At 44.3% G+C, this 288,358-nt stretch overlaps 1 protein-coding gene across 1 annotated transcript; it reads left to right on the top strand.

Moving 5' to 3' along the window:
- The first annotated feature begins 74,654 nt into the window (after positions 1-74,654).
- SLC29A3 (solute carrier family 29 member 3) lies at positions 74,655-224,976 on the top strand. The gene is made up of 6 exons (XM_077454578.1): positions 74,655-74,868; positions 86,917-87,200; positions 141,432-141,514; positions 157,804-158,030; positions 179,123-179,285; positions 223,966-224,976. Exons 1-6 carry the CDS (start codon positions 74,847-74,849, stop codon positions 224,597-224,599), a joined length of 1,413 nt encoding a protein of 470 aa, XP_077310704.1. The 5' UTR covers positions 74,655-74,846; the 3' UTR covers positions 224,600-224,976.
- Positions 224,977-288,358: the final 63,382 nt, after the last annotated feature.

The raw sequence follows: 288,358 nt of genomic DNA, 5'->3' as shown, positions 1-288,358 counted from the left end.
ATAAATTCCATCAAGCAATGGTTATTCAGAAGAGCAATTAGCTCTGAGCTAGAAGGGGGGTTTTCCAATTTTTGGCAATAGCTAGTCAAATAGCAATAAATACATGGGAGATGACTGTGTGGGAAGGTAGGGTTGGGTATCCATTTCCAGACCCAATAGCACCATTTGAGGTGTGAGGGATACAGGGGTTGGTAGAATGGAGAGGAGGAATCTAGAAAGCATAGTCCAAAACGACATGAGGGTTGGGCAGTTCCGCCAAATGTGTAGTGGGGTAATACAAATTCTGGTCGATGGGAAAATACCAATGTTCCAGGATTTTGGAGAAGAATGTAAAAACAAATGGCTACAATATCTCCAGTTAAGAACATTTATCGATCCAATGGAGACGGCAATTAATAGACAAATAACAAAATTTGAATAAATAGCAATAAATAAAGATAAATCAAGTAAAACATTATCCAAGATATATAACCTATTACTCCCTTGTGGAGATATTAAGAAAATAACATGAGTGAAGAAATGGGAGGAAGAAACAGGGAAAATATTGCTGGAAAAAGAATCGGAAGAAATATTTGGGAGAATACATAAATTATCGATAGCAGCTAAATATCAGGAAAAGAATTATAAGATTGTAATAAGATGGTATAGGAGTTCAGTGGTAATGAACATAATAAATAAAGGGAATTCTGAAAAATGTTGGAGATGTAAGGTAGAAAGGGGGACTCTAGAACATATATGGTATAGCTGTTGTAAGATAAGAGCATTCTGGAATAAGATAATGGAAATATACCAGAAGGTGACAAGAATAGAGTTAAAACTAGAAATAAATATTGTGTTATTCTCCCTTACACCAAAAATATGAAAACAAAGAGAGATAGAGCTACTGCATTATATGACTACAGCAGCAAAGGTAGTAATAGCACGTAAATGGAAAAAAACAAATGGTCCAACAGTAATGGATTGGGTGTGTGAGATGAGCGAAATATATTACTCTGAAAAACAAATAAGAGAAGAAGGATATATAAAAAATCAGATATCAAAGTTATGGAAAAAATGGGAGGAGTTCTGTACCTCACGGGAACTGAAGGAATATATGTAAGAGAAGGGGAGGTGAAGGGGGAGGGAGGGGTCTGTTTAATTCTTTTTTTTTTTTTTTATGGGGATTGAATGAGGAATGTTAATATGATGTAAGACTTATGAATGAATAAATGTTAATGTAATGTATGTTTTAAAACATAAATAAAAAGAAATTTGAGACAAATGTGTAGTGGGGTTCCTGGGATTTCACAGTTTATACCTAGCATGCTCGTTTTGGAGAAGTTAATTTTATATAAAGTTTGCATTTGTGAATGGATCCATATTGTCTGCAAGACCCAACACAAGACAAACCCTCAAATACTAATAATGCAATTAAAATCCCTCCTAATCTTGTCCCAACATCGGCCTAGATAGAAGCAGTCTAGTCTAGTGAAGCACCAAATTAAAAATGTTACCTTCGTTTCCACGTTCGACACGTCCGTGCCTCACACTCTCCTCCCAGATCGTACAGACAATACACGCATGTTGCGTTTTATATACAGTGCGCATGCGTGAAACTCCGCCCGCCCCTGACGTTCTTTCCAGACTATTCCCAGACCCTTCGCTTCCCACGCAGTGGGGAGAGCACATGGCGAAGAGAACGCAGGTGTGCACTAATAGTTCCACTAACGAGGAGGAGGGTGAGGAAAGCCCGGAGCCTGAAATGTCCCGATCCAGGAAGACAAGATTTAAGGCCTCAAATATGTCTTTTGGAGAGATGTTGGAGATGGTTGACATATTGAACAGGACCGACTATGATGGGAAGCATGGACCTTACCCAAACCCAAATATCAGAAAGGCCAAGATCATGAATAAAGTTGTAAAGAGTCTTCTGAAGGATTTTGGGGTACACCGATCCAAGGATCAACTGAGAAAATGCTGGTCAGACCTGAAACTGAGGGAGCATGAGCAGTACCTAAGGATCAAGCGTGTTCTTAAAAAAAGTAAGTAGTTGTCGTGTGTTCATATGATTATTCTTGCTTGCATACATGCTCCATGTGCTTTGATTTCATGTTGTGCATTTTAAAATGGCCACTTTCAAGGTCATGGTTTTGTTCGTTCTGCAGGGAAGTATTCTAGCTTAACAAAGTGTCCCCAATAATGTTCTCACCTTGTAACTCTGCCCAAAAACACAATTGTACAACACTTACAAGCAATGTTTCATATTCCTATTTCTGCCCTCTGTGTGCTAATTAATCTTTGTTTACATTCTCATAGGGGAGAGAAGACTCGGCAAGTATGAGGACACCAGGGACCACACCCCTCCCAAAGAAGGGCAACTTCCAAAAGCAGAAACAGAGGAGCAGGAGCAGGAGGAGGAAGGAGAGATTGTTGGACAAATTGTCAGCACAACAGGTGAGTGTCGGAGAATACAGCTTCCGGTAAGCTCATCAATGTATATCACCATATTTGGATTACATGGTGTGTTTGTTTGCTTTGTTTTCTAGGTGATGTGGAAGAAGATTCCCGTTTTACCAGTGAAAGTGCCCAGATCTTGATCGGGGAGATAATGGGGTGCAATCGGGATTTGGAAATTGTACAACAAAACATCAATGATGTTAAAAATAAAATGAAGAACATCATTGATGTTTTGGGGAGAGTATGAAAACAAAAAAACTAGATAGGGTTTTATTTTTGCTTTTTAACAAAAAAATGTTGTATTTTGCAAAATTAAAAATTTGGAAGATGCACAGAGTGTGTAAACATGCGCTATCTCCCATCATGGGGGATCAATGTACATGTTTTGTGGAAAGTGTCTGAGATGAAGGGGTTGCAGCCCCAAAGCATGTACATTGATCCCCCATGATGGGAGATAGCACATGTTGACACACTGTGTGCATCTTCCAAATGTGTTTTTTTCAGGGGTCACACCCCATGTGATGAAGGCAATATCAGCCCAGTTTGTACATACTCATGTCTGATATTGTCTTCACTTTTCAAAGTTGAACTTTGTAAGTTCCTGTGTTCTGTATTTTACAGTTTGATACATGCCTGTTTACACAAAAACAACAAGGAAAAAAAATCTGATTAAACTCTGTTTTGGATACACAAAATCTCTTGGTTTGTTGTAAAAACCTTTAATAAAAGCACATGTGAATGTGCTTGTATTAAAAAGTTGAATTCTCAACAATGTGTAGCTTCCTTTTTCATTGCGCATAAAATGTATTTGTAGTCAAATTTGAGTTTGTGCTGAGAAGGAGTGCGATTTACTAAAGGCAACTCCACTTTCACTCCAAGTGCAGTTTCAGGTGTACTTTTGCAGTGCACTTGTAGTGCATAGTGGATGTGCCTTTAGTAAAAAAACACCCAGAGTGAGGTGTAAATTTGGACAATCATGCCATTTTCCTGCCATGGTGCTGAAAATGAGCATGATTTTGGTCAGTAATGCACTACATACATTCGTTAACAAAAAGAAGGTGTGTGTGTAGCAGACCCATAACATAATAAGATTATCTGAAGAAGAGACTGTCCCCTCATCTCGCTCTGAACTTGGGTTTGCACTGTTGATGAAAAAGGCACAACTTTAATAAAACTGGCAAAGTGGGAGGCCACAGTCTGCCATTCCTGTGGCGTTGAAGGACACTGTGTAGTGAACCAAGAACAAAAACTAGTAATTTGACAAATCAACATTGCATGCAGATTAGACACCCACATTTTTTGACAAAATTAGTATAACATTTTTTTAACTGAGTAGTTAAAGCCTAAAGTATAAGGTCCCCTTATGAGAGTCATCGCACCCGCCGCAAACTCGCACGGGACCCTTTTTTTGGTCCGCAGCATCCGATTCCTGTCCAAGTTTGCAGATCGCACTGCGATATGCGATCTGATCTGGGGGTGTCATTAACATTTCACTGACACTCCCAGCAGTCCGCATAGGGCAGTGTGAACTGCCGGCGGGGGGCATGCGATGCGGGAAAACACAGCGGATTTGCGGCGTTCCCGTATCGCTCCGGTGTGAACCCAGCCTTAAGGATAAAACTTAGCATAATATAGTCCTTCTGCAGGAGCTGAATGATGGCAGAACAGGTCTCTGGAATAATGATCCCCAGAGCCTGGGGGGAGATGCCTGTAGAGAACTTGAGGTCCTGAAGACTTCTCCCTGTCGCCAAGTAGCGCAACGTGGCAATGAGCCTCTGCTCCGGAGTGATGGCTTGCCACATGCAGGTATCCTGCCTGGTGATATAAGGGGTCAGCAAAGCCAGCAGACGGTGAAAAACGGGTTCTGTCATCCTGAGAAGAATCCAGAAATGATCAGGATTATTCTCGCGGATCTCACGGAGAAAAGGCATGTGGGAGAACTGGTGACGCTGGCGCAACCAATTCTTGGTCCACAAGCGCCTCCCCTCCCTGTTCATGGACCGGGCTTGTGTCAAAGTCAAAGTAAGAACCCCAACATGAAGCCCCTGCACAGCACAAACTGTACGATGAGTACGTAGACTAAACATGTTTTGAAAACGGTCGGCTGGTCAGAACAGACACCAGAAAGCACCGATAAACAGCAAGGTCTGAAAGGACGACCTGAATAGCAGAAGCAAGCAGACAATAAAAAATGCCTTTCAAAGCGTACTATACCAAGATATAGTCCACAATGAGAAGCAAATACTTAATGACTGCACGCACTGATTATCAGATACGCAAAGACAAGCACAAACTGAAGAGCGGTAGCGATCTGAATCACTAATATGAAAACCGCGAATCGTCTCTCACCAAACTTCTACTAAAACACGCGATAGACACAACATCAACAGAAGGAGCCCAAAGGGTGCCGGACGTGGTGCTGAACTTCCTTTTTCTAGTCCCGCCGTACACGGCTTACGTCACCGTGTTCTTGGCAACCACTAAATCAGACAACTTGGTCCGACCGTGTGTATGCAACAGTTTCGGACACAATCCGTCAGACTAAATCCGACGGACAAAATCCGACGGATTTGGTTGGCAGAATCTCCGACCGTGTGTACAGGGGCTTAGAAAGCCTGAAGAAAGTAATTGGTTTTCAGGGTCTCATATGCGGCTAGACTGCCAAAAAGTCTCAAACATGTGGTATCCCCGAACTCAGGAGAAGCAGCAGAATGTATTTTGGGGTGTAATTTCACATATGCCCATGGCATGTTTGAGCAATATATGGTATCATTTAGTGACAACTTTGCGTAAATTTATTTTTCTTGTAATTTTTTCGATTGACTTGTGACAAAAAAATGAAATATCCAATGTGCTCAACATGCGTCTCAGCAAATTCCTTGGGGTGTCTCCTTTCCAAAATGGGGTAATTTGGGGGAGTTTTGTACTGCCCTGCCATTATAGCATCTCAAGAAATAAGATAGGCAGGCATAAACGAAAAGCTGCATAAATTCCAGAAAATGTACGCTAGTTTGTAGACGTTATAACTTTTGCGTAAACCAATAAATATACGCTTATTGATTTTTTTAATTTATTTTTTACCCGAGACATGTGGCAAAATGCATTTTGGCCTAAATGTATGACTAAGATTGAGTTTATTGTATTTTTTGTATAACAAAAAGTAGAAAATATCATTTATATCGCCAAAAATAAAAACCGCACAGGTGATCAAATACCACCAAAAGAAAGCTCTATTTGTGGGGAAAAAAGGACACAAATTTAATTTGGATATGACTGTGCAATTACCAGTTAAAGCGACACAGTTCCAAATTGTAAAAAGAGCTCTGGTCAGGAAGGGGGTAAAATCTTCCAAAGTGGTTAAAGTTAAAAAAAAAATGAAAAAAAAATTGAATTATTTATTTTCTAGTTTATTTGATCAGGTGATACTTGTTATTTTGTTGAAATTCCAAGTTCACATTGCCATGCTTTGGGTGGTAAAGAATTATGATGGGAAACCAAATATCAATTGTGTGTACATTTTATTTAAGGATGAATAAATAGCTTCCCAGATCAGAGATATTGACAATTTTGATTAGTATCACCTGCAGACTTTTAAAATTTCAAGAGTATGTCAAATATTGTGTTCCCTGCTGGGCCCTGTGGTTGTTCCCAGCAGCTATTAGATTTATACAACACACAAGAGCTGAAGCAGCCACGGTGGCTAGTAAGATGAGAAGGGGAATTTGCACAATATTGACCCACTTGAAAGTGGTAGATAGTAATAGTGCCCAGAGCATTGCAAGGGAGTGAAGAATGGACTCCCCATCCGTTGGAAGGTACTGTAAGTATTCAATATGTTGTAATTCTTGAATTCCATTTTTTGTAAGCGTTCATTTGTGGACCTTAGGTTTTATTTCTTGGAAAGAAGCAGACTGCATATCCCAGATTGGTTCTAAGTTTTAGTGGTTAATTGCTAGAGGTTGGCACCTACATGTCTTTTGAATTCTTTAGGCTTCTTATTCATCATGTGAGTAGAGGAAGTCTAAGCCCCTGTACACACTGCCGGAGATTTCCACAACCAAATCTGTCGGATCTTGTCCGAAACTGTTGCATACACACGGTCGGAACAAAGTTGGCAAAAAATCCGATCTTTAAGAACGTGATGACGTAATTTCGTTACGATGGGACTACATTCAGGCTAGTAGCCAATAGCTTTGATGTAGGAATTTGATCTGAGCATGCGTGGCACTTGGTCCAATCAAAATTCTCTACACATGATCGGAGTATGTCCGATCGGCCCAGTTGGTCGGGAAATATTTCCAACATGTTGGAAAATTGGGTCTGACGGATATTCCGACGGAATCAGTCCGATGCATACCACACACAGTTGGATTATCCGATGACACGGTCCAATAGGACACATTCCGACGGATTCTCCGACCGTGTGTACAAGGGCTTAGAGGATCTGGGAAGGTAATTATAAATGGATACCATGTGTGTTCCCATGATTATTCTACATACTTTTGAACTTTAGAGTTCTGACTCTCCCTCCACTATAAATAGTGCCTGTAAAGTGCCTGAAAACTGCCTCTCATGCCTCCCCAGTGTGAAAGCCAGTGCTTTCACACTGGGGCAGTGCGCTTGCGGGACAGGAAAAAAAGCCCTGCAGGCAGCATCTTTGGGGATTTTCAAGAACTTCAGAAGCACTGCAACATGGATGCTTTTAACCCCTTGTTAACCCCTTCTTGGGGGTTAAAAGCACCCACTAGCATTCAAAAATCACAGATTAAACAGCGTTAAAGTGCCTCCCCAATATGAAAGGGGTCTTAGAAGAGATGTCTCCTCCAGTTGGCACTTCCAGGACAGGAAGTGAAGGGAAATCTCCCAAAGAAGCAGAGTGTTGAATTTTGGACTTGCAAGATTGTTCTTTAGCTAAATATGTTATATATTTACCATTCTTTTCTCATTGCTCAAGCATTATTGAGATTGGAACAACCAAAATTTTCTTGTCATGGAGATGCGTTAAGGGTCAGATATGTTAAGATAGTCTGAAAGACCTCATAAACTGTTTCCCTTAAAAAAAGGTTTTAGCAGCATCCCACACTATTGACAGGTCAGTAGATCAATCATTGGTGTTTTATTATTGAACCATGTATTTTTAACTCAATCAAAAGATCATTGACCGCCAAAACCTATATAATTGCCAGCTGTTGTCTGCTGGTCTAATGTCAGATAAAGTTATTTTGAAGTATGATCTGATATGCCTTCCGACAAGTCTCTACTGACTGGTTCAAATTACGTATATCAGAGGATCTTTATTACAGCAAATGTCTATTTGTGAGATAGATTTATAAGTAGTGGAGAGGCTGCTGTAAGCTGCATTCATCGGATGTGCCCATATGTAGAGTTCTACCAGCATATATGTCATTGACTAATCTGCCAGATCTGATCCATCTCTGAAAGAGGGCAGCAGTCTATTATTCTCAGAATGTGGTACCATATAAAAATCTTCCATAAAGAACTGTTTACTAGGTGCATACTGTGCTGCTGTTGAAGCAACAGATTATAATACTTGCATACCTGTCAGGGCTGGCTTAGCCCTTCCTTCTCTGGGCTGGCTGCTCAGCTGTCGGCTAATTGCCAGCTCTCTTCTCTCTCCACAGTTACCAGCTGTTCCTGATGATGCTCTTCTGACCTGCCTACTGTCCAGCTCACTTCACCCCTGCCTTCGCCTTGGTCACATAACTAGAAACCATCTCCTGCTGTTTGTTTAACCACTTGCTTACTGGGCACTTAAACACCCTTCCTGCCCAGATCAATTTTCAGCTTTCGGTGCTCTCACACTTTGAATGACAATTACTCAGTCATGCAACACTGCACCCAAATTAATTTTTTGTCCTTTTTTTCCACAAATAGAGCTTTCTTTTGGTGGTATTTGATCACCTCTGGGGTTTTTATTTTTTGCGCTATAAATGAAAAAAGACCGAAAATTTTGAAAAAAAAATGCATATTTCTTTGTTTCTGTGACACAATTATGCAAATTGTTAATTTTTTCATCATACATTTTGGCCACTATTTATACTGCTACATGTCTTTGGTAAAAATAACCCAAATTAGTGGATATTATTTGGTCTTTGAGAAAGTTAGAGAGTCTACAAGCTGTGGTGCGAATCGCACAAAATTGATCACATCTCATGTACTGGTGGACTATCTCACTTCTTGCGACCCGAACAAGCCAGGAAAGTACAAATACCCCTCAAATGACCCCTTTTTGGAAAGTAGACATTCCAAGGTATTTAGTAAGAGGCATGGTGAGCTTTTTGATGTTGTAATTTTTTTAATTTTAATTTTTTTAATTTTGTAATCTTTGCATAATTAAGATTTTTCATTTTTTTTATTTCTTTCCACAAAATTGTCATTGTAATAGGTTATTTCTCTCACATGGCATGTGTATACCACAAATGACACCCCCAAAAAAATTCTGCTACTCCTCCTGAGTATTACGATACCACATGTGTGGGACTTTTTCACAGCCTGGCCACATTGAGAGGCCCAACATGCAGGGAGCACGTCACATGTTCTAGGAGCATAAATTACACATCTAACTTGTTGACTACCTATTAGACTTTTGAAGGCCCTGGAGCACCAGGACAATGACACGTGGCACTGATGACAGATGGCACTGATACGTGGCACTGATGACACGTGGCACTGATGACAGATGGCACTAATATGTGGCACTGATGACAGATGCACTTATACGTGACACTGATGACACGTGGCACTAATACGTGGCACTAATACGTGGCACTGATGACAGATGGCACTGATACGTGGCACTGATGACACGTGGCACTAATGACAGATGGCACTAATATGTGGCACTGATGACAGATGCACTAATACGTGGCACTGATGACAGATGGCACTAATACGTGGCACTAATACGTGGCACTGATGACAGATGGCACTAATACATGGCACCGATGATGCGTGACACTGATGACAGATGGCACGTGACACTGACAGGTGGCACTGATGACAAATGGCACTGATAAGTGGCACTGATGACAGATGGCACTAATATGTGGCACTGATGACAGATGGCACTATGTGGCACTGATGACATGTGGCACTGATGACAGATGGCACTTATACGTGGCACTGATGACAGATGGCTCTGGGGACAAATGGCACTGACAACAGGTGGCACTGGGGACAGATAGCACTAACAGGTGGCACTGGGAACAGATAGCACTAACAGGTGGCACTGGGAACAGATAGCACTAACAGGTGGCACTGGGGACAGGTGGCTCTGGGGAGGATGGCACTGGGCAGGATGTCACTGGGGAGGATGGCACTGGGGCGGATGGCACTGGGGCGGATGGCACTGGGGGAGGATGGCACTGGGGCTGATGGCACTTTTTTCCTTTTTTTTTTTTTTTTACTTACGGCTGCTGCAGCCGTTGATCTCTCCCTTCTCACACGCTGTCTGTGTGAGGAGGGAGAGCGGCGCTGAGAGATGATCTCATATGTTTACATATGAGATCATCTCACATTGGACACGCCGATCGCGCTGTAAACGGCCGCTGTGAATGGCTGTTTACAGCGATCTGTGACTGGCTGTGTCCGAGGGACACGGCCAGCACAGAACTTCCCCGATGCACGCTCGCGGGAGCACACATTGTGGAAGTAAACAGGAGGCCATTCAGGAACGGCCTCCCGGCAGTTAGCGTCCGCTCTGCAGCCGTACTTCGGCTATAGGGCTATAGGGCGGGCGCGAAGCGGTTAAGGACTGGCTTGCTGACATCCCTTCTGGCTCCTTATCCTGCTTGCGGTTGCTCTACTTGGATAAGTGTGATTTATTGTACTTCTGTCTCAGTCTGATTCATGGTTTCTGACAGTAGGTGAAGGCCATGAATTCAGAAGATACAGTCAATCCACTTGTTGGTAATATTTTTAGTTGATGAACTAGGGAAGTATCAAATCTTGCCTGTTGATCTTAAATACCTACTTTGCACTTTTATTAAGAAGAGCATTTGAAACATTGTCCATGCCTGGTTTGAAGTTACTAGAAAGGTGTAATGTAAGTAATCAGCACACACACAGTTAACCAGTGAGTGTTAACACATTGGAGTATGAAGATGTCAGCATGGAGCAGAGTAATGTGAAGACATAAGTAGTTGCCAACAGTAACGGAAGTGTAACAAGCAGCCTGTCAGTAACTTGAACCTGTTTTAGGTGGCACAGCTTCTAGTAGCGATTGAGATGTTGTCGGTACTCCCTTCACCTGTGGTCTGTCTCCCATAGAAACAGGGGTTGATTGCACTGCATAGGTTTCCCATCCTGCATGGAAGTTAAAAAATCAAGTCAAGTGCATGCGTGGAACTCAAGCAGAGTGCATGGCGGGGCATACTCCAATATTGGAGTTGTAGTGGAAAACACTGGACAGGTGGTTATGGACATTGGCTCAGCATGTTCCTCCAAAATGCAAGTTACTGTACATTGTACAGAAAGTATACATTGTCACAGGGAACCAAGAGTAACTGGAGAACAGTTACAGTGCACTGTAAGTGGTGTACATTCATCTCTAAGAGTGGAGGCCCTCCTTAAGGTTGAAAATTCCCCCACATATAGGGAGAGAGATGTAAGCTCATCCTTATGGATACTTACAAGCCTGTAGAGTCTGAGTCTGTGCATTCAGACAGGGAGGGCTGCCAAAGGTATTATTACCAGTAGTTGAGGTCAGAACCGGGCATTGAAAAGACTAGGCACATACCATGATCCCAACAAACATGAGAAACACATAACCAATTTGTGGTAGGTGTGGGTTCAAATTCTAGGAATTAATTACAATAAGTGCATTGTAAATACGTATTATAGTGTACCACTAATAAATTTGTACTATAGCCTGAGTAAAGATGTGGGTTAAAAAACCATCATGAAAGGAAATGGGGAAAAAAGAAAAAAGTGTTTTCAGGGATCATCTAAATGCTAATAGAGTAGGAGATAAGCGGACAGATTGGGGTAAGGCGTTCCATAGGCTTGGAGAGGCTCTGGAAAAGTCCTGGAGGTGAGCGTGGGAGGAGATGATGAGAGAGTGAGAGAGCAAGAGGTCTTGTGAAGAAAGAAGAGAACGATTAGGTTGATATTTTGAGACTAGGTCAGTGATGTAGCTGGGGTCAGAGTTGTGGATGGCTTTGTAGGTAGTCGTTAATATTTTGAATTTAATTTGTTGGGTGAGTGAAAGCCAATGGAGGGGTTGACAGAGAGCAGTAGCAGACACAGAGCGATTAGTAAGGTGGATGAGTCTGGCAGCAGCATTCATGATGGATTGAAGGGGGGATAGAGTGTGTAAGGGTAAGTCAATGAAGAGGGAGTTGCAGTAATCAAGGCGAGAGTGAATTAAGAGCTTTGTGGTGTCATTGGTTAGAAAGGGGCATATTTTGGAGATGTTACAGAGGTTGAGGTGGCAAGATTTGGACAGTGATTGGATGTGGGGCTTAAAGGAGAGTTCAGAGTCCAGGACTACACATAGAACCTTGGCATGCAGGGATGGGCTGATAGTTGTGCCATCGATTTTGACAGAGAGATCGGGGAGGGGCATGTGGTGGAGGAAAAATTATAAGTTTTTGGATTAATTATGTTTGAGGAAGTGGTGTGACATCCAGACTGATATATCTGATAGTTAATTAGTGATACGTGAGGAGAATCATGGAGTTAGTGAGGGTCCCCCCAAAATCCATACCAGACCCTTATCCCAGCACGCAGCCCGGCCGGTCAGGAAAGGGGGTGTGGACGAGCGAGCGCCCCCCTCCTGAACTGTAACAGGCCGCATGCCCTCAACATGGGGGGTGGGTGCTTTGGGGAAGGGGGGCACCCTGCGCCCCCCCACCCCAAAGCACCTTGTCCCCATGTAGATGAGGACAAGGGCCTCTTCCCGACAACTGTGGCTGTTGGTTGTCAGGGTCTGTGGGCCTGCGGCTTATCAGAATCCGGGAGCCCCCTTTAATAAGGGCCCCCCAGATAAAGGTATTCTTTTTAAAATCAACTTATCATTTAGCCACTCTCACCCACTTCATTCAATGTCCCAAAATCCCCCTCTTTGCAACAATATAGGGATGGGGACATGTGTTCCCACATATTTCACTCAAAGTCCCAAATTTTTCATTTTATATAAACCATTCTTATGGGCAGGTCTATACATTCCATAATCTGTCATTTCAAAGAACTAGCATTTTTTCCATGCATATCAGCAAAACATATCAGCAATGCTTTGTCAGATTTGTCATTTTATCCACTCTGATATCCCATAAATAATCACGTAGCCCATCACTAAGGGGTTGATGTACTAAAGGCAAATAGATTGTGCACTTTGCAAGTGCAGTTGCATTCAGCAAGTTCAGTTACTCCAGAGCTTAGTAAATTAGGGGAGCTCTACTGACTTCCATCATCCAATCATGTTCAAACAAAAATGCTTTTTTTTTCTTGCATGTAATTGCCTATTCTTTGCAAAGTGAAGCTTGTTTACTGAGCTCTGCAGCAACTGTACTTGCAGAGTGCAACTGCCTATTTGACTTTCTTCCACTCGACATGTCATGGTGGACCACTTTGTATACAGCACACCCCTGAACTCTGCACTCTGTGTGTAACCCCTTCCCTAGACTCTGCACTGTGTACATAATGCACTCCTGGTATTTAATTACCCTGTTAAGACCCTCCCACTGTTAGTGAAATTTGACCACACCCACTATTTGATGTGGTTTGGAGGGTGTGTAAGGGACAGGGGGTTGTGATTGAGTTCCTGTACCTATTTTCCAAGAAAAAAAAACCCTGCCTTAGCTGTTGATAATCTAAAAAAATGGACCCATTACTTAGGGAGTAATGGACCCTTCCCTAAATGGTGTCAAAAGTTTCCAATTTGTCCGCCGCAATGTCACAGTCATGATAAAAATCGTAGATCGCCGCCATTACTAGTAAAAAAAATAATAATAATAAAAATGCCACAAAACTATCCCTTATTTTGTAGACGCTCTTCTTTTGTTTATAGTGCAAAAAATAAAAACCGCAGTGATGATCAAATAACACCAAAAGAAAACTCCATTTGTGGTAAAAAAAAAGATAAAAATTTAATTTGGTTACAGTGTAGCACGACCGTGCAATTATCATTCAAATTGTGACAGCGCTGAAAACTGAAAATTGGCTTGAACGGGAAGGGGGTGAAAATGCCCGGTATTGAAATGGTTAAGTTAAAAAAAAAAACTTCTGCCTTTAGAACCACCTTAACCAGTTAGTGGTCACAAAGTTATGGCTGAACGGTGTTTATTGATGTAAAAAAAAAAGAAAAGGTATGTGCTTACAAATAATAAGAAGCGTCAAGCATTTCATTGGGGACAAGTATATATTTTAAAGTTGAAATGACCATGCACTGTACAATCTCAGTGTACAATCTTCTTTGACTATATAATAAGGGCCTTTAAGATTAAATACAAATCCTAAAAAAGGTTCTAACAAAGAAAAGCTCTGACTTTACATGGCTTGAGACTGTTCTTGGAATGAATCTGGATTAGGGTGGGAGAACAGAACATTCATCCTCTTCTCTCAGGATGTTGTTCTCTTTTTAGTCCACAATGTGGCAGTATTGATCTGCTATTACACCGTCAGATAATAGTTCCGCTCTTGTATATTGTCTATGTCGTTTATGTTGTAACAAAGAGGTTGCATCTGAAGCCTAGTTCATGGCTACTAACCAATATTAAATTATAAAATGGTTCGTTTGTTGTGGCATCATTTGGCCAGTATGTGCTGGAAAGGAACAGAAGTATTATCCTAAAATATATTCAGTTTAAGAGAGTAGCATATAAAGTGTGGCTTGCTGCTGAAATCTAAATGTCACTGTACTGTATAATAACATTTCCCTTCCTTTACGCCATTCATGCTATAGACATTTACATTAAAGCAGTTGTATAGGCTTACGTTTAAAAAAAAAAAAAACTTCTGTATGCAGCGGATCCCCCCAAACTCCCCAATCCTTACCTGAGCCCCATCCAATCTAGCAATGTTCATGATAGCCTCGGCTATATGGGGACTCTTCCTCCTCATTGGCTAAGACAGCAGTGGGAGCCCATTGGCTGTCATTCACAGCCAGTAAACCAATGAGAAAAGAGCGGGGACGGGCCCGTGCAACTGGTCTATGTTTCTTATGGACTCGGGAGCGAGCATGCAGCGGGACCGCCAGGGGAGGACCCAAAAATAAGAGGATCAGTGCTACTCTGTCCAAAACCACTGCACAGAGCAGGTAAGTATACCAAAGCTTGTTATAAAAAAAAAAAAAAGCTTTAATATCACTGTAAACAGTTACTAATATGAACGAGCATTGAATGTAATCAGAAACAGTAAAGTAATATTAAACCCTTGGAGTTTTTAAAGTAGGCAAAACTTATAGGCAACTTTTATTGGCAAAACTTTCTTTTTTTATTTTTGGATAGAGTAGGGGAGGGATATAACCTCTGTTGGTTCATGTGTCCATCTGTGTCCCATTGTGGAGTTTTATCTTCACTTCCTGTCCCATAGCTAAAACAGAAAGTGGGCAAAAAGGAAATCCCTGCAAATTAAAGGAATCCCTTGGGGACCCCCAGGTCATCAGGATTGGTGTCCCCATTGAAAGATTTCTCCTTTATTACTTTTCTGGGAACAGACAAAAATTTGGGATTAATAAACTTTCAATGTTAGTGGTAAACAGGACAAACCGCAGTGGCCATTAGGGGCATGTGGGTGCCACTCCCCCCCCAATCCATGTGTCCAGCCCCTAATCTACATGCAGGGTGCCGGATGCGTGGATTTCAATGAATTTAAAAAATGGCTTTAAAAAAGGCTTTAAAAAAGGATGGACTCGGACCACAGAGCACTGTGCCCTGAGCCCACCCTGTTGTATGACATTAGCGAATTAATATTCAGTAATGTCTTCCTGTTTCTCCTCTAGGCCAATCAGGAAGTGGATCCTGAGACCCGATGGCTGGGAGTCAGAAGACCTGATTGGCCGGGAGGAGAAGCGACGACTGGGACACAGAGGAGATGGAGTAGGGAAGCTGTCACTGCAGCTGTGACCTGCATGGGTAAGTGCACGGCTGACGGGGGGCCTAGCAGGCCGGAGGACGAGCCGGCGATCAGTGATGGGTGGATTATGGTGGATGGATGGTGTGGGTATTGTGTGCATTGGTGGGTTTAAGCAACGGGGGGGGGGGGGGGGAGTGTGAGGTGGCAGGTTGGAGAGTGATGGGGGGATATCTGTGGTCAGGTCTGTTTGCCGCTTGTCCCCACCAGCCACCACTGACAAATAGAGAGGGAGAATCTCCCTAACAAGAACACAGATGACAGTAAAAGCTGACAGGTGTTCTAATCCTTCTGCATGCTATGCAAAACTAAAGAAAATGTTTTGCCTTTAATTACACTTTAAGCTTAACACATTGAGCACAAAAAATAAACATTCCAAAGTAAATTATTTTCAAAAATTCTTATCCACAACTTTCAATTATGCTGCCTCCTGCTTTGTTGGTGCTGCTTCCCTGAACTTCCAGTCATCACAGAAAAGAGTTAATAGTCGACAGTACAGTCTCCAGTCAGTCTGTAAGCTTGGAGAAGAGGAGGGGCACACAGGAGGAGCAGAGGAGTGTCTTGTCTAGGCCTTGCCATCCTAGGCTATGAGGCTGTGTGTATCTAATGATTCTCAGAGGGGGGACACAACTCTAATCCTTGCATGCAAGTGGCTTCATAGGATGCTTCAAGGGAAAAGAGCGACCCTAAAAAACAGGAAACCTGGGGCAGCGGTCATAGCACCAGCTTAAACTTGAACATAGGCAAGATTTAAAAGATGAGGAAGCTGATAAAATCTCAGTAAGTGATTGGCTGCTAAAAGTGCTTAGATATTAAGGGTTTAAAGCGGGACTTCACACTTCCTGATGAGTTTTGTCCTCTCCAATCCGTCCCCCTGCATTGCACAGCTCTAGTTTTTTTGTTGTTTTGTTTTTCTTCTTCCTTTTGTTTGTTTACCTTTTTATCAAAAGATACTTTTTCCTGACCCCCTCTTCTGTCATTCGCCCAGGCAAATGACATCACCGCCCCATGGCGCCTTTTGGGATATGTGATATGGATATCCCAAGAGGCACCAGGAGCATCCATTAACTAAAGCAGGAGGGGGCAGGCCTAGCAGTGCGTCATCAGGAGGAGCCGCTGTGTATCCTGATGACATCCCTGAGGAAGATGGTGGTGCAGGATGCAAGTGCCGGCTACAGAGAAGGGGATCTCAGCAGCTTTGTTTTCACTAAAAAATACAATAGTCCTTTGGGTGTATATGGATAGGAAATACTAACAAAAATAGGAAATAGGAGCAATTGAGTTGTCAGTCTGCCAAACTCACACTAAGTGTGCAGTTTCCAGTGTAGCACCCTCTAGTGTGTGCTACTAGTGTGAGAATAGAACAAAAAACATATTTCTGGCCAGGGTTACTATAGGCCAGGTCTGGGTGACTCATCGTGGTGTCTGGAAGGTTGGACAACCTTCTAGAACTAGAGTGTGGTAGGGGAGGTTAGGAGCTGCCATTAATATTTATGGGGCCTCAGCCAATCCCCAGAAGTGGGCTGGCAGGGTATTGGGACAACACTATGAATAGACATGGGCCATTCCAGCAAGGGATTTGAGTTGAAGATGGAAATGGAGTGCTGAGGAGAGGCTGTCGGTGGCCCTTGAGGAAACCATCTACCGGGGAGGGATGATACCTCAGTCTGGAGGCTCGGGATAGCTGGCCTAGAAGGATCCCACCACAGAAGGCAGTTGGAAGAGAACCTTCAGCGCGACAGAGCAAAGAGACAGTGAGAAGAGATGAGCACTGAGCAGGGACAACACAAGGGGAGAAACTGCCAGCGGTTACAGTGCTCTCTGAAGACTGCGGTGGCTTTTGTCTTCATTCTTGCCCTGGGTAATCTCTTCATGGAAATTTGCCAGACAGACAGGCATGGGGCAGAAAGTCAGTCAGGAGGACTGGGAGAAAGATCAGCCAGGTGTGGCTGGTGATAGCCAGGTGGGATAGCATTTTCTGTAAGCAAGTGGAGCTGGGATCGGTGACCACAGGGAAGCAGAAGAAGGAATGTCATGCACTACTTTGTCAGGGAACTGAGAGTTCCTGCCTGTAATGGGCCTTTTCTGAGCTAGCAAGATCCTGTTAGATTTCACAGGAGTGAGCAGCAGTTGCGGTGCCATAAAACAACGAGTTTGTGCAGGAGGAAGGAAGAAGAGGTGTTTTGTAAATAGGGAGGAAGTGTCCCTTTGTTCATAGTTCTGGACATTTTTCATATTGGACATCCCATTCCATCCAAGTTATCAACCCTTAATAAAACATCAAAAACAAGCCCATGACTGTTTTCAGTGTTGGCGTAAATAAAGGAAATGCTCTGTGACTGGCTGTGAAGCAGTGGGAACCCAGGACACTAGCGACTCCTACGGGGGGAAGTGCTACACTTGTAACTAACACAACTCAAAATATAAATGGGTGAATGCAATATACAGTAGGACTGAGTTCAAAAGATAGTGGTTACTTGGATCAGACTGAGTGGCATTTATGCAGACAGATTTAAAGCATCATGTATATGTTTTCTGGCAGAGCGTTGCGCTGCCAGGGTCTAGAAGGAGGTTGTGACCCAGAATTCTCAACCGGGCGAGTTGAGGGGTTCCAGGGAGCTTGTAACATGAAGAGGAAACTGGCCTTTCAGTTTCCTCAGTGTTTTGCAAAGTCCACTTTGGGACCTGGAGCACAGGTATTTTTGAGAGATCCGGGTGGGATGAATTCCCTAGTCCTGGGTCCTGATTTTGAGAACAGCCAGCATACTGATTGGTCAGGTGTGTGCTGGGCTTTTAGTAGTAGCCTGACCATGGTTCTGGGCTTTTAGTAGTAGCCTGACCATGGTTCTGGGCTTCACCCCGGCAGATAGTCAAGTCTTAGTATCAGGAGCGCTCAGGTGGGAGCCAGTGCAGCAAGAGGCTGCTAGCTATATGCACCAGGGTGGTTGGTGAAACACTCTGTACGAGACAGACAAGGGCCTGGAGTGTAAGGCCAGAGCAGCAGTGCTACAACTGAGAGCCAACTACGCTGAATGTAATTTTGTTGATGGAAAAAGGAATGTTGAAACCCCCTGCGAGGGAAACCTATGTTTACTGAACTTTCTTTTAATAAAAATGGGTAAACAAAGCCCTCAAAAAGAAGAACCAGCGAGTGGCGGTGTCCTTAAAGCTCTACATTTGTCACTAGTCCTCTACAGTTTATTCAGTATGTTTAAAAAGTATCAAAAATTACACTTCTTTTTTTTTCCAAAAAACTTCTTTTTATTGAATAAAAGGGAGAAGTACGGTTACAATATCAACAGGTAGGTGTGTTACATTTATAGAGACATGACCAGATCACATTAGAAAAACATAAACCAAAGAAGAATGTAGTTGACAAGTATGGCGTTAATAGCACTATTATGTTGCATCTAAAACAATTACAATGGTTATCAATGCAGAGGTTCCATAGGGAAGGGGGGAGTAGTTCTATCTGTAGGACGTATGATGATCAGAATATGTATAATGTTACCATTACTCCCTACCTTTCCTAATTTATGATCATTGTGTGTCTAAGTTAGTGTATGACGATTTGGAGTCTAGAGTATGTACTGCAGTTATAATTTTTGTGTCTGCGTAATTATTTATATTGGTATGCGATCGGTTAGGAGGAGTTGAGTGGGTTTATCTTATTGAGGTGCTGATATGTCGTCTGTATGACCGCTTTCTTGTACTAGTAAGGTGTTTACCGAAGTGAAACTATGCATGCAGCCTAGGATCATTTGTGTGTAAAGGGTAAGATGTAGGGAGGCTCGTCGTTTGAAGGTATTCTTTTGATGAATTAAAGTGGATCCAGCAGGCCCAAAGATTAGTACATTTATGTGGGGAGTTTCGGGAAATTGAGATGAGTTTCTCCATTTCTGCAATTCTATTTATTCTTTTGTACCAGTCAGAGATGGAGGGTACTCTGGGTGTGCCCCACAGTGTGGATATGCACATTTTAGCTGCGTTAATTAATAACATAGCTAGTGATTTAAAGTAGGGTGCATCATTTGGTTTGTGGTGATGGAGTAAGAACTGTGCAGGTGTGTAATCCAGAGAGTATGTGGTAATTTTTCCGATTAGTTTGAGTACTCATTTCCAGTAGGTACACGTCTATCAAATGATACATACCCTTCACTACACCACCATGTTAAAAGAATGTTGTCTCAATATACCCAAGCAAAGTTACCTATATCAAAGTAGCACACTTAGTGAATGGTGACTGGAAAATTGACTTGTGATATTGGACATAAATATAATCCCTTACACCGGGCCCAGTCTCACTAAGGTGCGCCTTACCTTTACATATACCAAAATAACTTCTGGCTTAGATGCAGCATATACTGTATAAAATTACAATTGTTATGGTTGCCTAGTGAGCAAATGGTAGAAGCTGTATACTAGTGGATCTGGACTTAATTAGAAGATAATTACCGTGGCATGTATAATATCAAATCTCCTCTATAAGCCCCTAAAAACAGATTATAGTCCATCCATAACTTGCTCAACAGATGGATAAAGCAAAAGATGTATAAAGTGCTTGTAGTTGAACTCTATTGTTGTATACATGTCTGTGGATCATGTTCAGATATGGCTTCTTCTTTGCACGATAGATGGATAGATGGATCTTTTGGATGGAAAACTGTTTACAGACAGTGATTCCTGAGCCCATGCAGTGATGTCCATCACAGAATCATGCCTGTGTTTAATGAAGTGCTGTGTGAGGGTCAGAAGATCAAAAGCATCCAATATTGAAATTTCTCCTTATTCTCTAACTCTTTTGATGATACTGTGTACTGTACATGGTGATATATTTAAAGTCTTTGCATTTTCTCAGTTTAACCACTTCAATACTGTGTGTTCATGCTACACTGTACCCAAATGAAATTTTTATAATTTTTTTTTTTTTAACCACCTTCAGACCGGACCATTTTGCTGGTAAATGACCAGAGGTCTTTTTACAATTTGGCACTGCGCTGCTTTAACTGGTAATTGCGCGGTCATGCAATGTTGTACCCAAACAAAATTTGCGTCCTTTTCTTCCCACAAATAGAGCTTTCTTTTGATGGTATTTGATTGCCTCTGCGATTTTTATTTTTTGCGATATAAACGTAAAAAGACCGCAAATTTTGAAAAAAAATGATATTTTCTACTTTTTGTTATTAGAAAAATCCAATAAACTCAATTTTAGTCATACATTTAGGCCAAAATGTATTCAGCCACATGTCTTTGGTAAAAAAAAAGTCAATAATTGTATATTTATTGGTTTGCGCAAAAGTTGTCACATCTACAAACTAAGGTACGTTTTCTGGAATTTACGCAGCTTTTAGTTTACGACTGCCTATCTCATTTCTTGAGGTGCTAAAATGGCAGGGCAGTACAAAACCCCCCCAAATGACCCCATTTTGGAAAGTAAACACCCTAAGGAAATTGATAAGTGGCATGTTGAGCCCATTGAATATTTTATTTTTTTGCCTCAAGCGATTGAATAATGACAAAAAATATATATATTTTTTTTTTACACAAAGTTGTCATTAAATGATATATTGCTCACACATGCTATGGGCATATGTGAAATGACACCCCAAAATAAATTCTGCTGCTTCTCCTGAGTTCGGGGATACCACATATGTGGGACTTTTGGGAGCCTAGCCGCGTACGGGGCCCCGAAAACCAAGCACCGCCTTCAGGCTTTCTAAGGGCGTAAATTTTTGATTTCACTTCTCACTACCTATTACAGTTTTGAAGGCCATAAAATGCCAAGATGGCACAAAACCCCCACAAATGACCCCATTTTAGAAAGTAGACACCCCAAGCTATTTGCTGAGAGGCATTTTGAGTCCATGGAATATTTTATATTTTGCCACAAGTTGCGGGAAAATTAGAAACTTTAATTTTTTTTTATTTTTTTTCCACAAAGTTGTCACTAAATGATATATTGCTCACACATGCTATGGGCATATGTGAAATGACACCCCAAAATAAATTCTGCTGCTTCTCCTGAGTACGGGGATACCACATATGTGGGACTTTTTGGGAGCCTAGCCACGTACGGGCCCCGAAAACCAAGAACCGCCTTCAGGTTTTCTAAGGGCGTAAATATTTGACTTCACTCCTCACTACCTATTACAGTTTTGAAGGCCATAAAATGCCAAGATGGCACAAAACCCCCACAAATGACCCCATTTTAGAAAGTAGACACCCCAAGCTATTTGCTGAGAGGCATGTTAAGTCCATGGAATATTTTATATTTTGCCACAAGTTGCGGGAAAATTACAAACTTTTTTTTTTTTTCACAAAGTTGTCACTAAATGATATATTGCTCACGCATGCCATGGGCATATGTGAAATGACACCCCAAAATAAATTCTGCTGCTTCTCCTGAGTACGGGGATACCACATATGTGGGACTTTTTGGGAGCCTAGCCGCGTACGGGGCCCCGAAAACCAAGCACCGCCTTCAGGCTTTCTAAGGGCGTTACAGTTTTGAAGGCCATAAAATGCCAAGATGGCACAAACCCCCCCCAAATGACCCTATTTTGGAAAGTAGACACCCCTAAATTTAGGGGTACACTAGTGAGACTAGGTAATAAATGGCGGGTGCCCTGAAACTATAAAAAAAATAACTAACCAACCAGCGTCACCTGTAACAGTTATATGGTGATCACTGGTGAAAGGGTTAACTAGGGGGCAATCAGGGGGCTTTATGCGGTAGTATATGGGGGTCCCTGGCGCTATAAAAAGCTGCGGCGAACCTAAATACCTACCTGCCTAACTAGCGTCACCTGTGACACTAATACAGTGATCAGAAAAACGATCGCTTATTAGGCTGGGTTCACACTGGAGCAATGTGGGAACGCCACGAATGCGCGGCGGGTTCCCGCATCACATGCCTCCCGGCGGCAGTTCACACTGCCCTATGCGAACTGCTGGGAGTGTCAGTGAAATGTTAATGACACCCCCAGATCAGTTCGCATATCGCAGTGCGATCTGCAAACTCGGATCGCATTGGTGTGAACACCCATGCGATCCGATTCTGCTGCGGACCAAAAAAAGGGTCCCGTGCGAGTTTGCGGCGGGTGCGGCGGGTGCGACACGAATTCAGCCATACTATCTGTATGGCTGAACTCGAATCGCACAGAGATCGGATGTGATTTGCACTGCAGTGCGGTGCGAATCACATCCGTTCTCCTAAACCGTTGCAATGTGAACCCAGCCTTAGTGACACTGGCGATGGGGGGTGATCACGGGGTTAAACCTTTATTGGGGGGGTTAGGGGGGTACCTTAGAACTAAAGGGGGCTAACCCTAACTGCCCTAACAGTTATTACAGTCACAAATGACACCCGCCGGGTGATCAGGGGGTTAAACCTTTATTAGGTAATAAATGGCGGGTGCCCTGAAACTATAAAAAAATAACTAACCAACCAGCGTCACCTGTAACAGTTATATGGTGATCACTGGTGAAAGGGTTAACTAGGGGGCAATCAGGGGGCTTTATGCGGTAGTATATGGGGGTCCCTGGCGCTATAAAAAGCTGCGGCGAACCTAAATACCTACCTGCCTAACTAGCGTCACCTGTGACACTAATACAGCGATCAGAAAAATTATCGCTTATTAGGCTGGGTTCACACTGGAGCGATGCGGGAACGCCATGAATCCACGGCGGGTTCCCGCATCGCATGCCTCCCGGCGGCAGTTCACACTGCCCTATGCGAACTGCTGGGAGTGTCAGTGAAATGTTAATGACACCCCCAGATCAGTTCGCATATCGCAGTGCGATCTGCAAACTCGGATCGCATGGTGTGAACACCCATGCGATCCGATTCTGCTGCGGGCCAAAAAAAGGGTCCCATGCGAATTTGCGGCGGGTGCGACACGAATTCAGCCATACTATCTGTATGGCTGAACTCGAATCGCACAGAGATCGGATGTGATTTGCACTGCAGTGCGGTGCGAATCACATTCGTTCTCATAAACCGCTGCAATGTGAACCCAGCCTTAGTGACACTGGCGAGGGGGGGGTGATCACGGGGTTAAACCTTTATTGGGGGGGTTAGGGGGGCACATTAGAACTAAAGGGGGCTAACCCTAACTGCCCTAACAGTTATTACAGTCACAAATGACACCAATGCAAAAAAAAAAAAAAAAAGCAATTGGTGTCACTGTGACTGGGGGGGCAGGGGTAATTGGGGGGTGATCGGGGGGTAAAGGAGGGTGTGAGTGTGCCTGGCATGTTCTACTGTGTAGTGTAGTGCTTGTGCAACTCACCGATGCTCTCTCCTCGGTGCCGGAACGAAAAATACCGACACGGAGGAGAGAATACATCACTTCCTCTCCTGTGTTTACATTACAGGAGAGGAAGTGATGTCACGGGACATTTTCATTCGTCGGGAGCGATCGCGAGGGGGTGGCCATGAATGAATGGCCGTCCCCTCGTCCGGGATCGCTCCCGAACGAATACCGACCGCCGCAGGCACCAGGCGGGGGCCCGATCGGGCCCCCGACCCGTGGGCAGGCAAGGACGTACATGTAAGCCCTTATGCCTGCCCGTGCCATTCTGTCGACGTACATCGTCGTGCGGCGGTCGGCAAGTGGTTAAACAGCGCTTTCTTTTGTTGGTATTTAACCGCTACAGTCCTGGAAGATTTTACCCCCTTCTTGACCAGAGCACTTTTTACAATTCGGCACTGCGTCACTTTAACTGCAATGCTGTACTCTACTCTACTTTTATTTGGTGGTATTTGAGCACCTCTGCAGTTTTTATTTTTTGCAGTATAAACAAAAAAAGAGTGACAATTTTGAAAAAAAAAAAAAACAATATTTTTTACATTTTGCTATAATAAATATCCCCAAAAATGTTTTTAAAAAACAAAATTTCTTCATCAGTTTAGGCCAATATATATTCTTCTACATATTTTTGGTAAAAAATAAAAAAAATTGCAATAAGCGTATATTGATTGGTTTGTGCAAAAGTTATAGTGTCTACAAACTATGGGAAAGATTTCTGGCATTTTTATGGCATTTTTATTTATTTATTTACTAGTAATGGTGGTGATCTGCGATTTTTAGCAGTACTGCGACATTGCGACGGAAAGATTGGACACTTTTGACAGATTTTTGGGACCACTGACATCTATACAGCGATCAGTGTTACAAAAATGCACTGATTACTGTGTATGTCACTGGCAGGAAGGGGTTAACACTAGGGGGCGATCAAGGGGTTAACTGTGTGTCCCTAGTTAGTGTTTCTAACTGTATTGGAATAGGACTGACTGGGAGAGGAGACCTACTTAGTAGGAACAAACAATATATTTCCTCTCCACTGACAGAACAGAGATTTGTGTGTTTACACACACAAATCCCCATGCTGGCACTTGTGCCTGCGATCGCATCCACCGGCCATGTGCATCGGGTCCCCTGCTGTGCAGTGTGCGCCCCCTGGTGGCTCTTAAAAGGTACAACATACCCATGAGGGGTTTTGCCCAGCAGTGGTGTTCTGGTGACGTAAATTGGCGTGAGATGGTCGGCAAGTGGTTAATCACAACTGGCTTTTATAAGTTTCTATTATAAAAATTTAGCAAATAAGTAATTTTACGTCTTCGTTGATGTGCGCTCATAGGCAGCACTGATACTGATAGACACTAATAGGCAGCAATGATAATCTTCACTTATGGGCACCGATAACCTGTACTGATTTGCACTGATATGACTGAACTGATAATCAGGACACTGATGAGCATTGTGCCCTGCCCAGAGACAACGTGTGAGGAAAGGACTGCCAATAACCAGCAAGTCTGTTAACATGTGACAAGCTGTGATTAGCAGGGCCGGAGCTACCCATAATCGAGGTAGGCGTCGACCTAGAGCGCAATTTAGTCTGGGCTGCACTGCATGTATTTGTAGGGCTCGCCATCCAAGGCAGCTGGGATGTCACTCACCCGGCCCCTCCGTGCTGTACCGAGTGTGCTGTGCTGTGGCCAATTGCCTCCCCCTCCAATGAGGTGCGTTCCTCCCCAGCAGCCTATTGCCCCTCCCCACACCTTGGGAATCCTCTTGCCTTTTGTGAGAACGACAGACGGGGTGTGCAGAGCATGGTGCAGATGATGGAGAGCAGAGGTACACCAGCTGTTGGTGGACCAGTGGAGGATACAGAGAAGTGGCTGGGTGGTGGGACCCCAAGGAAGTACTCTGTGTGTCCGGTGCTGGGGAGAGCCTGGTGATGGAGCCTGGAGGCCATGGAGAGGTGAGGAGGATTCACCGATGTACATTGTACTGGAGAATGGGGTGGGGTGTTCTGTGAGCAGTGCAGGGCTGTACTTAGGGCTGGAGATGTACAGGACTTTCCACTCAGAGTTAGTAGGAATCAGGTGGGTGAGTGTAGTGGTCAGATGGGTGAGTGTAGTGGTTAGGTGGGTCTGTGTAGTGGTCAGGTAGGTCAGTGTAGGAATCAGGTAGGTCAGTGTAGTGGTTAGGTGGGTCTGTGTTGGGTCAGGTGGGTCTGTGTAGTGGTGTCAAGTTTCAGGTGTGACCAGAGCTGTGTGAACAGCAACAGAGGAACAAACACAGGTAAGGTGAAAATATATGATTTATTAAAGATAAGTGAACAAATATAAATACAACCACCTCCAATATCACTCAGTGCACAACAACCAATACCAAACAGAAACCCACAAATAATAATAGTAACAGACAAATATATACAAGTAAAGTGGAATATCGAGATCATAAACAGAGCCAGGCCAGAGTCATCAATGAGAGTAGGGATGAGCTTCGTGTTCGACTCGAACATCGGCTGTTCGCCCGTTCTGCGAATTCCGAACGTTATGGGCCGTTCGCGCCAAATTCGTGTGGCGCTCACGGCCCACAATGCACTGCGCCATAGCAGTGCATTGCTGGCTCATGATTGGCCAAGCATGCACTGTGACCCCGCATGCTTGGCCAATCACAGCGCCGGCAGCGAGGAGAGCCATGATTGTCATCCTGTGGTCAATCATAGCTCAGGCTGTGTAGTACACGCCCCACACTATATAAGGCCACCAGCGCGGCGGCCTTGTGTAGTGTGTTGGCGTCTGTAGGAGTTAGTGGGTGTTCTGTGTACCTTCAACACAGTATACACCGATCGTTATAGGCCGATTTTGCGCTCTTGCTCTTCTGTAGTGGTTGTTGTCTGCGTGCCCTGACCGCAGTATCCACTGCTATATCCACCTATATAGCTAGCTATATTTCTCTTTTTTAATAGAGCTTGCAGTCAGTTGTAGGAGATTGTGCGTGCTGTCTGCGTGCTCTGAACCCAGTATACACCGCTATATCCACCTATATAGCTAGCTATCTTGCACGTTTTAAATAGAGCTTGCAGTCAGTTGTAGGAGATTGTGTGTGCTGTCTGCGTGCCCTGAACCCAGTATACACCGCTATATCCACCTATATAGCTAACTATCTTGCTCTTTTTAAATAGAGCTTGCAGTCAGTTGTAGGAGATTGTGCATGCTGTCTGCGTGCTCTGAACCCAGTATACACCACTATATCCACCTATATAGCTAACTATCTTGCTCTTTTTAAATAGAGCTTTCAGTCAGCTGTAGGAGCTTGTGTGTGCTAGCTGCGTGCTCTGACCTGTAAGAGCTTCCAGAGTGGTGGAGGAGGAGAGGGAGCTGATGGCTTCAGTCAGCCCAGGCCAGGTGCCTGTTTCTCAGCCTGAGGAAAGGCGTGGTGCCCTAAAACTCCAGGAGTTCGTTAAGGAGGAGAAGCTGTACTTAGAAAACCAGCTTGACTTGGTTGACTGGTCTCTGAGACAGCCAGGTGAAGACATGGAGAAATCTGCGGAGAGGAAAAGGAAAGCCAAGAGCTTAATAGTAAAGGCTTCTCGCTGTTACTGCGAAAAAATGAAAGTTTTGGCCGAGCTGAGGAATAGATGTGACAGATCAGGTATCAGAGAATTTAAACCTGCCATAGATGGACTGAAAAAGCAGTGTAATATGCTTGGTGAGCTTTTATCAAATCTAATTGAAAGTGCCTCAAGCGAAAAGGACTTTCTGTTGAGTATAGAAAAAGTTATGAAAGTGGCGTGCGATGAGGGCTCTCAAGCAGTAAGACGCCGCAAGCAGCGTTTAACCCCAACTACAGCGCCAGAAGGAGAGATGGAGGGTCCCTCTATGGAGGACACCCATGGAGAAGCAGAAGTGGAGGAAAAGAGGCTGGTAACCCCAATATTTGTGGAGGCTCCAGCTGTAGCTGCAACCCCGGCCAGGAAAGAGACATCCCCGGTAAATGGGAGTGTGGAGGAGAGCGGTGATGGGAGAAGAAACCCCAAGGCAAAGAATGCTGTTCCCGATGGTACTGCGGAGGGGCCAGGTAAGCCTAAGGGGAGCCAGCCTGTGTGTGTGGCTGTGACCCCAGGTGGCGGTTTGGGTCCCAGTGATGCAGGAGGGAGACAATATCAGAAGGATAGCAAGGAGAAGAAAGACTTTAAGGAAAAATGTGAGAAGATTCCTGTGGTACAGCTAGCAAGACTGGTAGAAGATAAAGAAAAACCAGACTTACCAAAACAGTCCCCAATGATCCCGGCCGGTGATTGCAAGCAAGGCACGCCGTCAGCTGAGTTGTCGGCTGCCGCTGCTGCAAGCCGGACCCAGGGTAAGGGGAAGGGGGTTAAAACGTGTGGAGGAAGTGAGAAGAGCAAAGACAGCTTGGCCGGCACTGTGGTTGTTGGTGCAGTGAAGGCTAGCAGCAAAGCTCCGGATGACTTGGTAATGGTGGCCACGGACAATAGAACACCATCTTCCCGCGGGAGGGATGGCGGTACTGTTGGGCGGGGAGCCAATAGGAGTGCAATGAGAGCGGGTGACGCACTTCTGGTAGGCGGATATGTTCCTGGCGGGGATGGTTCGAGGCCGGGAGTGAAGATCGCGGAAGCGGAGGTTGACCGCGGGAGGCCCCTTTGGTCAGTGACACCTGGGACTTCCGGTACTCCATCTTGTCAGGAGAATGCCGGCGGGACTGATATGGAAATATCTAATGGTCTGGAACCAGGTCAGGTTTCTGCTTGGGGAGATTGTCCCATGGGGGAGCTAGGAGATGACACCCCTGCTATGGATTATATTCGAGGTTTAGAAGGGTCCCAACGGGAGCAGGGACAGGTGCCAGTGGATTCCTGTGGGGCCTATACAGAGGTGGCCTGGCAGGAGAATTGGAACGCCCTCTTCTATAGTTCAGAGGAGGAGGCCCCTCCAATGGAACAGTCTAGTAGGGGGGGGGGGAGGAGAGTAGGTGTCCCCAAGCTGAGAGGGTTGCTGTGTTGCCCCTGGTTGCTCCACCTGTCCCAGCAATAGAGGCTCCTTTTCCTGAACCTGTTTTGAGGGGTACACCAGAAGTGAGGCTGCTAACAGCCTTAGGGGAAAGACCTTCCTACGCAAATGTGGCAGGGTCAAATGTTGCACTGGACCACCTGTACCATCAGTTCGGGGCTGGTAATTTTCGGGTGCCCCAGGCTGATCAGTCCTCCGGGGTAAATTCATTGTCTAGGGGGACGGGTGGTCCTGAGCACAAACGTTGGAGCGTTGTACAGTTAAGGTGGGAGGGGAGTGGCCAATGCCCTACAAGGGGTCAGGTTGTGGACATGATCCTATCATTGGGGATCAAGGTTGGGGAAATTTTTGCAGTAATCCACCCATTGCGTTCCCCTGATTTTGACATAAGCTTCATGAATGTGGTAATCATGGAGCTTTTTATTACTTCATTTGGTCTAATCAGGGGGAGGGATCCGTGGAAAGGGTTCCGTATAATTCCTTTGAGTAGACAAGAGGACATCAAGAACATAACAATCTTAGTTAGAAATGAGAGTCTGCCCCCAGAGGACATTGCAACTTGGTTAGGAAGACATGGCCAATTGCAGTGTCCTCTAAATAAATGCCTGGATGAACGAGGGGTGTGGACTGGGGCATGGAACACTAGGATTAAGTTAAAAAGGGCCAGGCAACACGGTTGCACATATCCCGGATAGTGCTTTCCTGGGAAGGGATAGGATCCTGGTGTTCTATCAGGCCAACCCCGTCGTTGTTTTAGATGTGGGTGCCCAACCCACTTGAGTGCAGACTGCACGGTGGTGCGGTCCATCGAATGCTACAAATTTGGGCACTCAGGGGAGTCTTGTGGCCTGATCTGCTGCAACCTCTGTGGTCAAATGGGGCATCCATTTAGTAGATACCCCAGGGCGTACAGGGGAGAAGCAGCAGCGGGCAGTAGATCGGGTTGTAATGCTGCTCCACCTCCAGCTGGACGGAGATCTGGAGGGGAGGGGCAGAGTAACGTGTCTGGGCAGGGGGGTCAGGAGGAACCCCGGACTTAGAAGGAACCTAAGGTGCCCCAGAAAGAGAAGGGGGTTCGGTCTACGAATGTAGCCCGGGCTCCTGATAGTATAGTTCAAGCTTCTATAAGTAAGGTTGGGTCCGTGATGCCTTCTGAGTCTCTCCCTTCCGGGGGAGTGGTGCAGGGATCTTGTCCCCCAGTTCCTGGTCCCTCTCCCCTTCCTCGGAGGCAGCGATCTGGTGGTCGCTTAGCTGCCACCTCCTCGTCTGATTCCTCAGCGGGTGAGAGCCAGACCGGGGAGGAGGAGATGGAGGTGTCAGTAAAGGGCGCTCAGAAGCGTCCTAAAGAGTTATCAGATGAGGAAGGTGAGGCAACCTGGGTAACGGTCAAGAAGAAGCATAGTAAAAAGACGAAGAAAGGGGTCCCACTACCTGAGGTGGAGTCTAGGTCCTCACCAGGGCCTAGCAACAGGGGTGAAGCTCATCTTCTAGATTTTTCCTCAGGGGATGAGTGTGTTGAAGATATGTAAATATAATTGTACAGTTCCACGGATGTTGTGATTCCAAGTGATATGATTATGTTATGAGTGGAATGTAACTGATGTTGTTTTTGTAAAGTTTTGATTTCTTGTATGTTTTGGTAGCAGAAAATCATTAAAAAAATATCCACCTATATAGCTAACTATCTTGCTCTTTTTAAATAGAGCTTGCAGTCAGTTGTAGGAGATTGTGCGTGCTGTCTGCGTGCCCTGAACCCAGTATACACCGTTATATCCACCTATATAGCTCTTCTCTAATTGAGCCATCTGCCACCTGCAGGAGTCAGTGGATGTTGTGTGTGCCTCCGGCACAATATACACTACCCAATTGCTGGTTTTCCCATCTCCTTTCAGGCCATTACCATGTCTGGAAGGCCAGCAAGGAGAGGCAGACAGGCACGAGCCGATAAAAGAGGGCAAGCAGGCTCTGTGTCTAGAGACAACAGTGCTGGTAGTGGACGCGGTGCATCGTCATCATCAGCCCGTGGCGATGGGACACGCTTTGTCCTTCTTTTCGGCAGCTGGACATGTTGAGCAGCAACATGCCAACGACTTGGTAGAGCGGATGACCAAGCCCTCTTCATCCTCCTCATCCTCTCTCACCCAGGCTCAGGGTACTAGCAAAGCAGCTGCCAACGCATCGTCTTCCCTCCTCTCAATGTCATCATCAGTAACTCCTTCCCTAGACCCACCACGTCCTCCTGAGGAGTCTCCTGAACTCTTTGAGCACAGTGTTGGGTACATGCTCCAGGAGGATGCCCAGTGTTTTGTAGGCTCTGATGATGATACTCAGCTAGAGGAAGGCAGTAGCATGAATGCAGAGAGAGGGGATGCTCAATCTGGCAGTCATGTTCCACAAGCTGCAGCATACTGCCAGGTTTGCTCCAGCGATGAAGAGGGAGGGGATGATGAGGGCACTGACTCCACGTGGGTGCCTGGTAGGAGAGAGGAGGAGGAGGAGGAGGCACATGTCCAACGAGGCAGGATGCCCTCCGGGGGCCAGCTTAGGGGCAGCACACTGACTGAATCACACCGCAGAGCTACGCCTGTGCAGGGCGCTGCCTCTGCGCGTTATTCTAAAAATTCTTTGGTGTGCGCCTTTTTTGAGACGAGTGCATCAGATCGCACCACTGCTATTTGCAACATATGTCTCAAGCGTATCTCACGTGGCCAAAACATCAGCCGCTTGGGCACCACATGCTTGACCAGACATATGTTGACCTGCCATGCAGCTAGTTGGCAAGCGTACCTCAAAGACCCACACCAAAGAACAAAGCGGACCTCTCCTTGCTCCTCATCAGCTGGGATCTCCAACCTCACTAGACCTTCAGTCCTCTCTGAAACCTGCTCTGAGAGGAATGAAGGTGTAGAATTAGGTGTGTCACAGCCAAGTGCTTCCGGGCACTCTTCTAGCAGTACACCCACGTCCGATTATAGCAGGCAAATGTCCCTGCCCCAGCTGCTGGACCGGCGAAAGAAGTTCACTCCCAGCCATCCACATGCCCAGCGGTTGAATGCTAGCTTGGCTAAATTGCTAGCACTTCAACTGCTGCCTTTTCAGTTGGTAGACTCAGCCCCCTTCCGTGAGTTTGTACAATGTGCAGTTCCTCAGTGGCAGGCCGCCAAACGCCACTTTTTCTCACGGAAGGCAATTCCGGCTCTCTACCGGCATGTGGAAGGCAATGTCCTTGCCTCGCTGGACAGGGCAGTCAGCGGTAAGGTGCATATTACCGCTGACTCATGGTCCAGCAGGCATGGACAGGGATGTTACCTGTCTTTCACAGCCTATTGGGTCACTCTTCTGGCAGCTGGGAAGGATGCAGGACAAGGTGCAGTAGTGTTGGAGGTTGTTACGCCACCACGCCTCCAAAATGCTACTATTGGTTGTGACACACCTCTCTCCTCTACCCCCTCCTCTTCTTCTTCCTCCATGGCCTCTTCCAGTGCTCTGTCCTCAGAATCAGCGGTGCTCCGTAGGCGTTCCAGGGGCTACGCAAGTACGCAGGCAAAACGATGCCATGCCGTGCTTGCGCTGGTTTGTTTGGGGGGACAGGAGCCACACTGGGGCGGATGTTTTGTCAGCTCTGCAGGGGCAGGCCGAGAGGTGGTTGACGCCACGCCAGCTTAAGCCAGGAATGGTGGTTTGCGACAATGGCACCAACCTCCTCTCCGCCCTCCGACAGGGACAACTGACCCATGTGCCCTGTGTGGCTCACGTCCTTAACCTGGTGGTGCAGCGGTTCTTGGGCAGGTACCCGGGCTTACAGGATGTCCTGAAGCAGGCCAGGAAAGTCTGTGTGCATCTCCTCCGATCATTTAACGCCTGTGCTCGGTTGGCTGAGCTCCAAAAGGAGTTGAACCTGCCCAAGAACCGCCTTATATGTGACATGCTCACCAGGTGGAACTCAACATTGGCCATGCTGCAGCGGCTACACATGCAGCAGAGGGCCATCAATGAGTACCTGTGTGACTACGGCACCAGGACAGGGTCAGGGGAGCTCGGTTTTTTCTCACCACGCCAGTGGGGCATGATCAGGGATGCATGCACTGTCCTATCACCGTTTGAGGAGGCCACAAGGATGGTGAGCAGTGACAGTGCATGCATCAGTGACACTGTACCTCTTGTTCACCTCTTGGAGCATACACTGCGTGGAATAATGGACAGGGCACTTGAGGCAGAACAGAGGCAGGAAGAGGAGGACTTTCTTGCCTCTCAAGGCCCCCTTTATCCAGACAGTGTTCCTGCTGTGCCACCCAGCACACAGGAAGAGGATGAGGAGGAGGAGGAGGAGGAGGAGGAGGATTGTGTCAACATGGAGGTGGAGGCTGGCACTCAACATCAGCAGCAGTCTTGTATGAATGATTTACAGTCCCAAGAAACCCGTGGACTTGTACGTGGCTGGGAGGAGGTAGCTGCGGATCATGTTGTCCTTAGTGACCCAGAGGACTCCGGACCGAATGCCTCAGCTAACCTACGCTGCATGGCCTCCCTGATCCTGCAAAGCCTGCGGAAGGATCCTCGTCGTATTCTTCGGATCAAGGAGAGGGACCATTACTGGCTGGCCACTCTCCTTGATCAACGGGTAAAACGGTAAGGTTGCCGACCTTATCTTGCCGTCGCAGAGGGAGCAGAGGATGAGACATCTCCGGGAGGCCTTGCAGAAAGGTCTGTGCAACGCGTTCCCAGAGACTGGGAGGTTACAAACTCCTGGTCCTGGACAAGGTGTTGCTGAGGCATCGGTCAGAAGGAGCGGTGGAGAAGGTGGCCGTCTGACCGATGCTTTCAGACAATTTTTTAGTCCGCAGCCCCAAGGTATGATCGGTTCCAGCAACCATCGCCAGCGTCTGATTTACATGGTGCAGGAATACCTAGGGGCAAGGTCAGACTTGGACACCTTTCCCACCGAAAATCCTCTGGCTTACTGGGTCTTGAGGATGGATCACTGGCCAGAGCTTGCACAGTATGCAATTGAGCTACTGGCCTGTCCTGCATCCAGCATTCTTTCAGAACGCACCTTCAGTGCTGCTGGTGGCTTTGTTACCGATCACAGGGTGCGCCTGTCCACCGACTCAGTTGATCGACTGACCTTCATCAAGATGAATCAGTCTTGGATCACCCACAGCTACCAAGCACCTGAAGCTGATGTAACCGAATAATTTTTTTAGAAATATCACATCCCTTCAAGACTGCCTATGCTGAGTGACTGTCCTGTTATGTTGATTGTCTATCCTCTTCCTCCTCCGCTGATATGTTGGAAGAACATTTTTGTTTCTGGGTGATGCCACCAGCCCAATTTTTCTGCCTCTGTTTAACAGGGGCGTTTAATTACAATTTTTGATGCAATGCTTTGCAGCAGGGCTCATTACTGCACTACAACTAGAGTATATGGGAGAGGTTGCAGTGTCGTGGCACCAGCACCAGTGCCTAAGGCCCAATTTTTCTGCCCCTGTTTAACAGGGGCGTTTAATTACAATTTTTGATGAAATGCTTTTCAGCAGGGTTCATTCCTGCACTACAACTAGAGTATATGGGAGAGGTTGCAGTGTCGTGACACTAGTGCCTAAGGCCCAATTTTTCTGCCCCTGTTTAACAGGGGCGTTTAATTACAATTCTTGATGCAATGCTTTGCAGCAGGGCTCATTCCTGCACTACAACTAGAGTATATGGGAGAGGTTGCAGTGTCGTGGCACCAGCACCAGTGCCTAAGGCCCAATTTTTCAGCCCCTGTTTAACAGAGGCATGTAATTACAATTCTTGATATAATATTTCACAGGAGGGCCCGTTCCTGTGCCCACCCAGAGTAACTGTGAGGACTTATAGTGTTGTGGCACCAGCACCACAACCACCAAAGGTCAATTTTTCTACCACTGTTCAACAATGGCATGTAATTACAATTCTGATATAATCGTTCACAGCAGGGCGCTCCAGCGCCCACCAAGAGTCACTTTGAGGGCTTACAATGTTGTGGCAAAACCAACACCTTGTTCCGCCATTTCTGCAGAGCATATAGGGCAGGCCCCTTCTTTCAAACATCCAACTTACAAACATCTCCTACTTGCAAACGGAAGGAGACAACAGCAAATGAGATGAAAAAAGACGGACGGCAAAACAAATTATACAGAGGTGATAACCCTTCCCTATGTTTTCCAAAAAGATTAAAAATTGATTTTTTGACTGGAGCTACACTTTAAAAATGTACCAGTTGAAAATTACAAACAGATTCTACTTAACACAACAAAGCTACACAGTCCCTGTCTTGTTTGCACCGCCTGTATACTGCTGTTCTGAGTATATAGGGCCCGGGGGCCACACGTATTTCCTTTTTTTAATATGGGTACGGGGTTCCCCTTAATATCCGTACAAGACCCAAAGGGGCTGGTAATGGTCAGGGAGGGCTACCGATGCACCAGGCCTGGTGATTAAACACAGCTGATCACATGATATAGGGCTGCTGTGGTTGGCCCTTTACCACAATCTGTGATCATCTGTGTCCAAAGGAAAGAGCGGTCACAGAGTGCACCTGATGCACAGTTATGGGAGGATGTCCATGGACAACCTTCTCGAACTGGAGAGCCATGCTGTAGCCGTCTTTTGGCTATAGCTTGGGCAGGAAGGAATTAAACATTTGATATGTTTTCTATTGTAAATAAAATATGGGTTTATGAGATTTGCAGATTATTGCATTCTGTTTTTATGTAGATTTTACGCAAATTTACACAGCATTCCAACTTTTTTGGAATTGGTGTTGTAGATAAAAATTTGTTATAATGCACTCAGGTGTCTGATGTAATTAGTCTTTTCAAATATTTTATTGAATATAATGCAATAAAAAGAGTCATACAATAGATTTATAGTTAAGTAGAATGTATAAAAGTGTGAAATGAGGCTTCTCAGTATATTAACAAGAGGTGAATACTATAATAACAGTCATGTAATTTGGGATATATTAGTTTAACACATTTTAGCTAAAGATAAACATGTATAACGTTTAATAACTGGATTAGATGCATAGTAAAAATTGTAGTTTCAAAGTTTAGGGTTGGAGGAGATTTGGTATAATATAGGGTAAAAGAAAGGTTGTTACCAGAAAGGTATAGAGAGGTAAGTAGATAATTCAGGGCCAAGATCCAACCATGTGGCTTGGTTATTCCCTGAATAAAAGATACTTAATTAAACCATCCCTAAAATCTCCTCTATAGTAATAACATTAGGAAATATATAACTGATTAATTTAGCTTGTACATCTATATATAGTAAAAGGAGAGGGTGTGGGGAAAGCAAGGGTGGGGGAAGCATATATTGTGGAGGGAGGAGACCACTCCAAAAGAAAATGGTATGTTAATAAATTCTACATGTAACATAGGGGGTAAGATATATGTTTGATTAGTTGTTTCATGAGAATATAAGAGATGCTCCACTACAGTGCAGAGTGCCAGAGCATCATGGGAAATGTAGTTCCAAAACATCTGGGGTGCCAAGGTTCGCCATCACTGGTCTAGACCATGTGGTAAGTAGTGTTCAATCCAAGGAAGCCATAATGATTCGAACATGGGAACTTTAGTACGGTTGCCTCTATTTTAGCATGAATCATGGCTTGCGTTACTCTATGTTTGAATGTTACCATGCATAAAGTGGGTGTTTTTCAGGCTTTTGCAATATTTTTTTTGGCAGCCGTGGTTATTGATAATAGAAGCTGATGTAATTAGTCAAGTTTCCATGCTGTCAGACTGGCTCCTGAACTGATGCACACCTCCCAACATTTTGAGATGGGAATAAGGGACACCTACTAACAAACAAACCACCCCCTTAAAGGAGAATTAACCCACAAAAAAGGTTAATTAATTATTATTATTAATTAATCCACAAGAGCTTTTATATTGGCTTTTAAAATGTACAAATGCAACAATTTAGAAATCAGATGAAAGGTTTAGCATTGGGAAAGGCTTTTTGAAAGATAAAAAGTGCATTTTATATACAGCTATATAGATCAGATCAAAATGAGGAACAAATGAGGAGGAAAGAGGGACAGAGGGACAAATCAGGGACAGTCCCTCCAAATCAGGAACAGTTGGGAGCTATGCTGATGTATCCTCTGGTATTGAGCGCATGCATCTTCTAACACTGACAGTGTTGCTTCCATCTGTTTCAGAAGGCCCAGGTCCTCGTGGATACCAGTATTTAAAGCGGAAGTAAACCCATCCATAAAACAATTTCATTTCCAGCATGTAACACTCCAATTGGTTGTGCTCTCAACCAAACTGTCAAGCCATCCAATGGCTGGTGTCATAACTGATCACATGTGTAGCATCATGGCAGTTGTAGATTCAACAGAGGCAAAGATGGTAGCTTCCTTGGCAAAAAGATGGGGGGGTTACTTACACTTTAAGCTTGATATGAGCTTTTATTCCTGCTTCATGTGTGCGTTTTTTACTAATTATTCAATCTGCTGCACTTAGAAGGACCTTCCTGTGACTTTTAAGCCACAAATACATTTTGTTCAGATCTCTGAGATATGAGACTTTCACTTGGGTCTACATTTATAGTGATTCATGTTGTCTAAGCTCTTTGTAATGTGATCTGTGTTTATAAATATGTCGGTCGGTGTAACATCGTTTTGTAGCACCCCCTAGGTAAGTAGGTCTTTTTTGTAGGCTAGGTAAATTTAGGCAGGTCTAGCCAGGCCTGTTTTGATCTGGTGTGGGCTGGGAGTGGCTCAGGTTAGCAGCTGATGACTCACAGGCAGCATCACTGAGACCTCCCTCTTCTTTCTAGAGATTTCTGGAAAGTACTGGAAAGTGAGGAGAGAAGAGGTGGAGCTGCCTGGGGTAATCTGGGAAACCCTGACCAATCCCCAACTTGAATTGGCAGGGGGCAAGCCTCCTTATATACCCAGGGCCAGACCAGCTGGGGAGGAGTTGGAGTTGTTCAGAACTTGGAGGTGGAATGCTATTCTGTCTGGGTCTTTGAGGGAGCTCTCCAGTCTGGGGGAAGGGGTGACCTTGGGTTTGGGTGCGGACAGAGCCCCCTTCAAGAAATCATGAAAGTGTTCTGGACAGGGTGCACAGGAGGAGCAAAGAGAAGACAGAAGAAGAGAGCATTGCTGGGCAAATGTCCAAGGAGAGGAACAACTTGTCACAGCCAGGAGAGGATTGGTGAGTGACATGCACAGTCAGGACTGGGGCGGCATGCCTGAGAGGACTTGGGACATGCAATCTGGGATGGGTGCAGAGTCAGTGGTGTGGACTGTGTTGTCATGGGCCGTGGAGAAAGGCAGATGCAGCCAGGAGAGCTGGCAGGGCCTGAAGATGGGTTACTGGACTTAGTAACCGAAGTTAGAGCAGCTAGCACCAAGACCTTTCTATTGCCACACAAATGGGAGCCGCGTTCCCTGCCTGCAAAAGGCAGTTGCTAAGGCCTGACAGAGCCAGTTTCAGGCCTAACCATGTCGTGCTAGCTGTGCCTGGAAGTTCAAGCAAATAGAGGGCTGGAGATGCTGATGGAGTATTAGTCTGCAGTAAGAGTTGTTCTGGAGGAAGAGAGGCCTGTTTATACCCGAGTGTATATAGGCTGTCCTAATTATTTGTTCCAAATCCACTGGGCATCCCATACTTTCTATACCCCATCCAAGTTTAATCCCCTCAATAAAATAAAAAAAACAAAGCTAATGGACTTACAAAATAGCCCAAAAATTGGGCAGAACTTCTAGCAATGGCAACTGCTAGAGCTGAGATAAAACCGTCTCATCCGGGGTTGAGGCAGGGTTCAGACCATCCCCCAACAATGTCAGGGGGCAGGCCAGGGGGAACCGAAACAGACATCCTCAACACAGGTCCACTAGGTGCTAAATGTATATGTGTGTTACCCAAATCTGCGAAAGAGAAAAAAAGGAAAAGTGTAATGGGTCAGAAAAATAAATAAATAAATAAAAAAAAAAAAAAAAAAAGCAGGACACTGAGTGTGGATTGAACGTGTTGAATGAATATAACTAATTACTGAAAAGTGTATGTGAATGAAATATACATAAATGATTGGGAAATAGGAGAAGGCTAAATGTGTGTTAAATAAGTGGGAATGGATGATGGGGAAATACAAAATCATCCAATTCAAATGTGTAAAAAAGTATGTGCATGGGGGGGGGGGGTTTGAAACAAGATGGACTTGCATTTTTTTTGGCCAAGCAGGACTATGTACCGTATATACTCGAGTATAAGCCGAGATTTTCAGCCTCTTTTTTGAGGCTGAAAGTGCCCCCCTCGGCTTATACTCGAGTCATCGCTGTCTGCCCGCTCGATCAGCGTGTCGAGCAGACAGACAGCGGCCATTCTATTCAAAAGCCGCGCCTCCGGCTCCGCCTTCGCCTGTGATAGGCGGAACACTGAATTTCCCAGCAGCCTGTGTTCCGCCTATCACGGACGTCGTATCATCCTCGTACTACGGACGAGGATGATACGACGTCTGTGATAGGCGGAACACAGGCTGCTGGGAAATTCAGTGTTCCGCCTATCACAGGCGAAGGCGGCGGCGCAGCTTTTGAACTTTACAATGGCCGCCGACGAAGAGGGCACGGGACGGCACGGCACGGGACGGGACGGGACGGGGGCAAGGCAAGGCACGACACGGGACGGATGCAAGGAGGCAAGGCACGGCACGGGACGGAGGCAAGGAGGCAAGGCACGGGACGGAGGCTCGGGACAAAGGTAGGCTGGACACACACACACACACACACACACACACACACACACACACACACACACACACACACACACACACGGATGGAGACACACACAGGGATGGATGGATGGATGGATGGAGACACACACACACAGGGATGGATGGATGGATGGATGGATGGAGACACACACACACAGGGATGGATGGATGGATGGATGGAGACACACACACACAGGGATGGATGGATGGATGGACACACACACACACAGGGATGGATGGACGGACACACAGGGATGGACGGACACACAGGGATGGACGGACACACAGGGATGGACGGACACACAGGGATGGACGGACACACACACAGGGATGGACAGGCATGTCTCACCCTCGGCTTATACACGAGTCAATAAGTTTGCCAGTTTTTTTGGGGGTAAATTGGGGGCCTCGGCTTATATTCGGGTCGGCCTATACTCGAGTATATACGGTAAGTAGAGATAGATAGATAGATAGATAGATAGATAGATAGATAGATAGATAGATAGATAGATAGATAGATAGATACCCAAACCAGCATTTTAGCTTACACATGATTGCATGTTCAAAATCATCAGAGCTTCCCCTCATTTCAAATGTTAAGCCTCAAATTTACAGCGACTGCACTTCCAAGTGCACTTGCAGTGCTTTAAAAATTGCACTTGAAGTTAGCATATTTATATTAACATGAACGTGTGTTTTGTAAATAACCCCCAGAGTCTTTTGACATGTACCTGCCTACTCACAAATAAACTCTGTTTTTTAAGCCAAAATAACAAAAAAAAACATACAATATTTTTGGAAATAATAAATATTTATTTTTCGTCAGAACAAAACTAAATCAAGAGGGAGGCAACACTGGAGACAATTTTGACGTTTGTGAAGCCTTTTGTCCCCCAGGCAAACATCAAGTGAGTGGCCACCAAAATTCAGAACCTGTGTAACATGTAAATAGGGAGCACAACATGGTCCTAGAATCCCAAAGACCAGGAACAGCAGCAGATGAGATCTATGTCCCCAGACTGTGGTACTACAACAGCCTGCGTCTTCTTTCAGAGCTGACTGAAGCCAGGCAGTCACTTCCGACTCTTCCGTCTAGCCTTCCCTCCACGCTTCGCTGGAGGCTGTGCCTCTGGTGGTGGACTTGTGGTAGGAGGAGGAGGAGGAGGAGGAGGAGGAGGAGCAGTAGGGTCTGTGTTATACAGTTTGGTGGTCGGTGTTAGCTCACCCTTCAGACCCCGTTGAATGGCATCAAAAAAAATGGCTTCGCACAAGTTGCGCTGTGCCTTCTCCATTTCTAGCAACTTGCTTGCCAAGCATGTACCGTAGGCCTCCTCAGGATTGGGGGGTTTGCTCAGCACTTGGGTGACTTGGCGTATAAGTGCCAAGGACTCCTCCTCTGTCCGTGTCATCCTCCTGGGCCTTTTGCTGGCTAGGCGGAGGGGAGGGACCTGGCTTTCGGTCCGAATCCTGCTGGGCCCAGCTAGCTCCTGCGTGTGGCTGGTCTCCTCCTCCATACCACTGGTCCCGGCCTCCTCCTGGGTGAGCTCATCCTGTGTAAAAAACAAAGAAATCAATAAATAAAATATGTCTATATTTTAAAATCATCAATCACTAACAATTTTACAGTTCTCACTTGCAAATACATTTGTCTTGAAATACAAAAGGCTATCATTTTGACACCATCATTTTTCCATCATTTCACCAAGATTTTAGCCACATTTGTGGAAACTACTGTATCCTTATATCTAATTTAATTTGTGATGAAATCCTAGATTTGGAAGCAATTCAAACATTGAACTTTACATCATTAATATTTGAGCAATCCTAACTTTAGAAACTAAAATATACCTGGCTCCAGCTGGGCGCATCAACTTCGTCCAGCAAGGAAGGGTCTGGATCTTCCTGGGGCGGCTCACCTGAGGTGGAGGGAAGGGTGGAGGGAAGGGTAGACAGAAGAGTGGAAAGTGACTGCCTGGCTTCTGACGTGTCATCCAGAAATGCAGCCTGTCATAATACCACAGCCTAGGTAAATAGACCTGACCTGCTGCTGATCCTGATGTTTGGGAGTCTAGGATCTTTTTGCGCTCCCGCCTATACACGCTACGCAGGTTCTGAATTTTGGAGTTCACAAAGTCAATGTCTGCCTGGGGGAGTCGGGTTTTCACAAATGTCAAAACTGTCTCCAGTGTCTTCCTCCGGCCAGGACGGCTGGAATATTGTGGGTGTTTTGAAACCCCAAAGGCTCCTGTGTGACTCTATTAGATCAATAAATGTGGAGAGGAAGGCCTCCTCCTTAAAGGGGTCTGGGTTATACTTTTGCATTTTGATTTCTGAAAAAAAAAAAAAAAAAAAAAAAAAAATAATGTCAGACCAAATGCACACTATTTATATTGTGACAATGTAGGCGAGACACACACTACACCCACACATACACACTACCACACACGCTACCCCCCCACACACACACTACCCCCCCACACACCCACACTACCACACATGCTACCCCACACACACACACACTACCCCCACACACTACCCCCCCACACACACACACTACCCCCCCATACACCCACCTCCCCCCCGCCACACACACACACACACTACCCCCCACACACCCACACTACCCCACACACACCCACACTACCCCCCCATACACACACACACACACTACGCCCACACACTACCCCCCCACACTCACACTACCCCCCCATACACCCACCCCCCCCCCCCCACACACACACACACACACACACACACACTACCCCCCCCATACACCCACCCCCACCCCCACACTACCACACAAAACACCAACCCCACTCAACCACCAACCCACATAAAAATCAATTAACCATCAATAAGGTGAAATTTCACTATATACATCCCTAACGCAGGCTTAAAATTAAAATAAAAAGATAACTATCTTACCGTCGCGTGTAGCACTCGCTGCTTCCGTTCGGACAAGCGTACGGCCTCGCGGTAACGCTTTATATACAGCGCATGCGTTCAAGCTCTGCCTGCGTCGCCCCCCCCCCCCCGACGTTCCGTGTGACCGTATTTCCCCGCCCCTTTTACCCTCGTTCCGCTGTGGGAGATTGATAGGTGAAAATGGCGGACGGAAATTCAGTGAGCAGCGCGGAGGAAAGCCCTGAACCCCATGCTTCCGGAGCAAGGAAGAGATATAAGGCCACAAACATGACCTTTGAAGAGATGGTGGAGATGGTGGATATATTGAGAAGGGAGGATTATGATGGGGAAAATGGCCCGTACCCCAAACCCAATATCCGCAAAAGCGGCATCATGGATATGGTCGTCACAACTTTGCAGAGCAAATTTGGGGTATGAAGAGGCAAGGACCAGCTCCGGAAACGATGGTCCGACATCAAGTCCAGGGAGCCGGACCAATATCATCGCATCAAAAAGGCCCTGAAAAAAAGTGAGTAAACTCCGCGTTTATCGTGACTGTCGGACATAATCGTTCGTATAGGTATTATATGTAAATCTGGCGAATTTGATCGTGTCTGTCGGACATAATCGTTCGTATAGGTATTATATGTAAATCTGGCGAATTTGATCGTTCGTGTAGTTAATAGTTCATGTAATGAGCGAATATGCTTGTTCGTATATGTGGACGTAAATAGCATGAATTTGTATATGGTGTAAATTTATCTGGTGTTGGATTAGATTTTAATTAGTTATTAATTTTTTTGTATTGTTCATGATAAACTGAATTGTCACACTCAGTTTAGGATATAAATTTTTAATAAAGTTTCATAAATTTATTCAGTGCAATGTAGTCTCAATAAAAGAATGAGATAGATAGATAGGTAGATAGATAGATAGATAGATAGATAGATAGATAGATAGATAGATAGATAGATAGATAGATAGATAGATAGATAGATAGATAGATAGATAGATAGATAGATAGATAGATAGATAGATAGATAGATAGATAGATAGATAGATAGATAAAATGCTGGTTCAACATCTGGACTGGGAATCATTTAGTGTAGTTTGGGACATCATAGAACATTTTTTGACATAATCACACACAGGTACTCCAGGGGATGATTCGAGTGTGTCCGTCTGTGAAACTTGGACAAAAGATATAAAGTATCACAGTTTGGTTAAAGGCTAGGTTCACATTGCTGCAATGTACGAGATCAAATGTGATTTGCACCGCACTGCAGTGCAAATCACATGTGATCTCTGTGTGATGCGATTTCAGCCATACATATAGTATGGCTGAATTCGCATCGCATCCGGCCCAAACTTGTACATGGCCCTTTTTTTAGTCCACAGCCGAATCGGATCACATGGGTGTTCACACCATGTGGTCCGATTCCTGTCCGAGTTTAAAGATTTCACTGTGATATGAGAACTAATTTGGAGGTGTCAATAAAACTTTACACTGATACTCCCAGCAGGTCACATAGGGCAGTGCGAACTGCCTCCGGGAGGCATGCGATGTGTGAAACCACAGTAGATTTGCAGCGTTCGCACATCGCAGCAGTCTGAACACAGCTAAAAAAATGTCATTTTAATGATGAATTAAACTAGGAGCTTGTAATAACCAGCTAATAATTGTACACCACTTCAAACCAATGTTTCATATTCCAATTTCTGAACTCAAATATCACTATGCTTAAAAGTATACCTTTTTTTGTTTGTTTTTTCATTCTCATAGGGGAACAAAGACTCAGACAAGAGGCGGAGCAGCCCAGGACCCCCCGACCTCACCAGCCTGATTGGGCAGTTAGCCCCAGCCCCGTGTCCGTGATGGAGCTGCCCAGCCCCGTGTCCGTGAGGGAGCAGCCAAGCCCAGTGTCCGAGCTGGATCAGCCCAGCCCAGGGCTAGATGTGGAGGAGGAAGAGGTGGTGGAGATACACACCCCACAAAGTGAGTGTCTGACAACCCAGCTTAAGGTAAACAATTAATGGCTGTATATTTTAACCAATTTTTTATCTACACATGTTTTTAGGTGATGATCTGGTTGTGGAAGGACAAGCCGCGGAGCCATTTTCCACAGACAGTGCCCAGAGGCTGATTGGGCAGATCATGGCCTGGAATGGCAAGATTGATGAAATGCAGAGACAACTGGACACTATGAGGCAGGAAATGAAGAACATGATCGATGTTTTAGGGAGAATCTAAGCCCCTTTTCCCTAAAACGGAAGATCATGTTCTTCATTTCCTTGCCAAAAAGTTTTTAATGTTTTTAGAACATTGTTTTTAGAGGCCAAATTTTGAAGATGCACACGGTGTGTCAACATGTGCTATGTGCCATCAGAGGATCGCAATGGACGCATTTGGTGTTTGCAAACCCTTCCTCATTCTAGTATGTGAGAGGAAGGGATTGCACCCACCAAACACGTCCATTGATCACTCATGATGGTACATAGCACATGTTGACATTACCAATTTTTGGTGTGCATCTTCAAAATTTGGCTTTACCCCTTGTTTTCTGTAAATAGTTAAAAATTATATTTTATGTATTTTTTTTATAATTTTATTTTATATATATATATATAGATATATCTATATATTTATATGTTTCCAAAAAAAAAAATTACCAAAAAACAAAAAAAACAAAAAGACAAATATCTAAAAAAGAGGCACTGGTTGGAATGTGCACTATTAAAAATTCCAAAAAAAAAGATGTGTGTGTGTCTTCTTCTTTCAATACTCAATACCAGTTTGGGAAGTCATTTTGTGTTTTCTGTCACAAAGGGCCTTATTTACTATTGGCAAAAAACACTTTGCAATACAAATGCACTAGGACAGGGATATGCAATTAGTGGAAATCCAGCTGTTGCAGAACTACAAATCCCATGAAGACAGCCACAAGCATGAGACCCAGAGGCATGATTGACTTGTAGTTTTGCACCAGCTGGAGGTTGGCCAATTGCATATCCCTGAATTAGGAGAATGTAGGAGACAAGCACCGTGAAAAGCAAACAAGAACCAAACTTAAAAATTTGAACAGACAATACATATTTCAAGAAAAATAAATTTTTATTGGTCAGCTGGCATTGGAATAGCCCCCCTACCATTAAAATAGCTGACATAGCGGTCACGCACCTCACGTGCTGTTTGGGGGGCTAAGCCAGGAAGGGCATGATCCAGCCCTGTGAGTTCTGGTAATATTAGTCCGGCCTCAGGCCCAATAGGTTGCAGGTACTGGTTCCCTGAAAGTTTGCGGAGAAAATTGTGCAAAATGCAGCAGCAAAGTATTACATAGTTCAGTTTATACTCTGCTAGGTTGATAGCTGTCAGTAACAGACGGAACCGGCTGGCCATAATGCCAAAGGCACTCTCCACAACCCTTCTTGCTCTGGCCAGCCGGTAATTAAAAACCCTCCTCTCTGGGGTGAGGGTCCTTTGGGGGAAGGGTTTCATCAGATGGTCACTCAGACCGAACGCTTCATCAGCTAGAAACACAAACGGTAGACCCTCCACATTCTCGGCATCTGGTGGCAAGTCCAGGCCACCAGTGATGAGACGGTGGCAGAACTCGGTCTGCCTAAAGACTCCTCCGTCAGACATCCGGCCGTTCTTCCCCACATCCACATAAAGAAAGTCACATTGTGCTGACACCACCACCATTAGCACCACACTATGGAACCCCTTATAATTCCAATAGTAGGACCCCGAATGGGGTGGGGGCACAATCCTCACATGTTTCCCGTCGATCGCCCCTCCGCAGTTGGGAAAGTCCCAACGGGCAGCAAATTGGGAAGCCACAGTCTGCCATTCCTGTGGCGTGGAAGGAAACTGGGGAGTCAAACACAGGAAAAAAATAATAATTAGTCATTAAATCAAAACAATTCCTAACAAATAAAACTCAAAAATATTTTGGAACAACAGTTAAACAGAAATATTAAAAAAAAATTTCTGCCAAAAAAAAAAATAGACGGCCCAATTCACAGATTACTCAGCCCTCTGATGGACCAGGGGACATAAGTTAGGTGGGTGAGTGGGGTGGGGGGACTAATTAATGAGTAGACAATACCTGCAACCAATTTGAGTGGGGTGGGGGGACTAATTAATGAGTAGACAATACCTGCAACCAATTTGAGTGGGGTGGGGGGACTAATTAATGAGTAGACAATACCTGCAACCAATTTGAGTGGGGTGGGGGGACTAATTAATGAGTAGACAATACCTGCAACCAATTTGAGTGGGGTGGGGGGACTAATTAATGAGTAGACAATCCATATATATATTATATCTATCTATATCTATATCTATATCTATCTATCTATCTATCTATCTATCTATCTATCTATCTATCTATCTATCTATCTATCTATCTATCTATCTATCTATCTCTATCTCTATCTATATCTATCTATCTATCTATATCTATATCTATCTATATCTATCTATATCTATCTATCTATCTATCTATCTATATCTATATCTATCTATCTATCTATCTATCTATCTATCTATCTATCTATCTATACACACACACATACACACAAAGGGTGTATACAAAGAGTATACAAAGGGTGGGGGGGCAGTAAAATAGTACAATGGAGCTGACAATATGAATTATAGAGAAAAACAGTCTCGGCTGTGGGTGTATAGGGGCCCAGGATTGAATGCTGAGGACGTTAGTGAAAGCAAATATGCACGTGGGACACAAAAAGGTAAAAAGCTAAAAAAAAAATTACACAAAAAACAAAAACAAAAAAAAACATCAAAAAAAATAAAATAAAATAAAATAAAAATGCATGCATTCATATAAAGGGGACATTCACATCATATTCCTGTCATGGATATTAAAAGTCATGATGAAATGAATACAAACATACAATGCATATAATGCAATATTAAAAGAACAAACTTACCTTCATATATTCCTTCTGCAGGACCCGAATAATGGCAGAACAGGTCTCTGGAATAATGATCCCCAGAGCCTGGGGGGAGATGCCTGTCGAGAACTTGAGGTCCTGAAGGCTTCTCCCTGTCGCCAAGTAGCGCAACGTGGCGACGAGCCTCTGCTCCGGAGTGATGGCTTGCGGCATGCAGGTATCCTGCCTGCTGATATAAGGGGTCAGCAAAGCCAGCAGACGGTGAAAAACGGGGTCCGTCATCCTGAGATAATTCCTGAAATCATCAGGATTATTCTCACGGATCTCACGGAGTAAAGGCATATGCGAGAATTGGTCACGCTGGCACAACCAATTCTTTGTCCATGAACTCCTCCTCACCCTGTTCACAGACTAGGCTCGGGTCAAAGTATTAACCCCAACACCAAGCCCCAATATAGCACGAACTCGTTCCCGAGTACGTCCACTCTCCATGGCTTTGAAACGGTCGGCTGGACAAACAAGCTCAACTGAACGCACTGAAGAACAGCCAGACCTATGAAGAACGACCTGAAACCCAGAAACGAGCGGACCAGAAGCGCCTAACAACAGGTACAACTGATCCACGCGTACCGAAAGACAGATACAAACCTCACAGGCAGACTGCGCCGCAGTAAACGGACAAATTAAGCTGAAGTCTGAAAAGCGCGAATCGTCTCTAACCAAACTTCTACTAACGCAAAGTCAGCAGAAGGAGCCCAAAGGGTGCTTTGCTGTGTCTTGGACTTCCTATTTCTAGTCCCGTCGTACGTGCCGTACGTCATCGCGAAAGCTTTCAGCGGACTGTCTGTTCATCGTGTGTGGTCAAGTCCGTTCATTCAAAAGTAGGACGGATTGTCTGTCGGATTGTCTGACGAACTTAGTTGGGCAGACAATCCGCCCGTGTGTACGCGGCCTAAGTGTTGTCCCCTGCTAAGCAGAGCAGAGTGGGCAGATGACAGGTCCATGTCAGGTTCTGCAAATCGTGCACAGACCGAGTCCGCTCTGCTGTATGGGCAGCCGGGGTGTACACAGATCGGCGGTCCATTTACACCTGACTGCCCTGCGATCCAATGTGCATAGATGGAGGGGGATGGATCCACTTCTATTTTTCTTTTTCTTTTTTTTAAGTGGACCAGATCAGATCAGAGGTGGGCAGGTATAAACAGACACATGTCTGTTTACACCTGCCGGTCCATAGGGATACATAAACCATCTGATCAGGTCTGCCTGAAAACCTGACAGGTGGACCTGGTCAAATCGGCCGTGTGAAAGAGGCATTATGGGCAAATCAGACCACATCTAATTGTTTAGTGAAGCCTATTAAACATTTTGTAATTGTGATCTCTATGGCTAAAATCCTGTGAAACAAACTGAGACAGATTTACAGATATCCGAGTTTCCTGGTGGGCCGATGGCTCAGTGGGCCAGTTTTAGTGACAGCCTGTCAAAGTAATGGCTGCACGGCTCACACAGCCATTAATTTGTACTGCCCAGTGGTGTCGCTAGGAGGTGGCTTTTGGGGGCTATAGCCCTGGATCTGGGGCCCATAGCCCTGAGTCTCTCAGAGATGGACATGGCATCTCTGTAGCAAGAGAGTGTACAGGCAGCATGGGAGAGCCGGGTGGGTGAGAGAGCAGATAGATGACATAATCTCTCACCACCCACCTGCACCACTGCTATTCCTCTCTCACTGTGCAACCGTGGGCAACAGGGAGATGACATCATCTCTCACTGCCCGCCCTCTCTCTGGTGACCCTGATGTAAGAAGTGGCTCTCTGGGGACCCTGAGGTAAGGAGGGGCTCTCTGGGGACCCTGATATAAGTGGGAGGCTCTCTGGAAACCCTGATGTAAATGGAGGGGGGCCTCTTGGGGACCCTTATGCAAAGGGGGCTCTCTGGGGACTCTGATGTAAGGGGGAGGCTCTCTGAGGACCCTGATTCAAGGGGAGGCTCTTTGGGGACTCTGATGCAAGGAGGGGCTCTCTGGGGACCCTGATGCAAGGGGGGCTCTCTGGGGAATCTGATGTAAGGAAGGGGCTCTCTGTGAACTCAGATGTAAGTGGGGGCTCTCTGGGGACCCTGATGTAAGAAAGGGGCTCTCTGGGGACCCTGATGTAAGGGGGGCTCTCTGGGGAATCTGATGTAAGGGAGGGGCTCTCTGGGAACTCAGATGTAAGTTGGGGCTCTCTGGGGACCCTGATGTAAGAAAGGGGCACTCTGGGGATCCTGATGTAAAGGGGCACTCTCTGGGGACTCTGATGTAAATAGGGGGCTCTCTGGGGACACTGATGCAAGGCAGAGGCTCTCTGGGGACCCTGACATAAGGGGGAGGCTCTCTGAGGACCCTAATGTAAGTGAAGGGGGGCTTCCTAGGGACCCTGATGCAAAGGAGGCTTTCTGGGGACTCATGTAAGGGGGAGGCTCTCTGAGGACCCTGATTCAAGGGGAGACTCTTTGGGGACTCTGATGTAAGGAGGGGCTCTCTGGGGAAAAAAAAAAAAAATATATATATATATATATATATATATACACACACATATACAGTGGTGTGAAAAAGTGTTTGCCCCCTTCCTCATTTCCTGTTCCTTTGCATGTTTGTCACACTTAAGTGTTTCGGAACATCAAACCAATTTAAACAATAGTCAAGGACAACACAAGTAAACACAAAATGCAATTTGTAAATGAAGGTGTTTATTATTAAAGGTGAAAAAAAATCCAAACCATCATGGCCCTGTGTGAAAAAGTGATTGCCCCCTTGTTAAAACATACTATAACTGTGGTTGTCCATACCTGAGTTCAATTTCTCTAGCCACACCCAGGCCTGATTATTGCCACACCTGTTCACAATCAAGGCATCACTTAAATAGGAGCTGCTTGACACAGTAAGGTCCACCAGAAGATCCTTAAAAGCTACACATCATGCCGAGACCCAAAGAAATTCAGGAACAATTGAGAAAGAAAGTAATTGAGATCTATAAGTCTGGAAAGGGTTATAAAGCCATTACCAAAGCTTTGGGAATCCAGCGAACCACAGTGAGAGCCATTATCCACAAATGGCGAAGACATGGAACAGTGGTGAACCTTCCCAGGAGTGGCCGGCCGCCCAAAATTACCCCAAGAGCGCAGCGACGACTCATCCAAGAGGTCACAAAAGACCCCACAACAACATCCAAGGAACTGCAGGCCTCACTTGCCTCAGTTAAGGTCAGCGTTCATGCCTCCACCATCAGCAAAAGACTGGGCAAAAATAGCCTGCATGGCAGAGTTCCAAGGAGAAAACCACTGCTGAGCAAAAAGAACATCAAAGCTCGTCTCAATTTCTCCACAACACATCTTGATGATCCCCAAGACTTTTGGGACAACATTCTGTGGACCGATGAGACAAAAGTGGAACTCTTTGGAAGGTGTGTGTCCAAGTATATCTGGCGTAGAAGGAACACTGCATTTCATAAAAAGAACATTATACCAACAGTAAAATATGGTGGTGGTAGTGTGATGGTCTGGGGCTGTTTTGCTGCTTCAGGACCTGGAAGACTTGCCGTGATAAAAGGAACTATGAATTCTGCTGTCTACCAAGAGATCCTGAAGGAGAATGTCCGACCATCTGTTCGTGTACTCAAGCTGAAACGAACTTGGGTTCTGCAGCAGGACAATGATCCTAAACACACCAGCAAGTCCACCACCGAATGGCTGAAGAAAAACAAAATGAAGACTTTGGAGTGGCCTAGCCAAAGTCCTGACCTGAATCCTATTGAGATGTTGTGGTATGACCTTAAAAAGGCCGTTCATGCTCAAAAATCCTCTAATGTAACTGAATTAGGACCATTCTGCAAAGATGAGAGGGCCAAAATTCCTCCAGGACGCTGTAAAAGCCTCATTGCACGTTATCGCAAACGCTTGGTTGCAGTTGTTGCTGCTAAGGGTGGCCCAACCAGTTATTAGGTTTAGGGGGCAATCACTTTTTCACACAGGGCCATGATGGTTTGGATTTTTTTTCACCTTTAACCACTTGCCGCCCGCCCTATTACAAATTGACGGCGGCAAAGTGGTTTCATAATCCTAACCGGGCGTCATATGACGTGATTAGGATTATGAGCCGCTGCGCGCCCCCGGGGGCGCGCATCGCGGCGATCGTTGTTGCGGGGTGTCAGTCTGACACCCGGCAACTACGATCTCGGTAAAGAGTCTCCGACGGAAACTCTTTACCATGTGATCAGCCGTGTCCAATCACGGCTGATCACAGTGTAAATGGGAAGAGCCGGTGATCGGCTTTCCCTCACTCGCGTCTGTCAGACGCGAGTAGAGGAGAGCCGATCGGCTGCTCCTCTGACGGGGGGTCTGTGCTGATCGATTATCAGCACAGCCCCCCCGAGGATGCCCACACTGGACCACCAGGGACACCACTAGACCACCAGGGAAAAGGTAATAAAAACCCATAATCCTCCCTAGACCACCAGGGTGCCAGTCAGCACAATGGGTGCCAATCAGTGCCCATAATGGATGCCAATCAGTGGCCACAATGGGCATCACTGATTGGCATGCATTATTGTTTGGCACTGATTGGCATCCATTACTATAACACCGATGCCGCCTATGAGTGCCCACCTGTGCCGCCTATGAGTGCCCACCTGTGCCGCCTGAGTGCCCACCTGTGCCGCCTATGAGTGCCCACCTGTGCCGCCTATCCATGCCCACCTGTGCCGCCTATCTATACCCACCTGTGCCGCCTATCCATGCCCACCTGTGCCGCCTATCCATGCCCACATGTGCCGCCTATCCATGCCTATCCGTGCCGCCCATCTGTGCCAGCTATCAGTGCCAATTTGTGCCACCTATCAGTGTCCGTCCGTGTCGCCCATCCGTGTCGCCCATCAGTGCCGCCTATCAGTGCCACTTCATTGGTGCCACATTGGTGCCCATCAGTGCCACCTTATTAGTGCCCATCAGTGTAGCCCCATCAGTGCCCATCAGTGAAGGAGAAAACGTACTTATTTACAAAGTTTTGAAACTGAAACAAAAAAAAACATTTTTTTTTTCAAAATTTTTGGTATTTTTTTATTTGTAGCGCAAAAAATAAAAACCGTAGAGGTGATCAAATACCACCAAAAGAAAGCTCTATTTGTGGGAAAAAAATGATAAAAATGTCATTTGGGTACAGTGTTGCATGACCGCGCAATTGTCATTCAAAGTGCGACAGCGCTGAAAGCTCAAAATTGGTCTGGGCAGGAAGGTGTTTAAGTGCCCTGTATTGAAGTGGTTAATAATAAACACCTTCATTTACAAATTGCATTTTGTGTTTACTTGTGTTGTCCTTGACTATTGTTTAAATTGGTTTGATGTTCCGAAACACTTAAGTGTGACAAACATGCAAAGGAACAGGAAATGAGGAAGGGGGCAAACACTTTTTCACACCACTGTATAATATGTGTGTGTGTGTATATATATATATATATATATATATATATATATATATATATATATATATATATATATATATATATACACACACATATATTATAAACATGTGTATGCTAAGTGTGTATGACTTTCTTTGTTTCGCTGCTATGAGCTCTAGCCCCAGATCTTTTGTAGACGTAGCAACACCCCTGGTACTGCCTATATGAGATATAAAGTAGAATGTCTAACAGCCGGGGGGGGGTAGGTTTATCTTGCTGGCCGGCCGGCCGGTATAGGAGAGACCTGTCATCCGCACTGCCCATCACCTCACTTCATAGTGCGCAACCCAGCTCAGCCTCAGCGCTGCTGCATTGCTGAAAGGCAGCCAATGGCTGTGCAGCAAAGCCGGTTACTGAAATTCCAGCCAATGACACTGTAGCAATGTTCATGCATGACGTTAACCCTCCACTTCAGGTAATGATGTGAAAAGGAGGAGAATAAGTGAAATAATAAAAGAGGTGAGTGAGGACTCCTTATGTTGTGCTACTGTTTTTGTGCACACCCTCCTTTCCTGACCTGCATGCTTGGATAAGGAACTGGATATGAATTGGGGAGGACCCCCATTACTATTTTTTCTTTAGAAATGTCAGTTTTGCTGCAGCAGGTTCTATCCACAGTACAGATGCATCACTTTGCAGGCAGAATAAGGAGACTCCCAGGCACTGTATTTAATTCCAATACATTTTTATTAAGATAATCGGTATACATACAATATCTGAGAAATTGTACATGTGATAAAGAGCAAGAACATGAGCAAATCACAGTTTTGCGTGTTTAAACAACATTTGTAACGAAGTATAGCAAGAAGGAAAGGGTTGGAAACTTAAAAGACTTCTATAAGTATTGATACATTAAACCATGCAACCAAAATCAATGAGAAGTTGTGTTCAAACTTTGAGACGCGTACCATACAGTCCAATTTGACCATTTAATGCTCATCTGCAGAAAGTTACCCTGGGAGGCTGCAAAAAGAGTTTCATATGTGGCATGTGTATTCGTTGTCTCAATGACTTCTCGGAGGGAAGGGGAGTTATTCTCCTTCCAATGACGCAGTATTACTAATGTAGTGTTGTGTAGTTCTGGTTTGTGGTGGTAATTGTTCTATACCCAAGGATATGACCGCTACAGCGACATTGGGTAACACTAATTTCCCTGTGAGGGTAGAGATCAGATTAAATGCATTAGACCACAATTGCCGCAACTTTGGACAACCCCATATGACATGATAAAGAGTTCCAGTTTCTCCACAGTTTCTCCAGCAAAGGGGGGAAATCTGAGGAGAGAATCTGGAAATCCTGTAGGGTGTCAGGTACCATCTTAGTAGTAATTTATGGGTCATTTCCCAAAGGTTAGCACTTTTAGTCGCTTTAAAGGTGGTTTGTAAAGCTTTAATCCATTGGTCTGCAGGAAATTCTGCACCCAATTCACGTTCCCACGCCTTAATGTTAGTGGATTTTTCAAAGTTTGTCTTAGAATGTAGAAGACAATAAAACATGGATATGCCCTTAATAGCGGTGTATTGGTTAGTAAGATAAAGAACTGCGCGCCACGGTAATTGGACGTGGAGGGTGAGGTTTCTCGTAAAAAAGTGAACTATCTGTAGGTATCTATAGCGGTCATTATCCTCTAGGTCATATTCTACTTGTAGTGCATCAAATGCTTTAGGAAGGGACCCTGTCATCAAGTTTGTCATATTATTGATGCCCCTGGCCACCCACCTGCTCACATTCAGGTCTGGTACTAGCCATGAAATACAGGAGAGTGGGAGTGTTATCGCTTTTAAGACCTGTTCCGAAAAATCGAAAGATGCAAACTGTTTCCAGACATTTAAGGTGGCCTCCATGGTAATCGATAAATGCGCATGAATCTGAGAGGGAAAGGTGGAAGACAGAAGCAGGTCCACCAGTCCGCTCTCATTGATCTGTGCTTTTTCCAATTCCACCCATCTAGGACTTTGCGAGTGGGGGAACCAGGCCCTAGCTTGTGCAAGGACAGCCGCAGAGTAATAGTCTTTCAGTATAACGTGGCCTATACCCCCCGCATTTTTAGTCTTGACCAGTTTTTTAAAGGTACATCGAGCTTTCTTACCTTGCCACAGATATTTGTTTAACTAAGATTGTGCTTTGGTAAAAAAGGAGTTGGGGATTACGATAGGTAACGCTCGGTACAGGTACAACAGCTGTGGAAGCACCAGCATCTTAAAGGCTGCTAAGCGTCCTGTCCAGGACATTTCTACTTTTGAGACCTCCTGTAATTTTGCACCAAGGGCATCTAAAAAAGGAGAATAGTTGGCTGTATATAACTCTGCTGTGGATTCCGTAAGTGTAACACCTAAATATTTGATCCCATCCTGTTTCCATTCGTAGGGGAATTCTGACATAAGTTTTTTTCGGACCCTCGGATCCACCCCTAGATCCTTTATGTATGACTTAGTATCATTGACTTTGTAATAGGATATCTCGTTAAACATAACGAGAGATGAGTGTACTGAAGCCAGGGAAGTTTCCACATCTGTCAAAATCATTATGATGTCATCTGCAAATAGACTGAGTGTGTGGGTTGAATTAGTTGTGCGAAAGCCTGAGATATTCGGGTGAGATCGGATATGAATCGCTAGGGGTTCCATTAATAGGTTAAAGATTATAGGGGATAGGGGGCAGCCCTGCCTAGTGCCGTTCGTAATGTCAAAAGGCCTAGACAGGACTCCAGATGTATAAATTCGAGCTGAGGGCTTAGAATAAAGGGCCAAAATGGCATTTAGGATACTACCAGTAAAGCCAAATTTCAGCATCAGACGTCTGACGTCCCTTAGTAAAGCCTGTCTGATCAGGATGTATAAGTGAGGGTAGGAGGTCTAATAAACGGAAGGAAATCATTTTAGCATAAATTTTCAGGTCGATGTTGAGGAGTGAAATGGGTCTGAAATTTTGAGGGGTATTGGGTTCCTTACCTGGCTTCGGCAATGTCACAATAACAGCAGTTAACATCTCAGAGGGAAAGGAGGCAGAGGCAGCAGCAGTGTTAAAGATCTGTTCCAAATATGGGGTCAATAAGGGTTTAAAGGTTTTATAATAATCCCCTGAGAACCCATCCAGACCTGGTGATTTAATACATGGGAGGGAATTGATAGCTCTATGTACCTCCTCTGTGCTGAATGGGCGATTTAGAGTTGTTAGATGTTCCTGTCAGATAGTAGGAATGTTTAGTTTGTCCAAAAACGACTGAATTGCTTCAGAAGTGGGTTGGCCGGTATTTAGGTTGTTTTTCAAATTATATAGGGAGCTGTAATATTGGCTGAAAGCGTCCGGTATCTCCTGGGGATGGTAAAGCTTGCTACGGGTGACAGGGTGTAGTATATATGGAATCCTAGTCTTATGTCTCAACCCCTTTATTCTGTTTGCTAAGTTTTTACCTGCCCTGTTCCCCGTAGCGTAATAAGTAATTTTGAGCCTCCGGGAAGATTTCTCAAAATCTCCCAAGAAAAGCATTCTCAGCTCATGTCTTAGCTTACTAAGTTGGTTGGAGATCATACAAGATGGGTTATGTTTGTTATGAATTTCTAACTTCGAGATCTGCTCAGTTAGGTCTGTAATCTGTTTACGCTGCTGCCTCTTAATCCTCGCCCCCATTTGCATGAATATACCTCGAATGAATGCTTTATGTGCATTCCAAAGTACAAAATGATCCTGTACAGATAAAGCATTAAGTTCAAAAAATTCTTTCAATTGTGATTCAATTCTGTCCCTATAGTCCTTTTTTTTCAAAAGAAATGAGTTAAGCCTCCATAATGGAGGTGAACCCCCTGTCAATGTCCCGGACAATGTTAATGTGATAGATGCGTGGTCAGACCACATAATGGTGTTAATGGTCGTGGAGGCCACATCTGCCAGAGTATCCTGATCCACTAAAAATAGATCAATGCGAGAATACGATCTGTGCGGAGACAAAAAAAACGTGAAGTCTCTTTCATCAGCGTGAAAGCACCTCCAAACATCAAACAGCTCAAGCCTATGAATTGAGGATATTGGCAAAAAACAGGGTCTGCTTGATGGTAGAATGGATGGAATTATTATAAGCGAACTCGGCCAGTGGCAACAGAGAGAACCAGTCGTCCTGAGAAAAGGAGGAAAAGCAGCGTAGATACTGCTCAAGAGTCTGGTTAGTTCTCTCTGTCTGCCCATTTGACTGAGGGTGGTATGCAGAAGAAAAAGATAGCTCGATGCCAAGGGAACTGAATAGTGCTCTCCAGAAACGAGAGGTAAACTGCACCCCCCTATCTGATATGATGTTGGCTGGAACTCCATGAAGTCTGATGACTTCCCTAATAAAAACTTGTGCAGTTTCCGGTGCTGATGGTGTTCCTTTCAAGGGGATGAAGTGTACCATCTTGGACAGCCGATCCACTACCACAAAGATGGCCGTATGGCCTTCTGAAGGGGGAAGTTCAACAATAAAGTCCATGGAGATTAACTTCCAGGGTCTCTCTGGAGCAGGTAGAGGTTTGAGCAGGCCCCAAGCCCTGGCCTTATTACCCTTGCTGCGATTACAGATGGTACAAGACTCCACATATCTTTTGCAGTCCTTTGCAAGTTGCGGCCACCAGAACGTGCGTTGCACGAGGTCAGACGTCTTGGAGACACCGAAGTGGCCGGCTAGTACATGGTCATGGCAGAGCCCGAGTATGGTGGCCCGAAGATTTTCTGGAATGAAGATTTTGTCCTCAAGCCAGAACAGACCGTCTTTCGCAAGCAGCCTTGCTCCTGCAGGAGGGGGGTCTTCACTGGAAGCTTGCTTAATCCGGCATAACAGATCTTCCTGAAGAAGGAGAAAGTTTTCCGCCGACAGAATAGTATCCGGAAAGGTAGGTACTTTGGGATCATTGAACATGCGGGACAATGCGTCCGGTTTGGTATTTTTTGAACCCGGTCTGTAGGTGACATGGAAGGCAAACCTGGAAAAGAACAGCGCCCACCTGGCTTGATGCAGCTTCAACCTTCTAGCAGATTTCAGGTACTCCAGGTTTTTGTGATCCGTATAGATCAGGATCGGGTGAGCTGCTCCTTCCAGAAGGTACCGCCACCCCTCCAAAGCCGCTTTTATTGCTAATAGTTCCCTGTCTCCCACATCATAATTTCTTTCAGGAGCAGAAAGCTTGCGTGAAAAGAAGCCAACAGGGAACAGAAGAGACTTGGGGCCTTGTCGTTGTGAGAGTACTGCCCCAACGGCGACTTCGGATGCATCAACCTCCAGAACAAACGGGAGAGCCGGGTCAGGGTGTTTTAGTACGGAAGCGGAGGTAAAAAGTCTCTTAAGGGTGTCAAAATCAGTTTGAGCTTCGGGAGTCCAATGAAATCGAACTCCCTGCTTGGTCAGCTGGGTAATAGGTGAGATAATGGCTGAGAATCCTTTAATAAATTTCCGCTGAACCGCTGAACACCCTTTTTATCCACAGGAGCAGGCCACTCAAGGATAGCGGTCCATTTTAATGCCCTCAACAGAAATGATTAGTCCCAGAAACTGTATACTCTGTTGTTCAAATTCACACTTCTCAGGTTTTGCATAAAGGCCATGCTGACGGAGTCGTTCTAACACACACTTGACATGTTGACGATGGCTACTGATGGAGGCAGAAAAGATCAAAATGTCATCCAGGTAGATGATGACGAATAGGTCCAGGAAGTCTCTGAAGATGTCATTTATAAAATGCTGGAAGGTGGCGGGGGCGTTGCAGAGCCCAAACGGCATAACTAGATATTCGAAATGTCCGAATCGGGTGCGAAAAGCTGTCTTCCATTCGTCACCCTCTCTTATGCGGACCAGATTATAGGCCCCCCGTAGGTCTAATTTAGTAAAAATGACTGCTGCCCCCAGTCTCTGGAAAAGTTCTGGCACTAAAGGAAGAGGGTATCGGTTTTTAACGGTCACCTTGTTTAGTTCCCGATAATTGACACATGGCCGAAGGGTATGGTCCTTTTTTTCCACAAAGAAAATGCCAGCTCCTGCAGGGGATGTGGAAGAGCGGATGAATCCTTTCTTAAGATTTTCGTCAATATAGTCCTTGAGTGCAGCCAGTTCCAGTTCAGTTAAAGGAAAAATTCTTCCAAATGGTACTTCGGCCCCAGGGAGGAGCTCGATAGGACAGTCATAGACCTGGTGAGGGGGAAGAGTCTCTGCACCTTTCTTGCTGAAGACATCCATGAAGTCGTGGTATGCCTCTGGAACTAATTGGCGAGCTTCCCTATCCAGGCACATCAGAGCTGTGGGCTGGTTGGAAGTCTTTGGTAGACAATGTTGGAAGCAATAGGGTGAAGGAAAGGTAATATCTCTGGTAGTCCAGTCAATGCAAGGGTTGTGGGCCTGGAGCCAGGGCATTCCCAGGATAACAGGAAACAAGGGTGAGGTGATGATGTCAAGACATAAAAGTGCATGGTGAAGATTGGATATGCTGGCAGAGATGGGGATGGTTTCCTGGGTGACAGGACCAGACCGGATGGCGGATCAATCGGCAAGATGTATCAGTAGTCCTTGGGTCTTGGAGCGTAGTGGTATGTGGTGTTTTGCTGCAAAAACAGAGTCCATAAAGCAGCTGCATGCTCCCGAATCAATGATAGTGGGAACCTGGATGTTCTTTCCGGGGAGCTGCAACAAAACGGAAAGAGCAAGATGAGGGGAAGCATTGGTGATTGCAAGGACTTGATCAGCAGAAGGAGGAAGCCACTTACGGATCTTGGTTGGGCAGGACCTCACGTAGTGCCCAGGCTCCCCACAATACATGCACAGATCATTCATGCGGCGACGCTGACGTTCTTCAGGTGTGAGCGTTGGTCGTAGCAAACCCAGCTGCATAGGCTCCGGCACATCAGTAGTAGGAGTAGACTGAGCTGGTGGCATAGTACTCGAGTAACTGGGCACTCTTGGCAACATCCAGGTGGGACGTGACGGACCTGCGGCTCTCTCTGACCTGCATTCACGTAGGCGCCTGTCAATCTGTATGGATAGATTGATTAATTCATCTAGAGTCTGAGGAACCCCTACACGGGCGAGTTCATCTTTCAGGGGATCAGACAGACCCAACCGGAACTGGTAGCGGAGAGCAGCATCGTTCCAATTGGTGTCTGCACTCCAACGCCTGAATTCTGCAACGTAGTCCTCTGCAGCCCTGCTGTAATGCATGGAGAGCGGCTTCGGCTGTTGCTGAGAGCTGAGGGTCCTCATAGATTCGGGCTATCGCGTCAAAAAAGGTGGTCAAGTTGGAAAGTTCACCAGCCTTTTGTTCAAGAAGGCGATGTGCCCATGTCTGGGGTTCGTTCTGGAGCAAGGAGATCACAAAGTCCACTTTGGTGGCTTCCAAAGAAAAAGTCAGTGGCTGAAGAGCAAAGTATAACTCGCAGGAGTTGCGAAAGGCCCTGAATTTGCTGCGTTCACCAGAAAATCTTTCAGGCGTGGGCACTCGAGGTTCAGGGGGTAACAACACCACTGCTGGTGGTGCAGGCATGCTGGCAGAGGCGGATGGTGACCCCTGGGTAGTAGCTGGCGAGGAGAGGGCTTGAACACGTTCCTCCAAACGGGAATAGCTTTCTTGAAGGCCTTTAACTGCCTGGGTCAAACCCGCCAGATGCAAACACAGTTCATCCAAAGGAGAGGCTCCCTGCGCGGGCTCGGTCATGGCTGCTTGATACTGTCACGTACCTAGTGGTGAGCCCGGAATGCAGAAGGAGACCTCTCTTGCGTCCCCGACTCACGGCCCCTGATGATGGTGACAGGAGGCACGGGAGTCAGAGGTAGCACGAGTGCCTGGCAGGATCAACAGCCGGTGGATGGATCTGGCTGACTTCAGGAACTGTAGCTGGACAAGCAGGCCCCAGTGACAGCAGACAGGAACCAGCAGACAGCAGGAGACCAACAGGAACAGGTGGATCACTCAGGGGCAGGCACACAGAAGAGTCAGGCAAGCCGGGTCAAACCAGACAGTCAGTACAGGAACAGATGCAGCGGGCAGAGGCAGGAACGTGGAACAAGCCGGGTCGGTAACGGATGAGCATGGATGGACCAGAGGATGAGACAGGTGCAGAGTCGTAGACAAGCCGGAGGTCAGAGGCAGGCAGAAGGCAGGGAAGGTCGCAGGTCAGGCCGGGTCGATACACAAACAGATCAGATTCAGGTAATAGTCTCAGGAACGCTGTAGATCAAGCAGCAAGATCAGAAGGGAGAGCTGGGTTTAAATAGCCCGCCTGGCACCGGTAACCGTGCGCGCGCACGCGAACCCGCGCGCAAACACGTGACCGAGCGCAACCAGGCGACCGCGGACGCGCGCACCAGGCACCCGCAGGCGCGCACAGACAGGTGATGGACCACTGTCCCCAGCCAGCCTTTCCTGACACTCACCCATTTTCTGTTCAATGTGCTCAACCCGGGTCTCCACTCCCTGTATAGATGAGTGAAACTTATGCATGCATTGTGCCATGTCGGATTGCAGTGAACTTCTCAAGGATAATATCTTTCAGCACAGTGTCCATGACAGGCTGATGCTGTGTAGGGAAAGATTCAATGGAGTCTGGGAGTTCATGTGTCTCATCTCCTGAGTCTGAGGCTTGGCCGGTCTGCTGATTGCATCCATCGCCATCCAGTTTAAATTTAGCCTTAGCTGGGCTGCCTGATATGTGAGAGGGAGAGCTAAGCTGGGAGCTTGCAGAGGAGCTATCATTGTGATGACCATTGCTAGATGAGGGGAGCGAGGAGGCCGCATTGTTCAGTGGCGTGGAAGATGGCCGGTGGCCATTTCGCTTACCCTCCTGTAGCTTGTGCGGGTAAAAGTCCGTCAGGCGCTGAGGCTTGCGCAATTCCTTGCGCTTCCGAGACATGCTGCGAAGGTAGATGCGGGTGTCTGGCTGATTGTACGGGGTGAAAGAGTCCCGGTGAGTCGGTTTGTGCCGCTATATCCCCGATGTGTTCCGGAGCTCCGGACTCAAGCTGCCATCCGCAACACGCACAGGCCAGGCTCCCCCCCCAGGCACTGTATTTAAAGGAATTTTTCATTTTTATTGTTGCACTTTAAGCATCATTAAAATCACTGCTCCTGTAAAACGATCTTTTTTAAAAAGAAATTTTGCATTGATACATGTCCCCTAGGGCAGTACCCAGACCCCTAAACCCTTTATATTACCTATTACATCCATATAAGCCTTTTTGTTTCATATTATTTTTATTGATCAGGCATATTATCAAGGTACAGAAACATTGCAAGAAGAAATTAATATGATTAGAACACAATTTACAGGCCCTAGGGGATAAGAAAGTTTGAATATACGGTAGTCATTTATATCTGATATACTAAATATAAAAGGACATGTCAAGATATTTAACTGCTGGAAATCTAAAATTGCCCTTCATTTGCATAATACTTGTCATTGCTGTAGTAGAATTTAACATAGAAGGGCCTCAGGTTGACATGTTTCTTTGGTGATTGATAGAGAAGGGTGCATCTTTATTCCGTTCCTTTCTTATGAGCTATGATAAAGGAAGTGGGGAGGGAAAGAAAATAAAAAAATAAAAAAAGGGGGGGATTCTGTATATGATATATATATAGTAACACGGGGGGCATTAACTCTTGTGGTAGATGCGTTTTCAGTGATCCAAGCGGGTCAGGAATTATATTTTAGGGCATGGTAGCCCATTTTTATTAAAACAGGAAAAATAAAAGTCTGTAACAAAGGTTTCTCACACAGGGGTTCTTCTCCAGTAAATGCACAGAACAGAAAATGCTAGCCCACCTGGCCTTAATCCACATGTCATTGCACTGCCTCTTGCAGTCACCCATTCTGGCTGCCTCCTGCAACCTCTCTGACTCCTGGAGACCTCCTGTCTCTTTGGGTGTTGAGCAGTCTCCAACTGGGAGCCATGAGGTCTTCCCATACCCTCATTATAAGTGCTGTGCTCACCTGAGCACACACCCTGCTGGTAATTTACAAAGTCTGGACACAGAGTTGGAGATTCCGTTCCACCTAAAACACTGTGGAATCTCCAAACTACAGAGCCCCATGACCGAATACCAAAACCTGGAGAAAGCTGTTTTCTCCAGTCCACATTTATGCTCTGTAGCCTTGCACCAAGCAAATGTGCATGTCCTGTGTCCCCGAAACTATCAATTTTACCTTGACAGCATCTCCTACTGTCTACTGTCACAATATATAATATATATATATATATATATATATATATATATATATATATATATATATATATATATATATATGATACAAGTGAGAAGTGATTGAAAACCCAGTGGAGAAAAGGATAATGAAGATGTTTCTCCCTCCAACAGAGAGAAGAAAAGGGGTTACGAAAAGGGAGGTTAGGGACAGTGGGGAGGAGAGAAATTCAGAGAGATGGATATGGTAGTACAGTATATAGCTGGACTAGTGGTGAAGTTCAGACCTGGTTATTAGAAGTTATGTTTCCTCAACCCCTCTCCTGTATCGGGAGATGGGGTTGGAATGGAGGCTGCGAATGGTACTTTTTCTTAGGCTTTTTCTCTAGCTCCGAATGGGGTTTAGGGTTAGTTTGGAGTTGATTGACTTAGTGTGAGTCAGTGTAGGTTGGACATTTTGTATTTTTGCCAACAATACCATACTTTAGTAAATTTAGAAAGTCTTTCCTGTGAGATGCTGACAAGTTCCTCAATTTCTTCCATTTTGTTGAGCATAGACTTTAATAGGGTTTGCCGTTAGGGTCAGAACTTTTTCTCTGTTCGGTAGTTCTGGTGTGAACCGAGCAGGAGGGTGTTCGGTCCATCTCTAGTGGAAAGATATTGTACAGAAGTGTATGTGACAATACACTGGAGGCAGATGGCTTGGGTGGGGCCAAGTGAGGTAGTGGAGTGATTTCAAAACACTGTAGTGCAGTCCTTCTAAAGAGACTGAAGATTCTCTACGGTAATAGAAAAGGACAGCAGAGGGCACATCTGAGTGTAGCAGTATAAAAACTCATTTATTCACACGACAATTGGCAACTTACAAGACAATGTAGTGATATCAGGCATATACATGTAAAAATTTAATTCAGGGCCAGCTTCCAGGGATAGACCTTCGCAGAACAGAATGAGCTTCATTGGGAGGTATTTCAGCACTTGTAGAGAAGTAAAGAGTTAAGAGCCTTATAACATGTGGCTCTTTCCCACGTGACATCACTTCCTGAGCCACATGCCCTCCAGTGTCCAGCACCTTGTGGTCTCCCAGTGCTCTCCAGGGCTCCCATCCACATCTATAGGCTCAAGTGACAGCTGAACCCCGCTCAGCTCTCCTGCATCTGGATGATTAATGGATGATCTGACCCACATAAGTCGGAAGATGTTGTTATAAGGTTCTTAATCCTTTACTTCTCTACAGTTGCTGCAATCCCTTCCAAGGTTGCTCATCCTGTTCTGCGAAGATCCATCCCCAGAAACTGACCCTGAATGACATTTCTACATGTCATTGTAGAACCACATCACTACATTGTCTTGTAAGTGTCCAATGGTTCTGTGAATAGATGAGCTACACTGAGATGTGCCCTCTGCTGTCCTTGTCTATGGCCACTAGATGGAGCTGAGGATCAAAGGAAATGGATATATTAGAAGCATGATGGTGATTATTCAAAACTGCTCTGTGAATACTCATTGAACAACCCACACTGACAGACATGCAATCTAGTTGGTTGGCATCAGGGAATATAGATTGTCTGAAACAGTTCTGCTCGCTGACTTTAAGATAAAAAATGTATTTTGCCTTACAGATATGCAGTTTTTATGCAACTGTTAAGCATTTAAAGAAGGCATTGCAAACGGCAGAGATTATACAGTATGTTACTTTTTTTAAATCACAGCAATCAAGCAGTAATAGGTGGTTACTATTAGTTACTGTACTTTGCTCATTCATTTTTGCTGTAATAAATAGGCCTCAATGGCTCTATAAGTACTTCATAAAATGCACACAAAATCCTTATCTATGCGCCACTATTTAACCTTTAGTGCCATTCAAAGTATGCTGTACAAAGATGACCGCATTCTTAAAGTCAATGATCCAAACATTAGTCTTGTTTAGTAGAGGGAAGCGTGTTTCATTTTAGAGGATCCCTGATCCAAATCAGAAAGGTTTATTTGAGTCTGTGGACCATAACAGGTGTGACTGGCCAGAATAAATGTTATGGTAATACACTCCACACCAGGAGAGATCATATATTTGAGAAAATGAAAGGTCAACAAGGTTTTGAAAAATTAAAACATTTTACATATAAGAATGGAGTACTAGATAAAGGAATCACAAATATCTTAATTGTTAATGTCTTCAATTGGCTAGAGCTGTGGTCTCCAAACTAGGGGCTGAATGTGGCCCTTTGCTCCCTTTGTTTGCTTTTATCTGGCTGTTGGGGTACTATTCCTCCCACTGATATAAGGCAATATTCTTCCCACTGACACCAACAACAGGGCACTATCCCTTCTAAAATCAACTTTGGGGCATTATTCCGCCCACTAAAACCAATGCTGTGGCATTGTTTACTCCTGTTGATGCCAGTGCATTTTCTACTTACACTGGCGACATTCCAGTCCCCTCAAAGTCTGGCCCTTTGTTTGGAAAGTTTGGAGACCCCTGGTCTAGGCATGTAAATACGGGCAGATAATGGCTTCCTGAATACTGACGAGTCCCAATTAAAGTGGAACTAACCAGATCTTTTCTGACACTTTTTTTGTTTACATGAAAAAATGACTCCCTAAACATTATAGATATATTTTTAGCAGAGGACATAGAGAATAAAATGGTGGATTTTGCCATTTTTTTATGTCGCACTGTATTTGTGCAGAAGTTTTTTTGAATGCAAATATTTGGAAAAAATACACTTTAATTTTAGTGCACACAATATAATAACCCCCCCCCACATTTTTTGTAAAGTCTAAAAAATGGTGTTATGCCGAGTAAATAGATACCTAACATGTCATGTTTTAAAAATGTGCATGCTTATGGAATGGAGCCAAACTATGATATTTAAAAATCCCCATAGGCGACCCTTTAAAAGCCTTTACAGGTTACCAGTAGAGAGTTATAGTGAAGGTTTTTTTTTTTTGGGAGGGGGTTAAAGGGACAGTAGGGGAAAAGAAACCAACAATTGTAATGGTAATATTTAATGTATAAGATTTATGTTTGTAATTGGTGAAAAAATTGAAAATAAAGAATATAAAAAAAAAAAAAAATTGTGAAGGTATGGTGCTAGAATTATTGCCCGCACTCTGACGTTCGTAGCAATACACACTTACACATGTAGTGCGATTGCTGTTAGCGTATGCGTGCGGGACCAGCACATGTGTTTGCCTTTGCGCAAGAGCACGAGGGGACATCGGCGCTTTAAAAAAATGATATATATATATATTTGATTTTTACACTGTTTCTTATCACTTTTATTGCTGTCACAACGAATGTAAATATCACTTTTAAAAGCAATAGGCAGTGACAGATACTCTTTATGGAGAGATCTGGGGTTTATCTGACCCCAGATGTCTCCTATGCTCTTAAAAGCATTTGATCACACCAAGATTAGTGTGATCAAATGCTTTTAACATTTAAAAATGGTGCTGTTTACATCTGGGGAAACCTGAAGTGACGGCAGTACTCGTTTCCGGTTTCCTATACCAGAGAGCTCATCGGAAACCATACAGTCCTGCAATGGCTCTATGGTAAGCCAGATTCAGTTCTGGGTTCTCCAATGGAAAGGAGATCCAGGAGAGGCGCCGGCAGGCATGTAAAATCAATTCAGCAGCGAATTAGCCGCTTATATAAAGCCTGATTGCCTTAAAAGCCGCAACGTAAATATATATTGCGATCTTCAAGTGGTTAATTCATTTTTAATGTTCCAAGCAAACTCACCCATACATGTATCTATTAGGGATGAGCCGAACACCAGCCTGGTTCGGTTTGCAGCAGAACATGCAAACAGACAAAACATTTGTTTGAACATGCAAACACCATTAACCACTTGCTTACTGGGCACTTAAACACCCTTCCTGCCCAGACCAATTTTCAGCTTTCGGTGCTCTCACACTTTGAATGACAATTACTCAGTCATGCAACACTGTACCCAAATTAATTTTTTGTCCTTTTTTCCCCACAAATAGAGCTTTCTTTTGGTGGTATTTGATCACCTCTGGGGTTTTTATTTTTTGCGCTATAAATGAAAAAAGACCGAAAATTTTGAAAAAAAACGCATATTTCTTTGTTTCTGTGACAGAATTATGCAAATTATTAATTTTTCTTCATAAAGTTTGGCCACAATTTATACTGCTACATATCTTTGGTAAAAATAACCCAAATTAGTGGATATTATCTGGTCTTTGTGAAAGTTAGAGAGTCTACAAGGTGTGGTGCGAATCGCACAAAATTGATCACATCTGATGTACTGGTGGCCTATCTCGCTTCTTGTGACCCGAACAAGACAGGAAAGTACAAATACCCCCCCAAATGACCCCTTTTTGGAAAGTAGACATTCCAAGGTATTTAGTAAGAGGCATAGTGAGCTTTTTGATGTTGTAATTTTTTTCCCACAATTCTTTGCAAAATTACGATTTTTTATTTTTTTTTTCTCCACAAAATTGTCATTGTAATAGGTTATTTCTCTCACGTGGCATGTGTATACCACAAATGACACCCCCAAAAAATTCTGCTACTCCTCCTGAGTATTACAATACCACATGTGTGTGACTTTTCACAGCCTGGCCACATAGAGAGGCCCAACATGCAGGTAGCGCCATCATGTGTTCTAGGAACATAAATTACACATCTAACTTGTTGACTATTTATTACACTTTTGAAGCACCAGGACAATGACATGTGACACTGATGACAGATGGCACTGATACGTGGCAATGATGACACTTATACGTGGCACTGATGACAGGTGGCACTGATGACAGATGGCACTAATATGTGGCACTGATGACAGATGGCACTAATATGTGGCACTGATGACACGTGGCACTTATACGTGGCACTGATGACATGTGGCACTAATACGTGGCACTGAAGACACGTGGCACTAATACGTGCCACCGATGACAGGTGGCACTAATACATGGCACCGATGACGCGTGACACTGATGACAGATGGCACTGATAAGTGGCATTGATGACACGTGACACTGACAACAGATGGCACGTGACACTGACAGGTGGCACTGATGACAAATGGCACTGATACGTGGCACTGATGACAGATGGCACTATGTGGCACTGATGACACGTGGCACTGATGACAGATGGCACTGACGACAGGTGGCACTGACGACAGGTGGCACTGACAACAGGTGGCACTGACAACAGGTGGCACTGGGGGCAGGTAGCACTGGGGTGGATGGCACTGGGAGCAGGTAGCACTGGGGTGGATGGCACTGGGGGCAGGTAGCACTGGGGTGGATGGCACTGGGGGCAGGTAGCACTGGGGTGGATGGCACTGGGGCAGATGGCACTGCTGGGGGCGGATGGCACTGCTGGGGGAGGATGGCACTGCTGGGGGAGGATGGCACTTTTTATTTTATTTTTTAACTTTTTTTTTTTTTTTTTTACTACAGGCAGAACGGCTGCCGCTGCAGCCGTTCATCTCTCCCCTCTCACACTGTCTGTGCGAGGAGGGAGAGCGGCGCTGAGAGATGATCTCATATGTTTACATATGAGATCATGTCCCATTGGACACGCCGATCACGCTGTAAACGGCCGCTGTGATTGGCCGTTTACAGCGATCTGTGTTTGCCTGTCCCCGGGGGACACGGCGAACACAGAACTTCCGCGCTGCGCGCCCGCGGCGGCGCGCATTGCGGAAGTAAACATCAGGACGTCCAGGGACGACCACCCGGACGGACGCGCCTGCTCTACGGCCGTCATTCGGCCATAGGGCAGGCGCGAGGTGGTTAAAGTCTATGGGACATGAACCTGAAAAATCAAAAGTGCTCATTTTAAAGGCTAATATGAAAGTTATTGCCATAAAAAGTGTTTGGGGACCCGGGTCCTGCACCAGGGGACATGTATCAATGCAAAAAAAAGTTTTAAAAACAAAAGTTTTTTCGGGAGCAGTGATTTTAACCTCTTACCCACTAGGCACTTAAACCCCCTTCCTAACCATACCAATTTTCAGTTTTCGGTGCTCTCACATTTTGAATGACAATTACTCAGTCATGCAACACTGTACCTATATGAAATTTTTGTCCTTTTTTCACACAAATAGAGCTTTCTTTTGGTGGTATTTATTCACCGCTGTTTTTTTTTTTTGCGCTATAAAAGAAAAAAGTCCGAAAATTCTGTAAAACAAAATACTTTTCCTTAGTTTCCGTTATAAAATTTTTAAAATTAGTAATTTTTCTTCATAAATTGTGGCCAAAATTTATACTGCTACTTATTTTTGGTAAAAATAACCCAAATCTGTGTATATTATTTGGTCTTTTTGAAAGTTATAGAGTCCACAAGCTATGGTGCCAATCTCTGAAAATTGATCTCAATTCTTGAGACCCTAACAAGCCAGAAAAGTACAAATACCCCACAAATGACCCCTTTTTATAAAGTAGACATTCCAAGGTATTTAGTAAGAGGCATGTTGAGTTTTTCGAAGTTGTAATTTTTTCCCTCAATTCTTTGTAAAATTTTCACAAAATTTTTATATTAGCAGGTTATTTCTCACATATAGCATATGCATACAGTGGGGATCGAAAGTTTGGGCACCCCAGGTAAAAATGTGTATTAATGTGCATAACGAAGCCAAGAAAAGATGGAAAAATCTCCAAATGGCATCAAATTACAGATTAGACATTCTTATAATATGTCAAAAAAGTTAGATTTTATTTCCATCATTTACACTTTCCAAATTACAGAAAACAAAAAAATGGCGTCTGCAAAAGTGGATGGATGGGGATGACTGAGCATGAATGAGTATGCCTGAGGGCAACTGAGTATGGCTGGGTATGGCTGAGTAGGATGAGTATTGCTGAGTATGGATGGATGGCTGAGTATTGATGAGTGTGAAAGGATGGATGAGTATTGCTGAGGATGGATGGATGAGTATTGCTGAGGATGGATGAATGGCTGAACATGGATGGCTGAGTATTGATGATGATGGTGGATGGCTGAGCATGGATGGCTGGAGTTATTGCATATCAGCGCTGTGGGCACTGCACATCCAGCCCACAGTGCTGCTGCCTCTGATCTCTCTCCTCTCTGTACTGATCGATACAGAGGGGAGAGAGGAACCAGATGTGACACCGGGTTGTTTACAAGTGATCGCTCCATCATTTGACGGAGCAATCACCTGGTAAATGGCCATGTTTATAACAGTGCCACAGCAAAATTACATTTCTAAAGGAAAAAAATGTTATTTAAAGCTGCTCGCGGCTGTAATGTATTGTCGGATTCCGGCAATATAAATAAAAATACCAAAAGTACAGAAAAAATGGATGTCACCCCCAAAATCCATACCAGGCCCTTCAGGCTTTTTTTTTTTTAATTACATGGTGGTCCCCCAGGCACTATATACTCTGAACAGCATTATATATACTATATGGCCTGCCCTATATACTCTGCAGAAAATTGGGCCTTAGGTGGTGGTGGTGCCACAACACTGTAAGCCCTCACAGTTACTCTTGTTGGACGCAGGAACTGGCCCTGCTGTGAAATATTATATCAAGAATTGTAATTACATGCTCCTGTTAAACAGGGGCAGAAAAATTGGGCCTTGGGTGGTGGTGGTGCCCTAAACCAAAAATATTGTTGGAAGCTAGCATCCTCAAGATTGAGGAGGAATAGGATAGTCAGCATAGGCAGTCTTCAAGGGATCCCACATCCATAGAAAATTCAGTCAGATACATCAGCATCAGGTGCATGATAACTGCTGATCCAAGAATGATTGATTTTTATGAATGTGAGCCTAATCAACGGAGTCTGTGGACAGGCACCCTCTATGATCTGTTACAAACTCTCCAGCTGCACTGAATGTGCGTTCAGAAAGAAAGCTGCATGGAGGACAGTAACTCAATTGCATATTGAGCAAGTTCTGGCCAGTGGTCCATCCTCAAGACTCGGTAAATGCTCTGTTGGAAAGGTCTCCAAGTTTGCTCTTGCCCCTAGATATTCCTGCACCATGTAATGCAGACGCTGGTGATGGTTACTTGAACCAATCAAACCTTGGCTCTGAGGACTGAAAAATTGTTTAAAGGCATCAGCCACCTTCTCTACCGCTCTTCCTCCGACTGAACAAAGCCTCAGCAACACATTGTCCAGCACCAGGAAATTGTAACCTTCCAAGGTCTGGAAATGCATTACAAAAACTTTTCTTCATGGCCTCCTGAAGATGTTTCATCCTCTGCTCCCTCTGCGAAGGCAGGATGAGTTCTGCAACCTTACCCTTGTAATGTGGATCAAGAAGGGTTGCCATCCAGTAATGAACCCTCTCCTTGATACCACAAATCCTAGGGTCCTTTCGCAGGCTTTGCAGAATCAGGGAGGCCATGCAGCATAAGTTTGCAGAGGCATTCGATTCTGAGTCCTCTGGGTCACTAAGGATCACATGATTCGTAACAACCTCCTCCCAGCCACATACAACTCCTTGGGTTTATGGGGACTATAACCATCCCTTGAAGACTGCTGCTGAGTGTTATTCTCTTCATCCATGCTGACACAATCCTCTTCCTCTTCTTCCTGTGTGTTTTGCAGTCCCACAGGAATGCTATCTGAATAAAGGGGGACCTGAGAGGAAAGGAGTTCTCCTCTTCCTCCCGCTGTTCTGACTCAAGTGCCCAGTCCATGATTTCATGAAGCGTGTGCTCCAGCAGGAAGACTAGAGGGACAGGGTAATTGATGAATGCATTGTTGCTGCTCACCATCCTTATGGCCTCCTCAAATGGTGACAGGACAGTGCATGCATCCTTGATATGTAGCCACTGGCGTGGCGAAAAGAAGCCACGTTCCCCTGACCCTGGTGCCATCCTCGCACAGGTATGCATTGATGGCCCTCTGCTGTGTGCAGCAGCTAGCATTGAGTTCTAATTGGTGGGCAAGGCACAAATGAGGCAGTTGGTGGGCAGGTTGCATTCCATTTGAATGTCAGCCAGCCAAGCACTGGCATTGTATGATCGGCGGAAATGACCATAGACTTTTCTGACCTGCCTCAGGAGCTCTTGTAAGCCTGGGTACCTGCTCAGGGACCGCTGCACCAACAAATTCAGGACGTGTGGCAAACATGGAACATGGGTCAAGTGTCCCTGTTGGAGGGCGGAGAGAAGGTTGGTGCCATTGTCGCATACAACCATTCCTGGCTGAAGCTGGTATGGCGTCAACCACCTATGAGCCTGCCCCTGCAGAGCTGACAGAATCTCTGCCCCAGTGTGGCTCCTGTCCCCTAGGCAGACCAACTCAAGCACCACATGACATCTTTTAGCCTGACTGCTTGCGTAGCCCCTTGAATGCTTACGGAGCACCGCTGGTTCAGAGGACAAATCTGCAGAAGAGGCCATAGAGGAAGAAGAAGAAGGGGTGGAGGGGAGAGCTGTGGCAGAATTACCACTAGCATTTTGGAGGCATGGTGGTGGAACAAGCTCCAACAACACTGAACCCTGTCCTGCATCCTTCCCAGCTGCCAGCAGAGTAACCAGTGGCCGTCAAGGAAAGGTAACATCCCTGCCCATGCCTGCTGGACCATGAGTCAGCGGTAATATGAACCTTACTGCTGACCATCCTGTCCGAGGCCAAAACATTACCTTTCAGGGTACAGGGATGAAGTCTTAGTTGATGAAACGTTGGGACGTATTGTGCTGGCTCCATTTTATTACGCTTCCTACTATCCTCATTTGTGATCACATATATACAGTGCCTGTATCCATCCAAATTGATGTAAGTGCATTCATTACTTATTCAATAAATTTATTTAGTAAGGATTTTATGCTATGTTGGGGTTTCCTCCTCCATTTATATATGCCTGGTTGAGCCTTGGATTATTTTGGACGCTGAGTTGGAGTGGTCGCATTCCCTTTGGGATGGTACCGTGTATGCTGGTTCCTGTATATGCCGGTTCCTGTGGAGTCCAATTGGTCCTGGTCTCTCTATGCATTTGGCTGATCATTAGTAGCCCATTTGATCTGGTAAGAGTACCCGATCACTGTGTTTGGTGGTGGCTATACTTCTGATGTTCAATTTCCACTCTCGGTGGTCTTCTTCACAAAAGCACATCTAACTTCTTTCCAGAAGCAGAAGTTTGAATATACGGTACATTGAACAGTTTTTTTTTTCACTTCAGTCACTCACCTTTGTCTCCATCTTCTTCTATAAGCAAAAGAACCCACTCTGAATAGTCTCTAATGCTGACTCTGATTGGTTGCTGCTACTAGGCCAGAGGTCTGCAGTACCTCTCCATGGAGGCCTAGTAGTTCAGTAGCATGTGTTGAACAGTGGACTACTGTTCCCAGCTAGTCCAGGCTGCAAATCCTGCGCCCTTGGGCCGCATCAATTTGACACTATTCCCCACAGTCTCTCCTCTGTTCCAGGACTCCTCATCAATGACCGTGTAAAGATGATGACTTCATCCATGACCATGTAAGGACGAAGTTCCCTCACAGACTTCCTGGCATGTCTCCACATCCAGCCTTCCACTGTGGTACACTCACAGACCTTTCTCTGCCCAAGTCTATGCTGAAGAACTTGACCGTACATTCCGACAGCTTCTCCTGCCCCTCTGCTCTAGGAAGTCCTCATCAATGACCGTGTAATGATGAAGACTTCGCCCATGACCGTGTAAGGGTGAAGCTCCCTCAAAGCTCTCCAGGGCCTCCTCCCAGATTGGCGCACCCTCCCAGATGTTGGTGCCCTCCTGCTGCTGTCTAGTACTTCATTCTCCACTTCACCCGGCCAACAACTCCTCCCAGTGGCCTGTTACCTCAGCTTATATGGGAAGCCTTCCCCCTGCTAATTCAAGTTGGGGATTGGTCTGAGCTCCTCACATGAGCTGCCTCCCACTCTTCCAGAACATTGTCCCTGGAAGCAGTGGCCTGTTACCTCAGCACAGGTGGTCACGCCCACTACTACACTAACCAATCCCAGCCCAAAACAAATAGGCCTAGCTTTCAGCATAGGCCTGCCTAAATTTACCTGTACTGACAGTTCCATACCAAATAATCCTCACTCTAGCACCTACCTATGGTAGAGCGTGCTACGTTAGGCTGGCATTAACTTTATATTGATACAGGCAGCAGATCACACAGTGTGATGGCAATGCAGTATGGGAAATGCACAGGGATCGCTATATATGTGTGAATTTAGGCTTAGTGCAATCTCCTGTTTGTGGATGGCCATTCCTCACACACCCTCCCATCCAGAAGAACCAAGGATAAAGGACTATCCTTTGTAGGTTCTCCCCGGCTGTAGAAGATGACAGGGACGAGAAGGAAAGCACTGTGTATAATAGAGCGTCCACTAGGAGCACACACGCTCTACTGGCATTCATTCATGGCACTCCTGACACACCGTGTGCACACTCTATGGCACAGCTTCCGGGGTTGTCAGCATTCTGTGCTGTGGAAGGAGGTACGTGGGCGGTGTACTCTCAGTGCTGTTGAATAAAGTAGGCGTTGTTACTCGGCTCTAACCCCTCCCACGGAGGCGTAATCTATGTACTGGTCTTCGATGTGGGGGGGTGGAACTCGGTGCTGGTCCCTCCCGGTGGGCGTACTGTATGTGCTGTGGAAGGAGGAAGGGGGCGGGGTTATGTCCCGGCTCTATCGTCAACAAATCTTTTCCGTCCGGATTTATGAGCCGCATTGAAAAGTAATTGTGGAGACTAGAGGAGGTACGCACCGGGCACCACGGCCAGCCTGGGCACTGCGCATGTCCTCTCTGGGAGTCCGGTGTGAGTGGTGACAGATGATCCCTGTACTATGAAGTCCCCGGACTCTGATGGTAATATTTCCTGTGTGTTAGGCTCATGATGTCAATAATTACACGTTTCTGGATTTCCATTAGGCTGCATTCACACCTGAGTGACGTGTGGTTTGGAGTGCCAGCCTATTGGTGTGAATGGGTCGCCTGTCAGGTGACAACGCGCCAAGTCCCAAGCTACGCCCAATGGTAACACACTTTGGGTTACTGTGACCGACCTGCATTTAGGGCGCCGGTAATATCGGCGTCACAAGTGCGTTTATGGAAACGCGGGCAGAAACCGCTATTTCTACCCCCATTTCTGTGTCACTCAGGTGTTAATACAAGCTTATTACCATCAAGGGGGTGATGGAGGGTGCCAGCTGCTCTGATCTCTGCGATCTGGTACACTATATTACCAAAAGTATTGGGACACCTGCCTTTACATGCACATAAACTTTAATGGCATCCCAGTCTTGTTCATAGGGTTCAATATTGAGTTGGCCAACCCATTGCAGCTAAAACAGCTTCAACTCTTCTGGGAAGGTTGTCCACAAGGTTTAGGAGTGTGTCTATGGGAATGTTTGACCATTCTTCCAGAAGGGCATTTGTGAGGTCAAGCACTGATGTGGACGAGAAGGTAGGTGTCCCAATACTTTTGGTGATATAGTGAACATACAGGGGGTATAGCAGGTTAGAGTGGTCAGTGTGATTTGGTACATACAGGGGGTATAGCGGGTTATAGCTGTCAGTGTGATTTGGTACATACGAAGGGGTATTGGGGTATAGCTGGTTATAGCTGTCCGTGTGATCTGTTATATACAGGGGGTATAGCGGGTTATAGCTGTCCGTGTGATCTGGTACATACAGGGGGTATAGCGGGTTATAGCTGTCCGTGTGATCTGGTACATACAGGGGGTATAGCGGGTAATAGCTGTCCGTGTGATCTGGTACATACAGGGGGTATAGCGGGTTATAGCTGTCCGTGTGATATGGTACATACAGGGGGTATAGCGGGTTATAGCTGTCCGTGTGATCTGGTACATACAGGGGGTATAGCGGGTAATAGCTGTCCGTGTGATCTGGTACATACAGGGGGTATAGCGGGTAATAGCTGTCCGTGTGATCTGGTACATACAGGGGGTATAGCGGGTTATAGCTGTCCGTGCGATCTGGTACATGAAGGGGGTATAGCGGGTTATAGCTGTCCGTGCGATCTGGTACATAAAGGGGGTATAGCGGGTTATAGCTGTCCGTGCGATCTGGTACATAAAGGGGGTATAGCGGGTTATAGCTGTCCGTGCGATCTGGTACATAAAGGGGGTATAGCGGGTTATAGCTGTCCGTGTGATCTGGGATGTGGGTCGGTCTCTTCTCTGTTTACACATTTACAGTGGATCTGGGATAATCTGAACAATTTTCCATCCGGTTCTTAACTGGTTCCTGTAAGGCAGATTGTTACATTTAAAGTATAACTAAAGGCAAAACTTTTATTTTTTTTTGGGTTGGGTGGAAAGGGATTAGAACCCCTGTCAGTTTTTATTGCTGTCTGTTCTTTTTAGGGAGATTCCTCCTCTCTATTTGTCCTGTTTACCATTATCATTGAAAGTGAAAGTAAAAGACAATCCCAAATTATGGGTTGTCCCCTGAAAAGGAAAAGAAGGAAAATCTTCCAATGGGGACACTAGTTCTGATGACCCCAAGGAATTTCCTTAATTTGCAGGGATTTCCTCTTACTTCCTGTTAGGCTATGGGACAGGAAGTGAAGGGAAATCCCTGCAGTGGGACACAGATGGCAGAAAAAATAAATCTGAAGGGTTATAACCCTCCCTTGCCCTATCCAAAATGGAAAAAATATGTTTGGCCTTTAGTTCTACTTTAAGTTTTTATTAAAAAAACTTTAAATCCAAAGGTGTCCATATATTGAAGGTCAGAGTAACCCGCGTTACTGAGTGGCATATAGCTGATACAATGCTTGTATAAAGCACTTACCCTCTTGGTAGTTTTCAGGTTTTCTCCTCTTAGAATGTGGATTTGCGGAGGAGTTTTTATTTTTTTTTATTTTTTTGTGTTTTGACACTGATCAACAGAAACAGTGAGACATTCTTATTTTCCTTTCTTGGGTATTCCTCATGTCAGTATATGATGGGTCACCTCTGCCCTCATGGTGTGATGACACAAGTAGAACCAGGAAAGTCCATTTCATGTCAAAGTGAAATCAGATCAAAGATCAATGTAACAAAAAAAAACTTAAATCAACTCTCATTCTATGTTCTGTAAGGTTACTACATGAAGAGTCCCACATTTGGTGAATACTTGTTAGGATCTGTACTCTTGGTTCCAACCATCGATGTAGAAAAGCTCTTATCTAGTTTGGAAAGCCAATGGCTTTCTGCTCCCACCTAATCCATTGGCAGTATAAGTATCAGAACTGTCTGTCCCAGATGTGGGAAGAACTCCCCTTTCCCTGTATTCTGCCTACCCCACCAACGAGTAATCCAAATTCACTTTAATGGGACGGCTGGTGACACAACAAGGCGAGGGACGTGGCGGCAGCAGGTGAGTGGATGCCCACTAACAGGCGCTGCCACAATGAATCTGAAATGACATAAGGACTTATTCTTGCTGGTAGTTAGGAAACCTTCATGTTGTTTACAAAATATTAAAGATTCTATTTAGAATAATAAGCTGTCAGGTTAGTAAAACAGCGATATCAATCATACAGTTTGTAGTGTACATAGATTTGAAAAACAATGGGATAAAGTAATATTCCTGAACTTTTGTTTAATCTCATTGTTACTGTGAAATTGTGTGAATGCATCAATAATGTTGTTTCTGCTTGGATTCATTGAATGAGTTTACCAAAAATGTAAATATTGCAGAATATACAGCCTCATGCTACATAACTAAGCTCCATTTCATGCTGAATAAACTAAATTATTAATGTATCATAAATAGAAAACTATCTTTAGATAGATGTTTACTCCAAAATAATTTTATTAAAATAAATTTCATAAAAATCAAATAAAGCTGGCCATAGATAAATCGAAGTTTGGCTGGTTCAGCAGGGACCGGCTGAATTTCCATCCATTTGTGGCTATTTCTGTGGCCGTTCCTGTTGAATGGGAATGTTGGAAAATGTTTGATCAGCTGATAGTCCAGATAGTCAGAATATTAATTCACACACAGCCCCTCCCCCCCACAGTTAGAATCACTCCCTAGAACACACTTAACCCCTACAGCGCCACCTAGTGGTTAACCCCTACACTGCCAGTGACATTTTTTATAGTAATTAATGCAATTTTTTTAGCATTGATCGCTGTATTAATGCCAGTGGTCCCAAAAAATGTGTCAAAATTGTCCGATGTATCCGCCATAATGTTGCATTCATGATAAAAATCAGATCACTGCTATTACTAGTAAAAAAAAAAAAAATTCTCAATAAAAATGCCATAAAACTATCCCCTATTTTGTAGACACTATAACTTTTGTGCTTTTATTGCATTTTTTTTTTTTTTTTTTTTTTACCAAAAATATGTAGATGTAAAAATAATTTTTTTAAATATATTTTTGGGGGATAGTTATTATAGCAAAAAGTTAAAAATAATGCGTTTTTTTTTTTTTTTTTCAAAATTGTCACTATTTTCTTGTTTATAGCACAAATAATAGAAAACGCAGAGGTGATCAAATACCACCAAAAGAAAGCTCTATTTGTGGGGAAAAAAAGGACGTCAATCTTGTTTGGTTGTTGTACAACCACGCAATTGTCAGTTAAAGCGACGCAGTGCCGAATTGCATAAAGTGCTATGGTCAGGAAGGGGGTAAATTCTTCCGGGGCTGAAGTGGTTAAAGCAGAGTTCCACCCTGAAAAAAGGTGTGTTTTTTTTTTTTAAGTCAGCAGCTACAAACACTGTAGCTGCTGACTTTTAATAAGGACACTTACCTGTCCAGGGAGCCCACGATGTCGGCTTACCGATGCAGATTCATCCATCAGATCGGGTGCAGGTGCCACCTTAGTAGCTAAGGGAAACCGGCAGTGGAGCCTTCAAGAGGAAGTAAACCCTGATGAGTTTACTTCCTCTTTGATTCCCTGCAAAGGTAAAGCATAATGGACTACTATGCATCGCATAGTAGTCCATTATGTGTCACTTACCTGACACAGGAGCCAGTGAAGTCACCGCTGTCCCCTGTAGCTCCGAGCGTCCATCTTCTTGGTGGGTCTCGCCGCTCCGGCGCTGTGATTCATGTGAGCAGCGATGACGTAATTCCCACGCATGCGCACGGGAGCTGGCACTCGTGGCATATCGCCGCGATCTGCGGCCTACCCAGTGCGCCTGTGCGCCTCTGTCTACGACGCATGCTCCGTAGACAGCGGGGGCTGTCTTCAGGTAAATATCTCCTAAACCGTATAGGTTTAGGAGATATTTCTTGGACCTACAGGTAAGCCTTAATCTAGGCTTACCTGTAGATCAAAGTGGTTTGTAAGGGTTTACAACCACTTTCAGGCTCATGCGTGAGTTGCACGGCACTTTCTGAATGGCCCCATTACTTTCTGGGACACACACAGGTCACAGAAGGCAGCGGGGGGAAGGAGGAGGGGCAGAGCCAGAAGATAACATGACATACTTGCCGAGTCTGGGATGGAACTTCACCTGTTTACCACTAAGGTAAGTGAAAACAAAAATATCCAGAAACGAGCGGTGGACGGGGTGGTCTTTCCTTTTAAGAAAAAGTTCAAAAGTTGGGTGGAGCTCCGCTTTAAGTGGTTAAACTGACCTCATTTAGTTCATTCCTTTGATCTAAAAGAACCAAAAGATACTTTGTATATAGTTCTCTCTCAATGTTGATAAACATTTCCTGGAGGCTCGTTTTTTTTTTTTTTTTTCGACAGCTGTGAGTGAGCAGAGAACGGCTCTGCACTGTTTACAAAGAATCGTGGAAATGCTGGATTAATATCGTGAGGGGGGTTGAATCGAGATTGCAATTCTTTAACGATTAATCATGCAGCTCTACTTAATAGCTTTTCTCATCAGCAGTGTATAGCAGTCTTATGATTTCTATCAGTATCTGGCACAGCACTGGTTAAGGCTTGTAGGAGGAGTTTTTTCATTCTCCTCTGACAGTCCTAAGAGGCTGCATGACCCCTGACCCTCTGTCTGGACAGTGCTGATCACATGCACCCTGCCAAAAAAAAAAGCAATACACACCAAACTGAGCATGTGCAGAGTGCCTGCTAGGGCTCTGTACTATCAGGGGATGGATTGTGGACTATCAAAGAAGGGGAGGATCGTTGATGACCGGGGATATTCCTCCTTCCACCCTTTTATTTTATTTATTTATTTTTTGTTCAGTCCCATCTATGGCCAGTTTCAACATATCTATATAGAGCAGAAGTATGTATGTTGCTCTTTGATTGGAGTTCAGAGTGAAGTCACCCAACAAGTTATTACTCACCAGGAGTTGCCTAATGTAGTAAACATTTACTCATGAAGATTTTGCTTTGCCAACAAGCCAGTCTAGCATTACAGTTGTGGTTAGGGTCAGATTTAGGCTCCATTCACACTTGTACGGCTCCAAAGTTGCACCAACCTTGGAGTGCAACTTGGGTGCCGCTTTAATGCAATTTTGAAGCAACTTTGGATGGATGTGACTTATTGTCCCTCTGCAAAGTCGTACCCACTGTTGCATGTAAATCATTCAAGTATGACTTTTATGCTACTTTTGAGGGTTAACATTGATGTCTATTGCCCTCAAGTTGCACCAAAGTAGTGCATGAACTACTTTGAAGTTGGTATTACTTTAAGTCACACATATATGAATGGTTATCATTGGTTATACACAAAATGACCCTATGTATAAATAGCGCATCAATAAAGTGCAAATGTGCAATAAATGCGCAATACTATACACAGCCAAAAAAGAAAAACACATGGAGCAATGCAAATGTGCAATTCTATGCAATTAATGTGCAAAAAAAACAAACAGCAAAAAGGCATACAAAGAAATGCATAGATGTGCGTTAAAGTGCAATAGGTGCAAAAAGGAGTAAACTGATAGCAAAACGTTCATGTGTAGCTGAAATCCAATGAAAGTGATCTCAAGTGCAATATGGAGCGTAGACCAAGTGTTTGAGACCATGATGCCATCACCTCATTAGGATAAAAGGCTTACCAGAAAGCCTGCAACCTCCCTTACTCAGGTGAGTCAAACAGCACGAGGATCCACTGATGAAATACTCAGGCGTTCCCCTCCTGAAGAGTTCATGCTCATCAGATGGTAGCTAGAAAGCATCAATGGTGGGAAGTGACAATATACAGAAAGGGGAAAAAAATCCAAATAGTGCAGAATGTCTTTTAAGGCGTTTTATTGATAAAAAAAAATAAAAAAAGCTGCAATGCTGCATACATAAAAGACCCTGGAAAGAATTCTCCAGTTTGAGTGAACACAAAATTGTTCCTTGCAAGTAAAAATAGTTGTTTTTATTGGAAACAAAAAATGTATACAAAAATGTCAAGAATATAAAAAATAATTAAATGAAAGTATAAATATACCAATAAAAAGAAATACAAAAATATATATGAAAATAAATGATGTTTCATACATGAGTTAAATGAAAAACCCATGTATATTAGAATGTGTATATATACAACACCAAAGCATGAAAATTTTGTATAGGAATTAAGTAAATAGATTTTAAAATCGAAGACTGGTTAACAAAATCTAGACTCTAAAGCCTATTAAAAATTTTTTTTTTTTAAATATAACCGCAGCATTTGTGCAGCTAGGAAAAAAGGGGGGAGGGAGGAATGACGGATATATGCAGTGGAAGGGACTTCATCTATTATTAAAGCAGCTGATGTCCCACTCCACATTCAAAGCATTAGGTACATAAGACCCCAATTTATATATCCAATTCATCTAAACCCTGGATATAGTCCGCCTTCCATTACTACCACGCCAGTGGGGTACGTATTTCTCCAAAGCGATAAAGGTGGTGCCCCTAGGGTCCCTATTTTTTTATGTTTTAAATCATCATGCTTTCAGACATTATGTTTGTCAAAACCTTTTTGGATATTGGTTATATGTTCCCCTAGTCTGATGTGTAACCTTCGAATGGTACGCCCTATGTATTCAAGGCCACAGGGGCACCTCAGAAGGTAGACAACACATTTTGTTGTCCATGTGATGAATGACTTTATAGGATATGGGGCTCCCGTGCCCACTGAGGTGAATTCAGTAATTCTCCTACCTCGATGGACATTAATTTTACACACATGGCATTTCCCACATAGATAGCTAATACCATTTAAGATCTCCAAAAAAGTGGGTCTAGTTGGTGAGTCAGGAACACTTGATGCTATATTGTGTCTTAGATTGGGAGCACCCCTAAAAATGAAACGGAGTCGATCAGATGATAAAGGCCCGAGAACACGGTCGTTCTTGATGATCGACCAGTGTCTCTTAATGATTCACTTAATCGCCCAATGTTGACTAGAGTATGTAGTAAAAAAAGCCAAACCAAACTCCTCCTTATTATCCCCTCAAGGGGGTTTATCACCCAAGAGTTCTCAACAATCTCTATTGCTAACTTCCACTATGAGGAAGTCTAGGGTCTTGCTATCATATCTTTTAATTATAAACCTGGTTCTTAGGACTGATGCCTCTTTGTGGAAATCATCTGGATTCATGCAATTTCATTTTAAACATAAGAACTGGCCTTTGGGGACAGCCATCAGACAAGAGTGATGATGGCAAGAGTCCAGAGGAATGTATACATTCCTATCCGCTGGTTTGAAGAATGTAGAAGTGACAATTCTTTCTTCTTGTATTGAAATCTTTAAATACAAGAAATGGATTTCAGTAGGACTTATCTCATGGCTGAGGACTATACCTCTGCTATTATTAAAATAGACCAGAAAGGTATGAGCAGAGTGGATATTGCCGTCCCATATGAAGAGGATATCGTCAATGAATCTTTTCCACATGACTAGCTCTGGTCACCTGTCATGTGGAACCATATCCTCCTCCCATTCTGACATGAAAAGATTAGCCATGCTTGGAGCGAACTTCACTCCCATGGCAACTCCTTTAATTTGCAGGTAGTGTGCCATTATGCAAGAAATAATTATGTGTCATCCAGAAAGCCAGCAATTCCATAATGAAATTGCTCTGCATGATTGAAATAGTTGGGTCACAAAAATAAGAAGTGTTGTACTGTCTCATGTTCCAATTGGTGTGAAATTGCCGTGTACAGAGATGCAACATCAGCAGTTATCAATAAATAGGTTGATTTCCATTCAACAGTATTTAGTGTGTTGATAACATGCTTGGTGTATTTTTAAAAAGATGGTGCCCATCACCAGTGGTTGCAAATAGTGGTCTATGTATTTACCAGCACACAAAGTTATAGAATCCATACCACTGATGGGTCGTCCCGAGGGATTAACTAAGGTTTTGTGAATTTTAGGTAACGAATATATCGTTTTCAGACGAGGGGCTAGAGGCACTAAATATTCGTTCTCTTTTTATATTCAGGATTCTCATATCAAAACCTTTCTCTACAAGTTTTTTTCAGTTCCTGAATTTGGACACGGCATCCATTGACAGGGGAGAATGTGTCAGAATCAGATAAAATTCTAATTTATGCCTCAATGTCCAGGCTCACGATGGCCCCTCCCTTGTCCACGGGGTGTCCTTCCTATTATATAGTGTTGTCTATTCCTATCTTAATGTGACATTGGAGTTGTACTAATTTTTGTTTTTAAGTTTTCTAGTTCCTTAACAACCAGGTCACGAAAAACATAAACATTAGGAGCCATATTTGCTGGGGGGTTAAAAAGTGATGCATTGGATAAACCCGAATGTATGATAACCGGTGCATCCCTAGCCAATTGCCTGGTGGGATTGCTCAAAAGATATCTCTTACTGTTAAGCTTACCTGTGTATTTCTGTTTATTTGATGAAAGTCTGGAACTTATTAAGGTTGGTCAACCATGTACTGGTTTGAGGAATCCCTCATATTACGAAAACTACGTAAGTCAGTATGATTGTGGTATGTATTCTGACCCCCTCCTTGTCTCCAAGGTGGAGGTGACTGGTGGCTGTGCCGACCAAGTTTTTCACTGAATCAGAAGTGCAGAAAAATGCATCTTCCATTGATAATTTTAGAAAACTCATCAAAGACGCACCTGCGTTGTAATTTTTGGTGTGTTTTTGAGCCACGTGTCTAAGTTTCACAGGTACATGATTGGAGTTAGGAGTCCAGAAAATGCAGCAAAAATGTGTGTAATTTTTTCAACAGAGCAGTGTGAAAGCAGCCCTAGACTATTGTCATGGGAACAATGTTCCCATTGAGGGCCCGTTCGCACTTGCCTACGCACTACTAGGGGTGCGCAGCATAACAGGGCTCACGATTTCGATTTGATTATCCTATCCACGATTCAGAAGATTCTGCGATGCATCACGATTACTGCGTAGGGTTTTCATCCAAGAAATTCAAGCAGTCAGAAGAACTCCATTTGTTTTATTTTATATGTTCTTAAAAAAAAAAGACAACACTACCTCACATGTAGCAAAGTGTAAAGACAGCAGACAACTTAAAGAGGAGCTCCAGACTGACCCCAAAATTCTACAAGAGAGGGTCAGAGACTGTGGACATGATACTAGAGAGGGTCAGAGGCTGCGGACATGATACTAGAGAGGGTCAGAGGCTGCGGACATGATACTAGAGAGGGTCAGAGGCTGCGGACATGATACTAGAGAGGCTCAGAGGCTGCGGACATGATACTAGAGAGGCTCAGAGGCTGCGGACATGATACTAGAGAGGCTCAGAGGCTGCGGACATGATACTAGAGAGGCTCAGAGGCTGCGGACATGATACTAGAGAGGCTCAGAGGCTGCGGACATGATACTAGAGAGGCTCAGAGGCTGCGGACATGATACTAGAGAGGCTCAGAGGCTGCGGACATGATACTAGAGAGGCTCAGAGGCCGCGGACATGATACTAGAGAGGCTCAGAGGCCGCGGACATGATACTAGAGAGGCTCAGAGGCCGCGGACATGATACTAGAGAGGCTCAGAGGCCGCGGACATGATACTAGAGAGGCTCAGAGGCCGCGGACATGATACTAGAGAGGCTCAGAGGCCGCGGACATGATACTAGAGAGGCTCAGAGGCCGCGGACATGATACTAGAGAGGCTCAGAGGCCGCGGACATGATACTAGAGAGGCTCAGAGGCCGCGGACATGATACTAGAGAGGCTCAGAGGCCGCGGACATGATACTAGAGAGGCTCAGAGGCCGCGGACATGATACTAGAGAGGCTCAGAGGCCGCGGACATGATACTAGAGAGGCTCAGAGGCCGCGGACATGATACTAGAGAGGCTCAGAGGCCGCGGACATGATACTAGAGAGGCTCAGAGGCCGCGGACATGATACTAGAGAGGCTCAGAGGCCGCGGACATGATACTAGAGAGGCTCAGAGGCCGCGGACATGATACTAGAGAGGCTCAGAGGCCGCGGACATGATACTAGAGAGGCTCAGAGGCCGCGGACATGATACTAGAGAGGGTCAGAGGCCGCAGACATGATACAAGAGATGATGTATGCCAGTTTATTAATTATGGTTTATGTATGTCTTATTGTCTTAGCAACTGATTCACATCACAACTTCATAAAAAAAAAAAAATTGTATGATTTATGGTTTTGCTCATTACTTCCCCACACATGCAATGCATGGCTACATGTGTGTGGCAGTGATGAGCAAAACCATAAATCATCCAAAAAAAGATATCCATTTAAAATCAATTAAGCTGTGATGAAAATCAATCAATAAGACAAATGGCATACATAAACCATAATTAATGTTATGATATTGTACTGTTACATCATTCAGTATTTCCATCAATAACACATTGCTTGTTTGTGATCACTAGGGAGATTAATCATATTGCTATGTGTAATGATCACAAGATATGGGACCGGGGGGGGGGGGATGCAGATCAGGAACATGCAGTGTAATCAGAGGAAACCGAGTAACAGAAGTGTCCAGTGTGTACAGAGAGTGTAGGGGTGACTATATCACTGGGGCGGGGGGAGAAGAGATCACAAAGTAAACAGAAGAGGCTCAGAACTTGTTTTGTGCCCCCCTTTTGGGTCAAAAGTGGCACAGTTCTTCCACCTCCCGTGTACACAGCGATCCTCACCCTCCGTTACACTCACCGCACTAAGCAGACATAGCAAGACGAACACAGCAAACCCTGTCCATCTTCTTCCACGATATTCACCCTGGCCTAGGCCATCTTTATGTAGAGCAACAATTATTTTTATTTTATTTTTTCAGATCCTCAAAGAGATTTTTCCCATGAGGTGCCATGTTGAACTTCCAGTGACCAGTATGAGAGAGTGAGAGTGATAACACCAAATTTAACACACCTGCTCCGCATTCACACCTGGGACCTTGTAACACTGAGTCGCATGACACTGGGGAGGGAAAATGGCTAACTGGGCCCAATTTGGACATTTTCACTTAGGGGTGTACTCACTTTTGTTGCTAGCGGTTTAGACATTAATGGCTGTGTGTTGAGTTATATTGAGGGGACAGCAAATATACACTGTTATACAAGCTGTACACTCACTACTTTTACATTTTAGCAGTGTAATTTCTTCAGTGTTGTCACATGAAAAGATAGAGATATATATTACAATACAAATTTCATATCTGAAGTTCACAGCCAATTTATTGTAACCCTACTTGGTGACTGGTTCTCTTTAAATTCTCAGAATACAATGTGCAGTTTATACTTACTTTCCTATGACTTGTTTATTCATCTAAATGGATGAAATACTTTGCAATGCAGTATAACCTTTTTATATTAATCATACTGCTGCAGTAACTGCCAAAGGTTAATGATATGGAAATGGATTGTTAGTGGATGCATTACATTTACAATGCCTCATTTTGCCTCAAAAAGGTTATTTACCACATTGAAAGTAATAAAATGTGTAGACCTTTTGCTTCTTTTATGTATTATTTCAGTGTAACGTGATGCATTGATTTGGTATAATACATTTCTTGTGTCTATTTACAGTGTCGGAGGAGCCTTTAGGCAGCACAAATGCCCGGTATAGGCCTTCGGATGCTGGTCATTCAGAAGAAGAAGTCTCTCTGCTTGAGGAGAACAATGTAAACCATTATTATGGCGTCAAGCCTGTGGACCACTTTAATGGAACTTATATTATATTTTTCCTGCTTGGGGTGGGTTCCTCACTTCCTTGGAATTTTATTTGCACAGCAAAACACTATTGGATATACAAACTAAGGAACTGCACGGATATGCCAGTGATAGAAACACCTAGAGCTTCAGACTTGAGTGTGAGTAGAATTAGAATTTATAAACTAGTTCATTTAATACATATGTGACTCCAGATAATGTACTGTATATACAACTTTCTTTATTGCATGTACATACTTTTCTTACTCTTAGAGTAAACTTGTCACAAGAGTTAAAAAATTTAGTTTGAGCAAGTCATTAGAAATGCAAAGGCAGACGTTACCAGCCTTGACATATCAATGTGACCAGTAGATCTAGAGAGAGTCGTCTGAAATGATGTGCAGATCCTGATATTTCCTGTACATTTTGAGCTGGATCCCTTCCCCAAGACTCTCTAATGGTACTTTAATGTGAAAGGCAGCCGAAAGCCGGCCATAGACGGGTTTAATCTCGGCCAGTTCAGCAGGGACTGGCCGAGATTTGAACCATGTATGGGCAGGCTGAATATATCCAAGTTGATTGATCAACTTGGGTACAACCAGCCTGTCGGATTTTACATATGATAAATCACATGTTCTCTAAGCGGGGACAGCTCCCCCCCACCGCTGGGAGAACACAATGGCTCAGTTGGAGGGATTCCACTATTAACACTGACTGCATTGATGGGAAATTGATCGGTTTTCTTTCCTGTAACCCATGGTCCGTCTATGGTCAGCATTAAAATGGATGTAAACCCACTCTCATCCTTTCTAAACTATTTACATAAATATTGGTTATGTAAAAGGATATACATGCCTCCTGCATGTATACTTATCTGCCAAGTGTCTCCCCTCTGTCTGCTATGAGACCCAAAAAACTGCAGATTTTGTGGGTGGGTCTGTTTTCCAGGGCTCAGTGGGTGGAGTCGTGATGTCAGTAGACTCCCAGCCCACCTCTACACTCCCCTTATCAACATGCATTTTCTCCTGTGTATTTCTTACACTGAACTTCTGCTATGATCACTAACATTCAGTTAAAATCCAGAAAAGTCCCCACATGACTTCAGCATGCCAAATCATGCTGAGGTGTGGAACAGCCAATCCTTGCAGAGCAGCAGAAGAAAGGAGTGGGAGGGATTTAAAAAATAATGCATGTCTCTTAGGCTAGTGCACGAGATATGTAAATCGCCTGTCAATCACAGCAAGGAGGAGGATTTGACAAAGTTTTTCTCTGTTTGTCAAGATTTATCTCACTGAACAATAAGAGGATTGCTCAGAGCTGGATTAACTCTGTGTGGCAAGACTGGGCTCAAATGATAGGAAATCTTATACTCTACATTATGACATCCACTTTAATGACCAACTGGTTGGTGGTAAAGGTGGGGCTCAGTTTTATATTTTGCAGGATCAGTCATGATTAGTTTACAGTAAATATGTCTGTGGATATGTATCCATATGCCTAATTTGAATTGCCCAGGTTTACTTCATAAAGTTACATAAGCCAAAACGTTTGTATCCGAATTAAAGTGGAAGTCCACCCTAACACTTAAATTCTCCCCTGCAAACATTAATATGAGCTAAGTTCAGCCTTATTTCTCAAAAAGAAAAAAATCCCAGTTTATTTCTACCTTTATTTTGCGGTATCCAGTGCCATCACATGACTTCAATTCTACTTCCTTTTGAGTCTAAAAGCAGTCAGTGGGTGTGGTTAGTGTGGTTACCGAAAGCTAGTAACATCACTTCCAGGGAGGGGCACTGTTCTTGTGTAGCCAGTGGGCGTATACAGAATGGGAGGAGCTAATCATAGTATAGCTGTCTTGGACTTTGAATGAAGACTAGCCCGGGGGGTGGGGGTTTGCTGGGACTGTCAGTGTAGCTTGAAGTGCTCTGTGATCCCAGCTCACAGTCTACAATGATCATAGTACAGTAGTGCTGCACTATTCGGGCTCAAATGAGAATCACAATTTTTTTGCTTAGAATAACGATCACAATTCTCTCACGATTCTTGCGGTGTAACATCTTCTTTCACATTATTCAAAAAAAATTGGGCTAACTTTACTGTTTATTTTTCTTATTTTTCAATTAGTTAAAGTGTATTAAAAAAATAGCTTTTGAAAAACCTTTGCGCAAATACGGTGTCACATAAAATATTGCAACAACCACCATTTTATTCTCTAGTATCTCTGCAAAAAAAAATGTATATATTATTTATATATATATATAATATATATAATCATGTTTGGGTGCTCCAAGTCATTTTCTAGTAGAAAATAATGATTTTTACTTGTAAGCAACAAATGTCAGAAAAGGTTTGGTCTTTAAATGGTTAAACTTCCCTCATCTACACATGATTAAATGAACTAAAAGGTTGTAATAAAATTTGGCAGGCTGCCCAGATTTTTATTTCCAGCTGTGAGAACTCTGCACTTGTTAGAGCTCGACATGCTGTATCGGGAAGATAAAAAGATCGCAATTTTGATTCTTAACAATTAATCATGCAGGTCTATGGTACAGGCATCCACGCTAAGGCTCTGTTTCCACTAGTCATGCGACTTTGGACAATAAAGTTGCATGATAAGACACAGCCCATTGATTTCAATGGCGCCTGTTCCCATCTATGCAACTTTGAAAAGGTTCCTGCACTACTTTCATGCAACTTTTTTGATGCAGCTTTGATCCAGAGAGTACAGAACCTTGTGCTCAAGACATGGTACAACCCCTTAATAGGCAGACCAGGCAATATGGTAAAATAGTAGACTGTATTATATATAAACATACAATAAAATTGCACTAGCAATAGAACAAAGTCATTTAGTAAAATATGTCAAAATACAGTGTACACAAATTACACATTGGTATGGAGACTAGCTGCCCTTCAAAGGATTCTGGGCTAGCATAAGTACATACTGATGATGAGACCCAGGGCCGGGACAAGGGGTGGGCAGGAGGGATGGCTGCCCCTAGCGTAATGATATATTGCAGGGGTAGGGGGCACCCTGAGCCTAACCCTAAGGGAAAGGGGGGTGCAGTTTGGTATCTTTGCCCTGGGCGCTGGATGACCTTGTCCCAGCACTGATGAGACCTGACATGTTTCGGACCTTGTAGTCCTTCTTCAGAGGCTTATGTTATATTTGGGTCATGAAAGTCCTATAATGTAGAATATTAGTAACATAGTATATATGAAGGTATATACAAAAAAGAGCGCATATTTTATCACATCAGAAAAACAGCAATAGAAACTGTAGGTACAAAATGGAGAAATAATGATACAATCAACCAGAGATCTGATGGTGAGTGTTCCCACAGATCGAAAATGGAGCTGTGGTGGATCCAGGTGTTAAAACAGGGTGGGATGGCGTGGAGAGGAAGGAGTATAGAGATGGCAACTGTCACAGAGTGTAAAGTTGGATCAAAGCTGCACTCAAAGTCACACTCTAAATTGTGCAACTTTGGGGTGGGAATGTAGACTAAGCCTTGGTTTCCACTAGTATGACTTGTTATGCGACTGTCATGGACACATAAAATTGCAGGACATGTCACAGCCCATTGATTTCAATACACCCGTTCCCATCTATGTGACTTTGAAAATCATCGACTTTAAAAAGGTACCTGCACTACTTTGATGCAACTTTTGATGCAACTTTGATCCAGAGAGTGGAAAGTCGCATCAAAGTTGCACTCTAAATCTCGTAACTTTGGGGTCGCAATAGTGGAAACCCGACTTTTCATGTGACTGTGTCCAAAGTCGCTTGAAAAGTTTGACAAGATTGACATACCTGGTGCTCACGGTTGGCATACCTGGTAGTCTTGGGTGATCATCCTCAGGGGGGGCTGTCAGGAGAGCCACCGGTCAGCTCTCTTCTACTCGTATCTGACAAGCTGATACATGGCTTGTGCAGTTTTTACACTGTGATTGGACACAGCTGATCGATCTAGGTAAAGAGCCTCTGATGAAGGCTCTTTACCACATGGAGTTGCGGTGTGTCAGATTGACACACCGCAACAACGGTCACTGCACTACGTGCCCCCCACGGGCGCGCGCTGGCTTGTTATCCTGCTGGACGTCATATGAGCCACTTCCCAGCCGTCATTCTGCTACAGAAAAATGTTATACTTACCTGCTCTGTGCAAGGGTTTAGCACAGAGTGGCCCCGATCCTCCTTTTCTAGGGTCCCCCCGACGCCGCTCCAGGACCCTCCTCTTCATCAGGTGCCCAAACGGAGAGCTGATTTCCATGGGGACACACATGCAGGTGCGCTCCAGACTCCTGCTGCTGCGTCCATTGACACAGACAACAGGACTCGGCCCCTCCCCCGAATCCTGTGTCACTGGATTTGATTGACAGCAGCTAGAGCCAATGGCTCTTGCTGCTATCAATCTATCGAATGAGGAACTGAGACAGCGGCTGGCTGTATTAACCTGTACCTCACTTATTTATGATAAAAAGAATCACTAAATTACACCATAAGCTAATCATGCTACTTAAATTTCACCTTTTTTAAAGCTGCATACCTGGTAATCCTGCCATGAAGGTTCTTGTTCAGTCACTTTTTGTTATGGGGTCCCCGATTTGTGCTCTTTGCACCCTGTCACACAGGCTTCTCATGGAGCTGACATTTCAGTGCATATTATGCAGGCATGGCCCATCAGGTAACTTATCGTGGGAAACGCCATGCAGATATGGCTAGATGCATATATGGTACAAATATGATTGCAAGTTATTATTCATTTTAACCACTTAAGCCCCGGACCATTTTACTGGCCAAAGACCATAGTACTTTTTGCGATTTGGCACTGCGTCGCTTTAACTGACAATTGCACGGTCCTGTGACTTGGCTCCCAAACAAAATTGATGTCCTTTTTTCCCACAAATAGAGCTTTCCTTTGGTGGTATTTGATCACCTCTGCAGTTTTTATTTTTTGTGCTATAAACAAAAAAAAAGAGTGACATTTTGAAAAAAAATCATTATTTTTTACATTTTGCTATAATATACCCCAAAAATATATAAAAAAAATTGATTGATTGGTTTGCACAAAAGTTATAGCGTTTACAAAATAGGGGATAGTTTTATGGCATTTTTATTAATAGTTTTTTTTTTTTTTTTTTTTTTTGTAATGGCGGCGATCAGCGTTTTTTTAAATTTTTTTATTGTGACTGCAACATTATGGCGGACGCATTGGACGTTTTTGACACATTTTTGGGACCATTGTCATTTATACATCAATCAGTGCTATACAAATGCACTGATTCCTGTTTAACCACTTCAGCCCCGGACCAATAAACACCTTAACCACTTCAATACAGGGCACTTTCACCCCCTTCCTTCCCAGCCCAATTTTCAGCTTTTAGCGCTTTCAGTGACAATTGCGCGGTCATGCTACACTGTACCCAAATGAAATTGTTATCATTTTGTTCGCACAAATAGAGCTTTATTTTGGTGTTATTTATTCACGACTCCGTTTTTTTTTTTTTGCGATATAAGCGCAAAATAAGCGGAAATTTGGGAAAAAAACAATATTTTCTTTTTTCTATTTGAAAAGAAATCCAATAAAATCAAATTTTGTCATAAATTTAAGCCAAAATGTATTCTGCTACATGTTTTTGGTAAAAAAAATTCCGTTAAGTGTATAATAATTGGTTTGTGTGATCACGGACATATGTACGCAAATGATCATGTACATATGTGTGCAGGTGATCACGTACATATGTGTGCAGATAATCATTGGGACATGTGATTTTAGTGGGACATATGTGGGGGACATGTTTTTATTATTAGGGACATGTGTTTTTATTATTTGGGGACATGTATGTTTTGGGGACATGTGTGTTTTGGGGACATATGTGGGGACTGTGTTTTCACTGTGTGGTGTGTTGTGTGTTTACACTACACTGATGATCAGTGAGTAAAAAGCTGTGAAAAGCAGCCCATACTCACTGATCATCAGCCGGCTGCAGCGTTCTGCTCTCCTCTTCTCAGCGGTGACTTCCGTGTGAGGAGAGGAGAGCCGATTGCCTAGCAACCGGCTGTTTGTTTACATCACATGACGGCCGTGATTGGACACGGCCGTCATGTGATCAGGAGGGCCAATCACAGAGCCCTCCTGCCGATCTGAGATGTGCCGTGTCCGGGTGACACGAGCACATCGGGATCGCGCCGCTGCGCGGGCGCGCGCGCGCGCGATCCCGCTGCTCCTGAATGACGTTCCTGAACGTCCTATCAGGAGCAGGCGGCTCCCACCCGCCGTATATATACATTGGCCGGGTGGGAAGTGGTTAAGGACCAGAGGTCTTTTTCCAATTTCGCACTGCGCTGCTTTAACTGGTAATTGCGCGGTCATGCAATATTGCACCCAAACGAAATTTGCGTCCTTTTCTTCCCACAAATAGAGCTTTCTTTTGATGGTATTTGATTGCCTCTGCGATTTTTTTTTTTTTTTTTTTTTTGCGATATAAATGGAAAAAGAACGAAAATTTTGAAAAAAAATGATATTTTCTTCTTTTTGTTATAAGAAAAATCGAATAAACTAAATTTTAGTCATACATTGAGGGCAAAATTTATTCAGCCACATGTCTTTAGTAAAAAAAATGTCAATAAGCGTATATTTTTTGGTTTGCGCAAAAGTTATAGCGTCTACAAACTAGAGTACATTTTCTGGAATTTACACAGCTTTTAATTTGACTGCCTATCTCATTTCTTGAGGTGCTAAAATGGCAGGGCAGTACAAACCCCCCCAAAATGACCCCATTTTGGAAAGTAGACACCCCAAGGAAATTGCTGATGGGTATGTTGAGCCCATTGAATATTTATTTTTTTTGTCCTAAGGGATTGAATAATGACAAAAAAAAAAAAATTTTTTTACAAAAAGTTGTCACTAAATGATATATTGCTCACACATGCCATGGTTATATGTGGAATTGCACCCCAAAATATATTCCGCTACTTCTCCCGAGTATGGGTTCACACATGTGTGGGACTTTTTGGGAGTCTAGTCGCGCACGGCACCCCGAAAACCAATCACCACCTTCAGGATTTCTAAGGGTGCAAATTTTTGATTTAACTCCTCACTACCTATCACAGTTTCGAAGGCCATAAAATGCCAAAATAGCACAAAACCCCCCAAAATGACCCCATTTTGGAAAGTAGACACCCCAAGCTATTTACTGAGAGGCATGTTGAGTCCATGGAATATTTTATATTTTGCCAAAAGTTGCGGGAATATTACAAACTTTTTTTTTTTTTTGCAAGTTGTCACTAAATGATATATTGCTCACACATGCTATGGGCATAAGTCAAATTACACCCCAAAATAAATTCTGCTGCTTCTCCCGAGTACGGGGATACCACATGTGGGGGACTTTTTGGGAGCCTAGCCACGTACGGGACCCCGAAAACCAAGCACTGCCTTCCGGATTTAAATATAAAATGCTACCAAAAAAACTGTTGGTGATCGCAGGGATCAGGCCTGACTCTGCGATCGCTGCAGTTATGTGTTTAGTGTTTTGTAAGTGACAGTGATCGATCGATACTGCACTTGGGTGGGCTGGGCAGAGGGGCAAAACGCAGGTGCTAGCAGGTATCTGGGCTGATCCTGGGGAGGGAATCTAACTGTGGGGGGCGTGGCTACATGTGACACACTCACTGATCTCTGCTCCCGATCACAGGGAGCAGAGATCACTGACACTGTCACTAGGCAGAACGAGGAGATGCTTGTTTACATTAGCATCTCCCCATTCTTACTCGAGGCGATCGCAAGTATCCCCGCGGATATCGAGTCTGCGGGACCCGCAACCTGACTCGCAAGGCTTGCCGGTGGCATGCGCGCACCCGCAGGCCGCTTCTTAAAGGCCAACGTACAGGTACATTAGTTTTCCTGTACGAGTCCTTCTGCCGACGTATATTGGCGTGAGGCGGTTGGAAAGCGGTTAAATGGCGCTTTCTGCACCACATACAAAATGCACTGCAGCGGTTATCAATATTAAGTTAATGACATTCCAAATGCAGGTCGCAAACGCAGTGTGTTTTCCCACAAAGGATTGCATGGTACAGAAGTTCCATGCCATCCAGTAGCCTTGTGTTTTCAAAAGTATAGCGTGTGCTACTTGGTGCGGTGCGATTTCAGCCCATTTATTTTGAACAGGCTGATATCACATCACACAGTACTGCATGTGAATCGCTCAGGCACTCCCGGTGTGAACCAGTTCTTGGAGTATTTTTACACAGTTTCAAACCTCTTTCTTGCCCTTTGCATAGTCCATATAGTCACGTGGAGAACCCTGAAGTGGACCGGGGACACACTATTGGTCACGCACGTCTCCTGCCATGTGACTTCTATTTTCTGTGACGCAGCAATCTCACTGCAAGTATTGCTGGCTTTACCTCCTAGACTCAGAATACAGCACATGATGATATAACTGAGTTAACTAATTCCTGTTCCTAATTTCAGTGTAAACTAATTCAGTATGATCATATCAGGTTAATAATTAAATCCGCTGACAAAGTCGTCATGTGACCTTCAACTCTCACATGACTCCTTAAATTGTCATGTCTGCTCTTTATCCTGGTTAAATGACTGCTTTGTGCTGAGTGATTATTTGGGGAGGGCAGGCAGTGTGACCAGTTTAAGGAAGTGCTTTCACAATATTCAGAGAATAAAAACACCAGCTGTTTCTGTCCGGCATGGCATTAAAGTGCACAGATAAAAGATCATGCAATATCTGAATTCCCCCTTAAAGAGTTAATAAAAAATAAATAAATATATATATTGTCCGAACAGCAGCTCAAACATGTTTTGTGTTTTTGTTTCATTTCAAACTTCAACACTGAGTGTGGTTCAATGTGACAACATCTCACTTCATATACCCTTTTGCTATCTACATCTATATATCGATTATGTTTACATATATATTTTTACATTAATTTAACCAGTGTTTTTTGATGTGTTTGATGTCGACTTACACATTGTTTTTGGGTAATAAGAGGCCAAATTAATTGGCTATTTTTCTCTGTTTTTTGTGTTTTTGTTTTGTTATCCTGTTCATGGTCAAAATGATGAATTGTATACATTTTGGTTTCATTTTTATTATTTTTGAGGTCTGTCGGCGTGCGTGTGTGTATGTGTGTACAGTCAGGTCCATAAATATTGGGACATCGACACAATTCTAATCTTTTTGGCTCTCCTTTTAGCTGCAGACTTTCAGCTTTGAGGATATTTACATCCAAGTCAGGTGAACGGTGTAGGAATTACAACAGTTTGTACATGTACCTCGCACTTTTTAAGGGACCAAAAGTAAAGGGACAATTGGCTGCTCAGCTGTTCCATGGCCAGGTGTTTTGTTATTCCCTCATTATCCCATTTAAAAGGAGCAGATAAAAGGTCCAGGGTTCATTTCAAGTGTGCTATTTGCATTTGGATTCTGTTGCTGTCAACTCTCAGTATGAGATCCAAATTGCTGTCACTATCAGTGAAGCAAGCCATCATTTGGCTTAAAAAAACAAAACAAACCCATCAGAGAGCTAGAAAAAACATTAGGTGTGGCCAAATCAACTATTTGGAACATCCTTAAAAAGAAAGAACACACTGGTGAACTCGGCAACACCAAAAGACCCGGAAGACCATGGAAAACAACTGTGGTGGATGACCGAAGAATTCTTTCCCTGGTGAAGAAAACACCCTTCACAACAGTTAGACAGATCAAGAACACTATCCAGGAGGTAGGTGTATGTGTGTCAAAGTCAACAATCAAGAGAAGACTTCACCAGAGTGAATACAGAGGGTTCACCACCAGATGTAAACCGTTGGTGAGTCTCAAAAACAGGAAGCCTAGATTTAGAGTTTTTCAAACATCTAAAAAAGCCTTCACAGTTCTGGAACAACATCCTATGGACAGATGAGACCAAGATCAACTTACCACAGTACCAGAGTGATGAGAAGAGAAGAGTATGGAGAAGGAAAAGAACTGCTCATGATCCAAAGCATACCACCTCATCAGTGAGCATAGTGGTGGTAGTGTCATGGCGTGGGCATGTATGGCTGCCAATGGAACTGGTTCTCTTGTATTTATTGATGATGTGACTGCTGACAAAAGCAGCAGGATGAATTCTGAAGTGTTTGGGGCAATATTATCTGCTCATATTCATCAAAATGCTTCAGAATTCATTGGATGGCGATTCACAGTGCAGATGGACGATGACCCGAAGCATACTGCGAAAGCGACCAAAGAGGGTTTTTAAGGGAAACAAGTGGAATGTTATGCAATGGCCAAGTCAATCACCTGACCTGAATCTGATTGAGCATGCATTTCACCTGCTGAAAACAAAACTGAAGAGAAAATGCCCCAAGAACAAGCAGGAACTGAAGACAGTTGCAGTAGAGGCCTGGCAGAGCATCACCAGAGATGAAACCCAGCGGCTGGTGATGTTTATGCGTTCCAGACTTCAGGCTGTAATTGGCTGCAAAGGATTTGCAACCAAGTATTAAAAAGTGAAAGTTTGATGGATGATTGTTAATCTGTCCCATTACTTTCGGTCCCTTAAAAAGTGGGAGGCAAATATACAAACTGTTATAATTCCTACACCGTTCACCTGATTTGGATGTAAATACCCTCAAATTAAAGCTGAAAGTCTGCAGTGAAAGCACATCTTGTTCGTGTAATTTCAAATACATTGTGGTGGTATATAGAGCCAAAAAGATTAGAATTGTGTCGCTGTTCCAATATTTATGGACCTGTGTGTGTGTGTATATGTATGTGTATATATATATATATAATAACGTATTTGCCGGTGTATAAGGCGACCCGGCATATAAGACGACCCCCTAATCTTACAGGACAAAAACGCTTTTAAAACTGTACTTACCGTATAAGACGACCCGGCTTCTGAGGCTTCATATTTCTTCCTTCTTCCTGCATTTTCTGGAGCCAATCACGGCGAGCGATGTATTCTATTAATGAATACAAAGCCTGCTTGGATTGGCAGAGGCGGTAACATCATCAGCCCGCGCCGCTCTGACTCTCCAAGCCAATCAGAGCAGGCTACAGAGTAGCCTGCTCGGATTGGCAGAGATCGTTACTCCAATCCGAGCAGGCTTTGTATTCATTTGAATACATCGCTCACCAGGATTGGCTCAGCGGTATATACTGTATGTAGCCGAAGCTACATAGAGTATTACCGAACACCCAGCCGGCATCCGAGGGGCTGACCCGGCGTATAAGACGACCCCTGCTTTTTGGCCATTTTTTTTACATGTAAAAGGTCGTCTTATACGCCGGAAAATACGGTATATATATATATATATATATATTTGTGTGTTTTTGAGCAGGTCAGTTGAAATGTGTTTTGCACGTAGCACCACCTGAGGCAGGTGGTTTTAAGTGTAGCCTGATTGGGGCGAATTCCTTAAATAGCCTGCCTGGCGAGTGCTATTGTTGTTGTGAACAAGCAAGCTATCGCTTGTGAAATGCATCAACTACTTTTCCTGTTTTTGTCTGACAAATTTGTGACAATAAAGGTAACATCAAGGATATTCTGGAGTCTCAGAGTGCGACCATTTCTTTATCTTATTCATTTTGAACGCCCCTAGTCGCCTTAAGTCGCGCTACATGTAAAAATCAATGTAAGTGAATGAGAGCCGTCTTAATGGACACTACTAAAGTCGCTCCGACTTCAGAAAAGGTTCCTGTACTACTTCTATCCGACTTGTAGGCGACTGGTACCCATTGAGTTCAATGGAGGTCGCCTCCAAGTCGGATCTCTCAAAAGGGAACTCCACGGCAAATTTATTAAAAAAATTTGGCGTGGGTTCCCCCTCTGAGAGCATACCAGGCCCTTAGGTCTGGTATGGATTTTAAGGGGAACCCCCTACGCCGGAAAAACGTTGTGGGGGTCCCCCCCCAGATCCATACCAGACCCTTATCCGAGCACGCTACCCGGCCGGCCAGGAAAGGGGATGGGGACGAGCGAGTGCCCCTCCTCCTGAGCCGTACCAGGCCGCGTGGCCTCAACATGGGGGGTGCCTTGGGGAAGGGGGGGGCGTCCGGCCCCCCACCCCAAAGCACCTTGTCCCCATGTTGATGAGGACAAGGGCCTCTTCCTGACAACCCTGGCCGTTGGTTGTCGGGGGCTCCAGAAGAGAAGAACAGAAGGCAGCGGCGACGAAGACCGGTTCTTCTTGCCGGGCCACCCGGCAAGAAGAACCCAAGACAAAATCCCTGAAGAGGGGGACAAGACCCCCAAAGTCGGAAGAAGAGGGCGGTGGCAAAGAAGAAAGCCGGGCTCCTCCGCTAGTGAAAGAGCTAGCAAAAGAGCAGAAGATAGTGGAGGAGGCTGGCGAGAAGACCCCCGAAGACGGAAGAAGACCCCCGGAGCTGTGCAATAAACTATTTTAACCCTTGTGTGTTGTGTTTTTTTTTTTTTTTTTTTTTTTTTTTCACAGGTGAATGGGTAGGGGTACATTGTACCCCATACTCATTCACATAGGGTGGGGGGGCGGGATCTGGGGGCCCCCTTCGTAAAGGGGGCTCACGGATTCCGTTAAGTCCTCTGCCTGCAGACCCCGACAACCAACGGCCAGGGTTGTCGGGAAGAGGCCCTTGTCCTCATCAACATGGGGACAAGGTGCTTTGGGGTGGGGGGGCCAGACGGCCCCCCCTTCCCCAAGGCACCCCCATGTTTAGGGCACGCGGCCTGGTATGCTCTCGGAGGGGGAACCCACGCCTTTTTTTTTTTTTTTTTTTTTATTTGGCGTGGATTTCCCCCTTGAGAGCTCATTCTCTGATTGGCCACGGCAAAAGTCACCTGGCCTGGGGCGACTTAAATTTGTGTTGTAAGTCGCCCCAAGTCGTGTTCAAGTCGTGTCCAAGTTGCCTCCAAAAGTCGTGTTGCCCCTGTGTGAACTGAGCCTAAATCTCCCCAAAGTGTCTTCATATCATATTCATTACAGACCAAAAAATAAATCTATAAAAAATCAATTTATTCATAATCTTTGAATTATATGTGGATCTATGCAAATTATTATAGGTAGGGGTGAAACTGATCGTCAGCGATCCGTGATCCGAACGGGTCGACCCATTTGGATTGGCACTCCACGCGATCCGCAGCCTTAGGAAAGGCTGTGTCTTCGGCCTAGCTCCGGAGCGGTGGCTATCTTGGTACACCCGGGGCGGCGAGCGGCACGCTGACATCACCCCTAGCTGCATTGTGTTCCAAGCTGTCCAGCCTGTCAGCCACAGGAGCCCAAGTGACTGGATTCCGGAGAAGTCACGCTGGATGCCTGCCCTCATTCAGCATTTAATTTAAGCAGTACCTAACTACGGTACTATCTATCCTTAAGATGCCTTTCCACTTGCTTTTATCACTCAGTTGTGGTGGGCACTTCAATACTCCATAAGAGGTACAAGGCTGAAGGCAATGATGCGATAAATTACATGCCTTGTAGCTGTTATGGAGTATTGAAGTGCCCACCATAACTGAGTGATAAAAGCAAGTGGAAAGCCATCTTAAAGGCGCTGTGTAATAAAACCTCTGGTAAGCACTAAGCAGAAGCACTAAGGGGTTCTCACGAGGTGGACCGTTGACTGTGTAGTGTTTAGAGGAGAATGTGGATTCCATCACAGGGGGATTTGACGTTGTGTATATCTTCTCTGCACACCTCTGCTTTGTAGTACTAATAGGACAAAGGGTTTTGTTGCTTTCACCATCAATTGTAGCATTTCTTTCACTTTTGGTTTCTATAGTTGGACTATTAGAAGTCAGTTCCATTTGAGTTGGGTTCAGGGTTACATTGTAGTTCTGAGTTTTATTAGGTACCTAACTATAATGACTATAATAAAAAAACAAATAACAATAGTGGGACTGCTAAAGCATTCCCACTAATAACAGTAAGTGGTCTTGTTATGCAAGAACACTTAATAATAAAAGGCGGAGGCAGGCTGCCGGTGACAAGTACAAGAGGCTTGAAAGAGAGCCATAGTATTGCCTATAGCTTAACCACCCTGAATGCGCCCGCTCTTGTCTAATCTCGGAAGCTAAGCAGGGTCTGGCCTGGTTAGGGCTTGGATGGGAGACCACTTGGGAGGGAATACCAGGTGCTGTAAGCTTTTGCTTTTCTTCCAGCAAGGGTCACTCTCCTATATGCCTCCTTTTACATTCATTTTTAGCCAAAGCGCTCTGCAAGCCCTCCGGCTAGCTCCTCACATTTTTTTTTTCATGGGGTGGACATAATGTTTGGCATTGATAGATGGGACTGATGGGCACTGATAGGGAGCACTGATAGGTGGCTCTGATAGGTGGCACTGGGCGGCACTGTTGGGCACTGGTAGATGACACTGATGGGCACTGATATATGGCACTGAGGTGCAGCAGTGTTGTTGAGACAGATTGTGGGCACTGATAGGTGACACTGGGTGGCACTGTGGGCACTGATAGGTGGCACTGTTGCCTATTCTTAGGTGGCACTGGAAGGGGGCAGGTGGGCACTGATGAGCTGGCGCCAGCTTGCCGTGATCGGGACTGATGTCCCTCTCACGGTTCCGGTGATCGCTGACAGCGCAAGGAGGAAAAATAGCCGATTACCGGCTCTGTTGTCACCACATGATCAGCTGTCATTGGCTGACAGCTGATCACATGGTAAGGGGTCGGGATCGACCCCTTACTCCGATCCGTGATCCAGCAAGTCTCATAGACTCGCTGATCACAGAGCGCGCCGCATGCGCCCCTCGGGGGGCACGCAGGCCACTCATGCATGGGACGATGTCCATAGACGTAGTTCTGGCAAAGCGGGTCCGCGATGTAGCCGTCATTCGGCTATAGCGCGGATCTCTAGTGGTTAATTTAATGAAATTTTCGGAAATTATCACTAAACTTAAACAGCTTTTTCACAAAAACTGTAAAAGATATCAAACTGAAAAGATATAGCCAGATAGCTGAATATTTTGTGAACATTTTAAAGTGTTTGGTGTCTGTAGGTGAAAGTATGAAGGAGCTGAAACTTTTGGCAGCAGAAGAAGATTTTACGGATTTTAAGCATGCGCTCATTGACTTCAATGTTAAAAAAAGTGTTAAAAAGCTTAATATTTTAAAAAGTGTAAATGGTAGAATAAAAGTTGAAGAAGTCCCACCATCAGCTGAAAGAGCTGAACATTTTAAACTTTGAATGGCTTTAATAGCTGAAAGTATGTAGAAGTTACGCAGAGCCAAAAAACGTACAGAATAATAATAAAAAGATGATTAATAAATAAAAAAAACAAATAACAATAGTGGGAGTGCTAAAGCATTTCCACTAATAACAGTAAGTGGTCTTGCTATGCAAGAACACTTAATAATAAAAGGCGGAGGCAGGCTGCCGGTGACAAGTACAAGAGGCTTAAAAGAGAGCCATAGTATTGCCTACGGCCAAACCACCCCGAATGCGCCCACTCTTGTCTAATTGGGGTGAGAGAATACCAAGTGCTGTAGGCTTTTGCTGTTCTTTCAGCAAGGGTCACTCTCCTCTATATAATAATAATAATAAAGTGTTCTTGCATAGCAAGACCACTTACTGTTTTCTCACATATATATTATTATTATTATTATTATTATTATAGCCAAATTTACCACCCTAACTCCTCCCACAGCTTTTACACTACATAGACAGTAATATACCGAAATGTGCGGATTGTTCCCGATTGGTGTGCTATTACTTTGTGGAACGTTTTGCCAAATGGTTCACGAAATACCGTCGTTTTTGAAAGAAAATCATTTTAGAAAAAAAATCTTAAAAAAAAAAAAAAAACATTTTTGAAAAAATAAATGTTCGACTCTTTCACCTAATGATGGGACTTCTTCAACTCTTTTACTATTATTTATACTTTTTAAAATATTAGGCTTTTTAACACGTTTCACAGTTACTCCAGCCACTCCAACCACACACTCCGCCCACTCCAGTAGGTGGAGGCAAGAAAACTAAACACAATTTACCCAGAAATTGTAGCTTTTCTAGTAATAATAATAATAATATATATGTGAGATAACAATATGTGGTCTTGCTATGCAAGAACACTTAATAAAGGAACTGGAGCTGCTATTACATGAGGAAGACTTTTTGTGGGAATAACTGAAACTTGGTTTGATGGCTCTCACGATTGGCTGGCCAATATATTTAGTACTCCTTGTACTGCAAGGACAGGGAAGGTAGTAGAGGTTGAGGGGTGTGTCTATTTGTCAAAATTTTTGCAAGGGTGGTAGAGAGGAGCGACATTATGAATGGGACTAGGGGGAGGTTGAATCAGTGTGGGTAGAACTCCAAAGAGAAACAGTAAATGGGAAATTAGTAATGGGGGTATGTTATAGTCCACCCAACCCGCAAGAGGAGGAGGAGCTAGAACTACTATCAAAGTTAGAAATGGCAGGGGAAACGGAAATGTAATCATAATGGGGGAATTCAGTTATCCCGATGCGCGCTGTGGGAACAGATCAATCATTAACCACTTGCCGACCGCCGCACGACGATGTACGTCGGCAGAATGGCACGGGCAGGCATATGGGCGTATATATAAGTCCCTGCCTTCCTGCGGGTGGGGGGCCCGATCGTGCCCCCCCCCCCGGTGCCTGCGGCGGTCGGCATTCGTTCGGGAGCGATCCGGGATGAGGGGGCGGCCATTCATTCATGGCCACCCCCTCGCGATCGCTCCCGACGAATAGAAATGCTCCGTGACATCACTTCCTCTCCTCACAGGAGAGGAAGTGATGTAATCTCTCCTCCGTGTCGGTATTTTTCGTTCCGGCACCGAGGAGAGAGGATCGGTGAGTTGCACCAACACACCACACGTACAGTAGAACATGCCAGGCACACTCACACCCCCCCTTTACCCCCCGATCACCCCCCCAATTACCCCTGCCCCCCCCCCAGTCACAGTGACACCAATTGCATTTTTTTTTTTGCATTGGTGTCATTTGTGACTAATAACTGTTAGGGCAGTTAGGGTTAGCCCCCTTTAGTTCTAATGTGCCCCCCTAACCCCCCCAATAAAGGTTTAACCCCGTGATCACCCCCCGTCGCCAGTGTCACTAAGGCTGGGTTCACATTGCAGCGGTTTATGAGAACGAATGTGATTCGCACCGCACTGCAGTGCAAATCACATCCGATCTCTGTGCGATTCGAGTTCAGCCATACAGATAGTATGGCTGAATTCGCGCCGCACCCGCCGCAAATTCGCACGGGACCCTTTTTTTGGTCCGCAGCAGAATCGGATCGCATGGGTGTTCACACCATGCGATCCGAGTTTGCAGATCGCACTGCGATATGCGAACTGATCTGGGGGTGTCATTAACATTTCACTGACACTTCCAGCAGTTCGCATAGGGCAGTGTGAACTGCCGCTGGGAGGCATGCGATGCGGGAACCCGCCGCGGATTCGTGGCGTTCCCGCATCGCTCCAGTGTGAACCCAGCCTAATAAGCGATCATTTTTCTGATCGCTGTATTAGTGTCACAGGTGACGCTAGTTAGGCAGGTAGGTATTTAGGTTCGCCGCAACTTTTTATAGCGCCAGGGACCCCCATATACTACCGCATAAAGCCCCCTGATTGCCCCTAGTTAACCCTTTCACCAGTGATCACCATATAACTGTTACAGGTGACGCTGGTTGGTTAGTTATTTTTTTATAGTTTCAGGGCACCCGCCATTTATTACCTAATAAAGGTTTAACCCCCTGATCACCCGGCGGGTGTCATTTGTGACTGTAATAACTGTTAGGGCAGTTAGGGTTAGCCCCCTTTAGTTCTAAGGTACCCCCCTAACCCCCCCAATAAAGGTTTAACCCCGTGATCACCCCCCGTCGCCAGTGTCACTAAGGCTGGGTTCACATTGCAGCGGTTTATGAGAACGGATGTGATTCGCACCGCACTGCAGTGCAAATCACATCCGATCTCTGTGCGATTCGAGTTCAGCCATACAGATAGTATGGCTGAATTCGTGTCGCACCCGCCGCAAACTCGCACGGGACCCTTTTTTTGGTCCGCAGCAGAATCGGATCGCATGGGTGTTCACACCATGCGATCCGAGTTTGCAGATCGCACTGCGATATGCGAACTGATCTGGGGGTGTCATTAACATTTCACTGACTCTCCCAGCAGTTCGCATAGGGCAGTGTGAACTGCCACCGGGAGGCATGCGATGCGGGAACCCGCCGCGGATTTGCATCGCTCCAGTGTGAACCCAGCCTAATAAGCGATCGTTTTTCTGATCGCTGTATTAGTGTCACAGGTGACGCTAGTTAGGCAGGTAGGTATTTAGGTTCGCCGCAGCTTTTTATAGCGCCAGGGACCCCCATATACTACCGCATAAAGCCCCCTGATTGCCCCCTAGTTAACCCTTTCACCAGTGATCACCATATAACGGTTACAGGTGACGCTGGTTGGTTAGTTATTTTTTTATAGTTTCAGGGCACCCGCCATTTATTACCTAGTCTCACTAGTGTACCCCTAAATTTAGGGGTGTCTACTTTCCAAAATGGGGTCATTTGGGGGGCGTTTGTGCCATCTTGGCATTTTATGGCCTTCAAAACTGTAACGCCCTTAGAAAGCCTGAAGGCGGGGCTTGGTTTTCGGGGCCCCGTACGCGGCTAGGCTCCCAAAAAGTCCCACATATGTGGTATCCCCGTACTCAGGAGAAGCAGCAGAATTTATTTTGGAGTGTCATTTCACATATGCCCATGGCATGCGTGAGCAATATATCATTTAGTGACAACTTTGTGAAAAAAATAAATAAAAAAAAAAGTTTGTAATTTTCCCGCAACTTGTGGCAAAATATTAAATATTCCATGGACTCAACATGCCTCTCAGCAAATAGCTTGGGGTGTCTACTTTCTAAAATGGGGTCATTTGTGGGGGTTTTGTGCCATCTTGGCATTTTATGGCCTTCAAAACTGTAATAGGTAGTGAGGAGTGAAGTCAAATATTTACGCCCTTAGAAAACCTGAAGGCGGTTCTTGGCTTTCGGGGCCCCGTACGCGGCTAGGCTCCCAAAAAATCCCACACATGTGGTATCCCCGTACTCAGGAGAAGCAGCAGAATTTATTTTGGGGTGTCATTTCACATATGCCCAAGGCATGTGTGAGCAATATATCATTTAGTGACAACTTTGTGAAAAAAAATAAAAAAAATTAAAGTTTGTAATTTTCCCGCAACTTGTGGCAAAATATAAAATATTCCATGGACTCAACATGCCCCTCAGCAAATAGCTTGGGGTGTCTACTTTCTAAAATGGGGTCATTTGTGGGGGTTTTGTGCCATCTTGGCATTTTATGGCCTTCAAAACTGTAATAGGTAGTGAGGAGTGAAGTCAAATATTTACGCCCTTAGAAAACCTGAAGGCTGTTCTTGGCTTTCGGGGCCCCGTACGCGGCTAGGCTCCCAAAAAATCCCACACATGTGGTATCCCCGTACTTAGGAGAAGCAGCAGAATTTATTTTGGGGTGTCATTTCACATATGCCCATAGCATGTGTGAGCAATATATCATTTAGTGACAACTTTGTGTAAAAAAAAAAAATAATAATTTTTTTTGTCATTATTCAATCGCTTGAGGCAAAAAAATAAAATATTCAATGGGCTCAACATGCCACTTATCAATTTCCTTAGGGGGTCTACTTTCCAAAATGGGGTCATTTGGGGGGGGTTTTGTACTGCCCTGCCATTTTAGCACCTCAAGAAATGAGATAGGCAGTCGTAAACTAAAAGCTGCGTAAATTCCAGAAAACGTACCTTAGTTTGTAGATGTGACAACTTTTGCGCAAACCAATAAATATACAGTTATTGACTTTTTTTTTACCAAAGACATGTGGCTGAATACATTTTGGCCTAAATGTATGACTAAAATTGAGTTTATCGGATTTTTCTAATAACAAAAAGTAGAAAATATCATTTTTTTTTCAAAATTTGCGGTCTTTTTCCATTTATATCGCAAAAAATAAAAATCGCAGAGGCAATCAAATACCATCAAAAGAAAGCTCTATTTGTGGGAAGAAAAGGACGCAAATTTTGTTTGGGTACAACATTGCATGACCGCGCAATTACCAGTTAAAGCAGCGCAGTGCCAAATTGTAAAAAGACCTCTGGTCATTTACCAGCAAAATGGTCCGGTCTGAAAGTGGTTAAAGGCCCATAATTTCATGAATGTCTTACAGGACAACTTCATGTCTTAATTGGGGGATTTCCTAACTAGAAAGAATGCACTGTTAGATGTATTAATTACGAACGATCCAAGTCTGATCTTAGGTGTGGTGATATGCGACAACTAGATAGATCTAGCGATCGTAGGATGATCACATTTAGCCTAAATCATAGGATAAGGAGGCATGAGGGTAGCACAAAAACACAAAATTTTAAACGAGCACATTTTTCTGAACTGCGATCATTGCTACATGACATATACTTTGACCAAATCCTGGAAACATTGAACACAGAAGAGAAATAGGAATGCTTTAGGAGCATTCTAAACAAAGGTATCAAAAAGTGAATTCCAATGCACAATAAATATAGAAGAGCAAAGATTAAACCTGGGTGGCTAAACTGTAATGTGAAAACTCTCATTAAGGAGAAAAATATAGCCTTTAAAAAATATAAAGGGATTGGGTCACCATCAGCATTCCAACACTACAAGGAATGCAAAAAGAAATGTAAAATCACAGTCAGGACAGCTAAAAACAATTACGAGAGACACATTGCAGTTGAAAGTAAAAAGAACCCATTGATTTTTTATTTTATTTTATATATTAACTTTAAAAAGGCAAAATTTAGAACACATTGCACAAATAGATGAGGATGGGAGGATGATTAGAGATGACACATAGAAGGCAACTGTACTAAATACCTTCTTTTCCTCAGTTTTCACAAAAGAAAAACCAGGGTTTACTGACCGCGACTATACTATTAATGGTACAACACAGGACAGTCTCTCTCGTGGCTATCTGAGTCAGGGAAAGACTTTATAAACTTAACACAAATAAATCACCAGGACCAGATGGCTTACACCTGAAAGTCCTCAGAGAACTCAGTCATGTTATAGCCAGGCCATTTTTCCTAATCTTTGTGGACAGCATAATGCCAATGTGGTACCAATATTAAAAAAAGGGCAGAGACATATTCCTGGGAATTATAGGCCTGTCAGTTTTACATCAATAGTGGGTAAAATATTGGAGGGGATGATTAGGCACTATATCCAAAGATTTACAGAGGAAAATAATATCATTAGCAGTAATCAGCATGGGTTTACGAAAGGTCATTCCTGCCAGACCAATCTGCTAACATTCTATGAGGATGTGAGCAGCCATCTAGATATGGGGAGGCCTGTAGACTAATGCCTCGTACACACGATCAAACAATCCGGTGGAAAAAGTCCGGCGGACTAAGAAAGTATTTTTGCACTCCAATCTGTCCGCCGGACTCGCATTTCGGCAGACAATCCGGCCGTGTGTGTGCCAGTCCCCTGCACATTTGAAATGAACGGACTTTTCCCGCCCGGAGAAAAGTCTGCTCCTTTTGAGCGCTTCTCCAGGTAGCCGGGGCCAGCGAAGGAGAGGTCGCTGGTCCCGTCAGCTGGTATGGACTTAAAGGGGAACCCCTACGCCGAAAAATCGGCGTGGGGGTCCCCCCAGGTCCATATCAGACCCTTATCCGAGCACACTACCCGGCCGGCCAGGAAAAGGGGTGGGGACGAGCGAGCGCCCCCCTCCTGAGCCGTACCAGGCCGCGTGTCCTCAACATGGGGGGGTTGCCTTAGGGAAGGGGGGGCGCGCGGCCCCCCACCCCAAAGCACCTTGTCCCCATGTTGATGAGGACAAGGGCCTCTTCCCGACAACCCTGGCCGTTGGTTGTCAGGGTCTTCGGGCGGGGGGCTTATCGGAATACGGGAGCCCCCTTTAATAAGGGGGCCCCCGGATCCCGGCCCCCCACCCTATGTGACTGAGTATGGGGTTCAATGTACCCCTACCCATTCACCTGTGAAAAAAAGTAAAAAAAAACACAACACACAAGGGTTAAAATAGTTTATTGTACAGCTCCGGGGGTCTTCTTCTGTCTTCGGGGGTCTTCTCGCCGGACTCCTCCGCTATCTTCTGCTCTTTTGCTAGCTCTTTCACTAGCGGAGGAGCCCGGCTTTCTTCTTCGCCGCCGCCCTCTTCTTCTGACTTCGGGGGTCTTGTCCCCCTCTTCGGTTCTTCTTGTCGGGCCACTGAGCCTTCTTCTAGCTCTTTTACAGGCGGTGGCCCGGTCTTCTGTCGCCGCTGTCTTCTGTTCTTCTGTTCTTATCTTCTGAAGATGTTGCCTTGTCGCGGTCTCCGGTCACAATGGCAGGGACGCGGCACATGGTGACTTATATAGGGACATCGCCGGATGATGTCCCCACCCATTATGATGTTACAGTCCCAGCATCCTCTGGGACTGTGACATCATAATGGGCGGGGACATCATCCGGCGATGTCCCTATATAATTTGCCGCGTCACTGCCATTGTGACCGGAGACCGCGACAAGGCAACATCTCTAGAAGAGAAGAACAGAAGGCCAGAAGACTGGGCCACCGCCTGTAAAAGAGCTAGAAGAAGGCGCGGTGGCCCGGCAAGAAGAACCGAAGAGGGGGACAAGACCCCCGAAGTCGGAAGAAGAGGGCGGCGGCGAAGAAGAAAGCCGGGCTCCTCCACTAGTGAAAGAGCTAGCAAAAGAGCAGAATATAGCGGAGGAGTCCGGCGAGAAGACCCCCGAAGACGGAAGAAGACCCCCGGAGCTGTGCAATAAACTATTTTAACCCTTGTGTGTTGTGTTGTGTTTTTTTTTTATTACTTTTTTCACAGGTGAATGGGTAGGGGTCGGGGATTCCGATAAGCCCCCCCGCCCGCAGACTCCGACAACCAACGGCCAGGGTTGTTGGAAAGAGGCCCTTGTCCTCATCAACATGGGGACAAGGTGCTTTGGGGTGGCTCCCCCTTCCCCAAGGCACACCCCCATGTTGAGGGCACGCGGCCTGGTACGGCTTGGGGGGGGGGGGGCGCTTGCTCATCCCCACCCCCTTTCCTGGCTGGCCAGGTAGCGTGCTCGGATAAGGGTCTGATATGGACCTGGGGGGGACCTCCACGCCGATTTGTCCTGAATAAAATAATGGAGTGGGCAGACAAATGGCAAATGAGGTTTAATGTGGAGAATTGTAAAGTAATGCATTTGGGGGAAAAAAACATAAATGCAAATTATTCACTAGCTGGAAAACCTCAGGAAAAATGAAGGATGGAGAAGGATCTAGGGGTCCTAATAGATGACAGATTGAGTAATAGCATGCAATGTCAAGCTTCAGCAGCCAAAGCAGGCAGAATATTAGCATGCATTAAAAAAGGGCTATACTTCAGGGATACAACTATAATTCTGCCACTTTATAAAACCCTGGTTAGACCACATCTGGAGTATTCTGTCCAGTGCCGGTCATCAGTCCTCAAAAGGGATGTGCTGGAGCTGGAGAGAGCCCAAAGAAGGTCAACAAAATTTAAAAGAGGACTGGAGGACCGGCTGCAAACGTTAAATGTATTGTCGCTGGAGATGCAACACTGAGGGAGGGGGGGAGGGATATGGGAACTGACACATGTACACCTACACAGGTTGAACTGGATGGAATATTGTCGTTGTTCAGCCTTGCCTACTATGTAACTATGTAACTCTAAACAGGTAACCTGTAAAAAAAAAAAATGTAAAGTGTTGCCTATGGAGATTTTTACATACCGTAGTTTGCCGCCATTCCACAGGCGTGCCCAATTTTAATGCATTACATATTGGTTATCAATTTTCTCAACGTAACATGATCTTTCACATTCTACAAAAAATTGGGCTAATGTTACTGTTTTTTTAATTTTTTTTATTTAAAGAAGTGTATTTTTTCCAAAACAATTGCATTTTCTAAGACTGCGCAAATTTGGTGTGACAAAGTATTGCAACGATCTTCATCTTATTCTCTAGGATCTCTGCTAAAAAATATATATATATTTTTAATATATATAATGTTTGGGGTTATACGTCATTTTCTAGCGAAAAATACTGATTTTAACTTGTAAACAACAAATGTCAAAATTAGGCTTGGTCCTTAAGTGGTTAAAAAAGTATTTAAGCCCTGCAATGTGGAGGAGGGGTCCGCTGCAAGGTTAAATAACCTAACCGGTAAACGGGAGTTCCTCTAGCAGTGCCGGAGCCGAGAGAACAGATCGGCTTGAGGTGAGGACATCGCGGGTGCCCTCAACAGAAAAGTGTCCTTATTTTAAAAGTCAGCAGCTACAGTATTTGTAGCTGCTGACTTTAATTTTTTTTATTTTTTTTTTTTTTAGGCGGAACTCCACTTTAAAGAAATTTTCACTTACAGAACTACAGTGCCTTGCAAAAGTATTCACCCCCCTTGGCATTTTTCGTGTTTTGTTGCCTCACAACCTGGAATTAACATGGATTGTTTGAGGATTTGCATTATTTAATTTACAGAACAAGCCCACAACTTTGAAGATGTTTTATTTATTTTCTTTATTGTGGAGCAAATGGGTAAAAAGAAAAAAGTCAATGTGCATAACTATTCACCCCCCCAAAGTCAATACTTTGTAGAGCCACATTTTGTGGCTATCACAGCTCCAAGTCGGATTTGGATAAGTCTCTATGAGCTTGCCACATCTTACCACTGGGATTTTTGCCCATTCCTCCTTGAAAAACTGCTCCAGCTCCTTCAAGTTGGATGGTTTGCGCTTGTGAACAGCAATCTTTTAGTCTGACTACAGATTTACTATTGGATTGAGGTCTGAGCTTTGACTAGGCCATTCCAACACATTTATGTTTCCCATTAAAGTGGTTGTAAACCCTTACAACCAACTTTGACCTACAAGTAAGCCTAGATTAAGGCTTACTTGTAGGTCCAAGAAATATCTCCTAAACCTACACAGTTTAGGAGATATTTGCCAAAGTACACGCAGTGAGCGAACCGCAGTCAACAGTGATATGCCGCGAGTGGCGGCTCCCGTGCGCATGCGCTGGAGTGACGTCATCGCAGCTTCGCCGAATGACAGTGGCGGAGCAGCGAGACCCACCAAGAAGATGGATGCGCCGGACTACAGGGGACACCGGTGACTTTGCTGGCTCCTGTATCAGGTAAGTGACACATAATGGACTACTATGCAATGCATAGTAGTCCATTATGCTTTACCTTTTGCAGGGAATGAAAGAGGAAGTAAACCCATTAGGGTTTACTGCCTCTTTAAAACACTCAAATGTTGTTTTAGCAGTGTGTTTGGTGTCATTGTCCTGCTGGAAGGTGAACCTCCATCCTAGTCTCAAATCACACACAGAGTGGTACAGGTTTGCTCAAGAATTTCCCTGTATTTAGCACCATCCATCTTTCCCTCAACACTGACCAGTTTCCCAGTCTCAACTGCTGAAAAACATCCCCACAGCATGTTGCTGCCACCACCATGTTTCACTGTGGGGATGGTGTTCTTTGGGTGATATGATGTGTTGCGTTTGTGCCAGACATAGTGTTTTCTTTGATGGCCAAAACGTAGCACCTTCCTCCATACATTTTGGGAGTCTCCCACATGCCTTTTCGCAAACTCAAAATGTGGCATTTTGTTTTTTGCTGAAAGTAATGGCTTTCTTCTGGCCACTCTGCCATAAAGTCCAACGCTATGGAGCTTACGGCTTATTGTCGTCCTATGTACAGATACTGCAGTCTCTGCTGTGGAACTCTGCAGCTCCTCCAGGGTTACCTTAGGTCTCTGTGCTGCCTTTCTGATTAATTCCCTCCTTGCCCAGTCTGTGAGTTTTGGTGTGCGGCCATCTCTTGGCAGGTTTGCTGTTGTACCATGTTCTTTCCATTTGGTTATGATAGATTTGATGGTGCGCCTAGGGATCATCAACAATTTTGGATATTTTTTTTATAACCTAACCCTGGCATTAGTGCGCTTATTTTGCCTCATCCAGGTCAGTGGGGCATGGTCGGATACCAGGCGAAACCTTCTGCCTAGGACGAAATACCGCAAGGAGTCCAAGGCCCACTTAATGGCAAGACACTCCCGCTCCACCACCGCGTAGTTTTTCTCCGCTGCCGTCAGCTTTCTACTACGGGGTGCTGTTCCCCGTTGATGATCTGCGACAGGACTGCTCCTAACCCTTCATTTGAAGCATCTGTCTGTACAACAAAATGCTTAGTAAAGTCCAGAGCAACGAGCACCGGATCCTGGCACAATGCCATCTTAAGCTTCTGAAAAGCTTTTTCGGCATCGTCATTCCATTTTACCATCACCAACTTTCTGCCTTTGGTCAGGTCAGTCAAGGGTGCAGCAATGGTGGCAAAGTTGGGGATAAACCTCCGGTAGTAGCCAACTATGCCCAAAAATGCTCTGATCTGCTTCTTGGTTAGGGGACGGGCCAGTCCTGTATGGCTTTCACTTTACTCATTTGGGGCTTTACCAGCTCTCTACCCACAATGTACCCTAGGTACTTGGCTTCCTCCACCCCAACTGCACATTTTTCTGGATTGATGGTGAATCCTGCTCTTCTCAGGGAGTCTACGACTGCCTGAACTCGGGGAAGATGGGACTCCCAATCATGGCTGAAGATGACGATGTCATCCAAATAAACCGAAGTGTACCGATGATGTGGACGCAAAGTTTTGTCCATGGCCCTTTGGAACGTAGCGGGGGTGGAGTGTAAACCAAATGGCATTCTTTTGTACTGGAAGTGGCCTTCCGGGGTAGAGAAGGCAGTTTTCTCCCTAGCTTCCTTGGTCAGGGGAATCTGCCAGTACCCTTTCATGAGGTCCAGTGTGGTAATATACCTGGCAGGCCCCAACCTCTCAGTTAGCTCATCTACCCGTGGCATGGGATGAGCATCAAACTTGGAGATTTCATTTAGTTTTTTAAAATCATTGCAGAAGGCAAGAGTGCCATTGGGTTTGGGTACCAACACGATTGGACTTGACCACTCGCTCTGCGACTCCTCAATGACATCAAGCTCGAGCATTCTTTTGACCTCTTCAGACACCGCCACTCTATGAGCTTTTGGGATACGGTAAGGCTTTAACCAAATTTTTACATTGTGTTCAGTTACCATGTCATGCTCGATGACATTGGTGAGTCTCGGCAACCCTGAAAACATGTCCCTATTTCTTTAGAGGAACTCTTGCTTGCTGGGTTTGGGGCCTAGTGAAAGTAGTAGCCACCTGCACCAGGTCGATCCCTGCATGGTCTCCTGACTGTACCGCTACCACCGCGGGCACCTGGTCTCTGTCTTTCCAGGGTTTCAACAAATTCACGTGGTAGATCTGGTATGGTTTTCTTTTGCCTGGCTGGTGCACCTTGTAGTTTACCTCCCCCACTTTTTTCACTATCTCAAACGGACCTTGCCACTTGGCCAAGATCTTGCTCTCCACTGTGGGTATTAGGACAGCCACCCGATCTCCTACTTGAAACTGTCTAACTTTTGCAGATTGGTTATACACACTTCTTTGGGCTTCCTGAGCCTTCTGCATGTGCTCCCTCACCAGCGGCATCACCTTAGCCACCCTCTCTCGCATTTGAGAGATATGCTCTACTATGGTTTTGTGTGGCGAGGACTCACTTTCCCACATTTCCTTTACCAGATCCAGCAACCACCGGGGCCGTCGCCCATACACTAGCTCAAATGGTGAGAAGCCCGTGGACGCTTGTGGAACCTCCCCGATGGCAAACAAAAGGGCAGGGAGTAACATATCCCAATCCTTCCCGTCTTTCTGGATGACTCTTTTTAGCATGGTCTTTAAAGTTTTATTGAACCTCTCAACTAGGCCATCGGTCTGCGGGTGATAAACGGACGTCCGCAACTGCTTAATTTGAAACGGCTTGCACAAGTCCGCCATCACCTTTGACATAAAAGGGGTGCCCTGGTCCGTTAGTATCTCTTTTTGGGAAAACCAGTTTGTGAAAACATTTGAAATAGTTCCCGGGCAATGGCTTTAGAGGAAGTATTCCTCAAAGGAACTGCTTCTGGGTACCTGGTTGCGTAGTCTAGGATGACTAATATATACTGATGCCCCTTTGCCGACTTTACCAGGGGTCCTACGAGATCCATCACGATCCACTCAAATGGAACCTCAATAATTGGCAAGGGTACCAGAGGGCTTCTATAGTGGGGCACTGGGGCAGTTAACTGGCAAACGGGACAAGATGCACAATATCTTTTAACCTCAACCTTCACCCCTGGCCAGTAAAACCGGTCGGTTATCCTGGCCTCTGTTTTCTCTGCCCCCAAGTATCCTCCCAGTGCATCATTGTGGGCTAGATCAAGTAGCATCCGCCTATACAGTTGGGGAACCAGCAACTGCTCTATAGTTTCCCCACGGCTTTCAGCCACTCGATAAAGCAAGTCCCCCTTCAACGCAAAATGCGGAAACCTCTGGTCTGCCCCTGGCATTTGTGAGACCCCATCCACAACAGAAACCTGCTCTCGGGCATTGACCAAGGTAGGATCCCGCAACTGGGCGATGCCAAACGCACCCCTGGGTACATCTAGGTCTGGGTGCACTGGCCTTGAGGAGGTTTCCCCTTCACTTTCCTCAACCAGGAACTGCAATGGGGAGAGCTCCTCGTCATCCTCCCCCAGCATAACCTGTAACGGGAAGACTTCCCACCCCTCAGAGTTTAACTAGGTTTTGCAATCTGAAACAGACACATCCTTCAACTTAATATTCTCTACAGTATCATTATCAATAATTGGTATCTCCGTATCAGTGGGGTGTGTTGTGGGGGTTTCAGGCCCAGGTCCCTCAGACTCTGTCCCTTCCAGGCCCAGTGTCCCCAGTTCTCCTGGCTGTCCTGGCAGCCCCATCTGTACCTGGCTCCACAGTTGGAAAAATAGTGGACAGTCCCGCCCCACTATAATGTTATGTATTAGGCTTCTCACTACCCCGACCTCTTGAGTCACTGAGGTATGGCCTAAAGCTACCTCACCACGAATGCGCCTGATCTCGTCTGATCTCGCATGCTAAGTAGTGTTGGGCCTGGTTAGTACCTGGATGGTCGGTCAGGTTTGTACCGCCAGCGATGCACCCTCTGAGCCTGGATGGCTGTGGTCACTCCTAGGCGGGCCAGGATCTCTGCCTTCAGGCGCTCATAATCGCTGATATGTTCAGTTGGGAGGTCAAAATAGGCCTTTTGCGGGTCACCGGTGAGGAAAGGGGAGATAATGCCCACCCATTGGTCACGAGGCCACCCCTCTCTCTCTGCTATCCTCTCAAAGGTGGTGAGAAAGGCCTCTACATCATCGCTAGGTGTTAGTTTTTGTAAAAAATGGCTGGCCCTCACAGACACCTGGTTGCCAGCGGCGACAGTCGCTTGTTCACATCCCTGAGCCAGCCTCTGTGCTGCTTCCTGCAAGGCAGCCACCTGTGCTTGAGTGGACTCCTGTTGAGTAGTAAATTGGGCGGCTAACAGCCGTGTGCTCTCCTGTTGTGCAGCTATGGCCTGTGCCAGGGCCTGCTGCTGCTGCTGAGCCATCGCTTCCTCATGGCGACGGTTTGCGTCTGCTGAAGCTTGCTGCTGGGTCACGGTGGCTTGTACCAAAGCCCTGATGACCTCCTCCATGTCTTTGCCGGCTGCTTGCAGCGTCTGAGCTGACATCACCCAAGACATGCAATTTGTACACAGTCTCTTTTAAATGTCAGTTTTTAAACATTTTTTGCGGCTGCAAATGCACTTTTGCCTGCATTCTCCACCAGTTGTAAAGTTTGGGGATACTAGCTCCGCGAGACCAAGTGCATAAACCGGTATAAGGTGAAACCAAAATACTTTTATTTATAATTAAATCAAAATAAGGCTTTTCTTCAGCATACAAAAACGTGAAATTAAAGTCCGCTTATCTTCAGCACAAATAATAAGAAAAGAAAGCACCTACAGTTCTGTAGTCAGGTCTTCACCCAAAAGTTTTTAGAGTCTTTACAGAGATCTTTTGCAGCCTCCAGAGCAGCAAGACAGCTCCTCAGACAGGTGTTCATCTCCTTCTCCTCCACACCACCACCTCTCTACTACTTCCTGTCTTCTTGGAGGCCGTTAACCTTGTACCCAATCCCTGCGGTCAGGGAGGGAGGCTCTTTCCCACCCAAATGTCACTTCAGAGCCTCCCAAATTCCGGGTCCCAACTATCTCTCTTAATATAGAGAGGGCCGTGAGACAGTCTTCTCCCAAAACTATCCCCGGAATTTGTTACCCATTTTTGGGTGACCCCCTGAGGCCTACCAGGATTCCCTTAAAGGGACCACATCCCGAATATAGGTGCTACATAGCAGTTTTTCTTTATTTTATTTTTTAATACTAGTAATGGTGGCGATCAGCAACTTAGAGCAGGACTGCGATAGTGTGGCATACAATCTGACACTGGGTCGGAACTAACTGCTACTGACATCTCAAGTGACACTAATACAGGGCCAAGCAGGGAGATGACAAATATTAAATTAATTTTAATTAAGAAAAAAATAAACAGTTTTTACTTAAAATAAATAAATAAACCAGACACCCCACACTCAATATTAGACAAAAGACACCTGCAATCACTTCCTTCTCTTCTCCACTTTGGGAAGGTGATGGGCAGACAGGGGAAGCTCCATTAGCATTGCTTGTCTTGTCATACCAACGGCCACCACAAGAGGGTCAGATTCCAGAAGGAAGTATAGGACTACAGAAGGCCGCAAAGCAACGGCCTCAATTACTGACCGGCATGGCCCGATATAATCATGCGCTCAGGGGGGGGTGCACGGAGACGGGATGCCCCAGCTGTGCCACCCCCAGGTGCCAGGTCGCTAATTCTAGTCGCAAATGCGCTCAGGGTTTGTCGAGCCTTAGCTTACGGTATTAGGAGTGAGTCATCGAAGTTAGGGCGATCCAGGGTCTCCATAGTTTTTCGTAGGAGGGAACTTTGTCTAGAAAAATCAGGACGTGCAAAATATAAATGAGTAACAAACTGTCATTTTAGTAAAAAGATTTATTACATATAACCTTAAATATGTCAAAACTGGTGCACACATACACATAAATATGATATCAATTCCATACAACATGAAAATGCACATCAATGCAAGGGCATGGTATGAATGGTAGCTCACAGATCAATTTCTAAAATCATGGAAATATGATAAAAAGAGTTATCTCATAGGCATTGCTCAAACATAACATGGTACATATCTAAATGTGGCTCTAAATAGAAAACGCATTTGTATAGCATTGGTATAGCATCTGTAGCTCGACACGTTTTTGTAGTTAATTACCACTCACCAGGAGCAGATGCTTCCAGGATGTCTAAAAAGTATAAAGTATAAGATATAATTAGCATTCTTATACTCAGTTTGACTTAGTATTGATAACGGGGACGTGATATGACATCTTCCCATACTTACTGACTAACCATAAAGCTCGAGTATGGCAACAGTCACTGAAAGTGGGTCCAGGTAATAAAGCAGGCTGCACACAGGCAGGCTAGACATCAGAGAACGGGTGAGAAAATGTGCTGCAAAAATATGACTAGGAAACCAGTCGTATCCTCCTAATGATAGGTTTATGGGCCTCCTATATGATTAGAGGGGAGATATCTGGTGTGCATTTGCCAGTTAGATAATCTTTAATGGCACTTTCAAGATCTTGGTGGTGAGTTGGATTGGCCAGTAAGCTGTGTTGATAGTCCTAAGTCCAGGTAATCTTTTTTTATTAAGAAAAAAACAATATCCTTTAATATCACTTTACAGGTGCCGTTACAGCGTAAAATCACATAGCTATGCACTATGATGCCAAATAAATGTCCCAAACCTGTTTTCTTGTGCACAGATAAGTGTATGGTAGCAAGTGTTTCATTGTCTGTCTTATTCCATATTTTTAAGCTCTGTGTGCCTAACCCCATGTACCTGCGTGTAACATGACCTAATTGTCCTGTAGCCCTTTAAATTTTATTTAATACATTGTGTGATCTCAGACCCTCCATATGTATGAGGACAATATGTTGCCAATCCATGTTGCTAAAGATTTTTAAAACATTAATGCTACAGGTATATGTGGGTTGTCCTCGTCTGATGTATGTTGCTGAGTACATTACTCTTGAGCACCATCTGAGCCTCCATAACTTTCTAGATCCCATTATTATTATTATTATTATTATTATATTCTACTCCAGTTATTATGCTATGTGCACAACAGCATACACTCCCCTTCGTCACATTGTTGTGCAAAGGCTAGAGTGTTAATGGGCAAAAAGTGTCCCCACCCTGCACTCCAGCACCCACTCAGACATCCAATGACACATAGTGGTACAAAGGACTTTCCCACTGCACATACACTGCACATGATGGGCACACATGGTAAGCTATCAGAGACATGCATATTCTTGATTTTAGACCATGGAGAAGACTCTATGCTACTTCACATCCATTTTATTTTTTATTTATTATTGATACTTGTATATCGCTGTCAATTTACACAGTGCTTTAAAGTGGTTGTAAATAGGGATGCACCGAAATTTCGGCTGCCGAAACATATCGGCCGAAAATGGCCCTTTCGGCAAATTGCCGAAAGGAAAAAACGGCCGATAATTGAGCCGAAAATGGGGCGGGGCCTGGGTGCCGCCCATCTTGGGAGGTGTATAGCGCAGGAGAGCCGCCTCCGTTGTCTGGTTCAATAGAGCGCCTGGAACATCACAGCTTTAATTTCAATAGCTGTGTGTTCCCCCGTCACGCACCGTCGCATACAGCCCCTCCCCCTTGTTCGGGGAACTTTGATAGACAAATCCCCCGTCCAGATTTGACGGGGGATCTGTCTATCACAGTTCCCCGGACAAGGGGGAGGGGCTGTATGCGACGGCGCGTGACGGGGGAACACACAGCTATTGAAATTAAAGCTGTGATGTTCCCAGCGCTCTATTGAACCAGACGGCGGAGGCGGCTCTCCTCTCTCTTTGCTGCATCACTGGCTGCACAGGGGCATCACTGACTACACAGGGGACAACACACTGGCTGCACAGGGGACAACACACTGGCTGCACAGGGGACAACACATTGGCTGCACAGGGGACAACACACTGGCTGCACTGGGGACAACACACTGGTTGCACTGGGGACAACACACTGGCTGCACTGGGGACAACACACTGGCTGCACTGGGGACAACACACTGGCTGCACTGGGGACAACACACTTTTTTTACAATGTCGCCAGTCTCTGACCACCTCCTGTACCATGTCCCTAGTCTCTGACCATCTCTGAACCATGTCCCCAGTCTCTGACCACCTCCTGAACCATGTCCCCAGTCTCTGACCACCTCCTGAACCATGTCCCCAGTCTCTGACCACCTCCTGAACCATGTCCCCAGTCTCTGACCACCTCCTGAACCATGTCCCCAGTCTCTGACCACCTCCTGAACCATGTCCCCAGTCTCTGACCACCTCCTGAACCATGTCCCCAGTCTCTGACCACCTCCTGAACCATGTCCCCAGTCTCTGACCACCTCCTGAACCATGTCCCCAGTCTCTGACCATCTCCTGAACCATGTCCCCAGTCTGACCATCTCTTGAACCATGTCCCCAGTCTCTGACCACCTCCTGTACCATGTCCCCAGTCTCTGACCACCTCCTGTACCATGTCCCCAGTCTCTGACCACCTCCTGTACCATGTCCCCAGTCTCTGACCACCTCCTGTACCATGTCCCCAGTCTCTGACCACCTCCTGTACCATGTCCCCAGTCTCTGACCACCTCCTGAACCATGTCCCCAGTCTCTGACCACCTCCTGTATAAAAATATTTTTTAAAAACAGTCATTTTCGGTATCAGTGCTGTTTCGGTATCGGTTTTGGTTTTCGGCCTAGTGTATTTTTCATTTTCGGTATCGGTTTCGGCACCAAAAAACCCATTCGGTGCATCCCTAGTTGTAAACCCTTACAAACCACTTTGACCTCCAGGTAAACCTAGTTTAAGGCTTACCTGTAGGTCCAAGAAATATCTCCTAAACCTACACGGTTTAGGAGATATTTACTAAAATACAGCGACAGCTGTCTACAGCGCATGCGCCGTAGACAGTGACGCGCTGGCACACTATTGCCGTTAGCAGCATGCCGCTGCTTATGGCGATATGCCATCAGTGGCGGCTCCTGTGCGCATGCGCAGGAGTGATGTCATCGCTGCTTCGGCGCTGTGAGTGGCCAGAGCGGCGATACCCAGAAGAAGATGGATGCTCCGGACTACAGGGGACAGCGGTGACATCGCTGGCTCCTGTGTCAGGTAAGTGACACATAATGGACTACTATGCGATGCATAGTAGCACATTATGCTTTACCTTTGCAGGGAGACAAAGAGGAAGTAAACCCATCAGGGTTTACTTCCTCTTTAAACATATATATTGTGCATTCACATCACATCAGTCCCTGCCCTCAAGGAGCTTACAATAAATAGGACCGCTTTTTCCAGTGCAGAGGGATCTTTATGCTGGCAATCGCACATAAATCCACTTTATAATGGAAAAAAAACCTTGTAAATTCTTGGTAAATATGCCTTTTTTCTAATATTTTATACCTCCTGGTTTGAAAAGCATTGCAGGTCTTCAGCTATAAATCTCTGGAAAGGTTAGGGAAGATGAGTGGTCAGGCTTACTGAATAATACAGGAGAACTTCATGATTTTTCCCTCTTTTCCAATGAAATGTGGATTGAGTCTCCTCCATTGAAGCACATCATTTATTATACCCCTGATGGGTGCAGTGTAGAATAGAAATCCCCGGCCTGTTTTCACAGTCACTAGTCAGATAGGACGGGTCATTTCATATACACTGAATTACAGCACATCTGATCCGGCATGCAATAAAATATGTCTGGCATGGGGAAAGCACATTATAAAATGATAATTTTGGTTTTGTTCTTGTGAAACAAAAAAACATATTACTATGTTATACGTCTAATCAGTCATGTAATAAAAGCCACAGCATATACACTTGTATTACTTGTATACTGTATTATTATTATTATTATACAGGATTTATATAGCGCCAACAGTTTATGCAGTGCTTTACAATATAAAAGGGAGATAATACAGTTATAATACAATAAAATACAAGAGGATTAAGAGGTATGTATTTTTTTCACTGGTTTTCTTTCACCTCCGGGTCAACAATACCTTACTGGCTGCTTATAGGATTCAGAAACACTATAGGGGGAATGCATGGAATATAAAATGGTGTCTGGAAGCAGTACAATCATTTTGTATTTAAAACAATCATACAAGGTCATTGAATCTTTCAAACGAAGGGCCAGTTTACTCTTTTTTTCAGGCTTTAGGATGGCGGATTGTGGCCACATCAGTGGGAGTAAAGAATGTCCCATCAGTGGTTTTTGTGGTAGGAATAGTGCCCTATTGTTGGTATCAGTGGTAGGAATAGTGCCCTATTAGACGCTGAAATTTTATTTTTGCAAGAGACTAGGCTCACCTCCTTGGCAGATATTCATATGGCCAAGAGAGAGTGGAGGTATGGCCCATCTTACTGGTCTCTTGCGGCCGAGCCTTACGGCGGTGTGGCGGTGTTGTTTAAAACCGGTATGGTAAATGTCCGGCGGGTTATTGAGGTGGAGATTGGGAGATGTATGGTTTTAGACATCCTTGTGGGAGGGCAGGACCTGCGCCTAATTAATGTTTATGGGCTGCACACAAAGTGGGACAGGAAATGCCTTTTTACAAGGATCAACCCATTTCTTTTTACATCCCAGGCAAGTGGTCTTTGGAGGTGACTTTAATACAGTAACTAGGCCCAAGGACAGGAAGGACTTCAAGGACAGGCTTGGATATGATAGCGTTTTTTTAAATAGTATGGTTAGGTATGCTGGTCTTGTGGATGTGCACATTAAGCACCTCCCGGATGACACCGGGTTCACCTTTCATCGAGGTAGTAGTCAGAGTAGGATATATAGTTGTTTTTTTTTTAAGGAGACCTCTGCTTTCTCGCCCCCAGTGGTGCAGGCAGTAGAGTTCTCTGCTCACTGTATGCTATCTGTGGTCCTGAATGCTTCAGACGCCCCTCAGAGGGGCAAGGGTATCTGGAGATTGAATTCGACTCTACTCAAGGAAGAACATGTTAGACAATCCTTTGAGGAATTCTTTCAGTCTCAGGTGACCATCCTGGACTTTTGTAGCAGCAAGGCTGAGTGGTGGGAGCTGACCAAAAAGAGGATCGCTTGATTCTTCAGGGGCCTAGCCAATAGAAAACAGTTTAATAAATACATAACCTACCAACATTTACGGAGGAAGCTGGATATTCTTGTCTCGATAGGAGGAAATCCTGGGGCAATCTCCGAAGGGAAACTCCTCCTCAGGAAGTGTCAATATGACCGGCATGCCTCTTTGGTTCTGGAGAGGGACTATGGGAAGTACCACTCGCCTGACCCTTACCAGAACTGCAAACAAGGTGTAGCTGTTAAAACGGTTGTTGGCCTTAGGGACAGTACAGGTTCCTTGACAAAGTCCAGGTCAGGGATCCTGAAGGTCATGAGGTCCTTTTATGCTGACCTTCTTGGGAGGAAAGAGCTTGACCGTGACAAGATGGACAGCTTTTTGGACTCTACTCCAGGTCTAAATGGTGGAGATGTTCCATTGATGAATTTGACAGAGGAGATCACAGTTGATGAGGTGATGAGGGCAATTGATCAGCTTGCCATCAAAAAGTCACCTGGACCGGATGGCTTGACGGCTGAGTTTTACAAAGCCTTTAAGTCTATTCTGGCCCCACATTTGGTAGAGGTTTTTAACAGTTGCCTTGCTGAGGGGGTGCTTTCCCCTTCCATGAGGCACTCGGCTGTGATTCTTCTTTCAAAGGGTAAAGATCCTTCGATGATTGAGAATTGGCGCCCCATCAGCCTTCTTAATGTCGATAGAAAGATACTGGCAAAGATTATTTTCTGGCGCCTATCGTCAGTAGCAGAGTCTTTGCTTTCTCGTCATCAGCACTGTTCGGTCCAGGGTAGAAGCACCTTCACAGCGGTTTTAGCTGTTCGGGAGGCCTTGGAGCGGTGCAGGGCTGCAGGCTGGGGAAAGTATTTACTGACATTGGATCAGGCAAAGGCTTTTGATCGTGTTAACCATGAGTACCTGTGGTTGCTCCTTAGTAAGTACAGTCTGCCGGGTGGTTTTGTTGATTGGTTAAAAGTCTTGTATAACCACTTGACCACTGGGCACTTAAACACCCTTAATAACCAGACCAATTTTCAGCTTTCGGTGCTCTCACATTTTGAATGACAATTACTCAGTCATGCAACACTGGACCTATATGAAATTTTTGTCCTTTTTTTCACACAAATGGAGCTTTCTTTTGGTGGTATTTAATCACCGCTGAGTTTTTTATTTTTTGTGCTATAAAAGAAAAAATACAGAAAATTCTGTAAAAAAATGAATTTTTCTTCATTTCTGTTATAAAATTTAGCAGATTAGTAATTTTTTCTTCATAAATTTTGGCCAAAATTTATACCACTACATATCTTTGGTAAAAATAAGTACAAATTGGTGGATATTATTTGGTCTTTGTGAAAGTTATAGAGTCCACAAGCTGTGGTGCCAATATCTGAAAATTGATCACACCTGAAGTACTGACGGCCTATTTCAATTCTTGAGACCCTAACATGCCAGAAAAGTACAAATAGCCCCCAAATGACCCCTTTTTGGAAAGAAGACATTCCAAGGTATTTAGTAAGAGGCATGATGAGTTTTTTGAAGTTGTCATTTTTCCCCACAATTCTTTGCAAAATCAAGATTTTTTTTACTTTTTTTTTTTTTTTTTTCACAAAATTGTAATATTATCAGTTTATTTCTCACACAGCATATGCATACCACAAATTACACCCCAAAACACATTCTGCTATTACTCCCGAGTACGGCGAGACTTTTACACAGTGCGGCCACATACAGAGGCCCAACATGCAGGGAGCGCCATCAGGCGTTCTGGAGCACCCAGGACAATTCTGACATTTCTCTCCTACATGTAAAAATCATCATTTATTTGCTAGAAAATTACATCGAATCCCAAAACATTATATATGTTTTTTTAGCAAACACCCTGGAGAATACAATGGTGGTCATTGCAACTTTTTATCTCGCACGGTATTTGCGCAGCAATTTTTCGAATGCTTTTTTTTGGAAAAAAAACAGTTTTGTGCGTAAAAAAAAAAAAAACACAGTAAAGTTAGCCCAATTTTTGCATAATGTGAAAGATGAAGTTACACCGAGTAAATCGATACCTAACATGTCACTCTTCAAAATTGCACAGGCTCGTGGAATGGCGCCAAACGTCGCTACTTAAAAATCCCCATAGGCGACGATTTAATTTTTTTTTTACTGGTTATATGTTTTGAGTTACAGAGGAGGTCTAGGGCTATAATTATTGCTCTCGCTCTAACGTTCGCAGCGATACCTCACATGTGTGGTTTGAACACCGTTTTCATATGTGGGCGGGACTTACGTATGCGTTCGCTTCTGCATGCGAGCACATGGGGACAGGGGCGCTTTAAAAAAAAAAAAAAAAAAAAATTATTGTTCATTTTACTTTATTTATTTTAGTTTGACATTTTTTTCCCCAAAAATAAATTTTTTGATCACTTTTATTCCTATTACAAGGAATGTAAACATCCCTTGTAATAGGAATATGGCATGACAGGTCCTCTTTACAGTGAGATATGGGGTCAATAAGACCCCGCATCTCACCTCTAAGCTGGGAAGCCTGAAAAAAAAAAAAGATTCTGGATTTGATAGTATTGGCGAGTCGGTAGAAGCACCGGAGGGCGGCGGGAGGGGGGGGGGGAGGGGGGGGTGTCTATGGCTGGGTATTGCAGGGTATCACCGACTATGGCTGGGTATGGCTGGGTATCTCAGAGTATGGCGTTGCAGAGTATTGCGTTGCAGAGCATTGCAGGATATTGGAGGGTGTTGCAGAGCATTGCAGAGTGTTGCACGGTATTGGCGGGTGTTGCAGAGCATTGCAGAGTGTTGCAGGGTATTGGTGGGTGTTGCAGAGCATTGCAGAGTGTTGCAGAGCATTGCAGGGTATTGGCGGGTGTTGCAGAGCGTTGCAGGGTGTTGCAGAGTGTTGCAGAGTGTTGCAGAGTGTTGCAGAGTGTTGCAGAGTGTTGCAGAGTGTTGCAGGGTATTGCAGGGTATTGCAGGGTATTGCAGGGTATTGCAGAGTAATGCAGAGTAATGCAGAGTAATGGCAGGGTATTGCAGAGTAATGGCAGGGTATTGCAGAGTAATGGTAGGGTATTGCAGTGTAATGCAGAGTATTGCAGTGTAATGCAGAGTATTGCAGTGTAATGCAGAGTATTGCAGTGTAATGCAGTGTAATGCAGTGTAATGCAGTGTAATGCAGGGTATTGCAGGGTATTGCAGGGTATTGCAGGGTATTGCAGGGTATTGCAGAGTATTGCAGAGTATTGCAGAGTATTGCAGGGTATTGCAGGGTATTGCAGGGTATTGCAAAGTAATGCAGAGTAATGCAGGGTATTGCAGGGTATTGCAGAGTATTTGCAGGTAATTGAGGGGTTAATTTTCGGTGAGCAGCGATGTGGGCACTGCAGATGCAGCCCACATCGCTGCTGACACCGATCTCTTCCCCCTCCGCTGTTCCGATTGGTACAGAGAGGGGGAGGGAGGAACCGGCGTCATAACATGACGCCGGTTTGTTTACAAGTGATCGCTCCGTCATTTGACGGAGCGATCACGTGGTAAACGGCCGCGACGAGCGGCCGTTTACCGTGATCCGTGATGCACAGGACCCGGCGGTCACGGATGCTCTCGAGTGCGCGCCCCAGGGGGCGCGCGAGAGCGGAATTCTGGGAGGACGTCATATGACGGCCTCCCAGAGTTAAGAAACCGCCCTGAAGCCGTCATTCGGCTATAGGGCGGTTATTAAGTGGATAAGGGGGCAGAATGCTTTCCTCTTGTTAATGGTTGGGTTGGGCAGTCCTTTGAGGTTGGCGCCGGGGTGCACCAGGGTTGTCCTCTGAGTCCCCTGCTCTATGTGTTTGCAATCGACCCCTTCATCAGGAGGCTAGAGAGCAGCATGTTGTGTGGGGTGCCAGTGGGGCTCCCGGGTGAGCCGCCTTTGAGGGTTGTTGCCTATGCGGACGATGTGTCGGTAATTGTCACTGGGGCAGATTGGGCAGAGGAGGTGGTCACTCTGACATCACGGTATCCTGAAGCATCAGGCTCCAAGATCAATCAGGAAAAGAGTGAAGTTTTTTGGATGGGAAAGGAAGGTGAGGGGTTTGATCTCCCGGACACCTTTCCAGTGCAACAGGAAAGAATTAAGATTCTAGGCATTGAATTTGGACCAGGCGATTATGGCCTCAAAAACTGGGAAGGCAGACTGGAAATTGCCAATACTAAGGTGGTCAGCTGGAAGAGATGGAAGTTATCTCTGAGGGAAAGGGTTGATCTGATTAAGACTTACCTGATTCCGATCTTCTTTATGTCAGCTTTGTCTGCATCTTGCCAGTGTCTCTCTATGCTAGGGTCAGTAGTGTGTTCTTCAAAATGCTGTGGGGGAACAGACTGAACCCCATTAAGAGGAATGTCACCTATCTATCCAGGAGGGAGGGTGGCTTAGGTATGGTCAACCCAGTTATTTTCTTTTCACTGCTATTTCTCAAATTTAACATTGGTAATATGCTTGCAGTGGAACCTCCTGGATGGGTAGGCATATTTAGATCTTGGTTTAGGCCTTTTCTACAATTTTGGGAAGAAGGTGGCCAAGTGAAGAATCTCAGGGGTCATCGTGGTCAGCTACCAGCCTATGTTGCTCCGTGCCTGAAGTTACTGCGGCAGCGGCGATTGTCGGCTGAAGATCTCAGATCGGTTCGGAGGAAAGTCCTTATGAGTCGAGTCTTGAGCAAAGTCTTTCATGACCCACTGGCCTAAAGGGATTGCCCAGGCCCAGTTTTGAGGGTGGGGTTAAGATTGATTAATATGGACAGAGTACCCCCTACATTTAGGGATCTGGCCTGGTTGTGCTTCCATGGGAGGCTATATGTTCGGGGCAATTTGAAATTCCGCAGTGGGGTGGATCGTAGCTGTCCTTGGGAGGAGTGTGCGGATTCGGAGGAGACTATGGACCATTTTCTGCTTCATTACCCCTTTAACATAGAGGTGTACAAACAGGTGGGACGGGCCCTCGGTGTCCCTTTCCTCTCCAGGCTGGGTTATGCTGAGTGGGCGTACAGAGCATTCAATACTGGTGGGATTTTTTGTTTGGATACACTTTTTCTAGTTAGCCTAGTAGTCCGTTATTTCACCTGGAATGCACGGTGTCAGGTCAGCATTCGGCATAAAATCCTTCCTGTTGAGGTGGTGGTGTATGACAATCTGCATGAGGTGGAGAAGGTTTGAGTGCTTGAGAGAGACAAGCGGAGTCAAAGGGCTTGGTTGAAGGCGTGGAGGGGTTTCAAGCCTCCCTGACTGCCAGGAGTCTCTTTCCCGGGTGTGGCTGTCTGTCTCTTGTCACCCTAGATTTTATCATTTATGGTTCATTTTTGATAAATGGCTGCGTACATAGGTGATGGGTTGTGCCTCTTAGGCCCTTTCTGATGCTTTTATGTAGATAGTTTTTCTAAACATGTTTTGCTAATGGACTATGTATATATTGTATATATTCTGAACATGGATGTGTATTCCTTTGTTTTCTGTTGAAGTTTTATAATATGATTTGTTTTTTACTTTTGTATAAAATTGGTCGCTTGATTATTTTTAATAAAAGATCAATAGTGCCCCATTGTTGGGATCAGTGGGAGGAATAGTGCCCCATTGTTGGGATCAGTGGGAGGAATAGTGCCCCATTGTTGGGATCAGTGGGAAGAATAGTGCCCTATTGTTGGGATCAGTGGGAAGAATAGTGCCCCATTGTTGGGATCAGTGGGAAGAATAGTGCCCCATTGTTGGGATCAGTGGGAAGAATAGTGCCCTATTGTTGGGATCAGTGGGAAGAATAGGGCCCCATTGTTGGGATCAGTGGGAGAAATAGTGCCCCTTTGTTGGGATCAGTGGGAGGAGTAGTGCCCCATTGTTGGGATCAGTGGGAGGAGTAGTGCCCCATTGTTGGGATCAGTGGGAGGAATAGGGCCCCATTGTTGGTATTAATGGGAAGAATAGTGGTATATTGTTGGTATCACTGGGAGGAACAGTGCCCTATTGCTGTCAGTAGGAATAACAGTTCCATATTGTTGCTATTGTGGGGGAGGGGGTGATAGTGCCCTATTGTTGGTATCAGTGGAAGGAATATTGCCCTATTGTTATCAGTGGGAGGAATAGTGCCCTGTAGTTGCTATCAGTGGGAGGAATGGAGCCCCATTGTTATCAATAGGGGAAATAGTGCCTTATTGTTGGGATTAGTGGGAGGAATAGTGCCCCATTGTTGGGATCAGTGGGAGGAATAGTGCCCAATTCTTGGGATCAGTGGGAGGAATAGTGCCCCATTGTTGGGATCAGTGGGAAGAATAGTGCCCCATTGTTGGGATCAGTGGGAAGAATAGTGCCCCATTGTTGGGATCAGTGGGAAGAATAGTGCCCCATTGTTGGGATCAGTGGGAGGAATAGTGCCCCATTGTTGGGATCAGTGGGAGGAATAGTGTCCCAAGGGCTGGATAAAGACAGACATAGGCCACAGTTTGGAGACCACTGGATTAGATGAAACATTGTTCAGGCTATGATAACACTGTTGCTGCCATTTGCTTTTATTATTGCACACTGCACAGCATATAATACCTTCTGTGCCCTAAAAAGGCAAATGTGTGCTAATATAAAATAATGTTTTGTAATTGGATGAAGATAAGGTTGCATGGTCCATTCTTTTTTGATTAATTTTATTTCAATACCTTTTCTTAATTTTTCATTTGAGAAAAAAAAACTTTTGGATTTAGCAGAAAAAGGGCTGATCTCATAGTGAACCTACCACTTTTTCATAACTAACACTGTGTCGCTGACTAGCCAGCAAGTACCTGGCTTAGCCTCAGTTCACTATGAACCGCATGTGAATCACATCGGATGTGCACCGCATTTCTGTTCAATTCACATTTTGAATGGGATCAAGTCGCGCCGCACCAAACTCATGCACCAATTTTGAGACGGCATTGCAAACCGGTGTGGGCAAACGAATGCATTTGCAACCTGCGTTTCATTAAGATTGCAGTGACAAAGCTGCCGATCGCAAGGGCAGTGCGATTTTAAATGTGGTGCAGGAAACACACGGATCGCGTTTTCCAGCACCGGATTAGTGTAAAGCTAGGCTTAAAGTGTAAATCCACTAGACGGTTTGTAGATAAGTAGAACCAGCTCCCGAGCTGTATGGTAAGTCTCGTGGCTCTTTACTCTAAAGATACACACACGGCGGAATATCATCCAATATCAGCCGCTCTGGTGGAAACCAGCTGCCTTTCGCCTCGTGTGTACAGTTACTTGTCTGGCAGAAGCCAATCTCACAACCAACTTCTGTTATATGAGCATGCTGGAAAACCGGAAGCCAAACGGCATCTGATCAGCGCTGGCACCCAATGGGCACAAGTGCTAACCAGGAAGAGGCCCCCTGTCAGGACACAACAGCACAGTGGGGGAGATCGCTGTACTAACATTGTTGTGTACGTTTTTTTTTTTTTTTTTTTTTTTAAGCCTGCTGGGTTGAACGAAAAAATAAAAAGACCACACCTGTACCCAAACTCTTTTTGATGGCTATGTACACACAGACTATTTATCATCCCGATCCCTCCTGTGCCTGGAATGGTAAAAAACGTTGCTGATGAATTCACAGGTATAATGTCTGTGATTTTTTTTTTTTTTATTCTGCAGAGGCATAACCAGGTCAGAAAAGCAGTTTTAGGGATTTTTTTTTATATGAAGGTAGGAAACTGGGAAATTGTCAGAAAGTTGTTTAACCTTGAAAAATACTTAATATTGCTGAAGATTAAATATTGAAATCTGCAGTTGGTGAAAGCATCAGCCTGCTAAATGCTCCACTAGAGCAAAACTGCGACTGTTTGTTTCTTCCAGAAGAGCAGTCCTATACTCCCTCTGAAGAGCCAAACCACCTCCTCAGCACTTAATGCAGGATGCCATTTAATTGTGTTCTGACCGAGACTTAGAAGTTATATAGCCATGCTTTTTATTTTTAATGCTTTACATTATCGCTTTTTCTATACAGTTTTGTGTGCTAAGGGGTCAAGAACCATAACAGATGATGTTACATACCGTATTTTTCGGACTATAAGGCGCACGTAAAAGCCTAAATTTTCTCACAAAATCGACCGTGCGCCTTATAATCCGGTGCGCCTTATATATGACCTGTTGACATGATGGCAAGCACCGAATTCGTTTTCTTCACTTGGGCTTTAACAGTATCTGTCAGATGGGCGCGCATGGAGTCACAGATCAATAGGGATGGAGATTCGTGGAAAAAGCCACCCGGTCTCTTACCGTAAACTGACGTACCGTAAACCTCTCAGGTTGTTCTACTGCGTGACTGATAGCGATGAGTTTGAAATCCGCTTCGTAAGCATGTCTCTTAACAGGAGCCATTTTTGGGGCAGCGGGTATACCGTAGAAAATGAACGAATGAATGCGCACACCTCCTGACTAAGATGGCCGTAATGCTCACGAAGCTGCACTGCTTGGATTGGGCATTACGGCCATCTTAGTCAGGAGGTGTGCGCATTCATTCGTTCATTTTCTACGGTATACCCGCTGCCCCAAAAATGGCTCCTGTTAAGAGACATGCTTACGAAGCGGATTTCAAACTGAAGGCTATCAGTCATGCAGTAGAGCATGGAAATAGAGTAGCTGCGAGAGAATTCAACATTAATGAATCAATGGTACGAAAGTGGAGGAAGCAAGAAGATGCCCTGCGCCAGGTAAAGAAGACCAAACTGAGTTTCCGAGGAAACAAAGCAAGATGGCCACGGTTGGAGGACAAAATTGAACAGTGGGTTATTGAACAGAGAACCGCAGGTAGAAGCGTCTCTACTGTCTCTATTCGACTCAAAGCAACAGCGATCGCACGCGACATGGAGATCAACGACTTTCGAGGAGGTCCCTCTTGGTGCTTCCGTTTCATGAAAAGGCGGAATCTCTCTATCCGCACAAGAACCACTATGTCACAGCAACTGCCAAAGGATTACGAAGAAAAGCTGGCCATTTTCCATACCTACTGCAAGAACAAGATCAATGAACAGAAAATCCGACCAGAGCACATCACCAACATGGACGAGGTCCCCCTTACCTTTGATATCCCTGTAAACCGTACTGTCGAGAGAACAGGGACCAGTACGGTATCTATACGCACTACAGGAAACGAAAAGTCATCCTTCACTGTAGTTCTCGGTTGCCAGGCTAATGGCCAGAAACTACCACCCATGGTAATTTTCAAGAGGAAGACTCTGCCAAAAGAAAAGTTTCCGATTGGCATCATCATCAAGGCTAACCCGAAGGGCTGGATGGACGAGGAGAAGATGAGTGAGTGGCTGAGAGAGGTTTACGTCAAGAGACCGGGTGGCTTTTTCCACGAATCTCCATCCCTATTGGTCTGTGACTCCATGCGCGCCCATCTGACAGATACTGTCAAAGCCCAAGTGAAGAAAACTAATTCGGTGCTTGCCATCATTCCGGGTGGATTAACCAAAGAACTGCAGCCACTAGATATAGGTGTCAACAGGTCGTTTAAAGTTAAACTGCGAGCTGCGTGGGAGCATTGGATGACAGAAGGCGAACACACATTCACCAACACAGGGAGGCAACGCCGGGCGAGTTACGCCACTATCTGCCAGTGGATCGTGGATGCCTGGGCGAAGGTATCAGTCACCAGTGTAATCCGAGCTTTCAAGAAGTCCGGAATTATCACTGAACAGCTAAGTACCGGTACCGATGACAGCAACGAGCCTGACTCGGATACTGATGAGAATGATGAGAGGGATACGGGCGTGCTTGATGCTGAAATCGCCCAATTGTTAAACTCAGACACTGAAGATGAAGAATTTGATGGATTTGCGGGAGAAGAATAAAGTGAAAAAGTGAGTGTCTGGTTTTGTACGGTATTCACCGGTAACTGAACAGTGTTAAGAGTTATTGAAGAATAAAGTGAAAAAGTGAGTGTCTGGTTTTGTATTTAATTGAACAGTGTTAAGAGTTATTGTTATAGACCATTTTATGGTTATTGCTAAAGAGTTGAATAAAATTTGACTTACAGTACCGCATCCGAGTTGTGTTTCATTAAATGCGCCTTATAATCCAGTGCGCCTTATAGTCCGATGCGCCTTATATATGGAAATATCCATTATATTAGCCGGTCGTTGCTAGTGCGCCTTATAATCCGGTGCGCCTTATCGTCCGAAAAATACGGTAGTTGGTAAGGTTAAAATAAAGACACCAGTCTATCCAGTTCAATGTGTGCGTGTATGTGTATGTCAATATTAAATCCCATATCCCTGTATGTTGCCATCATTAACCACTTCAGCCCCGGACCAATTAACAGCCTAACGACCAGAGGTCTTTTTACAATTTCGCACTGCACTGCTTTAACTGGTAATTGCGCGGTCATGCAATGTTGTACCCAAACGAAATTTGCGTCCTTTTCTTCCCACAAATAGAGCTTTCTTTTGATGGTATTTGATTGCTTCTGCGATTTTTATTTTTTGCGATATAAATGGAAAAATGATATTTTCTACTTTTTGTTATAAGAAAAATTGAATTAACTCAATTTTAGTCATAAATTTAGGGCAAAATTTATTCAGCCACATGTCTTTAGTAAAAAAAATGTCAATAAGCGTATATTTATTGGTTTGCGCAAAAGTTATAGCGTCTACAAACTAGAGTACATTTTCTGGAATTTACACAGCTTTTAATTTACGACTGCCTATCTCATTTCTTGAGGTGCTAAAATGGCAGGGCAGTACAAACCCCCCCAAATGACCCCATTTTGGAAAGTAGACACCCCAAGGAAGTTGTGGAGAGGCATGTTGAGCCCATTGAATATTTTTTTTTGTCCCAAGTGATTGAATAATGACAAAAAAAAAAAAGTTTACAAAAAGTTGTCACTAAATGATATATTGCTCACACATGCCATAGTTATATGTGGAATTGCACCCCAAAATATATTCTGCTGCTTCTCCTGAGTACGAGGATACCACATATGTGGGACTTTTTGGGAGTCTAGCCGCGTACGGCACCCCGAAAACCAATCACTGCCTTCAGGGTTTCTAAGGGTGCAAATTTTTGATTTCACTCCTCACTACCTATCACAGTTTCGAAGGCCATAAAATGCCAAAATAGCACAAAACCCCCCCAAATGACCCCATTTTGGAAAGTAGACACCCCAAGCTATTTACTGAGAGGCATGTTGAGTCCATGGAATATTTTATATTTTGCCACAAGTTGCAGGAATTTTACAATTTTTTTTTTTTTTTGCACAAAGTTGTCACTAAATGATATATTGCTCACACATGCTATGGGCATAAGTCAAATTACACCCCCAAATAAATTCTGCTGCTTCTCCCGAGTACAAGGAAACCACATGTGGGGGACTTTTTGGGAGCCTAGCCACGTACGGGACCCCGAAAACCAAGCACTGCCTTCCCGATTTAAATATAAAATGCTACCAAAAAAAAACTGTTAGCGTTCGCAGGGATCAGGCCTGACTCTGCGATCGCTGCAGTTATGTGTTTAGTGTTTTGTAAGTGACAGTGATCGATCGATACTGCACTTGGGTGGGCTGGGCAGAGGGGCAAAACGCAGGTGCTAGCAGGTATCTGGGCTGATCCCGCTAACAATGCGTTTTTTTGGAACCCTAAACTGCTGGGGACGCTAGTATAGATCTGATCAGATCAGATATTGATCTGTTCAGATTCTATACCACTACGGGAGGTTTATGCTTTGCGTGTGGGTGTTAGCGGTACTGGCACTAACCTAGCGCTGCCTGGGGCGACGCAGACCCTGACCCTAAAACCTAATTGATATCACCCGCCGGGTGATCAGGGGGTTAAACCTTTATTGGGTAATAAATGGTGGGTGCCCTGATGCTATAAAAAGCAAACTAACCAGAGTCACCCGTAACACTTATACGGTGATCACTGGTGAAAGGGTTACACACACAGATCCACGTCCTGTCAGAGGAGAGTAGACCGATGGTGTGTTCCCAGTACTGAGGAACACCAATCGGTCTCCTCCCCATGTGAGTCACCTCCCACACAGTTAGAATCACTCCCTAGGATACACATTTAACCTCTTCCTCGCCCCCTAGTGTTAACCCCTTCCCTGCCAGTCACATTTACACAGTAATCAGTGCATTTTTATAGCTCTGATTGCTGTATAAATGTGAATGGTCCCAAAATAGTGTTAAAAGTATCCACCGCAATATTGAAGTCACGATAAAAATCACAAATCACCGTCATTACTAGTAAAAAAATAACAATAAAAATGCCATACATTTATCCCCTATTTTGTAGACGCTATACTTTTTGCGCAAACCAATCAACATTCGCTTATTGCGTTTTTTTTTACCAAAAATATATAGAAGAATACATATCGGAAAATATATAGGATTTTTTTTTTTTAAATGGGATATTTATTATAGCAAAAAGTAAAAAATATTTAGTTTTTTTCAAAATTGTCGCTCTTTTTTTGTGTATAGCGCAAAAAATAAAAACCGCAGAGGTGATAAAATACCACCAAAAGAAAGCTCTATTTGTGGGGGGAAAAATTATCAAAATTTCATATGGGTACAGTGTTGCATGACCGTGCAATTTTCATTCAAAATGTAACAGCGCTGAAAGCTGGAAATTGGTCTGGGTAGGAAGGGGGTGAAAATGCCCTGTATTGAAGTGGTTAAGAGGCATATTTTGAGTTTAGAGTGAAATATATTTGTATTAAGTTTTAACAGGGTGGAACATTTCCAAATGTATTACAGCTGTATGTTCAGAACAGTAGGTACATACAAATCATTCTGCATAATAGATGTAGTTCTGGTAGAAACCGACATGGTTCAGGCAGGGGCGGACTGACAACTCATGGGGCCCCCGGGCAATAGAAGCTCATGAGGCCCCCTTGGGTACCACCACACCTGCACAGGGAGACACGGGGGTGCACACAGGGGGAAACTGGAGGGAGAACACACACGCACACACACACAGGGACACACACAGGGGGACACACACACACACACACAGGGGGAGAGACACACACACACAGGGGGAGTGACACACACACAGGGGGACACTCACACAGGGGGAGACACACACAGGGGGACACTCACACACACACACACAGGGGGACACACACACACAGAGGGACACACACAGGGAGACACACTCTCACACACACAGGGACACACACACACAGGGGGATACACACGCACACAGGGGGACAAACACACACACAGGGACAGACACACACACACAGGGACACACACACACACAGGGGGAGACACACACAGGGGGAGACACACACACACAGGGGGACACTCACACACACACACACACACACACACACAGGGAGACACACACAGGGGGACACTCACACACACACACAGGGACACACACACACGGGGACACACTCTCACACACACACACACACACACACACACAGGGACACACACACACACACACGGACACTCATCTCCACACACACAGGGGGACACACTCACACAGGGGGGGACACACACAGGGACACACTCTCACACCCACACACACACAGGGACACACACACTCACACACACACACAGGGGGACACACTCTCTCTCACACACACACACACACACACACACACACACACACACACACACACACACGGGGACACATTCTCACACACACAGGGGGACACACTCTCACACACACACCACACGCACAGGGGGGCACTCAAACACAGGTGGACACACACACCACATACACAGGGGGACACTCTCACACAGGGGGACACTCACACACACACACACACACACACACACACACACACACACACACACACACGGGGAGGCTCACACACAGGGACACTCACACACACGGGGACACTCACTCACACACACAGGGGGACACTCACTCACACACACAGGGACACTCACACACACGGGGACACACACAGGGGGACACACACACGGGGACACTCACACACACACACAGGATAGGAGTAACCTGGCGGTGAACCTAAAGAAATAACTAGCTACCTAGCGACACTAATGCAGCGATCAGAAAAATGATCGCTTAGTGACACTGGCAAAAGGGGGTGAAAGGGTTAACTAGGGGCAATCAGGGGGTTAAAACCATTATTGGGTAGTATATCAAGGTACCTAGCGCTATAAAAACCTGGCGGTGAACCTAAAAAAATAACTAGCTACCTAGCGACACTAGTTACACTAATGCAGAGATCAGAAAAATGATCGCTTAGTGACACTGGCAAAAGGGGTTGAAAGGGTTAACTCTAGGGGCAATCAGGGGGTTAATCCTTTATTGGGGGGTGGTAGGGGGCTACCCTGGACCTAACACTAACTGCCCTGACAGTTTTTACTTTTACAACTGACACTGAATGCATTGATCAGTAAATAAATGATCACTGCAATCAGTGACACTGTGACTGGGGGGGGGGGGAGGGCGGTCGGGGGGGGGGGGGTGGTTTGTGTGCCTGTGTGTGCCTACATGTTAGTGTAGTGTTGGTGCACACTTACTTTCTGTCTTCTCCTCGTAGTCCGGTCAAAAAGACCGCCCCGAGGAGAATGACATCACTTCCTCCCTGCCTGTGTATACAATACACAGTGGGAGGAAGCTTCTCATTCGCCAGGAGCGATCGAGAGGGGATGGCCAGAAACCAACGGCCATCCCCTCATCCCGGATCGCTCCTGAAGTGAACCGGACCGCCGTATCCAGCGGGAGGGGGTCCGATCGGACCCCCCACCCGCTGGAAGGCAAGCACGTACATGTACGTGCTTGTGCCTGTACGTGCCATTGCAATGACGTACATTGGCAATACGGCGGTCCTTAAGTGGTTAAGCTGCCCATCATCTAGCAGTTTTTTTTTTTTTAACTATCAACACCTGCTGATACCACTGCTTGTGGAATGGAGTTTCACATTCTTACCTATTTTCTTTCACTTACTGTCCCAGTGATACAGCCAGAAATGAAAAGTAATCGCCCAATAGCAAGGGGAAATCCTACATACTAGTATGACTGTTGTTTATGGAACAGGCATCCCCGCTGAGAGATTTTCCTTTTGAGGTGACCACTCTAAATGTGAACCCGCTACGCAGTTTAACCACTTAAGGACCGGAAGAATTTTCCCCCTTAATGACCAGGCCATTTTGTGCGATACGGCACTGCGTCGCTTTAACTTACAATTGCGTGGCCGTGTGATGTTGCACCCATACAAAATTGATGTCCTTTTTTTCCCACAAATAGAACTTCTTCCTTTTGGTGGTATTTGATCACCACTGCGGTTTTAATTTTATGCGCTATAAACAAAAAAATAGCGACTATTTTTTTTTTTTTTTTTTACTATTTGCTATAATAAATATCCCCCCCCCCCCCCCCCCCCCAAAAAAAATCCCAAAAAATGTCTCTATCAGTTCAGGCCAATATGTATTCTTCTACATATTTTTGGTAAAATGCAATAAGCGTATATTGATTGGTTTGCGAAAAAGTTATAGCGTCTACAAAATAGGAGCTAGATTTATGGCTTTTTAAAAAAAAAATTGTTTTACTAGTAATGGTGGCAAGCTGCGATTTTTAGCAGGACTGCAACATTGCAGCGGACAGATCAAGGACTTTTGGCACATTTTTGGAACCATTAACATTTATACAGCGACCGGTGCTATAAAAATGCACTGATTATTATTATTATTATTATTATTATTATACGGGATTTATATAGCGCCGACAGTTTACGCATTGCTTTACATTAGGGCAGACATTACAATACAGTACAATACAAAACAAGACAGGGGGGAATCAGAGGGCCCTGCTCGTTAGAGCTTACAATCTAGGAATTACTGTGATTACTGTGTAAATGTCACTGGCAGGGAAGGCATTAACACTAGGGGGTGATCAAAGGGTTAAATGTGTTCCCTGGGAGGTGTTTCTAACTGTGGGGGGATGGGAATCACTGGAGGAGGAGACAGATCGCTGTTCCTAATCACTAGGAACAGCAGATCTGTCTCTCCTCCCCTGTCAGAACGGGGATCTGTATGTTTACATTGACAGATCCCCGGTCTGGCTCTCTGTGGAGCGAACGCGGGTGGCCAGAAGACATTGCGGCCACCGGCTACGTGCATCGGCTACGGCATCGCACGTCCCCTATCACTCTTAAAGCGCCCGATTTGCCCAGGGGAGCCAACTTGCCACAGTATAATGACGGCGGGTGGTCTTACAGCGGTTAAAGCTAAACTGTGTGTCATTTTAAACGCCCTTCTTCTGAAAAGTTTTTTCCCAATGCTAAAATCACCATCACCAGCTGTGGCAATAAAGAGAATGGGACTGTCATTGAGTCAACAGCGGGCCAGAGGAGTCACTAATAAAGAATCACTAGTAAAAAGGCTTGATTTAAATCAACTCGATTTTAAATCATAATTTTTAAAGAACAACTGTCATCTCTGTCCCACAGCGGCTCCTCCTCTGACCCGCTGGTGACTCACCGAAAGTCCTATTCACTTTAATGGGATTGCTGGTGATGCGGCAGTGACACAACAAGGTGAGGGATGTGGCAGTAGCAGATGACTAGATGCCCACTAATGGGTACTGCCATGATGGATCTGAAATGACAGGTGCTCTTTAAATGTAAGGACTTATTCTTGCCGGTAGTTAGAATATTTAATATTTGCAAATAAAATGAAGGTTTTCTATTTAGAATAATAAGCTGTCAGGTTAGTTAAACGGCAATATCAGAACAGATTTTAGGTTAATCACACGTAGTTGGAGAACTACTAAAATTATTTTATTAAAACAATAACATTGCCCGTTCATGTTATCTCATTATTGAATTTATTAAATGAGTTTACTAAAAATGTAAATATTTCAGAATATACAGCCTCATGCTACATAACTAAGCTCCATTTCATGCGGAATACACAAAATTATTAATGTTACTTAAATATTGAAACATTTTATTAACCACTTGCCAACCGCCGCATGTACATATACATCGGCAGAATGGCACGGCTGTGCAAATGGGCGTACAGATACATCCCTTTGAATTTGCCGCCGTGTGGTCACATGTGCACCGCCGCCGGCATGCGTGCCACCCTGCCGGGAGCTCTGTGAGTAGGATCATGGGTCCCGTGGACTCAATCGCCGCGGGGATACCCACGATCGTCTCACGGAGCTGAAGAACGAGGAGATGCTAAAGGAAACAACCATCTCCCCGTTCTGCCTATTGACACTGTCACTGATCATAGCTCCCTGCGATCGGGAGCTATGATCAGTGAAGTGTCATTCGTAGCCATGCCCCCTAAAAGTCAGAGTCACTCCCCAGGACACACTTAACCCCTAGTGGTTAACTCCTTCACTACCAGTGTCATTTTTACAGTAATCGGTGCAATTTTATAGCACTGATCGCTGTAAAAATGACAATGGTCCCAAAAATGTGTCAAAATTGTCCGAAGTGTCCGCCATAATGTCGCAGTCACCAAAAAAATCGCAGATCGCTGCCATTACTAGTAAAAAAAAAAATTATTTTATAAAAATGCTATAAAACTAACCCCTATAACTTTTGCGCAAACCAATCAGTGAACACTTATTGTGAATTTATTTTTTATTTTTTTACCAAAAATATGTAGACGAATACGTATCAGCCTAAACTGAGGGAAATTTTTTTTGATATATATATATTTTTGGGGATATTTATTATAGCAAAAAGTAAAAAATAATGCCTTTTTTTTTTTTCAAAACTGTCGCTCTATTTTTGTTTATAGCACAAAAAAATAAAAACCGTAGAGGTGATCAAATACCACCAAAAGAAAGCTCTACTAAAAAGTGCTCTGGTCTTTGGCCAGCAAAATGGTCCGGGGCTTAGATAAAATAGATTTGATAAAATAAAAAATAAAAATCCAAATTTAATTTGTTAAATCATTGATTTTTATTTACCCTGGCCCCATTACTGCTACAGGGTGGCTGCTCTGTGCAGAATCCTGTGTGTGTAATAAATGAATATATATATATATATATATATATATATATATATATATATATATATATATAATATGGGATTCTGCACTTTCCTAGGTCTTGGGCGTGAGCTTTATCAATTACCATCGCTTTAGCAATTCTAAATGAATCATTTTATAATTATTCCTGTATCTGATATCTCATTCATTTTATTCTTTTTCTCTTCCAGGACTACTTTGAAAGTTACTTTTCCATTGCCAGTTCTGTACCGTCAGTGCCATGTCTAGTGCTGAATTTCTTCCTGGTGAACAGGTAAAGATTGCCTTTACGGTTCTCTAGCATTTATTTTGTTTGCTCTGTAATAAAAATTCCCTCATTAAGCATTTAGCATTTTCCACAAATGATATTTGAACAGCAAGAAACTGCACTGAAAGGTCAAATTTACATATGCAATAGTTGGAAGCTATTTAGTGTGTTCTGTGGGTATCGTCAGTAAATTTACTTAAGCTGGAGGGATGAGTAGTGTTCGGCATGTTTTGCTTCCATGATTTTCAAAGCATTATGGATTGTGTTGGTGGGCTGGATTTTTCCTTTTGCCTATAAATGTTAAATAAAAGAACAGAGCCTTCCTATTATATGCCAAGAATTTGTGAGGTTATTTTCGGGAGGATTAACAAAACAATAAGAGCTGGAACTCAAAAAATGCATTGGACCTGGTTATGAATATATGAGTATATGAATCTCATACACCATTTCATATCTGGAGACGTATTCCCAATGCATCACTGTGGAAAAGAGGCTATCATAACTTTTTGGCATATTTGAAATGTGTGACATTTTATAAAAGTGCGATCTCTCTGCAATATCCTGTCCCTTTTTAATGATGAGACATGTCCGGTACAAGATGCTGCTCCATATATGGAATTTCCACATTCATATGAAATCTCTAGAATACCTAAAATATAGGCAACATCATAGACTCAAGAAGAAGAAAGAATCCCAAAGGTCTATTCTTCAACCGTTGAATGTTTTGGACCAATTCTGACTCTTCTCTCTTACATTTATAAATCATCTTTTTTTTTTTTTTTTGCTAGTAATCTACTTAGAAACCCCAAACAGTTTTTGTTAGGAATCTTCTTCTCTTGTGATCAGTCAAACTCCAGGTGTATTGAGAAGCAGACAATTTAATTCTGATGTGGCCCACAACAGGGAGAAGCTTACAGGCCAAAAGATGCCGTAAGAATCACATAAAAGAATGTATCTCCCCTCCTAATACCTACAATAATATCACCTCTACGCTTCTATTGTCTGAGGAAACATAGATAGCGTGCCTGGTACACGATGGTACTTTATTTTGGCTAATCAGGGTTTCCTTTACAGTCTTATGCTACCATATATAGTTAAACCTAATCATCCTACAACTTACTATGGAGTTAGTTAAAACAAAACGATACAACAACGTGCTCAGAAGTAGAGGTCGACCGATATGGGTTTTTCTCTGGCCGATGCCGATATTTAGAAATCATAGCGGCCGATAGCCGATATATGATGCCAATTTTTTTGGGCCGATATGTTAGGCCAATTTTATTTTATTTATTTATTTTTTTCCTTTTTTATTTATTTATTTATTTTTTAATCCCCCCTGATCTAACACACCTTTCCCACTGGGGCGTTTTTCAGGCGCTTTTGGGCTAAAAATAGCGCCTGTAAAGTGCCTGCAAAATGGCTCCCCTGCAGTCTGTGTGAAAGACAGAGTGCTTTCACACTGAGGCGATGCGCTGGCAGGATCTTAAAAAAAAGTCCTGCAAGCAGCACGTTTGGAGTGGTGTATACCGCTCCTCCACCACTCCTGCCCATTGATATGAATGGGCACCACTGCCAAAAGCGCATGCAATGCGATTTGGCAGCAGTGCTTCATGGGCGCATTTAACCTCTTCCTTGGCCACTAGCTGGGTTATATGTGCCCCACTAGCAGCCAAATAGCACCGCTAAAATGATGGTAAAGAGCCGCTAAAACTTGCGTTTTACCATCAACGCCTGCCCGCTCCAGTGTGAAAGCAGCCTTCATAAGTGATACAGAAAATTTCTTACATTTAAACATTTATTAAACAAAACAAACCTCCAATCAGTTTACTTGTATGTATGATTTAGATAAAATAAAAAAAACCTATATATTAAATAAAAACAGGTAGTCAAAACTTTTGGACGGAAAAAAAAAAAGGGCTAACTTTACTGTTTTTATTTTATTTTTATTTTTTAAATAGTGTATTTTTTTCCCAAAAAAATGCATTTGAAAGACCTCTGTGCAAATGCCGTGTGACATAAAATATTGCAACAACCGCTATTTTATTCCCTAGGATCTCTGCTAAAAAAATATATATAATTTTTGGGGGGTCTAAGTGATTTTCTGGCAGAAAATACAGGATTTTTACTTGTAAGCAACAAGTGTCAGAACAGATTTAGTCTTTAAATGGTTAAACTGAGAACTTCTACACACAGAGATGACTTCATTCATTCAAGTGTAAACATTGTATCTTTCTGTTCTTTTCTTGGCAGCCTGCCCAGAGGAGGAAAGACGTTTCTATGACCACTCAGGCAACTTACACTGACTTCTATTACAGAAGTCATTTCAAAGTCCCGCTGTAGTTCAAAATCGGCTTTTTATCAGCACAATCAGCCGATGCCGATTAATTAAAAAGCGGCAAATATCGGCCGATATATCGGTCGACTTCTACTCAGAAGTCATTTTAAAAATCAGTATCAGGGTTATTGTTTTTCTAATAGTCACACAATAAACATTTAGAACTTTTCTAACAGTTTTATATATTTTTCTAATTAAAGGCCTTGGAAAATAAAATGGTGGGCGTTGCATATTTTTACATCTCACAGTATTTGCGCAGTGGTTTTTCAAATGCAAATTTTTGGGAACAAATACACTTTAATGAATTTTAATGCACACAAACAGTAATGGTAAAAGATGGTGTAATGCAAAGTAAATAAATATCAAACATGTCACGCTTTAAAATTATGAAATTATGTCTGCCTGCGGAACGACGCCAAACTACAGTACCTAAAAAATCCCCTAAGACAACACTTTAAAAGCCGTAAAGTGATACTAAAGTTTTTTCGTAAAAAAATAACAAACATGTTATACTTACCTACTCTGTTGTGTGGATTTGCACAGAGTAGCCCAGAAGCAGCTGAAGCCCGCTGTCAGCTGATGTTACAAAGTCAGTCCAGGCTCAGAAAAGATTGCGACCATATGATCGGGATTCACACACATGCCTGGACCAGCACCCGGCCCAACCCCTCAGTAAAGAGTAAAGAGATGAGCTTGGGCGTGTTATTTGGATATACCATATCTATTGGCATATAACATGCACCTTCACTTTAAGAGGGAAGTTTCAGGAAAAAACTTAAATTTTAAATAAAGAACTGTGAAGCAGAATAAGGTTCAGTGCCCATCTGCAGCCTCACAAGTGCCATGAATGCAGCACCCCCATTGCCATAAATGCAGCACCCCCATTGCCATGAATGCAGCACCCCCATTGCCAGGAATGCAGCACCCCTATTGCCAGGAATGCAGCACCCCCATTGCCATGAATGCAGCACCCACCATTGCCTTGAATGCAGCACCCACCATTGCCTTGAATGCAGCACCCAACATTGCCTTGAATGCAGCACCCACCATTGCCTTGAATGCAGCACCCACCATTGCCTTGAATGCAGCACCCACCATTGCCTTGAATGCAGCATCCACCATTGCCATTAATGCAGCATCCACCATTGCCATGAATGCAGCATCCACCATTGCCATGAATGCAGCATCCACCATTGCCATGAATGCAGCATCCACCATTGCCATGAATGCAGCATCCACCATTGCCATGAATGCAGCATCCACCATTGCCATGAATGCAGCATCCACCATTGCCATGAATGCAGCATCCACCATTGCCATGAATGCAGCATCCACCATTGCCATGAATGCAGCACCCACCATTGCCATGAATGCAGCACCCACCATTGCCATGAATGCAGCACCCACCATTGCCATGAATTCAGCACCCCCATTGCCATGAATTCAGAACCCACCATTGCCATGAATTCAGAACCCACCATTGCCATGAATTCAGCACCCCCATTGCCATAAATGCAGCACCCACCATTGCCATGAATGCAGCACCCATTGCTGAGAGCATGAGCAGGCCACTCCCACTAGGGAGTCACTAGCTCTCTGCTCAGAGAGCGCTGAGATACAAGCGTTCATCGGTTTTTGATCGCTCAGTTCTCAGCTTTAGAGCCATGGGGGGACAGATGCAGCATCAGGTCAATGCTGCATCCACTTATGTAATTATGATTCAAAAGAAAATTGTAAAGTCTCTTTTCTTTTTCTTTTTTTTTTTTTTTTTAGTTAAAAATAATAAACCTGTTATACTTTCCTGCTCTGTGAAATGGTTTTGCACAGAGCAGCCTGGATCCTCCCCTCCCTCCTGTTGAGTGCCCCCACAGCAAGCAACTTGCTATGGGGTTACCTGAGCAGCAGCTCCTTGTGTCCATTCAAACACGGAGCCATGGTCCAGCCCCACCACCTCTCTCTTCATTGGCTCACTAACTTTGAAAGCAGCGAGAGCCAACGGTGCTTCATTGCAGTCTCAGCCAATGAGGAGAGAGAGTCCCGACAGCAGAGTCTCTTGTGCAACATCGCTGGATTGAGAGGGGGCGCAGGTAAGTATTAGGGGGGCTGAGAGGGGCACCCGATTGCACGGGAGAGCCCTGATACAAAAAAATTCCAGTTACAGTGGAAACTCAGATTGCGAGTAATGCAGTTTATGAGCATTTCGCAATACAAGCTATTAAAAAAAAAAATTCAGACTCGCTTTGCGAGCGCTGTTTCGCAAGACGAGTAGGATTTAAGCTGCTAGGGTGTGCAGTACCACATTTAGCCAGAGGTGCGTGGGCGCTGGTGATGCTCGAAGATGCTCCCGAGCATCTCTAAGTGTCTCTGAGCTTTTCTGAGTGTCTGTAAACGTCTCCGTGTGGTCTCCGGCGCCCCCCTCACCCCTGGCCACATGTGGTACTTCATAGACAAGCAGTAGCTGTGGAACAGATTATCTGAATTTCTATTATTTCCTATGGGGAAACTCGCTTTGATATACAAGTGCTTTGGATTACACGCATTCTTCTGGAATGAATTATGCTCATAATCCAAGGTATTACTGTAAAAGCAAAAAATTATTCTGAATGCTTCCCTTTCTACAAATTTCCCTTTTGCCCAGCATCAGTCTCAGGCCTTTTTGATGTCTACACAATAGAGCAGTAATGTCCAAAGTCTGGCCCGCTGGCCAATTGCGGCCCGTGTTCTGGTTTTGAATGGCCCCCCTGGTTATTTGGACATATATACCTTTTGTGGCCCCCAACGATCTCCCAGCGCCAGGGCTGTAAAAGATATATATGCTGGCTACCTTGGAGGGGACAGGGAGGAGGTGGGATGAGTGCTGTACACACAGGAGAATTTCCTGTTTACACAGCAGCTTCTGTAATAGGACGTCCTGTCTCCTGCTCTGCCATTGGATGACGTTTCTCTCCATCAAAGAAGGCAAGACTTTGTATTAAAGAGGCCGCAGAGAAAACAGGAGATTGTCCTGTATGTAATCTTTTGGCGCTCATCCTGTCCCCTCCAAGGCTGCAGATGGATGGGCATCAATCAGGCTGCACTGATGGCAATCGTGGATGCTGCATTCCTGGCAGTGGTGGGTGCTGCATGCCTGGCAATGGTGAGACTGCATTCCTGGCCATGGTGGGTGCTGCATTCATGGCAATGGTAGGTGCTGCATTCATGGCAATTGGGATGCTGCACTGATGGCAATGGGGGTGCTGCATTCGTGGCAATGGTGGGACTGCATTCGTGGCAATGGGGGTGCTGTATTCGTGGCAATGGGGGTGCTGCATTCATGGCACTTGTGAGGCTGCAGATGGGCACTGACCCTTTTGTCGGTTAAAGTGGTTGTAAACCCTTACAAACCACTTTGACCTACATGTAAGCCTAGATTAATGCCGCGTACACACGAGCGGACTTTTCAACATCCAAAGTCCGAAGGACTGAGTCCGTCAGACTATCCGATCGTGTGTGGGCTGCAACGGACTTTTGACTCGCCAAAGTCCGAAGGACTTTAGAATATGGAACATGCTTCAAATTTTTCCGAAGGAACTCCGCCGGACCCGGTCCCCTTCGAAAAATCCGCTCGTGTGTATGCTACTCCGACGGACTAAAACCGACGCTAGGGCAGCTATTGGCTACTGGCTATGAACTTCCTTATTCGAGCCGAGTCGTACATCATCACGTTCGAATCCGTCGGAGTTTAGTGTGATCGTGTGTGGCCAAGTCCGCTCAGCCGAAAAGTCTGTCAGAACTCCGTCGGAATTCCAGCAGAACTCCGACGGAACTCCTTCGGAAGTCTGTCGGACATAAGTCCTCTCGTGTGTACGGGGCTTTAGGCTTACCTGTAGGTCCAAGAAATATCTCCTAAACCTATATGGTTTAGGAGATATTTACCTGAAGACAGCCACCACTGTCTACAGTGCATGCGCCGTAGACAGCGGTGCGCAGGCGCACTGGGTAAGCCGCAGATCGCGGCAATATGCCACGGAGACCCACCAAGAAGATGGACGCTCGGAACTACAGGGGACAGTGGTGACTTCGCTGGCTCCTGTGTCAGGTAAGTGACACATAATGGGCTACTATGCGATGCATAGTAGTCCATTATGCTTTACCTTTGCAGGGAATCAAAGAGGAAGTAAACCCATTTGGGGTTACTTCCTCTTTAAAAGCATTCAGAAAAATATGGTAAATCCACCTTTAATCCTGTAGGAAGATTGCTGTTGAAATTAATAGCCTGACGGCAGGGTTTCTTTATTATACAACTTTATTGTAAAATTCTTTATTGTGCAACTGTGACAACTTAAGGTAGAATATTTAGGTGAATTTTTTTCATGAAGACGTTTTATATGATATGTACAAAGGAAGACAGCAAAGCATTATGAAAGTAAAAAGCACCTTGATTATGCAAAGAAACCAGGATTCCAGCCTTTATAGTCATAAGCAGGACTGCATGAGAACAAGAAGCCTGTTAGTCTAATTTCTTGGTGCTGACCTATTACCTCCATTGTACTTAACAGCTGGGAGCCATGCCTACAGATGTCAGGAAAAACCACAACGCTTGTCATTTTAGAGCTGGGAACATAGGCATCAAGGGGAGTGCAGTTGGGTTATGGACAGGCTAAAGAGTAAAGATCACAGTAGATGGAAAGATTCTACCTTGTATCGGGAACATGGGCCAATTATGCTACTCCAACTAAGGCATAAATGATACTTTAAGGATACCATTTATACCTCCAGATCAGTGGTCTCCAAACCGTGGCCGGGGGGGGAGGGGGGCGGGGGGGCTGGATGTGGCCTTTTGCTAGCCTTCTTCTGACCCTTAAGGCACTATTCCTCCCACTGACACCAACAATGGGATATAATTGATACCACTGACACCAAAAATGGGGCATTATTCCTCCCCCTAGTATCAAAGATGGAGCACTGTTTACTCCCACTGATGCCAGGATAATTTCTACCCCTACTGGCAACAGTCTGACCCCCCTAAACTCTGAAGAAAAGTAAACTGGCCCTTTGTTGAGAAAGTTTGGAGACCCGTGCTCTAGATTATCCAATCCCATCTTGTATCTTAAAAATAACTGGATCAGTTGCCGACTTCACTTTGTTTAGGGCCCTACTTAGATGTTTGTTCACGGGATCTTTCTTGAAGATCAGCCAGTCAAAAATCTGATCTTCCCCTTCAGATGAGATAGTGTGACCAATGTTTTGATTGGCTTGGAGCCATATAGTGGTGCATACTGCAGCCAATTATTATTATTATTAGGGATGCACCGAATGGGTTTTTTGGTGCCGAAACCGATACCGAAAATAAATCTTCCTTGATCCCGAAAACCAAAACCGATACCGAAACAGCACCGATACCGAAACTGGCTATTTAAAAAAAAATATTTTTATACAGGAGATGGTCAGAGACTGGGGACATGCTGCAGGAGATGGTCAGAGACTGGGGACATGCTACAGGAGATGGTCAGAGACTGGGGACATGCTTCAGGAGATGGTCAGAGACTGGGGACATGCTACAGGAGATGGTCAGAGACTGGGGACATGCTACAGGAGATGGTCAGAGACTGGGGACATGCTACAGGAGATGGTCAGAGACTGGGGGCATGCTACAGGAGATGGTCAGAGACTGGGGACATGCTACAGGAGATGGTCAGAGACTGGGGACATGCTACAGGAGATGGTCAGAGACTGGGGACATGCTACAGGAGATGGTCAGAGACTGGGGACATGCTACAGGAGATGGTCAGAGACTGGGGACATGCTACAGGAGATGGTCAGAGACTGGGGACATGCTTCAGGAGATGGTCAGAGACTGGGGACATGCTACAGGAGATGGTCAGAGACTGGGGACATGCTACAGGAGATGGTCAGAGACTGGGGACATGCTACAGGAGATGGTCAGAGACTGGGGACATGCTACAGGAGATGGTCAGAGACTGGGGGACATGCTACAGGAGATGGTCAGAGACTGGGGGACATGCTACAGGAGATGATCAGAGACTGGGGGACATGCTACAGGAGATGGTCAGAGACTGGGGACATGCTACAGGAGATGGTCAGAGACTGGGGACATGCTACAGGAGATGGTCAGAGACTGGGGACATGCTACAGGAGATGGTCAGAGACTGGGGACATGCTACAGGAGATGGTCAGAGACTGGGGACATGCTACAGGAGATGGTCAGAGACTGGGGACATGCTACAGGAGATGGTCAGAGATTGGGGACATGCTACAGGAGATGGTCAGAGACTGGGGACATGCTACAGGAGATGGTCAGAGACTGGGGACATGCTACAGGAGATGGTCAGAGACTGGGGACATGCTACAGGAGATGGTCAGAGACTGGGGACATGCTACAGGAGATGGTCAGAGACTGCGGGCATGCTACAGGAGCTGGTCAGAGACTGCGGGCATGCTACAGGAGCTGGCCAGAGACTGCGGGCATGGTACAGGAGCTGGTTAGAGACTGTGGGCATGGTACAGGAGCTGGTCAGAGACTGCGGGCATGGTACTGGAGCTGGTCAGAGACTGCGGGCATGGTACTGGAGCTGGTCAGAGACTGCGGGCATGCTACAGGAGCTGGTCAGAGACTGCGGGCATGGTACAGGAGCTGGACAGAGACTGCGGGCATGGTACAGGAGCTGGACAGAGACTGCGGGCATTGTACAGGAGCTGGACAGAGACTGCGGGCATGCTACAGGAGCTGGACAGAGACTGCAGGCATGGTACAGGAGCTGGACAGAGATTGCAGCCTCACTGTGCCCAGCAGCCTACCAGTGCCTGCAATGTAGCCTGCCTGTGCCTCACCAGTGCATATAAACATACATATATAAACACACACACACACACACACACACACACACACACACACATATATATATAAACATACACACATATAACACATACATGCGAGCACACACATAGAAACATGCACACTTAACACACATACATATAAACATGCACACATATCACATATATATATATATATATATATATATATATATATATATATATATATATATATATATATATATATATAGACAGACAGTCTTTTTTTAAAATTGGCAGCTGCAGCTCTGTACATTAATCGCCATGCTGGGTACTGCACTCTAGGGGGAGGCAGAGAGCACAGCACACACTGCTAGACGCCTCTCCTTTGCTTTCACTTTCACAGTAAACAGCGTGCCCAGCTCATGCACAGCCGATTTACACATCGGCTGAGGAGACATATGCAGCCACCGCTGTGGAGAGGGGGACTTTAGAGCGAGACCCCACAGGCTGACTGCAGCATGGGTGAGGAGGGAGGGGAGGAGGAGAGCTAAAGGCAGAATGACACCCCTGTGATGGGCGGCACCGGGGGCGGGGCCAAGCCCCATCCCATTTTCAGCACCAGTATCGGCGAAAATTCTCTTTCGGCTTTTTGCCGAAACGGCCATTTTCGGCCGATATGTTTCGGCGGCCGAAATTTTGGTGCATCCCTAATTATTATACAGGATGTGTATAGCGCCAACAGTTTGTGCAGCGCTTTACAACATGAGGGCAGACAGTACACTTACAATACAAATCAATACAGGAGGGACTTGAGGGCTCTGCTCGTTAGAACTTACATTCTAGAAGGGAGTTAAATAATGTAATGTAAGTATTTCAGGGCTTTTTCTGCCTTTTATGACTAAAAGGGAATGGGGTGGGCGAGGTAACGTATGTGCTGGCAAGGGTTTATTAGGTCTATGGGTATGTCTTGTATATAAAAAAACAAAAAAACATTGTATATAAAAGCAGAGAATAGGTTAGTTCAGAGAATAAAAGAAACATCTTTCTACCATCCTAGAAGTACCACTGTTTAAAGGCAGGAGGCCGCCATTTCAGTATCGCTAGTTTGGAGCTGTAGAAAATCTTAATAGTTGAGATGTTTATCGCCAAATTATAAATACCGACCGTCGGCTTTTCATCTTCTATTGTTTACTGTGTTTATTCACCTTTCTGATTACTATCCCATCTACTCCACATATCTCTGATAAGCGTACCGGAGGAATTTTATAAGTTTGCACCCAGTTCAGACAGCTAATTATCTCTCACTGATGGCAGGCTCGGAAAGTTCTCAGACCGCTTTCTGCATTCCCTGAACAGACGTTATTAGCATCTGGCTAATGTCACCAGTATATGTGCTGTTGAGGCTGAGAATAAATATCCATACCTTGTGGAGGATGAACTGGTAAAAATAACAACTGGCATTGGGGGCTAAACTTTTTTTTTTCACCTAGAGAAATAAACAACATTAACAACAAGGATCTTTATATATTTACCTGGTATAATTGGCTGTCACAAAAATGATGGGTAGTGTCATTTCATGCAGAGGCGCGCACTGACTCACGAACAAGTGCTGTCGGCTTAACCCTTCGTCTTACAAGCTGTGATGCTGCCTACATCAGCAGGGCAGAAGTGGAATGGTCTGTCCATATGTAGCTTTTTTTTTTTCCCAGAAGAACATTTTTTATAAATAAGGAAGTTTCTGCACTAGTACTTTACACCAACATTGTGATGGGGTACATCCCACCTTTTTCATCTTGTAAAAAGCTAGTTGTTTTACTTTATTCAGAAATATAAATAATACATATGAATATTTCATGTCTACCACTTACCAACAGCTGGCACACACATGACAAGTTCGTATAAAAATCACATATATATCCATTTGCTGACTGCCCCACACAGATATACTGTGGCAGCGCGGCCACACTGTGTTGGATCACATATCTGATTTGTGATCCGCCCTTCTGGGGGGCACAAGTCAGATTACAGCACAAGCCAATCAGCGGGGGCTGGCCGATGATTGATCGCCAGCACCCGATCGGCTCTGTGTTTTATAGGAGACCAAAAAAAAATATTGTTTTTCTTTTCAAAAATGTCAGTCTTCTTTTTTATTTATGTTGCAAAAAATGAAAAACTCAGTGGTGATCAAATACCATCAAAAGAAAGCTCTATTTTTGTGAAAAAGATGATAGAAATTAAATTTGCGTAGAGTTTTGCATGGCCGCATAATTGGCAGTTAAAGTACCGCAGTGCCGAATAGCAAAACATGGCCTGGTCATGAAGGGGGGATGTGTGTGTATATATGTGTATATATATATATATATATATAAAGATATATATGTGTGTGTGTGTGTGTGTATGTGTATGTGTGTGTATATATATATATATATATATATATATATATATATATATATATATATATAATGTATGTAATAATATTGACAGTGCTGTGCCATGATTGTTAAAACCTAGTTTGGGACCTGGAGACCAGAGATTTCAGGGAGAGATAAAATCTCCAATCCTGGATCTGTGTTTTAAGCGCCGGTTCACACTGAGGCAGCACGACTTGCAGGACGACTACCTCAGGCAACCTGCACACAACAGCAGTGGCAACTTGAAGTCATAGACATAGAAGTCAATGCAATTTCCTTAAGTTGCCCCCAAAGTAGTACAGGAACTTTTTTCTAAGTCAGAGCGACTTGCATATGATCCAAGTGTGTGTGAAGACTGTAAAAGACAGACCGGGCGCCGTTTTACCTCTAACACCCCGTGCGTCAGCAAGAAAAGCCCTTAAAAAAGATCACTGTCACTTGAAGCTAGTTTTCAATATTCTGTATATATATATTTATACACTGTGTATGTATGTGTATGTGTGTGTGTGTGTGTGTATGTATGTATGTGTGTGTGTGTGTGTGTGTGTGTGTGTATATATATATATATATATATATATATATATATATATATATATATATATATATATATATATATATATATATATACAGTGCCTTGCGAAAGTATTCGGCCCCCTTGAACTTTTCAACCTTTTGCCACATTTCAGGTTTCAAACATAAAGATATAACATTTTTATTTTTTGTGAAGAATCACCAACAAGTGGGACACAATTGTGAAGTGGAACGAAATCTATTGGATAATTTAAACTTTTTTAGCAAATAAAAAACTGAAAAGTGGGGCGTGCAAAATTATTCGGCCCCTTTACTTTCATTGCAACAAACTCACTCCAGAAGTTCAGCGAGGATCTCTGAATGATCCAATGTTGTCCTAAATGACTGATGGTGATAAATAGAATCCACCTGTGTGTAATCAAGTCTCTGTATAAATGCACCTGCTCTGTGATAGTCTCAGGGTTCTGTTGAAAGCGCAGAGAGCATCATGAAGACCAAGGAACACACCAGGCAGGTCTGTAATACTGTTGTGGAGAAGTTTAAAGCCGGATTTGGATACAAAATATTTCCCAAGCTTTAAACATCCCAAGGAGCACTGTGCAAGCGATCATTTTGAAATGGAAGGAGTATCAGACCACTGCAAATCTACCAAGACCTGGCCGTCCCTCTAAACTTTCAGCTCAGACAAGGAGAAGACTGATCAGAGATGCAGCCAAGAGGCCCATGATCACTCTGGATGAACTGCAGAGAACTACAGCTGAGGTGGGAGAGTCTGCCCATAGGACAACAATCAGTCGTACACTGCACAAATCTGGCCTTTATGGAAGAGTGGCAAGAAGAAAGCCATTTCTCAAAGATATCCATAAAAAGTCTCGTCTAAAGTTTGCCACAAGCCACCTGGGAGACACACCAAACATGTGGAAGAAGGTGCTCTGGTCAGATGAAACCAAAATCGAACTTTTTGCCCACAATGCAAAACGATATGTTTGGCATAAAAGCAACACAGCTCATCACCCTCAACACACCATCCCCTCTGTCAAACATGGTGGTGGCAGCATCATGGTTTGGGCCTGCTTTTCTTCAGCAGGGACAGGGAAGATGGTTAAAATTGAGAGGAAGATGGGTGCAGCCAAATACAGGACCATTCTGGATGTGAAAACCTGTTGGAGTCTGCAAAAGACCTGAAACTGGGACGGAGATTTATCTTCCAAAAAGACAATGATCCCAAACATACAGCAAAATCTACAAAGGAATGGTTCACAAATAAACATATCCAGGTGTTAGAATGGCCAAGTCAAAGTCCAGACCTGAATCCAATCGAGAATCTGTGGAAAGAGCTGAAAACTGCTGTTCACAAACGCTCTCCATCCAACCTCACTGAGCTTGAGCTGTTTTGCAAGGAAGAATGGGCAAGAATTTCAGTCTCTCAATGTGCAAAACTGGTAGAGACATACCCCAAGCGGCTTGCAGCTGTAATCGCAGCAAAAGGTGGCTCTACAAAGTATTAACGCAAGGGGGCCGAATAATTTTGCACGCCCCACTTTTCATTTTTTTATTAGTTAAAAAAGTTTCAAAAATCCAATAGATTTCGTTCCACTTCACAATTGTGTCCCACTTGATGGTGATTCTTCACAAAAAAAATTGTATATCTTTGTTTGAAGCCTGAAATGTGGCAAAAGGTTGAAAAGTTCAAGGGGGCCGAATACTTTCGCAAGGCACTGTGTATATATTATATATATATATATATATATATATATATATATATATATATATATATATATATATATGCACACAGTCACACGGTATCTCACAAAAGTAAGTAAACCCCTCACATTTTTGTAAATATTTTATTATATCTTTTGATTTGACAACACTGAAGAAATTACACTTTGCTACAATGTAAATTAGTGTACAGCTTGTATAACAGTGTAAATTTGTCCCCTCAAAATAACTCAACATTAATGTCTAAACCGCTGGCAACAAAAGTGAGTACGCCCCTAAGTGAAAAATGTCCACATTGGGCCCAAAGTGTCAGTAGTTTGTGTGGCCACCATTATTTTCCAGCACTGCCTTAACCCTCTTGGGCATGGAGTTTACCAGAGCTTCACAGGGTGCCACTGGAGTCCTCTTCCCCTGCATGACGATATCATGGAGCTGGTGGATGTTAGAAGCCTTGCGCACCTTCACCTTCCATTTGAGGATGCCCCACAGATGCTCAATGGGGTTTAGGTCTGGAGACATGCTTGGCCAGTCCATCACCTTTACCCTCAGCTTCTTTAGCAAGGCAGCGGTCATCTTGGAGGTATGTTTGGGATCGTTATCATGTTGGAATACTGCCCTGCAGCCCAGTCTCCGAAGGGAGGGGATCATGCTCTGCTTTGGTTTTAGTACAGTACATGTTGGCATTCATGGTTCCCTCAATGAACTGTAGCTCCCCAGTGTCGGCAGCACTCATGCAGCCCCAGAACATGACACTCCCACCACCATGCCTGGCTGTAGAAAAGACACACTTGTCTTTGTGCTCCTCACCTGGTTGCTGCCACACATGCTTTACACCATCTGAACCAAATAAATATATCTTGGTCTCATCAGACCACTGGACATGGTTCCAATAATCCATGTCCTTAGTCTGCTTGTCTTCAGCAAACTGTTTGTGGGCTTTCTTGTGCATCATCTTTAGAAGAGGCTTCCTTCTGGGGCGATAGCCATGCAGACCAATTTGATGCAGTGTGTGGCATATAGTCTGAGGACTGAGAGGCTGCCCCCACCCCTTCAACCTCTGCAGCAATGTTGGCAGCACTCATATGTCTATTTCCCAAAGACAAACTCTGGATATGACGCTGAGCATGTGCACAGAACTTGGCCTGTTCTGGGTGGAACCAGTTCTGTTAAACTGCTATATGGTCTTGGCCACTGTGCTGCAGCTCAGTTTCAGGGTCTTGACAATCTTCTTATAGTCTAGGCCATATTTATGTAGAGCAACAATTCTTTTTTTTCAGATCCCCAGAGTTCTTTGCCATGAAGTGCAATGTTGAACTTCCAGTGACCAGTATGAGAGAGTGAGAGCGATAACACCAAATATAACACACCTGCTCCCCATTCACACCTGAGACTTTGTAACACTAACAAATCACATGACGCCGGGGAGGGAAAATGGCTAATTGGGCCCAATTTGGACATTTTCACATAGGGGTGTACTCAGTTTTGTTGCCAGCGGTTTAGACATTAATGGCTGAGTGTTGAGTTATTTTGAGGGGACAGCAAATTTACACTGTTATACTAGCTGTACACGCACTACCTTGTAGCAAAGTGTAGATTCTTCAGTGTTGTCACAAGAAAAGATATAATAAAATATTTACAAAAATGTGAGGGGTGTACTCACTTTTGTGAGACACTGTTTGTGTATGTATGTGTGTGTGTGTGTGTGTGTGTGTGTGTATGTATATATATATATATATATATATATATATATATATATATATATATATATATATATATATATATATATAGTATATTCATTTATTTATGGGTATAATACAGTGCACAAACTATAAGTTGTGTTCTTGTTCAGATCACACTACATGGTGCATCTCTTTAGTTCTTGAGGCCTGTTCACTTCCTGGATTTACACAGAGGCACACCTCCAGCTCCGCAGCTCTCATTGGCCCTCTTATGACTCATCCCCCCTCCCTTTCTGGCAAACCATTCCAAACGACAAGGGGAATTGCATCTGGGACCAATTCTTCCAAGTGGTCCTTGGCACAATACGCTTATCCAATCCTGGGCTCGGTTTTCGGAGCACTCACTCTACACAAACTGGCCGAAGGTGCTGAACCGCATCTTAGACTGGTTCAAAATGTCCCTTTTGCGTACACCCGAAGAGATAACTGTAAGGGCTTGTTTACACTCGTGATTGGAGGCGGTAATACCCTATGGTTGAGACGTGTTTTATTGCCCCTTAACCGCCTTACCTTTTTGCTGCAGAAGCAGCAGTCAGGGGTGATCACTGTTCAGAGAGCAAAACCAATATAAACAAACCTTAAGTGATGCAGCAATTTTTTTTAAAGGGTGTTGAATGAGGACCCAGTCTGTATTAAAACGGAAGATGAAATTGTATTACATTTTGTTATATTCTTGTCTTGTGCAATCCATAGTCTTGCTTAGGGTCCACGTTTATATTTATAATTTCTGCTACTAAATATGTGCTTCTTTTTTGTTTTCAGGCTTTCTTCTCAGGTGCGAATACTCTCATCACTGCTTGTCATGTTCCTTGTCTTTATCCTGGTCACAGTACTGGTGAAAGTGGATACCTCCACCTGGACTATGGAATTCTTCGCTCTTTCATTGGTGTGCATAGCTATTCTTAGTGGAGCATCAAACGTCCTTACAGCCAGTGTCTTTGGTGTCACTGGACGCTTTCCACTGCAACACTCCCAGTCCTTAATATCAGGTAACTGCAAATTTCGGATGTCATTATGTTCATCTATTACAATTTATTGTCCCTAGAGAAGACGTGCCTGAGTGGAGATATAATAGTGATGTACAAATACCTCAATGGGGATTTTGGAATAGGGAGAAAACGCAAGGAGCTTAAGAAGACACGTGGCCACTCAATGAAATTGGAGAAACGGTTAAACCTTTAACTGCGTGGAGGGTTCTTTTACTGTTAGAGCTGTAAGGATGTGGAACTCCCTAACTCATCAGTGGTGTCTGCGGGGAGTGTCCATAATTTCAAAAAACTCTTAGATGGGCATCTTAGCGAACACAATATACAGGGGAAATGGTATTGAAAATTCAATGACTATTCTGTATCAGAGACAACAGACACACACAGGATAAAGACTTTGAACATAATACAAGAGATGGTCAGAGACTGTGAACATAATACATGAGATGGTCAGAGACTGTGAACATAATACAAGATATGGTCATAGCTTTGAACATAATACAAGAGATGGTCAGAGACTGTGAACATAATACAAGAGATGGTCAGAGACTGTGAGCATAATACAAGAGATGGTCAGAGACTGTGAACATAATACAAGAGATGGTCAGAGACTGTGAACATAATACAAGAGATGGTCAGAGACTGTGAACATAATACAAGAGATGGTCAGAGACTGTGAACATAATACAAGAGATGGTCAGAGACTGTGAACATAATACAAGAGATGGTCAGAGACTGTGAACATAATACAAAAGATGGTCAGAGACTGTGAACATAATACAAGAGATGGTCAGAGACTGTGAACATAATACATGAGATGGTCATAGTTGTGAACATAATACAAGAGATGGTCATAGTAGTGAACATAATACAAGAGATGGTCATAGTTGTGAACATAATACAATAGATGGTCAAGGACTGTGAACATAATAAAAGAGATGGTCAAGGACTGTGAACATAATAAAAGAGATGGTCAGAGACTGTGAACATAATACAAGAGATGGTCAGAGACTGTGAACATAATACAAGAGATGGTCAGAGACTCTGATACAAGAGATGGTCAGGGGCTGTGAACATAATACAAGAGATGGTCAGGGGCTGTGAACATAATACAAGAGATGGTCCGAGACTGTGATACAAGAGATGGTCAGAGACTGTGAACATAATACAAGAGATAGTCAGAGACTGTGATACAAGAGATGGTCCGAGACTCTGAGCACAGAGGATATTGCAGTTTGCAGACATGATACAAGAGATGGTCGGGGACAGCGAACATGCTGAAAATGACTGTCAGAGACTTGGGCTATGCTTCAGGAGACAATCCTAGATTGAAAACATGTTATGTGAGACTGCTAGAAATCAGTGCTTTAACGGGGCAATAGCGAAACACAGGTTAGTGTTAGCAGGGCCCCAGAGGGCTGAGGAAAAGTGCCAAAGGGCTGCATGTGGCTCACTAGGGTTCTACAGTCACGTGCTGTGCAAGGTGTCTGATTCATGTTTTTTACACACGGCAGCCATAACTTAATCAGGAGAATCAGCAAACAGTAATTTGCTTAAACATTATCAGATTTTCAGCAAGTTGGAGACTGATTAACTTCTGTCAAATGGACAGTTAATGTAATTGGATGTTGTGGAAATGAAAAATGAAGTATTTTTTTACATTTTACATGAACAAAGTCCACTTATATTATAATCATGAATGCTTTGTGAAAATGTGACTTGCATGCTGGCATAGCACAATTTTGTGTCAAGTGTGACTCTTACTCATCATTCATTGTAATTGGCACTTGTGTCTTTTGTGGTTAGTGACAGACTGTAGTTGGTGAATGGTTTTAGTTTTTCAGCAAACGTTTATTTTCAGGAAACAAAACTACTAATGGCGTCAGCTGAACTTTTTTTTTTCCCTGTGTGAAGCAACAGACCATGCATCTTCCCCCCTCATCATTGGTGTGCTGGTATATTAATCCTGACACCGCTTCTCCGACTCTCCTCCAACTAGGCATGTGTGGCCAACGCCAACATTTCTTTGATTAATTTGATACTTCATTGTTCAGCCTCAGACCTTTTTGTCTGCATGCTTCTAATATTATTAAAACAATAAGTTAAGTGAATGTGTCGAGAGCAACAATTCCCACTTTGTCTTCATAGTCAGTAAGCCCTAAACGCACAAGTAAAGCTCCAAAATTGTGTCCGTACATTAAGTGTAAAGACTAGATGTAAACAATCTGAATGTAGCCTGGCACAGTAATGTAAATGTGAAAGGGGTTGTAAAGGTTCAATTTTTCTTTTTTAATAAAAGTAACAAACATGTTATACTTGCTCTGTGCTAGGGTTTTGAACAGAACAGAGCCCCAATCCTCCTCTTCTGGGGTGCCTCCACAGAGAGACACTTTCCACTGGTGCACCTGGGCGGTCACACTCTCGAGTCCCGCTGCTGCCTCCATTGATACAGACAGCAACACTCGGCTCCACCCCCTGCTCCTGTGTCACTGGATTTGATTGACTGCAGCAGGAGCCAATGGCTCTTGCTGCTATCAATCTATCCAATGAGGACAAGGACAGCTGTTGGGCTCATGCACATATCGCTGGAACAGATCTTCTAAGGTAACTTTGTCTGACGGGAACACACACTTGATTGAATAGATTGATAAGCAGCCCAGCCATTAGCTCCTGCTGTTGTCAATCAAATCCAATGACGTGGGCGCCGGGGAATGGGGCCGAGTTGTACATTCGGCGCCTATGGACGCCGAATGATGGACTCGGGAGGGTGCCCACATGGTAACACCCCCGGGAGAGCGCTTCTCTTCGGGGGTTATCTGATGTGGGGAGGAGCCGTGAGAGCTGCTCAGGGTCCCCAGAAGACGAGGTTCAGGGCCACTCAAAATGAGCAGCACAGTGGCGGTAAGTATGACATGTTTGTTGTGTTTTCTAAAAAATAAACAAAGCTTTTCAATCACTTTAAGTGGAGGAGGCATACATGGATACTGTACGTATGTATTAAAGCCCATCACCGGGGAAAGGGAAAAATGCTCCCTTGCAGTGAAGCTGACCCCGCTCCTGCTCGTTTTGGTGTGGGAGGCCACAAAATGTTTTACTTGCCTTTTTCAGGTTCCCTGGAAGCTGGTGGCCCTCCTCTACCCCCCCATACACTTTGGCAGTGGGCTGTCCCTTGGCATCCTCATGTCTAGTGCAGGGCTCTGGTCTGCATTGAAATTGATAACATCCGAGGTCCTGTGACCCAAGAGGGTAGGGAAGAAGATGTCGTGGGGACCAGTTTTAGAGCCTGAAGGAGCAAAAGAATGGGTGAATAAAACTGCTTTTTACATAAACAAGCATTTAACCCTTGCAGTTATGGTGCAGCCCCACTGCAAGAGAGCATTTGTTCTTTTCCCTGGAGTCCAGCTTTAAATGAAAGCAGTGTAAACTTAACCAAATAAAAATAGTGGATTTTTCTAAAGGCACATAATAGTATGTGCACTTTGCAAGTACAGTTCCACTCATTTTCCCCAGACTTTCGTGAATGTGGTGAAGCTTCACTTTGTAAAGAATACCCAATCAGGTGCAAGGAAAATAGGGGAAAAAAACTGCATTTTTGCTTGCACATGATTGGATGAAGCTTCATCACATTTACTAAGCTCTGGGGGAAATAGGTGCAACTGCACTTGCAAAGTGCACAGTCTATTTGCCTTTAGTAAATGAACCCTCTAGTGAAGAATCATGAGGCAGTTAATTTCCGTATTAGCTAGCTTTGTTTAGATATCAGGTAGTGTCATTCTATAAAGCTCTGTAAAGTTGTGCTAATAGATAAAACCAAAAAAAGAGCATATGACAAAAGTCCATAAATATGATAGTCTGATAGCAAAATGAACCAGTGATCCCAATAACTCTTCACCACCATCCAACGTCTTGAAGAGTGATCCTGTGAATTAACACCACCACCAGAAGCTGAAGGGCTTGCTTACCAGATTAAATGGACCTCTCTTTACAAAAGGTCATAAACGCCTGTGGCTCTATACCTAGGCAGGGTCTTTAACCCCAGTCAGTCTTCTAATTTGGGACATCAATCCTCCCCATAGGATGATCACAGGAGTGCACCAACATGGAAAAGACTCCACTACAAAACGTTAATATATTTGAATAAAGATTGCACTTACAAGATTGTGGTAGAAAAAAACACTGTATACGTTGGCCGGCACAAATGAAATTCTATGGTTGTAAAAAAACCATCACAGCCAGTGATTTCCAAACTTGTCCTCAAGTCCCTCTGAAAGATCATATGTTGTGGATATCATACAAATAGCTAAATAGTATTGTTAAGGCACTAATTGGTCCACCTACAGTATGCATATTAAAATGTATGTCCATGTTTGCAGCTGCATTAAGATAACACCTACTTTGTATTTGTTACATGTTCTCATTCACGTAGCATAAAAAAAAATTGCTGCTTACATTTAAATTGCTCTTTTTTAAAAACTCCAAAACTAGAGTTGTCCTGTGCTGTGCAGAAGAGTTAAGCCAGGTACACAAGGGGTCAGATGTGCATGCTTGAAAACCAGCAGTGGACCGACTCCCGATCAGTACTCTCAGCCAATGGCAGTGTTCTGGCGTGGGGGGGTGGCAGGAACTTTTAATTGTATCTTACTTTCTAAGGCTAGCCATACATTCTTACATTTGTGGCTGCATCTGAGTGGACTGAAAATTTCCCTTCCGGGCACTTTGATTTTTCAGGCAAAAGATGTTGAGCGGGGAGGGTGGCAACCGTCGCCAACTGTGCAGAGATTTTTGGCTGCTTCACCAGAAATCGGATAAAATTTGCATAGTGCATGGCCTGCTTAAAGTTCCACCAAAAAACTCTCTCTTATGCACTCCCCCCCCCCCTTCGGTGCCACATTTGGCACCTTTCAGGGGGGAACGCAGGACCAGTTTTGGACAGGACCCCTTCCCCACTTCCATGAACGCCCCGTGGCCCGATCTTCTGGAAGTTCAGCCCCCCCCCCATCCTTTCCCTATTGCCAGGCCAATTATAAAGTGCATGCACAGTAGGGAATCCGCTGTGACTACTGGTTTCCCCTACCAGGAATGGTGGCGGCAGCACCCGGCAGTCGAAAACCTGAAGAACGGCTGGGGTGCCGACATCGCAGGATCCCTGGACAGGTAAGTGCCCTTATATTAAAAGTCAGCAGCTACCGTATTTGTAGCTGCTGACTTTTAATTTTTTTTCACCCAAGCTGGACATCCTCTTTAAGTGAGACAAAATATTTAGCTTTGTCTGGAGTTATTTGAACAGAGAACACCTAAAAGTATTTATTGGGTATGGACCTGTCAAGCATTTTATTCAGAGTGCTCGTAATTCTGCGTAAGAAATGCCATAACCAAGACACCTATCTGACATTGGTAAAACTTCACTAGATGGAAACTGGCCCAGGCATCGGCCTGCATGTCCTAGCAGTCATCTGTGTTTCTTTAATGACACAGTTGCCGGGGATCTGCTTAATTTGCATATTTGATAAGTTAGTAATACATTCCAATGAATAATGACTCCCCTGCAGGATTTTATATGCTGGTGTTTTTCTCTGTGTTTCCTTTTGCTCTGAACATTTGTCAAGTAAACAGAAACTCATGTTATTTATTATTTGCAAATGTCTCCCTTAGGAAAGAAATGGGACATTCGGTGCATTTGTTTTAGATTTGTAGCGCACTTAATTTTTACCCCACACTGTGAGCATTTTTTTAAATGATTGCTAGAATAGAATCGCTACAAATGGCATAATGTAGAAATATGGAACCCATATACTGTTTAAATGAAGAACTTTCTTGACACATTCTCTTGTCACAACCCCCTAACACACCATTGACATCTATTACACTCCATCCACACTGACAGCTTGTTTTCCTTGTCTTGTTTTCATCAAGTGGGCTCAAATCCTTCTCTCGTCATTGTGGGTGAAAGTAAAGAGAAGCAGGAAATGAGGGGAAATATGCATGGCAATGAAGATCTCACTGCGCATGCATCAATGTGGGGGCGGGGGGGGGGGGGTGTGGGTAGCAGTTTGACCGTATAAATTAGATTTGCTACTTTTAAGTGCAGAATTGTTTGGCGTCAGTGAAATTTACACCCATAGCATATGGAAATCTAATTTTTAAATTTAAAGTTTAATTAATGCGGATCTTCACTGCATCTGAGCACCACAGGCCAAACACACAATTTAATTTATTTTTATTATTCAAAGCAAACTCGCCCATCCATGCATGTCCCTATGCGTTATTCTGTTAAGAAATCACTTTGAAAAACACCCCCCTAGCATTTCTTGTTGTGGCCATCTTGCGTAAGGGCAAATGATTAATGAGGCATTTACTTCCTGGAATCCTTAGCTCAAGCATACATGCAGGTGAGTGTGCTTAGCTGACAAAACCCCTCCTCCTCTCCTCCCCTTTTGAAGACTCCTGGGATATATGACATTATGTGTCCATACAAGAAACCAGGAAGTAACTGAATAAATAAAAAAAATAAAAAATATATTATATATATATATTATATAATGATATACTTCCCTATCTATTTACTAATGCTAGCAGCAAGATTAAGGCTTAATGCACACTAGAAAGTTAAAAACTGCTTTAGAAGTGCTGGACAAAATAACAACCAGTAAATAGCTGGTTGTTAAGGAGCGGGCTGGGAAGCTGGCCGCCGCATCTTTAACAATCATCATGAGTCATCAGCCGTCAGCAGGGTTCCCTCCGCTGACAGCTGAATGTAAATAAAAACCATTGCTGACAATAAATAAAATAAAAAATAAATGGCATATGAGGTCTCCCTCATTCCATACCAGGCCCTTTGGGTCTGGTATCGATTTTAGGGAGAACCCCACACCAAAATGTTTAAAAAGAAAAAACGGCGCAGAACCCCTCCCCAAAATCCATACCTGACCCTTATCTGAGCATGCAGTCTGGTAGGCGGGGGGCTTGTTGATGGGGACAAAGGCCTCTTCCCCACAACCCTGGCCAGTGGTTGTGGAGGTCTGCGGGCGGGTTGATTATTGGAATCTGGGGAAGTCCAGATCCCCCCCCCATGTGAATGAGTGTGGGGTACATAGCCCTATTCATTCACCAAAAACGTGTAGAAAGTAAATAAAAACACAGGTTTTTGACAAGTCCTTTTATTAAAAATCAAAATGTCCCCCAGTGTTGATTCATAGTCAATTGCGATGCCACCGTCAACCCAGGAAAAAACCTCCGATACGGAGGAAGGCTCCCGCCATCTGACAGCTCTTAAATAACTAAGGGGTGTGGTCACTCGGTGACAACGCCCCCTTGTGACGTCACTGACCCAGCATGCACTGCCAAAAAATGCTGATAAAAGCCTGTGTGTGCATGAGCACATAGGATAACATGCAGGAGAGTTTAGAGGCAGTTTAAAGTCTAATGCCTAGAACAGCAACTGTAAAAACACTCAGTGTGCATGAGGCCTAAAAATAATCAATGTTGATTGGGAGAATAAAGTTCCACTTTAATAATTACTAGTGTGCTTTTAACCCAAACCAACCATGACACTTATGCAAACCCACCAAATAAACCTTTACCTAACCTAACCTCTACACCTAAAAATCTAACCTGACCTCTATACCCAATCTTTTGTAGAAATCTACCTTAAAGCGTTGAACTGGAGCCTCCAAATCTGGTAACTAAAGTTAACCTAGCCCCATAACCTTAAGCACTGAGTGATCATTTTTATCGCAGAAGGGGTACAGTCAAGCCAAAATGCCTAAACTCTGGCACCAAAATGATACTGCAGCAAACTACTGACCTGCCTGCCATCCATCATCCCACTTACCCTCTGTATATATCCTTAAACCTTGCTGGCTTATACAATGCTCTAACAGTAAAGAACCCTCTATGTAGTTTAAGGTTAAACCTCTTTTCTTCTCATTTTTAATAAGTGGCCACGTGTCTTGTTAAACTCCCTTCCGCAAATTTTTTTTATCCCTATTGTGGGGTCACCAGTACTGTATTTATAAATTGAAATCATATCCCCTCTCAAGTGTCTCTTCTCCAGAGAGAATAAGTTCAGTACTTGCAAACTTTTTTCATAACTAATATCCTCCAGACCCTTTATTAGCTTTGTTGCCCTTCTTTTTACTCTTTCCATTTCCAGTACATACTTCCTGAGGACTGGTGCTCAGAACTGGACAGCATACTCCAGGCACAGCCAGACCAGAGTCTTGTAGAGTTGGAGAATTATCACTTTATCCCTGGACTTACCGTATATACTCGAGTATAGGCCGACCCGAATATAAGCCGAGGCCCCCAATTTACCCCCCAAAAAACTGGAAAACTTATTGACTCGTGTATAAGCCGAGGGTGAGACATGGCTGTCCATCCCTGTGTGTCCGTCCATCCCTGTGTGTGTGTCCGTCCATCCCTGTGTGTGTGTCCGTCCATCCCTGTGTGTGTGTCCGTCCATCCATCCATCCATCCCTGTGTGTGTGTGTCCGTCCATCCATCCATCCCTGTGTGTGTGTCCATCCATCCATCCATCCATCCCTGTGTGTGTGTCCATCCATCCATCCATCCCTGTGTGTGTGTCCATCCATCCATCCATCCATCTCTGTGTGTGTGTCCATCCATCCATCCATCCCTGTGTGTGTGTCCATCCATCCATCCATCCCTGTGTGTGTGTGTCCATCCATCCATCCCTGTGTGTGTGTGTCCGTGCAGCCTTGTGTGTGTGTGTCCGTGCAGCCTTGTGTGTGTGTGTCCGTGCAGCCTTGTGTGTGTGTGTGTCCAGCCTCCCTGTGTCCCGAGCCTCCGTCCCGAGCCTCCGTCCCGAGCCGCCGTCCCGAGCCGCCGTCCCGAGCCGCCGTCCCGAGCCTCCGTCCCGAGCCGCCGTCCCGAGCCGCCGTCCCGTGCCTCCTCCGTCCCGAGCCGTCGTCCCGAGCCTCCTCCGTCCTTCCAGGATCGCCGCTCTTCTCGGCGGCCATTCTAAAATTCAAAAGCCGCGCCTCCGCCTTCGCCTGTGATAGGCGGAACACTGAATTTCCCAGCAGCCTGTGTTCCGCCTATCACGGACATCCTCTCATATTCGTCGGTAGTACGAGGATGAGCGGATGTCTGTGATAGGCGGAACACTGACTGCTGGGAAATTCAGTGTTCCGCCTATCACAGGCGGAGGCGGAGACGGAGGCGCGGCTTTTGAATTTTAGAATGGCCGCTGTCTGTCTGCTCGATACGCTGATCGAGCAGTCAGACAGCGGTGACTCGAGTATAAGCCGAGGGGGGCACTTTCAGCCTCAAAAAAGAGGCTGAAAATCTCGGCTTATACTCGAGTATATACGGTAATCCCTTTTTTTTTAATGCATGCCAATATTCTGTTTGCTTTGTTAGCAACAGCTTGGCATTGCATGCCATTGCTGAGCCTATCATCTATTAGGCAAAAAACAAAAAAAAAACTCAAGCGTAAATGTGGGTAGTCGGTGAAAAATTATACCTAAATAGAAAACAACTGCAAACACTCCAAACAGGTCAGTCACCCAAGAATTGTAAGTATCAAAAATAAATAGTGTTGCTCTATCTTCAGTATTCCTACATATACAACTAAAAAAGTGCTAAGTGCTAAATTATCACAAATTAACTAAAGATAATAAGATAAGAATTCTAATATATTACTGGAAAATGTGAAAAGGTGAAGACGAACATCCCAAATGTATTCCACTACTCCTTCAAATGTGATTGCAAATACATAAGTATCACTAATTATCAGGTGAATAAAGTGCAATGTGCAACAAAAAATATGAATGAATGAAATACTTATATAGCGCACAATGCGAACTGAATCGCCTCTAGGCGCTGTGGCGAGCTTTGATCATCTGCTATTATAATATATTATAATATAATTATAATATAATTATAATTTACTGAGTATATATTAAGTGAATTAATTAATTATCAACACCCTGGAATATAGATTCATATGAATTGAAGATAAATGTCCAAAATAGGGCAATTCACAAATAAAAAATGTAAAAATCCCAAATGTGCAATAGATTAAATATATAAATTGAATTAATTAAATTAATAAAAGTGCACACAGACATAGCCACTGGGCTAAATTAAATATATATACACACACAGACGGATTTTAAATAAGAAGTACTTATCCGGTGAAGTCCGCACTAAAAAAGATGACCAGTCCTTGGCACATTGAGTACTCCAGCTTGATAGGGATATCCGAAATAAAAGTATCACTAATCTTATCCTTATAATCCAGTAGATAGTAAGCCAAAGGGATATTCCTGCTTCCTCTGCTTCAGGCAGATTATTTAATTATGAAAAAGCAAAGGAAAAAAATCATTGCACAATATTTCTAAGAAGGATCAGCAAAAAAACACTCACATGTATTAGGATATAAAGAGCGCATCAAACAGATCAAATGGTCAGATCACACCGCTTGAATATTCAGCCGCTGCGCTGTCAAGCTCTATCGTGCACTGTCACAGGCTCCTCTCCCTCACGCGTTGCGTCACAGTCACGTGACTTTCTCAAAGGGTTGCCCCTGGCAATATGCCATTGCTGAGCCTATCATCTATTAGGACCCCCAGGTTCTTTTCCATCCACGATTCCCCCAGAGGTTCTCTCCCTAGTGTATAGATTGCATTCTTATTTTTGCCGCCCAAATGCATTATTTTAATTTTTTCTACATTAGACCTCATTTGCCATGTAGTTGCCCACCCCATTCATTTGTTCAGATCTTCTTGCAAGGTTTCCACATCCTGCGAAGATGTTATTGCCCTGCTTAGCCTAGTATTTTCTGTAAATGCAGAGATTGAACTGTTTACCCCATCCTCCAGGTCGTCTATGAACAAAAATAAATAGGATTGGTCCCAGCACAGAACCCTGTGGGACACCACTACCCACCCCTGACCATTCTTAGTACTACCCATTTATCACCATCCTCTGAACTTGCCCTTGTAGCCAGGTTTCAATCCATGTACTCACCCTATGGTCCATACCAACGGACCTTATTTTGTACAGTAAACATTTATGGGGAACTGTGTCAAATGCCTTCCTTTATCTAGATGGCAACTCAGCTCCTCATAGAAGGTTAATAGATTGGTTTGGCAAGAAAGATTCTTCATGGATCCATGCTGATTACTGCTAATGATACAGTTTTCATGACTAAAATCTTGTATATAGTCCCTTATCACCCCCTCCCAAGAGCTTGCATACTATTGATGTTAGGCGAACTGGTCTATAATTCCGAGGGATGTATTTTGGGCCCTTTTTAAATACTGGTGCTACATTGGCTTTTCTCCAATCAGCTGCTACTATTGCAGTCAGTAGACTGTCAGTGAAAATTAGGAACAAGGGTCTGGCAATTACTTGACTGAGTTCCCTAAGTACCCTTGGGTGCAAGCCACCCGGTCATGAGGATAAACACTGCAGTTTTGGTTACTAGAGCCCCCCTGATTCTTTTTCGTGAAGACCGAGGAGAAGAAGAAATTTAATACCTTCGCCATCTCCCCATCCTTTGTAACCAGATGTCCATCCTTACTCTTTATGTGGCCAATATGGTCTGTCATCCCTTTTTTACTGTTTATATACTTAAAACAATTCTTGTTTTTTTTTTTGCTCTCCTCCGCTATGTGTCTTTAGTTTTCTATTTTAGCTGCCCTAATTGCACCCTTACATTTCTTGTTGCATTCTTTATAAAGTCTGAATGCTGATGATAATGCCTTAACCTTGTATTTTTTGAAGGCCTTCTCCTTTACTTTTACATTGGAATGAAGCCATCCAGGACTTTTGTTTGCTCTTTTAAATGTATTACCCAACGGGATGCACTGGCTAATGCCCTTATTTAATATGCTTTTAAAGCGAACCCATCTCTCCTCTGTGTTCTTTGTACCTACGATTTTATCCCAATTTATACCTTCTAGCAAGGTTTGTAGTTTAGGGAAGTTGGCTCTTTTGAAATTCAGTGTCTTTGTATTCCCCTTACAGTGGGGATCGAAAGTATGGGCACCCCAGGTAAAAATGTGTATTAATGTGCATAACGAAGCCAAGGAAAGATGGAAAAATCTCCAAATGGCATCAAATTACAGATTAGACATTCTTATAATATGTCAAAAAAGTTAGATTTTATTTCCATCATTTACACTTTCAAAATTACAGAAAACAAAAAAATGGCGTCTGCAAAAGTTTGGGCACCCAGAGAGTAGAGCTAATATCTTGTACTGCCCCCTTTGGCAAGTATCACAGCTTGTAAACACTTTTTGTAGCCAGCCAAGAGTCTTTCAATTCTTGTTTGAGGTATCTTTGCCCATTCTTCCTTACAAAAGTGTTCCAGTTCTTTTGAGATTTCTGGGCTGTCTGTCACGCACTGCTCTTTTAAGGTCTATCCATAGATTTTCAATAATGTTGAGGTCAGGAGATTGTGAAGGCCATGGCAAAACCTTCAGTTTACGCCTCTTGATGTAATCCTCCGTGGATTTTGAGGTGTGTTTAGGATCATTATCCATTTGTAGAAGCCATCCTTTCTTTAACTTCAGCTTTTTCACAGATGGCTTTAAGTTAGCATCCAAAATTTGCTGAAATTTTATTGAATCCATTTTTCCTTCTACTCGTGAAATGTTCCCTGTGCCACTGGCTGCAATACAACCCCAAAGCATGATTGATCCACCCCCATGCTTAACAGTTGGACAGAGGTTCTTTTCATTAAATTCTGTGCCCTTTCTTCTCCAAACGTACCTTTGCTCATTCCCGGCCAGAAAGTTCTATTTTAACCTCATTGGTCCACAGAACTTGTTTCCAAAATGCCTCAGGCTTGTCTATATGTTCATTTGCAAAGTTTAAACGCTGATTTTTGTGGTGAGGACGTAGAAGAGGTTTTCTTCTGATGACTCTTCCATGAAGACCATATTTGTACAAGTATCTCTTTATAGTGGAATAGTGTACCACAACTCCAGTGTCTGCCAGATCTTTCTGGAGGGATCGTGCAGTCAAACGTGGGTTTTGAATTGCTTTTCTCACAATCCTGCGAGCTGTTCTGTCTGATATTTTTCTTGGTCTTCCAGATCTTGCTTTAACTTCCACTGTTCCTGATGACTGGCATTTCTTAATTACATTCCGAACAGAGGATATTGACATCTGAAAACGCTTTGCTATCTTCTTATAGCCTTCTCCAGCTTTGTGAGCGTCAACTATTTTCAGTTTCAGTTTTAAAGACAACTGCTTAGAAGAACCCATAGTGCTGATTGTTGGGGCAAGGTCAGATGAGTCTGGCCATTTAAAACCTTTGAGATTGACATTACCTAGTCTTCCTAGACCATGATTGAGAACAATCCATGACACTGGCAGGTCTCAGCTTTGCAAAGGGGACAGTGCATGCCATAAATTCTGCAGGGTGCCCAAACTTTTGCAGACACCGTTTTTTTGTTTTCTGTCATTTTGAAAGTGTAAATGATGGAAATAAAATCTAACTTTTTTTGACATATAAGAGTGTCTAATCTGTAATTTGATGCCATTTGGAGATTTTTCCATCTTTCCTTGGCTTCGTTATGCACATTAATACACATTTTTACCTGGGGTGCCCAAACTTTCGATCCCCACTGTATGTTTCCTATTTGTGTGATTTATACTGAAGCCAATTGACCTGTGATCGCTGTTTCCTAAATTGCCCCATATTTCCACATCCGTGATCAAGTCTGTATTGTTGGTAATTAGAAGATCTAGTAATGCTTTTTTTCTAGTTGGTGTGTCTGCCATCTGACCCATGAAATTGTCTTGCAAGACATTTATGAACTGGCGAGCCTTAGACGAAAGCCGTGGTTCCCTTCGCCAAGTCTATGTCTGTATAATAAAAATCTCCCATTATGATAACATTTCCCATCCTTGCTGCTAATCCAAATTGTGATAAGAGGTCTCCTCCCTCAGGTTAGGGGGGCTATAGCATACTCCCAGTATTGTTTTCCCCTTAGCTTCATCCCTTTGGAGCTCTACCCAAAAGGATTCCACCTCCTCCCTAGCTCCCTTAGTGATGTCATGTCTCACATTCACTTATACATTCTTGATATATGGACATACCCCTCATCACTTTTTAACCTCTCTAGCCGTGCGATAAAGGGTATACCCTTGAATGGCTGCCAGCCAATCACAAGAGCTGTTAAACCAGGTCTCTGAAATCCCCACAAAATCCAAATCCTCCTTGTACAACAGTATCTCTAGTTCACCCATCTTTTCCGCTAGGCTCCTAGCATTAGTGAACATGCCACGTAGTTTAGACCAGTCAAATAGTATCTTCCTTATTGGGTGTTCCGAGATTGCAACTAGGACTTGTTACTATACTTACCTTGGGTTTATGTGCTTTAGTCAACCTACCACTAATGCCTCCAATACTACCCTCTGGAATATGTTCCACGCTGACAATCTTTACCTCCTGGACCCTCCCCCCCATCGCCTAGTTTAAAAACCCTTCTAAGTTTTTGGCCATCTTTACTCTCAGCAAATCTGCACCCTTCATATTTAGGTGCAGTCCGTCCCTTCTGTAGTACTGGTGACTGACCAAAAAGTTGGCCCAGTCCTCCAGGAACCCAAACCCCTCCTTACTACACCAGCTCCTCAGCCACTTGTTTACTTCCCTAATCTCCCTCTGCCTTTCTGGTGTGGCTCGAGGTACCGGTAGTATTCCTGAGAATACTACCTTGGAGGTCCTTTTCCTCAATTTAGCTCCCAAGTCCATAAAATTATTCTTTAGGACACTCCATCTGCCTCTGACTTTTTCATTGGTGCCAACATGCACCATGACAGCCGGGTCTTCCCCATCCCCTCCCATGTCCACCAGATCCATTATGTGCCGAACCCGAGTGCCCTGTGGACAGCATACAGTTTGGCGCTTCAGGTCTTTGTCACAGATTGCCCTCTCTGTCCTTCTTTTTTTTTTTTTTTTAAGAAATCTCTGTCCTTCTAAGAATCGGGTCCCCTAACACCAGAATCTGTCTATCTTTTCCCTTTTGCTCCCCACCCCACCACTCTCACTGGAGGAGTTCTTCCCCTGGCAGCTAGTAGATTCCCTCAGCTCCAGCAGTGCTGGTCCCTGACTATTTTCACCAATGTCACTCAATGAAGTGTACTTATTGGGATGCTCCAGCCCTGGATCGGTCTCCCTGGAACTCCCCCCTCCCCCATCCTTCCTGTCACCCATCTAATCATTTCTAGTGCCTGCACCTCTTTTTTTCTTTTTCTCCACCTGCCAGTTATGTTCCCGGCTCTTTTAGTATGGAGGGTCTTCTCAGTGCTGACAGTTGCTTCCTAATGCCGCATACACACGACCGGACTTTCCGGCAGACTAGGTCCGACGGTCTTCCCGACAGACTTTCGGTGGAGTTCCAATGGACTTTCCGAATGAACGGATTTGGCCACACACAATCGCACCAAAGTCTGATGGATTCGAATGTGATGACGTACGACTGGACTAGAATAAGGAAGTTCATAGCCAGTAGCCAATAGCTGCCCTAGCGTCGGTTTTCATCCATTGGACTAGCAGACAGACGAGCAGACTTCTCCATAGGAACTGGGTCCGGCAGAGTTTCCGGCGGAAAAATTTGAAACGCGTTCTATTCTAAAGTCTGTCAGATTTTTGGACAGCAAAGGTCTGGTGGAGCCCACACATTATCGATTTGCCCGACAGATTCGTTCTGTCAGACCTTTGCTGTCAAAAAGTCCGGTCTTGCACATTTGATTCAAAATCTGGGCTTCCAGGGAAACAATGTGCTTACGTTTTGTATGGCAGTATTTGCCAACGATCAGATAATCAAGGAATGCATACATGCCGCAAGATGTACACAGAGTTGCATCTCCACACCCGCCGGGCATCGTACCTACCGATTTAATGAGGATTGGGGATTATACCCTGTCCAAATTAACAACTAGATTCCTTACACTTATACTCAACAACACAAGGCACAGGTACTCAACAAAACAATACACAGGTAATTGCAGCCCTGTGTGCACCCGCAGCCTCGCATTCACCCTCACTACACAGGTACTCACACTGCACAGGTGCTAACTATTCCCACCACTACAGTACACATAATACTCAGGTACTCACAATTTGCTTTTACCTTTTAATTTTGGAAAGAATAGACTTTCTCAAATGAAAGTCACATTCATTGTTGAGAATTTATTTGAGAAAAATGTTCTATCCTGCTCTTTCAGATTTTCTCATTACTGCATTTGAAAGCAAATATCGATTTGACCCCAATAATGATTAGAAAAAGAAAGAAAAAAAATCTTAAAACAAAAGATTTTACCTGAAACTTTACCTGTGTGTGGTGAGTTTTACAATGGTGCTCAGTTATCACGCATGTAATCTGCTTGTCATAAACCACATATTTCAACAATCCAAGTCCAAATAAACGTTTCTCATTCTCTAAGCTAACGATCATATTATCAAAACAAAACCAGACCATATAAAACATTTAGTGAACATGATTTCTGCTTTGTTCCTAACCATCTATGTCAGAATATTGACAAAGCTTAATGAACTGGAAAAATTTGACTTCAGAGAATAAGGGTCCTTCACCACAAAGTCTTATTCACTGCCATTGTATTGCTCAAAGTACAGTTCTGGAATAAGAAGTCCTTTTACTTACAGGTATTGTATTCAGTAGAATTAGGTCTAATTAGTTATAATTAACTGCTGTGCTAAAGAAAAACAGTCTGGGTCTTTGAGTTCTCTTTACTAATCCCAAAGCTCATATCTGTAAAACAAATACTGCACAAGATCAAGACTGTTTGATGAAGGAATTTGCAAGCAAGACCACCTATAGGTTTAAGATCATAATCTATTTGGAAAAAAGGAAAAATATGTATTATTGATATACTGAAAAAGTGAGTTTCTAGATTGTCAGAATTCTGTGCCCTTGATTTACTTAAAGCGGTAGTAAACCTGCTGACATGTTTTTGTTTTTTCACACCTGCAAGGCAAAAGGCATAATGAGCTAGTATGTATCGGCGTCTGCCTGGCTTCCAGCCGAGAATCCCCTGTCAGCGGCGCATTGCCAGGGGAATATCTCCTTAGGAGATATTTTTTTTACCTACAGGTAAGCCTTATTATAGGCTTACCTGTTGGTTAAAGTTCAAATTAAGTCTATACAACCGCTTTAAAGCAGAACTCAAGCAAGAAACAATTTCCCATGCAGTGGGTCTGTGCCCACACTGCATTGGTTACCTGCTAATTTTGTCCATGGGCACACAGAAAGGCTATACTCACCTAATCCTTTGATCCTCTGGAAAATGGTGCTTCCCCACGCCCAGGGGTGGACTGTTCCTGCCGTCCTCACGTCCAGAGCTGGTCTATAGGCTTGAAGACGTCAGGAACTGTTCACCGCACAAGACCATGTTGGGTGGGGTTTAGGAGCAGCAAGGACCAGTCTTGCGCTAGAAGGATTAGACAAAAACGAGCCCACACTGCATGGGGGAAAAAAAAATTCCTGGAATTTCCCATCATGTAATTTCAGTACATACTTGTAAAGAAGAAACCAAATACTTACCTCTCCTGCCACCTGTGCCATTGAATGCTGCTACAATAATGAAAAACTGTCTCCTGAACGCTGTTTAGGAAACTAATGCCCCGTACACATGTTCTGATTATCGGACCACAAAAATTGCTTTCGGGCAGATTGTTCGATAATCTGATCCTTAGTACGCAGCTTTCGACAGCCGATCACCACAGTCCGTCCAACCAAATCTGAAGGGACAAACAGGAAAGCTTTGGTTGGATGATAGCTCATCGTACGACAATCGTGTAGTCAGTACAGTATGCGTCCGATAAAAGTCATTTGACAAACACCACGCATGATCGCAAACACGAAAATAAACCAAAAGGTCACACATATTTGACATCATTTAAAATACGTAGTTACACACAACGGAATATTTTTCCAGAATCGTACGACAAAAATCTTACACACATTTTGCACTGTTGTATTCGATCTTAGTTGTATGCAACAAAATGTGAACGATCTGTCTTACGATAATCGGAACGTGTGTACGGGACATAACACTCCCAGGAGTGTAGGTTTTCTATAGTCCCTGCTGCACTCAGTGGTTTTTTCTTCTACTGACGTCATCACTAGTGTGCTGTCCCTTGTAGTTACATGGAGGTCAGCAGAAGGAACCAGTGACCTGTGAGGAATCCCGGAGATCAACAATCCTTTATTGCCCATTCTTTATAGTATGCTTTAGAGTAATTGTCCAATACACTATAAATGGAGACAGACTTTTCATTCATCTGCCAATCCTCTATCTACTTCAGCCCCAGAAGAATTTACACCATTCCTGACCAAAGAACTTTTTGCACTACGGCACAGCATCGCTTTAACCGATAATTGATGTCCCTTTTTCTCACAAATAGAGATTTCTTTTGGTGGTATTTGATCACCTCTTCAGTTTTTATTTTTTTTCCGCTATAAACAAAAATAAGAGTGATAATTAAAAAAAAAAAAATATATATATATATATATATATATATGTGTATGTGTGTGTGTGTGTGTGTGTGTATATATATATATATATATATATATATATATAATATTTAACTTTTTGCTATGATAAATACCCACAAAAAATATATAAAAAAAACAAATTTCTTTCTCGGTATAGGCTGATATGTATTCTTTTACGTATTTTTTGTAAAAATTGCAATAAGCGTATATTGATTGGTTTGCGCAAAAGTTATAGCATCTACAAAATAGGGGATAGATTTATGGCATTTTTATTATTCATTTTTTTTTTTTTTAATAGTGGCGATCTGCATTTTTTTTTTTTTATCCTGACTGCGACATTATGGCAGCAGACACATTGGACACTTTTGACACTATTTTGTTTTGGGACCATTGTCGTTTTATACAGCAATCAGTGCTATAAATATGCACTGATTACTGTATAAATGACACTGGCAGGGAAGGGGTAAAACACTAGGGGGCGATCAAGGGTTAAGTGTGTCCTAGGGAGTGATTCTAACTGTGGGGGTGTCGTGGGCTACCACTGACATGACAGCGATCACTGCTCCCGATGACAGGGAGCAGTAGATCTGTCACGTCAATAGGCAGAATGGGGAAATGCCTTGCTTACATAGGCATTTCCCCATTCTGCCGCTCTGTGACATGATCGTGGGACCCCGGAGGACATGGGGTCCGCGGGCGTGGTCACAGAGTACAAGGTGGGCACATACCCACAATGCCGTGTCTTAAAGGGGACATACCTGTATGCCCATTTGCACAGCCGTGCCACTGTGCTGACGTATATTGTTGTGCACTGGTCGGCAACCTGCTAGTTATAGAGTCTTTTTTATTGTGGGAATCCATACTACAGCTTCTTTGAATGGATCACCCCCGAGGGGGTAGAGGATTGAAGTTTTCAAGCAACACAGCAGGCACCAGCACGAGGGACACTTTTCATTCATTGTAAGTACCGTCCCTAGTGCTGATTTAAAAAAAATCAATAAAAAAAAGCTTTGATTATCTTGAAGGATCCATGGATGAAATGGAACACACCTAAGCTGAGGTGTAGTTTGTTGTGTAAAGACTATAGACCACTATGGATAAGATGAGAGGAGCCTTTCTAGTACAAGCAACACTTTTCTCATTTAGGCTACTTTCACACCGAGGCGCTTTACAGGCGCTACAGCGCTAAAAATAGCGTCTGTGTAGCGCCTGTAAAGCGCCTCTCCTGTTTTTTGCAGGTCGGTACAAAAAGTCCTGCAAGCCGCATCTTTGGAGCTCTGTAGGAGTGGTGTATTCACTGCTCCTAAAGCGCCCCTTCAAATGCAGTGTGACATGAAATGTCTACTAAAAAAAATATATATATATTATAATGTTTGGGGTTCTAAGTAATTTTCTAGCAAAAAAAAAAAATATTTTAACTTGAAACCAACAAATGTCAGAAAAGGGTTTGGTGGTTAAACTTTTTTCACTTACACACAAAGTCTATTCCATTGACAAATTGTTACAATGTTTATACTTAAAGAGGAAGTAAACCCTGGTGAGTTTACTTCCTCTTTCATTCCCTGTATAGGCAAAGCATAATGGACTACTATGCATCGCATAGTAGCCCATTATGTGTCACTTACCTGACACAGGAGCCAGCGAAGTCGTCGCTGTCCCCTGTAGTCCGCCGCATCCATCTTGTTGGTGGGGTCTCGCAGCTCCGCCGCTGTCATTCGGCGAAGCCGCGGTGACGTCACTCCCGCGCATGCGCACGGGAGCCGACACGCGCGGCAGCTCCGTTGCTGTGAATGCCGCGCTCAGTGCGCCTGCGCGCCGCTGTCTACGGCGCATGCGCCGTAGACAGCGGTGCCCGTTTTCGGGCAAATATCTCCTAAACCATATAGGTTTAGGAGATATTGCTTGGACCTACAGGTAAGCCTTAATCTAGGCTTACCTGTAGGTCAAAGTGGTTTGTAAGGGTTTACAACCACTTTAAGTTCAACTGATAAAGAATGTTTTGATTCTTGGCAGACTGCCCAGTTTTTCTCTTCCTTTCTTTTGAAGGGGGTGGCTTCAGAAAAGCAGAGAGAATTCTTTGCATTTGTGAAACACTTGAGTCAAGATCGCGATAACGATTCTTGACAATTAATTGTGCAGCTCTAGCAGATCGTATGACTTTCAGTACAGTATTAGTCTGAAAAAGTCCTAAGAGCAAGACCACGCATGCTTATAAATGAAAGAATACATTACAATACAATACAATACAATACAAAACATTACATCACGTCCGAAGTTGTATTCGGCTGTATGAGAATTTTTGTAAGTTTAGGGACCTCTGTATTTTCAATATGATAACATGTGATCTAAGCCATTAGCCCTGCGTATTGTTTAAAAACAATAACCATAGATGCAAGAAATCTATGAAAATAGCCACTGTATTTTATTCATTCCAGTACACAATTCCCTAGAATGTTTTTCTTCACTTGAAAAGGGGCTCTTAACAGGTGATGAAAAGATGTCGTCTGTGTTTGAATAGACACTTCTGTAGCCAATATAAAATGTTAAACCAGTCATAATATTTATTGTATAATATCATTACTTTTTTCTCTTTTGCAGGCCAGGCCATGGGTGGTACAATTAGCGCGCTGGCAGCCATTTTGGACCTTTCAATAGCTTCCAATGTAACAGACAGTGCTCTTGCGTATTTCCTCACTGCAGACGTCTTTCTCCTTCTCTGCATTGCAGCCTACCTGCTCCTTCCAAGAATTGCGTATTCCAAGTAAGATTTTAGATTAATGTGTTTGTAAACCTTTGCGTTGAAACATTAACAGAGCATATCCCTCTATAGTGTTTGCTAGCCATAGTCCAAAGCACATAGTGTGACTATGTGGCTATGACTAAGGCTATAGGCCGAAATGCATAAGCCTTTGTATTATCTGTACTCCACCTGCCACCATAAAATCATTACAGTACTTTATTAAGATTGAGTTGCCATCTTTCTTCCTTTTCCATGTTGTATTCTGGTGTAAGGAAGACACCACAAACCAGTACACTGACTGCTTGCTCCCCCAGGGAATTACATGGATGTTGCTTTGGCTTTCACATATAGTGTGACTTCTATCTCTTCTTTCTGTTATTTGCATTAGTATTTTCCAACAGGTTATCCCAACACCATAGAATCTATGGACACAGCCCCAGCACCCAGAGGTGATTGACAGTCTTGCATGTTTCCCTATGAGACTGTGTCGTGTGTGTGTGTGTGGGGGGGGGGTGTCCTTTCCCTCTACTCAGGTCTCAGAGTACACCCAGTTCTCCTCTTTATGCTGCGCAGTGTATGGTGTCAGATCCCCGCCCCCTGCTTACTGGTGCTGAGAAAAAAAAAACTTTCATCTGTGTGATTAGGAAGGCTGTAGATGAGAGTGCCGCAGATAAACAGGTATAACTTATGTAGGATAATTTGTTGCAACCATGTAAATCACCCGAGGCTTATGACTTTTAAATTCTGATGATTTTGAAGTGGTGATTTATACAGGAATTCCACACAGTCTAGTTTGCATCTACACATTCTGCAATATGTAACCTCATTTATTTCAGAGCAATAATGCTTTCTGTGGAAGACGAGAACATTTTTTATTTTAGTGGTAAGAACTAGAGGGTGCCTGCTGTCCATGAAACCGGTTACTTTGCCCAACAATAGGAAAAATACAGACACGTTTTTAACATCTAATATATTTCATTAATAATGTAAATACGCCTACCTAATCTACTTTAAAATGGTTGTAAACCCTTATAGAAAAAAAAGAAAAACCTGCAAGACAAAGGCATAATGAGCTAGTTTGCATTGCATACTAGCTCATTATGAAATACTTACCTTAGATCGAAGCTTTGCAGCAGTCCCTGTACACCGCTGTGACCGGCGGCATTTCTCCCAGAGTTATTTCCAGGTTCGCGGGCTCTGGCGCTGTGATTGGCCGGAAGCCGTGATGACGTCACTCCTGCGCATGCGTGCGGGATCTGCCGGTCACAGCACAGGCCGTTTAGAAATGGCACGATCCAGCTGTTTCTTCAGTGCGAATGCACCGATGATGTCGGCGCAAGGGTGTATGGTAAATATCTCCTAAACCGTACAGGTAAGTATTATTATAGGCTTACCTGTAGGTACACGTGGTGTAACAGGGTTTACTCAAAATGGGTCATATTCTCCCTGTTTAATCTTTTATTGACTTTAAATCATGAGTAAATTTGGCAAAAGTTTAACTATTTGTTCAAGAATAAATGCTGCAACCAAATGTATTTGGCAATCTTTATATAGCCCTGCTCACCGTGGATAATGCAGGAGGATCTGCTGGCTCTTAGTGCTGTGAAGGCAGAGGTTTAGAACTAGAATCTGAGTTGGGACTGAGAGCTCTGGATGACATCAAGTATAAACCATAAAAGTCTCACTTTTTCTGTTCCTTTTTGCTCTTTTTTTCTTAAAACAGGAATCTCCAAACCTTCTCAACAAAGGGCTAGGTTACTGTCCTTCAGAATTTAGGGGGCTGGACTGTGACTGTTGCGTGTAGAAATTGTCCTGGCATCAGTAGGAGTAAACAATGCATCTTTGGTGTCTGCGGGAAGAATACTGCCCATCATTGGTATCAGTGAAAGGAATAGTGCCCCGTCAGTGGGAGTAATTGTGTCCCATCATTGGTATCAGTGAAAGGAACAGTGCCCCGTCAGTGGGAGTAATCGTGTCTCATCATTGGTATCCGTGAAAGGAACAGTGCCCCATCAGTGGGAGTAATCGTGTCCCATCATTGGTATCTGCGAAAGGAATAGTGCCCCATCAGTGGGAGTAATCGTGTCCCATCATTGGTATCAGTGAAAGGAATAGTGCCCCGTCAGGGGGATTAATCATCTCCCATCATTGGTATCCGTGAAAGGAATAGTGCCCCATCAGTGGGAGTAATCGTGTCCCATCATTGGTATCAGTGGGTGGTGTAATGCTCCATCGTTTATGTCCATGGGAGGGAAAAGTGCCCCAGGAATAGTAACCCATCATTTGCATAAATGGGAGGAATAGTTTCCCATCATTGGTGTAAGTAGGAGGAATAGTGCCCTATCATTGGTGTCAATGGGAGAAATAGTGCCCCGTTGTTGTCAGTAGAAATAATTATGCTCCATTGTTGGTATCAGTGAGAGGAATAGTGTGTTGTATCAGTGGAAAGAAAAATGCTTCAAGGGCCAGATAACGGCGAGCAAACGGCCACAGTTTGAACACCACTGGCTTAAACAATAAGTAAATGTGCATTTATTTATTTTTTCCTGCAGGAGTCAGGAAAGCATTGCACCCCTGATCAGTGGATCGGTGGTGCAATGTCAGGCTTCTGCAGGTAAGCCCAGCAGCTTTCTGCCCATGCCTGCATAGGGTCTGGCTGTTACAAAGCTGCAGGGCTTATGAATGAACCTCGCCTTTGCAGTTCATTCAGAACTACAAGCTGTCAGCCGTGGTGGCTGAAGGTAGTTGTAGTCTCTTAGTTCACAGGAAACTCTGAATGAATTACATGGCCGTGTGACCAAAGTCCCGCATGGCTGCACTGTTTTTGAATTTTGACAGCGGATACGGGGAGAGGATCCCCATCCGCTGTGAGTACTGAGGTGGGGATCGGAGGGAGAGGCTGTAGGAGCTGGAACATGTTACATGCTCCACCCTTCATACAGGTGTAACATGTAACCTGTTCTGAAAGAGGGACTTATCCTTTAAAGAATACGTGTGCTTTTTGTACTTATAATTTTTGCTTGTGTCCTCAGGTTTTTGGTATTCTGTTCTCCCTCTGCATATGCATACTTACCAAGATCTGTTGCCTGTGCCTCTGGGGATTGTTTACATCTTGGGCCACAAGTACCTGTGACTGCGCAGTATATCTCCATATAATTTTATGGCATCTGCCCTCCTGAGTTTCCGACCAAGAGACGGAGGTAGAGGAGCCTTAGGACTCTATGGGGCATCTATAGCACAGATGCAGGCAGGAGATAGAGGCCTTGGGATGTAAACCATCTCCAGGGGCTTCAGATGACAGATCTAGGTAAGTATGCATGTTCTGTCCCCGCAACACATTTCTCTGTCTGTAGCTCGACATGCAGCTAAACCCTTCTATTCTGCAATAAGCCAGACTGAGTGTCATTGTGAAACTTTTTTTTTTTTTTTTTTTTTTAATTAGTTTTTATTAAAGAGAAGGAGTACATACAAGTCATCGCATACATAACAACAGAGGAGCGGTACAACCAGTAAGCAACAACCACCCAGAGAAATACTTAGACTCCAACATGAGTAGCTCAAAAAATGTACATGACTCCCCTCAATTTTAACCAGAAGAGGAAAAAGAGAAAAGGAAAGTCCAGATAGAAGGAAGAAAGCGGGGGGGGGGGGGGTCCCAACCGCCAGACTGATAATTCAGAGAATAAAACAGGATATACATATCTCATCAAAACAAATCAAAACAAAACCCAAACATGGCTACAGCACATTACACAGGTCGTGATACCATATCCGCATACGGAGGTGTATACTTAAAGGCGACCCAGCAGGCCCATATCTTTTTTGCAAGGTCAGACTTGCCTCTCAGAGAGAGTGTCATGTCTTCCATGTAGTATAGTTGATCAACTTTGAGCAGCCAGCAACGGAGCGTGGGAATCTTCCTCTGTTTCCAATATCTCGGGATAAGAGTCTTTGCCGCATTGAGGAGATGGGGCGTAATAGAGCGTTTATATGAGCCTGCTGGCTGACCCGAACAGTGAAACAACACATGCCATGGATCATTAGGAACCTCCCGACCCTGAATTTGCTGGATCCAATATAGAACTGCGAGCCAAAACGGGCGTATTCGTGGGCAGTACCACCAGATGTGAGCGTGGGAGGCTCGCTCACCGCACTCTCTCCAGCAGAGCGGTGAGGTCTGGGGGAAAAAACCGGTGCAGTGTTACAGGCGTATAATGCCACCTGGTCAGAAGCTTGTAGGACATCTCAGCTGTTCTGGCGGACCCCGAAGTGGCGTGCGCCCTGTGAAGAATGGTAGATACTTGGGCAGGAGTGAGTTCCTTATCCAAATCTAGCTCCCAGTTGCGGATAAAAGTAGGTGTCCTGTGAGATTCTAGGGATATCAGCAGGTGGTAAAAATAGGAGACAGGTAGGGCACCTGAAAAAGCAGATTCCAGCGGTGTAAGATCGGACACGGAGTGTAGTGGTTTAGGAAGAGATCGAACAAATGCCGACAGTTGACAGTATTTCCACCGATCCATGAATGAGATAGGTGACTCCCCCATGATGGTGGGGAGAGGGAGAACTCCGGAGGGGCCGGTGAACTGATGAAGGAGAGTCTTGTCCCCGAGGCTCCAAGGGACACGTGAGCAAGGTCCCATATTACCAGGTGGAAAATAGTTGTGGCCTGACAAAGACAGCAAAGGTGAGTTATAGAGCCCGGAGCTTTTTTTATACAAAGAGTCCCATACTGCCAGAGAAGAGGTCGTTAGAGGTGAAGAATCGGTAGACAAAGCCCTATATTGCCTTGGAAGCCACATAAGGTTAGAAAGGTCAGTCCCACCCAACATCGTTTCCAGCTCGACCCACAACTTAGTATTTACACTATATTTCCAGTCTGAAAGCCTGGCCAGCACAATGGCCCGGAAATAGAGACGGAAATCCGGCACCGCCAGGCCCCCCGCGCTCCGTGGGCGCATAAGCAGGGACCGTGGGAGTCGGGGTTTCCTCCTATTCCAGATATACCTGTAAACCATCGAGTGTAATATAGTGAAGAAACCCACCGGCACCCCGAAGGGGATCATTTGCAGCAAGAAGAGCACCCTGGGCAGCAGGTTCATCTTCACTACCCCAATCCTACCCATCCAGGAATGACCTAACTGGGACCACTTCTGGAGGTCTGATCAAAGCGTATTAAGAAGCGGGAGAAAATTGGCCCAGAAAAGAGCAAGTGGATTGGGCGTTAGGTAGATACCTAAATATTTCAGGCGCCGTGTCTGCCAAGTGAAGGGGAAAGATTGTTTAAGATTCGTTGCTACAAGGGGAGGGACCGTTAAATTTAGAATTTCAGATTTAGACATATTTATTTTGAAATTAGAAACCCTGCCATAAGCGGTAAATTCGGCTATGAGGTTAGGGAGAGAGATCAGGGGCTGTTGCACATAAAACAAAATATCATCGGCATAGGCCGCATATTTGTGTTCCGTCCTACCCACTAAAACACCGTGTATATTCAGGTTACGACGGACAATAGACAGGAAGGGTTCCAACGATATTGCGAATAGTATGGGCGAAAGCGGGCAGCCCTGGCGCGTACCGTTATGTAGAGTAAAAGGGTCACTGAGAGTACCTTTAACCCGCAACTGGGCCGTGGGATGACTATAAAGAGCTAAAATTTGCGATCTGAGGGCAGGGCCGACCCCGAGATGAGACAACGTCGCCATAAGAAACTCCCAGTCCACCCTGTCAAATGCCTTCTCAGCATCCGTGGAAAGCAACAGGGTGGGCTGGGACCGACGCCGTACAAGCGACATTAGTGTGATGGTGCATAGAGAATTGTCGCGAGCCTCTCTCCCTGGTATAAAACCCGTTTGGTCCCGTGTAATCCATTGTGGGACCAGAGGCAATAATCTATTCGCAATTGCCTTAGCGTAAATTTTGGCATCAATGTTAAGCAACGAGATAGGGCGATAGCTTGCACAATCGGCCGGGTCCTTCCCGTCCTTAGGTATGACCGTAACATGGGCATGAATAGTCTCCTGACGGAGAACACCGCCGGACAAGGTCACATTAGCGTAATTAGAAAGGTGGGGGAGCAACTTATCCGCATAGAAGCGATAATATGCCACTGAAAGGCCACCTGGGCCGGGTGCTTTGCCCTTCGCCATACCTCGTAGTGCTCTCAATAATTCCGTCGATGTAAATTCCCCTTCCAGAGCAGCGAGGGCCACAGCGGGGAGCTGAGGGAGGGCAGCTCGATCCAGATACTCCTGAATGAGCCGCCGCCTATCGTCCCCTTCGGAATCTATGCGGCGGACATGATAAAGATGCTGGTAGAAATCCTTAAATTCCTTAGCTATCTGAGGAGTTGCGTAGGCCATGGACCCCCCCGGGGTTCTAATTTTAGGTATAAACGCAGCGGCTCTCCGTCGCCTAATGGAAGCAGCTAACAACCTACTAGGCCTATCCCCCCACTCGTAAAAGCGCTGGGCCACCAGCCTCGATCTAGACTTCTGCTCCAAGTGTAGGAGGGACTTCAGGGATTCTCGCTTCGCTGTAAGGGTGTGTAAAATGGGGACTGAGAGGCTCCGCTTATGAATCCTCTCTAGGCTCCTAATCTCCGCAACCAACTTAAGCTGTTGTGCCAACCGTTCCCTCTTCTTCCTGGCCCCCAGTTCAATAAGTTTACCCCTAATAAAGGCCTTGTGCGCTTCCCACAGCACGCCCGGGGAGATCTCGCTACACATATTAGTCTGAAAATAGAAATCCAACTCCTCACCCAAGACCTTCCTTTCCGCCTCCTCGGATATGAGGGATTCGTTCAGCCGCCAATTAGCAGCCTTGGGCGGCAAAGATTCAACCTTAAGGGTAAACGAAGTCGGAGCATGGTCCGACAGGGGAGAGGTTTCAATGGCCGACTTAACTAGGAGTGGCAGGTGCTGGTGATCAAGAAAACAGAGATCAATTCTCGAATAGGTATGGTGCACCGGGGAGAAAAAGGTGAAATCACGTTCGCGGGGGTGCGCGATCCTCCAGGTGTCCATCAACTGCAGCTCATGAAGTTTTGTGCGTATACATTTCAACTGCTTATAGGACAAGGGTGAACTCCCCCTGGAAGTGTCCAGAGAAGGTTCCAGAGCCGCATTGAAGTCACCCGCCAGGACCACACAACCCACCGCGAAGTCTCCCAGTTTAGAAAGTGTTGAGGCGACAAATGAAGCTTGGTGTCTATTGGGGGAGTAAAGAGTAGCCAGAGTGCATGACATGCTGCCCAGAGTGCCCCGGAGAAACAAAAAACGGCCAGCCGGATCACACAACATAGCATCTAACTTAAACGCGGTGCCCCTCCGAAACCCGATGGCCACGCCCTTGGCCTTAGCAATATCCGAGAGGCCATAATACCAGGTAGGGTATTTGGGGGAATATAATTTAACGGAAGTGGTGTGGGTGAGGTGGGTCTCCTGTAGAAAAACCACATCACCTCGGAGACGGTTCAGTTCCCGGAACAATTGATGTCTCTTCCCAGGGGCATGAAGGCCCCTAACATTAAACGAGATAAAATTCACCGTAGCCATCGGGTCACAGAAAGGGGGCACCCACCGCCCACACCCCCAAACAGCAAAACAACCAAGGCAGATAGGACCCCCCCCCCCCCACCCGGGGGAAGGAATTGGGCAGGGGAGGGACGGGGACGAGGAGGAAAACCAAAGGAGAGAAAAGAGAAGAGGGAGAGCGACAGGTAGAGAAACAGAACAGTAGAAAACAGAACAATAAAGAAAGCAGCATAGTAGCAGGACTAACCGCACGCAGAAAACTGCAGTGCAGAGGAGGGTCGCACGCCCAGCCCGCGATCCCCACACCCCCCCGCAAAGCGGGGCAAGGGCACCGGGACCCCGGGCAAGGCGGCACCCACCAAGAGGGGGGCGGCGGAAACCAGACCACCGAGGACAAACCACGCCATCGAGGGCCAGGGTCACGCCACGGCAGTCCGGCACCGGCGCCTCAGATAAACTCACTACATAAACATTCCCAGTAGAGAACATCTAATGAGGAAAATAACGGCAAATTGTAAATAACAGTGGTCCAAGCAGGGTCAATAAACAGGATTTAGGCCCAATCAGGAACTGACTACGGAGCCAAGAGGAAGGTGAGCAGGTTCAGGGACAAAGATCACAGGGGCCCACGGATGTGCCATAGGGCACGGCAAAAGCGCAGTCCTCTGGCGGGGTATAATCGGGGAAGGCCCCATAGATCGAGCACTGACAGGCATCCGGGTCTTCAAAAACAAACAAAAAGAAAACATCAGGAACAGGGTAAAACAGAAAAGAACATCGTCCCGATGTGGCAAAACACGAACAGCAAGGGAGGTAATCCAGAGGCCAAAAACCAAGTCAATGGCAAGTACTAGGAAAACAGCATCCCGATTGCAGGATCCAAGACGTCCGCGAGGACCGGAGAGAGAAAGCAGAGCACACAGGGATAACCGCACGTCGCGCCGTTCAGGGATGCACCTGGGATGCCAGATCCGCAGCCAGAGGATTCCGGCCCGCTCTGTGCCATTGACGGTCAGGAAGCTTTGGTGGTGGCGGGAGGACATCAGTCCAACCCGGTAACTCAGGCACGTCAAGGTTCAGGTCAGCACAGAATCGTGGTAAGTCTTCAGGGAACCTTAGGACAGAGGTCTTGCCATTGACCGAGGCGATTAAAGCTGCAGGGAAGCCCCACCGGTACCTGATAGAAGCTGTCTGCAGAAGCTCCGTGAGGGGACGCAAGGCTCTACGCCTATCCAAAGTCTCTTTGGCCAGATCCGGAAATAGGGTGAGAGAGGCGCCATGGAAATCAAACGGCGTGGCATCCCGGGCCTTCTTCATAATTAACTCTTTATCCGGATAATGATGGAGTCTACAGATAATATCTCGCGGGACCTCTGTGGTCATGGAGCGAGGTCAGGGGGCCCTGTGGACCCGGTCGATCTTCAACGGCGCGTCGGGCGCTCTGCCGAGAAGGCTGTTAAAAATGCCCCTGACTGAAGGCAAAAGGTCGTCGTCTCCGGTCGCCTCCGGAAGGCCACGGATCCGAACGTTATTGCGTCGGTTTCGGTTCTCCTGGTCCTCGATCTTATAGAGAGCCGTACGGTGGGCGATCGTAAGTTGACGGGTAATCGTCTGAAGCGATCGTATAGCAGACGCATGTCTGTCCAGTCGTTGTTCCGTCTCCTCCACACGTACCAGTACCTGCGATAAGTCCGAATGGACCGCCGACACGTCCTTCCGAATCGCTCGTTCGAGGTTCAACAGCATCGAGGTCGGCTTTAGTCGGGAGATCACTCACCCTGGTAGCTATCTCGGCAGGTCCGGCCAGGTCTCCCTCATCCTCCGATTCGGCCGAGGTGTCAGGCGAGCGGGATCTGCCCTCCGGCCTAGCTGAAGAGGCGGGACTGTGCACCGGCAACGTGCTGTGCGGCGTGCGGCCTAGGCCGTCATGGTCCGGGACATCCTCGGTCTCCGCGGCTAAGAAACACTTAATTTTTACTGGTTATGTTTTATAGCATAAAGTAAAAAATATAGTTTTTTTTTTTTTTTCAAAATTGTCAGTCTTTTTTTGTTTCTAGCACAAAAATAAAAACTGCAGAGGTAATCAAACGCCAGCAAAAGAAAGCTTGATTTGTGGGGAAAAAAGGACATACATTTTACTTTGGTACAGGGTCGCATGACCATTCAATTGTCAGTTAAAATAGCGCAGTGCCATATAGAAAAAAATGACCTGGTCATGAAGGGGAGTGAACCTTCTGTGGCTGAAGTGATTAAAAGATATCTTGCTGGAGGCAGAACAATGCATCTGCAGAGCGGGGGGAGTGGGATCTGTTAGGTCAGCCGAGGGGGGCACAAAGAAAAGGTGCACTTTGTATTGACATTCCCCAAACTGTCATTGCAGGTGAATCTTCCTGGTGCATGTGTTCTAACCACTTCCCCGCCAGGAGGGCGTACATGGACATCTTCCAATATTTTTTCAAAGGGAAAGTGTAAAAATTAAAACATGAAAATAAACAATAAAAATAACAAAAAATGAAAAGCGTCCCCGTCCCTGCGAACTCACGCAGAAGCAAGCGCATGCGTACGATGCGCCCACACATGTAAAAAAAAATGTAAAGTGCGGCCTATGGAGATTTTAGAGTACCGAAGTTTGGCGCCATTTCACGATGGAGCACAATTTTCAAGCATGACATGTTAGGTATCTATTTACTCGGAGTAACATCATCTTTCACACCATACAAAAAACTGTGCATTTGAAAAATTGCTGCGCAAATACCATGTGACATAAAAAGTTGCAATGACCACCATTTTATTCCATAGGGTCTCTGCTAAAAAAAAAAACATATATAATGTTTGGGGGCTCTAAGTAATTTTCCACCAAAAAAATTATGATTTTTACATGTAGGAGCGAAGTGCCAGAATTGGCCCGGATGGGAAGTGGCTAATTACAGGCATTTTTGAGATGAGAACAAGGGACACCAATTAGCAAATGTATGCAGGCATAGGACATACCCCCTGCCATGTCCCCTTAACCACATGCTGACCGGGCCATAGCCAAAAGACGGCTACAGCGCGGTCGGCTTATCCTCGGTGGATGTCTGTGGGACGTCCTCACAGAATCACACTCCCGCAGCCGGGAACAACCAGGGGACCCAGAGCATCATGGATCACGGTAAATGGCCACTGATAGCGTCCGTTTACCACGTGCTCGCTCCATCAAATGACAGAGCATCACTTGTAAACAAACCGGTGTCATGTCATGACGCAGGTACCTCCCTCCCCTCTCTGTACCGATCGGTACAGTGTAAGAGAAGAGGGAGAGAGATGGTTTGCAGTGCTGTGAGCACTACAGATCCAGCCCACAGCGCTGTTCAGTGCCCATACTATGCCAGTACTCTGCCATACTGTGAAATACTCTGCAATACTGTGCAATACTCTACACTGCTCTGTAATATTGTGCAATACTCTGCAGTACTATGTATTACTCTGCAATACTCTTCAATAAATTTTAACAGAAACAACGATTTTTGTTTTTACGGAATTTTCAGTATTTTTTAATTTATAGCGCAAAAAATAAAAAACCCAGCAGTGATCAAATACCACCAAAAGAAAGCTCTATTTGTGTGAAAAAAGTACAAACATTTCATATGGGTACAGTGTTGCATGACTGAGTAATTGTCATTCAAAGTGTGGGAGCACCGAAAGCTGAAAATTGGTCTGGTTAGGAAGGGGGTTTAAGTGCCCAGTGGGTAAGAGGTTAAAGGAGAATTATACATAAAAAAAAAAAGATTAGTTAACCCACAGGTGCTTTTTTTTTTTTACTACTATTATTTCTTTATATTGGTTTTGAAATTTACAAATGTAGCAATTTAGAAATTGAATGAAAGGTTTAGCAGTGAGAAACACTTTTTGAAAGGTGAAAAGTGCATTTTATATACAACTATATAGATCAGACCATAATGAGGGACAATGAGGAGGAATAAGGGACAGAGGGACTATGTTTCAAATCAGGGACAGTCCCTCGAAATCAGGGTAAGTTGGGAGCTATGGGATCGATTCAATTCATCATCAGTGATTGGTGACAATCACTGCTGATTTATAAATATGTTGCATAGATTCAGAAACAATACCAAAGGAAAGTCTTGTCATTGTTGAAAAGGACATCACAAAGGTAGCTGTTCCAAAAAATACATGTTCTTATTACTTGCACGTATCTATGTTTGTTTTTTTAAAGAAAGAAAAAAAAAAGCCCAAAAAAACCACAGACAGAAACTTGGTAGTTTCGGCCTCATATTACCTATACCACGTGTCTGTTTCATCCCATAGCAAAAGAGAACTACTATTCTAAAACTGAGAAATTGCATCTGACTCCACAAAGCTACATGCAAGCGTTGCACAATATTTCATCCTTGTGCCCTTCACAATCTCAGACCTCCCATGTCTAGCAAAAGCTTCCTGTGGTTGATGAATGTTCTAGAATGCTGTCTCAGTGATAAGTAAATTGTGTAACTGGGTCAGCAGTAAACAGTAGCACAGTTAAAGTATTTCCATACAAACAATCCCTTCTATCAGTACAGAATGGTGGATCTGAGATGAGAGGAAGCTCTGCTGATTTTATCATCCAATCTTGTTCAAGCTAAAATGCTGTTTTTTATTTTCCTTGCATGTCCCCCTCAGATCTACAACGACTTTACTTTTAAATACACTTGCAGTGCAAAGTGGATTTTCCTTTAGTAAATAACTCGCTATGTGTCCATGCACACATAGGCTGCTATCAGCAGTTTTGGACAGTAAAGTTTTTTGAGCAGTAAAAAAAAAAAACCCAAAACTAGTGGGTTCTGAGAGACGTTTTTCAGCTGTAAAAATACTCTAATGCTGATAAACTTCGATAAACGCTCAAAAACATCACTCACCAGCGTTTACCATTTTCGATCCATTGTAAAAAGAGAAAAAAAAATGCTAAGGTGGAAAAACAATAATAAACGCTAAAAAATGCTATTGCAAAAACGTTGAAAAAAGCTGTAAAAAAACTCATTGCAAAGCTACTGATGTTTTTATAATGTTATTTTAAGGTCCAGTGTGCATGAGGCCTCAAATTCGCTCTTAAATTGTCATATAATTTTGTATATATTATCATTATGTTCAAGATAAGATGAGAGAAACAAATACTTAAAGGAGAAGTCCAACGCTCGTTTGGCTGGGCTTCTCTTATGGATCGCAGGAGTGTAGTTCGTTTTGCACTCTTGTGACCCGTTTTCAGTCCGCTCTCTGTGGACGTCATAGATATCAGTCCAGATACCGCGTCATCCCGACAATGGAAGTCTGGATCCGCCAGTGATACCCATCTCAGCCTCTCTGCGAGCTGATGAGAGCCTGAAACGCCCGCACCGCCCCCTCCACAGCTCAGCACTCCAGTGAGTGAGGAGGGAGAAGAGCAGAAACTGACAGTCTACAGCTCTCTGCTCACGGAGCTCTGAAAACCAAGTGATCGGCGGTGTTCAATCGCGAGGCGCCGGGGGACAGATGCAGCATCAGACCCATGCTGCATCCACCTAGGTAAGTATAAAGCTAAAAAAAAAAAAAAAAATGAAACCCATACTTCTCTTTTAACCAGTTGCCGACCGCCGCACGCCGATGTACGTCGGTACAATGGCACGGGCAGGCATAAGGACATACATGTACGTCCCTTGCCTCCCGCGGGTCGGGGGCCCGATCGGGCCCCCGCCCGGTGCCTGCGGCGGTCGGTATTCGTACGGGAGCGATCCCGGACGAGGGGACGGCCATTCATTCATGGCCACCCCCTCGCGATCGCTCCCGACGAATAGAAATCCCCGGTGACATCACTTCCTCTCCTGTAATGTAAACACAGGAGAGGAAGTGATGTATTCTCTCCTCCGTGTCGGTATTTTTCGTTCCGACACGGAGGAGAGCGGATCAGTAAGTTGCACCAACACTCACACACACAGTAGAACATGCCAGGCACACTCACACCCCCCCTTTACCCCCCGATCACCCCCCCAATTACCCCTGCCCCCCAGTCACAGTGACACCAATGTCATTTTTTTTTTTTTTTTTTTTTTTTTTTGCATTGGTGTCATTTGTGACTGTAATAACTGTTAGGGCAGTTAGAGTTAGCCCCCTTTAGTTCTAATGTACCCCCCTAACCCCCCCAATAAAGGTTTAACCCCGTGATCACCCCCCGTCGCCAGTGTCACTAAGGCTGGGTTCACATTGCAGCGGTTTATGAGAACGAATGTGATTCGCACCGCACTGCAGTGCAAATCACATCCGATCTCTGTGCGATTCGAGTTCAGCCATTCGCCGCACCCGCCGCACCCGCCGCAAATTCGCACGGGACCCTTTTTTTGGCCCGCAGCAGAATCGGATCGCATGGGTGTTCACACCATGCGATCCGAGTTTGCAGATCGCACTGCGATATGCGAACTGATCTGGGGGTGTCAGTAACATTTCACTGACACTCCCAGCAGTTCGCATAGGGCAGTGTGAACTGCCGCCGGGAGGCATGCGATGCGGGAACCCGCCGCGGATTCGCGGCGTTTCCGCATCGCTCCAGTGTGAACCCAGCCTAATAAGCGATCATTTTTCTGATCGCCGTATTAGTGTCACAGGTGACGCTAGTTAGGCAGGTAGGTATTTAGGTTCGCCGCAGCTTTTTATAGCGCCAGGGACCCCCATATACTACCGCATAAAGCCCCCTGATTGCCCCCTAGTTAACCCTTTCACCAGTGATCACCATATAACTGTTACAGGTGACGCTGGTTGGTTAGTTATTTTTTTATAGTTTCAGGGCACCCGCCATTTATTACCTAATAAAGGTTTAACCCCCTGATCACCCGGCGGGTGTCATTTGTGACTAATAACTGTTAGGGCAGTTAGGGTTAGCCCCCTTTAGTTCTAAGGTACCCCCCTAACCCCCCCAATAAAGGTTTAACCCCGTGATCACCCCCCGTCGCCAGTGTCACTAAGGCTGGGTTCACATTGCAGCGGTTTATGAGAACGGATGTGATTCGCACCGCACTGCAGTGCAAATCACATCCGATCTCTGTGCGATTCGAGTTCAGCCATTCGCCGCACCCGCCGCACCCGCCGCAAATTCGCACGGGACCCTTTTTTTGGCCCGCAGCAGAATCGGATCGCATGGGTGTTCACACCATGCGATCCGAGTTTGCAGATCGCACTGCGATATGCGAACTGATCTGGGGGTGTCAGTAACATTTCACTGACACTCCCAGCAGTTCGCATAGGGCAGTGTGAACTGCCGCCGGGAGGCATGCGATGCGGGAACCCGCCGCGCATTCGTGGCGTTCCCGCATCGCTCCAGTGTGAACCCAGCCTAATAAGCGATCATTTTTCTGATCGCCGTATTAGTGTCACAGGTGACGCTAGTTAGGCAGGTAGGTATTTAGGTTCGCTGCAGCTTTTTATAGCGCCAGGGACCCCCATATACTACCGCATAAAGCCCCCTAATTGCCCCCTAGTTAACCCTTTCACCAGTGATCACCATATAACTGTTACAGGTGACGCTGGTTGGTTAGTTATTTTTTTATAGTTTCAGGGCACCCGCCATTTATTACCTAGTCTCACTAGTGTACCCCTAAATTTAGGGGTGTCTACTTTCCAAAATGGGGTCATTTGGGGGGGGTTTGTGCCATCTTGGCATTTTATGGCCTTCAAAACTGTAACGCCCTTAGAAAGCCTGAAGGCGGTGCTTGGTTTTCGGGGCCCCGTACGCGGCTAGGCTCCCAAAAAGTCCCACATATGTGGTATCCCCATACTCAGGAGAAGCAGCAGAATTTATTTTGGGGTGTCATTTCACATATGCCCATGGCATGCGTGAGCAATATATCATTTAGTGACAACTTTGTGAAAAAAAAAAAAAAAAAAAAAAAGTTTGTAATTTTCCCGCAACTTGTGGCAAAATATAAAATATTCCATGGACTCAACATGCCTCTCAGCAAATAGCTTGGGGTGTCTACTTTCTAAAATGGGGTCATTTGTGGGGGTTTTGTGCCATCTTGGCATTTTATGGCCTTCAAAACTGTAATAGGTAGTGAGGAGTGAAATCAAAAAATTACGCCCTTAGAAAGCCTGAAGGCGGTGCTTGGTTTTCGGGGCCCCGTACGCGGCTAGGCTCCCAAAAAGTCCCACATATGTGGTATCCCCGTACTCAGGAGAAGCAGCAGAATTTATTTTGGGGTGTCATTTCACATATGCCCATGGCATGCATGAGCAATATATCATTTAGTGACAACTTTGTTAAAAAAAAAAAAAAAAAAAAAAAGTTTGTAATTTTCCCGCAACTTGTGGCAAAATATAAAATATTCCATGAACTCAACATGCCTCTCAGCAAATAGCTTGGGGTGTCTACTTTCTAAAATGGGGTCATTTGTGGGGGTTTTGTGCCATCTTGGCATTTTATGGCCTTCAAAACTGTAATAGGTAGTGAGAAGTGAACTCAAAAATTTACGCCCTTAGAAAGCCTGAAGGCGGTGCTTGGTTTTCGGGGCCCCGTACGCGGCTAGGCTCCCAAAAAGTCCCACATATGTGGTATCCCCATACTCAGGAGAAGCAGCAGAATTTATTTTGGGGTGTCATTTCACATACGCCCATAGCATGTGTGAGCAATATATCATTTAGTGACAACTTTGTGTAAAAAAAAAAAAAAATTTTTTTTTTTGTCATTATTCAATCGCTTGAGGCAAAAAAATAAAATATTCAATGGGCTCAACATGCCTCTTATCAATTTCCTTAGGGGGTCTACTTTCCAAAATGGGGTCATTTGGGGGGGTTTTGTACTGCCCTGCCATTTTAGCACCTCAAGAAATGAGATAGGCAGTCGTAAACTAAAAGCTGCGTAAATTCCAGAAAACGTACCTTAGTTTGTAGATGTGACAACTTTTGCGCAAACCAATAAATATACAATTATTGACTTTTTTTTTACCAAAGACATGTGGCTGAATACATTTTGGCCTAAATGTATGACTAAAATTGAGTTTATTGGATTTTTCTAATAACAAAAAGTAGAAAATATCATTTTTTTTCAAAATTTGCGGTCTTTTTACGTTTATATCGCAAAAAATAAAAATCGCAGAGGCAATCAAATACCATCAAAAGAAAGCTCTATTTGTGGGAAGAAAAGGACGCAAATTTTGTTTGGGTACAACATTGCATGACCGCGCAATTACCAGTTAAAGCAGCGCAGTGCCAAAGTGTAAAAAGACCTCTGGTCATTTACCAGCAAAATGGTCCGGTCTGAAAGTGGTTAAAAGTTGATTTCCAGAAATCTATTTTATTGAATAGTTTTATTGGTCCAGCAAGGTGTTTTCAGGTTAGACAAGATGGAGAGGCAGGGTGGTGATGTCACAATCTCCACCTCGTCCAATCAGAGAACTCCTTGCATTGAAAAAAATGTAAGGTGTTCTGTGAGTAGTGCCCTGGCCCAGCAAGCGACCCCTTGTGGTTATCATGCAGCAGGGAACAAAACTGTGATCTCTGTAGTAGGAGCAACTACTACAGTGATTCTCTGCTACCAAAGTGGCCCAACATAACTGTGCAATAAAATCCATACCTTGAGCTTTAACATTTACAGCTGGTAGGTATAGCTCCAGGTTCTTTTTCCCATGGTTAGTTTGGTACTCCCTTTTCACAACCCTATGTCCGCTTGGATGGTGGGGCTACCACCTCCACTCACGGCGCAGGCACCGTTCAGCTTCAGAGATTTTCCGAAGCTTCTTCTGCCCCATACTGCGCATGCCCTATGGACACTATATGATGGCAGGACACTATCTGCCAGAACACCGGCAGAACACAATAGTGATGTGCGAGGGATTCCTCCATCAACACTTGACTGTGTTGATAGCAGAATCAAGTGTTTTTTTTTTTCTGCAATCACATTGCATCATCTATGGCTTGCCTAAAGCCGCATACACACGGTCGGAGAATCCGTCGGAATGTGTCCTATCGGACCGTGTCGTCAGATAATCCGACTGTGTGTGGTATGCATCGGACTGATTCCGTCCGAATCTCCGTCTGACCCAATTTTCCAACATGTTGGAAAGATTTCCCGACCAACTGGGCCGGACGGACCTAATCCGATCATGTGTAGAGCATTTTGATCGGACCAAGTGCCACGCATGCTCACATTCAAATTCCGACACGGAAGCCCTCGTTCAGGTAAAACTACTGCTCGTAAGCGATATAGCACATTCGTCACGCTGCAATGTTAAAAATTCATTCATCAAGCGCATTCTCTTGTTCTTTACAATGCTGCAAGAACCAACTTCTTTTGATGCTCATAGTCACACACACTTCTCCCGAACGGATTTCATTACTCTTTTTTAACCATTTCAGCAATACAATTTTAGTTTGCGTCACATCTACACAATTTTAGATTTGTTTTTTTTTTTGGATGTTTTTGTGGGGGGATTCCCTAAAAATCTCCTTTAGGCTGGGTTCACACCGCTGCGGCAGCGAGAACCGGATGTGATTCGCACCGCACTGCAGTGCAAATCACATCCGATCTCTGTGCGATGCGAGTTCAGCCATACAGATAGTATGGCTGAATTCGCATCGCACCCACCGCAAACTCGCACGGGACCCTTTTTTTGGTCCACAGCAGAATCGGATCGCATGGGTGTTCACACCATGCGATCCGATTCCTGTCCGAGTTTGCAGATCGCACTGCGATATGCGAACTGATCTGGGGGTGTCATTAAGGTTTCACTGACACTCCCAGCAGTCCGCATAGGCCAGTGTGAACTGCCGGCGGGAGGCATGCGATGCGGGAAAACGCCGCGGATTCGTGCCGTTCCCGCATCGCTCCAGTGTGAACCCAGCCTTAAAGACACTTTGCTAATTTCTCCTTATTTTTATTTTTTTATTTTTGTGTAAACTTACAACAACAACATTATTCTATTTTTTAGATTTTGTTTTTCTTTTTTAATCTACAGGAGGTTGTTTAGTGTTAACACCCCTTGTTATTTATTTCACTTTGTTTTTTGGAAATGTACCTGCCTGCTCACAAATAAACTGGCCTTTTGGAAGGAAAACACATACGCAAGTATTTCATCCAAACAAAAAATACCTTTATTTCGGTGTCAGTAACGGATAAAGAGGGAGGCAGCAATGTTGAAACTGGGGAGATTCGTGAAGCCTTGGGCCCTCAGGGCATATTTCAACGCAAAAAATTGGTGGCCTGAGGAGTACATATCTGAGGGAGAGAAGTCTGGTCCTGAAGTCCATGAAACCCGGAACAGCAGCAGATGACATCTATGTTCCCAGGCTGTGGTACTACAACAGGCTGCATCTTCTGTCTGACCAGACTGAACCCAGGTCATCACACTCTGGTCTTCCTTCCACGTTTCCTTCCAGGCTGTGGCTGTGGTGCTGGAGGTGTGGCAGAAGGAGGAGGAGGAGCAGGGGCATGGGCCAAACCACACTAGTGTGTTTCTGGTGTCATTTGGCCCAACAGACCCGTGTTGAGGGTTTGGAGAATAACCTGCTCAGACAAGATCTGTTGCCCCTGCTTCATTTTCTCAAGCTTGCATACAACCAAGGCGGCAAAGGCCTCTTGGTAGGTTGGTTTTGCTTGGAGTGCCGCAGAAGCCTCACCAATCAGCCTCAGGGCCGACTCCTCAACATTCCCCCCCTTTCTCGCCCTTCTGCGTGGAAGGCGGAGGGGAGGGACCTGGCATTCGGTGAGGCTCCTTTGGCTGCCCACCGCCTGGCTGCCGCTTACCCCCGCCTCCTCCTGGCTGCCACTTTCCACAGCCACCTCCTGGCTGCTGCATTCCACACCCTCCTGGTCCTGGCTGAGTTCTTCCTGTGTATGAAAAAGGGACATAGTTTGAGTTTTTGGTTCATCAAACACACACAATTTTCACATCAACACTGTTGCAAATTGTTAACCAATAGAAAAGACTATCATTGTGAGCCCAGCATTTTTCTTTCTTGTCCCAAAGGTTTTGGCTACTACTGTCTATTGATATGTGAAACACTTTCTAAACTCACCAATTAGGGATCAGAAATCAAGTTAACATCATTCATTTTGACTCCACAAATATGTACAACAATACTATACCTGGCTCAAGCTGGGCTCCTCCAGTTCTTCCTGAGTGGAAGGCCCAGGTTGGGCATCGGAAGACTCATCAGGTGTGGAATGGAGCATAGGACGCGTGGAAGGAAGAGTAGTGAGGGATTCTCTGGCCTCAGCCTGGTCTGCCAGAAAATTCATCCTGTCATAATACCACAGGTTGGGGACATAAACCTCAGCTCCTGAAGCTCCAGATTTCATGGACTTCAGCACCTTATTCCTCTCCTTCATATATGTACTCCTGAGGTTCCCAATTTTCTTTATGATATATTTGTCATCTGCCCTGGGGACCACTGGCTTCACAAACTCAACCAGTTCCAACAGTGCTGCCTTCCTCTTTGGTCTGTTACTATACAAAGGGTGCGTGTTTTGCCACAGGATTGGCATGTCTCGATATTTATCGATGAACAGAGGGAGGAAGCTGTAGTCAATCTAGAAGCAGTGTAGCCTAGTGATGTGCCAAGTTCAAAATTTTACCTTCGTTTGCGCGTTCGTCGCCTCAGCTTCTCCCTCTGTTGACAGATCGTACGGACGACACACGCGTGTTACGTTTTATATACAGTGCGCATGCGTGCAACTCCGCCCGCCCCTGACGTTCTTTCCAGACTATCTATTCGCTTCCGGCGCAGTAGGGAGAGAACATGGCGGAGAGAACACAGGTGCGCACTAATAATTACACTAACGAGGAGGAGGGTGAGGAAAGCCCGGAGCCTGAAACGTCCCGATCCAGGAAGACAAGATTTAAGGCCGCAAATATGTCTTTTGGAGAGAAGTTGGATATGGTCGGCATATTGAACAGTACCGACTATGATGGGAAGTATGGACCTTACCCAAACCCAAATATCCGAAAGGCCAAGATCATGAAGAAAGTTGTGAAGAGACTTCTGCCTAATTTTGGGGTAGACCGATCCATGGATCAACTGAGAAAACGCTGGTCAGACCTGAAACTGAGGGAGCACGAGCAGTACATCAGGATCAAGCGTGTTCTTGCCAAAAGTAAGTAGTTGTCCTGTGTTCATATGATTATTATTGCTTGCATACTGCTCCATGTGCTTTGAGTTCATGTTGTGCATTTTAAAATGGCCACTTTCAAGTTCATGGTTTCATTCGTTCGTAGGAAACATCGTTCTTCCGGTAAGTATTCTAGCTGAACACAGTGTCCCCAATAATGTTATGACCTTGAAGCTAGGCCAAAATAAACAATTGAACAACACTTCCAAACAATGTTTCATATTGTTAATTCTTTACTCTGTGTGCTCATTCTTTATTTTTTCAAAATCTCATAGGGGAGAGAAGACTCGGCAAGTATGAGGACACCAGGGAACCCCACCCCTCACAAAGAAGGACAACTTCCAAAAACACAAACAGAGGAGCAGGAGGAGGAGGAGGAAGGAGAGATCGTGCAGGTTGGGCAAATTGTCACCACAACAGGTGAGTGTAGGAGAACACAGCTTCCGGTAAGCTCATCAATGTATGTCACCATATTTATATGACATGTTTTTTTTTTGTTTTGTTTTGTTTTGTAGGTGATGTGGAAGAAGATTTTCCGTTTTACCAGTGAAAGTGCCCAGATCGGGGAGATAATGGGGTGCAATCGGGATTGGGAACATATCCTGCAAAACATCAATGATGTTAATTGAAATTTGAAAAACATCATTGATGTTTTGGGGATAGTGTGAAAGACCCCAAACTAGATAGGGTCTTATTTTTGGAATTTTACTAACAAAATGTTGTATTTCTCCAAATTCGACATTTGGAAGATGCACAGAGTGTGTAAACATGCATTATCTCCCACCATGGGGGATCAATGTATGTGTTTTGTGTTTAGTGTCTGAGATGAAGGGGTTGCAGCCCCAAAGCATGTACATTGATCCCCCATGATGGGAGATAGCACATGTTGACACACTGTGTGCATCTTCAAAATTTTGACTTTTCAGGGGTGACACCCCATGTGATGAAGGCAAGATTAGACCAGTTTGTACATACTCATGTCTGATATTGTCTTCACTTTTCAAAGTGGAACTTTGTAAGTTCCTGTGTTCTGTATTTTACAGTTGGATACATGCCTGTTTACACAAAAACAACAATTAAACCAAATTTTAATAAACTACGTTTTGGAAACACACAATTTCTTGGTTGGTTGTAAATACCTTTTCAAAACGCACATGTGAATGTGGTTGGATTAAACAGTTCAATTAGCAACAATGTGTGGCTTCTTTTTTCATGGCAACAAAAATGTATTTGTAGTACAATTTAAGTTTGTGCTGAGAAGGAGTGTGATTTACTAAAGGCAACTCCACTTTGCACTCCCAGGGCAATTTCAGGTGTACTTTTGCAGTGCACTTGTAGTGCATAGTGGATGTGCCTTTACTAAAAAAACACCCACAGTGATGTGTAAATTTTGACAATCATGCCATTTTCCTACCATGGTGCTGAAAATGAGCACGATTTGGGTCAGTAATGCACTGCATACATTAGTTACCAAAAAAGAAGGTGTGTGTGTAGCAGACCCACAACATAATAACATTATCTGAAGAAGAGACTGTCCCCTCATCTCGTTCTGAACTTGGGCTTGCACTGTTGGTGAAAGAGGCACAACTTGATCAAACCTAATTATACCTACGAGACACAAAAACAAGCCAAGCAGTAAATGAAGGAGTTTCAGATAAAAATGTATTTTTAAAATGCTGCTCAGACATTGTCTGGCATATCAATGGCCCCCCTGCCCACAAAGTAGTCCATGTATTGTGTTCTAACCTCACAGGCGGTTTGGGGGGGCAAGCCAGGATGAGCATGTTGAAGTCCCATGAGGTTATCTGCATTGTCCATCAAGTCTGCTTCTTGTTGGCCAACTGAGACCGCATAGTTCGCAGAAACTTTTTTCAAATAATTGTGAAGAACACAGCACGCCAGCACTATGTGATTCAGTTTGTATTCTGCCATGTGAATAGGCGTAAGAAAAAGGCGGAACCGGCTGGCCAGTATACCAAAAGTGTTCACCACTCTTCGGGCTATGGACAGGCGGAAATTAAAAATCCTCTGCTCTGGGGTGAGGGTCCTCATGGGGAAAGGACGCATCAGATGGTTCCCCAGGGCAAACGCCTCATCCGCGATGAAGACGAACGAGAGTCCTTCCTGATTCTCCTCTGGGGGTGGCAAGCCCAGACTGCCAATCTGGAGACGCCAGTAGAACTCCATCCGTGAGAACACTCCACCATCCGACATCCGTCCATTTTGCCCCACGTCCACATACAAAAACTCAAATGTCGCAGACACCACCGCCAACATCACGATACTATGAAACCCCTTATAGTTAAAATAGTATGACCCCGAGTTGGGTGGTGGGACGATGCGGACGTGCTTCCCATCTATTGCTCCTCCACAATTGGGAAAGTCTCAACGACTGGCAAAGTGGGAGGCCACAGTCTGCCATTCCTGTGGCGTTGAAGGACACTGTGGAGTGAAACAAGAACAAAAATTTGTAATTTGACCAATCAACATTCCAAGCAGATTACACACACACATTTTTTGACAAAATTAGTTAAACATTTTGGGAACTGAGTATTTAAAGCCTAAAGTCTAATGTCCCCTTATGAGAGTCATCACCCCCCCATCCCCCCATCTGATGGGCCCTTGCTAAAAAATGAGGGGGGTTGTTTAGGACAGGTAACCCTCTCCACTTGATTGAGAGCTGAATGGCTAAATAATGTGTGATACTTTGGGAAGCCCCTCCTTAGTTACACTATTGGCAGCCCACGGGACAGGTAAGAAGTGTCAGAATAACAAAAATTAAACAAAATGTAAGCACTTTTTGACATTCTCATATTACATATCCAGATAATTAATAGGTTAAAAGCAAAAAATAAATACAAAATTTAAAGTATTGAGGCAGGCCCTTGCACTACATGCTTAGTGAATTCATCCATAAATGTGAGCATCAAAAAGGTAGGTATAGTGTGTATTGAGTTTGGTAAAGTCATCAGATAGAGGATTGCTATCAACTGAGCTAGCAGTTGGGGGGAGGGGGGTTCCTAATGAGTTTGGCACAACCCCCCCCAAAAAAAAAACACTCTGCATGAATTGAAGCACACACATCACATTTGTCGAGATTTTAGGGGGTGTTTAGGGTAAAGCAATACTATGGAGCTGACAAAAGACATTGTTAAGTGACTAGACTATAGTTTTATGGGCCAAGAAGAGCATGGTGGGGAAGTTAGTGAGGCAAATATGCCTGAGGACAAAGGGGCAGAGTATATGAATTAGAGCATATTGCAATGATGGTAATTAGGGAATGAGGAAAGAAATTCAAGACATTAGCAATCATGAAATACATAGAATGTGATGTTAAAGGATAACACTTACCTTCATATAGTCCTTCTGCAGGACCTGAATGATGGCAGAACAGGTCTCTGGAATAATGATCCCCAGAGCCTGGGGGAAGATGCCTGTAGAGAACTTGAGGTCCTGAAGGCTTCTCCCAGTCGCCAAGTAGCGCAACGTGGCGATGAGCCTCTGCTCTGGAGTGATGGCTTGCCGCATGCAGGTATCCTGCCTGGTGATATAAGGGGTCAGCAAAGCCAGCAGACGGTGAAAAACGGGGTCCGTCATCCGGAGATAATTCCTGAAATCATCAGGATTATTCTCCTGGATCTCACGGAGCAAAGGCATGTGCGAGAACTGGTCACGCTGGCGCAACCAATTCTTGGTCCACAAACGCCTCCCCTCCCTGTTCATGGACCGGGCTTGTGTCAAAGTAACAACCCCAACACGAAGCCCCTGCACAGCAGAAACTCTACGATGAGTACGTAGAGGAAACATGGTTTGAAAACGGTCGGCTGGTCAGAACGGACACCAGAAAGCACAGATAAACAGCAAAGCCTGAAAGAACGACCTGAATAGCAGAAGCAAGCAGACAATAAGAACTGCCTTTCAAAGCGTACTATACCAAGATATAGTCCACAATGATCAACAAATACTTACTGACTGCACACACTGATTATCAGATACGCAAAGACAAGCAGAAACTGAAGAGCTGTAGCGATCTGAATCACAAATCTGAAAAGCGCGAATCGTCTCTCGCCAAACTTCTACTAACACGCGATACTCACGAGATCAGCAGAAGGAGCCCAAAGGGTGCCGGACGTGGTGCTGAACTTCCTTTTTCTAGTCCCGCCGTACACCGCTTACGTCACCACGTTCTTGGCAACCGCTAAATCAGACAACTTGGCCCGACCGTGTGTATGCAACAGTTTCGGACTAAATCCGATGGACAAAATCCGATGGATTTGGTTGGCAAAATCTCAGACTGTGTGTACAGGGGCTTAGACATCTTAACTCGATGACCATGTTCACCAGGACAGATATAGAGGGTAAATGTCCGTAGTGGGAATACAGACAGCAGTCAAGAGTGCGTTACTCTGTCCAAAACTGAAAAACATATATGTTTTGTTATTTGACATTTAGTTTACAGGTTAGCTTTGCTTTATAGCCACTAATTATTCTCTTAAACTACATACCTATAGAATTAAGGTTATGACACATATAATGTGTTTGCATTGGCATACTTCATCCAAAACTAAAAAAGTTTTGGATTGGCATATTCCTTAAATCAGAGATCCCCAACCCCCGGGCCGTAGACCGATGCCGGTCCGCAGCCTGTTGCTGACTGGGCCGCACAGCGTGGGGGGGGGGGCGACAACCATGGTCCGCAAAGGCCATAACAGACAGTGGTCGCCGCTCGCCACCTGCTGTGCTGCCATGCATGTGTGTGTATCGCCTGGCTCCTCCGCCTGCCTGACAATGTCATCCAATTGGCATAGATGACATCATTATGGGGGCACTGTGAATGGGGGCTTTGATTGCTAGGGGCATGATAATATAAAGGGGACTGCTCTGTAAAGGGGGCACTGTAATGTACTAGGGGCTGTGATGTAAAGCTAATTGCACTGTAAAGGGAGCACAGTAATAAAAAAAAGGGAATGCACTGCAATTCCTACAGTGACCTTTTACAGTGCAGTCCTCTTTATATTACCGTGCCCCTTTTACAGTGCAGACAGCCCCCCGTTACATTACAGTTCCCCCTTTACAGTGAAGTCCCCTTTACAGAGCGGCCCCCATTACATTAATGTATAGGAGCACTGTGATGTAAAGGGGACTGCATTGTAAACAGGGGTTGTGATATGAAGCAGGAACTGATATAAAAGAGGGACTGTTCTGTAAAGGGGGGGATAAAGACTGACTTTGTGATCCCATCCACCAAACACACCCCTGTCCCCGTCCCTGGGAATATTGTCCAACATGAAACTGGTCCTTGGTGCCAGGGTTGGACCGCTGCTTTAAACCTAGAAAAATAAAACTCTTGCTGCAGCTGCTCATGCACCTCTGAGAGTTCTATCATTTGTCCCAGCCCTTCTTATTGTCTCTCGGACAGCTTGATATGCATATAAATATGGAGAATATAAACAGAAAATAATAAAATATATTATTATTATTACATGTATTCGCCATATATAATTATCAGGCTACAATAGGGTTTCTCAATAGCGGACCTGTGATAAGCTGTTTGTTCTCTTTCGCTTCCGCTTCACTGCATGAAACTTGTTGTATTTATTGGCAACTAAAAAACTGTTTTATTTCTTTTTGTTTGGTATTTCTTATGTATAAAAAAATGAAATGAAAGAATAAATTATATAGCAGATAACCTGCAAAATCATTTGTTGACAGCAGGTGGCAGTGCACAGCTAAATTAGAACAATTCAGTTGCAAAGATTGGGATTTTTTTTAGTCTTGGGGTTTTGTAGAAGATAGACTTTGTTTATGCAGACAGCCCCAACAATAGAAACGTACTATGATGTACATGCATAGCACACAATTTGCATGAAAATAATGTCATGTACTGACCTGTAATATCCAATCAGAAATAACTGGTTTACTTTGGTATGATTTAAATGACTGTTAGTCACAAATACAATACCTAGAGTAAGTTGAGTCTTTTAGGATACTGGAGAACTTGGAAGAAACCCATTCATGTCCATATACAGGGGGAGCCTACAAACTCCAAGCAGCTAGAATGGGGTGGGGATTGATCCGGGGGCACTATTTCTGCCAAAGCTTCAGAGTTTTAGCATTTAGGTTAGATAAATCCCAGGTTATTGGGGCAGCAGCGGTGGCTGCACTATATAGAGATATGCTGGAGGATACATTCCATAATATTATTCCTATTTGATTTATTACTTTAGCTATCAGTAATTCCAGTGTTCTTCAAACATTCCAACATAACTCCTCATCCACCGTTTACAATTCCTTGGCATCACACAGCCACAGTTTTATGTTTTCTATATAAACAGAATCATACCACTTGAAGTGACTGTTAAATAAAGGTGCCAATAAACCTGTTACCAGCAAAGGAGCTTGGAAACACGTCTCCCACTGCCTGCCACTCAATGTCACTCTGATAAAGAAGACGTCTTCAGATACTGAACCCTCCCATAGTGTTCAATACCTGACCCCCTGTCCTGGCTTAGTGGTTCCTGCCGCCAACTTCTACATCACTATGTTGTCATCTAGGGATGTATGGATGGATGGGAGGAACCACTGACTGCAGCAGGGGACCAGGATATTGACAATTCTGGGGGAGAAATGCTGACAGAACAGCAACAAAACTGTGCTGTGTGGATGTGATGGATGTGAACAGGATACTTCTGTTCTTGCTCACTTCGATGACTTTTATAATCTGGTTCCTGGTTACTCTAGAATACTGCACATTATAATTGTCCTGTATACTGCTTTGTCCTTTTTTATTGTGCCTTTGCATAAGAAAAGCAAGTCAAATTTTTGAATCTGTACATTTACCTTAGCAATACAGCTTACACTCTTGTTTTACATCCATGTCACAATATGTGTGAACCCGATTAATAAAATCCCATGTAAGCTTTAAAGAGGAAGTAAACCCTGATGAGTTTACTTCCTCTTTGATTCCCTGCAAAGGTAAAGCATAATGGACTACTATGCATCGCATAGTAGTCCATTATGTGTCACTTACCTGACACAGGAGCCAGCGAAGTCACCGCTGTCCCCTTGTGTACGGATATAAGAGGGGGGGTAGGTTGCGCTATGGAACTTAGAATGTAAAACAAGTATATGTAGAAAAGTATTATTATTGGAAAAGTATTATTATTGGATTGGTAAGAGCAGCCTCTATTTATTTCCGTCCTAGTGGGCGGAACAATGAGATGAGATGAAAGAGGAGAATAGATTTGGCGCTATACCAAAGAACAAAATACAAGAATAAAGAAAAATGCATAAATTTACCAGCGTGCTGGCAATTGATTTTAGACTAGTAAATAAACAATACAAATCTAAATTAAAAGGAAAAAAAGAAAAGAGGGGGAGCTGTGCTCCAAAAAGATGATCAATCAATATTAATAGTGAATACAAAACATATTGCACAACATCCTATATAAGCCAGTATATTATTCCATTTGCATGCAGATACCAACGTGCTGGTGACTGTGGCAACAATAAGTGTCTATGTTTAAAACTGAAATAAATATCCGTGTTGAACCATAAAAGAATAAATGAATCAATAAAGATAATATAAGGCTCCGGGTGACGTCTGTATGACGAAACGCGTAGGGCGTGGCCAGACGACGTACACCTTCAGCGGACACGGCACTATCTATTCTCCTCTTTCATCCCTTGTGTACGGAGCCTCCATCTTCTTGGCGGGTCTCGCTGCTCCGGCGCTGTCATTCGACGGAGCCGCGATTACGTCACTCCCGCGCATGCGCACGGGAGCCGCCACTCGCGGCATATCACCGTTAACAGCGGCTCACTCAGTGCACTTGCACGCCGCTGTGTATGGTGCATGCGCCATAGACAGCAGTTCCTGTCTTTTGGCAAATATCTCCTAAACCGTGTAGGTTTAGGAGATATTTCTTAATCTAGGCTTACCTGTAGGTCAAAGTGGTTTGTAAGGGTTTACAACCACTTTAACATGCTAATGTCAATTTAAAAGTAATCTCAACCTTTTTAAATCTTTGGCTTTCTTCTAAAAAAAAAAAAAAAAAAAAGTACTTTGTGGTCCTGCCATTAAAGTGTTACTAAACCCACAAGTAAAACCAGTCTGTATATGCAATAAAGCATCCTTGTTATACTTGCTGTAAAACCTCCACATGAAATCCTCCACATTGTGTACAAAGGGTGTTTGATCCTGTCTTCTCTGATCCTCCCCTTCTTCCACTGTCTCCAATCTATCTGCTGATAGAATACAGCTTTGGGGCCATTCTGCACATGCTCAGTTTGGTGTGTATTGCTAGAGAGTTTTTTTTTTCTTGGGAGGGTGCATGTGATCATCACAGGGCCAATCAGCACTGTGCAGACAGAGGATCAGGGGTCCTGCGGCCTCATAGGACAGTCATAGGAAAATGAAAACTACTCCTATAAACTTTAACCAGACACAAAGCTCCATGCACACTGGAGCTCATAAACTGTAGTTTATTGGAGTTTGGGCGTTTTTTTTTTAAAAGCCCATAAACTCCACTCTATGTTAGCCTATGTGTCCATGCACACATGTACGTTTTTTAGCTTTAACGAGTAGTGGTGTTTATAGGCTTTTTTTTTTAATTCGCTTTCAAAGTGCAGTTTTTCACCGCCAAAAAACGGCAAACGCGATAAACACTCATAAACACGCATTAATTAGCGTTCAGCGGTCTATTTTTTCAATGCATTGTGGGATTTTTGGAGTGTTCTCTGTGTAGTTTTATTAAAAACGCCCATAAGCGCTAATGCTATAAAATCATAAACGCTAGTACAAAACGCTGTTTAAAAGCTATTTTTCCAACCAGCATTTTCTGCCAGCAATCTGGCATCCAGAAAAAGCTTTTTTGAGCTTCAGTGTGCATGGAGCCTGATAAAAGTCACAAGATTGCTATATACTGCTGTTAAGAAAAGGTTTTCAGCAGTTTATATTTTCTAAAATAATTGCATTTCCTTGTTCTGTGTACTGTGGAAGTCCATATATAGTGAATGCAGGGTCCTGGGTTTAGTAACACTTTAAAGTGAATGTAAAGGCACAAGGTTTTTTACCCTCATGTATTTGTATGCATGAATGCAAAAAAACTTCTGTGTGCAGCAGCCCTCCATCCCCTTATTCCCCTAATACTAACCTTAACCCCCTCTGAATCCAGCGATGTCCAAATGAGCCTTGCCTCTCTGAGGAATCACACTCCCAATTGGCTTTTGGCAGTAGCAGCAGGAGCCATTGGTTGCTGCTGCTGTCAATCACAGCCAGTGTGCCAGTCCGGAGAATAAGATCCCCATGACTAAGCCCCGAGGGGCTGAGTGAAATGCATTGGGTGCATGGCCTGGCCGGAGTCCACACTGAGGTTGCCACTCCATTCATTGCAGCAGGACACCATAGATGTGCGACTTCCAGGGGTCACCCTTCCTTCCTTGAACCTTTGCAGGAGCCAGGACCTGCTCCATCCCCTGTCAGAACTCTAGCAGCAGCTGTGGATGCCCTGTCTATATACTGCCTTCCTATCGAGCCTGAGCAACCCACACACTTTTCCCAGGTCTCAGGAGATAGAGAAGGCAGGACCAAGCCGCAGGTCCGTGTCTGAATGGGCATACAGAGCAGCTGCTCAGTTTGGGTGCCCCCATAGCAAGCTGCTTGCGTGGGGGCACTCAGCAGGAGGGAGAGGCCAGGAGTGCCAAAGTGGCACATGAGAAGAGGAGGATCCAGGCTGCTCTGTGCAAAATCACTACACAGAGCAGGTAAGTATAACATGTTTGTTTTTTGTCTTTGATATCAAGTTAAGGTCCTTGCTCAGCCACCTTCTTTTTATAGGCTGACAGTGCTTTGTCTCCGTCTCCAATATGTGCTGCTGCGTTGCCATCCTGTCCACATGGGCTTTCAATAGCTACTGTTTTAGCATGCATTATACAGGCATTATCCATATTGTCACCATCGGAAGCTCACCCCTGAGAAACGCCCTGCAGCAACAATAGATTGAATAAACAGTAGATTGAGGTGAAAAAAATAAACCGCGCTAGAGTGAAAAATAAAAATACACAATAATCTAAAATAAAGGCCGCAGCTCTAAGTGAGATATACATACCCAAAAACAATAGAAAATTTTCAAAAGCTGCGCCAAAAAAAAATAAATATATATATATATATACTAACTACCCCAAAAAGTAACAAAAATTATGGAAAATTTTAAATAAATATCACATTCCATATAAATTCAGTGAAAAAAGTAACAAAAATTGTGATTTATCAGCTAAAGAGGAAGGAACAAACAAAGTTCATAAAAAGTCCTCAGTTGCAATCCATTCCAAAACACCACGGTGAATCCACTCAAAGACTGCACACAAGTGCCCATCACCAAGAAGTGAGTTCGCTTACCAGATGGAAGCTTAATCAAAGCCTTGTATGCAAATCCTCAGTATCCTCCTCCTTAGAACTTGTATTCATAGATCAGCTAACCACAATGAAAGGCAGCGTTCCCATAAATATATACCTCGTTCAGCGATCACAAATAATGCTATCAATGGCTGAGATAGGTTAAAATTATATCAGTTATTTAATAAACGGTGCTCTGGCACGAGTAGGTACCAGCGATGCTGCCTTAGAAGGACCAAGATTTTCCTCTGAAATACGTGGTGCAGGCTTAGCTGACTCCCATGCAGTCTGACCGACAGACTATTGCTAAACCTGTGGAGGAGGAGGAGGAGGAACCCTGTGCTTGGAGAAGTCCTTAAGGAGAGAGGACTAACCCCTTTGGAGTATATGACTTATGTGACCTCCTGTAATTGAAGAGGTCCTATATTCCAGGTGAGAGCACACCCAATAGGCACGATTGGTGGAAGGGTTTCACTGTGTGGCACAGGTGTGGGAAGATTACAATATTAGACTGATCAATGAATATTCATGTTATAAGTGACTTTTGAATCACATTGATTGCACTTTATTATGTACTATTAGTAATCTATTGCACATGGGTGTTCTGGCATTATTTACTGTATGTATATGTGTGGTCACTATTGATAATTTCATATTTTCATCACAATTTTATCACTTTATATTATGTAGTGGGATTGTGTATTTTGGAGCACTTAACCTTATTTTGTGATTTGGTATTCAGGTGTGAACTATTATTTTATATATTACAGGTACTTATATAGCACTGTCAATTTACACAGTGCTTAACATTTATATTGTATGTTCACAGCAGTCCCTGCCCTCAAGGAGCTTACAATCTAAGGTTTTTAACCACTTAAGCCCCGGACCATTTTGCTGGCCAAAGACCAGAGCACTTTTTGCGATTTGACACTGTGTTGTTTTAACTGACAATTGTGCGGTCGTGCGACGTGGCTCCCAAACAAAATCGACATGCTTTTTTTCCCACAAATAGAGCTTTCTTTTGGTGGTATCTGATCACCCCTGCGGTTTTTATTTTTTGCGCTATAAATAAAAAAAGAGTGTCAATTTTGAAAAAAAAAAAGCATTCTTTTTTACATTTTGCTATAATAAATATCCCCCAACAATATAAAAAAAAAATGTTTTCCTCAGTTTAGGCCGATACGTATTCTTCTACATATTTTAAGTAAAAAAAAACACAATAAATGTTTATTGATTGGTTTGCGCAAAAGGTATAGCATTTACAAAATAGAGGATAGTTTTATAGCATTTTTACTAATAATTTTTTTTTTCACTAGTAGTGGTGGCGATCAGCAATTTTTATCGTGACTACGACATTATGGTGGACAGTCACAAAGCGCTGCGCGACTCGCACATGCACAGTAGAAAACGGGCTCCACTGCCTGTTGCCCTTACCCAAAATGGCGGCGCCGTGACCCGAGACTGAGGGACGGGTCAGCCTCGGGCGGCTGACATCGCGGGCGCCCTGGACAGGTAAGTGTGCTTATTAAAAGTCATCAGCTACAGTGTTTGCAGCTGCTGACTTAAAATTTTTTTTTTTCAAAACCGGCCCTTCTCTTTAACCACTGTGCTGCCCACTAATAGTCTTTAGCTGTTCTTGGGTGTTAGGCCCCTTTCACACCAGCGGACAGATCGGGTCTGCCTGTCTGTTTTTCAGGTGGACCCAAACGGACTACCCATTCTCTATGGGGCGGCGGATGTCAACAGACATGTGTCCTCTGTCACCTGCCAGCATCTGATCCAGGCCTCTAAAAACAGACGAATGGGGGTACCTTTGCCATCTATTTGGCAGATCGAATGACAGTCGGATGTAAACGTACATGCAGTCCCTTTCCATCTGACCACCACATAGAGAACAGCAGACTATGTTTGTGTTCTTTCTGCATAGCGGAGCGGACATGGTCCTGTCATCTGCCTGCTCAGCGGGGATCAGCTGAGAGATCCCCTGCTGAGCAGGCAGATTCGATTGGACGGATTCCGCTCCATCTGAAAGGGGCCTTAGAGTTTCAGAAAGCCCACCCTGAGAAATGACATGAAATGACTACAAAAAGGCTATGGGAGACCAGCAGCAGTGAATTGCAGCATAGGTTGAGTAAACAGAAAAAAAATTTTTATATCAAATACTTACCGTAATTTTCCTTTCCTGATGGGCTCCATGGCAGCATACCTGTGGGGTAGCCCCGCCTCCACGATTACCCAATAGGACCCAACTCCCATAAATCTTTGCTCCCGGCTACTATCAGTGTTCTGTAACTAGCCTACTCCAGACATTTGGGAGGGAACTCCTGCTGCCATGGAGCCTATCAGGAAAGGAAAATTACGGTAAGTATTTGATATAAATTTTCCGTTTCCCTGAAAGGCTCCATGGCAGCATACGTGTGGGAAATAACTCGCCAAACACACCCGGGTGGGCAAAATGTCGAGCAAAGAACAAAAGTTTATTTAGCATTGTCAACCGACAAAACTTGCAAACCAAAATTAACAGAAAACAGAGCCGCTGGCTCTACACAATAATGAGAAACAAAGGTATTAATGGAAGACCAAGAGGCCGCTCTGCAAATAACTTCAGGTGCAACATGTGGAGAAGCTGCCCACGATGTTGAGATACTCCGTGTTGAATGAGCCGTTAATGCCTCAGGAGGAGCCAAGCCCTTTGCTCTGTATGCCCTCTGAATGATCTGAACGATCCAGGTAGAGATAGATCTGGCCGAAGCTCGCAATCCTTTATTCTTGCCATGAGGGAGAACAAAAATAAATTTTGTTTGCCTAAAAGGAGCTGTGACTTCCAAATATTGCTTTAGCGTGTGTCCTACGTCCAGAGGATGAACATCCTGACTCTCTGAATTTTTAAAAAGTGGGAAGCACAATTTCCTGATTCTCATGGAAGACCGAGGTTACTTTGGGATTTGATCCCAACATGGGAATCAATACTGCCCTGTCTGGAAAGAAAGTCAGAAAAGGTTCCTCCGAACCTAGATTCCTAATCTCAGAAACTCTCTTGGCTGAGGTTATAGCTACCAAGAAGATGGTCTTGAGAGTGAGATCCCTTACGGACAGAGACTCTGTAGGATCCTTTCCAAGGTTCGAAAGAAAATCCAGCACTAAAGGGAGGTCCCATTTAGGAAACCTTGGTTTTCTTTGGGGTCTGAGCCTGATAGCTCCCTTGAAGAATTGTCGTACCAGTGCATGGTTTGCCCAGGAAATACCCGTAAAGGCTGAAATAGCCGACACTTGGACTCTTAATGAACTGATAGCTAAAGGTAAATCAAGGCCTGTTTGGCCACCTACTTGAACAGGGGTTGCCCAAAGAAATTTGAGAAGGTGTGGAACTGCTGGCTGGATGATAACACAACGGCAACAGATGTAGTAAATAACCCATAGTTCGGTATGGATGTAGTATGGTTATAGGCTGACCCACCTGCTCCTATGACACTTTATCCAGTCATTTTAATACTTAGCACGAATTATCCTACAATATCCTCTCCCCACAGTGGGGTATAGATAGGCAAGTTTATGTTTGTGTTAATTTGCCCTGTTGCGGTCGGTTGCCGCATCAGAGGCAGGGTATATGTTTTGTAATGTGCTTTGTTGTGGCCTGTTAACGCATTTGGAAGTTTACCCCTGTGTGGGAAATGTTTGGCCCCTGCGTGGGCGATTTTGTATGACACTGAAAATTCAATAAAAAAAAGATAAAAAAAAAAAAAAAAAAAAAAAATCAAGGCCAGTTTGGAGAAAGCTTAGCATGTCTTGTACTGATGGAGAACTGCACGAATTTTCTCTGGAGGACATATGGGCTGAAAACTTGGACCATATGCGCTCATATACCCTGTTAGTACTCCCTCGTCTGGAATTGAGAAGGGTTGGAATAGCTTCTTCCGGACAACCAAGAGCTTCTAGCCTTTCCCTTTCAAAAACCATACTTTGAGTTGCAGACATGATGGGCATGGATGTAACCTTGTGCCTTGAGATAGCAAATCCAGCCTGAGAGGCAGGGGAACTGGCTCTTGATAACTGAGGAGCAGCAGTAGAGGGAACCAAGGCCTGTTGGGCCAGAATGGAATCACTGCGAGAATCTCCACCTTCTCTGTCCTGAGCCTCCGAAGGAATTGCAGAATCACCGGAACTGGAGGGAAGGCATAAGCTGTCTGAAACTTCCAATGTTCTGTGAGGGCATCTATCCCATATGCCTGAGGATCCCTGAACCTTGAGTAATATTTCGGAAGCTTCCGATTGCACGGGGAAGCGAACAAGTCGACTTCCAGGGACAATCCTAAGGTCAGGAGCCAATCAAATACTTCCCTGTGTAGGGACCATTCGTTGTTGTCCAACTCGACACGCGATAGGAAGTCCGCCTGAACATTCTGCACCCCTGGGATGTAGACCGCAGAAAGGTTGGACAAATTCTTCTGAGCCCAATTCATTATCGGCTCCACCTCCTGTAACAGAGACCAGCTGCGAGTTCCCCCTTGCTTCTTTACGTAAGCCACCGCGGTTGTGTTGTCCAACCTTAACATGACCGAGGCATTTGCTATCAGATGGTGGAATGACCGAAGCGCCTGGAAGGCCGCCCTCAACTCCAGAACATTGGAGACGACTCTTTGTGATGGAAATATCCACCTGCCCTGAGCGACATCCGAAAGGCAGTGAGCACCCCATCATCGGTTGCTGGCATCTGAAGTTACCGTGACCCATGAGATGGGTATGATCGAATGGTGGTTGCGCAGGTTCTTCCCCTGCAGCCACCAAAGAAGAGACGTCCTCATCGCTGGAGTGAGGAATATGCGCTGTGTCTGGCTGGATAAGTCCCACTGTTGTAGAAACCCTTTCTGAAAGGGACGAGTGTGCCACTGGGCCCACTTTACCATGGGAATGGTGGCTGACATTGTGCCAATCACCTTCAGACATTGGAGAGCCGAGAGATGGGATGACGCAAGGGCTGCATGAATCCTGTCTCGTATGACTCCAACCTTCTCTTCTGGAAGGGCGATGGTACCTTCCACTGTGTTGAAATGTGCCCCTAGAAAAACGAGAGACTGAGTTGGATCTAGGTGACTCTTTTCTAGGTTCAGAAGCCACCCGAACTCCTGCAGAGTGGAGATGACTAGGTCTTTGTGCTCCAAGAGCTGCTCTCTGTTCTGGGATAGCAGAAGTAGGTCGTCGAGATAGTGGTGGAGACAAACACCTTTGACTCTGAGAAAGGCCACAACTGCCAAAAGAACTTTGGAGAAGACCCGTGGGGACGTTGTTAACCCAAAGGGAAGACATGTAAATTGAAGATGTTGATTGCCTACCGCAAAGCGGAGGTACTGTTGAAACTCCTTTGCCACGGGGACATGGAAGTAAGCATCCTTCAAGTCGACTGATATCATCCAGTCCCCCAGATGCACTGACTGCTGGATGGTAAGCAAAGATTCCATCTTGAACTTCTCTTTGTGAATGTAGGAATTGAGATGGGTCAAATCTATTACCGGCCTCCATGTGCCGTTTTTCTTTTGAACCAAAAAAACAGAGGGAAATACATGCCCTCTCCACGTTCTTCTTCTGGAACGGGAACGGCTGCGCCTTGATCCAGTAAAGAGTTCACGTAGGTCAATAGGACTTGTTTCTTCTCTTCTGATTCTGGAAGATTTGTGGGAGTAAATCTTAGCCTTGGGGTGCTGATAAAACCCCACTTGTGACCTGAGGAAACTGTTTTTACTGTCCAAAAATCCCGAATTAAGGCCGCCCAAACATGCCTGAAGTGGAGAAGACGAGCCCCCACCTGACAAGTTTGAGCGGGCCCAATTTCAAAAGGATTTTGCAGAATCCTGCTTGCCTGTCAAACCCCCTTTTGAGGTATTTTTGAAAGAAGACTGCCTGGATCTCCATGACCTTGAGAATTCTCGACCAGGTCTATAGCTCCGCGCCTCCCTGGCACGATCAGGGCCTTGTCTTCTAGGAAATAGACGCTTTTGATTTTGAAGACGTCTGTCCTGGGGAAGAAACCCAGATTTCCCACCTGTAGCCCGGGATATGGCAGTATCCAGCTTGTTACCAAACAAAGATGTCCCCTCAAAAGGAATACGGCACCAGGCCTGTTTGGATGCTGGATCCGCCAGCCATGGACGGAGCCATAACGCACAGCGTGCTGAGACCGCTGCTAACATATCCCGAGATATCAGGCGAATAACATCAATACATCAATAGATGCCTCCCCCAAAAAGGCAGACGCCATCCTGATTTCTTGAATAGGGGAGTCTTTGGCTGTTTCAATAGAAATACCCCTCAGGAATTCTTCTACGGAATCAGCCCAGGATTCTATGGCCTTAGATACCGCTGCCATTGCAAGCACTGGTTTGCAAGCCATTCCAGAAGTCAGGTATATCCTTTTTAGGTCTGAGTCGATCCGCCTTTCCAAAGGATCTTTAAAAGATACCGTATCCTCTAAAGGTAGGGTTACATATCTCACCAAACGCATGAGCGCTGCATCCACCAGTGGAGCTGACTCCAGGTGTTTCACATCCTCTTCTTTAAAAGGGTATAACTTCAGGATTTTTGACTGCATGGAACCCTTTTTATCCATCTTGCTCCATTCCTCGGTGATAATGTCAACCACTCTGAAAGGAAAGGAAAATATTGTCGCTCCTTATTGAGCTGTTTAAATAATTTTCTCTGCTTTGGTGGGGAAGTAATAGGGTCTTCCCACTTCAGAGCTTCTCTCACTGCTTTGACCAATGAAGGCACCAGTCCATAGTCAAATCCTAAACCAGGATCCTCACAGTCAGATTCACTGTCTGAGATGGGAGCAGATAGGCGACTTGGTTGAGAGGATTCCCATGTCTCCTGCAATGGGTTCTCTCCAGTTGGAGGAGCCAATAATTCTGACGGGGATTCACACAACTGTAGAGCATCCCTCTCCTGCAAGGACTCCTTCACAACCCGTCTTACTAATGACTTCAAACGCTGCTCTGCACCATCCCTTTCATCTGCAGCTTTGGAGAAGCAGTGATCGCAAAGGGATTTGTCTGATGGAACAGGCATCCTTCACCCCCAGCATGATTTTTCCGTATGCTTGCTGGAGTGAGCAGCAGGGGGGTGAGAATAATTATTGTCACGCTGTTCAGACCTTGACCTATGCTGGCTAGACCTTGAGGAGGATTTATGGCGGTGTGATCTTGATGATCCACTGCGTCTAGAGGTATTAAGTTGTGGATCAGACCCAGAAGGGCTGTAAAGACAAACAGACAGAGAGAGAAAAAGATACACAGTCAATCCTACCTATGCACATCTCTCTCCATTATAATACCATAAATGCTAGCAACCTACCTAACATGAGCGGGCTGGCCACTAGGAGGCAGTAAGGCGTCCATATCCAAACAAACCAACAGATCAAAGAAGTACTGCAAACCAAAGAGAAATAAAAATGCATTTATTTAATTTTTTTTAAAGTAAGCATTTCCCTAGCCTAAGGGGCATGCTCTTACCTTAAACCGCCGAACTGTCAGCCCCGGGAAGTCGCTGCGACCACTGCAAACATTCCCAGGGATCTGACAGCTTCCAAAGACTTTTAAAAGTGGCGCCCGTGATGTCATTGCCGACGTCAGACGCGAGGCGCTCGCGCGCATGCGCGGGAACCAAGCCTCGGTTTCACACCGGGTTCGCACATGCGCAGAACACCTGCATAACCCGGAAGTAGGAGAGAGAGGTTTGCTGAAACGCGGAAGCGACCGCAAACAGCATAGAGGAGACCGCTAGACAAAACAGAAAAGGAGAAAAATACACACAAATACATTGCTGCCATGGATGGACAAAAGGCTCACCACTCTACCAACGATCACCTGGCCGAACGGACTGGGACACACACGCCGTACCTCCAAGCAGATAATGGTCACCCATAGCAACGGGACACAGACCGTGCGCACTCAGGTAGGGAATCCTTTCTTCAGCGCTACTCTGCAAATACACTTCATACCCTGCTTAACAGTCAGGGCCTATCGGAGGAAAAATTCTCAGTCAATCAGCCAATCGATCGTCGTGAAGTTTTGTTTCCAGGAAAGAAACCATCTGGTCCTACTGGGGAGGACAAAAAAGGAACACTGATAGTAGCCGGGAGCAAAGATTTATGGGAGTTGGGTCCTATTGGGTAATCGTGGAGGCGGGGCTACCCCACACGTATGCTGCCATGGAGCCTTTCAGGAAAGGAACTTATTTTGAAACCATATGGCCATTGTTTGATACACATACAATGCCCAATACAATGCCCCATTCACTTGTTACAAGGCCGAATCACTGCAGTTCTGGCCATGATCACAAATCGCTGCACAATGCGGTTTTGGGTGAATTATTGTATAATAGTACCCCAAACATGATGCAAATCTGCACGATTAAGGCAAATCGTACGTTTTAAAACACACTACGCTTATCGCCCAAAAAGGAGCATGAACTTTTTTTTTTTAATGACAAACACGCATAGGACGCCCATGAAATGGATGTGCTGCCCTATGTGCCCCACGCAAAATCGTGGTGCCTTAATCTACTTTAAAGAGGAGTTCTGCCCCCTCACTAAATAATTAAAAGTCAGCAGCTACAAATACTGCAGCTGCTGACTTTTCATATTAAGACACTTGCCTGTCCAAGGATCCCGCAATGTCGGCACCCCAGCTTATTTTTCAAATGGCTCTCGGGTGCTGCAGCCGCCATTTCTTGTAAGGGAAACAGGCAGTGAAGCCTTGCAGCTTTACAGCCGGTTCCCTAATGTGCATGCGCAAAGCAGGGGAAGAAGGAGGGAGAGCCGAAGTTCCAAGGGACTTTGCCGTGGCGAAGTCATCCGGAAGTGGGAGCGGGTACCTGTCAGAAACAGGTACCCCCTCCCCCCCTTCCAAAAGATGCTAAATGTGGCAGCAGAGCGGGGGGAGGAGGCAAACAAGCAGAGCTTCCCCTTTTGGGTGGAGTCCGGCTTTAAGCATTTTGGGTAAAGTTTAAAACAACACAACACAAGGGTAATATACACTACGGTTCTAAAACTGCACTTTTAAATACAACACTAGCGCTATTCTTGCAAACGTTCCCTAAACATAAATAAAATACATCTGCAATAAATTATTAAAAATACACAAAATCTTTAGTATTATAACAGGCCTAAATAATGTATAATAATGAAAAGGATTTATCTCTGTGTTTAAACACAGCAGACAAGCAATGTTAAAAGTGTTGTGTACTATAAAATAAAAGTCCAAGATTATGTATATCTGATGTCCCAGGGTGAATAATGTATGTAGTAAAAAAGTGAATATCCAGACTTTTTGACCTTTGCCATTACAGACAGCTGGAAAGGGACTTGCCTTCTGTAACTAAAGCTTGCTAAATAGATCCAATCCGTACATCGCTCGTAGAGGAAATCAGCAGCTGTAAATTGTATTCCACTGCTCTATCCTTAAATGTTTCCCCCGTGGAAAATTAAAATTGAGCCTGTAGAAAAAATCCAATAGTGTAATATGGTGTATTTGTTTTAAAAAAAATAATAATACAGTCCACATCACTTGCATATAAGCCTGGCTTTGCACTGGTACGACACGACAGTCATACAACTGTGGATCCGACCTTACCCTGCGACTTGAAGTCTGACTTCAATGAACGGGATTTGACTTTGATCCCGACAATACCAGGCTCTTTGTGTCTGGTATGAATCTTTAGGAGAAACTCCACGTTAAATAATAAAAAAAAAAAACAGCCTAGAGTTCCTCCTCCAAGACTATACCAGACCCTCTGGTATTGATTTTAAGGGGAATCCCCACGCCAATTGAATCTCATTGAAGTCGGAATATCGTCTTAACTGATCCGACTTTGGCATGCAACTTGTGTTGTGATTATCTTGAAGGAGAACACCACGCCAAAAAAAAAACAAGTCCCCCTCCAAGACCATACCTTGGTCTGGTATGGATTTTAAGGGGATCCCGACACCAAAAAAAGGTGTGGGCCCCCCCAAAATCCATACCAGACCCTTATCTGAGCATGCAGCCTGGCAGGTCAGGAAAGAGGGTGGCGCCCCCCCTCCTCCTGAACAATACCAGGCCATATGTCCTCAACCTTGGGGGTGAGGGTGTTTTGGGGCAGGGGGGGCCCTGCACCTCCCACCCCAATGCACCATATCCCCATGTTGAAAAAAGCTTCTTCCTGACAACCCTGGCCATGGTTGTCGGGGTCTGGAAGCCCCCTTTTTTTACCCTTACCCATTCACCTAAAAAAAAAGTGTCAAAAATAAAAACAGTACGCCGTTTTTTGACAAAGTAATTTATTAAAGCAGCTCCAGTGTCTCTTCTCCTTCCGATTTCTTCTCCCTCCGGCAATGTCTTCCTCCTAAAAAGAAAGCGAAAGTCCACCGCTCCAGGCCAATCCACCGACAGACTACCAACTCTCCAGAAAGGTGGGGGTTCCAGGTGCAGGCTGATTGCACAAACCAAGTATACGAAAAACAAACAAAACTCTGGACAGCCGTACTCCGGATTAGGTGAAAAATGAAAATGCTTTATTATTATTTTCTTATTTTATATGAGTAGCTATGAGTAAGTGCTGGTTTTAGCGTGAAACGCGCCAGCAAGTTTGTTCTATGTTTTTTCCCTTTGCTGTGATGTCTCGTGTGATATGGAGTTTTTTTACTTAAAATAAAAGCATTTTCATTTTTCACCTAATCCGGAGTGCGGCTGTCCAGAGTTTTGTTTGTTTTTCGTAATGTTTTCATCCTCTGCTTCTTCTCCCTCCGCTGATGATATCTTCCTCTGGTTCATGTTCCTCTGCTGATGTCATCTTCCGCTGCTGGTTCTCTTCTCTCCGCTGTCTTCTCTCTCTGCCAGTTCTCCTCTCTCCGCTGTCTTCTCCCTCTGTTCTTCCTCCAATCTTCTCCCAACTCTCACGCCTGCTGTACTGCTAGAGCCTCTGTGTGCCATTACTTATATATCCATGGGGCGTGGCCACCCGGTAACGCCCACGGAGGCCCTGCCCCGTGTCACGTTACAGCCCCATCATGCTCCAGAGGGTGAAGACATCGCCGGAGGGAGAAGAAATTGGATGGAGAAGAGATGCCGGAGCTGCTTTAATAAATTACTTTGTCAAAAATCTGTGGACTGTTTTTATTTTTTTACGCTTTTTTCTTTTTTAGGTGAATGTACCCCATACTCATTAACATAGGGTGGGGGGGCAGGATCTGGGGGTCCCCTGGGCCCCCCCACCCCAAAGCTCCCACCACTTCATGTTAAGGGCATGTGGCCTGGTATGATTCAGGAGGGGGGGAGGCTCTCGCTAATCCCCACCCTCTTTCCTGACCTTCCAGGCTGGGTGCTTGGATAAGCGTCTGGAATGGATTATGGGGGAGGGCCTCAAGACGTTTTTTTTTTGCGTGGGGATTCCCCTTAAAATCCATATGGTCTTGGAGGGGAACTCTATGCTGTTTTTTATTTTATTTTTATTGTTTTTGGCGTGGGGTTCTCCTTCAGGATCAGTCGCATGCCAAAGTCGGATCAGTTAAGACGATTATCCGACTTTGATCCAACTTCAGTGAGATTCAGTGGGCTAAAGTAGGATCAAAGTTGGACCAAAGTAGTGCAGGAACCTTTTTCAAAGTTGGACTGACTTGTGTCCAACCAGGTAAGATTGTTTTCATAGGGAACCATTCATTTATACACATGCAACTTGTGCTCCCAATCGGAGTGGTTGTCATACCAGTGTGAACCCAGCCTAACACAGCAAAAAAAGCTCTGTGAACTCATGGCATTGTTTTCCCACATCTGATGCTTGATTAAAACGCATGTCAAACACAGGTTGGCTAATACCTTTAATTGAGCAGTACATATGGCAGTTTAGAGGCAGCATTTGACCTGCTTTTCATTATGCTGCTTTTTTTCTTTTTGAGCCCGCATGGCATATTCGGCTAGCTTCACACTATTGCAGGTTGCTACAGGTGCAGGAATCACACCTGTTCCTGCACCCGCAGCCAAAATGTGCTGCTGTTTAAAAACTTGCGGGGCTGCCATTCATTCTTAATGGCACCCTTAGGCAATTATAAAATGCTTAGCGTTTGCTGGTGTTGGAACTGCAGGAAAATTTTCTGCACGCTACGTTTTCAAAATGCTGCAGGAAGCTTTTCATTGCACAAAATGGATGCACATCAGCCCATTCAAATGATTGGGTTGCAATGCCCATGTTAACGCAAAGCGGCAATAGTGTGAATCTATTGTTAAGGTGCATTTGAACTGCAGGCAAATGGGTCAAGCACTGTTTTCCATTTGAACACATCTGTTTGCCTTTGAACAATAAATGCAATGTTTGACTAGAACATCGAGAATGCCGCTCCCAGTGCGACATAACCCCTACTGCCAAACATGTATTATTTATAAGGCCAGGTTCAAATTAATCAAATTCACATGCCATCAAATGAATGGGCTGCTGTGCCCACACAAAACATGGCTTACAGAGCTGCACCAGTGTGAACCAAGCCAAAGACTTCAAAAGGGCCAGGTTCTCCTAAATCTATATAAGCCAGCTTTAAAGCACAATGGCATTTTAAAACACCCCTTGCTGATCCGTGCTGTGATTGGACATAGCACGCATATGGCAGCTGATTTCAGAAAATGGTTTTGGCTGTGTCCAGTCACACACACGGTTCTGTGTTTACAAAAACACAGAACTCTGTGTACAAGTAACAGCAATCTGGCTGTTTCTTCTCCCTGCAAAGCATGGAAAAAAGCACCCAGATAGCGAAGTAAAAGCAGTACACATTACATACTGTTAGGCACACAGTTAACCCTTTGGTTTTTCCTAGATGCTAACCCCTTTCGGCCAGTGTCATTAGTACAGTTAGAACAGTAATATCACTGATCACTATATTAGTGTCACTAGTGATGTTAGTCAGTGTACCTCCCAGCCAGTGTCAGCTAGCGCCAGATTACCCTTCACACTACCACACTCCCACTTTAAGTCGCTGATCACCTCCATTACTAGTATAGTGTCATAGCTGTATAAATTCCAGTAAATATTCCAAAATTTGTAGACGCTATACCTTTCACAAAAACCAAACCAATTAATATACACTTATTGGGATTTTTTTTATTTACCAAAGATATGTAGCAGAATACATTTTGCTCTAAATTTATGAAGAAATTAATTTTTTTGGGATATGTTTTATAACAGAAAGTAGAAACTATTGTGTGTGTGTGTGGTTTTTTTTGTTTGTTTTTTTCGGTCTTTTTCCATTTATATTGCAAAAAGTAAAAAAACCCAGTGGTGATCAAATACCACTAAAATAAAGCTCCATTTGTGGCAAAAAATTATAACATTTTACTTTTGGTACATTGTTGCATGACCGCGCAATGGGCAGTTAAAGTAGCACAGTGCTGAATAGCAAAAAATGGCCTGGTCATGAACGGGGTAAAACCTTCCAGAGATCAAGTGGTGAAATTCTGTTGTCTTCCTCACTTGATCTGCCGATGATTTGTATGTGGTTTACAATGTTTATGTATATTTGCATCTTATTTATGTCATGTGACTGCCTCATACACAGATAATGCTATCTGGGGTTCTTCCTTAATTTTAAAGTTTAGATACTTTTGATAAAAGCAATGACGTGTTTATTTTGACTCTGTTTTTTTTTTTTTTTCTTAGCTATTACATGAATTTACCTAATGAGCCTACAGACAGTTCCACATCTGAAGATCCCGCTGAGACCATTGACGTATCTTCATCAAAGACAAACTCTCCACCGATAATCCCTATCCTGAAGAAAGTCAAAGTGCTGGCTGCTTGCCTATTTTACACCTTCTTCGTCAGCATCATCGTCTTCCCCACCATCTCTGCTGGTATTGAGTCTGTTGATAAATACACTGGTAGCGTTTGGACCAACAAATATTTCACACCCTTGACTTGTTTCCTGGTTTATAACTTTGCTGACTGGAGTGGACGGCAGATCACAACATGGATCCAAGTCCCGGGACCCAACAGCAAAATGCTGCCAACGATGGTTTTCCTCCGAACGTTTTTCATCCCCTTGTTTATGTTTTGTAATTACCAACCTCGGAAACATATTTATGAAGTATTTTTTCAGAGTGACGTCTATCCGATCATCTTCATCACATTACTGGGATTGAGTAATGGTTATTTAGGGACACTTTCCATGGTTTATGGCCCTAAGGTTGTCCCCAAGGAGTTCTCTGAGGGCACTGCAATAGTCATGTCTTTTTTCCTTGGGTTAGGGTTAGCTATTGGATCCGCTTTCTCCTCTCTTGTTCATTTAATATAGTTAACAAACTCAAACTTTTTTTAGTTTTTGTTTTAAATTAGTGTTCATTTTAAAGGGCATTGCGATGACAGAACATTTTTCTAAGCAAATGTTTACTTTTTTTTTATCCTAAATTTTTTCCTTTTTTTTTTATACACTGTATGTACCTGCTATTTAAAAAAAGATGCCCAATAATCAATGGGTAGTGGATCTCTTGTTTGAAGTGCTTAGGTTGTTTTCTATACACAATACAAAAAAACTATTTGTTGATTATATACTAATGCTGCTCCTAAAATTAGTAGAAACGAATAACAATGCAACAATATATAAAGGGCGCAAAGGAAACAATACAAAAATCTAATTAATAATAAACAATGTGTATCTGATTAATAAAGTGCACAGTAAAATAAACCATCAAAAATGTCCATAATAATCATATGTGAACAAATCTTCTGTATGCTCCAACACCGTGAAAATAAAGTGCACACGTGCTTCAGTAAACTTGCTAAAAATGCTTCACCTGAAGTGATAACAAAATGATAACAGCGCATTTTGTTATGCCTTCGGGTGAAGCACTTTTAGCGAGTTTACTGAAGCACGTGTGCACTTTATTTTTAGGGTGTTGGAGCATGCACAAGATTTGTTCACATATGATTATTATGGACATTTTTGATGGTTTATTTTATTGTGCACTTTATTAATCAGATACACATTGTATATTATTAATGTGCTATTTGATTTTTTTGTATTGTTTCCTTTGCGCCCTTTATATATTTTTTCTTTGCTATACTTAAGGTACTTAAGCACACTGTCACATTTGAAAAAATGGAACCTCTTTTTCACTAAACCAAGGGTCTCCAAACTTTATAAACAAATAGCCTACGGTCCTTCAGACTTTAGGGGGGCGGAACTGTGGCCATTGGAAGTAGAAAAGGTCCCAATATTAGTGGGGACCCAACGTTTTTTCAGGGGCAGTAATTGTGCCTCATCATAGGTGTCAGTGGGAGGAATTGTCCCCCATTGCTGGTGTCACTGGGAAGAATTGTGCGCCATAATTGGTGTCATTGGGAGAAATTACCCGATTAATTGCTATTAGCGGGAGGAATTGTGCCTCTTCATTGGTGTGTGGTGGGGGCTGGATAAAGGAAAGCCAACAGCTGCATCTGACCCCCCCCCCCCCCCCCCCCGGGCCACAGTTTGGGGACCACTGCACTAAACTGTTACTTGAACTTCAGTGTACCTCTTTATGCCCACCAATGGGCCATTTATTCCAAGCACTTTGTGTTGCTTTCAGCTTAAGTTGCCCATAACATTCCCATGTTTTTGGCAACATGTTTTCCCTACTCAAAGAATTGCTTTGGGAGCATTGAGATGTTACTGGTTGTGGCTTGTGAATTGCATTCTGGGGGAGACCAGGTAGCTCTTAGCAGAGCTGTATCTCTCATATTGGCACCAGTGGGGTAGATCTCTCTGCAAAGGGTTGTCTATTGCATTTGGGTTGCCCCTCACTGCAAGGGTCATATGCTTGTTTATGTCTAGGGGGCTGTGAAAATCACTTTCACTTATCAGATGCTCTGCACCACCCACCCAACCCCCCCCCCCCCCCCCGTTCAGTTGGTGCTCTCCTCTGCGCTTTGGCAATGGACTGCACTTTGGCATCCTTCTTTGTTAATTTCAAGGCTATTGGTCTCTACATTGGTCTTGATTATGTCCAAGGACCTGCAACGTCTACTCTATAGGGGATATGAGGTTTTGGGGACTAGTTTTACAACTCTGAGGAGCCTGCGAAAGCTGATGTTCAGATAAGTGAAACTGCTGCTGGTGGTCCAGTAAAGCTATAGGAACGTTTAACCCTTGCAGGGCTGGAGCCTTTTTAGTAAAAAGGCATGTTATGCTCATGTTCAGATGTGCATTATATTGACACTGGAGAGAACAAATGTTTTTATTTAGTTAACAGAAATCTAATTTTTTACCATGGGTTTATAACTATATAGTTTAAAATAATACTAATAAGAATAGTTTTGAAGCTAAACTCCAGGCACAAAAACTTTTATTTAAAATATATTCCTTAACAGCCACAAGATATTACCTTGTGAATGTACAAGGTTTTCGCTGCCTGAACAGTTTTTGCATTTTGCACACATTTAAAAAATAATTTTATGCCTGAAGATTGCATAAAACCCCCAAAATATTATATATTTTCTGAAAGCAGACACCCTAGAGAGTAAAATAGTGGTAGTTCCAATATTTCATGTCACACAATATTACCACAAAGGTAAAAAAAAATTAAAGTTAATTTTAGGGGGCACAAAAATGCAATAAATTACCCAATTGTTTGGTAAAATATAAAAGTTGAGGTTACACTGAGTAAATAGATACCTAGCATGTCAAACCTTAAAGCGGAGTTCCAGTAATTGCTGTGTTTATTAAAAGTCAGCAGCTATAAAAAGTGTAGCTTCTGACTTTTATTAAACAGCCACTCACCTGTCCCATGATCCAGTGGTGCACTCACCCCAGCCGTGTTTTCCCCATATCCTCCTTCAGTGGCACCGGCATCTTTACTATGGGCACCCAGCTGTGACAGCTCGCGACTTTATAGCTGGGTGCCCACTGCACATGCGCGAGCCGCACTGTGCTCTGTGACTGGTCCTGAAGTCTTCTGGGACTTGGCATATGTCCCAGAAGACTTTGGGAGGGAAGGGGAAGGAGAACTTCCGCTTCCGATTACCTAAGGCGACCAGAACGGAAATGGAAGCAGGTACCTGTCAAAATCGGGAACCCAGTCCCCCCCAAAATCTCAGTTTCACAAACCAGGACCTTTCCCTTTTGGGTGAAGCTCCGCTTTAAATTTGCAATGCAGATCGCACTACATACAGTTTTTGAAGGCCGGGGAAACTGTCAATGGAGACAGAAGTACAAAAGTGACATCACACACATCAGTTCTAGGTCAGCAACAAGTAGGGGAGGAGAGCAGATGTGTGTCCGATCTCCTTCCTCTCCTCTTGCACTTGCTATGTCGGTCCCTGGGGGGGTGTGTGAAAGCATTTGGGCAACAGCCCAGGTGCCAGGATGCAATTTTTTGTCACTATGGCATTTGTCAAGCCCTGTGTTATACCAAAGGTTGCCCAACTTTTGAGCTTGTAAAGGACCCTTAATGTTCACAAATGTTTTTATCCTTCCCCCATACGCTACAAAAGTTTACAAAACATTTTGGCTGGAGTCAGTTTCCTCCATTTAGGTAAGAGATGAATGTTGGATATCACTTATGTGCCATATTGCTGCAATACACTGTTGTAAACATTAAATCTGTTTTAAATATGGACTATTTTTGAAGTATTTTGAGTATGCAACTTTTTTTTTTTGAATCCTTGCCTATGTTCCTGTTTAATTGCTTGCTGCCCAACCACTATCAAATGATTGCGGGACGGTGTGGTTCTCGTTCATATGACGGCATCCCATAACGGCTGCTCTCGCAGGGGTTTGCGACGATGGTGGCTGCGCCATGTTGCTAGGGCACGGCGCAACCCCTATCTCTGTAAAGAGCCACGTTCGCGGCCCATTAACCATGTGATCAGCTGTGTCCAATCACAGCCGGTCACATGTAAACACGGAGATGCCGGAAATCAGCTCTACTCCCCTCACACTGACAGAGTGTGTGGCGAGGAGAGCTGATCAGTGCCATCTCCACGCAAGGGGACATATAGGAATGTAGCAATACAGTGTCATCTATCAGTGCCCACCAATGCCAGCAATCAGTGCCCACAAGTGCCACCAATCGGTGCTCATTAGCAATGCCAGTCAGTGCTGGTAATCAGTGCCGGCTATCAGTGCTGCCCATCAATGCCCATCACTGCTGTCGATCAATGCCCATCAATGTTACCCGTCAGTGCCACCCATCAGTACTGCCCATCCCTGCCACCTATCCGTGCCCATCAGTGCCACCTAACAGTGCTCATCAGTGGCACATATCAGTGCCTATAAGTGCGGTACATTAGTGCCTCCTCATCAGTGCAGTACATTAGTGCCTCCTCATCAATGCCCACCAGTTCAGCCTATCAGTGCTGCCTCATCAACGCACATCAGTGAAGGTGAAAAATTACTTGGTTACAGAATTTACTGACAGAAAAAAAGTAAAAAAACATTTTTTCAAAATTTTTGGTATTTTTATTTTTTTTGTAAAAAAAAAAAAAAAAAAGAACAGCAGTGATTAAATACCACCAAAAGAAAGCTTTGTGTGAAGAAAATGATAACAAATTTGTATGAATGACAATTGCGCGGATGTGCTACACTGTACCCAAAGTGCGACAGCGCTGGAAGCTGAAAAAATGGCTTGGGCAAGAGAGGGTGTAAGTGCCTGGTAGGCAAGTAGTTAAGCTAGTGCAATGACTGCTTCCTCAGGTTTTCTGTTTCAGGGTGGCTCCTTTCTCTTGCAGTGTTCTACAGAGCCACCCTTGCATACGGGGACTAAAGTTATGCCTCTCTGGATTGTGTGCATCAATATTAACACACAGCCCTAGTAAGATAAGGCACTCCGCTGAACCTCCTTTCTCCTCCCCCTCCCTTCTTCAAGCTAATATACTGACTGGAGACTGTATTGTCCACTGTAAACTCTTTCCTATGAAGATTGGATGTTAAAAGAAGCAGAGCTAGGAAAGCGAGAGCCAGCACAATTGAAAGTTGTAAAATACATCTGCTGGGGTAACCGTATTTGGGCAGTGGTCTTACAAGCGCAATTTTTTGGGAATAAATAAATAAGACAACATTAAAGTCAGGCCAATTTTTTTCTATATTGTCAAAGATAATGCTATGCCCAGTAAATTGATACCCAACATGTCACGCTTCAAAATTGCGCCCGCTTGTGGAATGCCTTTAAAAATTTCTACAGGCTACCAGTTTTGAGTTACAGAGGTGGTCTAGGGCTAGAATTATTCCTCTTGCTCTAACGATTGCGGTGATACCTCAAATGTGGTTTGAGCATTGTTTTCATATGCAGGCGCGTCCACTTTTGTGTGCAAGCTTTTTTTAAATTTATTTTACATTTTTATTTTTTACACTGTCCTTTTAACCACTTGCTTACTGGGCACTTAAACACCCCTCCTGCCCAGACCAATTTTCAGCTTTCGGTGCTCTCACACTTTGAATGACTTACTCGTGCAACACTGTACCCAAATTAATTTTTTGTCCTTTTTTTTCCCACAAATAGAGCTTTCTTTTGGTGTTATTTGATCACCTCTGGGGTTTTAATTTTTTGCACTATAAATGAAAAAAGACCGAAAATTAAAAAAAAAATGCATATTTCTTTGTTTCTGTGACAAAATTATGCAAATTATTAATTTTTCTTCATAAATTTTGACCACAATTTATACTGCTACATGTCTTTGGTAAAAATAACCCAAATTAGTGGATATTATTTGGTCTTTGTGAAAGTTAGAGTCCACAAGCTGTGGTGCGAATCATACAAAATTGATCACATCTGATGTACTGGTGGCCTATCTCACTTCTTGTGACCCGAACAAGTCAGAAAAGGAAAAAAATACCCCCCAAATGACCCCTTTTTGGAAAGTAGACATTCCAAGGTACTTAGTAAGAGGCACGGTGAGCTTTTTGATGTCATTTTTTTCCCACAATTGCAAAATTAAGATTTTTTATTTATTTTTCACATAAAATTGTCATTGTAATAGGTTATTTTTCTCACATGGCATGTGTATACCACAATTGACACCCCCAAAAAAATTCTGCTACTCCTCCTGAGTATTACAATACCACATGTGTGGGACTTTTTTACAGCCTGGCCACATAGAGAGGCCCAACATGCAGGGAGCGCCATCATGTGTTCTAGGAGCATAAATTACACATCTAACTTGTTGACTACCTATTACACTTTTGAAGGCCCTGGAGCACCAGGACAATGACATGTGGCACTGATGACAGATGGCACTGATACGTGGCAATGATGACAGATGGCACTAATACGTGGCACCGATGATGCGTGACACTGATGACAGATGGCACTAAGTGGCATTGATGACACGTGACACTGATGACAGATGGCACTAATACGTGGCACCGATGACAGATGGCACTAATACGTGGCACCGATGACACGTGACACTGATGACAGATGGCACTAAGTGGCATTGATGACACGTGACACTGACAACAGATGGCACGTGACACTGACAGGTGGCACGTGACACTGACAGGTGGCACTGATGACAAATGGCACTGATACGTGGCACTGATGACAGATGGCACTAATATGTGGCACTGATGACAGATGGCACTATGTGGCACTGATGACACGTGGCACTGATGACAGATGGCACTTATACGTGGCACTGATGACAGATGGCACTGGGGACAAATGGCACTGACAACAGGTGGCACTGGGGACAGATAGCACTAACCGGTGACACTGGGGGCAGGTAGCACTGGGGAGGATGGCACTGGGCGAGGATGGTACTCGGGCGGATGGCACTGGGGGAGGATGGCAGTTTTTTAACTTTTTTTTACTTATGGCCGCTACAGCCGTTCATCTCTACCTTCTCACACGCTGTCTGTGTGAGGAGGGAGAGCAGCGCTGAGAGATGATCTCATATGTTTACATATGAGATCATCTCACATTGGATAGGCCGATCGCGCTGTAAACGGCCGCTGTGATTGGCCGTTTACAGCAATCTGTGACTGGCTGTGTCCGAGGAACACGGCCAGCACAGAACTTCCCCGATGCACACTCCTGGGAGCGTGCATTGCGGAAGTAAACATGAAGACGGCCTCCCAGCAGATAGCGTCCGCTCTGTAGCCATCTACAGAATAAACAGAATGTAAACATCCTTTGTAATAGAAAAAAAGCATGACATGACCTCTTCTGTCATTAAAATTTTTTTTTTTTTTTAAATGACCCTTTAAGAGCATTGGGCGGGAGTGACGTTTGATGTTGCTTCTGCCCTCCAATGCTATGGAGCTGAACGGGGGCCATCTTTCACTCACTTGGCATCCAGGCAGTGAGGGGAGCAGACGCGATTGTCTTCGCCACTACCGACGGCTCCGTTTAGCAGCGGAGATGACCGGAGCGCAGCGGGAGGAGGGGGGTGCAGAGACCACTTTTATCTCAAAGAGAAAGGCAAATACCTGAAAATATTGGGGTTATGGCAGCTAGCTGCTGCCATAACAATAGAGCTGCACGATTAATCGAGATAGAATCGCAATCTCGATTCACCCCCCCCCGCAATCTCCAGGCTGAATGATCCACAATTTTCATATAGCCCCCGCCGGTTCTACGTAACCAGCGTGGAACGCAAATGGTGGATATTTGAACTGACGTCAGCAACCGGAACTGAGGTCAGTCATCAGAGAACGTGATGCGGCGTGCCGCTGGATGTCGACGATGCCTGGGCGTGGGCGGTACAGTGGCCGGTGTAATGACATATTCGGCGACCTATCGCAGTTTGCTACGGAAATGACGTTCCTTCACCGCCATCTCCCTACACCCCACACTCGTCCACAGTAAGGATACATTAAGAAGGGGGGAAGCGGACATTTTGTTACACCCATCGGAGTTTTGCATTTTACATGTATTTATAACAATAAAGTCCCCTCCCTTCTGTCAAGAGCCCCCACAGCAAGCAGCTTGCTATGGAGCGCCTCCAAGGCACAGAGCCACGGGTTCGGCTCCACCCCCTCTCTTTCCTGATTGACTAGCTGACTTTGACAGCAGCGGGAGCCAATGGTGCTGCTGCTCTGTCTCAGCCAATCAGAGAGAGAGTCCTGGACAGCTGAGGTGACTCGTGTACATCCCTGGACAGATATGGGGCTCAGGTAAGTATTAAAGGGGCTGAGGGGGTTGCTCCACACATACACAGAAGGTTTTTTATCTTAATGCATAGAATGCATTAAGATAAAAAAAAGTCTACCTTTACACCCACTTTAAGCTTTTCTAAATGAAAGGACTGAAATGCTGTGGTGTAAAGACAGACATAATTAACCACTCTGCTCAGAAATTTGGAGTAGAATTCTCCTTTAATTAAATATGTCTTATTTTTAAGATACCCTTTATATCTACAGATTATAATATTTTTTGCTGGAAAACAATGTACTTTTTTTTTGTTATTCTAGATATTCTCAAAAGTGTATTTGGTATGGTAAATTCTTGTAGACACCCTTGATGTAAATACACGATGATATTCTTTTCTACAACATAAAGTCTGTATAAATGGTGTTAAGGCCAGTTTGATTATTCATTGAATTTTAGACTATATTACACATATATTTTTCTTAAATTGCGCATTTCAAGAACTCTTGATAAGCTGTTATGCCCAACCAAGGGTGGCATATGATTAAATACAGAGTAACTGCACTGCGTGTTTTACAAAAGAAGAATTTCATCATCACTCTATAAATATGAACATGTACCATGAATCAATACCAGCTAGCATTCCAGTATCAAATACTATAAATATGAACATGTACCATTAACCACTTCCAGTCCAGGCCAATTCCAGTATGCATCTCCTACATGTAAAAAGAAACATCATTTTTTTGCTAGAAAACTACTCGGATCCCACAAACATTATATATTTATTTAAGCAGAGGCCCTAGAGCATAAAATGGTGGGAGTTGCATATTTGTATGTCACACGATTTTTGCGCAGAATTTTTTTTTGGAAAACATACACCTTAATGATTAATTTTATTGTGTATAGATGCAAGAGAATACCCAAGTATTTGGTAAAAAATAAAAGATGATCTTACACTGAGTAAATGGATACCAAACATGTCATGATTTAAAATTGTGCCCGCCCTCGGAATAGCGCCACATTATGGTACCTACATGTCTCCATAGACAACAATTTAAAAGCCTTTACAGGTTACCAGTTTAGAGTTAGGCTTCATGCGCTGTTAAACGCGTGTTCAGAGGCAGTTGGACACTTTTTTCAACTGCCCCTGAACTCATTCAATGTTATCCTATGTGTCCATGTACACAGTCTAGTTTTTTGCCGTTCTTATGCAGTTACGTTTAACCTCGTTTTTCCAGAAGCAAAAAAATGGGTTCAGCCGCGAAACTTTCCACGTTTCCGACGCAAAACGCCGCTGCCACATTTTTGTTTATAAGCGTTTTTAAAGGTGACCTATTTTTTTGATGTTAAAAATCTCAAAAATGATTGCAAATGATGAAAAACCATTAAAAAAATATTTTAAACAATTGCAAGTGGACAATCCACAACTTGTGGCAAGTGACATGGCAGGTGGCAAGTGACGTGGCAAGTGGACAATCCACAACTTGTGGCAAGTGACGTGGCAAGTGGACAATCCACAACTTGTGGCAGGTGACGTAGCAGGTGACCTGGCAAGTGACCTGGCAGGCGACGTGGCAAGTGGACAATCCACAACTTGTGGCAGGTGACGTGGCAGGTGACATGGCAAGTGACGTGGCAAGTGGACAATCCACAACTTGTGGCAGGTGATGTGGCAAGTGGACAATCCACAACTTGTGGCAAATGACATGGCAGGTGGCAAGGGACGTGGCAAGTGGACAATCCACAACTTGTGGCAAGTGACGTGGCAGGTGATGTGGCAAGTGATGTGGCAAGTGGACAATCCACATCTTGTGGCAGGTGACGTGGCAAGTTACGTGGCAGGTGATGTGGCAAGTGGACAATCCACAACTTGTGGCAGGTGCCGTGGCAAGTGACACACTAAATACAAGTACACTGCTGCTCTCACAGCTGCTGCTACTCACTCTGGTCTCACAAAATTGCTGAAATAGTTAATAATACTGTTTTTTGAGCTGGGGAGGGTCTATGATGTCAGCTTAGCTAAACGCTTCTAGACGCAAACGTGGTAAAATGCCGCTAAATCACGACAAACCGTGTGTTTCTAAATGCCGGTTTCAGCTTTTAAAAACATGTGTCCAGCAGAGTTTGCATCTGCATCTCGTGTGCATGAAGCCTTATACGCAGGAGGTTCGGCACTAAAATTATTGCTCTCACTCTGACTTCTGCAGCGTTACCTGTGTGGTGCGGTCGCCATTTACATATACATGTGGGACCCGCGTGTGCATTTGTAGAGCACAGGGGAGTAGGGGCGCTTTACATTTTTTTTTTTTTATTGAAACATTATTACTCTTACAAGGGATGAGCAACAAACCTTGTACTAGCATGGACCATGACAATTTTTTTTTTTTTATGGAGAGATCTGGGGTCTATTACTGGCCTCCAGTCAGACACAGATTGGTCTGATTGGCTGCTTTACTAGCCATTAACAGCCAGGTAAATAAAGAACCAAACCGGTAGTGGCAAAATCCTCTTTGTTTCAAGTTTCTGACATCACACAGTGAGAGGAACAACATCCGTCTCACTGCGTCCTCAGAGCCAGATACCTCCGGTTGCATACTTACCGGGCTCCCCATCACAAAGGAGAGCCTGGTAAAGGGGGAGAGGGGTGGGACCCCCTTCTGCCTGTAAAAGTAATCCAGTGGCTCATTGGCCCCTAGGATTACTTTTACTTTGTAGGGAATTTACTTTGTAGGCCCTAAAAAATTATAAAAACAATCATTGCTGCAGCGATGACCATGATATACGCTTACGGCCCTAGGATGTTTAACCTCTTGCCAACCGCTGCACGGACATTTAATGACAGGGCGTACAGATACATCCCTTTAAATTTGCTGCCATGTGGTCGCGTGAGGAAGAACGGGAAATGCTGATGTAAACAAGCATTTCCCGGGGGGCGTGGCCGGGATGTGAAAGGGAGAAGACGTGTGACAGCTGAGCTCCACTCCAACGTTCAACCTGCATACTTCCAGCGCCGTTTCTTCCATCGCACAGCCTTCCCCCCTGACACCCTGGGGTGGAAGAAAACCTCCGGTACCCCGCGGCCCTCTCCGCAGCCCCCGGAATGCTCCGTTCGTCCACAGCAGGTGAGGCCCGGTCCGCAGCGACCATCTTCCCCACGAGGCCCCTAGCTGCCATGATGTCCGTCTGCTCCCAGGTGGCCGCTGATCCTCCTCCATCCCAGGCTGATTCCCATGCCGAGCTCTTGGCAGCGATCAAGGAGGGCAGGGATTCAGTGATGGTGAAGATTGATCACCTAGTGGCCGATGCAAGCCTGATCAGGCATGATATGGACAAATTTAGAGCCCGGTTCACAGAGGCTGAAGGCCGCATATCTCAGCTAGAGGACACCACCAGATCTGACTCCCGAAACCTCCGTGCATTACAGTTACAGGTTAAAGCTTTGCAGGAGAAGTCCATAGATACAGAAAATAGGCTCAGAAGGAACAATATCCGTGTCATAGGCCTCCCCGAGAAAGTGGAGGGCGCACGGCCTGCTGAATTTACTGAGGCCTTCCTAAAAATTCTCCTGGAACTACCTGACATGCCTCCTACATTTGTAGTTGAAAGAGCGCATAGACTCCCTCCAACTCCCCCAGTCCCGGGGACCCCACCGCGGCCTTTTCTGCTTCGGCTGCTCAACTACAGCACCTGGGACAGGGTTTTGATGGCAGCTAAAGAAAAGAGGGATCTACTTTTCAATGGAGCCACAATTATGCTCTTTCCAGACTACTCCCCAGAGGTGTAACATCGTCGCCGCTCCTTTACTGAGGTCAGGAAGCACCTCAAATTCAGCCTACTGTATCCCAGAAAACTCCGGGTGATTGCTGATGATCGTGCACACTTTTTCATAGACCCGGAAGCAGCCATGTCCTGGCTGGATGATCGTAGATGAGCCACACCCGACTACGGATATCCCCTGCACTTTTACACTACCTCGGGCCCCCTTGGCAACTTGCTCCTTACTTTGATTTATGTCCACTGGATCCTCTGCCGGGCCTCTGCTGTGCCTGCTGACTCCCACCTCTTATCCTGCATGGCCACTGGGGAACCAACTGGCCACTGAGTGCTGCCGCAAAATAAGAGACCGTACCGGCACTTACACCCCCGTGTCTTCTTTTTCCTCCTGTGCGCACAGCTGTGCAACCATGGATGGTCTGTTGGGCACTTTTACAGGAGCGGGCCCACCTAGCAGGCCACGGGACACACACCACTACAAGCAAGCACTACCACCACGGCCTGATTTCCACCCCCCCACCCGCTTGTTTTTACCTTCCCCCTCCCTGCTCACTTTTTGTGGTTTTTCCCCTGTTTTTCCCCCTCTCTGGCCAGTGGCCAATGCCGCCTACCCTTGTTTTGCTCCCTGGCCATATGACTTTGACCAGTGGTGCGAGGGGCGAACACTGACGGTGTAGGGCCCCAGTCTGGGCCACTTGCACCTATTTGGTTTAACTTTTTTTGTTTTGGGATAAACTATTCCCGGACCCCCCCCCCCCCCGTTTTTCTTTGTCTGTTTATGTTCTGTATTATGTCTCAGTGCTAACAGTATTAATTGCAATGCAATAGTGATCTTGCTGCCTACAGGGTACTCCTGGGAACGCCCCCTTCAATACTCCTGCTCCCCCTTTCCCTCTATGCCGTATGGCTAACCAGGTCTCGGATTCGTTCACCATCCTCTCCTGGAATGTTAGAGGCCTAAACTCTAAATTCAAGAGAGGTCTGCTCTTACAATATTTGAAAACTCACTCCCCCCAGCTTATTCTCCTACAGGAAACTCACCTTCTGGGCAGTAAGGTCCTAACTCTTAAGAAACCCTGGATACCACGGGGATTGCATGCCACCTACTCCACCTACACCAGGGGGGTATCGATCCTTATTCATAGGAATTTCCCTTGTGTTATTGAAGAGGTCCGCACGGACCCCCTGGGAAAGTTTGTGATACTAGTGTTTACTCTATGGTCTCAAAGGTACGTTATCATTAATCTTTACATTCCCCCTCCATTTTCACCCGCATTACTGTATGATGTTCTAGACAAAATTTCACCCTTTTGTCCTGGGCGGGTACTGGTGATGGGAGACTTTAATGCCACCCTGTCTCTGGACCTGGACAGGCCTACACCGGCAAGGAAGCAATGTATGGAACTCTCCATGTGGGCTCAGGCGGTTGGTCTGGTGGAGGTCTGGAGGTGGAGGCATCCTGACAAAAGGGCTTACTCCTGTTTTTCAGCTTCTTACAAAACGGCATCCTGGATAAATTTGGCTTTCTCCAACCCCGCACTGTGGACGTGTTAGAGGCATCCTATCTCCCCAGTGGACTGTCTGATCATAGCCCACTGTCGGTGGTGCTCCGCTCCCGGCCTCCCGTAACACGGCACTTTGGCGGTTGGGTACACAATGGATTTCTCATCCTGACCTTTCCGACAAACTGCCAGACCAGCTAGCTGAATATTGGGAAAAGAATGTGGGGTCCTCCTCCCCTGAAAATGTCTGGGATGCTTTCAAGGCATATATCAGGGGACAATACATTTCCTGTATTGCTGACATAAAAAAAAGCAAATGAGTATGACTCTCTCACTGCAACAAGCCATTGACAATTGCAAAGACACGTATACTACGGACCTGAACCCTACCAATTTTGACTTGCTGATGGCAGCTCAGAGGGACTTACAGTTACACCTGACAGAAGTTACACGACTTGACATGTATAAGGGGGAGCAGCGGGTCTTTGAACAGGGAGATAGGAATGGCCGTCTGCTGGCAATGATGGCTCAGCATGACCAACCTCTCACTCTAGTGTCCGCCCTACAGACTCCGGACGGAGGAACCGTGACTTCCCCCTTGGGTATACTGCAGACATTCAGCGCCTTTATTGAAAAGCTGTACTCATCAGGCCTCCCCACTGATTTCCAACCCGAGTCACTCCACACCCTATTGGACCAGTTGGCACTCGGATGGTTGTCCGACTCGGAGAGGGAAACTGGTCCAGCCCTTCACAGCCCTAGAGGTCCTAGGGGCCATTAGATCTTTTCCCCCGGGTAAAGCTCCGGGGCCTGATGGGCTTCCGATGGACTTTTCCAAAACCCACGAAGATCTCCTGGCGCCCCTTCTAGCTCAGCTCTATACCACCTGTTTGACTGCTGGCGGTTTACCCACCTCAATGTACCATGCGTACCTAACATTGATTCATAAGGCCCCCAAAGACCCCACCTCTTGTGCTTCCTATAGGCCCATAGCCTTATTAAATTCTGACTTTAAAATATTGACCAAGCTCCTGGCCCGTAGACTTTATCCCATGCTTCCCTCGGTAATAGACTCCGATTAGACAGGTTTTATGCCCCGTAGATCCACAGATATTAACCTCAGGAGGCTTTTCACTAATATTCATGCCCAACATTTAAATGTGGGAACCCGGGTGGTGGCCTCCCTGGATGTAGAAAAGGCCTTTGATACGGTTGAATGGCCTTTTTGTGGGAAACACTACGCAGAATGGGCTTCCCTTTACTGTTCATAAATTGGCTCCAGGTGATTTATAGAAACCCTACCTCGTCGGTGCGATTGGGAGGGGCCCTGTCCGCCCCTTTCAGACTCTTCAGGGGGACCAGGCAGGGTTGCCCTCTTTCTCCGGCCTTGTTTGCCCTTGCAATCGAACCTGTGGCGGAGGCCCTGCGTGTCTCACCCCACATAACAGGATTGCGTATTGGGCTGCTGGAGGAGAGGCCCTGTACGCAGACGACATGCTGCTCTTCCTGAATGATGCTGGTCCTTCGCTGAGGGGGATGTTGGATGTCCTAGATACCTATGCTGGGGTCACCGGTCTCAGGGTGAATTGGTCCTAATCCCTTCTGTTCCAGATTGATCAGGAGGCAAGGGCCACATCGCTCTCAGACAACCCCCTTGTCTGGGTTGACTCCTTTAAGTATTTGGGGGTTCAGGTATCAAACTCGGCATCCGATTACCTCACACTAAATCTTACCCCGGTACTTTTAGATGTCCAGTCCAAGCTCAAATCAGGGGGCAACCTGCCACTGTCGCTTTGGGGGCGCGTAAATCTCCTTAAAATGAAGATCATCCCCAGATTTACTTACCTTTTCCGTCACTCCCCACAGTGGCTGCCCAAGTCGTTTTTCAAAAAACTGAACCAGATTTTTTCCTCCTTTATTTGGGGCCCCTCGCCACCCAGATACCACCTGACAACTTTAATGAGACCACGGGCACAGGGGGGTATGGCTTTTCCAGATTGCTACAAATACTACCTCTCTGCGCAGTTGGTTACAGTGGCCTGGTGGCTACAACCGGACCAAACAAACTTCTCCACTATGCTGCAAGCTACTGTTGTGGGTTCGCTGGAGGCCCTCCAGCTTCTCATTTATCGAGGCCCTCAGGCCCCATATCCCTTGACGCCCTCCATGCTCGCTACGCTGTGAGTATGGAGGGCAGGGCTGGCCCTGGAGGAGCGCAAGCGCACTGATATATCCCCAAATGCCCCACTGTGGCTGAACTCTTGCCTATTTCACCTCTACAAGATCCCTGACCCATACGCATGGACTAGGCACGGGATTAAGCTTATGTCGCATGTTGTGGCGCAAGGCTCTCTACTCCCCTTTACCAGCCTGACCTCTCTGTATAACGTGCCTAGCCACTACCTATTCAGACACCTTCAATTGGTCCACGCGTCTGCAGCGCAATTCTTCCTGTAATATGACACAATCGAAACTGGAACGTACATTCAGGTTCGACTGCGACAAAAGACCTACTTCCATCTTATATTCACATCTCATTAATGTGTCATTGCCGACTCTTGATAAAATTTGGACCAGATGGCAGACCGATATCCCCACACTAGATACGGATGACTGGGATGATGTATGGGATCTTCCTTTTAACTCCCTGGTCTCTATTTGAGACCGCCTAGTGCAATTTAAAATTGTACACGGGGCCTACTACACCCCATACAGACTCCATAGGATGAACCCCTCTCACTCTCCAAGCTGTTGGCGGTGTGGTGCCTCACCTGGGGACTTCTCGCACATTTTCTGCAGATGCCCAAGGGTCCAACAGTACTGGGAGTTAGTGCTGAATCTAATTGGAAGGTCACCATGACTGCTGTGCCTTTGGCTATGGAGGTTTGCATACAAGGACTCATTGAGCACATGGTGCAGTCCACTGCTAAACGCACAATGATTAGTCTATTACTTTGCTCGCAAGAATATTGCTATGCACTGGAAAAAGTCAGAACCCCCTTCCATGGTGCAATGGAAACGCTTGGTGAACAACAGTCTTCCTCTATACAAAGATACCTACTTACACCGGGGCTGTCCAAAGAAATACGATAAGGTCTGGCACTCTTGGTTGACTGACCCCGAAACAGCCTAAATGAAGGAGGGGAGCTGGGCTGCTGACGGGACTCTGTTCTCTCTCCCCCCCCAGGGTTTTAGGGTTTTTTTGTTCTCTTGTGAGTTCAAACAGGGGATCGAACATAATATGCCGGTTGAGTTGGGGCTACCAGTGACATACCCTTTCAATTGTAGAATGTTGAAATGCCATGTTGCAATGCATACCTTTATGTCAATCGATGACTCTTATATACTGTAAGCACTGTTGTTATAAGTGTTGTCTGTTATAAAACTCTTAATAAAAAATAAAAATAAAAAAAAAGCATTTCCCCGTTCTGCCTAGTGACACTGGTCACAGCTCCCTGTGATCAGGAATGGTGGTCAGTGTCGTGTCACACGTAGCCCCTCCCCCCAGTTAGAATCACTCCCTAGGACACGCTTAACCCCTGCAGCGCCCCCTAGCGTTTAACCCCTAAACAGCCAGTCACATTTACACAGTAATCAATGCATTTTTAATCGCACTGATCGCTGTATAAATGTGAATGGTCCCAAAATAGCGCCAAAAGTGTCCAATCTGTCCCATAATGTCACAGTCTCAATAAAAATCCCATCGCCACCATTACTAGTAAAAAGAAAAAATGATTAATAAAAATGCCATAAATCTATCCCCTATTTTGTTGTCAATAAACGCTTATTGCAATTTTTTTACAAAAAATATGTAGAAGAATACTTATCGGCCTAAACTAAGGAAAAATACTTTTTTTTATACATTTTTTGTTATATTAACTATAGCAAAAAGTAAAAAATATTGCGTTTTTTTTTTTTCCAAAATTGACGCTCTTTTTTGTTTCTAGCACAAAAAAAAAACGCAGAAAGCTCTATTTGTGGGGAAAAAAACGACATCAATTTTGTTTGGGAGCCACGTTGCACGACCACGCAATTTTCAGTTAAAGTGACAAGTGCGGAATCGCAAAAAACACTCTGGTCTTTGGCCAGCCAAATGGTCCGGGGCTTAAGTGATTAACCACATCCAGTCCAGCCCATAGCAGAAGGGTGGGCGGGGTTTCAGTTATCCTAAAATGGTGTCGTATGATGTCCAGCAGGATAAACTGCTTGCGTGCACCCCTGAGATGTGCAGCACGGCAACTGTAGTGCGATGTGTCTCTCTGACACTGCATCTCCGATCTCGGTAAAGAGCCTATGATGCAGGTAGTGGAGAGCTGATCAGCGGCTCTCTTAATGGGGGGGGGGGGCTGCTCTGTGCAGACCCATCAGGGATGCCCACCTAAAGTGCCAACCCATGCCCCCCAGGGATGCCAGTGCTCATTAGGGATACCCATCAGTAATGCCTGTCAGTGCCTCCTCATCAGTGATACCTGTCAGTGACCTCCTCATCAGTGCCCCCTATCAGTGCCACATTTAAGGCTGTATATTAGTTCCACCTCATCGATGAAGGAGAAAACTTACTTATTTACAAAATGTTATAATAGAAACAAAGACTTTTTTTTTTTTTCTAAATTTTCGGTCTTTTTTTAATTTGTTTAGCAAAGAATAAAAAAACCCAGTGGTGATCAAATACTATTAAAAGAAAGCTTTATTTGTGGGGAATTTTTTTTAATAAAAGTTTCATATGGGTACATTGTTGCATGACCATGCAATAATTCAAAGTGTGACGATGCTGAAAGCTGAAAATTGACCTGGGCAGGAAGGTGGTGAAAGTGCCTGGTATTGAAGTGGTTAAAAACATGGATGGAAAGTGATTAATCAATACCAACTAATAGAAAATAAAGCATTTCAAAATAATAGCCACAATTAAATATTGTATTTTATATTAGTGTGAACACGGTTACAAAGCTGTCGACTGTTTCTGCACACTGCAATGAAAATACAGTTTGTTTGGTTTTTATTACTCGTCCCCTAGTTTTTCTTGTACAAATTCATTGCACATCTGTTCAACTAAGGTAAGTCACGCCCAAAACTCTCCATGCCAATAAAACACAGTCACTTTTATAAGGGGCAAGATGTATCAAAGAGCTGGACCTCAGAATTTAATTTCACTGCTCAGTGCTAGAAATGTGTGCTGAAGAGTAGCAAGTTCTCTTCAGCTTGGTTGGGTCAGATAAAGTATTACTTTAGACAGAAGGTAATTGGATTGTGAAATAGGCTGCGGTGAGATGTAGCAGGCACTATGGCAGCATTAAAATGATTCAGAAAACAGTTTAGATAGGACAGAACATAGAGATCACTAACTAGGAGTGCTGCCACAGCAGAAGGATGACCTAGTCTACGTTGACCTTAAGAGAAACTTGTGGCTCTTAATGTGAAGTTCAGTAGCATTTCCATCAAGCCATGTACTGTAATTGCAAGATTTCACACTAGTTAAGAAAACCGTTTTCCTTTCTATTTAAACAGTTGCAATGAAAAATTAATTACTTCCAACCAAAAGAGGTTGAAATGTTTGCAATTCCAAGGGAATATCCTTTTAGAGCTAAAAAAAAATGTTCTCCTGGTCAAATGTAATTATTATACAATAAAAAACACTAATGAGCCAAGCCAATTTTTCCAAAAATGCTGTTAGTTTAAGTTCTGAAGAAGAAGGCCATAAAATAGTAAAAGTAGAAATCATCAAAGCAGGGCAAACATTTCAAGGGAATTCAAGGGAATATCTCGTTTTCACTTTTTCACAATTCTTTAGATGAACACCTATTGATAAGCATACTTTTATCAAGGCAATATATTTTACATGTTTAGGTTTTAAGAACCTTGTTTAAAAAAATAAAAAGAGCTTTATGGCTTTAGTTTAACCACTTGCCATCCTTAGGTCATATATAAACGGCCTCAGGATCCCTCCTCCTCCTGCTGCTGATCCTGGCCTCTCCTCCTCCACTGGGGAGTCCAACACTTCTCCAAGTGGTCAGGCTGGCTGCCCACAGAATAAAGAAACCATTCTTCTGGCATGTGTGGCTGCCTTCTTGCTCTTCCTGACCTTGGCTTGCAATCAAGAGGTCCCTTAATTTTCCACTTCTTAATAAGTGATTGAACAGTACTTCCTGCCAAATTTAAGGCTTTGGATATCTTTTTATAGCCTTTTATATCTTTTTTAAAGTTCCATTATCTTGTTACACAGGTCTTTTGACAGTTCTTTTCTGCTCCACATGGCTCACTATCTAGTCAGCTCAGTGCATCCATGTGAGAGCTAACAAACGAATTGACTGTTTATACACAATTGCAATTTAAAAAGTCATAGATGTGGGAAATTAAACTTTAATTGTCATTTTAACCTGTGTGTGTCACTTTGTGTGTCTATACCAGTGTTCCTCAACTCCAGTCCTCAAGGCGCCCCAACAGGTCATGTTTTCAGGCTTTCCATAATTTTGCACAGGTGATTTGATCAGTTTCACTGCCTTAGCATTTACCACAGCCTTTTCACCTGAGGGAAATCCTGAAAACATGACCCGTTGGGGTGCCTTGAGGACTGGAGTTGAGAAGCACTGGTCTATACCAAGGCCAATCATTACAGGGTATGTAAACTTATGATCAGGGCCATTTGGATGATTTCTGTTATCATTATGATGTAAAAAGGAGCCAAACAACTATGTGGTAATACATGGCTTCATATGATCACTATCCTTTTGTCATGATCAGTCATATTTTTTCAATTATAATGCCAACATTTGACAATTTCTGCCAGGGTATGCAAACTTTTGAGCACAACTGTAGAAATATATCACTTACTGTATATGTACAGAAGCCCAAAAAAATATTAATTTGATCCCACCAACACTTTACAGGACTAAAAACAATGTAAAGTGTTTATTACCCCAGCATTTCATATTCCTGATATGTGCCTGCTGTACCACGTATTTGTATGAAAAAGTATCCTGTTATCTTTGTTTTGCTTTCTTTGTATGAAATCCCTAGTGATTCTGCTAGTCCCTCTGCTTTCCTATTAAAAACTGACCGCACTAAGCAGGAGAACACATTGTGATCAGTTTTCTAGCTGTGCTGGGAATAGAGTGTGCTCTCCTCCAGTGATCAGACTTGTCCTGACACCCCCCACCCCCCAAGCCATTCACTGGGAAGCTCTTTTGCAGCTGAGAACAGAGGGAATGTTATCACTTATAAAAACTGGGGAAAAAAGGTATTTATAATGTGTTTTTTTCTATACACAAATATTTTGCAATTTGTTTTTCAATTTTAAACTGGATGGGCTGTTTTACAAGGTGATCGTTTATAACCATTTTAATTATTTTTAAAGTGCAACCGTATTAAAGGGGAAAAATGATTGCTCTAAAATTGCCAATAAATATTTTGCCATGCTTTGCCTAGGCTTCAGAAGTTTCTATGCTGAAACCAAGCTTCTTCCTAGTGATAGGCACCAAGCACTGCATTGTGGGTTTGAGGGGTGTCTGCTTCCCCATTTCTGAAAGTTTGGGTATTTTGAGCGACTATGTTGGCACTAACAGGAAGTTGAATGTGTAGAGAAAGGTATAAATGTTGTTGACTATTTACTAGGAATTATAGCATAGTACTCTAAAATGAGAATTGGCTAGTCTAAAACATATATATGGTACCATCAGTGCTGAAGTATGGACAAATTGTGCCTGCAAGTTCCTATCTTAGTCTTCAATTTACAGACTGTATATGGGGATTCAATTTTACCCATCCGGCAGGCTCCACCCCTCACGAAACTCTTGCATTTGTCAGTCAAATGAAGGGGCACAGTTAAGATTAGGGGGGAGGGGTAGGAATACAATGTTTTAAACCCTTACATATACCCACTGAAGTGACAAGCCTAAAGCCGCGTACACACGGGCGGATTGTATGGCCTACTTAGTCCGTCATACAATCCAACGGACAGTCCGTCCTACTTTCGAATGAACGGACTTGACCACACACGGATGCACAAACAGTCCGTCGAAAGCTTGCGCGATGACGTGTACAGCACGTACGACGGGACTAGAAATAGGAAGTCCAATACACAGCAATGCAACCTTTCGCCGTGTAAATCCTTTCTGAGCATGCGCCATTCTTAGTCCGTCGAACTAGCCTACTGACGAGCGGATTGTCCGCTGAAACCAAAGTATGACGGACAGTATTTCTTAGTACGCCAGACTGCACGCTGAAAAGGTCAGCTGAAGCCCACACACGAGCGGACTGTCCGCTGAAATGTGTTTCGATGGACTAAGTAGGCCATACAGTCCGCCCGTGTGTACGCGGCTTAAGCTGATGCGCAGGGATGAAACAATTCCTCCTACAGGAGTTGTACCTGTTTATCCGAAGACCTCTCTCTACATTCTTCTAAAACACACAAATCAAAGACTTTTTCTCCGCTCTAGCAAGCAGGGGGTGGGCACCTGATGTCACACAATGCACAGAATAGCGGGAAGAGGTGGATGTAATCTGAGACCTAAGTGAAGGGAGAGGACGCAACCCCTTATACACCCCTTATGACAGCTTTCACTGTCAGTCACCTGCCGTGTATCAGAAGGGCAGCAGGGGCATTTTTTGAGAAAACTTGCAGATAACAGAGGAAGGAGACCGCAGAGAGAAATTACACTTGGTGCTTTGGATAGAGGAAAGTACACACTATAGAAGGAGATTACTTATTTTACATTTCAGAGGTTTACGAACACTTTGATTTTAAATTTGGCAGAAATAGGGACCCCGATGGACTTAGGATCCAAGGGGGTTTCCTTGGAACACAGAAATCTATTTGAAAATTAACACATTCTTGCAGGCCTGCATGTCAGCACTGTTATTACTTTACAAATATGTTTGTGCAGATTGGGTTCATTTTAGGAATCTAAAAGCCGATTCATGAAAGCTGTAAATCAAAACGGAGTTGTTGCCTCTAGCAAGGCAACATTTTATAGAAATATCAAAAACAATTCTGATTGGCAGCTACTGGCTACAACTCCAAATTTTTTGTTATTTATTTTAAACAGTCCTAAATGCATAAATCTAGATCAAATGGAAATTCTGTCATAATCAACTTATATTTTAGTGCTCTTAGGATGATGAAAGTCGGCAAAACTTCACCTCATTCACGAAGTGAAGGAAAAATTCCCTTGCAAGGTGAACAGCCTTCTTGCCTTTAGTATATTCATCCCAGAGTATATTGATCAGTCCCGCTCTTCCAAAGCCAGCTTCCAAGCAGCATAGCCCCCAAGGTAACCCCCTCCTCTGCCTCCCTTCTACATGGGGAAGCCGCATGGACTGATTTGTGGATCAATCCGCTGCTCGACTGCCCCCCGCTCCATGCCTGAACACAGGGGACACAGGACAAGCCGCAGCCAATATGGCGCCCACTCTCTCTGCTGACAGCCCTGCTGCAGACACACATGGTCCCTCCAGTTCCCATGGCGCTCTTGCAGGTGGATCCTGCATCCCCAGCTGGCATAGCCTGGGCAGTGGTGGCCTGTCTCACCCCTATGGTCACAGAGGCTGTGGATATCACAGTTCTTAAAGGGCTAAAGTGACTGCACAGAGAACTCCAGATCCAATCCCTCAGAATCGATAAAACAGAGGAACGGATTTCCTCTGTGGAAGATGACACTACTGCCCTCTTTACCACTGTAGCCAGGCTCTCCACAGTACAAAAAGAACTACAGGAAAAAGTGGACGCCCTGGAAAAATTTGTGCATAGTTGGCCTCCCAGAATCTTACTCCTCTTCCTTGCTGGTAACCATCTGCTCCACCACCATCCCGGAACAGCTGGGACTACATACCCCCTGCCTGGTGGAATGTGCCCACCACTTTGGTCAGCTGTCGGAATCACGCTCCAGACCAGTGATCATCACATATCTTAATTATGTGGACAAACACGTTGTGTTTCAAAAATTATTTCTCCAGTTCCAGAATGTACCTTCTAAGTTCTATATACTTTGAGCTTCTGCCTAAGTGACCTCTCCTCTGTGATGGGCCCTAGCCTTCCAACTTTGTTAGGCAGACTGATACTTGTAGCTAGCATTAATGTATTAGCCTTATGTACCCGCTGTCCCTGCTATGTCCCTGGTCCCCCCCTAATCTCCTACCTCCCCTCTCTACCCTCCCCTCCCCCACCCCCCTTCACTACACAATCCACTCAATTGAGTCAGTTTTGGATGGTCGCAGACTTACTCTCCATTTAACGATTGTCAATCGCGACTCTGCTATCTCTAATGTTTATACAACTAACTCCCCCGGACAGTCTTTCTTCCTGAACTTAACTTCATGGGTCCTACAAATCCCTAAATCTCTCCATCTTAGTGGGGGGTATTTCAATTCAGTTATGCATTTGGCTGAAGATCGTACCCCGGGACCCGTAAATCGATCCCCCCCAGCTGACATCCCTACACTCCTAGCTCAGTCGACCATCGCTCTTCATCTTACGGATGTTTGGTGCACCACACACCCCATCGATAGAGAATTCACTTTCTTCCCCCCTCACAACTCATTCTCTTGCATTGATCATTTTTTTTGCTCATCGAGTGTACTCCCCTTAGTGTCATCCTCATCCATTGGGGATAAGGTGATTTTTGACCAATCCCCCATCAGTATCCAGGTTTCAGGACTCCCATCCCCTTGTGGCACAGGTGCCCGGATGCTTCCCGACTTTCTTGGTGAATAACGATGACTTTAAGTCTGCCATGCATGCTGCCTGGGCTGAATTTGCCAAAACCAATGGAGCCCATCTCTCTTCCCCCCAATTTATTTTGGGAGGCAGGGAAAGCCTTTCTCAGAGGGCGCATCATCTCTTACACTTCTCAATTAAAAAAGCAAACTCGCCTACAATATTTGAGAGCCAGTGAATCTCTTTGCTTAGCCCACAGTGCCCTGACTCTATCCTGTACCCCAGCTAATACGCTTGCTTGGCAAGCAGCTAAACATGCTTTTGACCACTGGTCTGCACAACAGGAGCTCACCAGGCAATCCTGTTCTGCTCTCTTTTACCACTGGCATGGTAACAAAGCAGGCAAGGTTTTAGTGAAACTATGCTCTGGTCGCCATCCCCCAACTCATATTGGAGCCTTATGTGCCCCTAATGGCAACATTGTTACTGCACCCTCTGAGATCAGCTCCCTCCTCATCAACTACTATACTTCCCTCTATTCGAAATACCCTATAGATAAAGAAGCAGTGTCCAAACTACTCGTGGGGAACTAATCTGCCCACTCTGTCTCCCGATCAGATTGAGACCTTAAATGTTCTCATCACCTCCGAGGACATTTACTCTACTATTAAATCTCTCTCTACAGGGAAAGCTCCCGGCCCCGATGGGTTATCCACTGAATTCTACAAACTATCATTGGATTTCATTCCTGATACCCTGTGCCATGTCTATAAAGCACAGTAGGTGGAAGGCCCATAGATGCCCTCTGGCTCCCAAGTACACATCAAACTCATTGCAAAAAAAGGAAAATATCCCCTTTTTCTTGGTTCTTATAGGCCCATATGCCTGATCAATATTGATGCAAAAATCCTCTCCAAGATTGTTGCGTCCTGTCTCGCACACCTTCTCCTGTGGATCCTTCACCAGGCTCAATCGTGCTTTGTTCCAGGCCCTTCAGCCACCCTTAATATTCTCAAAGTCCTTCTGGCCCTTGAGTTTGCCAAGACACATCCTGACCTTGACACAGCTATTGTATCACTCGAACCAGAGAAGGCTTTCGACAATATCAGCTTTTCCTGGCTGTTTATGGTCATGAGAGCCTTTGGCATGTCAGGCCCCATTCTAAACTTTGTTCAAAAGCTGTACATGTCCCTGATTACACGTCTTGTCACTTCTGATTTTATGTCCCCTGACATTCCACTCACTAAAGGTGCATGTCAAGACTACCCTCTTTCCCCCTTACTTTTTAATATTGCCATAGAACTACTCTCCAGAATTCTAAACTCTGTCTGGGATTAGCGGCATCACAATGGGCAATTAAACCTTCATATCGACTCTTTTTGCCGATGATATTCTCCTTTTTTTCTTCTAATATTTCTTCAGATATTGCTTACCTTCAAAAATTTTTTGCGACCTTCTGGACCTTCTCTGGTTTGCGGATTAATTTTGACAAGAGTGAAATCTTACCACTCAACCCATGGCTGTCCAGAGAATAGATGGACTCATCCCCGTTTTTAGTGGCTAAACAACATATTATTTACCTTGGAACTCGCATTGACAGGTAACCTTCACTATATGGTTTAAATTATCCTCCAGTTATAACTAAGATTGTACAGGAGTTGGAAGCATGGGGACCCTCCCCCTCTCACTTTTTGGGAGATGTCATCTCTTCAAAATGGTTTCATTTGCTAGAGATTAATATATCCCCCATAGACTCGTCCTCTACTGCTTAAACATACTGATGTCCAAAAAATACACTCAGCCCTGCTCGCTTTTCTCTGACGTAGTAGAAAACCTAGAATAGCGCTTCAAAAACATTGTCTCCCAAAGGGGGAGGGTGAGGCAGGTCTGCCCAATATTAGAGTCTATACTATTTCATGTTTATTTAGGCAAGGACTTGATTGGTTGTCTGAAAGCTCCAGTTACTCCAACTACTGCCACCTTTCCTAAGATCTAGTTTATTAATTAAAGATACCCTTATTGCCTGGAGAGAGGTGCAGAGACTCCTGGGGTCTGCCCTCCACCATCTCTCATCATTTACCTATACTAGGCAAACTGAGGTTCTCCTCTTCTACAAAAAGCAAAGTCTTCACCCAATGGTCCTCTTCCGGCCTCAAGACTGTCTCCAGTGTTTTTAACCCTGCCCATGGAACTATCAAGCCCTTTGTGGAGCTAACCAAGCAATACTCCATACCATCCTCTAAGGTGTTCTACTACTACCAGCTAACAAGCTAGAATCTTGCTTCTACCGGCATCAAAACCCATACCAACAATCCTTTATTGATGCTAACCATAGGCCAATACTCCTATTTCTGAGACATACTCCAACCTCATTGCAAACCAGGCTTCCAAGTATCTCATAGTCCCATTCAACCCCTGGTCATCCATCCTTGACAACCATGAAGCACCAGCACAGATTCTAGCAGGTTACCAAAGAATCCGCTCTCTAATAGTTTGCGAAACTTGGAGAGAAACTCAAAAATTTTAAATTGCTGATCGAGCATATCTTCTGTAGCTTCACAGCACAGTAGATCCTCCTCTCTCATCCTGCCCCTGGTGCACCACCCCAGAACATCTCTCTTCCACAGACTATGAACCTGCCAAAAGATCCCTAATTTCTGGGATCCTTTCTCGACCGGATCCAGCAAATAACTCTACCTAAGGACCCCTTGCTATGTCTCTTCAGCTGTGACACTCTGCCTGGCTCATCATCCATATCTAGCTGTGATTCTTTCCCTCAGTGGGCCCACATCTGCCTCTTAGCGGCTCGCAGAGCCATCATGCAAGCCTGGATGCAGCCCACTCCGCCTCAGATTGCATCAGTGAAACAAATGCTTCGGGCCCTATTTCTCATGGAAAAATTGGACACCATCACTTTTTTTTCAAATTTAAGTCTTTAACAATTTTTATTGCTAGATGGCGATGCTACATGGATCGCTCTTTCTCACCAGAAGAAATTTCTCTACACGTGAAATACTTTCGCTTCTCGGACTGGTATCTACATTCTGACCTCGCCAACACATTGGCTAAACATGGAATCAAGGATACCTCTTATGCCGCGTACACACGATCGAATTGTCCAGAGTACTTAGTCCAGCAAACAATCCGGCGGATAGTCCGGCGGACTTTCTACCGAATGGACTTGGCCACACACGGATGCATGGACAGTCCGGCGATTGCTAGCGCGATGACGTACAGCACGTACGATGGGACTAGAAAAAGGAAGTTCAACAGCCAGTAGCCAATAGCTTCCTTTTCGTATTTGCTTCTGAGCATGCGTCATTCTTAGTCCACCGAACTAGCATACTCACGAACGTACAGTGCCTTGCGAAAGTATTCGGCACCCCTTGAACTTTTCAACCTTTTGCCACATTTCAGGCTTCAAACATAAAGATATAAAATTTTTATTTTTTGTGAAGAATCACCAACAAGTGGAACGAAATCTATTGGTTTTTTGAAACTTTTTTAACTAATAAAAAAATGAAAAGTGGGGCGTGCAAAATTATTCGGCCCCCTTGCGTTAATACTTTGTAGAGCCACCTTTTGCTGCAAGTCGCTTGGGGTATGTCTCTATCAGTTTTGCACATCGAGAGACTGAAATTCTTGCCCATTCTTCCTTGCAAAACAGCTCGAGCTCAGTGAGGTTGGATGGAAAGCGTTTGTGAACAGCAGTTTTCAGCTCTTTCCACAGATTCTCGATTGGATTCAGGTCTGGACTTTGACTTGGCCATTCTAATACCTGGATACGTTTATTTGTGAACCATTCCTTTGTAGATTTTGCTGTATGTTTGGGATCATTGTCTTGTTGGAAGATAAATCTCTGTCCCAGTTTCAGGTCTTTTGCAGACTCCAACAGGTTTTCATCCAGAATGGTCCTGTATTTGGCTGCATCCATCTTCCCCTCAATTTTAACCATCTTCCCTGTCCCTGCTGAAGAAAAGCAGGCCCAAACCATGATGCTGCCACCACCATGTTTGACAGTGGGGATGGTGTGTTGAGGGTGATGAGCTGTGTTGCTTTTACGCCAAACATATCTTTTTGCATTGTGGGCAAAAAGTTCGATTTTGGTTTCATCTGACCAGAGCACCTTCCTCCACATGTTTGGTGTGTCTCCCAGGTGGCTTGTGGCAAACTTTAGACGAGACTTTTTATGGATATCCTTGAGAGATGGCTTTCTTCTTGCTACTCTTCCATAATGGCCAGATTTGTGCAGTGTACGACTGATTGTTGTCCTTTGGACAGACTCTCCCACCTCAGCTGTAGTTCTCTGCAGTTCATCCAGAGTGCTCATGGGCCTCTTGGCTGCATCTCTGATCAGTCTTCTCCTTGTCTGAGCTGAAAGTTCAGAGGGACGGCCAGGTCTTGGTAGATTTGCAGTGGTCTGATACTCCTTCCATTGCAAAATGATCGCTTGCACAGTGCTCCTTGGGATGTTTAAAGCTTGGGAAATCTTTTTGTATCCAAATCCGGCTTTAAACTTCTCCACAACAGTATTACGGACCTGCCTGGTGTGTTCCTTGGTCTTCATGATGCTCTCTGCGCTTTCAACAGAACCCTGAGACTATCACAGAGCAGGTGCATTTATACAGAGATTTGATTACACACAGGTGGATTCTATTTATCACCATCAGTCATTTAGGACAACATTGGATCATTCAGAGATCCTCGCTGAACTTCTGGAGTGAGTTTGCTGCACTGAAAGTAAAGGGGCCGAATAATTTCGCACGCACCACTTTTCAGTTTTTTATTTGCTAAAAAAGTTTAAAATATCCAATAGATTTCGTCCACTTCACAATTGTGTCCCACTTGTTGGTGATTCTTCACAAAAAATTTAAATTTTATATCATTATGTTTGAAGCCTGAAATGTGGCAAAAGGTTGAAAAGTTCAAGGGGGCCGAATACTTTCGCAAAGCACTGTATATGTTCACATTTGCATATTTGCACATTGTCATTGTTTTCTTATTTTTTTGTCATTGTTTTCTTATTTTGCACATGCAATATAATTTATGCCTAGCACTGCACTTTTTTTGAATTTATAATTTAAACAACTTGTTCCCTTTAAATTGCCAGACAACTTTTCTTGTAGGTATCACAGTCATGTTGTATCCTGCTTTTAAGTTTTGGTTTCAGTTACTATCAGCAAATCTGTGTGTGTTTCCTGCAAGGTGCTCCGGTTTCCTCCAACGATTCAAAGAGCTACAGTGAGGTCCTCTAGCTTCCAACTTAAGTTAGTTTTAGCATGTGCGTGGCTTTTTGATTGATCTTGTGTGCTATTTTGAGGATAGGGACTGATGTAAATACTATAGACAGAGCAGCCATCAGAAATTTTACACGGGTTTAGTCCTGGACCCCCCCCCCCCCAGGCCTTACCAGCAATATTCCCCAGGGCCAACCCACTAGCCATCCCACCAAATCCACCACTGGCCACCCTATAGTCCTGCAGGAAGCCCCCCTCAGATGTGTACACACTCAGTCCCACTCACATGTGTACACACTCAGCCAGCCCCCCCTCACATGTGTACACACTCAGTTCCCTCTGACACACACACACACACACAAAAAACACAGCTCTGGCCCCCCTGTAAACAAACAGCCCCTCCCCTCACTTATACAGACAGACCCTACTTAACCACTTTCAGACCGGACCATTTTGCTGGCTTAAGACCAGACCACTTTTTGCAATTCGGCACTGCGTCGCTTTAACTGACAATTGCGCGGCCGTGCGACGTGGCTCCCAAACAAAATTGACGTACTTTTTAACCCACAAATAGAGCTTTTTTTTGGTGGTATTTGATCAACCCTGTGGTTTTTATTTTTTGCACTATAAACAAAAATAGAGAGCCAATTTTGAAAAAAAAAAACGCATTATTTTTTACTTTGTTATAATAAATATCCCCCAAAAATATATATAAAAAAAATTTCCCTCAGTTTAGGCCGATACGTATTATTCGACATATTTTTGGTAAAAAAATCGCAATAAGCGATTATTGATTGGTTTGCGCAAAAGTTATAGCGTTTACAAAATAGGGGATAGTTTTATGGCATTTTTATTAATATTTTTTTTACTAGTAATGGCGGCGATCAGCGATTTTAATTGTGACTGCGACATTATGGCGGACACATCGGACATTTTTTGACAAATTTTTGGGACCATTGTCATTTATACAGCAATCAGTGCTATACAAATGCACTAATTCCTGTGTAAATGACATTGGCAGTGAAGGGGCTAACCGGGGGTTGGTAGTGTAGGGTTTAAGTGTTCCTAGGGGTGTATTACTAACTGTGGGGGGCTGGGCTTTGTGTTAGTGAACACTGATCTCTGCTCCAATCACATGGAGCAGAGATCAGCATAACTTGTTAGGCAGAACGGGGAGATGCTGTTTACAACGGCATCTCCCCGTTGAGCCTCCCGTGAGAAGGTAACCCCGTGGCGATCGAGTCCGCGGGACCTGCCACCAGACTCACGGGGGGTCCCGACCGGCACGCAATGGCAGGGCAGCATATAAAAATGGACGTACCTGTACGCCAATATGCCTGCCCGTGCCATTCTGCCGATGTACACCGGCATGCGACGGTCGGGAACTGGTTAAAGGAGGTCTTCCTAGTCCCAACTCCCTTTCACAAAGCTGACACATATCCCTGAGACTCAGATAGGAGCTGAAGCCAATCACAATCCAGAATACAGTACAAGCAGCACTCACACGAGAAGTGCACATGCAGGAAGCCGCCACAGGTTGTGAAGAGTAAAGAGCCTGATGTGAGTAAAGAGCCTGAAGTGTAAAGAGCCAGTAAAGAGCCTGATGTAAGCAAAATAACAGACCGCAGCAACTGCTGGCTCTTATTTGTGAATGAATGCAGAGAGAAAGACAAGGCAGCCAAGCTCCTCCCTGCCCTGCTCGGCGCTCAGGCCCCTGGGGATGCCCCCCCCCCCCCCGCATGTGTGTATTGGTTGTCCCTGCCTGATGGAGGCCCTGACTGTAGAAAATATAATTGTGTTCTACAAATAAATGATTAGAATTAATCTTTTCCTGTTCAAATATTATGATTCCTACGATAAACTAAGAACTGGCTGATTAGCCTTGACCTAAGATTATCTACCAAGACTCACTACCTTTAATGGTATTTGAATACTTAGATATACCCCGATATAGGTATATGAGAGAGCTTTACGCAGACGGACCATACCTTTCACAGAACTCCACTTATTATTTGTAATTTACTGTTTTATATGTTTTTATATTCCTTTTATTTTACTTTTTTTTTTATTTATCTCTATACCTTTCTATTCTTTTTTTTTTTTTTTTTTTTTTTAAAGAAAATTTTTATTAAAGTTTATATCAATACATGTGAAAAACGATAAATACAAACAGATGTCTTCTGCGTTAAACAAAATATCAAGTATTGTTAATACAGCGAAGCTAGAACTTCAATCAGGGAAGTTAAACGAACATATAGACCCCATAAATTCAAATTATTATAACATCGCCAGTAAGAGCAAGAGTAAAATGTACATCTCGGACCCGATAAAATTAGGTGGGCCCGAGAGTCAGGCTTTAATCCCAGGGCTATCCCCTATCGGAATAGTAGATTTTGTGTATATACCATTTTCTATATAGATTGCGGATTCAAGGAGAAAACAATCATACAAATTCTCAGATACCAATCAGATGACCCTTGAATCCTGTGTTTATTAAGTTAAGGGAAAGGTGTTATCTGTGTCTCATATAGAAACATAAGACAGAATTCGCCCAGTTTAGATTGAGTTGGGTCTTACGTTGCAATGAAAATCAACAAGAGATTCGGGGTCTTACCAAGGAAGCTGGCTGGGGAGGATCATAAACGTGCATACGGAGGGAATCATATGTTCAGAAGAGTGGGATCAGAAGGAGGAGAGTGGGGAGAATAGGAAAGGATAGTTAGGGAATGTAGAGAGAGTGGGGAAAAAATAGCATATATAGAAGAAATAAAGGCAAAGTTAGAGGGTTTGCCTCCCGGGATTGCTTCAATTCGCCAATCGCTCCTAAGAGGGGAGTTGTGTTTCTAACGATTTCAAAAGAAGGTAGAGCAGCCTTCGTGTCTATTGTACTTGCAGTTATCAAGGACGACTATTCAAGAGAGTAGTGTAGGCTGGTGTGGTTTTAAAGTGGATCCAACAGGCCCATTTCGAACTGAATTTTGAAGGAGTATCACGCGCAATGTGGATAAATTCTTCCATCCTTGCCGAGTGATCAAGCCTGCAAAACCATTCTTTGATGGTGGGTACCTGGGTGGATTTCCATTTGGTCGGGATACATTGTTTGGCTGCATTTATCATAAACATAGCTAATGATTTATGGTAAGTGTTATGAGATCCAGAAGAGACATGCAATAAACACTGAGCTGGGGAAGGTTCGATGTTGTATGTAGTGACCTGGGTAGTTATGTCGCAAACTTCTTTCCAGAAAGGGACCAACAAGGGGCATGACCACCAAATATGGAGAAATGTGCCAGTGTCTGAGAGACATCTCCAGCATCTATTGTGTGAATTCGGGAATAATTTGTTTAGTTTCGCTGGTGTATGATACCACCTAGTTTGGACTTTGTAATTATTCTCTTGGGAACTAACGTTTAATGTGCCCTTATGTGTGGTTAAGAAAATGTTCCTCCATTGTTCGTCAGTCAAGGAGAGGTTTAGGTCCTCTTCCCAACGGTTGTAAGCGACGTAATCCCTAGGGCTTAAATGGTCAAAGAGCAGTGCATGCGTCAGAGCTATCAGGTGTCTTTGTGGGGACTGTTGGGAACATAATTTTTCAAAGGGGGTTTGTGTACGGGAACAGTCACGATTTTTATTCAGTGAGCGGAGGAAATGGGAGATTTGGATATACGGCCATTGGGGGATGGGGGGCATCTCCAATTTGTCTGCAATATCTGATATAGATAGTAGTTCATCTCCGGAAAAAAAGTTGCCTGCTCTAGTTTGGGTTGGTGTCCAGTCTGGGCTCAGAAAGTGGGTGGATAAACCTGGGGTAAAGTCTGGGTTTAGTTTGAATGTCGTTAACGGGCCGGGAGTAGATGAAATCTGCGATCGCTTGCAAATTAGTTGAAAATAATGTAGAGTCGGGCCTATTAACGGATGACCCTTCATAGTCAATGGGATTTTGTTCGGGTTGAACCATGGAGAGGAGCCTAAGGGTGCATGTGAGAAGGATGATTCTATGGAGACCCAATCTTTTGAGGTAGCATGTATATTCCAATCAGCAATGCGGGACATGTGAACCGCGTAGCAGTAGTTAAGTATGTCAGGTAGGCCTATGCCACCTAGAGCTTTTGGGCGTGTTAGAAATTTGAAGCTAATCCTAGGTCTTCGGTCATTCCAGAGAAATCTGGAGCAAACGGATTTATATGTTTTGAAAAAAGTTGAAGGGAGACGAATAGGAACTGCCTGTAAGATATAAAGAAGTCTCGGAAGAGCGTTCATCTTGAGAATGGCCGCCCTGCCGAACCAGGAAAACACCGGCCTATTCCATCGTTGAAGGTCCAGGATTAGCTTGTTCAATAAGGGTAAATGGTTCTTGGAATATAAATCTACTAGCTTGTGGGGAATTTGAATACCAAGGTATGTTATGTGGTCGGTTCTCCATTTGAAAGGAAAGTTACTCTCGCATTGTTGTACCGTGTCCTGCGTTAAGGAAATGTTGAGTGCGAACGACTTCTTGAAATTAATTTTGAGATTAGATATAGATTGGAATGACTGGAACTCGGCTAGGAGATTCGGGAGGGTAGTTACAGGTTCAGATAAAAAAAGTAGGATATCGTCCGCGAAGGCGGCATACTTAAATTCTTTAAAGCTGGTGTTTATCCCTTTGATGTTTGGGTTGTTTTTTAGCTGTTCAAGAAAAGGTTCTAGAGTTAATATAAAAAGGATGGGGGACAGCGGGCATCCTTGTCGCGTGCCGTTGCGTATGTGAAAGGCGTCTGACAGAGTGCCATTAACTTTTACTCTAGCTGTTGGGTTAGAGTATAGTGCTAGGATAAAATTCAACATGTTAGGGCCTATACCCAATGCGCGGAGCACTGCTTCCATGTATTCCCACGACACTCTGTCAAACGCCTTTTCTGCATCTAGGGACAGGAAAAACCCCTTTTGGCCCGAATGAGTGATGAGGTGATGTAGATTAAGGGCCTTGAGTGTATTGTCTCTAGCTTCGCGTCCCGGGACGAAACCCACTTGATCGTTTGAGATGAGATCTGGGATCAGGGGGAGCAATCTATTCGCCAAAATCTTTGAGAAAATCTTTAGGTCCACGTTCAGTAACGAGATTGGCCTATAGTTCCCTGTATACCTTTCTATTCTACGTCAGAAACTTTAGAATGTACTTAATACTTGCTTATGTTCATAACGTATAACAGCTTTTCTTTTTTGCACTTGATACGTGAGCATTAGCAAGGGCACACATTGCGTCAGCACTGTTGATGACTTTGCACCCTCTGTAGGATATGTAACACTGTTTTTGTGCATGACTTTTAAACCTTTTTATACCTCAATAAAATTCTTATTGGAAAAAAAAAAGAATAAGTCTTTTCAACTATTGGTGGCTGAGGAGTGATAAAACAGTATGTAAGGGATGTTTTCAGTTCTCTGACCTGATGAAGAACAGTGGGTTTCATATTTGACTGGATGCGTTAAAATATAAGGAGTCCTTTTGGTAGTTTAAACTATGTTAAATCCTAATCCAGTCATCAAACTTGCTCAGTGAGATGTGTGGCCCTTCCATTGTTTCATGCTTCAACAATGTTACATGGATCCCCTGTAAATATATAGTTGCATAGTTGGTGAGGTTGAAAAAATCCAAAGTCCATTAAATCCAACCTATGTGTGTGATTATATGTCAGTATTACATTGTATATCCCTGTATGCTGCGGTTGTTCATGTGCTTATCTAATAGTGTCTTGAAACTATTGATGCCCCTCTCTGAGACCACCACCTGTGGAAAACTAATATCCTCCAGACCCTTTATTAGCTTTGTTTCCCTTTGTACTCGCTCCATTTCCAGTACATCCTTCCTGAGGACTTGTTCCCAGAATTGGACAGCATACTCCAAGTGCGGCCGGACCAGAGTCTTGTAGAGCCGGAGAATTATCATTTTATTTCTGTAATTAATCCCCCTTTTAATGCATGCCAATATTCTGTTTGCTTTGTTATCAGCAGCTTGGCATCGCATGCCATTTCTGAGCCTACCATCTACTAGGACCCCCTGGTCCTTTTCCATCTTTAAATTCTCCCAGAGGTTCTCCTTTGAATGTATAGATTGCATTCATATTTTTGCCACCCAAATGCATTATTTAACATTTTTGTACATTAAACCTCATTTGCCATGTATTTGCCCACCCCATTAATTTGTTCAGATCTTTTTGCAAGGTTTCCACATCCTGTGGAGAAGTTATTGCCCTGCTTAGCATAGTATTGTCCGCAAATACAGAGATTGAACTGTTTACCCCATCCTCCAGGTAGTTTATGAACAAATTAAACAGGATTGGTCCCAGCACAGAACCCTGTGGGACCCCACTACCCACCCCTGACCATTCCGAGTGCTCCCCATTTATCACCACCCTCTGAACTCCTCCTTGTATCCAGTTTTCAATCCATGTACTCACCCTATGGTCCATGTCAACGGACCTTATTTTGTTCAGTAAACGTTTATGCTTTTGCAAAATCCAAATACACCACGTCTACGGGCCTTCCTTTATCTAGATGGCAACTCTCCTCCTCATAGAAGGTTAATAGATTGGTTTGACAAGAATGATTCTTCACGAATCCATGCTGATTACTGCTAATGATCTTGTTCTCATTACTAAAATTTTGTATATAGTCCCTTATCATCCCCTCCAAGAGTTTACATACTATTGATGTTAGGCTAACTGGTCTGTAATTCCCAGGGATGTATTTTGGGCCCTTTTTAAATATTGGTGCTACATTGGCTTTTCTCCAATCAGCTGGTGCCATTCCAGTCAGTAGACTGTCAGTAAAAATTAGGAACAATTACTTGACAGAGTTACCTAAGTACCCCCGGGTGTAAGCCATCTGGTCCCGGTGATTTATTAATGTTAAGTTTCCCAAGTCTAATCTTAATTCTGTCTGTTGTTAACCATGGAGGTGCTTCCTGTGATGTGTCATATTGATAAACACTGCAGTTTTGGTTACTGAAGCCCCCCCCCCCCCCGATTCCCCCGTGAAGATTGGGGAGAAAAATAAATTCAATACCTTCACCATCTCCACATCCTTTGTAACCAGATGTCCTTCCTCATTCTTTATGGGGCCAATATGGTCTGTCCTCTCCTTTTTACTGTTTACATACTGTAGCAGAGTGTCCCAGAGAGAGCCAAGAAAAGTCCTGTTCGGGGTTTATACGTCTCCCAGGCTCCTCTCGTATACATTCAGAAATCTGTGATCCATGGTCCAGTTCAGGTCTTGGTCCTCTTCCCCAGGCTAATTTAAGCTCACCTGAGCAGACAGCCTTTGCTCTCTGCCTGGGACATACACACAAAGTTGGTCTGTGAAGAGAGTAAGGTTGGTAAAAGCTGTTAAGCACTTTTTGTAGAGACTGACAAGCATTAGGCTTGTTCAGCCTGGTAGTGAGGGCCTGCAGATTGTACAGTTAGAGCAGAGACACGGCTAGGATTTGTGTTTTGCTATTTTGTCCTTTATTTTGTTTTCTGGAACACTGTACAGCACCTGTATTTGGACTTGTATATAACACAAACACAGCACTGTTTGTCACTTCATCTCTGGATTTGGTATCTGTGCCTGAGAAACTGCTCATCCCAGGGAGTTTTGTACCTGCTACCTGTCCCCTAGGTTACAATACTTAAAGATTTTCTTGAATTTTTTTTTTTGCTCTCCTCTTTCGTGTTTTTTTGCTCTCCTCTTTCAGCGCCAACAGACTTCCTGATACCATACTTGATGTTTGCCATCAGGGAGGTTCCCCAGCCCTCTACAGGATACTCTCCATTTGAGTTGCTTTATGGGAGACACCCTCTGGGACTTTTAGACATAGCCAAAGAAACTTGGGAGGGGGAGCAGACACCCCATAAAAGTGTAATTGAGCACATCGCTCAAATGCAGGAGAGGATTGCAGCAATCATGCCGATGGTAAAAGAACACTTACTGCAGGCCCAGGCAGCCCAACAAAGAATATACAACAGGGGGGCCCAACTCCGGGTTTTCTCACCTGGTGACAGGGTCCTGGTGTTGGTTCCTACTGTTGAGAGCAAGTTCTTGGCTAAGTGGCAGGGTCCCTTTGAAGTAATTGAAAGAGTTGGGGAAGTCAACTACAAGGTGTATCAACCAGGAAAAAGGAAGCCCGAGCAGGTTTACCATGTAAACCTGTTAAAGCCCTGGAAGGATAGACTGGCGTTAACTGCGAGATCCCTCCCAGTAACGCATAAGGGTACTGAGTCCCCTCTGATCCCTGAGGTCACAATTCCAGATACCTTGTCATCTTCACAAAAACAGGAAGCTAGAGAGTTCCTAATAAGGAATAGAGAGAAATTTTCAGAGTTACCTGGCATGACTTCAGCAGTTCAGCATGATATTGTTACTGAATCTGGGGTACGTGTCAAGCTCAAACCGTACAGAATTCCTGAAGCGAGGAGAAAAGACATCAGCAATGAAGTTAAAAGAATGTTGAAGCTAGATGTTATTGAGGAATCCAATAGTGACTGGTCTAGCCCCATCGTGTTAGTCCCAAAACTGGATGGCACTTGGAGGTTCTGTAATGACTTCAGGAAGCTTAATGCAGTGACAAAGTTTGACACATACCCAATGCCCAGAGTAGACGAACTTATAGACCAACTTGGCAAAGCTCGCTATATTACCACTTTGGACTTGACAAAAGGGTATTGGCAAATACCCCTGACTGGTAGCGCCAAAGAGAAGACTGCATTTGTGACCCCGGAGGGTTCATTTCAATATAAAAAAATACCTTTTGGGTTGCAAAATGCCCCTGCGACATTTCAGAGGGCCATGGATAGGACCCTAAGACCACACCGACGATATGCAGCAGCCTATTTAGATGACATAGTCGTATATAGCACTGACTGGGAGTCTCACTTGCCTCGTGTCCAGGCTGTCCTTGATTCCCTCTTCAAAGAAGGTTTTACAGCAAATCCAAAAAAATGTGCCATTGCTCTAGAGGAAGCCAAGTATTTGGGCTACACTATTGGCCGTGGTGTCAGAAAACCTTTAAGTGAGTAAAATAGAAGCCATCCAGGAGTGGCCACGTCCTGCAAACAAGAAGCAGGTCAGGGCCTTTCTTGGGATTGCGGGGTATTATAGAAGATTTATTCCAAATTTTGCAACTATAGCTGCCCCTCTGACAGACCTGACGAAAGGTAAATGGTGAAATGGTCCTCAGTAGCAGAGGAGTCTTTCCAAGTCCTGAAGAAGGCTCTTTGTGCACAGCCAGTACTGTATGCCCCCTATTTCTCCAAAGATTTTTTGGTTCAGACGGATGCGTCTGATGTTGGTATCGGGGCAGTACTATCGCAGGTACACAATGGGGAAGAAAACCTTGTGGTATACCTAAGCAGAAAGCTCAATGACCATGAGAAAAAGTATGCAGTAAATGAAAAGGAATGTTTAGCCATAAAGTGGGCCATGGATGCGCTCAGATACTATTTGTTAGGGCGCCAGTTTGAGTTAGTAACTGACCATGCTCCCCTGAAATGGATGGCCCAAAAGAAGGAGACTAATAGACAGGTGAACCGGTGGTTTTTGGCTCTACAGGATTACTCCTTCACCATAAAACACAGGCCAGGTGTTGAGAATGGGGAATGTAGATGCCCTGTCCCATGTTCACTCCTGTTGGGCCACAGGTGTTCCAACCCTGGGGTTGAAACAAGGGGGGAGGATATGTAGCAGAGCGTCCCAGAGAGAGCCAGGAAATATCCTGTTTGGGGTTTATACGTCTCCCAGGCTTCTCTCGTACACATTCAGAAATCTGTGATCCATGGTCCAGTTTGGGTCTTGGTCCTCTTCCCCAGGCTAATTTAAGCTCACCTGAGCAGACAGCCTTTGCTCTCTGCTTGGGACATACACACAAAGTTGGTCTGTGAAGAGAGTAAGGTTGGTAAAAGCTGTTAAGCACTTTTTGTAGAGACTGACAAGCATTAGGCTTGTTCAGCCTGGTAGTGAGGGCCTGCAGATTGTACAGTTAGAGCCGAGACACGTCTAGGATTTGTGTTTTGCTATTTTGTCCTTTATTTTGTTTTCTGGAACACTGTACAGCACCTGTATTTGGACTTGTATATAACACAAACACAGCACTGTTTGTCACTTCATCTCTGGATTTGGTATCTGTGCCTGAGAAACTGCTCATCCCAGGGAGTTTTGTACCTGCTACCTGTCCCCTAGGTTACAATACTTAAAGATTTTCTTGATTTTTTTTTTTTTGCTCTCCTCTTTCGTGTCTTTCATGTTGTATCTTAGCTGTCCTTATTGCACCCTTACATTTCTTGTTGCATTCTTTATAAGTCTGAATACTGATGATGATCCCTTCTCCTTTGCTTTTATATGCATTTTTACATTGGGGTTAAGTCATCCAGGACTTTTGTTCGATCTTTTAAATTTATTACCCATTGGGATGCATTGGCTAATGCCCTTATTTAATATGCTCTTAAAGCAAAGCCATCTCTCCTTTGTGTTCTTTGTTCCTAAGATTTTATACCAATTTATGCCTTCTAGCAAGGTTTGTAGTTTAGGGAAGTTGGCTCTTTTGAAATTCTGTGTCTTTGTATTCCCCTTATGTTTCCTATTTGTGTGATTTATACTGAAGTCAATTGACCTGTAATCGCTGTTACCTAAATTGCCCCGTATTTCCATATCCGTGATCAGGTCTGTATGGATGGTAATCAGTAGATCCAGTAACGCTTTATTTCTAGTTGGTGCGTCTACCATCTGAACCATAAAATTGTCCTGCAAGACATTTAGGAACTGGTGTGCCTTAGATGAATGCACGACTCCCTCCGCCCAGTCTATCTCTGGATATTTAAAATCCCTCCCTACCCTTAGTAATGTCATCTCTCACATTCACTTGTACATTATTCTTGATATATAGACATACCCCTCCCCCTTTTTTACCCTTTCTATCCTTGCGATAAAGGGTATACCCTTGAATGTTTGCCAGCCAATCATGAGAGCTGTTGAACCAGGTCCCTGAAATTCACACAAAATCCAAATCCTCCTCCTACAACATCATCTCTAGTTCACCCATTTTGTCTGCCAGACTCCTGGCATTGGTGAACATGCCATGTAGTTTAGACTGGTCGCATATTATCGTCTTATTGGGTGTTCCGAGATTGCAACTAGGACTTGTTACTATACTTACCTTGGGTTTATGTGCTTTGGTCAACCTACCACTAATGCCCCCAATACTACCCTTTGGAATATGTTCCGCGCTTACTATCTCTACCTCTGGACCCTCCCCCCATTGCCTAGTTTAAAAACTCCTCTAACTTTTCGTCCATCTTCATTCCCAGCTGATCTGCACCCTCCTTATTTAGGTGCAGTCCATCCCTTCTATAGTACTGGTTATCGACTGAGAAGTTGGCCCAGTCCTCCAGGAACCCAAACCCTTCCTTACTACACCAGCTCTTCAGCCACTTGTTTACTTCCCTAATCTACCTCTGCCTTTCTGGTGTGGCTCAATGTACTGGTAGTATTCCTGAGAATACTACCTTGGACGTCTTTTTCCTCAATTTAGCTCCCAAGTCCCTAAAATTGTTTTTTAAGACACTCCATCTGCCTCTGACTTTGTCATTGTTGCCAACGTGCACCATGACAGCTGAGTCTTCCCCAGTCCCTCCCAGTAACCTGTCCACTAGATCTGATGTGCCGAACCCGAACGCCCAGTAGACAACATACTGTTCAGCGCTTCAAGTCTTTGTTACAGATTGGCCTCTCTGTCCTTCTAAGAATTGAGTCCCCTACCACCAGAATCTTTCTTTACTTTCCCTTTGCTCCCCCCCCACTCTCACTGGACTAACGTTTGGTACTTGATTCTTTGGTAATCGGTGATAAATAAAGTGTATGTAAACTTTACTAAACAGGTTGTTTACTTTATTTACTTTGTTCTATCTGTTCAGTAAGCCCAATAGATTACCTGCCAGAATTGCAGGGAGCTTGTAAGTTCTTTTGCACTCTTGAGCAATGGTTTTTGCTCTTCACAGTTACAAGAGCACAACCTAATTTTCATGTTGCTGATCTAAGGAGAGGGGAAGGTGTTATGTATTCCTAATTCATTTCCTGCCCCAGGATGATAATGCTGCTCCTCCATTTCGGTATAGTGAGCATTGTCACCCTAAGATAGGAAGTGTGCTACAGATAGGATGAAAAAAGAAAACAAATGCAGCCTCAACATCCAGTATGGTATGCTGCAATATGTCACATTTTTGCCCTTGGATTTACTTTGGAAAAAATTAGGAAGTTATGAGGACAATTTTCATTTCTATTTTATATCCTATAAATCTAAGTACCGATTTTCCTAATTTTTTCTTGACTTCTCAGTAGTCACCAGTTATTAAGGTTAAAAGATGAAAACAATTTAAGGAACTACGTTTTATTAAAATTCAACAATGGAGCAAGAGGGGAGTGTAAGGTAATTCATAAACACATGTGATGACAGTAAAAATGTCATTGATACCAATCCTCTACATCCAGCAGATGCTAGTGGCTGACTGGTCTTGTGTGATCTATCAGATAGGACACAAAATCTGTTGCTCCCAAATAGGGATGAGCTTCGTGTTCGAGTCGAACACACGTTCGCGCCAAATTCGTGTGGCGCTCACGGCCCACAATGCACTGCGATGGCGCAGTGCATTGCTGGCTCATGATTGGCGGCGGCCTTGTGTAGTGTGTTGGCGTCTGAAGCAGTTAGTGGATGTTCTGTGTACCTTCAACACAGTATACACCGATCGTTATCGGCAGATTTTTCGATCTTGCTCTTCTGTAGTGGTTGTTGTCTGCGTGCCCTGACCGCAGTATACACCGCTATATTCACCTCACCTATATAGCTAGCGATATATCTATCTTTTATAATAGAGCTTGCGGTCAGTGTAAGGAGCTTGTGCGTGCTGTCTGCGTGCTTTGTACCCAGTACACACCGCTATATCCACCTACATAGCTCTTCTCTATTTGAGCCATCTGCCATCTGCAGGAGTTATTGGAAGTTGTGTGTGCCTCCAGCACAGCACAGTATACATCTGTATATACCCCTTTATCTCTGGTGTTCTATAATAAAGGCATCTGCAGGAGTTAGTGGGTGTTTTGTGCCTCCAGCACAATATACACCTGTATCTACCCTTTATTGCTGTTCTCTAATAGAGCCATCTGCAGGGCTTAGTGGGTGTTGTGTGACTCCATTACAGTATACCCCTTTATCTCTGGTGTTCTATAATAAAGGCATCTGCAGGAGTTAGTGGGTGTTGTGTGCCTCCAGCACAATATACACCTGTATCTACCCTTTATTGCTGTTCTCTAATAGAGCCATCTGCAGGGCTTAGTGGGTGTTGTGTGCCTCCATTACAGTATACCCCTTTATCTACCGTTTATTGCTGGTGTTCTATAATAAAGGCATCTGCAGGAGTTAGTGGGTGTTGTGTGCCTCCAGCACAATATACACCTGTATCTACCCTTTATTGTTGTTCTCTAATAGAGCCATCTGCAGGGCTTAGTGGGTGTTGTGTGCCTCCAGTACAGTATACCCCTTTATCTACCCTTTATTGCTGGTGTTCTATAATAAAGGCATCTGCAGGAGTTAGTGGGTGTTGTGTGCCTCCAGCACAATATACACTACCCAATTGCTGTTTTACCCAACTCCCTTCAGGCCATTACCATGTCTGGAAGGCCAGCAAGGAGAGGCAAACAGGCGCGAGCCGATAAAAGAAGGCAAGCAGGCTCTGTGTCTAGAGACAACAGTGCTGGTCGTGGACGCGGTGCATTGTCATCATCAGCACGTGGCCATGGGACACGCTTGTCCTTCTTTTCGGCAGCTGGACATGTTGAGCCGCAACATGCCAACGACTTGGTAGAGTGGATGACCAAGCCCTCTTCATCCTCCTCATCCTCTCTCACCCAGTCTCAGGGTACTAGCAAAGCAGCTGCCAACGCATCGTCTTCTCTCGTCTCAATGTCATCATCAGTGACTCCTCCCCTAGACCCGCCACGTCCTCCTGAGGAGTCTCCTGAACTCTTTGAGCACAGTGTTGGGTACATTCTCCAGGAGGATGCCCAGTGTTTTGTAGGCTCTGATGATGATACTCAGCTAGAGGAAGGCAGTAGCGTGAATGCAAAGAGAGGGGATGCTCAAGAAGGACAGCAATCTGGCAGTCATGTTCCACAAGCTGCAGCATACTGCCAGGTTTGCTACAGCGATGAAGAGGGAGGGGATGATGAGGGCACTGACTCCACGTGGGTGCCTGGTAGGAGAGAGGAGGAGGAGGAGGCACATGTCCAACGAGGCAGGATGCCCTCCGGGGGCCAGCTTAGGGGCAGCACACCGACTGAATCACACCGCAGAGCTTCGCCTGTGCAGGGCGCTGCTATTTGCAACATATGTCTCAAGCGTATCTCGCATGGCCAAAACATCAGCCGCTTGGGCACCACATGCTTGACCAGACATATGTTGACCTACCATGCAGCTCGTTGGCAAGCGTACCTCAAAGACCCACACCAAAGAACAAAGCGGACCTCTCCTTGCTCCTCATCAGCTGGCATCTCCAACCCCACTAGACCTTCAGTCCTCTCTGAAACCTGCTCTGAGAGGAATGAAGGTGTAGAATTAGGTGTGTCACAGCCAAGTGCTTCCGGGCACTCTGCTAGCAGTACACCCACGTCCGATTTATAGCAGGCAAATGTCCCTGCCCCAGCTGCTGGACCGGCGAAAGAAGTTCACTCCCAGCCATCCACATGCCCAGCGGTTGAATGCTAGCTTGGCTAAATTGCTAGCACTTCAACTGCTGCCTTTTCAGTTGGTATATTCGGCCCCCTTCCGTGAGTTTGTACAATGTGCGGTTCCTCAGTGGCAGGTCCCCAAACGCCACTTTTTCTCACGGAAGGCGATTCCAGCTCTCTACCAGCATGTGGAAGGCAATGTCCTTGCCTTGCTGGACAGGGCAATCAGCGGTAAGGTGCATATTACCGCTGACTCGTGGTCCAGCAGGCATGGACAGGGACATTACCTGTCTTTCAAGGCCCATTGGGTCACTCTTCTGGCAGCTGGGAAGGATGCAGGACAAGGTGCAGTAGTGTTGGAGGTTGTTCCATCACCACGCCTCCAAAATGCTACTATTGGTTGTGACACACCTCTCTCCTCCACCCCCTCCTCTTCTTCTTCCTCCATGACCTCTTCCAGTGCTCTGTCCTCAGAACCAGCGGTGCTCCGTAGGCATTCCAGGGGCTACGCAAGTACGCAGGCAAAACTATGCCATGCAGTGCTTGCGCTGGTTTGTTTGAGGGACAGGAGCCACACTGGGGTGGATGTTTTGTCAGCTCTGCAGGGGCAGGCCGAGAGGTGGTTGCAACAATGGCACCAACCTCCTCTCCGCCCTCCGACAGGGACAACTGACCCATGTGCCCTGTGTGGCTCACGTCCTTAACCTGGTGGTGCAGCGGTTCTTAGGCAGGTACTTTTAATTTTTGATGCAATGCTTTGCAGCAGGGCTCATTCCTGCACTCCAACTAGAGTATATGGGAGAGGTTGCAGTGTGGTGGCACCAGCACCAGTGCCTAAGGCCCAATTTTTCTGCCCCTGTTTAACAGGGGCGTTTAATTACAATTTTTGATGCAATGCTTTCCAGCAGGGCTAATTCCTGCAATAAAACTAGAGTATATGGGAGAGGTGTATATATATATATAGGGAGTATATGGGAGAGGTTGCAGTGTCGTGGCACCAGCACCTAAGGCCCAATTTTTCTGCCCCTGTTTAACAGGGACATGTAATTACAATTCTTGATATAATATTTCACAGGAGGGCCCCTTCCTGTGCCCACCCAGAGTAACTGTGAGGACTTATAGTGTTGTGGCACCAGCACCACAACCACCAAAGGTCAATTTTTCTACCACTGTTCAACAATGGCATGTAATTACAATTCTTGATATAATTGTTCACAGCAGGGCGCTCCAGCGCCCACCAAGAGTCACTTTGAGGGCTTACAATGTTGTGGCAAAACCAACACCTTGTTCTGCCATTTCTGCAGAGCATATAGGGCAGGCCCCTACTTTCAAACATCCAACTTACAAACATCTCCTACTTGCAAACGGAAGGAGACAACAGCAAGTGAGATGAAAAAAGATGGACGACAAAACAAATTATACAGGGGTGATAACCCTTCCCTATGTTTTCCAAAAAGCTTAAAAATTGTTTTTTTGACTGGAGCTACACTTTAAAAATGTACCAGTTGAAAATTACAAACAGATTCAGCTTAACACAACAAACCTACACAGTCCCTGTCTTGTTTGCACCGCCTGTATACTGCATTTCTGAGTATATAGGGCCTGGGGCCACACGCATTTCCTTTTTTTAATATGGGTACGGGGTTCCCCTTAATATGTGTACAAGACCCAAAGGGGCTGGTAATGGGCAGGGAGGGCTACCCATGCCATTTTTCTCAATGATTTTCAACCATATTGCAGGAACCAGATATACAGTGGTGTGAAAAAGTGTTTGCCCCCTTCCTCATTTCCTGTTCCTTTGCATGTTTGTCGCACTTAAGTGTTTCGGAACATCAAACCAATTTAAACAATAGTCAAGGACAACACAAGTAAACACAAAGTGCAATTTGTAAATGAAGGTGTTTATTATTAAAGGTGAAAAAAAATCCAAACCATCATGGCCCTGTGTGAAAAAGTGATTGCCCCCTAAACCTAATAACTGGTTGGGCCACCCTTAGCAGCAACAACTGCAACCAAGCGTTTGCGATAACGTGCAATGAGGCTTTTACAGCGTCCTGGAGGAATTTTGGCCCACTCATCTTTGCAGAATTGTCCTAATTCAGTTACATTAGAGGGTTTTCGAGCATGAACGGCCTTTTTAAGGTCATACCACAACATCTCAATAGGATTCAGGTCAGGACTTTGGCTAGGCCACTCCAAAGTCTTCATTTTGTTTTTCTTCAGCCATTCGGTGGTGGACTTGCTGGTGTGTTTAGGATCATTGTCCTGCTGCAGAACCCAAGTTCGTTTCAGCTTGAGTACACGAACAGATGGTCGGACATTCTCCTTCAGGATCTCTTGGTAGACAGCAGAATTCATAGTTCCTTTTATCACGGCAAGTCTTCCAGGTCCTGAAGCAGCAAAACAGCCCCAGACCATCACACTACCACCACCATATTTTACTGTTGGTATAATGTTCTTTTTATGAAATGCAGTGTTCCTTCTACGCCAGATATTCTTGGACACACACCTTCCAAAGAGTTCCACTTTTGTCTCATCGGTCCACAGAATGTTGTCCCAAAAGTCTTGGGGATCATCAAGATGTGTTGTGGAGAAATTGAGAAGAGCTTTGATGTTCTTTTTGCTCAGCAGTGGTTTTCTCCTTGGAACTCTGCCATGCAGGCCATTTTTGCCCAGTCTTTTCCTGATGGTGGAGGCATGAACGCTGACCTTAACTGAGGCAAGTGAGGCCTGCAGTTCCTTGGACGTTGTTGTGGGGTCTTTTGTGACCTCTTGGATGAGTCGTCGCTGCGCTCTTGGGGTAATTTTGGGCGGCCGGCCACTCCTGGGAAGGTTCACCACTGTTCCATGTCTTCGCCATTTGTGGATAATGGCTCTCACTGTGGTTCGCTGGATTCCCAAAGCTTTGGAAATGGCTTTATAACCCTTTCCAGACTGATAGAACTCAATTACTTTCTTTCTCAATTGTTCCTGAATTTCTTTGGGTCTCGGCATGATGTGTAGCTTTTAAGGATCTTCTGGTGGACCTTACTGTGTCAAGCAGCTCCTATTTAAGTGATGCCTTGATTGTGAACAGGTGTGGCAATAATCAGGCCTGGGTGTGGCAAGAGAAATTGAACTCAGGTGTGGACAACCACAGTTATAGTATGTTTTTCACACAGGGCCATGATGGTTTGGATTTTTTTTCACCTTTAATAATAAACACCTTCATTTACAAATTGCATTTTGTGTTTAGTTGTGTTGTCCTTGACTATTGATTAAATTGGTTTGATGTTCCGAAACACTTAAGTGTGACAAACATACAAAGGAACAGGAAATGAGGAAGGGGGCAAACACTTTTTCACACCACTGTAACATTAAAACCGCAAGGAGTTTTAATTGACGTTATTTCCATTAAATGTCATTTTGTGCAGGGACTGTTCTAAACACGGGAAACACGTGGCACTTCACAGGCATACTACAGACACCCCCCAGGCACGATAGTTAAAGGAATATTTCACTTTTTTTTTCACTTTAATCGTCATTAAAATCAGTGCTCCCGCCAAAACGGCCATTTGTAAAAACATTTTAGGCATTGACCCATGTCCCCTGGGGCAGGAGCCAGGTCCCCAAACCCTTTTTAGGACAGCATCTTGCATATTAGCCATTAAAATTAGCACTTTTAATTTCAAACGTTCGAGTCCCATAGACTTCAATGGGGTTCTAAAGTTCGTACGAATTTGGGGTCTGTTCGAAAGTTCTGGTGCGAACCGAACCGGGGGGTGTTCGGCTCATCCCTACTCCCAAATTAGGAAGAGCCTGTAATAATGTTTACTTGTATCTCCATTGCATAGAAATAATCATGAGCGCTTGTCTTGGCCCAATAGGCACGTTTACGGAAAGGCTGCTGTATTAAAAATCCTGAGCATGCTTGAATTGTTTCTGACTGCCCTTAGCTTAGCATTCATGTATTAATCAGATCTTACAATGAAGCAATAATTTCTTTATTTTTTATTGAATCTTGGTTATATAAGTTATTCTTTACTATTGTGTCTATTTGTTTTGTCCAACTTCACATCGTCATATTAAAGATAAACATGTTTAGGTGGTTTGGAAAATTCCAATAGTTTCTGTAAGCAGTCTTTTAAGAGGTCATTTGTCCTGCTATCATTTTGATCAATTTCAGCTCAAAGGAACCGTTATTTGTGTCATTTCCAGCTGGAAAAGTAAATCGATAGAAGCACAAAACAATCCTTCTCACAGCAGGCAGGGACTTCTGGTCAACTTTTATTATGAAAGTGGTAAGACTTATGCAAGCTGATCTTCCATTGGATCTGTTTCTTACAATTGGTTTACACAGCTGAGCTGGATGAATTAAAAAAAATTAAGTTAATGAAACTTTTATATGTATATGGCCAGTATTCGCATTTCAAAGCCTATTGGTAATCCAGTAATATTATCCCCCCCCCCCCTTTTTATTTATTTTTTATTATTTTTTTTAATCCATCAATCCAATCTTCCAAACTGATTATCTGGGTTAGAAAAGCATCTATTAGTAAGGTGGGTGGAGAAGATTTATATGCAGTGTTGCATAAACAAGTGCCAGACCAACTCAATGAAAACCCAAATAAAGTACCGATACTTTTTTCAAGTACTCGCCGATACTGATTACTGATACTTTTTTTATTTCATGTGACAGTTTGATGGGCAGTGGTGGGCGGCACTTATGGGCACTGATGGGCGGCACTTATGGGCACTGATATGTGGCACTGACAGGCGGCACTTATGGGCACAGATAGGTCGCACTGGCAAGCGGCACTTATGGGCACTGATAGGTTACACTGATAGGCGGCACTTATGAGCAGGCATTGATAGGTACTGAAATGCAGCACTGATTAACAATTGCATAATAAATGACATGAATGATGAGAAGAAAGGAAGGATTTTGCAATGCTATATGTATGCACCGACGTCCATCTTGGTATACTCCACACTTGGCTGCAGTAGGCCAGCAGTGGACATCTTGTTACACCCAGCCCGAACTAGGGTGTGACAGCTCTGATCGTTGTTGGATGGAATATGCACCTGCACCCCTGCCCCGGCCATCTTACATAGTTCCACTGCTGGCAGACTGTAAACGAGATCTCCACTCCGCTCTCTCCGCCTGCCGACTTCCAGTTGAATTCCCAGGTTAGGCATCGGGAGCATTTGTGCTAGTACAAGGGACAACCCTAATATACAATATATATATATATATATATATATATGTGTGAAATGGGTGCCGCTCAGCCCACCCTTGGCCCTGTACCTTCTACCGGCCATCACCGGGATACACTAACCCTGACAAGCTCTGAAGGACAAAGAGCATGTCAGCAGCTGCGGTGGATTTCTCCCCCTTCCCTTGCCTCCACACTGTCAGTATGCAAGCAGCGATCACACCGCGCTGCTTCCTCATCGACAGGGGGAGGGGACCAATCACCAGGAGGAATAACAGAAACAAAGCAACTTGGAACATGTAGTCCCTAACACAGGCGGCCTAATTGTAATACCCTGGGGAAGAACTGCAAACCCCAGCATGCCCACAATGGGAGGGGAGGAATCGGAGACCACAAGGCTGCCTTTACAGAGACCATGAGGTGAGTGGAAGATGGGATGCCAGAGAAGGGTGCTGTCAGCCAGGGTGACTTCCCCGCCATAGCTCCATTTTTGGCCACAGACATCTTACCAGAGAGGGACCCCGGGTGCATCTCCAGCTGCATCTCTGAAGTCATTGTGAGTCATTCTGGTGGTCAGGTAGCCAGTCTGGGCGACCTGAAGAGCCTGTTCCAGGACATCTCCCTTGGGCCTTAGTCGCAGGATTGGTGAGTGGGAATTTGCCCACCGTACAAATACAGAGAGACACTGCATGCAGGCAACGTTGCCCATCTTTTGCCTACATTAGTAGAACACTGTGTTGCACTCACTCCTGCCAGGCTGCAACAGTGCTCATTTTGCTTCAGAGCTCTACAGTACACTCTGGATCACCCTGCTGGCCAGGACATCGTAGCCTCCCTGGCGGTATTCCCGAGTCTGGCTCGGGGGGAGATTTCAGTACCAAAAGCGGTAACCCCGAGCCAGACTCGGGATCGCATCGCAGGATCCATGTAGAGGTTACTTACCTTGTCCTCTGGATCCTGCGATGTCTCCCCACTGTGAGCTGCTGTGTCTCGCTCGATCTGTCACAGTGCCGGAGTTCGGCGCCAAATTCAAAAAGTAAAAAACACAGTATAGATACAGTACTGTATCAAATAATTACACATCCCCTTTGTCCCTAGTGGTTTGTCCAGTGTCCTGCATGCAGTTTTATATTATAAATACTATTCTTTCTGCCAGGAAACTGGAGATTTTCCATAGCAACCAAAAAAAGTTAGTTCACGTCAAAAGTTCTTTTAGACCAGCTAGAAAACAGCGATAATAAATTAGAATCACTTGCAGAATTGAGCGATAGTGATTTGTGGGGAAATTCAGCATCAAACATTAAAAGTAATGGCAGCGACAATTCTGCAACTGAGCAAATTTCAGTGTTTTTGATTTGATTACATTATTGAATACATTTTATTATTATTATACTATTTGTTATAATTATTTATAGTTATTTATTATATTGTAATTTATGATTTCGTGTTTCAAACTTTATCATACCCGGGAAGTCTACTAGACTTGTTTGGACAGATTTAAGTGAGTTATTTGTAAGAATTACAGGCCTACAATATAAAATGCCAAATTTCCATGCAAAATAATGGTACCGCTTTCAGCACCTAAAATCTGAAATAATCATATCGCCAGGGAGGTTAACCACTTGCCCACTGGGCACTTATACCCCCTTCCTAACCAGGCCAATTTTCAGCTTACAGTGCTCTCGCATTTTTAATGACAATTAATCATGCAACACTGTATGAAATATGAAATCTTTGTCCTTTTTTCACACAAATAGAATTCTTTTGGTGGTATCTAATCACCACTGTTTTTTTTGGCCAAAAGTTATACTGCTACATATCTTTGATAAAAATAACAAAAACTGGGGTATATTATTTGGTTTTTGTGAAGGTTATAGAGTTTACAAGCTCTAGTGCCAATCATTGAAAATTACACCTGATGTACTGACGGCCTATCATTTCATGAGACACTAGCAAGCCAGGACAGTACACCCCCCAAATTACCCCTTTTTGGAAAAATAAACATTCCACTGTATTTAGTAAGAGGCATGGTGTTTTTTCAAAATATAATTTTTACTCACAATTGTAAAATTAAGATTTTTTTTTCACAAAATTATTATTATTTTTTTTCGAAAGCCTGTGGCGTGCAAAACACACTCAAAAACTTCATAAAAAATGTGCACACACATAAAGAGTGACACAAAAAAGTGCAATGGGTACACAAGCCCTCTGAAATCTTGCCCTGAATCCCCTGGGCGTTAGGCTCCAGACAGGGACAAGGACACTTAAAACTTGGTCCATCTGGCTAAAACCAGGCTAACCCCGTTCTTTGGAAGGTCTGCCGAAACAGATCCACCCAAATACTAGGTGAGGCTCCCCCAAAGGGAGACCCCCAACCCTAAGAGAGAGGGCAAACTAAGCCAGAAGGCCATGTCCACCCCCTCTCCAGACTTTCAGGACAGGCCCAAGACCTGTGACCCTACTAATCACACAGTGCACAGTGACAAACATAAAAATGTGGCACACACAAGAAATAAATTAAGTAAAGTGGGGAAAGGATAGTGGAGAGGAGAGTGAAAGAGTGGCCATTGTATGAAACAATTACCAGGCCCTCCGGCCAGAAATAAAAAAAAGTTCTGGTCCCAGCCAAAAGGCCCGGCCCAAGAGGTAGGTGCTAGAAAAAAGTCACTCACTCACAGTGATTTTTAGGCACCCCTGGACTGCCACTCCAGGGGCACATACTCCAAAGGCTTTCAAGACCACCCTGACCAACGGTCCGGACCACAGCAGCCCCCACCCCAGGCAGTAAGGCATGAAGTTCAGGAAGCTTGGGGAGAGCCCTTTACCATCAGGCTCCACCGTCGCTCCCATCACTCCTACTTAATTACATTCGGGAAGTACTAACCGGTCCTCCCCACCCAGAAAAGAGGAGCCATTGTTCCCTCCTGAAAAACTGTCTGGGGCTGGAACTACCCAAATCCAGACCAGAAGGCCAGGTGCTTGACCCTCTGGGTCAGACCAATAGCAGCACCCATCCTCACCAGGAGCACCCTTCCAGACGGCTCAGACTCGATCATACACCGGCCCCCAGTTTCAGGTTATTTACATGGCATATGCATACATGCAACTACATACCAAAACACATTCTACTGCTCCTGAGTGTGGCAATACCACATATGTGAGACTTGATCACAGCCTGGCCACATAGAAAGGCCCAACATGCAAATATATTTGATTTGTATTTAGATAACTCTCTTTAACCTCCCAGTCGGTATGATTATTTAAGATTTTAGGTTCATTATTTTGCATGGAAATTTGGCGTTTTATATTGTAGTCTTGTAATTCTTAGGAATAACTCACTTAAGTCTAGTAGACATCCCGGGTATGATAAAGTTTGAAAAATGAAATCGTAAATTACAATATAATAAATAACTATGAATAATTATAACAAATAATATAATAATAATAAAATGTATTCAATAATGTAATCAAATCAAAAACACAGAAATTTGCTCAGTTGCAGAATTGTCACTGTCATTACTTTTCAGTATTTGATGACGGATCAACCCACAAATCATTATCGCTCAATTCTGCGAGTGATTCTAATTTATTATCGCTGTTTTCTAGCTGGTCTAAAACCATTTTTGATGTAAAGGGACAGTTTTGGTTGCTATGGACAATCTCCAGTTTCCAGGCATAAAGAACAGTTTTTATAATGTAAAACTGCATGCAGGACACTGGAGAAACCACCAGGGACAAGGGGGATGTGAAATAATTACATACAGCAATGTAATTTGTAAGATTACATTATACTGTATGTAATGCATGTGTTTTACTTTTTGAATTTGGCGCAGTTCTCCGTCCCCGTGCGTTGCAATGCTCACAGGGAACGGAGCCGGCTGATGTGATGAATCGAGCGGAGGACGAGCCGCTCGCAGTGTGGGGAGACATTGCTGGATCCAGGGGGCAAGGTAAGTAAACTCATCCTGGATCCAGCGATGCGATCCCGAGTCTGGCTCGGGGTTACCGATTTTGGTTCTGAATTTTCACCCCGAGCCAGACTCGAGAATACCGCCAGGGGAGTTAAAGATGTCTGGTTTAGTTCAGTGCAATACTTCTTTGGCATTTGTTTTTTGTGGTACTTTTTTGGAAGCTGGAATGCTGCCTCATTTGTATGCAGATTTCTGGTCTACGTGATGACATTGCCTGTCTAAATTCTTTGGTTTATGTCTGACAGTCTGAGATCAAGCGGTTGTCTAATGACTTGTACACATGGTCGGACATTCCAACCACAACGGATTTTGTCCGAAACTGGTGTTGCATACACACGGTCGGACAAAGTTATAAAATCTGATCGTTCGGAATGTGGTGACGTTCGTTGTGTAGGACGGGACTACGTAGAGGCTAGTAGCCAATAGCTTTGATCTTGTAATTTGTTCTGAGCATGCATGGCACTTTGTCCATCGGAATTCTCTACAAACGATCGGAAAAAGTCTGATTGTATTTTTTTGTCTGAAAATTTTACATCCAGCTCTCAAATTTTTTCCGTCAGGCCGCGTACACACGCGCGGACTGTTCGCCCAACTTTGTCCGTCAAACAGTTTCGGCAAACAGTCCGCTCAAAATTAGCATGGACGGACATGGCCACACACGACGAACGAACAGTTTGCTGAAACCGTGCGCGATGACGTGAACGGCACGTACGACGGGACGAAAAATACGACGTCCTATACACTGCATTATAACTTTCGGCGTGTAAATCCTTTCTGAGCATGCGCGGAACTTAGTTTGACGAACAAGCCTACACACGAGCGGACTGTTCGCTGAAACAAGGTTTCAGCGGACAGTTTTTCGGAAATTCCGTAAAACCTTGTTCGTCAAACTGTCCGCTGAAACTGTCCGCTGAAAGCCCACACACGAGCGGACTGTCTGCCCAAACACTGTTCAGCGGACAAAGTTGGGCGAACAGTCCGCGCGTGTGTACGCGGCCTCAGAATTTCAGACGGAAAAAGTCATGATCGGATTTTCCGACAGTATAATCCGATCGGACCTTTTCCGGCAGAATCTCCAACCGTGTGTACAGGGCATAAGCCAGTTTCTGTTGAGCTGCCCTGCAAAAAGCCACCTCTTCCTCATAGACTGCGCAGGAGAATGGCAGTCTGGACAACTGTTGGGTCTGGAAGAGTAAGGCCTGTGGACCATAAACATGTAGCTTTTGCTTTGAAGGAACACTATAGAGGTTAAGCAGTTTCAGAGTTAGAAGCAGATACAAAGGTTGCAAACAAAGGTGCTTGTGAGATTGGCAACCCTTCTCTGCATGGGAAGGATGATCCTGAGAAATAAATTGTAGTTCCAAAAGTAACTGTTTAATCTGAGCTTGCAAACCAGCTGGGCGTTTTGGATAAGGCTCCTAAAAGGAGAAGTAATCTTCTTGTTCGTGATTCAATTGTAAGAGGTGTTGCTTTAGGAAATCATGTGGAAGTGTCAAAGCAAGTAAGGTGTTTGCCTGGTGCTACTGTTAATAAAGATAAAAGGCGCATTTTAAAAATTGTCAAAAAAGCTAGTGAAGAGTGCAATATTGTTGTTGGGCACCTTGGCACAGATGAATTGTCTCAGAATGTGCATTCTGTGCAGAAGGATTTTCAAAATTTGGGCCAGGATCTTCAACAGTTAGTGTACTGTTACATTTTCAGAGGTCTTACCTGTGTATAATGGACAACATGAGAAAGCACTTCATATAGCAGAGTTTAATGTTTGATTAACCACTTGCTTTCTTGGCACTTCAACCCCCTCCTGCCCAGACCAATTTTCAGCTTTCAGCGCTGATACACTTTGAATGACAATTACGCGGTCATACAACACTGTACCCAAATTAAAATGTTATCATTTTTTCCCCACAAATAGAGCTTTCTTTTGGTGGTATTTAATTACAGCTGGGAGTTTTATTTTTTGCTAAACAAACAAAAAAAGATGTAAAATAAAAAATCATGTTTAATAGTTTGTTCTAAAATTTTGCAAACAGGTAATTTTTCTCCTTCATTGAAATGCGCTGGTGGGCACTGATAGGCGGCGCTGGTGGGCACTGATAGGCACAGTTGAGGCGGCACTAATAGGCACAGATAAGGTGGCACCGATAGGCACAAATAAGGCAGTACTGATGGGCAAAGATGGGCAAATATGGGCACATATAAGATGGCATGGATTGGGTGGCATGAATGGGTGGCACGGATGGGCACTGATAGGTACCACTGATAGATGGGACTGATGGGTACTGATAGGTGGCACTGATAGGTGGCACTGTTGGGCGGCACTGATGGGCACTGGTACATGACACTGATGGGCACGGATATGTGGCACTGAGGTGCAGCACTGTTGTTGAGGCAGATTGTGGGCACTGATAGGTGGCACTGTGGGCACTGATGGGTGGCACTGTGGGAACTGATGGGTGGCACTATGGGCACTAATTGGTGTCACTTTTTGCCATATTTTAGGTGGTACTGGCAGGGGGCAGGTGGGCACCTATTGCGCTGGCCCCAGGTCGCTGTGATCAGGACTGATGTCCCTCTCATGGCCGCCGATGATTGGCTTTTTTTTTCTCCTCGCGAGGAAAAATAGCCGATTACCGGCTCTGTTGTGATCACATGATCAGCTGTCATTGGCTGACAGCTGATCACGTGGTAAGGGGTCGTGATCGACCCCTTGCTCCAATCTGTGATCAGGCGAGTCTCATAGACTCGCTGATCACAGAGCACGCCGCTTGTGCACGGGACGACGTCACTAGACATAGTCCCGGCAAAGCAGGTCCGCGCTGTAGCCGTCATTCTGCCATAGCGCGGATCTCAAGAGGTTAAGCGATTGTTGAAAAAACTGAAGGTTTTGGTTAAGTTAGTCATGATACTATCAGATATTGAGGGCATTGAGCTTCTTACTATGGAATTTAGGAGTTTTTTGGACATGCATTTAAACTGAGAAATGGGGGCAGAGATGTAATTGTTGTGCAATATTTCACCTAAATTTTTAGGGAAAGAAGCATTTCTGTCCCCAGCAGGTTAACACAAATTTGAGAGTTTGTGTTGCTAATGACTGGGCTGATGGGGTGGTCACTTCAGTTAAAGTTTCTGGTGGTAAAAATAAAGCAGTTGATAGAAGTGTTTGTCATGCCATGTGTACTAATTCTCATAGTTTTGGCAACAAGCTTTGTGAGCTGACAACTCTTATGTCTAGGGACAACTTGGACATTGTTGCAATTACAGAGATGTGGTTCAAGGATTCAAATGACTGGGAAACAACTATACCAGGGTACACACTATACAGGAACGACAAAGTGGGGGGGGGGGGGGTTCTAGTGATCACCAATGTCTTTGGTTTAAAATTAAAACAAGAACTGAAAAATCATATACAAAAAGTTTTAGATATTAACCACTTGCTAACCAGCTGCCCTCATTATACCGTGGCAGGTCGACATGTTCCCACGAAACGCCGTAGCAGTACAGATCTTCGTGATCTGTCAGGCTGGGAGTTGCGGTGGGAGATGGGGGGGCAGCCGTGCAGGTGGGGATGAAGTTGGAGCTTTAGCAAACGTGTTTACTATGCTCCACCTGTAGGAGAGGGCACATGCAGCAATCACTATTGATCACTGCTATGTGCCCACTGACAGCTGATATATTGTAACCGCGAGTATTACAATCTATCAGACTGTCATTTTCTGAATGAATGTAATCACTATACAAATTCTCATTCATTCAAGTAAAGTGGTCCAGAGAAAAGGGATCTTCAGTCCTCATCTCTGTCTCTAAATAAGAGAAATGGACCCCCCCCTCCCCCTCACAAAAAATAAATAAATGACTGTAAAAACAAAATGTAAAAAGTAAATTAAAAGAAAACAAAAAAAACCACAAACATAGTAAGACACCCCAGGCCGGCCCGCCCTCCCTCCTTCACGGTGACGGTCCATCCTACCAGAAAAAATTTCATGACTGTAAAAAAATTTTTTTTTAAAGTAAATAAAAAAAAAAAAACACAAACCTAGTAAGACCCTTCCCACACTCACCCCTCCGTGGATACCTCAGCTTCTCCTCCCGGCCAACCCGAACTGTCTGATTGGCCAGGAGGAGAAGCCGGAAGATGATAGCGAATATTAATTCGCTATTGTCACAACTCACAAGTGGGTGGGTTCGGGGTGCAATTTTCTGTGCCCCAAGTCCAACCTTTTTCAAGCCATATAGAGCCTCAGGCTCTAATCATGTGGCTTGAAAAAAAAAACCGCATACAAATGTAAGAGGCCGGCGCCCTGCAGGGGAGTGGCGCTCCTAATGGATTGACTGCTCCTGGTAAGACCCCTTTCACATGGAGCCGACTATGAAAATGCAGATCCACCTGCTCAGTGGGGGATCTGTGTGCTGATCCCCACTGAGCAGGTGGGTGACAGGTCTGAAGGGAATGTAGATTGTCTATAGGTGATTTTTAACCCCTTCATGTCTGTTAAAGTGTGATGTCCAATCACCCACACAGGCCTGGGAGATTAGCCCATTGAGACAATGACATAAAACAACAAAGTCTCTCCGAGCAAATCTAATCTTTATTCTTTGGTGTGAATATTTAAAGGGGGCTTTCAGAAAGTACTGCCCTTTGAATGTGTCATACAGATTATCCAATCATATACAAGTACAGCCTACAATAAAAGTGAAACTAGTGATTCCTCAAAATCATGTGCTTTCCAAGAAACAAAACCACTAAAAGAAGATAACAGTAACATGAGAAACAAAACTAGATTAGCAAAACTTGAGCATGTCTATTTGTGAAGTGGATGTTAGAGAGACACAAAATGGAAACCGATTTTCTTAAAGAATGAAAGCGGTTAAGCTAACTATCCCTTCAATCCCCTCTTAGATCATATAAGATGATCTCTACATTCTGTGTTGTGTTTTAATACTTCTTTGGGGTTGTGGCATTGATTGCCTGATGACTCTTCATGTATGTCATGTAGGATAGAACCTTATCATCAGGAGATTGAAGGCGTGCAACTATGCAAGTGCAACACTTAAAGCAGAGGTAAAGAATCAGAGCAAGGATAAATATCATAACAATAACATGGATAATGTGTTTTAACCAAGATAATATATCTCCAAACCCAAATCCTGCATTGGCAAATGGGTTCCATGTTTTAGCAATGTTCCTAGCTTCCTGCTGGAGCTGGCCTACCTCTTTTCAGTGTTGTGCAATGACATCGTAGTAGTCAGGCACTTTGGCACTTGTGTTAGAGATCCAAGTACAGCATTCGTAGTCCTCAGTCATTTCACATAAACCTGTAAGAGCTGCATTCATGTTTCTATAGCCAACTCATGTAGTTCTAGCTGTTTTCTAATTGCTCTAGTTTCTATGTTTAACATGGCAATGTCATCTGAATTCCTCTCCATTATCTCATCCAATATACTTGAATAACTTTTCAACCGTTTCATTGTATCTATACCCCATCTCGTCCAAGAAGGGAACCATGCCCAACCCATATCTTGTTTATAGAACAATTCCCTTTTGTCTCTGTGTTTTGAGGGGGTATCTGGGGTGTATACTGGCCTCTAGGGGGTGAACCCTTTTATCATCCCCTACCATTCCCATGACAGGTACTAAGGATGCAAGGTAACACCATCCCTTAACATGGAGGGACACCCAGGGATAACACACTTTCCCACAACATACATAGATACTTTGTCCCAGTGCAAAAGGTCTCTTAGCGACAATCTTATCAGTGTACTTGTCCTGTGTCACGATAAATTGTTGCAATATTTCACCTACATTTTTAGGGAAAGAAGAAAAGTTATGCAAAGTAAGGTTTAGCCCTGGGTCAGATACTTGAAACAGTGAGCAGGCAGGGGCAGAGACTCTGGATTCCCACATGGAGATAATAAATATTGACCTGTTGCAGAAAGAAGGGTTAGTCTGTGTCTCATTCCCTAAATTAAAACACCAATCAGGGGAATGACTTCTAGCTGCTATTGGAAAGGTAACAAAGTAATTTATGTACATAGTGGATATGTTAGTCAGGAATACAGGAGGAGTCTCCATACAGGAGGAAATATTTAAAGTTACAGACAAAAGGGGAATTCAGGCAGTGCTAGGATGTAATTTGTTACATATCCTACATTCTTCATACCCTGATTTTTTCCCAAGCATAAGCATACTTAAATTTTAGCAAAAGCATCTTATCAGTAAAACTATCTCCAGTCTCTCTCTTGATTCTAACATGTGTCACTGTAATGCTCTCTTGTGTGCATGTGTGTGTGTGTGTTCCCACAGATACTTTTAATTGCACCCAAATCTTCAGGGTGGTAGATACAGTTAATGATGATTCAGGTGGGTAGGGACACTGTCAGAGAGATCAGGATCAGGAGGCAAAATGCCTTGCCAGAAATCTGTGGTGAAATAAGCAAGGTCATCTTCTCTGGCCGGACCTGCTTTCCCAGGAACACCTCCTTCATCTGCTTGGACTTATGCTTGAGGGCCTCCTGTATCCAAGATCTCCTTCCTGCTCTTGGGGCTTTGGGCAACCTTTTTCAATCTGTTGGCAGGGATCCAGAACTGGCAATTTTCCACTAGGATGGCTGTTCTGGTCACTGCAAGCACTGTGGTAGGAGGTCCAAAGGGATACTCTTGCTTCTTACTTCTGTTTAGCTATTGGACCACCATGGTGTCTCCCACCTTAAAGAGGTGAGTAGTTTCCTTTGAAGAAAAAGGAGAGGTGCGAGCAACATTTCTCTCAACTGTATCCAATGTTTCAACCAATTTCCTTACATATTCTTCCTGTATTAAGTCTAAATCTCCCTTTTCTATCATTAAAGGTGCTCTAGCCCATGGAGTGGGGAAAGGTAGACCTATCAAGACTTCAAAAGGTGAATATCCTGTTGTCTTGGAAGGGGTCATTCTTATTTCTGCCAGGACTGCTGGGAGGACCTTCTTCCAGTTGGCAAAGGTTCCTCCAGTGGCCTTATTTTGTCTTTTAATTGTTCTGTTCATTCATGCTATTATCCCTAAGCTTTGAGGGTAGTAGGGATTTTGAAACTTCCATTCTATCTTGAGAGTTTTTACCAAGTCCTGGCAGACCCTTAATACAAATGTAGGTCCATTGTCTGAGTTTATTTGAAGTGGGCATCCCCATTGAGGAATGATTTCCTGAACGAGGATCCTCACTACTGTTTGTGCATCTTCTTTTGTGGTTACTTAAAAGTAGTTAAAAGTTCAACTCATCTTGAGAACATGTTCACAATTACCAAAAGATATTTCTGTCTTTTGCCTAGTTTGGGCATGTTTGTGAAGTCAATCTGCAAATGTGATGCATCTTGATACATAATCTTTAACCCTCCAGGAAAGTTCTGGAAAATGAAAATCTTTCTCCAATAGTTCACAAGTGGCCTTCCAGCCTCTGTAACCTATTCCATGATACTGGGAAATAAAAAGTGATGCACTAGCTACTGGTATACATGGCTTCCCTTATTTGCAGAGAAGTCCAGTTTTTGGATCTTTCTGCACACCTATTTTGTCCCAATCTCTGAGATCAGCTTCTTCTGCACATCCCTGAAAATCTGAAAGAACCTGATCAAAAAAGGGCAATTCTGGGGCTAGCATGAACATTTGGATCTGTGCATTTTATGAAATAGTAGCTCGTTTATCAGCTAAACCAGCCAGAGCATTTCCCTTGGCTATCTGTTTGTTGGCCTTGTTGTGCTCTGCAGTGCTGTGAAATATGAATCAGACCTGGGTGATGTGTCTTAGTGAATGAGGTTTATGCAATCATGTTGTGGCACAACCCCATCCTGGTCTCATTTTAATACTAAAGGGCATTTAAGATTGGTGCTATTCCTGCAGTGGGAGAAGCATATTTGATGTGCAATTTTGGATTAGACAGCACGATCACCTCATAGCCACTCAACCTCTGAGCAGACATGTGCTGTATATGTAAATTTTTCAATAGGATTGATACATTGTTGTTGGTGTGAAGTGTGGTAGCGTGCCCCAGAGTGAAAGAAGTGGTCATCTGAACCATCATCGCACAGGATGCGAGAGCTCTGAGACACCCAGGCATGCCCTGAACCTGCAGCGGAACCATCTTTGAGAAAAAAAAAACAATAAGGCGCAACTTGCCTCCATGCTCCTGAGAGAGGACACCTGACAAAGTCTTACAATTTTCTCTTGCAAACAAATGAAACATGTTTCCATAATTAGGGAGGCCGAGCCCTGGAGCCATTACCATAACATTTTTCAAATACACAAAAGCATTGCGCATTTCATCTGACCATTTTATACAGTCTGGCATGTCTGAACCTGTGGCTTGTCTCAGGAGATTGTCATAGTAGGAACAGTCAGGTATTCATTGGCGGCAGTAACCAATCATACCAAGAAAGGTAAGCATGCCTTTCTTAGTAAGTGGACGGGGCAGACCCACAAGAACCATAGCTCTTTTGCGATTGACTTTCCTTTCTCCTTTTGAGAGTACACAACCAAGATATGCAACCATTTCCTGACACCATTGCAATTATTTCTTTGACACTTTGTGACCACTTTCAAAAAGAAATTTCAAAAGATCCCTCCCATCCTCCAGGGCAGCCACCGAGTAGAACTGCAGATGAGGAGTCACATACTGCAGCAGGGATGAACAGTGTCCTGGTATCCAAGCTCTGAGAGTAGTTTGGAGGACAATAGACTGCAGAGGAGTCTACATAGCCCTGGACATTCTACACCATGTATGTTAGTTAGAAAGCAAAGATTGGCTGTGTCTACTAATCCACAGGGACGGAAATAAAAAATGCATTCAATAAATCAATCACAGTAAAATATTCTGCATCTTGTGGTATGGCAGTATTGGTGACACATCAGGCACTATTGGGGCAATCTGTACCATTAGGCTATTGATGGCCCTTAGGTCTTGTACAAACCTATAGTCACCATTTGCCTTCTTACTGGGTTAATGTAGGTCAAGACAATTTCCCTCTTGGTTGTCCCTGTGTGTAACCCCCTCTTTGTCCTTGCCCCTACCCCTTTTTATAAAAGTTTCCCCTTTTATTTCCTGAGAAACCATTTTGATAATGTGTCTGCACTGGTGTTTGTTTAAGGATGTCAAAACATCCTGCAACATCCTTCGCTGTCAGAAATTAGTTATTGTGCTTGTAGCCCACTCTGATATTTGCTGTGTATCCTCATGTAATGAGGTCTTTCCTGACATGTCTGTCTTTTATCTGGTTGTGGAATGTAAGGGGGAGGAGGTGGGGCACATGGTACAGGCACAGAAAACGTTGATTTAATCCTTAAATCCACAATCTCATGTCTCTGTTAAACCCATCGTGGACAATGTTTTGGCTAGGATGCTATAGGGAGCCTAGGTCCAGCCGGGGATCTCCACAGCATGTTTATTTTCATCCTTATTTTTCTTTCTAAACATTCTGACTTTTTTTTCCTTTACTTTTTTTTATTCTTGGCAAAATGCCAATAAGCACTCCTTATGGCCAGAGGTTCCCCTGATCACAAGCAAGCTTTGTGCGTTATTACTTTTCTTATTTTTATAACCAAACAATTTTTATTTATATTTCAAATTTTTTGGCAGAGTGCCAACATGTTCAAACAGTACTTTCAATTGCTGTAGTACCAATGCCGCAAACAATTCCTCACTATCTATTATGGTCAGTGTGATATTAGCACTTAAACCCTGTTGGCAAAAAGCCAAATATCCAAATTTTGCACCTCTCTTCCCCTGTGCAAGAGATGTCGGTAACAAAAAGAATTATTCAAACAGCATGTTTTGATCAAAAGTTAGCCTCAGTAGAGTATACTACCGACTATGCCAATTTATGTATTACCTTAAGAGAGTGTTATTAACACTGCTATTATGCTCACTATCTCATACATTAGAGTCAAAGCATTCATATGTAAATCATTAAGAGAAAACATAAATACATCACCGGATACTGTAGCATCACTCTACGTTTCGATTGGGGAACTTCCATCAATCACAAAAAGGAGGCGTTCTCCGCAAGACACCTCTGTCGCCTTTTATTTACATCCCATTATAACACAGTGCAGTGGAAGGCGTCGTCTTACCTTACAACTCTGACAAATTCCACACAGACAGTTAAATGATCTTATGACTTCTACGCGATAGATAAGATAAGCAAAGGGTTGGGTATTGTCCGTCACACTTTATCAGACTTTTTTTTTAAATAATTACAGTACTGTATAAATCATTTTCCTAAGAACTTCTCAGAGTCTGTGAAAGCCCCCCCAGGGCTTTCTCCTTATTCACACGGGAACAAGTGCTGCTTCTTAAAGCAGTCTTATTAAATGAACTTCTCAGAGTCTATTAAAGCCCACCTAAGGCTTTTCTACTTGCTCACACCGGAACAGGTGCTGTTTCTTAAAGCAGTTTTATTAAATGAACTTCTCAGAGTCCATTAAAGCCCACCCAAGGCTTTATCATTGTTAACTCAGAACAGTCTTTTTTACTGCTTCTCAGAGCAGTTAAACTTATCAACGAGGTCTGAAAAACAACTTCTACATAAATTAAAGGTTCATTTCAAAAGAAACGATTTCTAAATAGGTGGTGGTAGAATATAAATATATCAATTCAACTCACCATACATATTATAATCGACCCGGGACCGAGCCCCCAAACTGAGGGGAATGTAGATTGTCTAGAGGTGATTTTTAAACCCTTCATGTCTCTCAAAGTGTGATGTCCAATCACCCACACAGGCCTGGGAGATTAGCCTATTGAGACAATGACACAAAACAACAAAGTCTCTCAGAGCAAATCTAATCTTTATTCTTTGGTGTGAATATTTAAAGGGGGCTTTCAGAAAGTATCGCCCTTTGAACGTGTCATACAGATTATCCAATCATATACAAGTACAGCCTACAATAAAAGTGAAACTAGTGA

Source organism: Lithobates pipiens, unplaced genomic scaffold (assembly GCF_037356315.1).
Source record: "Lithobates pipiens isolate NorthernLeopardFrog02 unplaced genomic scaffold, aLitPip1_a1.2 Scaffold_25, whole genome shotgun sequence".
Lineage (NCBI taxonomy): Eukaryota > Metazoa > Chordata > Amphibia > Anura > Ranidae > Lithobates > Lithobates pipiens.
Note: the sequence above shows the minus strand (reverse complement) of the source record. Positions and strands in the feature narration are given on the sequence as shown.

Coding starts and splice junctions, on each gene's coding strand:
- SLC29A3 (XM_077454578.1), top strand. CDS start 74,847: ATGAAGTCCCCGGACTCTGATG. Junction 74,869..86,916: donor GAAGTCCCCGGACTCTGATG/GTAATATTTCCT, acceptor GTCTATTTACAG/TGTCGGAGGAGCCTTTAGGC. Junction 87,201..141,431: donor CTAGAGCTTCAGACTTGAGT/GTGAGTAGAATT, acceptor TTTCTCTTCCAG/GACTACTTTGAAAGTTACTT.